At 51.7% G+C, this 274,496-nt stretch overlaps 13 protein-coding genes and 2 long non-coding RNA genes across 60 annotated transcripts in view; 10 read left to right on the plus strand and 5 right to left on the minus strand.

The window, feature by feature from the left end:
• Window positions 1-48,138: 48,138 nt before the first annotated feature.
• On the minus strand, window positions 48,139-51,314 carry LOC141371388 (uncharacterized). 2 transcript variants are annotated; one of them, XR_012376324.1, is made up of 3 exons: window positions 51,021-51,314; window positions 49,499-49,802; window positions 48,139-48,394 (listed from the first exon to the last, which is right to left on the minus strand). It is a non-coding gene; the product is annotated as an uncharacterized lncRNA (long non-coding RNA). The 2 variants fall into 2 exon arrangements; XR_012376323.1 differs by having other exon boundaries at window positions 50,863-51,314.
• Window positions 51,315-51,417: 103 nt separating this feature from the next.
• FAM193B (family with sequence similarity 193 member B) lies at window positions 51,418-83,408 on the plus strand. Of its 11 annotated transcripts, none has more exons than XM_025866902.2 (11): window positions 51,580-52,773; window positions 58,116-58,176; window positions 65,610-65,852; window positions 66,663-66,891; window positions 68,095-68,482; window positions 71,623-71,824; window positions 72,739-72,978; window positions 79,033-80,053; window positions 80,203-80,278; window positions 81,096-81,193; window positions 83,026-83,408. In XM_025866902.2, exons 3-10 carry the CDS (start codon window positions 65,739-65,741, stop codon window positions 81,190-81,192), a joined length of 2,367 nt encoding a protein of 788 aa, XP_025722687.1. In that variant the 5' UTR covers window positions 51,580-52,773; window positions 58,116-58,176; window positions 65,610-65,738; the 3' UTR covers window position 81,193; window positions 83,026-83,408. The 11 variants fall into 11 exon arrangements, with proteins under 11 accessions (XP_073745453.1, XP_025722681.1, XP_073745433.1 ...); XM_025866900.2 differs by lacking the exon at window positions 58,116-58,176 and having other exon boundaries at window positions 51,597-51,722; window positions 52,331-52,773; window positions 65,610-65,715; XM_025866899.2 differs by lacking the exon at window positions 58,116-58,176 and having other exon boundaries at window positions 51,610-51,722; window positions 52,310-52,773; window positions 65,610-65,715.
• Window positions 83,409-86,236: 2,828 nt separating this feature from the next.
• DDX41 (DEAD-box helicase 41) lies at window positions 86,237-91,595 on the plus strand. The gene is made up of 17 exons (XM_025866906.2): window positions 86,237-86,347; window positions 86,430-86,540; window positions 86,792-86,951; window positions 87,025-87,099; window positions 87,228-87,288; window positions 87,415-87,551; window positions 87,933-88,005; window positions 88,132-88,285; window positions 88,361-88,497; window positions 89,313-89,475; window positions 89,657-89,788; window positions 90,071-90,142; window positions 90,279-90,375; window positions 90,513-90,662; window positions 90,756-90,827; window positions 90,943-91,053; window positions 91,244-91,595. Exons 1-17 carry the CDS (start codon window positions 86,321-86,323, stop codon window positions 91,378-91,380), a joined length of 1,869 nt encoding a protein of 622 aa, XP_025722691.1. The 5' UTR covers window positions 86,237-86,320; the 3' UTR covers window positions 91,381-91,595.
• A 1,887-nt stretch (window positions 91,596-93,482) lies between these two features.
• On the plus strand, window positions 93,483-98,438 carry DOK3 (docking protein 3). The gene is made up of 5 exons (XM_025866907.2): window positions 93,483-93,652; window positions 94,605-94,910; window positions 97,042-97,141; window positions 97,253-97,425; window positions 97,529-98,438. The coding sequence occupies exons 1-5, from the start codon at window positions 93,587-93,589 to the stop codon at window positions 98,225-98,227; spliced, it is 1,344 nt and encodes a 447-aa protein (XP_025722692.1). The 5' UTR covers window positions 93,483-93,586; the 3' UTR covers window positions 98,228-98,438.
• A 6,028-nt stretch (window positions 98,439-104,466) lies between these two features.
• PDLIM7 (PDZ and LIM domain 7) lies at window positions 104,467-120,832 on the plus strand. Of its 11 annotated transcripts, none has more exons than XM_025866908.2 (13): window positions 104,467-104,607; window positions 105,558-105,664; window positions 109,273-109,424; window positions 109,505-109,535; window positions 110,000-110,118; window positions 110,766-110,902; window positions 111,065-111,101; window positions 112,055-112,140; window positions 112,283-112,529; window positions 113,493-113,673; window positions 119,966-120,086; window positions 120,185-120,300; window positions 120,491-120,832. In XM_025866908.2, exons 2-13 carry the CDS (start codon window positions 105,569-105,571, stop codon window positions 120,575-120,577), a joined length of 1,410 nt encoding a protein of 469 aa, XP_025722693.1. In that variant the 5' UTR covers window positions 104,467-104,607; window positions 105,558-105,568; the 3' UTR covers window positions 120,578-120,832. The 11 variants fall into 11 exon arrangements, with proteins under 11 accessions (XP_025722693.1, XP_025722694.1, XP_025722695.1 ...); XM_025866909.2 differs by having other exon boundaries at window positions 112,292-112,529; XM_025866910.2 differs by having other exon boundaries at window positions 112,070-112,140.
• Window positions 120,833-128,119: 7,287 nt separating this feature from the next.
• Window positions 128,120-142,656, plus strand: DBN1 (drebrin 1). 2 transcript variants are annotated; one of them, XM_073889443.1, is made up of 15 exons: window positions 128,120-128,396; window positions 133,021-133,076; window positions 133,691-133,803; window positions 133,983-134,057; window positions 134,174-134,320; window positions 134,468-134,545; window positions 134,817-134,968; window positions 135,050-135,113; window positions 138,423-138,482; window positions 138,565-138,688; window positions 139,443-139,580; window positions 139,920-140,084; window positions 140,534-141,198; window positions 141,461-141,563; window positions 141,770-142,656. In XM_073889443.1, exons 1-15 carry the CDS (start codon window positions 128,311-128,313, stop codon window positions 141,838-141,840), a joined length of 2,097 nt encoding a protein of 698 aa, XP_073745544.1. In that variant the 5' UTR covers window positions 128,120-128,310; the 3' UTR covers window positions 141,841-142,656. The 2 variants fall into 2 exon arrangements, with proteins under 2 accessions (XP_073745544.1, XP_025722704.1); XM_025866919.2 differs by lacking the exon at window positions 139,443-139,580 and having other exon boundaries at window positions 128,125-128,396.
• A 244-nt stretch (window positions 142,657-142,900) lies between these two features.
• PRR7 (proline rich 7, synaptic) lies at window positions 142,901-144,113 on the minus strand. The gene is made up of 2 exons (XM_025866958.2): window positions 143,702-144,113; window positions 142,901-143,500 (listed from the first exon to the last, which is right to left on the minus strand). Exons 1-2 carry the CDS (start codon window positions 144,111-144,113, stop codon window positions 143,103-143,105), a joined length of 810 nt encoding a protein of 269 aa, XP_025722743.1. The 3' UTR covers window positions 142,901-143,102.
• Window positions 144,114-144,250: 137 nt separating this feature from the next.
• On the minus strand, window positions 144,251-171,874 carry GRK6 (G protein-coupled receptor kinase 6). Of its 5 annotated transcripts, none has more exons than XM_025866956.2 (16): window positions 171,300-171,405; window positions 167,934-168,029; window positions 166,680-166,792; window positions 166,482-166,559; window positions 166,035-166,135; window positions 165,607-165,699; window positions 165,439-165,502; window positions 165,157-165,297; window positions 164,678-164,868; window positions 163,872-163,909; window positions 163,685-163,774; window positions 162,527-162,735; window positions 162,300-162,437; window positions 158,546-158,683; window positions 158,329-158,463; window positions 144,251-144,354 (listed from the first exon to the last, which is right to left on the minus strand). In XM_025866956.2, exons 1-16 carry the CDS (start codon window positions 171,388-171,390, stop codon window positions 144,334-144,336), a joined length of 1,737 nt encoding a protein of 578 aa, XP_025722741.1. In that variant the 5' UTR covers window positions 171,391-171,405; the 3' UTR covers window positions 144,251-144,333. The 5 variants fall into 5 exon arrangements, with proteins under 5 accessions (XP_025722741.1, XP_025722740.1, XP_025722739.1 ...); XM_025866955.2 differs by lacking the exons at window positions 144,251-144,354; window positions 171,300-171,405 and adding exons at window positions 156,543-157,677; window positions 171,723-171,874; XM_025866954.2 differs by lacking the exon at window positions 144,251-144,354 and adding an exon at window positions 156,543-157,677.
• Window positions 151,991-156,596, plus strand: LOC141371845 (uncharacterized). Of its 2 annotated transcripts, XR_012377119.1 has the most exons (4): window positions 151,991-152,127; window positions 155,865-155,906; window positions 156,166-156,248; window positions 156,475-156,596. It is a non-coding gene; the product is annotated as an uncharacterized lncRNA (long non-coding RNA). The 2 variants fall into 2 exon arrangements; XR_012377116.1 differs by lacking the exon at window positions 156,166-156,248.
• A 522-nt stretch (window positions 171,875-172,396) lies between the features above and the next one.
• Window positions 172,397-186,859, plus strand: F12 (coagulation factor XII). 15 transcript variants are annotated; one of them, XM_073889474.1, is made up of 17 exons: window positions 172,403-172,839; window positions 175,331-175,541; window positions 175,860-176,080; window positions 177,511-177,638; window positions 178,222-178,279; window positions 181,758-181,857; window positions 182,015-182,085; window positions 182,387-182,497; window positions 182,640-182,771; window positions 182,932-183,036; window positions 183,185-183,350; window positions 183,450-183,652; window positions 183,749-183,938; window positions 184,151-184,287; window positions 184,383-184,532; window positions 185,065-185,213; window positions 185,310-185,634. In XM_073889474.1, exons 4-17 carry the CDS (start codon window positions 177,582-177,584, stop codon window positions 185,475-185,477), a joined length of 1,797 nt encoding a protein of 598 aa, XP_073745575.1. In that variant the 5' UTR covers window positions 172,403-172,839; window positions 175,331-175,541; window positions 175,860-176,080; window positions 177,511-177,581; the 3' UTR covers window positions 185,478-185,634. The 15 variants fall into 15 exon arrangements, 14 of the variants coding, with proteins under 14 accessions (XP_073745556.1, XP_025722728.1, XP_073745559.1 ...); XM_073889455.1 differs by having other exon boundaries at window positions 172,397-172,839; window positions 175,331-175,583; window positions 183,450-183,938; XM_025866943.2 differs by having other exon boundaries at window positions 172,397-172,839; window positions 183,450-183,938.
• A 9-nt stretch (window positions 186,860-186,868) lies between these two features.
• PFN3 (profilin 3) lies at window positions 186,869-187,337 on the plus strand. The gene has a single exon (XM_073889530.1). It carries the CDS (start codon window positions 186,873-186,875, stop codon window positions 187,284-187,286), a length of 414 nt encoding a protein of 137 aa, XP_073745631.1. The 5' UTR covers window positions 186,869-186,872; the 3' UTR covers window positions 187,287-187,337.
• A 1,088-nt stretch (window positions 187,338-188,425) lies between these two features.
• Window positions 188,426-202,303, minus strand: SLC34A1 (solute carrier family 34 member 1). 2 transcript variants are annotated; one of them, XM_025866953.2, is made up of 13 exons: window positions 200,852-202,303; window positions 199,486-199,606; window positions 199,193-199,342; window positions 198,975-199,103; window positions 198,760-198,903; window positions 197,739-197,850; window positions 197,420-197,615; window positions 197,242-197,337; window positions 192,197-192,266; window positions 191,752-191,919; window positions 190,400-190,516; window positions 190,174-190,298; window positions 188,426-189,493 (listed from the first exon to the last, which is right to left on the minus strand). In XM_025866953.2, exons 2-13 carry the CDS (start codon window positions 199,592-199,594, stop codon window positions 188,990-188,992), a joined length of 1,920 nt encoding a protein of 639 aa, XP_025722738.1. In that variant the 5' UTR covers window positions 199,595-199,606; window positions 200,852-202,303; the 3' UTR covers window positions 188,426-188,989. The 2 variants fall into 2 exon arrangements, with proteins under 2 accessions (XP_025722738.1, XP_025722737.1); XM_025866952.2 differs by lacking the exon at window positions 200,852-202,303 and having other exon boundaries at window positions 199,486-200,598.
• Window positions 202,304-211,088: 8,785 nt separating this feature from the next.
• Window positions 211,089-224,584, minus strand: RGS14 (regulator of G protein signaling 14). Of its 2 annotated transcripts, none has more exons than XM_025866960.2 (15): window positions 224,380-224,584; window positions 217,453-217,474; window positions 217,100-217,278; window positions 216,673-216,765; window positions 216,446-216,589; window positions 215,914-216,057; window positions 215,685-215,796; window positions 215,249-215,361; window positions 214,667-214,870; window positions 212,968-213,044; window positions 212,592-212,736; window positions 212,412-212,493; window positions 212,259-212,305; window positions 212,063-212,177; window positions 211,089-211,813 (listed from the first exon to the last, which is right to left on the minus strand). In XM_025866960.2, exons 1-15 carry the CDS (start codon window positions 224,422-224,424, stop codon window positions 211,611-211,613), a joined length of 1,725 nt encoding a protein of 574 aa, XP_025722745.1. In that variant the 5' UTR covers window positions 224,425-224,584; the 3' UTR covers window positions 211,089-211,610. The 2 variants fall into 2 exon arrangements, with proteins under 2 accessions (XP_025722745.1, XP_025722746.1); XM_025866961.2 differs by having other exon boundaries at window positions 212,592-212,718; window positions 224,380-224,583.
• A 4,167-nt stretch (window positions 224,585-228,751) lies between these two features.
• LMAN2 (lectin, mannose binding 2) lies at window positions 228,752-247,231 on the plus strand. 2 transcript variants are annotated; one of them, XM_073889562.1, is made up of 8 exons: window positions 228,752-228,990; window positions 229,160-229,278; window positions 239,956-240,073; window positions 240,915-240,994; window positions 241,143-241,304; window positions 241,400-241,514; window positions 244,687-244,806; window positions 246,422-246,523. In XM_073889562.1, the coding sequence occupies exons 1-8, from the start codon at window positions 228,795-228,797 to the stop codon at window positions 246,478-246,480; spliced, it is 969 nt and encodes a 322-aa protein (XP_073745663.1). In that variant the 5' UTR covers window positions 228,752-228,794; the 3' UTR covers window positions 246,481-246,523. The 2 variants fall into 2 exon arrangements, with proteins under 2 accessions (XP_073745663.1, XP_025722747.1); XM_025866962.2 differs by lacking the exon at window positions 246,422-246,523 and adding an exon at window positions 246,537-247,231 and having other exon boundaries at window positions 228,753-228,990.
• A 25,757-nt stretch (window positions 247,232-272,988) lies between these two features.
• Window positions 272,989-274,496, plus strand: part of MXD3 (MAX dimerization protein 3) — a 4,532-nt gene continuing 3,024 nt past the window's right edge. Inside the window, exons 1-2 of one of the 2 annotated variants that reach the window (XM_025866969.2) lie at window positions 272,989-273,519; window positions 273,803-273,908. In XM_025866969.2, the coding sequence (XP_025722754.1) occupies window positions 273,450-273,519; window positions 273,803-273,908 (176 nt within the window). In that variant the 5' untranslated portion in view covers window positions 272,989-273,449. The remainder of the gene's footprint in view (window positions 273,520-273,802; window positions 273,909-274,496) is intronic. The other variant, XM_025866971.2, reaches the window with a different exon arrangement.

Here is a 274,496-nt window from a genome sequence, read left to right on the forward strand (position 1 = left end):
GTAGACTTCTTATCGGGGATGTAGCACTATACGAAGTCTTTGATTCAACATACATGCTGTGCCGTAGAGGGTGGCTCACCATCCTCATAAAGTGTCACCTTCAAGATGGAACTTCAGCTGTGCTTCCAGGAAGATGTTCCACTTTTTCCAGCAGCTTCTTGGTGGTGCAGTATGTGATATGACCAGTGGGTCCCATGATCATGAGCCACTCCTACACATTAGGTAATGTGGGTTACCAGATTTGACACAGTGCTATGTGGGACCTCATGTCAATAGAGTAACACTCTGTAAGACTCTGGATAGTAATATTGGCTGAAGCCCTGCAGGTAGGAAAGGCAAACCTATAGCAGGAATGTGTGTATAGTGTGAGCATGAATTGCTGGTCCTTTCAGAGAAGTGACCCAATGTACTCAACTTGTCATCCAATGGTCAGTTAGTCTCCTCAGAGAATGGTGGCATATTGGGGGCCCAGCATTAGTCTCTGTTAATGGCAGGTTGGACATTCGGTAGCAGTAGCAGTGACATCAGCCTTGTTAAACTGGTGCCCGTGTTGTTGGGCCCATGTATAGCCTCCATTTCTGTAACCAATGCTACTTTATTCTATTCCCATTGTCCTGGCACTGGGGTGTCTGATGACAGGGTCTGGCTGACATCTGGCTGAGTCATTTTGTCTAGTTTTTTGTTTAGTGCCTCTTCTGTGGTGGATGCTCTTTGCTGGACTTTAATATGCGATAGAAAGGTCTACACATTTTTTGTCCACTGTCTTATGTCCATTCACATCTCTACCCAGTCATTCTTGTCTCCCTAGTCTTCCATTCTTCCTCCTTTCATGTTCTTGTCCAGCTGGCTAAGCCAATTGCCACTACCTATGAGTCTGTATATATTCTAACTTTGGGCCATTTCTCTCTATACAAAGTGGATGACAACTTGAAGATCTGCCCATTAGGAGTATTTTCACTTGCTCAGTTTTGTTTCTCAGGGAAGCATACCCAGAGAAAGAATTTGGTGGGTAACATATCTATTAAGGAATCTGCTGGAATGGAATGTGGGAAAAAGAGAAAGAAGCAAGATTGAGCAGAGAGAAAAGTACAGCTGGGTATAGATGTGATGACAAACTTAGATGATCTGACAGGGAGCTCTGGAGCTAAACTGATCTTGCAGAGTTGTCTCGTGTTGGCCTGTCATGGCTGGGCATCTATATCTCCACCTCAACCAGCCAATGGATATAAACTGCTCCAAAAAGGTTGTGACTCTGGTCAAGGTGTTTCTTTGAGGCTGAATCAATCCCTAAACAGTTTGACAGAAGAAGGCTGCCACAGACAGCCCTCCGGCAGCAGAAGGCAGAAGCCACAAGCCCTTTCTTAAAGGGGAATCAAGTGGCACATCTTTGTGCCCACACAGAATCAGATAGCCTGAAGTCAAACCCTGACTAAACTGATTACTTCCTGGGTGATCTTGGAAAATTACTTGACCTGAGTTTCGGTTTCCTTATCTGTGAAATGGGGGTATTACTTATTTCATAGGGCTATTGTAAAAATTCCAGGATATAATTCATGTAAAATACATTATATGGATCGCCAGAAAGAGCCCAGTGAAACTTAACTATTATTATTTTTTTCATAAAACCGGGTCAGCAGTAACCTCTTGGACATCAACTTTAGCAATATTTTTCTGGATATGTCTCCCCAGGCAAGGGAAACAAAAGAAAAAATGAACAATTGGGACTACATCAAAATAAAAAGCTTTTGCACAGCAAAAGAAACCATCAACAAATTGAAAAGGCAACCTACTGAATGGGAGAAGATATTTGCAAATGATATATCCAATAAGGGGTCAATATCCAAGATATATAAAGAACTCATACAACCCAACACCATAAAAACAAATAATCCAATTTAAAAATGGGGAGAGGACCTGAATAGACATTTTTTCCAAAGAAGAGATACAGATGGCCAAAAGACACACAAAAAGGTGCTCAACATCACTCATCATCAGAGAAATGCAAATCAAAACCACAATGAGATATGACCTTACACCTGTCAGAATGGCTAAAATCAAAAAAGAAAAAAAACAAGAAATAAGTGTTTGTAGGGATGTGGGATGTGGAGGAAAAGGAACCCTCATGCACTATTTGTGGGAATCTAAGTTGGTGCAGTCACTAATAGAAAACAGGATGGAGGTTCCTCAAAAAACTAAAAATAGAAGTATCTTATGACCCAGTAATTCCACTTCTGTGTATTTACCTGAGGAAAATGAAAACAAAAATTCAAAAAGATAAATATACTTCTATGTTTATTGTAGCATTATTTGCAATAGCCAAGATATGGAAGCAAACCAAGTGTCTATTGGTAGATGAATGGATAAAGATTATGTGGTAATGAAATATTACTCAGCCATAAAAAGAATGAGATCATGACATTTGCAACAACATGGATGAAACTAGAGGGTATTATGCTAAGTAAATAAGTCAGACAGAGAAAGATAAATACCATATGATTTTACTTACATGTGGAATGTAAAAAACAAAACCAATGAACAAACAGGAACAGACTCATAAATTCAGAGAACTGGTGGTTGCCAGAGGGGAGGGGAGGGGGATGGGTGAAACAGAGGAAGGGGATTAAGAGGTACACAATTCCAGTTACAAAATAAATAAGCTACAGAGATAACAGGTACAGCATAGAGAATATAGTCAATAATATTGTAATAATGTTGTATGGTGACAGATGGTGACTATACTTACCATGGTGAGCACTGAATAATGTATAGAGTTGTCAAATCACTATGGTGTACACCTGAAACTAATGTAACATTGTATGTCAACTATACTTCAATTAAAAAAAAGTTAAGGGTGCCTGGGTGGCTCAGTTGGTTGAGCGACTGCCTTCGCCTCAGGTCATGATCCTGGAGTCCCAGGATCAAGTCCCGCATCGGGCTTCCTGCTCAGTGGGGAGTCTGCTTCTCCCTCTGACCCTCTTCCCTCTCGTGCTCTCTATCTCTCATTCTCTCTCACTCAAATAAATAAATAAAATCTTTTAAAAAAAAAAAGTTAAAAAAATCTGGATCAAGCTATGCACCATAATATTTCTAAGACCTTTATTGTGGGATAGCTGATATCATCAGACCTTTTTTTAAGTATTTTTCTTTCCGGGTTCAGATATAGGAAGTTAGCTCTACAATATTTAGATTCAAATTTCTGGAGAATGGGCCTGGTACTTTCTTTGCACACACAGCCCCCAGTGAGAGGTTTGAATTTCTTCTTGTGGCTGGAGGATACAGCAAACACAGCAGGGAATTAGGAGGCAGGCTGAGCATGTGCATGGCTATGAAGCATCAGCACTTGCTCATTACCTCAGACCGTGGCTGGCTCTCCAGCTGCCTCCACCCCAGCTATGGTGGGCTTGCGTTTGGCAGGCTGTGAAGAGGAGCCTTCCCTCTAGTGGGTACTCAGTATTAGTCGGATTTAAATAATCCCAAGGCAAATATCATCTCTTGAAAGGAGTCTAGGTATCCTGGATTCAAGCTGAGCAACCATACTCTGAGGGATCAAACTGGCCCCCATGAAGGAAATAGTGAGGCCCAGAACACCAGAGAGAGAAACCCCAACCCAACATCTCAAAGACTTTAGGGCAATGGTTTTCAAACTGTAGGCGGTAACCTATCTAAGGGTGACAAAATCATTTTAGTGGATGGTGACAAGCTTTTTTTTTTTAATGAGCTAGAGAAATATATTACATAAATACATACTGCTTCAGAAAACTTTTTTCTGAATGTATGTTTTTTCTGGGGTATAATATAAAATGAGTGTGTAGCTGGTTGTGTATCTGGCTGAAATATACTGCCTTAGGGGTAAGATACTTAAAGCAAGAATTACCACCCTGACACTCAGCCCAAAAGCCTTACTCTGCTTTCCTTTCTTTTTATCAGGAATAGCTTGAGGCATTATTCTTATTCCTTTCCATTTCATTCATCTTGTATTCATTAGACTTGGGGTAATCAAGAAAAATGCATTTTGTCTGCATTGGTGGTATAGTGGTGAGCATAGCTGCCTTCCAAGAAGAATGCATTTTATTTCTGTTCCTTCTATGCCCCTTCTCCCTTCCAGTTGGTGCCCTGGGTGGGCTAAGGGTGGACTGCTCCATTTCTCTCTCCTAGCTGGCAAAATAATCAAGAGTGAACTAGGCTGTTGGGTTCTGGGAGGGGATTGGAACAGGCTTCTTATCTGAGACAGGTGGAGCCAATGAAGAAATTACTAGATGGGCGCCTGGGTGGCTCAGTCAGTTAAGCGTCTGCCTTCAGCTCAGGTCATGATCCTAGGGTTCTGGGATCAAGCCCCATGTCCCCTTGCCCTGCGGGGAGCCTGCTCCTCCATCTCCCTCTGCCCCTCCCCCGCCCCTGCTTGTGCACTCTCTCTCTCTCAAATAAATAAAAATCTCTAAAAAAAAAAAAAAAATTACTAGAAATCTCATTTGGATCCTCAAATCCAAGGAAGTAGGCAGAAATCTAAAGCCAATGTGCAGAGGAAAACAGTGTCAGAAACAAGGGTGAGGAAGGAAAGGTTGATCTTGCAGTGCTGAAATGGGAGGTGGGGAGGCAAAAGAGAAGAATCCCCAAAGTGAGGAACATCCACAGCAATGTTTCATGATTTGAAAATTAGAAAAGCTAAAACATACAAATTATTTCCTTATCTACCAATTTACATATTTTAAATGTGCCAAAAGGAGATGACAGGGGTATGGGTTACATGGGTGTATGCATTTCCAACTTATATAGCTAAAAATTGTGCATTTCAATGTACATATATTTTAATTTTAAAAATGATAATAATTAAGAGTTGGAAGTGTATAAAGGTATGGATAGATCAAGAACGGCAGATTGTTAGTGAAAGGTACATGGGGATTCATTATACTCTATTTACTTTGTATATGAAATTTTCTACAAATGTCTCACAATGCCTTTAACACTCCTTCTTGTTATTAATCCATCCAAGGGCTAATATGATCTTTTCTTCATAAACTCAAACCAACATGGAAGCAATGAATTCACTAGCAACAGCCAAGTACTGAAGTCGCATTAGACCGGATGGTCCAGGAGAGGCCGATCTACCATAGTCACACTTGGTAATCAGAAGGGATCTAAGAGATGGAGATGGTGGCTTTGTGTCTGAAACATGTACTAAATCTAGCATTTCTCCATTGACCCCCTAGATCTCTCTGAAGTCAGACCTTCCCAGGAACCTGTGAAGGTAGAAGAGACTTATGCTTGTTATTTCACTGCATTCGTAATTAAGGAGGCAGCAAGGCCTGTACCTTGCCTGACATTGCAAATTATGAATAGAGAGGGTGGGGTGGCAACAGCTGGCAATTCAACATGTGTGGTTTGCTTTAACAGGAAGCCACAAACTAATCTTTGAGGCTCAACACAGCATGAAACCCATAGAATTACTTGCTCAGGGCTAAGAAATGAAAGGCTTGCTGGTGAGGAAATGGTCCCCTCATCCACCTCCTCATTAACAGCCCCAGAGAGAGGGTGTGCTGCGAAAGGCTGGTCTTAATGTCTAATGATATGAGGCAGACCTGGAGCACTAACGTGAAATGATATAGTAGAAAGGTGTTCTAGTCTTGGATCTTCAAGTAGCTATGCAGTATTGGGCAATCCACCCAGCTATGCTATACTTTCATTTCCTCAACTGTAACATGATCTGGCTGATATTTCTAAAATTCCATTATTTATTTGCCATAAAGTTTCATTCACCCATTACTGGCAAGTTATTGGTAAGGTAGAATTGTCCTCGGCTCATGTGTTACCTAGTTCTTGACAAGGGTCAGTCTCACAAGCAGAGAGAATAGTGACTACTTCTATGCGGTGACTTAGGGCATAATGAGATGAAATCCCAAGCTTGCAAACTCCTCACTAGCTATAGCATTTCCTAAAATTACAGAAGAGATTTTTTTCTTTGCATTTTGGAGGTTCCTCTTTAAGACACCCTATTAAAATGGAAGACTACTCAGCCCTAAGCATTGATTTAAAACTTTGTAGAAATAGTCCATTAGATAGACAGTCCTTGTGGGTAGGAGAAGGGACTGAAGAAGAATGTGAAGGCACTGATGTGAATCCAGCGCACTTCTTGGGCTCCACTACCCCAAGTGGTAGACCAGTTGGCACAGGAAAGGAGCTATGAAAGGAATAAGGTTAGAGAATAGTCTGGGGAGACTTGACTCAGTTGCAGTCAACCTGAATTTTAGCACATGATTCCAAAGTTACTTACATCTGCATTGGGTACTGAATGTGTGTCCCCCTCAAATCCACACCTTGAAACCCTAAGCCCCACTTTGATGGAATTTGGAGATGGGGCCTCTGGGAGGTAATTAGGGCTAGATGAGGCTAGGAGAGTTCCCATGATGGAATTAGCACCTTATTGGAGGAGACACAAAAGAGATTGCTCTCTCCCTCACCACACACACTCTCCAAAGATAGGTCACATGAACACACAGCAAGAAGGCAGCCATCTGTAAGCCAGGAAGAGAGCTCTCACCAGAACTGGATGCTGCCAGCCATTGATCTGGGACTTTCCAGCCTCCACAACTGTGAGAAAATAAACTTTGGTCATTTAAGCCACCCACTCTGTGGGTATTTTAGCATAGCAGCCCCAAGCTGACTAATACAGTCTCCTTTTAAACATGTGGCCCCCTTCCCTTCCAGTATTAGCCATGAGTCAGTCTGTTAAATCAGGCATGAAAGAAATGTCCCCAAAACATCTGGTAAGGGAATATTCTTAAACATTATTCCTCTCCTGGAGACTACCAAGCTGGTGCTGTTAGATGTATCCAGTGCACTTCTCGCCCCCGAGAAGTTTTCTGACTACTTTTGGATGATCCAATCAAACAAGGTGGTTGTATTTCCTAAAGGAACGCCTCTCGCTTAACTTGTCCCACATGTGAAATAGGTTTACTAACTTGATACGTGTTGGAAAAGTTGAAAGGCTTTTAATGGTTTTTTTTTTAATTACCAACAGTTTCAAACATGCTCCAAAAGTGAAGAGTAGCGTAAAGAGCATCCACATACTCACCACTCAGATTCAGTGATTGCCTGTGAAGATTTTAAAGAAAAATACACAGTGAGAGAAAAAGTATTATATCTGCAAAGTAGTAAGTGTGCCATGGGGGAAAGAAACTCATTATTTTGTGGGGTATAAATACACTATCGAGCTATAGGAAAACATATCTAATCCTTCTTCAACTACATACAAGGGTAAATTTGACCTAAGTTTTTTTTAAGATTTTATTTATTTATTTGTCAGAGAGAGAGAGACAGTAGGGGGAGTGGCAGGCCAGGAAAGGAGCCTCATGCGGGACTTGATCCCAGGACCCTGGGATCATGACTTAAGCCAAAGGCAGACACTTAACCAACTGAGCCACCGAGGCATCCCTTGACCTAAGTTTTAAAAACTGAATTCTTTAACTAAACAAACAAGCAAAGTTAAAGAGAGAGAGAGAGAGAGACAAACCAAGAAACAGACTCTTAACTATAGAGGAGGAATGATGGTTACCAGTGGGGAGAGATGGGGGATGGGTGAAAATAGGTGATGGGGCCACTTGTTGGGATGAGCACTGGGTGATGTATGGAAGGGTTGAACCACTACACTGTCTACCTGAAACTAATATAGCACTGTATGTTAACCATACTGGAAAATAAAATTAAAAATTTAATTTAAAAAATTAAAACTACATTCTTTAATAAAATGGAAATATTAAATATTCAGGGATAAACCTTCTTTCTTTCAGTGGGCTTTTGATGTTTCCTTCTCTTCAGAGGACCCCAGGAAAGGGTTCCTGACAGAGGGCTCCATGGACAGACAGACTCCCCTTCTTCATATCCCAGTTCTTTTAGCAGTCTCCTGAGGGAGAAACCTAGGGGCGTCATTCCCCCAATCCTGCTGCATCCTCCCACAGATTCCCATCTGATCCTTTTTACAAATACAGTTAAATTCTCGAAGTGTCATCATTTCCACACTGGATTTTCAGAGTCTACTCTTGACTGACATCCTAACAGCATGGTTTCCTTAAAATTCTGCAAGAACATATGCCAGGTGACATATTTATGTCAATCCTATCTTTAAATCCATAGAGTGGTTCCAGTTCCTGGGAAAGTAAATTTCCCTTGCTACCACACCAGAGACTAGACTCCCATGGATCACATTGGGTCACTGCTTTTTTCCTCGTCTCCTTCAGCCTACCTCTCCATGTTCCCAGTGAGTGGTCTTCAAGGTTGTGACATGGTACTTTCTCTTCTCTACCAACCTTGTATTTAGAAAGTTCTTCCCTGTGAGCTTTTCCTAACCTCTTCTTCCCCTTTTACTGTACATCTCTTTAAAATTACATTTACTTGTGGGGAGGAACCTATCAAGACTGCCTAAAAGAGGTACTCTTTTTTTCTTTTAATTCCAGTGTAATCAACATAGAGTGTTATATCAGTTTCAGGTGTACAATGTAGCGGTTCAACAGTTCCATATATTACTCAGTGCTCATCAAGATAAGTGTACTCTTAATCCCCTTCACCTATTTCACCCATCCCCCTCCCCTCTGGTAACCATCTGTTCCCTAGAGTTAAGAGTCTGATGAAGAAGATGTGGTACATACATACAATGGAATATCACTCAACCATAAAAAAGAATGATATCTGGACATTCGCGACAACATGGGTGGAGCTAAAAAGTAGAACGCTAAGCGAAATAAGCCAATCAGAGAAAGACAAATACCATGTGATTACACTCATGTGAAGAATTTAAAAAAACAAAACAGTGAACAAAGCCAACAAAAGAGACAACCCAGAAAGAGGTGCTTCTCTTCCTCTCTTCAGTCACTCACAGCATGAGAGTAAGTGCTCCAGAAGTTACACAATGCATCTGCTAACCCATTGTGTTCACATTCAGGGGCTGAGCTTTTTCGTGTTTGAGAGATGGTTTAAGAGTGTTCCAGATGTCTTTGAGGCACATCTTGTAAAAATACTCATTTAAATGTTAAACTCTAAGGCTTCAGAGAGCTGTAGGAGTACTGAACGTGCTAGTGTTTGATGCTTTGGGTAATGATCTGATTACTCTAAAATGACATGACAGTGGATAAGAAAAAGAGGATGAGTACAAACTAGTTGAAAGCATCTTCCAGAGAGTCTGTTTTTATGATTTTTAAATACAAACACTGCTTCACATGAACACAATTGCTTTCATCTCAAACTTTTACTATGAATACTGCCATTATACAGCGGTTCACAGTTGTGTAGCAAAATCAGCAACTTTCAAAGCCTGGGACCAAAAGCCAAAGATAGCTTTCTAGTACCACCTTGTGGCTAACCTATTAATACACATTTTAAGCTGATGACTACGTAGCTAGATCTGTAGGTACATATACAGAGTATTAGCAAAATATGCATTTTTCGATGCATATATAATTAAGTATGTAACAAATGATAGAGCAGGAAGAAATTTTACAATTATTTAAACCTCAGGTGGTAGGAACAGATCTCATTCCACAGATGCGCAGGACTTAATTTCTCTCTAATTAACCTAATCTCAGTCAATTCAGGGGTCCCCTAGTCTATCCCTAGACTTGATTCTAAATTCTGGAGGATTTAAAGGGTGTCAAGTCATCAGGAAGTGTGAGAAGGCGTTTCTGATCCTCAGTTGTCAAATAACGTAAGTCACTTCTGTGTCCTCCGTTGCTTGTCCCTAGCCACAAGAAACCTTCAGGTCTGGTGTATAACTGCCGATTCTGCACCCCACCTGCTGCTTTACACCCCACTGAGCCCCACTTGCCTTGGCACACCACACCACCATTCTTTCCTGGCCTGTCTCCCCGGGGCTCCACCTGGGGATGCAGCACATGTCATTCTGTACTAGGATCTCCCAAACCATCCAGAGTGTGTATTTTGTTTTCTTCTAGGACAGCAGGGCTCACTCCTTTGTAGTGACTCATGGGCATGTTAGAACGTGACTCCTTCCTCTCCCAAGTCTCCCTATTTCTCCTTCCCACAGCCCCTGGCACCCCTTCTTCTACTCTGTTTCAATAAGCTTGACCTTTTTTATTTTTTAAACATTTCACATCTAAGTAATACTATGGAGAATTTGTCTTTCTCTGGCTTATTTCACTTAGCATGACACCCTCCACTTTCATCTATGTTGTAGCAAAAGACAGGATTTCCTTCTTTTTTAAGGCTGAATAATATTCCATTATATATAGAGAGAATACATATATCACATTTTCTTGATCTATTCATCCATTGACACTCAGGTGTTTCCATACCTTGGCTATTGTGAATAATGCTGCAATGCACATGGGAGTGCAGATATCTCTTCCAGATAATAGTTGCATTTCCTTTGGATATATACCCAGAAGTAGGAAAGCTGGATCATATGGTAGTTCTTTTTTTAATCTCTTGAGGAAACTCCATACTATTTTTCCATTAAGAAACTACAAGACTGAACTCTAAGACTCCACTATAGAAAAGTAGCAGGCCTCTCCATAGTGGATCAATGTGTTCATATTTGTGAAGGACACTGAGAACAAGGTAAGGCAGGCCTTGACTGCCCGTAGCTCCCAAGCCTTCAGCATCAATGCCTAGTCCTCCTCAAAGGAGGGCCTGTCTCCTCACAGGCAAGAAAGCTCAATGAGGGCCATGCTCTTTGCAAACTACAGAATATTGTGTATTGGCAATCCTGGGGTCTGAGACTTTCCAGCCCAAACTGCCTGAAGTTTTGTGCCATTTCCCTTACACCCTCTCCTCTGGCCTGGCCTATGGGGGTCTAGACCTAGGATACCCCTAGATTTCCTCTCCTAGATGTGGGTACATGTGCTCATTGGAAGCTGATTCCTCTATAGAAACTTCTGGTCCATCAGTATTGCCCTCAGGGCAGCTTACCATCACCTACCTCCCAGTTTCAAGATTACCAAATCTGCCTTCACATAAAGCCCATCCACTTCATCCTCCTCTATATTGGCAAGCTGGTGAATGTGGCAGGCAAGAGGTCCACAATTTCAGGGGCTTAACATCTCAGTCCCCGGGGTAAGAAGGTGATGCCTACTGAGGAGGGCTGGGGCTCTACAGGAAGTAAGCATACAGAGATGAGGATGGGGGGGTGAGGATGAGAGGGAATCACTCTAACCTAAAATCATCCCTTGTTTCCCTGACATCCCTAGGGCAAAGACCAAGCTTCATATTGTGAAATTCAGAGCTGTTCTGCATCTCAGTGCTCCTAGGTTCTCCATTGTCACCTCCCACCAACACAGAACTTCTAGTAATAGCCTGTCTCAAACACTGAATTATACCTCTGTTTCTCTGCACATGTTGCCCCATCCCTTCTGTCTTTTGAACATGGAACTCTACGTAGGCAAGGTCCTGATCTGGTGTTCAGCATCTGGAGCAGAGCCAGTCCCCAAGTCAGTGAGTGTAAGGAACCAAACTGCCAGTTCAGGCCCACACTGGGGCATGGAAGCTGGGTTTCTGGCAGGTGCATGGAGCCAGGGTCCCTCACCCCCACCTTTGGCTTCCCTGCTCCCCAGACTGTTCACTTGGACATGCAGTTGGGTGAACACACCAGTGATTATGTGGAATTTGTGGCCAAAAACAAGCTGACCTGCAGCATTTGTGCATGCGGCAGCTGGTGGAGCAGGTGGGGTAGACAGAGCAGATCCAGAAGAAGCAGGAATACTGGAGGGTGAGGGGCTTGGCTGCCCCAGTTGAGACAGGGAATGTGTAACTCCCAGGGAGCAAGTCTTCCAACTCTTGGAGGAGGGTGGGATTCAGTCCTAGCCAGGCACCTTCTCCATTCTCCCCTAGCACAGTGTCAAGAGAAGCACTTCTGGCAGACCAGGAAGAACACCAATCAGTGAGTGCCACTGTGGTCCATTCTACGGACCTCATCCTTGTGGCCATTGGCATCTAGCAGATGCAGCACCTCAAGAGCTTCCTTAAAACCAAGAAGCTGGTGTAGATGGGCCCCAGAGACCTAGCATCCACTCACTATCCTTCTGTTGACTGATGGGAAGCAGCCTGGCCTGGTCTATCTCTTGCCTTTCCCCATCACTCCCAACCCCACAGGGCTTCTTTGCTACTTGCAGGGCGACAGAGGATCTCTTTGAACTGGTTTCTCAGCCAACACTGGGGAGAGGATGGGTTTCCAGTTGGAGACACTTGGACAGAAGAAGCTGTGGGCTCCTTTGTGACTCCGTGATGCTAAGCAGGAAAGGGGTGAAGGTGCTCCCAACCCCTATGTTAAACAGGTGGATGAACTGTCCCAAGATGGAGAAATAAGAGGGAAAATAAACTGCTTTCTTACCTAAACGTTTATTGCTTCCCACTCTGCAATTCATTCTGGTGTTTTATGTGTCTAACCAGATATTGATGTGAAGCCCTGTATGCATTGGTGGGGGACTGATCCCAAAATGGTTGGGGTAAAGGGATGTGACCCAGAAGCCTTGGCAACATGTGGAGAGACCTTTCCAGAAAAGTCCAATTTGGGCCCATCTTTTGGATAACCTGAGCGCTTGTGATGATCCTGTGCCTGTCTCTGGGTTCCAGTCAGATTCATGTGCTATTCCACTCCAGTCACCCTGACTTCTGGGTTCTTCCAGGAGATCAGATGAGCATGTTGGTTTTCCTACTATTTTTCAGACAATCTGGGTCTCTATGATGTCATTGGTTAAATTTTTTCAGGAAATGCTCACTTTTATAGGGTTCTAAATCACCGTTTCCATTATATTTAGCACGCCCTGTAACTCAATCTTCACATGTACACACAGGTGTAAATGACCAGGCGTCCATGCCCCCATTGCTTCTGCCTGATCTTGCCCACATTTTATCAAGACTGTGCTGGTTGCCCTTTTGGAATACAGTCATCTCTCATTAGAATTTGACATTTTCTGTTATAAGGAAATTCACTGGTTGGTACCCTCAACAAAATCAAGTCCAAATTGTCAAGGCCAAGGATGTCATTAAAGGGAGATTCCACATGAGGAGGGGGAGACATGACAGTGCCAGCTCTTGGGGCCTGAGATAGACTCACCTTCGGGATACTCTTGAGGAATGACTGCAAGCCTCAGGGATGCTGCTCATTTGTGGGTCTGGCTACAATGGTCTCTGAAGGTATCAACGGGACTTACCTGAAGGCTCAGGAAGAGGGGTGGAAACCATTGTAGAGTAACCTCTGATCAATGTGACCTTAGGATCCATTTCCCTCACCTAAAGCTGAGAGTGTGGTGCTCTGCTCTCCACTGCAGGGGAAACACAGTGACCCAGACAGGCACATTTTTGCCCACAGAGCCTGTGATCTGACACCAAATGAGGCAGAAGGTTGAACAAGACATAAGAGTGATGCATATTTCCGAGAAGGGCACAGGCCAGGGGCAACATGACAGGAGTCCCAGCCTAGTCTAGATGATCAAAGAAGGCTGTTTTTTAGAACCAAGACTCATAACAGGAGTTAGCTGAAGGAGGACTGTTCTGGCCAGAGGATAAAGCACAAAAGGAAGCCCTAAAGGAAGATGATTTTTCAGCGGAAACTTTGCAGGCCAGAAGAAAGTGGCATGATGTATTCAAAATCTGCGGCCAAGAATACTCTCTCCAGCAAGGCTATGAAGGAGAGATGAAGGGTTTCCCACAAATTTAAAAGAATTCATGACCACTAAACAGCCCTGTAAGAAATGTAAGGAGGACTCTGTGAGTGGAAAACAAAAACCATAAGTAAGAGTAAGAAAAATGGGAAGCACAAAGGCAGTGAAAATAAGTATATTTGTAAAAATCAGCCAAGAGAAGCACAAAATAAAAGGATATAAAATATGATAATAAATATCTCAAACATGGAGGCGAGAGGAGTAATGAGTTCAAAATTAAGTGACAGCTTAATATAAACTGCTATATGCAAAAGATGTTATATATAAACTGAATGTTAACTACAAATCAAAAAACAGTAATAGATATACAAAAGTAAAGAGTAAGGAATCCAAGTATATCACTAAAGAAAACCAGCAAACCATAAAAGAGGAAAAGAGAAGGATCAGAGAAAAACTACAAAAACCACCACAAAACAAATCACAAGATGTCAATAAATACATATATATCAACAATTACTTTGAATGTAAATGGACTAAATGCTCCAATCAAAAGACACAGGTGACAGAGTGGATAAAAAAAACAAGACCCTCTATATGCTCCCAGCAAAAGACTCATTTCAGACTTAAAGACACCTGCAGATTGAAAGTGAGGGGATAGAGAAATATTTATAATGCTACTCTAGCTTTTTTTTTTTGACATCCATTTGTAATACTTTTATCAGAAAAATAGACTTTAAAACAAAGTTTGAAAAAAATTAAAATAAAACAAATTCTGTGAAAAGAGACAAAGACACTATATAATAACAAAGGGAACAATCCAACAAGAAGATATAACAATTGTAAATATATATGCACCCAACATGGGAGCAGCCAAATTATGCTAATAACAAACATAAAGGAACTAATTGACAGTAATACAATAATAGTAGGGGACTTTGGGGCACCTGGGTGGCTCAGTTGGTTGAGCATCCAACTCTTGATTTCAGCTTGGGTCAAGATCTCCGGGTTGTAGGATCAAGCTCTGCATCCGGCTCCAGGTTCAGCAGGGTCTGCTTGAGATTCTCTCTCTCCCTCTGTCCCTCCCTGCCCCACACTCTCTCTCTAAAATAAATAAACAGGGGCATCTAGGTGGCTCAGTCCGTTAAGCTTCTGCCTTTGACTCAGGTCATGATCCTGGCATCCTGGGATCGAGCTCCGCATTGGGCTCCATGCTCAGCAGGGAGCCTGCTTCTCCCTCTCCCTCTCCCTCTGCCTGCCTGTCTGCCTACTTGTGATCTCTCTTTCTCTCTGTCAAATAAATAAAATCTTTTTTAAAAAATAAATAAATAAAATAAGGAAATAAATACGTTTTTAAAATAGTAGGGGACTTTTAACATCCCACTTACATCGATGGACAGATCATCCAAACAGAAATTGACAAAAAAACAAAAACAAAAAACAGTGGCTTTGAATGACACACTGGAACACATGGATTTAACAGATATATTCAGAACATTCCATCCAACAACAGCAGAATACATATTTTTTTCAAATGCACATGGAACATTCTCCAGAACAGATAACATATTAGGCCACAAAACAAGGCTCAACAAATTCAAAAAGATCGAAGTCACACCATGCATCTTTTCTGACCACAAAGCTATGAAACTAGAAATCAACCACAAGAAAAAATCTGGAAAGACTACAAATACATGGAGGTTAAATAACATGCTACTAAGCAATGAATGGGTCAGCCAAGAAATCAAAGAAGAAACAAAAAAGTACATGAAACAAATAAAAATAAACAATGAATCATGGAACACTACATCAAAAACTAATGACGACATGGGGCGCCTGAGTGGCTCGGTCATTGGGCGTCTGCCTTCAGCTCAGTTCGTGATCCCAGCGTCCTGGGATCGAGTCCCACATCGGGCTCCCTCCTCAGCAGGGGGCCTGCTCTCCCTCTCCCACTCCCCCTGCTTGTGTTCCTGCTCTCGCTATCTCTCTCTCTGTCAAATAAGTAAATAAAATCTTAAAAAAAAAATTAATGACATAATGTATGGTGATTAACATAAATAAATAAATAAATAAAATTTTAAAAAATAAAAACAACAATGGTCCAAAACCTTTGGGATGCAGCAAAAGCAGTTCTAAGAGGGAAGTTTATAGCAATACAGGCCTACCTCAAGAACCTCACTGTTTCCATTATATTTAGCACACCCTGTAACTCAATCTTCACATGTACACACAGGTGTAAATGACCAGGCGTCCATGCCCCCATTGCTTCTAAGAGGGAAGTTTATAGCAATACAGGCCTACCTCAAGAAGCCAGAAAAAATCTCAAAAAAACAACCTAACCTAAAGGAGCTAGAAAAAGAGTAACAAACGAAACCCCAAACCAGCAGAAGGAATGAAATAATAAAGATTAGAGCAGAAATAAATGATATAGAAAATAAAAAACAATAGATCAATGAAACCAGGAGCTGTTTCACCCCAGGTGCCCAACCTCCTGAATAAAACTCATATTCCTTTCCAATCAAAACTCATCTTGCATGGGTGGTTCAGTGGTAGAATTCCCGCCTGCCAGTCAAAACTCATCTCTTCTCAGGGAATCGATCCCATTTACAAATGCACCAAAAATAATAAGATACCTAGAAATAAACCTAACCAAAGAGGTAAAAGACCTGTACTCTGAAATTTAGAAAACACTGATGAAAGAAACTTAAGATGACACAAAGAAATGGAAAGAGATGCCATGTTCATGGATTGGAAGAACAAATATTGTTAAAAAGTCTATACTACCCAAAGCAATCTACACATTTAATACAATCTCTATCAAAATACCAATAGCATTTTTCACAAAACTAGAACAAAAAATCCTAAAATTTGTATGGAACCACAAAAGACCCTGAATAGCCAAAGCAGTTTTGAAAAAGAAAAGCAAAGCTGGAGGCATAACAATTCCAGACTTACAAAGCTGTAGTAATGAAAACAGTATGGTACTGGCACATAGACACATAGATCAATAGGCCAAAATAGAAAACCCAGAAATGAACCCACTATTATATGGTCAACTAATCTTTGACAAAGCAGGAAAAACTAGGCAATGAGAAAAAGACAATCTCTTCCACAGATGGTGTCGGGAAAACTGGTCAGCTACATGCAAAAGAATGTAAGTGGACCACTTCTTATACCATACAAAAATAAATTCAAAATGGTTTGAAGACCTAAATGTGAGACCTGAAGCCATTAAAATCCTAGAAGAGAGCACAGGCAATAACATCTCTTGACATGAGCCATAGCAACATTTTTCTAGATGTGTCTCCCAAGATATGGGAAATAAAAGCAAAAATAAACTATTGAGACTATATCAAAATAAAAGGAAACAATCAACAATCAACAGACCACCAGGTGCCTGCCTTCCAAATTATAATTTTTTGTCTAGGACTTGCCTCTTCCCCAGTGATTAACCCCAGGGAATCACCCTTTTCAGGGGGGACCCTGTTCCCTACCCACTGGGGTGAGACCTTATCCTGACACTTCAATAGGTCAACAAGTTACAAAAGAGCAACAGAGGGCGCCTGGGTGGCTCAGTCGGTCAAGCGTCTGCCTTCGGCTCAGGTCATGATCCCAGGGTCCTGGGATCGAGTCCCGCATCGGGCTCCCTGCTCCTTGGGAGCCTGCTTCTCCCTCTCCCTCTGTCTCTCATGAATAAATAAATAAAATCTTAAAAAAAAATTAAAATTAAAAAAACAAAACAAAAGAGCAACAGAAGGCCACGGGAAAGCTGCACACGCAGTAGAATGGAGCCCCCCTCATATCAGTCTCCTCATTCACCTCCGCATGTGTCCTTCCCAGTCCCTGAAGAGGAAAATGCACGTGTCCCAGCTCTAGAGAAGAGAGCCAGTGAGGAGGGGGTGGGCCATTCTAAAATCTGGCCGATTCAACTCAATTCTTGGCATTCTTTTCTCTGTCACAGCTACTTTTCTACAGATAGAGGAAAGACCCCACACAGGGAGGGAAGATTCACTGATTTTAAAGAGTAAGCAGTATGGATAGGAAATGTATTTGTTTCCTGTGGCTGACATAAATTACCACAAATTGGGTAAATTAAAACAACAGAAATGTATTCTCTCATGTTTCTGAAGGCCAGAAGTACACTCCCTCCAAAGGCTCTAGGAGAGACTCCCTTCTTATCTTCCAGCTTCTGGTGGCTCCCGGTGTTCTTTGGCTCGTGGCTGTGTCACTCTAATCTCTTATGAGGAAGGAGTGGGCCTCACCAGGCTGTCCCACAGCTCTGCTACTAACTTTAATAGTAAAAGAAGTAAAGATTTCTGGCTCTGCTGGGCCTTCATTCCTTCATGTCCACAACTGGCTGAAATCCTTGGATGGAACATGCCTTTCTAAATTGCCACTGTCTCCCCTCCTCCCTTGTCTGTCTCGGACTTGCCTCTTCCCCAGTGATTAACCCCAGAAGACCAGCCTTTTCAGGGGTACCTGGCCCCCTTCATGGAAGTGAGACCTTATCCTGACACATTAATAGGGCAACAAGTCACAAATTGGCACTACCTCCCGTTCCCCTTTTTGAATGTTTGGACTTAACTGGCATCTGAGTTTGCAACCACTACTTCAACCCATTCTAGTAGTCAAACAAAGAAGAAAATACATTCATTTATTCATCCAACAAGGATTTATTGCACACGTATTTTGTGCAAGCCATTGTTCCAAGCTCAAGAGATAGATACAAGTGTGGTAGATTGTATTCTTTGCTCACAATTATTTATTCCCTTCTTGAGCATGGCTTCCTAGCAATAGAAGAATACATTCATGCCCCTTTTCCTGTGGCTTAGCAGAGCCTCCCAACAGAGTAGTGGGAGTATACTTTGGCCTTGGCCTGTGACTCGCTTTGGCCAGTGGGATGCAGGTGGTTGTGACAAGCATGCAGGCTTTAAATGTGCTTGCATAGTTTGGTTTCTTTCTTGTGTTTCTGTACTTCAGCCTAAGTCCAGAAATGAGAGATGCTAGAGCTGACTTACTATGAATACAATAGGTGCACAGTAATTATTTATTGGATGGATAGAAATGGGAAGAAAATAATAAAACCTACACTCATGTATCTTCCACTTAGTTTTAACAATTTGGGTATGAAAATATTCTATTTCCAGGGTCTGTTGCTTCAACTGCAGATTGAGAGGTATAATTGTATTCTTCCCTGGTGGAGGAGAGAGGGTGATCCAGGCACATAATAGTATCTCAGTGAATTTCTTCCTTCTCCTCTCCTAGACTATCCCATACCTGAGTTTGGCCAAAACCCAGCAAACTTCTCAGCCTGCATGGCCTCTGAAGCCTTCACAGAGATGGAGAACCCATATGAAAGGGGCATCTTTCCATCTTCACGGTTCTAGAACCTGCAGATGACCTCCTGGTAGGTCTGATCTCTGAGCCCTATCTTGTCTCAGGAATGGGGCACTGGGGGCTGGGTCCCAAAGCAGCTGAGCAGCCCTTCCCCTATGCAACCTGGGGCCACTGAAGGCTTCTCTCCTTCCTGCCTGCCTTCCTCTGCCACCTTCTCAGATCCAGAAGTCTCTAAACCAAGCTGCTCCCCTCCTTCCCACTCTCCCTCCTGTGGGTTTCTGGGCACCACCATTCCATCCCTGGGCAGACAATGGGGCAGAAGGGCACTGTAGATTCAAAGCGGAGACTAACATCCCTTTTCAAGGCTGAGGTTAACAATTTGGTTGATCCCTTTGCATAATCATTGGGCACTCCCTCTGAATGTTCTTAGGCTCCAGAAAGCTCTTATAAGGGGGTCTGTGGCTTACCTCCTGCCCCTTGCCACTCACTGTGTGGGAGCATCTTGACTCTTTCCCTGGAGGCATATGACAAGTCTTGCTGAAACATTACCCAGAGCAACAATCATATGGGGGCAAGGAGGAATGTCTAGTTCAATGCTGGCTCTCAGACTGGTAATCAAGCATCCAATTTAGACTGGTGGAGTTCTTTCTTTTTCTTTTTTTTTAGAGAGAGAGTGAGAGAATGAGTGTGAGAGTGGGGGGAGGGGCACAGAAACCATCTTAAGCAGGTTCCACATCAGCTCAACGTAGGGCTCAATCTCACAACCCTGAGATCATGACCTGAGCCGAAATCAAGAGTTGGACATAGGCAGCTTCACATATTCTCACTACCCATCCTCCAGGAATCCCCAAATTCCACACTGACCTGGGGTGAGATGGGAGGCTATGATCAGCCCGGGGCAAAAAAAGGCAGAATTATCTAGAGGCTGGACCTTCCCCCAGCCCATTCCCATGCCAGGCTCTGAAGAGCCTTGGCCCTACTCAGAGTAGGGTAGAGAAGGCTTAAGTGCATAACCCTGCCTTATGCCTATAGGAAATCCTAGGGAAAGGACAAGGTACTTGGTGCTAAGGTGGCCTCTAAAACTTCTTGGGAAAAGGCAGATTATTTTCCCCCTCTTCTGAGGTTGATGTCCAATTCTGCCCTCACTTTAATCCCTGGGAAGCAACATGGGGTACAGAAGAGAGCTTAGAGTGACATCAGCAACATAGTCCAATACAATGTCCCTCACTGATATCTACCCCTGACAAACAACAACAACTTGACATCCATCCACATATGAAAGTGCCTTTATGGGAGCTGTGGGGTCCAGCACCATATGTAAGCGACCCAAGAGAAGTCTCACACACCCATGTGTCAAGTTATAGACCTCAGTGACACCTGTGAGCCTGCAATGGCCCATGAACCAGCTCTAGCCCCCATCAGCCAAGGTCCAGGAACCCCTGGAGATCACTGTTTTAGACAATCACTCTTATAGAAGAGAGCCTTCGTATAAGACCAGCTTTCCAGAGGAGAAGTTCTATGTGTGTTTGGACACATCAGAGAAGGTAAGGAACAGTTTGACTTTGCCCATATCACCTGTCCCCTAAGATACACATCTCAGTGCCAAGAAATCACCTTCTCAGCCCATGATTTCTCCAGCAGGGTAGAAAGTGAGAGCATGTGAGTGAGCACCTGGCTTCCCTAGCTGTTCAGGACTCTGCCAAAGAGGCTCATTTCTCTCTCACCCCATCCAGGGTACAGACTCATGAGCTGCATGACTGGGGCTGGGAGAGCAGCAAATAGGACTCCTGGGGGGCATTAAAAGAAACATGGATTCTTTTAACTGCATCATAAACTCTAATCAAAAGGCATAGAGTGGACTTGTCTCCATGTCTACACTGACAGCAGCTGGGTTTCCTCAGGACCCTCTGTGGGAAGAGAAGGAAGTGGTTGGGAATCAAAGCCACCAGAGTTATCACCCACAACAAGACTTTCCTTCAGAAAACATCATCAACAGCCACTACCAAAATGACCCTGGGCTACCCGGCAGCCACGGAAACTTGAGATGTTGTCTACCTGTATCCCCAGCTCATTAACTATGAGCTCCACATGTTTGTATATGTGAGAGCTGGGTATGTTTGAGGCTAGCTGGAGAGCTACATCACCTTCGTGAAAGACGAGACACTGACCCTAGTCATCCCGCAGGTGAAAGCTGATCAACATCAGCAATGTCACTCTGTCTGATGCTTTTAGTGGCTACCCAATCCTTGTTTCCAAACTCCTTCAGCTTATCCAGGATGTGCTCCAAGGTGCTAGAAAGGTCTTGGGGCTGCCTAAGCCAGGGCTGGGCCCTTCAAAACCATTGACAGAACCACCACCAGGAGTCAGAGCAACAAAATGATCCTCATGGTGGGGCCAGAGGGGCACTCTGGATCAGTAGTAGGACAGCATGGGTGAGCCTTACTTTTTATAGTTACCCTCTTGGCAAGAGACTCTTCAAGTTAAATATACTTCACCTTTGTCTGGGAAGATAAAGGCATTAAATTACCATTATGCTCTTAGCAGGAGCAAGACTGTACTCACTCTTCTTGTAGTCAGACTCCTTCCATCCTTCCATTCCAAAGGTGTCTTCCACTGCATCCCTTAGGGCGAGATTTATGGCAATTTACCCACATTCTTTGAGTTGGTTGAGGTTTGGGATATACTACTTGCCTAGTTCTGGTGATGCTGGGACAAAGACAATTCTGAAACCTGAAAAGATGGAAATCAACTTTCTTTTTTTTATTGAATTACATTTGACATAAAACATGTGAGTTTGAAGTGCACAACAGGTTGATTTGATGCATTTATATATTGTAATATGATTATCATTGTGGTGATAATTGGCACCTCTATCATGTCACATAGTTCTCATTTCTTTTTTGTGGTGGGAACAACCAAGGTCTAGTCTCTTATCAATTTTGATTAATATAATACAATGTTATTGTCCATATGCTGTGCATTGGATTTCCAGGACTTCTCCTGCCTACTGGTTGCAGATTTGGACCCTAAGCAAAATCTCTCCATTTTCCCACACCCCAGCCCATGGTAACTGCTATTTTAGTCTTGGTTTTTATGAGTTTGGATCTTTTGGATTCCACATGTAGGTGATATCATACAGTATTTGTCTTTCATGGTCTGATTTACCTCACTTGGTATAATGCCTCCAAGTTCCATCCATGTTGTCAAAGAATGCAGGATTTACTTCTGTCCCATGGCTGATTAATATTAATATATATATATACTTGTGTATACATATATATATATGTACATACACACACACACACACACACACACACACACACACACATACACATACACATACCACAACTTCTTTGTCCATTTATCTGTTGATGGGCACTTGGGTTGTTCCCATGAGTCCCGGCTATTGTGAATGGTGCAATAAACATGGGAATGCATTTAAAAAAAAAAAAAGGCATAGAATGGCTGGATGGATTTAAGAAAGGAAAAAAACAAAAAACAAAAAAAATAGGGGCCCCTGGGTGGCTCAGTTGGTTAGGTGTCTGCTTTTGGCTCAGGTCATGATCTCAGGGTCCTGGGATCGAGCCTTGCATCGGGCTCCCTGCTCAGTGGGGATCCTGCTTCTCCCTCTGCCTGATACTCCCCCTCCTTATGCTCTCTCTCTCTCTTTCTCTCTCTCTGTCAAATAAATTAAAAACAAACAAACAAAAACAAAACAAGATCCAACTACATCCTGTTTACAAGAAATTCACTTCAGCTTCATGACACACATAGGTTCAAGGTGAAGGAATAGAAAAAGACATTTCATCTAAGTAGAAACCAAAAGAGAGCAGGGTACTATATTTATACCAAACAAAACAGACTTAAGTCAAAAACTGTAACATGAGACAAAGGTCATTATATAATGATAAAAGGATCAATTCCTCAGGGACATATAGCAGTTGCAAATATTTATGTACCCAATATCACAGCAGTTAAATATATTAGGCAAATGCTAACTGATCTGAAAGGAGAAATAAAGAATATTTCTTTCAACAAAAGATAGCTCATTCAGACAGAAAATCAGTAAGGAAACATTGGACTTTAACTATAGAAGAAGTGGATAAATTCCTAGACACATACAACTTACAAAGACTGAATTAGGAAAAAAATAGAAAATCTGGACAGACCAATAATTAAGTAAGGAGACTGAATCAGTAATTAAAAATTTCCAACAAAGAAAGCCCAGGACCAGAATTCTCCGTGGAGAATTCTACCAAACCCTTAAAGAATTAATGCCAATACTTCTTGAATGTCCAAAAAATTAAAGAGGAAGGAACACTCACTTCCAAATTCATTTTAAGAGGCCAGCACCACCCTGATACCAAAACCAGATAAGGACACTAAAAAAAGGAAAGCAACAGAAGACTATTCCTGATGAATATAAATGCAAAATTCTCAACAAAATATTAGCACATCAAATTCTACAGCACATTAAAAGGATCATACACCATGATCAAGTGGGTTTTATCCCTGTGATGTAAGGATAATTCAACAGATGCAAACCAATAAATTTGATTTATCACATTAATAGAACGAAAGATAAGAATCCTATCATCACCTCAATAGATGTAGAAAAAGCATTTGACAAAATACAATAACCTTTCATGATAAAAACTCTCAATAAATTGGGTATGGAAGGAACATATTTAAACATAATAGAGACCATATATGACAAGCCAACAACTAACATTGTATTTGATGGTGAAAGGTTGAAAGCTTTTCCTCTAAATCAGAAACAAAACGAGGGTGCCTCTCTCACCACTCCTGGTCAATATAGTGCTGGAAGTCTTAGAGCAACTAGGCAAGGAAAAAAAAAAGACATACAAATTGGAAAGAAGTAAAATTGTCTTTGCAGATGTTATATATATTACAGATGTTATATATAAAAAAAATCCTAAAGACTCCACCAAAAAACTGTTAGAACTAATCAACAAATTCAGGGTGCCTGGGTGGCTCAGTTGGTTAAGCATCTGACTCTTGATTTCAGCTCAGGTCATGATCTAGGGGTTGTAGGATGGAGCCCCACATGGGGCTCCATGCTCAGCAGGGAGTCTGTTGAGACTCTCTCTCTCCTTCTCTGCCCCTCCCCCCGTGCACACACACGCTTTCTCTCTCTCTCTCAAATAAATAAATCTTAAAAAAAAAAGAACTAATTAACAAATTCAGTAAAGTCGCAGGATACAAAATCAACATACAGAAATCAGTTGCATTTTTTTTTTAAGATTTCATTTATTTATTTGAGAGAGAGAGCATGAACAGGTGGAGGGGCAGAGCCAAAAGTGAGGCCCAATCCCAGGACCCCAAGATCATGACCTGAGCCAAAGTCAGGCACTTAACCAACTGAGCCACCCTGGTGCCCCTCGGTTGCATGTCTTTTTTTTTTTAATAAAGATTTTATTTATTTATTTGACAGAGAGACACAGCAAGAGAGGGAACAAAAGCAGGGGGAGTGAGAGAGGGAGAAGCAGGCTTCCCGCTGAGCAGGGAGCCCGATGCAGGGCTCGATCCCAGGACCCTGGGATCATGACCTGAGCCGAAGGCAGATGCTTAACGACTAAGCCACCCAGGTGCCCCCTTCGGTCGCATTCCTATACACTAACATTAAAATACCTAAAAAAGAAAGAAAATGACTCCATTCATGATATCAAAAACAAAAACTCAGGAATAAATTTAACCAAAGAGGTGAAAGATCCATTCTGTACACTGAAAACTGTAAGACTTTGATGAAAGAAATTGAAGAAGACACAAATAAATGGGAATGTGTCCCAAGTGTCCAATGGACTAGAATAATTAATCTTGTTAAAATTTCCATACTATTCAAAGCCATCTATAGATTTAATATAGTCTCTATCAAAATTCTAATGGCATTTTTCACAGAAACAGAAAAACAAATACTAAAATTCATAGAAACCACAAAAGACCCCAAATAACCAAAGCAATCCTAAGAAAGAAGAACAGGGGTGCCTGGGTGGCTCAACTGGTTGAGTGTCCAGCTCTTCATTTCGGCTCAGGTCATGATCTCATGGGTCATGAGACTGAGCCCCACATGGGACTCTGCGCTCCTCAGGGAGTCTGCTTGGGATTCTCTCCCTCTGCCCCTCCCCCGACTCATGCACACACATGCTCTCTCTAAAATAAATAAATAAAGGAACAAACAAATAAAGAACAAAGCTGGAGGTATTATACTTCCTAATTTCAAACTATACTACAAAGCTATCATAATCAAAACAATATGATACTGGCATAGACACATACACCAATAGAACATAACTGAGAAATAAACCTTCACATTTAGGGTCAACAAAGACCCCAAGAATACTCAATGGAAAAAAGATAATCTCTTCAATAAATGCTGTTGGGAAAACTGAACAATCACATGCAGAAGAATAAAATTAGACCCCTATCTTACACCACTTGCAAGTTAACTCAAAATAGATTAAAGACTTAAACACAAGACCTGAAACTGTAAAACTCCTAGAAGAAAACATAGGGGAAAAACTCCTTGGCATTGGGCTTGGCCACAATTTTTCTGATAGGACACCAAAAAGCACAAGCAACAAAAACCAAAACTCATTAAATGGGACTACAGCAAACTAACCTAAAAAACTGAACTCACTGAAACAGAGTAGACTGGTGGTTGCCAGGAATTGGTGGGTGGGGGTGGGGGAAATGGTCAATTTCCCCCGGAGGGGGAAGGTCAATGGTCAATTTCCCCCAGAGAGGTAGGTCAAAGAGTACAAACTTTCAGTTATAATAAGTCCTGGGATCTAATGTACAGTGTGGTGACTAGAGTTAACAATATCTTATTACATACTATATGAGAAAAAAATAACTAAGTCAGGAAATGATGACATTACAGATATTCAGGAAATCAAGGTAAAAGTTAAATGACTCTAAGAAGGCAAATAAATTATCTTCGTTTGGGTCTTCTACAAAGCACGTTTGACACCAGGAATCTTTTGCAAGGACTCTCAAAAAAGAAACCTGCAGGGCGCCTGGGTGGCTCAGTTGGTTGGGCGACTGCCTTCAGCTCGGGTCGTGATCCTGGAGTCCCGGGATCAAGTCCCACATCGGGCTCCCTGCTCAGCAGAGAGTCCGCTTCTCCCTCTGACCCTCTTCCCTCTCATGCTCTCTATCTCTCATTCTCTTTCTCTCAAATAAATAAATAAAATCTTTAAAAAAAAAAAAAGAAACCTGCAAAGAAGTGAGGGAGGCAGAGTAGGACAGGAGAAGAAGCTAAGAGTATGAGTGGTTTCAGCTGAAGCCTAGGCTCCTTCTAATACCCCCTGCCCCTGCCAAAGCTCTAGACGATGACCACCACCACAGGATGGCCCTCCTCTAGGCTTCAGTACCCCTGTATCAGTCTCACTGCCTGCCAGCCATGGTGAAGGTGAACTCAGGTTAGCCAACAGCAATTCTCCAGAAGCAATTCTCTACAAGCAATTCTGAATAGGGGCAGCTGTGAGCCCTTAGCTGCCAACATTCACTGCAGCCAGGGACTGGATGTGCCAGTAAGGGGTGCTGGGCAGGGCAGCAACATTGTCTACTCTACAGATTGAGAGCCATTCTACAGGATGACCAGCCATTGACCCAGGTCATTGACCAGAATAAAAGGGAGACTGCTCTCCATTAAAACAGACTTAAAGAGAGGTGCCTGGGTGGCTCAGTCGGTTAAGCATCTGCCTTCGGCTCGGGTCATGATCTCAGGGTCCTGGGGTAGAGCACCTCCTTGGGTTCCGTGCTCAGCAGGGAGTCTGCTTGAGGATTCTCTCTCTCCCTCTCCCTCTGCCCTCCCCCTGCTCACATGCTCTCTCTCTAAAAATAAATAAATCTTTAAAATAAAATGAGTATATGTGAGTCCACTGTTGAATTTCTGTACTTGTTTATGTTTGCAGATTTTTATAAAAATTTATTTTTTATTTTTTAGAGTGAGAGAGATAGAGCACAAGTGGGAATGCAAGGTGGAGGGGCAGAAGGAGAGACAGAATCCCAAGCAGGCTCCATGATCAGCTCAGAGCCCAACTCGGGGCTTGATCCCACAACCCTCAGATCATGACCTGAGCTGAAACCAAGAGTTAGACACTTAACTGACTGCGCCACCCAGGCGCCCATCATAATAATGTAAAAGTAATAAATGGGGGGGCACCTGGGTGGCTCAGTCGGTTGAGCATCTGCCTTCAGCTCGGGTTGGTGATCTCGGGGTCCTGGGATCAAGCCCCACATCGGGCTCCCTGCTTGGCGGAGAGTCTGCTTCTCCCTCTCCCTCTGTGATTTCTCTCACTCTTGCTCTCTCTCAAATAAATAAAATCTTCCAAAAAAAAAAGTAATAAATGGGTGGAAGAATCATATCTGGTCAAACACAACTCTTTGACCCACCACACTCTTTTCCAGTTCCAGGAAAGTTCCTAGACAGTCTTCTCCCTCTGTCTGTCTGTGATACTTGGGAACAGGAAAGTGGACAGCAGGCAGCAATGAGCCCCTGCACAGAGGGCACCACCAACCTGGGCCTCCCAACTCTCCCTCTCCAGCCCTTCCCACGCCCCTGCTTGGCCTCCCTCCCCATCAGTCCCCAGAGTCTCTCACCAATGGAGGGTCAAGTCACCCCACCTTCTCCGGAGCCTCATCCCTTCCCTGTCCTACCTAAGACTTCCTCAGGAGAGCAGGTACCCACGAGTCAGTGGTCAAATCCTTCCCTGCAGAGGCTGCTGGGCAGGGCACCAGGTACAGACACCAGGATGGCGGAGGGCTCAGCACCAACGCACCCTTAATTAATCTAACCTGTGCCTGCCTGACCTGCCACAGGCACTGGGAGAGACAGGCAATTCACACAAATGGGAGGATGCCTGCCCTCTACTGGCCACAGGGGGCTCAGGCCTCCAGCTGCCTCCCTTAACCTAAACAGAAGGAAGAAGTAGAACAGGAAGCAGGGCCAGGAGAACTTGTCCTGGAGGATGAGGGCTATAAAGGGAAGGAGGAGGAGGAAGGAAGTGTCCTGTAGAACTGGCAGATGGGGAAAGGCTTCCAGGTGGTAGCTGGAGCACGACGGACAGCAGAGGAGAGCAGACTGTTTCTCTGCCTTCCTTCTTTACAGTCTTATGTTTATTCTTAAAACAGACCTAGGGCTGATCAAGGGCTTGACTCTAACTTTGACAAGGGGAACACCCATGAGTAAGACTCTCTTTTAGGAGGGGAGCTTCCAGTGGGCTGGGAGAGACACTCACATAAACAGAACTATGCCCAGGGGTCAGGGCCATATGGGGCGGGGGGCGGGGTGAATGATGTGCTGTGGGCATCCAGGGGAAGCATGGTGATAACCTTCACAGCAGACTGGGCCCTGGAAATCTCCCAGGCCTACGGAAGAAGCCAAGAGCCACAGCCCCAGAGCTTCCAGGGAAGGGGCGAGGAATATGGGGGAGGGTAATGAGCTCAAACAGTGAGGATTTCAAAGGGACAGCATGACAGAATTGCGGGGAGGTGGCTACAGCATGGGGACACTCCAATCTCAGCTTAGGCACTGTTTTAAAAAATTCAACTGAGTAAATCTGAAGATCTAATTGGCTTTATTCAACAATTCATTAATAGGGCAGCATCTCATCTAGCAGATAGAAAGGAACTCCAAGGAGCTATATAAAATGGAAGGCTTTTACAGGCAGAAGAGGAAAATGAGTGGTTTCAGGCAAGGTCACCCTCCTTCAGGGAAGAAAAGAGATCTATCAGGTGGACTAACTCACTAGTACTTCCCGGTTAAGATTACATTCCTGGGAGGGACTGAAACTGCGATTAGGTTGGATATTAAGTCTTGGTTTACTAACGTGGGGCTTAGTGACTCCATTGAGTCCTGCTGTTTAGCACCAAGAGTTTCAGGCAAGGGAAAATGAGGGGTCAACAAGGGAGGGAGCCAGGTTTCAGTTAAGCCAGGGGAAGGCTGTGAAGATTGCCATAAGGACGGCAGTAGCCTGTAGGGAGAGGTGGAGAACACTAGGAAGAGTGGAGCGAGAGGCCAGATGATCTGGAGAACTGGCTTTAAAGGCTGAGCTGGAAAACAGCAAGGCTGAGAGCCCTGGGTGATGGTGACTTCAGGGAATTACGAGCCTCCAGCAGCCTTATAAAGTCCTGTGGGCCCTTCCAGATCATAATGCTCAGAAAGAGAGAGGCCCAAACCACAGTCAAGTAGACACAGACCCTGGAAGGGCCCAGCACAGCACCTGGTGAAAGATGCCCAGTTACCCTCCTAAGGGCCCAGTCCTGATGAAGGGCTCCATTTCCCCACAGGAGTACAACCTGGACAGGTTCCTGATATGATTTGATTTGAGAAGATGAAGCAGAGAGAAAAACCCAATGTTGATTTCAAACGGGAGCAACAAGTTTGCCCAGTGTTTAACACCCATTGCTCCTTTGTATCCAGTCATATTTCTGCCCTCCTATAAGATAACTGTTTGCTACCACATTATGGAGATGGCTGGACTGTCTCCAAATTCAAAAGCAATGTTTGGCATGGCTTGACTTAAAATATGAACTATATAATACATTTGAAATTTGGTTTTAAAGGCATTAGAGCATTTCATATATTTTTACTGTCATAAACCAGCGTATGTATGGGGGGGGTAAGTACCCCTGTAAAGATTTTGAGCTAAATTCAGGAATTTACATGTACTCAATTTTGCCTTCATTTTATAATCAGGAAGGGACTGGTAGCTCCAAATCTTTATTACTTCTTATGCTTTTGCTTTTGGTAGTTCTTGTATCAAGAAGCACATATGAGAAATTACTCCTCATGACTTCCTCTCTGCCTCTTCCCCCAAACCCATGAAAAGCAACATAGAAAATGAGAAACAGCAACTCCCCGTCTTTGACAAAGTGAGGGAAAACCTCTAACTCCAAACTCTAAAGTCAATGAGAAAGACTGCCAAGGGCAGAGAATACCAGGCCATCCAGGGATACCTTCAAGGCAGGGCCAGCACAGGACACAGGACAGATCTGGGGCCAACAAAGCAAACACATTTGATACAGTAGAGTGGAAAGAGACACGGTGGTCAGAGAGATAAGAGGCTGCATAGAGCACCTAGCAAACCACTACCTTGGCTAACACAGGGAGCAGAAAAGGACTCTAGGAGAGGTAACAGCCCCAAAGCCGCTGCTCTTGATCAGCTCAGCAAAGGAGAGGTTAGACGCCTTAGGCACAAGCACCTTATTAGGATTCCCCATGAGATAGTGCAAATACCCTGGCTTCTCCCCAACACCATCCTTGTGAAAACAGCTAATCCGAGAAGAATTTCAACCACAAAATGAATAGACAAAGAATCTATATGGGGGGGGCAGGGAGGAAGATAGAGGATAAATAAAGCAGCAAGTGAAGAACATCTCTCAAAAAGACTTTATTGTTGGGGTGCCTGGGTGGCTCAGTCATTAAGCGTCTGCCTTCGGCTCGGGTCATGATCCGAGGATCCGGTCCCGCATCGGGCTCCCTGCTCCACAGGAAGCCTGCCTCTCCCTCTTCCACTCCCCCTGCTTGTGTTCCCTCTCTTGCTGTGTCTCTCTCTGTCAAATAAATAAAATCTTAAGAAAAAAAAGAAAAAGAAATACTCAAAAATGATTTTAAAATAGCAGGTAGTAGAAACAACTCAGTGTCCATCAGCTAATGAATAGATAAACAAAATGTGGTCTCTCCATACAATAGAATATTATTCAGCCATAAAAAGGAATGAAATTCCGATACATGCTTTGACATGGGTGAACCTTGAAAACATTATGCTAGGTGAAAAGAGAGAGACACAAATGTCACATGTTGTATGATCCCAATTCTGTGAACTGTCCAGAATAGACAAATCCATAGAGACAGAAGTAGGCTAGTAAACTGTCCTTGGTTGGAAGAGGAAAGTAACAGAGAATGTCCCCTAATTGGTATGGGGTTTCCTTTTGGGGCAACGAAAATGTTCTGGAAGTAGATAGTAGAGATGGTTGCGCAATCTTGCAAATGTACTAAAAACCACTGAATTGGGGGCGCCTGGGTGGCTCATCGTTAAGCGTCTGCCTTTGGCTCAGGTCCTGGTCCCAGGGTCCTGGGATCGAGCCCCGCATCCGGGCTCCCTGCTCGGGGGAAAGCCTGCTTCTCCCTCTCCCACTCCCCCTGCTTGTGTTCCCTCTCTCGCTGTGTCTCTCTCTGTCAAATAAATAAATAAAAAATCTTAAAAAAAAAAAAAACCCACTGAATTGTATATTTTCAAAGGATAAATATACTATAATAATGGGATGTGAATTATGTCTTAGTTTTTAAAAAATGACTCAGGTGAAAACAACAGAAAACTCAGGTAACTCTTACCAAAGAGAAGAAACTTTGAATCCACACATTCAAAAGGGCACTACTGCCATATCCCAGAAAACAGCTCTCACACATCAGTCAGCACTGAGACGTTGCCTGCAAAGACACTGAATTTCAAAGATTAAAGCAAGAATCTCATGGCATCCAAGCCAAAAAGAAACAAGCATACAAAAATCAAGCCACCTGCAAGGGGTAGATGAGGCTGCCTTCCGAAACTCCAAGCAACTTTCAATATCAGCAGACAGTGCAGCGATGTCTACAAAGTCATGGAGGGAAAAAAATATGACCCAACTTCATGCCCAAATATCACACCAGTAGCAAGGCAACCGAGAGAAGTTTTCGAAGTTTCAGAACTCATGAAGAAACTGCTAGAATCTCACTACTTGCACTGTCATCTGCAGCATGAGCCTTGCCTGAGCAATGCCAGTCAGACTTTCAGACTTTCGAGCCCCATCCCAGACCTGCTGAACCAGAATCAGCAGTTTGACATGATCCGCAGGTGAATCTTATGAACATAAAAGTTGGAGAAGCACTGTCCTAGAAGATGATTTTCAGCCAAAGCTGCACAGGAGAACTAGCGACTACGCCAACAACAAAGTCACTGGTGTCGTACTGAAGGCGTTTCAGTGTACAAGGGAGGCGAAAGACAACTGCAGCATTTATGGCTCCAGAACATAAACTTAGAAATAATTAAAGAAACTGGTTTCAGAAGTGGTGGAAGAGAGAGCAAGTATGCTGACTTTCTCATCTTTCCCAGCAGGAGAGTAAATAGATACTCATCTAAGCAAATAAAGATATACTTAAGGGACTAAGACAGGGTGGCATACCAAAAACAGGTGGTTAAGTAACTAGATGCATACAAAATGCTGAATGCAAAGATGGCCCCTACTTCCCCAACCCCACCTCGGGGGCCCAGGAGGTGGCAGCCACACCCCTCCCTCTAGGCAGGAGATTGGAGGGCTCTTTCCTGGAGACTCTGACCCCCAACAAATGGTCCGCATCATCATCAGCTGTGAAGCTCCCATTATGTTTTCTTAGTCCCCAGTTTTAATCCTGAACAGGGAACCAGGAGTTGCCAGACATCTGAGAAAAATGTCTAACACATTTAAACAAAAGAGAAAAAAACCAACCTGGAGGAAATAGACACCATGCAGGGAAAGAACATTTTATGCATGTGTTAAAACTCTTTAAACTGTACACCCAATGAGTGAATACTACTGTATGTAAACTTTAAAACTGAGTAAGATGTTTTAAGCTATCATTGATATTTAAATATATATCTTTAAAACAGTAATCGGATGCTATTTCTAAAAAGAAAGAACAAAGAAAGGGAAGAGGGATAGAAGGAAGGGCCAAGAGGGAGGGGAAAAAAGGAAGAAGGAAGAAACAGTCAAAAGAAGAAAAAAACACTCTTGGGAATTTTTATTTTATTTTATTTTATTTATATTTGACACGGAGAGAAAGTGAGAGAGAGGGAGGAAGAGAGGGAGAGAGCAAGCCTAAGGTGGGGGGAGTGGCAAAGGGAGAGGGAGAAGGCTCCCCATTGAGCCGAGAACCCTATGTGGGACTTGATCCAAGGACCCTGGGATCATGACCTGAGCCAAACACAGATGCTTAACCAACTGAGCCACCCAGGTTCCCCGAGGGAATTTAAAACCTGAAAGCATAGGGGCGCCTCGGTGACTCAGTCCATAAAGTGTCTGACTCTTGGTTTTAGCTCAGGTCATGATCTCAGGGTTCTGAGATTGAGCCCTGCATCTGGCTTTGTGCTCAGTGGGGAGTCTGCTGGAAATTCTCTCCCTCTCCCTCTCAAATAAATAAATCATTAATAAATAAGTAAATAAAACCTGAAAGCATAAATGGAAAGATGCAATGTATATGTGTTAACTAAATTGAATTTAAATAAAATTATGTTTTAAAAAGAAAAATGCCATGTAAAAGTTGCAAGAAAATTTGAGAAAATCTCCCAGAAAGTAGAGCAAAGAAAAGTGATGAGAAAAAAGATGAGAAAAGTTAGAGCAACTCTCCTCAAACATCCAAATGAGAAAATGGAAGGGAGGAAATAATCAACGATCACAACAAATAACAGTAATTGAAGGAATGTTGCCAGAACTGAATATCTTGGAAGCTTGGAAGGTTGGAAGGTTGGAAGAACCCTTCAAAAATCTACAGGCCCACAAGAGAGAAAGTTACTATGAAGTTTCAGAACACTGGGGACAAATGGAAAATTCTAAAACTTGAAGAGAAAGAGGGAAAAAAAAGTCACACACACAGAAAGATCAAGAGTCAGAATGGCTTTAAATTTATCAACAACCACAATGGAGATAAGAAGACAGGGGATAATTTCAAAATATTGAAAGAAAATAATTTCTATCCTAGAATTCTGTATCCAAGACAAACTATCCATCAAGTGGGAAGGTTGAATACAGATGTTTTTGGGCATGCAAGGTCTAAAAAATGGACCTCCCAAACACCTTTTCTTGAAAGGCTACTGAGAGATGTTCTTCACCAAAACAAAAGATATAAACAAGAAAGAGGAAGAGATGGGTTAATAGAACCAAAAGATCTAACACAGAGGCAAGTGAAGGAAACCCCAGGAGAATGTTGAAGGAGAATCCCTGGGTGCCCACCTTCACTGAATCATCTTATAACCAGAAGACACATGCCAAGCTGAGCCTGATCCTAATTTTCATCTGTACTTGGTTTGTATAGAAAAAGTTCCTGCTCTCCTCTCCATGCCCTGCTGTCTGCATCAGCTGGGGATGCTCAGTCCCTGCACAGAAATACCCCTCCTCCCATCGTATTGCTGCCAGATGTGCAGCACCTGTGAACTCTGTTAGCCCTGTGGGATATCCCAACTACGGTGAGACCATCCAGGCCTCACTCATGATCTTGCCCACTGACTTCCTTAGAGGGGCCCTTGAAAACTCTCAAAGACAGCGAAGGCCAAGGCTATGCCCCAGAACCTCTGCTCAGTTTATCTCCTGGAACTTCATTTGATAGTGACCATATTGCCTTTTCCTTGCACAAATGGGCTAAAGTTTGCTTCTGGGGTTTTCAAAACTACACAGTGCATTATTTAGGAGTACATTATTTGTAGTAAAACTACAAAGAAAAGCAAAGAAGACCAATACTAATTAATAAGTGAGGCTAGAGGTTATCTGGGAGGATGTGGGGGACATGGTGTGCCCCTAAGAACCTTACTTAAGGTTCGGGGACCAGCCTATTTCCTAACCTGATTGATGGGTATGTAGCTATCCACATTATTTCTCTTCCAACTGTAAATATTCATTTTACGTACTCTTCTCTATGTGTATGATACACTTCACAATAAAGTTGTTTGAATTTTTACATACACATATGTGATATTCCTTGCATACTATTTTGCCCAAAAGTTATAATTCCAAAAGAGGCACCTAGCAGATAGTAGTTGCTCAGTTTCCTTCGTAAAGAGGTATGCTAGTACAAACAAGTATACAAAACAGCATTCTAAACTTTCAAATATAGGTGCCTGTCACTGTTGAGGGAGAGATTGGGGGCTCAAAAGGAATTAAGGCATAAGTCTTTGGTTGTTATATTTCCCTTCCCTAGTGAAATGGCAGCGAGAAACTGGGCCAAGGTAAATTCCACCACAACATTTCCACCTGTGTATGCATCACCAGACTAAAGAAGAAAAATTACATGATCATTTCAATAGGTACAGAAAAGGATCTGACAAAATCCAACATCCATTCATAATAAAAATTCTCAGCAAAATAGAGGGAAACCTTCTCAACTTGATAAAGGTTTTACAAAAAACCTACATCATTCTTAATGGTGAGAAACTCAAAGGTTTTGTACTAAGATCAGAAACAAGGCAAAGATAGGGTGCCTGGGTGGCTCAGTCGTTAAGCGTCTGCCTTCAGCTCAGGTCATGATCCCAGGGTCCTGGGATCGAGCCCCGCATCAGGCTCCCCACTCCATGGGAAGCCTGCTTCTCCCTCTCCCTCTCCCTCTCCCCCTGCTTGTGTTCCCTCTCTTGCTGTGTCTCTGTCAAATAAATAAAATCTTTAAAAAAAAAAAAAGAAAAGAAAAGAAACAAGGCAAAGATGTCCCCTCCCACCACTGCTTTTCAACATCGTACTGGAATCCTCACTAATGCAATAAGAAAAGGAAATTTTTTTTCTTTTCTTTTTTTTAAGGATTTTATATATTTATTTGACAGAGAGAGAGACAGCAAGAGAGGGAATACAAGCAGGGGGAGCAGAAGAGGGAGAAGCAGGCTCCCCATTGAGCAAGGAGCCTGATGCAGGGCTCGATCCGAGGATCCTGGGATCATGACCCAAGCCGAAGGCAGATGTTTAATGACCGAGCCACCCAGGCACCCCAAGAAAAGGAAATTAAAATATACAGACTGAAAAGGAAGAAATAAAACTTTGTTCAATCAAATGAACTTTGATAGTCTATGTAGAAAATCCAAAAGAATCAACAAAACAACTCTTGGAACTAATGAATGATTATAACAAGTCTGTGGGATAAAAGGTGGATATACAATAGTCAATCACTTTCCTACATACCAGCAGCGAAAACTGGAAATTGAAATTAAAAATATAGCATAATTTACATTAGTGTCCTCAAAAATGAAATACTTAGGTATAAATCTAACAAAATATATACAGGATTTTTTCAAGATTTTATTTTTAAGTAATCTCTATACCCAACATGGAGCTCAAACTTACAACCCCAAGATCAAGAGTTGAATGCTCTACTGACTGAGCCAGCCAGGTGCCCCAATATATACCAGATTTATATAAAGATATCTATAAAACTTTAATGAAAAAATCAAAGATCTTAAATAAATGGACAGATATTCCATATACATGGGTAAGAAGACTCAATATTGTCAAGATGTCTGTTCATCCCAACTTGATATATAGATTCAATATAATCCCAATCAAAATCCCAGCAAATTATTTGGTGGATATCAACAAACTGGTTCTAAAGTTTCTATGGAAGGGCAAAAGGGCTGGCCAGAATAGCCAACACAATATCGAAGGAAAAGAAAAAAGTTGGAGGATTAACCCCACCTAACTTTACAATAAAGCTACAGTCATCCAGACAGTGAGGTATTGCTGAAAGGATAGACAAATACATCAATAGGACAGAATAGAGAGCCCAGAAATAGACCCACATAAATATCATCAACTGCTCTTTGACAAAGGAGCAAAGACAAAACAATGGAGGAAAGATAGTCTTTTCAAAAATGGTGCTGGAACAACTGGAAATCCATAGACAAAAAAAAAAGAAAAAGAAAAAAAGGGAACCTAGCACAGGCCTTACACCCTTCACAAAATTAACTCAAAATGGATCACAGACCTAAATGTAAAATGCAAAGCTATAAAACTCCTTGAAGATAACATAGGAGAAAATCTAGATGACCTTGGATATGGCAATGACTTACTAAAGACAACACCAGAGTCATGATCTTTGAAATAAATCATTGATAATAATTTCATTTCCATTAAAATTTAAAACTTCTGCACTGCAAAAAAACACTGTCAAGAGAATGGAAAGACAGGGCACAGACTGGGAGAAAATATTTGTAAAAGACATAGTGATAAAGGACTGTTATCCTAAATATACAAAGAGGTGTGCCTGGGTGGCTCAATCGGTTAAGCGTCTGCCTTCAGCTCAGGTCATGATCCCAGGGTCCTGGGATGGAGCCCCACATCGGGCTCCCTGCTCAGCAGGAAGCCTGCTTCTCCCTCTCCCACTCCTCCTGCTTGTGTTCCCTCTCTCACTGTGTCTCACTCTGTCAAATAAATAAATAAAATCTTTAAAAATAAATAAATAAAATGCTTTTATATATATATATATATATATATATACATACACACACACACACACACACACACACACACACACACAAAGAACTCTTAAAACTCAACGATAAGAAAACTAACAATCCAGGGACACCTGGGTGGCTCAGTCACTTAAACTCCTGCCTTCAGCTCAGGTCATGATCCCAGGATCCTGGGATCAAGTCCCGCATTGGGCTCCTTGCTCAGTGGGGAGCCTGCTTCTCCCTCTGCCTGCCACTCCCCCTGCTTGTACTCTTTCTCTCTCTCTCTCTCTTTCTCTGATAAATAAATAAATAAATACTCTTTTAAAAATCTACTAAAAAAAAGAAAACTAATAATCCATTTAAAAATGGGGGCAAAAGACCTGAACAGACAACTCACCAAAGAAGATATACAAATGGCAAATAAACATATGGAAAAATGTTCCATATCATGTCGTCAGAGAAATGCAAATTAAAACGAGATACCACAACACAACATTCAGAATGGCCAAAATCCAGAACATGAAAACACCAAATGCTTGTGAAGATGTGGAGCAATAGTTCTCATTCATTGCTGGTGAAATGCAAAATGGTACAGCTACTTTGGAAGACTGTTTGGCAGTTTCTTACAGAACTAAGCATACTCTTACCATACAATCCAGCAATCATGCTCTTTGATATTTACCCAAACAAGTCGAAAATTTATGTCCACACAAAAATAGGCACACTGATGTTTATAGTAGCTTGATTCAAAATTACAATACATGGAAGCAACCAAGATGTCCTTTACTAGGTAAATGGATCAAACTGTGGTACATCCAGACAATGGAATTCAGTGCTGAAAAGAAAAGAGCTCAAAGCCATAGGAAGACATGGAAGAACCTTAAATGCATATTGCTAAGTGAAAGAAGCCAATCTGAAAAAGCTACATATTGTATGATTCCAATTATATGAAACTCTGGAAAAGGCAAAATTATGGAGACAGTAAAAAGATCAGTGGTTGTCAGGGATTGGGAGGGAAGAAGGGATGAATAGGCAGAGCATGGAGGATACTAAGTGTAGTGAAACTGTTCTGTATAATACTATAATGATCGATACATATCATTCTACATTTATCAAAATCCATAGAATGTACAATACCAATAGTGAACCCTAGTGTAAACTATGGACTTTGGGCCATAATGATGTGTCAGCGTAAGTTCATTAATTAGAACAAATGTACCACCTTGTTGTAGGATGTTGAAAGTGGGTGAGACTATGCATGTGTGGGGGCAGAAGGTTTATAGTAACTCTGTGCACTTTACCCTCAATTTGCTGTGCACCTACCTCTAAAAATAAAGTTTTTTTTTTTAAAAGAAAAACATTGGGGCACCTGGGTGCCTCAGTTGGCTAAGCCTCCGACACTTAATTTCAGCTCGTGATCTCAGGGTCATGGGATTGAGCCCCACTTCAGGCTCCAAGCTCAGTGCACAGTTTGCTTGGGATTCTCTTTCTCCCTCTGCTCCTCCCCTCTTTGTTTTTCTCTCTCTAAAATAAATAAATCTTTTTAAAAAATGGCTAAAATGGTAAATTTTATGTTTTATATATATGTGTATATATTACCACAATAAAAAAGTCCATTATTATTACTTCATTTAGTTAAAACTGTATACATATCATCTTTCATTTAAAACAAGTTATGGGAACAGTGGTAACTTACTTAACTCATAAAATCAATCAGGAAATTTAGAAAGTTTAATTCATGAGAAATTTAACCTTGGTCTTATACAAACCAAAATATTGTGCTAACATTATTTTTATATGGTAAACTACTTTTTAAAGACTCAATCATGCCAAAAAGCTGTTTTAGCTTGGAATTAAAGCTTTTTCTTATCTTGCAACAAAGGCTATTCTGAACATAAGTTTTTGAGTGTCCACACACATATCAAAAACCACAATTGATAACTTTTTCTTTCTTTGTTTTAGATATCTTTTACTGTTTTGGGGGGATTAGATATTTCCTGTGTGCACATAACTAAGAATGTTCTGGGGGTTTTTATTTTTGCAGGTTTTTTTTTTTTTTAATAGCTAATCTTTAGAATTTCCCAAAAGAGAGAACCGAGGAGAGAGGAACAAAAAGAGTGAGAAGCACCTGGCTTTAGACCAAAATGAAATTGTCTTTTTAAAAGCCTACTTACAGGGTGGCTCAGTCATTAAGCGTCTGCCTTCGGATCAGGTCATGATTCCAGGGTCCTATGACCGAGCCCTGCATTGGGCTCCCTGCTCGGCGGGAAGGCCGCTTCTCCCTCTCCCACTCCCCCTGCTTGTGTGCCCTCTCTTGCTGTCTCTCTCTCTCTCTCTCTCTCTCTGTCAAATAAATAAATAAATAAAATCTTAAAAAAAAAAACCTACTTACATTTCTTCTACAAGGGGAGAGAAGAAAGTTTAGATGTAGAGAAACAAAAGAAACCTTGGGGCATCTGAGTGGCTCAGTCGGTTAAGTGTCCAACTCTTGGTTTCAGCTCAGGTCATGGTCTCAGGGTCCTGGTCTCAGGATGGTGGGATCAAGCCCCGTATTGGGCTCCATGTTCGATGTGGAATCTGCTTGAGATTCACTCCCTCCCTCTCTGCCCCTGTTCACACACACACACACTCTCTCTCTCTCTCAAAATAAATAAATAAAAATTCTTTTTAAAAAGAAACCACATTACATCTGGTTTAGACAGTAACTTGGGCTTGACTATTTTCTCAAGCCATACAATTAAAAAGCCAGCCCTTATTAATCTCCAAGGTATGGAAATGAAGGAGTGGTGTGCTTCCTGCATTAAATAAAACTATTTTTTTGATATACAAGAGGATCTTTTCATGAGGGTTTCTTTGCTTTTTGTCCTAAGATATGAACAATCTTTGTTCTAAATCTTTTGTCCTAAATGAACAATCTTTTCAATGTCAAAATCTCCCCAAGTGGCCACTGCAATTCCAACTGTCACTGGTGAAATTGTACCACTTAGAGAACTAAGGGTACAAGTTGGTGGTGTTAGAGTGAGAAAACATGCAGGAAAGGAGTGTTTGACCTGGAATAGGCATAGTTTTAAATGAGAAAGAAGCTATTGAACTGAATGGTCTAAAAGGATGGTGCATGTGTAACTCTATTTTTCTGGAGCTTGGCCAAAGACCTATCAGTTATCACCTACCAGGGCCAGACCCAACCTCCTAAATCCAGGCAGACTAAACTGAACAAAATAGTTCTCAGTGACATAAGGACAAAGATCAAAGAAGAAATCCTTACAAGGTTTTAAAATGATGACCTAAGGGACACCTGGGTGGCTCAGTCGGTTAAGCATCTGCCTTTGGCTTGGGTCATGATCCCAGGGTCCTGGGATCGAGCCCCGCAGCACATCAGGCTCCTTGCTCATCAGGGAGCCTGCTTCTCCCTCTGCCTGCAGCTCCCCCTGCTTGTGCTCTCTCTCGTGCTCTCTCTCTCGCTTGCTCTCACAAATAAAATCTTTAAAAAAAAATGATGACCTAAGACACAGCATGTCCAGAGGACCATAGGGCCAGCTGGAAAACAGACTTATCTGGCTTATGCCCATCCCTATCTATGGAATTTTCACCTTCAAGGGGCGCCTGGGTGGCTCAGTCGTTAAGTGTCTGCCTTCGGCTCAGATCATGACCCCAGGGTCCTGGGATGGAGCCCCACATCGGGCTCCCTGCTCAGCAGGAAGCCTTCTTCTCCCTCTCCCACTCCCCCTGCTTGTGTTCCCTCTCTCGCTGTGTCTTCTCTGTCAAATAAATAAATAAAATCTTAAAAAAATTTTTTTTCATCTTCAAGAAATAACAGGTGCTGGTGAGGATGTGGAGAAAAGGGAACCCTTGCACAGTGTTGGTGGGAAGGCAAGTTAGTGCAGCCACTGTGGAAAACAGCATGGATGTTCCTCAAAAAATTAAAAATAGAACTACCATGTGATCCAGAAATTCTACTACTGGACATTTATCTGAAAAAAATGAAATCATTATCTCAAAAAGATATCTGCACCCCCATGTTCGCTGCAGCATTATTTACAATAGCCAAGACACGGAAACAACCTAAGTGTCCATCAATGGATGAATAAATAAAGAAGATGTGGTATATTCATACAATGGAATATTATTCAGCCGTAAGAAAGAATGAAATACTGCTATTTGTGACAACATCGATGGACCTAGAAGGCATTATGGCATTACACTAAGTAAAATAAATCAATGATTTGTATGCCATATGATCTCAGTCATATGTGGAATTTAAGAAACAAAATAGGATCATAGGGGAAGGGAGGGAAAAATAAAACAAGATGAAATCAGAGAGGGAGAAAAACCGTAAGAGACGTTTAATCATAGGAAACAAACTGAGGGTTGCTGGAGGGTAGGAGGGTGGGGGGATGGGGTAACTGGGTGATGAACATTAAGGAGGGCGTGTGATGTAATGAGCACTGAGTATTATATAAGACTGATGGATCACTGACCTCTACTTCTGAAACTAAGAATACATTATACGTTAATTAGTTGAACTTAAATAAAAAAATAAACAGAAATAAATGTGGTAACATATAGAATGGCAGAAATGAAATAACTCAAGTTCGGTTGGTCTTTAAAATCATTAGGCTATCATCGTTTATTTGGAATGTTCTGTTTAAATCCAAGAATATATACTACCACAGGGACTGAAAACACGGACTGCTCTTGAATGTAGCTCCAACAATTCCAAAATGTTAAAGTGTTCCTTCTGCAAAGAAGGCTCGTGGGCTTGTGCTTGGAGGGGGGTAGGCAGGGCAGGGTAACTGTGATTGTGATGTGTGTAACTGGGAGTTCTCTCAGTTAACTTCCATGTAGAACACAGCGTTTATATTTATTAGAAGATAAGTAATACAAACATGCTGATTTGAAACACATTCGTGTATCATTAAAACTCGTCAAGAACCACAGCAATTGTTTAGAACTTAGATCTGCAGAAGATATTTTCTCGGGGTGGGGGTAGTACCTTATGTAACATCATTTAGAGTTGCCAGTATGGCGATGATAAAAGGCAGACCAACTTACAACTGGTGTTACTGTTTTTAAGTTATTTATAGACACACCCTTTATTATCTAGATTCTGGGCAGAGGCTTCCATTACCCATCCTTGGTCAGCCGCCACATTCCTTGCAGAAGGAACAGCATGTGCGAAGGCCCCAGGATGGGAGCATGAAAAGCAAGGGGCCAAGTGGCTGGGACAATGCCAGCAAGGGGGAGAGGAGGGGCTCAGAAGTAGGAGAGGATGAGGGAAGGCCTTATAGACCACACTGAGGATTTCACCTTTCACTCTGGGTGATGTGCAGAGGTCTAGCTGAGGACTGACATGTCCTGGATGGATCTGAGGAGCTGGGAGACCAGAGGACTCACCCATGGGAGATAAGGGTATCACCCATATAACGGAGGCCCAGAGAACAGGCAGTGGTAGCCAGATGAGGCAATGAGAAAATGCCTCTTCCACAACCCAGGCTCTGTGAAAAGCTATCTTGGATGCAGAAATCCTCAGCCCTGGAGGACGAGGCTAGAAGCACAGGGCATTTCTACCACAGGGTGCTCTCCAAGAAAAGATTTCTGAAGGGAGGTTGTCACCCTTGTAACTAACTACAAAGACTTATCTACAGAGAAGAATGTAGCCAGCTTAGTTTCCTGTCATCTCTTCTAGGGATGTCCCACCTCTGGGCTAGGAAATGAGGGTGGGCTTTGGAATGGAGGAAAAGAAATGCGCCAAATTCAAGGCCACCAGTGTGGTCCAGCCCAATATCAGAGTCTCTAGAGGCTCTAAAGGAGTAGAACTGCTTTTCTCCTCAAGGAGATGGCCAGGGTGAGCCAGATCCTGGACCTTCCCACTGCTTTCTCCCTCACATAGCCACTGATGGTACAGAAGTGGTAACAGTCTGAGCGATGGTGGCAGAGCCCCAGCTTCCTAAGGGCACTCCAGTCACACCAGAACAGACTTCCTCCCCGCTGGTGGATTCTGGCCACACAGTGGCGCTCTGGCAGCAACAGCCGCCAGAGAAATCACGGTGCTTCTGGAGATTCCTCAAGCTTTCCAGGGTCTTATCCTGCAAACACCTGTAGCCAAGACTGGCCAGGGCAACTGAGTTGTGGACCCACTGTGGGAAGGAAGACATTCTTGGGATGGTGACTAGGGCCCCAAGCCAATTAAGAGGAACATTAAAAGACATGCAACTTTTTTTTTTTTATGGGGAGGAATCTAAGCTGTACCTATAAGCATGATATCATCCATTTAGTAGATCAGCATAATGCCCTATAGGTCAAGGTTGCTGTGCCCTAAGTTGCTGCCCAGAGACGGGATATATCCTATGACAGCATGAGGTCAGATGTGAACTCTAGCCCCTAAAGTTCATTCATTCATTGTTGCTCACAGGCTTTCGAGGCTTACTTGCTACAATGATGTGCCTCTTTCTTCTGGCCCTGAAGATGTCCCTTCCTTCTTCTCAAGCTGAACAATGTTTCTACATTTCGTATATTTTGTGTTTGGAGTGGGGGACCTCCTCTCTTCTCCATCTTGGTAATCCAAGGATGCATGAGACAGCAGCCTTAGAGTGGCCAGCCTCCAAGATGACCCCGAATGATTCTTCCTTACTTGTTTTTTTTTTTTTAAAGATTTTATTTATTTATTTGACAGAGAGAGACACAGTGAGAGGGAACACAAGCAGGGGGGAGTGGGAGAGGGAGAAGCAGGCCCCCTGCGGAGCAGGGAGCCTGACGCAGGGCTCGATCCCAGGACCCTGGGATCATGACCTGAGCCAAAGGCAGACGCTTAACAACTGAGTCACCCAGGTGCCCCAAGATTCCTTACTTGTATTCATGGTCCTTCGTAATCCCTTGTCACACTGAACAGCGTTGACCTGTGTAACCAATAGGATGCTGCAGAAATGAGAACACATGATTTCCACACCTGGGTCATAAAGGCATTACACTTCTGCCTTGCTCTCACTTGGATCACTTACTTGAGGGAAGTCAGTCACCAAGTCAGGAGGACCTCCAGCAGCCCTGTGGAGAGGCCCACATGGTGAGGAACTGCCTCCTGCCAAGAGCCAGATGAGTGAGCCACCTTGGGAGATCCTCCAGCCCCATCAAAGCCTTCAGATGATGCGGCCCTGAGTGACATCTTGACTGCACCCCATGCTAGACCCTGGGCCAGAACACCCAGCTGAGCTGCTCCAAATTCCTGACCCACAGAGAAATGATGTGAGATAATGTCTATTTTTGTTTTAAGCCACAAAGCTTTGGTATAATTTGTTACTAAAACAGATTATCTACTCCAGAGAAGCCACCTTTTTACAGACCAACTTTTAACTGGTGGTGTTGTTTTTAAATTCTCTGCAGACACATCCCTTATTGCCTGCATCCTGGGCAGAAGCTTCCATCACATACCCATTGTGTGGCTAGATGGAAGCCGCCCTACATTAACTACTCTTCAAGAAGCCAATGTCATGGGCATTGCGGATGTGAGCAGTGTAGGATCCCCACTCCCCACATACTTGGATCCCTAGGTGTAGGCTCCAAGCCCACTGGAGTTCATCCCTTGGAGACTACTAGTCCTCTCATCTGATGGCCCCACATTAAACTAAGAAATAACAGTGGGACTAGAGGGTGTGAGAGTGGGCTGCTACCTGAAGACTCCCCATCCACACTCTGCCCTAATCTGAATGATTCCCTACCACTACTATATATTCTCAAGAGTGCGCATGAGACCCTTCCTCATTTCCAATGATGGAGAATTCTTCCTATGACTTCAGTTTGACTATTTCAGTAAGAAACCGGGAAGAGCCTAAGTCAAAAGCACAGACATGGGATGCCACTTTGGAAACGGAAATTACTAAAACCCTGAGTTATGGGGTGCTTGGGTGGCTCAGTCGGTTAAGTGTCTGCCTTCAGCTCAGGTTAGGATCCCAGAGTCTGGGATCGAGCCCACATCGGGATCCCTGTTCAGCGGGGAGCCTGCTTCTCCCTCTCCCTCTGCCTGCCGCTCTGCCTACTTGTGCTCTTTCCAATAAATAAATAAAATCTTTAAAAATAAAATAAAATAAAACCCTGAGTTACAACACTATCATACTATTAGAAAATTATAGGGCAGTGGATGGCAGGGGGATGGAGGGGCAAACTCAGAGTCATAGTGCACTGCAGTGAAGCTATTATTGGCCAACAGAATAGTGATGACCTCATTGTTGTGATGACCTCATTGTTGCTTCCATAATAAATCACTGTATTAGCTGAATTCTGACAGGGCAGGCTGTATTAGTTATCACAGTATTTCAAGATGCCGTGGACTTTAACTCTCTCTTGGCCAAGGCCTTGTTAGGACCCCTTTGTTTACAAACACCCTACAGTATGTGCCAAGCTCTGTGCTGAAGGGCAGCAGAATATGCCACCCCCAAAATATGCCTCTTGACAGAGGATTATTGAGCTAAAGTCACTTGAAAAACAGCAGGTACAAGAAAGGAACTTCCACCTCCCCTTTACTTCCTGAAATCAGGAGATAAACATCCCATGTGAAAGATGGTCTCTCTATACCAGGAAGAGAGAAATGTTATCACCAGAAACAAAGAGTGGAGGCCAAGAGAAATCTGTACAAATAGATTTTGTTAAAATAATTCTTATCTTTAGTCTCCCCATATATTTTAGTTATTTTTCCACAACTGACTCTCTTTGTTCAACCTTGTATATAAACACTTAAGCCTGGCCACTTCTCTGGGTCTCCATTTTCCTGTGGGTGCTCCCATGCACGTAAAAATCTCCATGCTTTTCTCCTATTAATCTGTGCTATGTCAATTTAGTTCTCTAGCCCAGCTGGAGACCCTAAGAGGATGGAGGTGAAGTTTTGCACTCCTACAGTGCTATGGTCTCTGTATATCAAAACCCCATGGGACCCTGCTTTTATCCCCATTCTCTACATGGTAAGACTGAGACCCAGAGACATCGAGGGCTTTCCTGAGGTCAAATAGCCAGTAAGTGGCAAAATCTAAGTCCGTCTGAGTCCCATGACTTTCCGCTACAATGTGCAGAGGAGTGAGTCAGATACATTCGAAGAAGAGACCGTTAGACTGGCCCTCCAATGATCAGTACAAGTTTATCAGACCTAGAAGGAGTAAAGGAGAGAATACAGTGCTGAGCACCTCAAGGTTGTAAGATGGGGTTGAAACCCAGGTCTCAAGGGAAACGGGTGAGGGAAGAGGCTGCTGTAGGCAAAAGCCAGCTCACAAAGGTCCCTAAATACCAGGCCTGGGGTCTTGGAACTTACTCAGGGGTGGGGGGGTCCTGGGTTGTTCTCAGCTGGGGAGATATCTCAGTGTTTGAGATATACTCAGAGATATCTGAGTCAGACTCAGTGTTTGAAATCTGGGGACAGCATGGAGGCTGAATTGGAACAGCAGTTCCCAGCATGGGTGTGGATCAGAATCATCCAGGCTGCTCATAAAACACACCTGGAACCCACACTCCAAGTGTGTGATTCAGCCAGGCTGGAGAGAGGCCCAGGGATCTGCATTTCAACATTTTACGAGGGATTCTGGTGTGAGTCATCACTTGAAGAAACACCAGTAATCCAGAGGGAGAGAAGCAGCAAGGAGACTAATTATGAGGTTGTCGCCAGAGACAAATGATGAGTCCTGAACTCCAACAGTGGTAAGGAAAATGGAAACAGCCTCACTGCTCTGGCAGGATAATGTTTTTATAATGTTACCCTTTGTTTTTCCTTTTTCTGGTAATTCATCCCCCAGCCCCTTTCAAATAGCTAGTCCATTATGTGCTCATTGCCCCTTGGGAGTGGGATGTGACAGGACAGAAAACAAGTCTTTCTGGTATGATGTATTGGGCTTGTTTCCATTAATACAGGAGTTGGGGGTCGGGGGCAGTTATAGATGAATCATAATTGGCCACAAGCTGATAACTATGGAAGCTGGATGATGGCTGCAAGGGATTCGTTATAGAATTCTGTTTACATTTGTCTGTGTTTCTAAGTTTTACTTAAAAAATTTTAAGTACCACTAGATTTGGGTTCAAAAAGGACTTAGGGACAAGGAGAGACATCTCAGACATAGCTGAAAAGTTTCAAGAACCTACATGAGCTAACGGAGATAGGGAGGCTCTGCCAGCAGGATACTTCTGCACCTGGGAGAGAGAAAAACTCCTCTGATTTGTGTATTTGGGAAGAATACAGTGCTCTGCTCAGTTCTGCTCTTCTTTCTCTTCAGATCTGCCATATCCACTGCCCCACCAGGGGCTCTGGAGGGAGGCCCACCCAGTTGAGCACTGCCATGACTGGGGACAGGGGGTGTCTACCGAGCTCAGGGTTCAGTTGCCCACACTGGGTGAATGCTCCACCCTGGCCTTTGTCAGCAATAAGGCAATGTCCTGGCCTTCACCTGCCTCTCCTTTGCTTCATTTTCCAGTATGTTTAGAACCCTCGTCAGTAAGACAGTGCCAACTATTGGGAGTCCTCCAGAGACCCCAAAACAAGGGCTTCCAAGGTCTGGAGAAAAGGGAGCGTAGAAGAGGAGGACGGAGGGGAGTGATGAAAGTTCACAGAGGCTGAAGTACAGGGCAGAAAACCCAGGAGCAGAGAGGGAAGCAGCAACCCCCATCATGGAGATGGCTCTGAGGTGCATCCAGCCAAAAAAAAGACCTTAGCTAAGCTCAGCAAGATTCCCACAGGCAATAGTGGCACGCAGCAGGAAGAGAGCTGGGGTCTCTAGCAGACGTGTGAGAACAGCCATGTCTCAAAAGCAACCAGTGGGACCACTGACATCTCCACAAATATCTGTGTAAACAGATGACATTGAGAACTAGATCCCCCAACACACACACACACATACACACACACACACACACACACACACACTCACACCCGAGTACTAGATGAGGCTCCAGAGGCTTAAACATAAGCCCCAGGGAAGGGGTAAAACCCTCCATTAGCTGAGATGAAGTTTCTGCCACCCCAGCAGAATGGGAGTTCAAAATAGAAATTGAGTTATTAAAAAACTTTAATTATATTTCTTGCACAGATGAATTTATGAAGAGAGATTCCTCCTTGCTGGGATAGATATTTTGGAAGCAGAATCAACAAGACTTGGAGGTCAGATGGATGGTAGGGTGGTGAGGAGGAGGAAGTCTCTCTTCCTTTTGAGAGATTTGTTTCCCAAACACCCCAGGCTAATTCAGGTTCTTCAATAGTGTCTGCAAAGTTTTGCCTCCTTCCCCTGATGGTCTTCTCCCAGGGCCCTGTAACATAGGTTCAATCGTTCTTGCCTACTCAATTAATGATTAGGAACAATAACCAACTGCTCTAATAAAGCCACCTACTTAACTAGCCATTTTCTATTTACTACCTAGAAAAAGTATCTGTTAGAATTGCACCATGCAGACTCTACTATAGTCACTCTAACAATGAGGCCTGTAGGGCCTGGAAAAGGTCACAGCAATGTACTTCCCCTCCCAGAGCACCTCTTCTGGGACCTGGGACCTCCCTATTTCATTCTTCCCTTGTGCCAAGGCTCCACCACCCTCATGGAAGGTCCAAATCTCAACCTGGGATTCAAGACCTTTTCATGCTGGATCTCTCATCCTCTCCCACTTTATTCCTTCTCCTCTAAACCCTCTCCCCCTCTCAGGGGAAGTGGGGTGAGTCATTCCCAGGCCCTCCTGCCCGAAGGTGCAAGTCCATTCTCAAGTTTAGAGGGAGGTAGATTGAGGGAGAAGGAAGGAGACCCTCCCTCAAAAAGGTTACCTCCCTCAAAAAGTGTTAAGAAAGTCCTTAGTTAGGGGGTGCCTGGGTGGCTCAGTCAGTTAAGTGCCTGCCTTCAGCTCAGGTCATGATCTCAGGGTCCTGGGATGGAGTCCCAAGTTAGGCTCCCTGCTCAGCAGGAAGTCTGCTTCTCCCTCTTCTTCTGCCTCTCCCCCCACCCTGGCTTGTGTTCTTACTCACACTCTCTCTCTCTCAAATAAATAAATAATCTTTAAAATAAAAAAATTTAAAAAAAAAAGTCCTTAATTAGGCTGAGGCCCAACTCCAAGACTCAAGGGGAGGAAGGGACCTATCAGGATGATGTCATCAGTGTCACAGTAGATTAGCCTGGTAGCCAATGGAATGGTGATTTGGTCAAAACTTCCTATAAAATAAGTGTGTTCAGAGAGTGACATACCCCTGAAGCAAGACAGTAAAGGCTTACTACTGCCCCTGCCAGAGGAACACAAACTATTCCTAAAATTTGGTATAGAAGGAAAAGCATTTACTAGAACTATAGTTGTCTATTAGAGGCCAACAACAGCACCCATATGCTCCAAAAATGACCACTCTGAAAAAGTGCCCACATCTGGGGTCCTTACCAGAATAAGTCTGCCATAATGCTCTGTCATTCTTCAGGACCATCTACCTTCTCCATCAATAAAGAGAATGTGGCATACACACACACACATATATATACATATATATATGTGAAAGAAATATATATAAAATACATTAGTATAAGAATATATATTATAGGGATGCCTGGGTGGCTCAGTTGGTTGGGCAGCTGCCTTCGGCTCAGGTCATGATCCCGGGGTCCTGGGTTCAAGTCCCACATCGGGCTCCCTGCTCAGCGGAGAGCCTGCTTCTCCCTCTGCTGCTCCTCCTGCTTGTGCTCTCTCTCTGACAAATAAATAAATAAAAGCTTTAAAAAAAAAGAATATATGTTATATACAAAGCATATGTATATAATATATATAAAGGAATATTATTCATCCCTAAAAGAGAAGAAAATCCTGCCATTTCCAACAACATGGATGACTCTGGAGGACACTCTGCAAAGTGAAATAAGCCAGTCACAAAAAGACAAATATTGCATGATCTAACTTATATGTGGAATATTAAGGGGAGGGGAAGCTGAACTCACAGTAACAGAAAGTAAAATAGTGGTACCAGAGGCTGCAGTGTGAAGAAAAAGAGGTTGGGTTTTTGTTTGTTTGTTTGTTTGTTTTTAAGTAGAATGGTGGTTGCCAGGGGCTGTGGGAAGGGAGGATGAGGAGTTATTTAATCAGTATAGAGTTTCAGTTTTGCAAGATGAAAAGAGTTCTGGAGAGGGATGAGGGTAATGGTTGCACACAATGAGAATGTACTTAATACTACTTGACTATATGCTCAAAAATGGTTAAGATTGTTAAGTTTTATGTTAGGCATATTTTAACACAATAAAAATAAAGAAATGGGAAAAAATACTATCCATCTTCTATTCTGGTCAAACTAAGAAGTAATGTTCATGTAGTGGGAATTACCCTGAATCCTTCAAATCTTTGATGATGGCACTAATCCCTATAATGAGATGAAGTATTTTTCATTTACGTTCTTGGTAGTTAAGGAAAGCTCCGGGGCCATGCAGCCCTTCTTCTCAAAATAGCCCTTGTTTCCATTAATTAGGCTAATGTCTTAATTCTGGCCTGTTGATATCAATAGCAACTCTACATATAACCGCCATATAGTTTCAGGGTACCACTGGCCCTGGCATGAGCGATTGCACTCAAAACTTTTTCTAAAAGTTGTACCATGTGCATGTCTCATATATTCAAAAAAAGAGAGGGGGAAGCTCATTTTAACAATTACATACATAATTATCACATTTTTAAAATATTCCTTTGTGTACCACTCAAAATCCTCTTCTGCACATACAACTTTTGCAGAAACACTGACCTAGTATGTGCCCCAGTCATCTCACCTTCATCACACTAAGTGTAACTCTAACTGTCCACTTTCTCCACCAGACTGCGGCAGGAGCGGGGTCTGAGCTCTGCTGTCCCAAGCGCAGAACACTGGACTCCCCAGTCGACCATACGTTGCAAATAAAGACCTAGACCATTCCTCCACCCCTTTCACCTCAGGCCATCCACGAACCCATGAGTTCTGGCTGGCTAATGTTGAGCAGCCCCTTCGCCTTCCGTAGCCTCGATTTTGTCCGCCGCAAAATGGGAACGACCGTACCCGCCTTGCCGCGTGAGTGCGAGGAGTCACATGGTGGGTGTGAAAGTACTCTAGAAGTTAATTAATTCAGTCATCCATTCAACAATTATTAAGCGCCCAGGGCCGTGCCGTAGGGTTACCACAATGCCCACCCTTCCCCGGCGCAGGTCGCATCCCGCGAGTCCGCCAGGTTCTTACTCTCACAGAACTTTAAGTGGTGACCTTATTCAAAATGGCGCAGGCAGCCTCGGGGGCTAGTGCGGCGGCGCGGACGCCGCGCCCTATGACCTGCTGGCAGCAGCAGAGGGGGGAGCCGGGCGCCGCCATATTGGCTGTTGTCCTGAGAGGGGAGCGGCGGCGGCGGCGGCGGCGGCGCGAGTGGAGCGAGGGAGCGGCGCGAGCAGCAGCATGACTCGGAGGCGGAGCAGGCCGAGCGGCGGCGCGGGTCGGCGCGAGCGGATGCGGGCCGCGGGGCAGCAGAAGCCCCAGGCTCCCGAGCCCCCGCCGCCGCCGAGCCTGGAAGCGGGAGCGGGTGCAGGGCCCCCGGCGGCGCCCGTGGAGCCGGACCGCGACGGCCCCAGGGAGGAGGACGAGCCCAAGTTGGCGCCCGGACCGCAGGTAGGAGCGAGCGAGGGGAGTCCGGCTGCTCCGGCACTTTCCCCTCCCGGGAGCGGGGCCGGGGTGAGCTTGGGGATGGACCATCCTCCATTGGCTGGGGGCTGAGGCTATCTCCCCTGAGGCGGGAGTGGAGGCTGGACCCTTCTCTCCAAGCCGAAGCATGGTCCGTCCTGTCCTGTGACCAGAGCTGCCTGCCCTCTCCCGGGGCCTCCGGGCTGGAGCAGGGGCTAAACCTTCTGGTCGTATACCCACACTGGGACTGGGCTGTGCTCCTGAGGCCACAGCTCGGCTCTCTGCCCTTCACCTCCCCCTGGGCCCACCTGCTCCCCCACCTACCCACAGGCCAGCCTGGGGCGCTGTGGCCTGGAAGGCTGCAGCCTCTTCCCTCTCCCCACCCCGGGAGCGGCCCCACCCTTTCCCCTCACTGCCTGCAGCCACTGCCCCCTGAGCAGCTGTGCGCCCCCAGCATATGTCTCCTGTGGCCTCCCGCCTCTCCCTGCCCAAAAGACTATTTGGTGGGGCGCCCGCACCGAAGTGTAAACTAGCAAAACCTGCCCTTTCTTCCCTGTATACCTCTGACCAACAAGGTGGCCCACCCCAATCCTCAGATCCCTGGGTTTGGTGAATCCTGCCGCGAGTGAGCAGTAGCAGGACTCAGCAAAGCTTCCAGCTTGTCACCTGGAAGAAGGTCACTTTATTTTGAGCAAAGGAGATAATGGGAGGTACCCTGCTAGTGTTCACTGAGAGCCCGGGGTGGCATGAGCCACAGTTGCTCTGGGAGGGTTGTGGCACCTGGGGCTGGGTGGCTCGCCCTAAGCTTGCTCTGACAAAAGAGTTTTGAGTTGGTCTTTTGGCTGAGCCTGCCAAGGAAGGCAGGCTCCTGCAGGAGTCTTGGAGGGTCGGATGCAGCGCCGGATGAGGATGAGGCGTGGCGGAAGATGCGTTTGGCTCTGCAGACACTGCATCGGGCAGCAGGGGACTCTGGGAGGCTGGTGCAGCCAGAAGGCATGGCTCTTGACAGCCTTCTAGTAGAATCTCTGGAATTGTGCATGTGAGTGGGGATGCCATTTGGGGTACCATTCCCAGAAAGCCTTCCCTACCTTCCCAATTGCGTGAAGTGCCCTCTTTGTGCCCGCAGCCCCTTGTGCTTCCTTTGGTAGCATTCCCCATTCTTCACTGAGACATTCTGTTGATGTATCTGTTCCTGCCCTGCACTGTGAACTCCACGGGGGCACAGACTATGTCATCTATCTCTGATCCTCCATGCCTAGCCCTGGGCCTTGCTGACACTGAGTAGAAATAACTAGGTGAATGAGAGAGAGAATGAATCCGTTCAGAACCTGTGCTTATTGTAACCCAGTTTCAATGCTGGTCTCCTTTGTGTTTCATATCAGGATAAGATTTTTAATTAATGAAAATGTCACCACTTATTGAGTGTCAGAAGCCTCACCTTCACCCCCACCCCTACCCCGGGATACAACTCACCAGGTTGGACTCCGCCCTTGCCTGGTCTGATTTTAGACCCTGAACATGCTTCCCCCTCTAGCTTTCCTCTTTCTCTTCTCTGGGCCACCCTGGGAATGCTGTTATCCAAAAGGGGAGCATTAGGTAGGGAGAGCCAGGGGAGCTGTTGTCTTCTCTCCTTTCCACTCACCAGCAAAACTTTAGGGTCCCCTGCCACTTAGCTAGGCTATAGTATTCATGGCCAGAATTTTGGATAATGGTTTAACTCTTTAGTTTTTATTTAGGACACAGCTTTCCTAAGAGCTATAAGCTTCATTATCTGCTCCACTGCTTGACCTGCCAGTCCATTAATCTATTCATGCCAGACACTTTATATACCATACTTCTAATCTTCCCACCAGCCCTTTTCTTTCCTCAGCATTTAGTACAATTGTGATGAGTTAACTATTGGTTTAATTATTGGTCTGCTTTTGCTACATAAACTCTGAGAGTGCAGGAACCACGTCAGTCACTATTGTACCCCTATGCCTGTGATTAACAAATGTTTAATGAATGAACTGAAGGATATAAGTACTGTTTCCCCATTTTTCAGATGAAGAAACAGAAACTCAGCAAGCATTTGCTCAAATAACTCCCACTGTAGGTCTCCGGTGCCTCGTGCCCCTCCAAAAAAGGACACTCTTCTGTACTGTGCGGGATTTAACAAGGCTTTTTTTTTTTTTTTTTTAAATACTATAGCCACAAAGAGGTGAAACAAACTGACAAACTCTCTTCTGATTGTACCCCACTTTTTTGCTGGGGAGGGGGTTTCTCAATGCCAGAAGCAGGCTTTGTGCCCTGGTGAAAAGCACCCGCTGAAAGGGTTGGGGTCATTGTTCTGCCCACTAGCGTGCCTTTGGTGAGGATCTGTGTCTCCCACTGCCACTTAAAATTCTCTGTGTACACAGAGTGGGTACATATGTAAGGGGAAACTCAGTGTTGCAGGCCAAACTGAAGCCAAAGATGGCAAACAGGACCACTTGTAGTCCACAGACAAGTTCTAAAGTCCCAAGTCACACTTTGTTTTGTTTTTGTTTTGATTTAAGGCAATTTTTTAGAAACCAAAAGATTCCCACAAACTGGACTTGTGCCATTTCTTAAAACTCTCAAAATCTGGTGCTGCTGGGCCCACATTGCGGTAAGGCAGTAATCTGCAGTCTCTGAATAGTGTCTGCCCCTGATACGAAGGACACCTGATCTGTGCCAGGCTCTGCGCTAGCTGGGAATGCAGAAGTGAATCAGATGTGGTCCCTGCCCACAAAGGGCTCATGGTCCAGAGAACATGTATACAGTAATTGCAGTTAGGCTGGAAGAGCCGTGATTCCTGAGTTGAGGTTTGAAGCCATGCTGGTTCCATCCAGTCCCCTTTGCTTATTTGCATAACTTGTTCACATATAAAGGCAGGACCTTGAGCTGGCCTATTTGGGATCCCAAAAGTCCCTACTTCCATTTGTTTCAGGTCACTAAACTATATTGATCTGTTCACGAACAGTCCAAATCCTCATTTCCTAAATAAGACTAAAACAGTTACTGCCTTATTAGCAAAGGAAAAAAAAACCTTAAAGCAGCTGAATAAGGCAGTAGTGAGAAATAGTGTTTAGTATTCCAGACTTGGGGTGAACTCCCAAGCTCAGTCTCTGGGTTTGTGACCCTGGGCATGTTTTTTCCTCTCTCTAAGCCTCATCAGCAACATCATAAGAGAATGTGGAGCAACCCACGTAGCACCTAGTACATCGAGGCTCCTGAGGCAAGAGCAGGAGTCAGATAGTGGGAACTGCCAGATGTCCATCCAAAGCCTGAGTGTTCTCACCTGCCAATTCTGCTGTCTGTCTTTTGGTCTCTCTTGGACCATTCAGCCTGCAGTCCAGGTGCATACTCAGTAAACCCTCAGGAGACATGCCAGACCGTAAACCAGCAGTTGGAGCTGTTTGAGCTCATCCTGCCCTTCCCATCTCTCATCTCTCTACAGCACCTGCTGAGTCCTGCCCAGCACAGTTTAGAGAGACTCTAGAGACCTGGTTCCCCACTGCTCAGAGTTAAAACTGCTCCCTCAAGAGACTGGAACAGAGGATCAGTCAGTATCTTTATTGAAACCATCTCATTATGTTTAATCCACTCAACAAGCATTATGACCTCTGTGCCAGGGCCTTTATTTTGGGCACACAGATGAATAAGATAGTCCGTATACCAAGGGACCTCCCCCTTAAAATCACTGCCCACCCAGCCTGGCCACTTTCATTGCAAGTAGTAGGAGATGATACCGAGGGGGGGAGTCCCTGCCACCTCTGGTTCTTCTCTGTAAGCCAGTAGAGATTCACAATGTAGAAATGCTAAAAGGCCTTTTTTTTTTTTTTAAGATTTTATTTATTTGACAGAGATACAGCTAGAGAGGGAACACAAGCAGGGGGAGAGGGAGAGGGAGAAGGAGAAGCAGGCCTCCCGCTGAGCAGGGAGCCCGACACAGGGCTCGATCCCAGGACCCTGGGATCATGACCCAAGCTGAAGGCAGATGCCTAACGACTGAGCCACCCAGGCGCCCCTAAAAGGCCTTTGAAGATGAAGACTTACTTGCTAAAATTACAAGCTTAATACCTGGTAGCCTGACAACCTTATATACTGAACCTAGAATTTTTGAGAGCAGGGGCCATGTTCTAATTCATTTGTGGGGTATTTATTGTTGCATGGTCCTTAAGTGCTCAATAAGTGGCTGTTAAACCAAATTATAATAAAAGAAGTAAAAGTTAGGTGTCTTCCACTTTGTTCGTACCAGCCTCTACTGCTGGGCCAGGCTGGCCATCATTCATTCATTTAGGCCCATTACGCACACACCACACCCAGTCTCCCTCTCACCTGACCTGGTGTTAATTTATTCTGCAAACACTAATGGACACCTGATCTGTGCCGGGCCCTGGGCTAGCTGGGGATGCAGAGGTGAATCAGTCCCTGCCCACATGTATATATTAATTGTAGTTAGGCTAGAAGAGCATCACTTCCTCTGAGTTAAGGTTCAAGTCCAGGTCCTAGTATGTGGCCTTTGAAAGAGTTTTAGCCTTCTTAATTTGTTTTCTCACATGTATGACGGTGATGCCAGGCTCCCATTAGGGCAGCAAGTACTGCATGTCAAGCACTTAGCACAAGTGGTAATCATGATTATTATAGATCCTTGGTACTAAAGAGGCACAGAGATGATAGCTAAAGACTTCTCAGAACTGATGTTTCAAGGTTGAGTAGAAGTTCCTTTAGAGGAGAAGGTGGGAGAAAGTACCTGAACAAAAAAAAGCAATATAGAGACCCAGAGGCGAGAACTGCCCAACTCCAGCAGAGTAGCATGAGGTCAGGCTGGAGAGGTTAGCAGGGTTCTACAAAACCACACCAGAAATTTGGGCTTTATCATGCAGACAGTGAAGAATCAATGAAAGCTTTTTTTTTTTAAGATTTTATTTATTTGACAGAGAGAGACACAGCGAGAGAGGGAACACAAGCAGGAGGAGTGGGAGAGGAGGAAGCAGGCTTCCCGCGGAGCAGGGACCCCAAGGTGGGGCTCGATCCCAGGGCCCTGGGAACATGACCCGAGCTGAAGGTAGACGCCTAATGACTGAGCCACCCAGGCGCCCCATCAGTGAAAGCTTTTAAATAAGAAAGTGAACATGATGTTCTTGGGTGTTCTCTGATAGCATGAGAGAAAGCAGTCTCAGTGAAGAAGCAGCTGTGATTGCTTGATTCTACCTCTCCCTCATCCCAGCGTAACTAATCATCAGATCCCCAGTGCTTTGCTGGACCCTGTCCGAGACCTACAGAATCAGAGTCTCTAGGTCTGGAGCCCAGGAATCTGTGGTTGTTAAACTGCCCCAGGTGATTCTGTTGTGTGGCTGGGTCTGGGAAATGCTGAGTTGAGGGTGGCATGGGGAAGCTTAGTGGAAGCCTAGGCTATTCTTCAAAGAATGGGGCTTCCCAGAGAGGGGAACTTTTCCATAAGCAGGAATAGAAACAGCCTTAGTTTTAAAAACAAAAAACAGACTTTCCCCGTTCTCCAGTTATTGCCCCATTAATGATACTCTCCAACTGCTAATCTTCCTTTGTGTATCCAAAGGCTTACCCCATGCCCATTTGGTGCTGCCATCTCTGCTGAACGATTGGGATGCAGTCAGTCATGGGGCACAGTTCCTGCCATTCAGTGTTCTTAGTGTTGTGGAGAAGACAGATTTCAAAAACTGGGATACATATATGATAAGCTCTATTCAAGAGATATGTAAGAAATGTTAGGACATTCCAGAGCAAAGCACAGTTAATTTTGCCTATGGACTTAGGAGGATGTAACACCCAAACTGTGCCTAAAAAGGAAGAGGCAGAGGGAACAGCATGAGTGAAGGTGTGAGTGCTTTATGTATTTGGGGAAAGAAATGGGTATTAGGGGAAAAAGTGGTTAATGGTTGTTCCTGGCAGAATGTGCAGAGCAGAAAAGGACTGAGGAGAGGAGGTCTTACGTCCCAGGAATGGCCCTGTGTTTGCACCCTTTGGTTCTGTGCCCATGCTCCCTGCCCCCTCATCCTTCAACCTGTAGGTGGATAAACATGCTGCAGTCCTAGGCCATCTCCCTTTAGTCCCTCCTCAAGGCTCTCAGCTCTCCAGCTCCCTTTGTGGTTCCCCCTCCATTCTGAAATGAATAGGCCTTTTCATCTACTCTGAAAAGTGATAAAGGGAAACTTAAGGTAGAAAGAAGGGCCCTAAAATACTGAAGGGTCTTACTAGGAAGTTGTAGCCAGAGATCGTGGATGGGGGGGTATAAAGGGGCCTTGAAGGTCACCTGTCTAGTCCTCTGTCCTGTGCTTCAAGTAATAACTTTGGATTGGGCAAGTCTCACTTAGTAAGTTTCCCTGTCATTTCTTCCAGGACAGAAGAGGAAAGAAACTAACGGGTATTGAGCACCTACTGTGTGCCAGGCCCAGGCCAGGTACTTTACATAATTTATTTCCTTCTGTCCTCACAACTCTGTGAAGTATGGTTTTATTCTCATTTCATGAATGAGGAAATTGAGACTCAAAGAAATTGAGTAATCAAGATCTTACTGAAATGGCAGAACTGGGATTTGAACTCACAACAGTCTGTCTCCAAAGTTCATACTCTTCCACCCATGCGAAATCTGTACTGGGGTGACAGAGTAGGTAATATGGTTTGCCTGAAGTTCTACGTTAGTAACCGTAGTTTAGGCCTTTCGGTGGCTGATTGTACCCAGGAAGCAGGTTCAACGGATGAGCCAGCCTTTGGGGGAGGGGGATGGAAGACCACTGGGGTCAGAGAGACTCACTGCCCTATCCTTGACTGAGCTTATACAACCAGAGAGGATTCTGCACAAACCAGCTGGTGTAAAACAGCTGTTCTTTCAGGAAGGAACTGAGCCAACAGCCTGAGTGTGAGTTTGGGTGAAAGCTCCAGGGCACTGAGGTGCAGTTATATCACCTTCTTAAGAATTAACTTTAGCACTGATACCTTTTCATCAGTGACCCAGAGTGACAGAGCTATACTGTTAGCATGGCATATCCAGGAAAGGGCTAGTTCAGCTGTCTTTAGATTCTACCCTTTGTGTAGAGCAACTGAAATGGAGCCAGGTGGGCTTTAAGCATTTGTTCATTTATTCGATGAACGCCTACCATGTGTCAGTTCCATGCCAAGCCTAGGTTCCTGGGCACACTCAAATAACTAAGATGCACTCCCTGCCCCCAAGGAGTTCTCATTCCGCCAGGGGTTTGGGGCAGACAGAATGTGTCTGTGGCACAGTGTAATAGGTGCTATACTAAAAGAATTAGTTCTGCATACCCTGGTCCAGCAAAAACCGCATTAACCTTTGATGAAGATCTTAGGGCATGAGTACAGATTTGCTGAGCAGTAGAACTGAGACACTGAGGTTTGCAGGGCAAGGTGTATCGGAGGAGCAGTATGGATAGAACCTAAGATTGTCAGGTGTTACACATGGAAATGAAGCATGGAGAGGTCAACTGGGGCCAAGTCATGAAACACAGGAGCCAGAAGGTGTCCTGGTAGTGAGCTCAACCAGAAAGGAGCCAGATTAAAGAGAGAACAAGGTAGGAAGAGGAGCTAAAGGAAGGAGATCCTCAAACTGGTTAAGTACGTGAGAAGGCACATAATAAGCTTACATGAACTAGAGAAGCCTATTGTCCTGGTTGGATGGTTATTTTAATTTGTATATTATTTTGTTACATTAATTTTAATTGTGTGTTATTTTAAATTTGTGTTCCTACCTGATTCTCCAAAATGAGGCGTCTAGGAGTTGGGAGCATTGACAACCCCATGCATGAACCTGCCTGGTTTAAGCATGTGTTCTTAAGGCAGGGATTCTATATTGTTTGATGTTACCCAGCACCTAACACAATGAGAATGGTCTCTGAGCATGTTCATTGAATGAGGAAATGAATGGGTGGATGGAAGAGTAAGTGGCAATGACTGGGCTGATGAGTTTTGCTAGGCTAGGGATTAATCATTTTTCTATGCTTCTAGAAGGGAATTTTGGCTGCTTCTGTTGTCCTGTTTGCCTTGGTGACAGGGAGGCTCTTGGAGTTGGGTGCCTTGAGAATAGAGTGCTCTAATGGGGTCATTTCAGAATAGAATTTGGAAGCTGTTGCAGGGCCACTGGTTAGATACAGCGTATGTCTTGGGGGAATCCTCTACAAACATACATACTGTTGGGATTAAAAGGAATCCATGAGAGGAATAAGAGCAAGTTTAGTGCTGGATATTAGATCCAGCTTCAGAGCAGACCTTGATAGATGCCTGGTCTAGTGACCTGGATTATTCCCCAGCAGTTCCCAAATTGTGGACAGAAAGGTGAGATGGAAAATTTATTCATGCCCCTGAAGAGCTGTCCAGATATGCCATGAACTGTATCATTGTTAACAATCACTGTTGCTAATTGTGTACCCTCCAGGTGACAGGCACCATTAGAGGCTTTACATTAGCAGTTCTCAAAGTGTTTGGTCTGAGGCCCTGTTATACTCCTAAAAATTACTGAGGACCCCAAAGAGCTTTCTTTTGTTGGTTTTATCTGTTGATATTTACCAAATTAAGTATTAAAACTGAGAAAGCTTAAAAATGTTTTGTTGACTGATTCATTTAAGAATAACAGTATTAAGCCTATCATGTTAACATGAATAATTTTTTAATGAAAATACATTTTCCAAAAAAAAATAGAATCTCATTTTCATTTTTGCAGATTTCTTTGGCTTAATAAAAAGAAGCTGATGCTCATATATGTTTTTGTATCCCATCTGTTGCAGTACATTGTTTTGAAGTATATTTTTCAAAAATCTAGCCCCAAACAGATAATGTAGTTGGAAAAGGGAGGAGTATTTTCATAGCCTTTCCAGGTGATTGCTGATATTCTTTGCAATATGGAATCTGAGACTATATCAGTGAAGTCTTTGTACTCATTTACATTAAAAATCTGTTGGTTTATCTAGCACTTTGAATGGATTTTTTTTTACCAATGCATGATTCTAAAACATCATGCTTTGCTCATTTGGAAAATAGGTTCACTGAGTTATGCAGCTCTTCCAAATGTTTTTCCATTTCATTTTACAGTATTAAAAGACTACATTTGTTAATATCACCACCATTTTCACCAGAAAAGTCTTTAAGTATTGGGAAGCTGTTAAGTTCATGATGATGGATACAAAATTCTAATTTTCAAATTTCCAAAATTCTGATTTTTGCCTGAAAGCTTGAATTTTGTCATTGGCCACAAATAAAAAGTTGTTTTCCTTGAAGTGACGGGCTCATTTTGTTCATTTTTTGAGAAAATGTCTGGCAGTTTCCAAGTCTGAATAACCAGTTTGTCAGTCATTCTTTTGAGTAAAAATGATGTTCCATGAGAAAAACTGGCTTCCTTTTCCTTTGATTTTAACTACTCTTATCCAGGAAAATCTAGAATACTGTAGCATGTTTCTCAGGCCAAGACAGAAAAGTCTTGGGCCTGGTCAGGTGAGGGAGCAGAGATAATGATTTTAATGACTGCACATGCCAGTCCCCTGGGCTGGGAGTGGCCACAGTCTAGGGTTCACCTGGCTCCTTGACTGCCCTGGGGATGTGCATGCTAAAACATGGATCCCCTGTGTGAGTAACCCCTCACTCTCAGAGATGCTGGTTTTGCCTAGAATGAAGCAGAATTTAATCTTGGAGCTTTTTTGAGCAGATCCTAAATCTAGAAAACCCTAGAATCTTTCCTTGCTCTTTCCCCCATCTTATACTTAGGACTAGACTTTTATCTGGAGAGGCTCTGAAATTTAAATTGAAGTGAGAAGGAGTAATTGTTGCCCAGGGCTGCTGGGTTTAAGGATCAGTTCCCTAGGCTTTGTGATGAAGAAAAATGGTTTGGTATTTCATTCATTCGATAAACATTTATTGTTCATGTTCCTGTGTGGGAATACCGTGCCTGATGTTAAAAATGCCAGTTGAGAATAGCTAGTTGAAAGCCTGAGTTGACTTCAGGGCATAAGGGATCATGATTGCCAGGAATTTGAAAAATGGCAGGAGATTGCAGTCAAAGGGAATTCTGAACCAAGAGCTTTTCTCTGCCAAAGCAAAAATTTGCAGAAATAGTGGTAGTACTGACTGAATATAACATCTCCAGGTCTCGGGATTCTCACCACCCTCTGTCAGTAAAAATGAAAATGTCAGAGAAAAAAGTCCCCGGGCCCCACCAGGGGCAGACACCAAGACTTAGGATTAAAACAGCTTTGGGAGTAGCCCCAAGAATTGTGGCCCAGAAAGAGCTCAGGTATACCAAACTCAGGACAGTGAATAACTAGATTCCAATGTAGCTTTTTATTAAGAACAGAATGGCCAAAGGGCATAGGTAATAGATTGTCTACTGCATGGAACCCTTGGGCTAAGTTTTGCATCTCTAATGTCACTTAATTCTTTGAGCAACCTTATGCAGTGTAGGTAGTATCATCCCGGCTTCAGTTAGGACCTAATTAGCTTGCCAGGCCCTGTTTTTTCTCCCTTTAACTGGAAAGACAGCCTGTCCTGTAAATTTGCTTCCATTGATGGCTAATCTCATTTATTATGTGGACCAGTTTGGCTCTAGGAAGAGCCACATTATTTCCATGAATGAGGCCATCTCATTGTAATCCCCAAGGAACATGATCTTCCACTCTTCCACACTTAAGATTGGAACCATCCAGGTGAAGGTCCAGGGTAGGGAGATGGCCTTTCTCTGTGAGAAGCAAAAATTTGAAAATTTCAAGCAGTGTCTTGCTAAGCTGTACTGCCATAGTGATACTTAACAAATCTGATTTAGCCACTATGTGCCCAGCTGATCCCATGCCCTGTGCTACACTGTGAGAGATCCAGAGAAGAATCAGACCTGATGCTTGCCCTCTAGGAGTGCAGCGTAATAGAAGGGACAGGAAATGCAGGTAAATAAATAAAGTGGAAGGCACAGATGCTGTAAGCAAGGCATAATGTGCCATGGAGATATAGGGAGGGGAGAGGAATTACAAGAGGGACTCCCTGGGAAAGCTTGGATGAGGTTGGGTTTAAGCCCTGCCCAGCTACTTATTGGTAAACTTGGGAAGGAAGGGGTTTGAAGCAGAGGATCCCCATTAGCAAAGGCATGAGGTAGGGATAGGAGAGTACAGAGAATATTTGGGGAACTTAAAGAATGACTTTATGGGGTAGAGGGCGGAGATCAAGATGTCTAAAAGTCACCTTAAATTCATTCCACATGAAAGATGGTTGCATTCTTACAAAATATAGTGACCGTATTTTCTATATTTTTCAAGCCTAGTCCTGATTTTAAATGTTTTCCATCACTCCCATCATATTCATAATTAGTAACATATGTTGAGGCAACGTATTACGGGCCTGGCACTGGACTAGGTGCTTTGTCCATTCCATGTTCACAGCCAACCCTACAAGGTAGAACTTAATCCCATTTTACAGATGAAGAGACAGAGACTAGAACTTGCCCAGCATCCTATAGCTGGTAAGTGGTGGAGGCCCAAGATGAGTGCCAAAGCCAATGTCATTTCCACTGTACCCGGTGCCTCCCACAAGCACTTTAGCACCAGGTACAAATCACACTGATCACATGTTCAACTTATAAAGAATTCTGTATATGCTTTTAAAAGAAAAAAAAAACACTTATTGAACATTGCCATATATGTTATACACTTGATATTTTGGTTGTGCCAAAACTATATATACTGTACATCACAGGCCATACAAAGAATTTCAGAATAATTTTACTCAGACAAGATTTTCCTCTTATGTAGTAACTTTAGAACCTAATACCCGAATGAAATGAAACTCTGCTGTAGCAAAACTACACGTCCTGGTGTTTTCCTTAAGAATATGGTCACCATCAGCACAGGGAAAGGGACTTGGATGTTGGCCTCATCTCCTCCCTCTGGAGTTACTATGGCACCTTATAGCTATGAAAAGTTTCCTGGGTACACTTCTCAAAAAGGCCTCCTTGACTTCTCTGAATACCATCCTTCTCCATCAATCTCCCACCCTTTCCATGAGATACCACCAGTGGGTTAGAAGCTCTATCCTTTTACAGTTGCAGTTAAGCAGCTGCCTTGTCCAACTGAAACGTTCCCTTGACAGAAACCTTTTAGGCAGTATCTTACATAGGTTCCACATATAGGATTTCTCTCTCTCTGGTTTTTTCTTTTCCAGTGTTCTTGTTCTTCCCCAGATGTTTCATTATGCTTCTGGTACTATTTGGTTCCTTTCTTTTTCTAGAAACCAGAGACCCAGGTCAGTGTAATTGTAACATTACAGATTTAAGGATACCCTGATGCCAATTTATTGTGAGAAGGTGATTTTATTCGAGAAAGATGATGGCATTTATTTTCATGGTAGGATGAGGATGGTACCCTTATTCCTTTGCTTAGGCCTCTGCAAACATCTGTTACCTAGTGGTGGGTAAGTTTGGAAGGTCTATCAGTTAATACAACTATTGCATGTAACAAACCACCCCAAAACTTAGTGGCTAAAACAACACTATTTATTATTTCTCATGAGTCTCTGGGTTGACTGGGCGTTTCTGTCGATCGGGGCCGGCTTGGCTGATCTTAGCTGGGCTCACTCATGTATGTGATCCACTGGCCCATCAGCGAGGAAGACTCAGATTTCTCCACACGTCTCTCACATCCCTCCAGCAGCTAGCCTGGTCATGCTCTCATGGCAGGCAGAGGTGCAAGAGCGAGCAAGCCCAGCCATGCAAAGAAGCAAGTAGAAATGCATACATAACTTTTCAAGCTTATGCTGGCATCAAATTTGCTAACATCCCATTGGCCAAAGAAAGTGACATGACCAACCCCAGTGTCAGAGAGGGTTCTACGAAGTTACAGAATAGCCCTGGAAGCGGTGGCATTCGTGGTATAGTGGTGAGCATAGCTGCCTTCCGAAGCTGCAGAATGTAGGAAAGCCACGAATTGGGGTCATTAAATGTAATCAGTCTCCCAATCAGTACCCCTCAATATGACATAAAAACCTGTAGTCTTATATTTCTTTGTCATTTGTCCTAGAAGGAAAAAAAAAGTCCAAGTAATAATTACTGGGTATTGGGCCTATGCTTTGAGCATGCACGGGGCTAGGCACTTTCCCTGTTTATGCACTGAGTCTCGTATCAACTCTGCAAGGTAGGTAGGAAGTCAGAGCTCAGGAAGTCAAATAACTTGCTCAAGGTCACCCAGCTAATGTGTGCTCAGGCTGGCATTAGAATGTGGGTCAGTCTGACCCCCAAAGCCCAGGTCTTTTCACCATACCTCACTGCCTCTCAGAAGCACCAGGGTCTGTTTTACCCTTTCTCCAACTCAGTTTTCTATTGAATTAATGCTTTCTGATGAATTATGCAAACCCCTCCACCAAAATGCTGCTGTGATCCTAATGGAATTGTGCGGCTTTCAGGAAAGCCACGCGCGTTCTCCCAAACTCAACATTAACTGGAAGGATCTCCCCAACCCCCAGGTGGGGATTGGTCTGTGGACTGCACAGACCGCTCAAGAATTGTGGCCTCTCCCAGACATATCAGAGAAGGAAGGGGACCTTCCTTTAACCTTTGTAGGGCATTTGAGCATGAGCTTTGAAGTCAACCAGAGTTCAACTCCTAATTCAGCCACTCACTAGCTCTATAACCTTGGGCAAGTTGCTTAACTTCTCGAAATCTGTTCCTTCGTCTTAAAAAATAAAACAAAGTAACACCTAGTTTGCAGAGCTATTACAAGGACTAAAATTATGTATAGAAAGTGCCTAACCCAGTGCCTGGCATATAATAAGTGAAGTTATTAGTATGGTTAATATTATTTCTAAGCAGAGCCTTTCCCCTCCTGGGAAACCCTGTTTCTGTCTGTTGGACAGGTTCCCCCCACCTCCACCCAGTCTGTGCAGACTTGCTGCCTGCTATGTCATCGGGAACGCAAAGGCTGGGAAGAAGGCCCTTCCCAAAACGGACTGGTGTTGCAGGGTGAGAAGCTGCCCCCTGACTTCATGCCAAAGCTTGTCAAGAATCTCCTAGGCGAGATGCCTCTATGGGTCTGCCAGAGTTGCCGAAAGAGCATGGAGGAAGATGAAAGGCAGACAGGTCGAGAGCATGCAGTGGCGGTAGGTAACGGCTGAGAAGGGGGTCCCTGAATGCAGGTGGGCTGCCTGCCCAGAGAGATCAGGCTGTTGAGCTGTTCCTTCCCTGCCCTCTCAGGTGGCACTCCTCCGGCAGCCCCTGCACCCAGGCACTGAGTGGCTGCTGGGCTGTATCCACACAGCAGTAGTGGCTTGGGTTCACACTCGGGGCAAGAACGGAGAGGCTGCAGGCAGCCCCCTTCCCCCTGAGGAGAGCCTGTGCAGTGTGAGTGCCTGTTTATAGGTGTTGTCGATGGAGATTCTGCCCCTTCTGTGTCACTGTGCTGCCTTCAGCCCTGTGACAGCTTAAAAGCCAACCAGTATGTGACGGATGGCAAAGGTTGGTTTGAGGGTCGACCATGTGCCTCAGTTAGAAGGAGCCATCTAAGTGGCATCTCCTGAATCACAGCAGTCAGACTTTCCTTGGTTCTCATTCCCCTCCAGCCCCTCTTTTACCCCAGGATCATGTCAGCTTCAGGACTTTTGACTTAAAGACCCTTCCTTTCCTTGGCAGCTCTCAGGACTCCCCAGAGGCCCACAGCTGACAGGCAGTCTGTATCTCTACCAGATTCTCTCTCACCAGTGTCCACACACTTCACTTCACTGGGAGCATCACTGCTCCTCCCGGCAAAGGCCTGACCCATGTCTGCCCGTGCACCTGGAGTTGTGAGAATTGTACTTTGGCCATGGCACAGGGCCTGGAGGAGGAGGTGCTCCTGAGTAAGCTACGGCAGCAGCGGGTCGGCTCTCATGTTTGCTGTTTTACCATGAGCCTTTTTCTTCCCCCTTCTCCAGATCTCCTTGTCACACACATCCTGCAAATCACAGTCTTGTGGGGGTGACTCTCATTCCTCTTCGTCCTCCTCTTCATCGTCCTCGTCCTCCTCCTCCTGCCATGGGAACTCGGGGGACTGGGACCCCAGCTCCTTCCTGTCAGCACATAAGCTTTCGGGCCTCTGGAACTCTCCGCACTCCAGTGGGGCCGTGCCGGGTAGCTCACTCGGGAGTCCTCCTACCATCCCTGGTGAGTCTCTGAGCTCGGGGGAGAGCCAGGCCACGTAAATGTAGAGAGCTATGTTTTTCTAACCACTTCGATAGACAAATCAGGTCATTTATTAAAATAAGTACAAGAGGAACTGTTCTGATGGAAGCAGGGGTACCTAGCCCTTGGCTGTCTCCATGGCGCTCCTTTCCCCAGAGCTCTGAAGTTGAAAAATATGGTCATTGACTCTGATAGCTTTCCCTTCAGATTCAGGAGGGGATGTGGTAAACACCGGCTGAACAGAAAGTGGAGTCTGGGAGTGTCCTTAGGACACTCAGCCACCTGAGTGCTCCTTTGGACATAGCCACCTAACACCTGACCCCTGCAGCAGCACAGAGGACACGGGTGCTTTGTCTTCCTAAGCCGCCTTTTCTTCACCTAAGGGCACGTATAAAAAGCACAAGAAGTTGGTGGCACAAACTGCTAGGATTATTAGCGAAGTTCACAGCTATATAAGCTGCCTTTATACCCTGCATTAACCCTTAGATACCCAAAGAAAAAGTCTTAAGTTATTGAGGTACTATGTAAATACTCATTACTGTCTGTTTCTAAATTGAGGGCTTGAGATGAGTATAACACTCTTATGTTAACTATACTGGAATTAAAATACATAAGAAGAATAAAAAATTGAGGGCCTGAGTTCTCCAAAGGGGTGCTGCTCCCCTTTATGAGAATTGTGAGAGTTGAGTAGAATTCCATTTATTTTGATGTATAAGCCAAAGAGGACTCATCAGAGCCTTTTCCCACTTCTCTGATATCTGGGGCCACCTGGGAGTCTGGCGTACCCTGGCTGCCTCAGTCCTCATGGCCCAGAGGCAGAGCTTTGGCCTGCTGCTCCACTGGCTTCTATAGACCCTTTTCTGGGCCTGAGGAATGCCTACAAGCACGCAAGTCCTAGAGAGACCCCAAGACACAGAGCACATATCCCCTGTTTGTGCCACAGCAGAGGTGTTGTGGCCTTCCATGGGACGGGCATTCCTGGGTCCTTCTCTCAGATCTGGGCTCCTCAAGTCTGTCCAGCCAAGTGGCTCCCTGCAGGGAAAACTCTCCAGCCCGAGGCACTGCTAGACTTGGTCCACAGTGCTAAGGTTCCCTCTGATCACAGTAAGCAGGATGTTGTGACAGTGAGCCTGGGCTTCCCAGGGTCTTGGCTCTCACTCTGACCCCCTTCTTCACCATCCACAGGTGAGGTTTTCTCTCTCTCGGAGCACCACCGGCACTCAGACCTCACTGCTCCACCCAACAGCCCCACCGGCCACCACCCCCAGCCAGCATCGCTGAGCCCATCTCAGCCCGGATCCTTCGGCTCACCACCCCACCCGCACCTGCTGCCTGCTACCCCGGCAGCGCCTTTCCCTGCCCAGGCTTCAGAATGCCCTGTTGCCACTGCTGCCGCCCCCCACACCCCAGGGGCATGTCAGACCCCCCACCTGCCCTCCACCAGCATGCCGCTCCTGAAGATGCCTCCACCATTCTCGGGGTGCAGCCACCCCTGTAGCGGGCACTGCAGCGGGCACTGCAGCGGGCCTCTCCTCCCACCTCCCAGCTCTCAGCAACTCCCTAGCACTCACAGGTAAGTAAGTGGCATGAGGGGCATACTCCCTGCTAACTTCAACCTTGAGTTCGAAGAAACTTTACAAACCATACCTTTGCGGGGGAAATTAAAGGGGAGACTCTAGGGGCGCCAGAGTGGCTCAGTCAGTTGCGCGTCCAACTCTTGGTTTCTGCTTGGGTCATGATCTCGGGGTCCCAGGATGGAGCCCCACATCAGGCTCTGTGTTGAGCACAGAGTCTGCTTAAGAGTCTCTCTCTCCCTCTGCCTCTCCCCCCACTCACGCTCTCTCTCCTCTGTAGGATAGGTAAGTAAATCTTAGAAAATAAAAAAAGGGTAGACGCAATCTTTTGTATAGTTTTTACGATCATAAAAGAAGTGTTTTATTGTTTTTTAAAAAACTTGGAAAAATTCAGAGATGTCTAATGAAGAAAAAATTTCATGATCTAAAGATAAACTTTTTTTTAAAGATTTTATTTATTTATTTGAGAGAGAGAATGAGAGAGAGAAAGAGAGAGCACATGAGAGGGGGGAGGGTCAGAGGGAGAAGCACTCCCCGCCAAGCAGGGAGCCCGATGCGGGACTCGATCCCGGGACTCCAGGATCATGACCTGAGCCGAAGGCAGTCGCTTAACCAACTGAGCCACCCAGATGCCCTGATAAACTTTTTTTTTTTTTTAAGATTTATTTATTTATTTTGAGAGCGAGAGAGCACATGTGCGCAAGCAAGGTGAGGGGCAGAGGGAGAGAGAAAAAATCCCCAGGCAAACTCCCCGCTGAGCGCGGAGCCCAATACAGGACTCAGTTTCACAACCCTGAGATCACGACCTGAGCCAAAATCAGTTCGTTGCTTAACTGACTGAGCCACCCACGTGCCCCTAACGATAAACTTCTAACACTGCAGTATATTTTGTTTCTGATGTTTCTGTATATAAATTAGGTCCACGTTTATACATTCTTGTGGTAGTTATTTTTTAACATTATATATCATTTCCTCAGTTAAAATTCTTCAAAAAACTTTCAAGTGACTGCAAAATATCTTATTGTATACCTCTAGCATAAATTTATTTTATCATTCCCATATTCCTGGACATTGGGGCATTTCTAGTTTTTGTTTTTAAGATTTTATTTATTTGACAGAGAGCGTGTGAGCACAAGTAGGCAGAGTGGCAGGCAGAGGGAGAAGCAGGCTCCCTGCTCAGCAGGGAGCCCCGATGCAGAGCTTGATCCCAGGACCCTGAGATCATGACCTGAGCTGAAGGCAGACACTTAACCGACTGAGCCACCCAGGAGCCCCCAGGCATTTCTAGTTTTTAGCCACTAAAAACAAGTCTGTAATAAACATCCTTGCACCCAAATCTGTATTTGAGTCTGGAATTATGGGTTTAAGGATTCCCTGAAGTAACTCTAATATGAACTGAGGAAGTTTATATTAATGTAGATGTGGAAGATAAAATTCTTTGGAGAAGATAAATGTGCATTTTTGTATTATAAATCAGATCTGTGTTTAGTATGCATTTGTATTTTCTTATTCTAAAATCCCACCACCCTAATACCACCACTGTTGGCAGTTTTCCCTGCAGGTCTTTCCCACCCAGTGGTGGTGGTGTCTATGAAGTTTACAGTTTTTCGTTGTCCTCTTTCACTCAGCATTCATTGGTTCCTATGTGGTCTTCTGGGCCTCAGCTGAAGGCTAAAGAATATTCTCCATAGTGTACTTCACTGTTTTCCAGTTGGTGATGATTTAAGTCATTCCAGTATTTTAACACTGTAAATAATCTCTCTAAAGATGTCTTTGCCTAAAGCTTTTTCACTTTTGGGTTTTTACTCCTTGGAATAGATCCCTCAGAATGAAAAAAGTTTAAAGGATGTCAGGATGTCTTTTTGAAAAGGATTCTTAATACACATGAAAAATTGCTTTTCAAAGGGCTCTCCAAATTGATGTAACCACCAATATTAGGATGCTAGTTTCTTCATATTCTCCGGAGCAGTGGGTATTTTAATTTTGCTAATGTGGGTGAAGAATGGTCAATTTGGATTAAGCTTCTCTGAGTACCACTGGTAATGGTTCCTGCCCCTCCTTTTCTACTCCTTGCTCAACAGCCAAGCCTCTTCACTCCCCCTCATCCTGCCCTTTCTCCCAGCTCCCACCCCATGTCCCCAGCCTCAGGGCACTCCAGCTTCTGGCCAACCCAGTGCTCTTGCTCTTCTGGCTCCAGTTACGGGACTTTGTGGGCCCAAGTCTTTTCTTACTTGGGAAAATAAGCTATATCATGTGATGCCCCCAGTGCTTCCTAAAGTCCAGAGGCAAAGCAGTACAATGGGAGAGCATGAGCTTTGCACACAGGCACAGGCTGAGTCCTAGATACTCCTTGGCAAAGCAGTTCAGCACTCTGACCCTTAAGTTACTTCCAGTGGAGGATGGGGATAGCAACATCTGTTTTGCAGGACTTGGGAGACGCTTAGAAATGATATGCTAAATAGAGTACCAGACCCAAACAGTTAAGTAGTTCTTAGAGTCTGGCCCACAAAGCATATTTACTTTTCTAACTTTAAGGCCCCACACTAAGGCAGCTCAACACATGGGGGCAGACTCAGTCTAAGAACCTTAGAGGATGAAATTGACCTCATCAGCCTCCTTCGGATGCTCCAGGAGAGCCATCAGCCCACTAAACTGTTCGGATACCTGCTTATTGAGCACCTGCTGTATACACTGTTGTTATGCTGCCCACTGGGACCCAAAAATAGAATTAACAGTCCCTGCCTTTAGGGAATGCACAGTCTGGTCACAGAAACAGGTGGGCAAACAGACCGTCAAAGTAAAGTGTGATCTCCAGTAGGATAGGGAGGTATACACACCCGCTCTGTGACCCTCCTTCCGAGTCCAGGAGGGTCACACAGTGGGTACGGGCATGGGAGACATGAGGTTCCTACCTTTCCAGAATAATGCCATTGAGCTGGGCCCTGAGGGACAGTGACCATGTTGGCCCTGCTCTTGTGAGAGGCACCGATATGGTGTGACTGCCTTGGCCTTTATGGGGTGAGGCAGATGAAGGGTAGTCCGCGCAGCAGTGGCCATCAGAAGCAGTGCGTCCCCAGGCTCCTGCTGCAGCCTGCTCCTGTCCTCCCTCACCTGTGGGCTTGTCTCTCTCCCACATCAGCAGGGACCCTGGGTGCAAGGGGCACAGGTTTACGCACAGCGGCCTGGCCTGCCAGCTCCCCCAGCCCTGCGAGGCAGATGAGGGCCTGGGTGAGGAAGAGGACAGCAGCTCAGAGCGCAGCTCCTGCACCTCCTCCTCCGCTCACCAGAGAGATGGGAAGTTCTGTGACTGCTGCTACTGTGAGTTCTTCGGCCACAATGCGGTGAGTGAGCCTGCCCAGGCCAGAGAGGGCTGGGGGCCAGTTAAGGTGAGCCAAAGGAGCACCTGCTCTCCCCAGAGACCCCACCCCCCATGGGTATAGTAACCACACCGGGACCCTCTGAGTCCTCACAGCCTGTGTTCACTCGCTTGATCCTTACAGCACGCTTGTGAGGTAGGGATTTTTAAACACCTTGCTACCTTTGCTCTTTTCATGGTTTCTCCTTAAGATTGACTTTTTTTCCTTAGGCAAAAGGAAAGGAAATGGCAGAGAGAAAGCTATGATTCTGATGAGCATGCATACGTGTGTAATCACAGAGAAGCGAACACTTGTGCGTGATGAAGGCACAGTGGAAGCAGAGGCTCTCGGTCCCCCAAGCGTGAGCCAGCGAGGGACGGGCCGTGAGCACAGACGGCACCAGGCAGGAGGCTCAGGGCAGAGTACATGCTGTCTCTGGACAGAAGGCGAAAGCAGCTCAGAAGTCTCATAAAGTGAAGAGGAAAGGGCCGCCGGCTAGGGTAGAGCAGTTGAGGACAGAAGAAATGAACGTAATTACATTGTTAGTCACCTTTAAGCTAAGGGTTATTATTCTCATTTTAGAGATGACAAAATCGAGGCACACAGAGACTCAGTGACCTGCCCAAGGTCATACAGCTTACAAGTGACAAAGCCCGGGCTCAAACCTGCTTTCCTGGCTCCCGAGTCAGTGTGCTCACAATGCTGTTACGTATCTCCCACTCCCTCCGCCCACAGCTGCCTCAGCTCTGGGCCTGGCCGAGGCTGAAGCCACTCGGCCTTTGTGGCTATGGTAGGAAGAACGGTTGTCTGGCTTCTCACCACACGTTCGGTGCCAGCGGGTGGGAGTGCTCCGGGCTTCCCAGGCCCAGGGTGTAACGTCAGCACCTCCCCTCCCCCAGCCACCCGCTGCCCCGACGAGTCGGAATTACACAGAGATCCGCGAGAAGCTCCGCTCGAGGCTGACCAGGCGGAAAGAGGAGCTGCCCGTGAAGGGGGGCGCCCTGGGCGGGATCCCTGGGGAGCCCGCCGTGGACCACCGGGATGTGGATGAGCTGCTGGAATTCATCAACAGCACGGAGCCCAAAGTCCCCAACAGCGCCAGGGCCGCCAAGCGGGCCCGGCACAAGCTGAAAAAGAAGGTGGGTGTGGGGGGGGAGCCTAGCTCTACCGCCTCTCCTCCCTGAGGAATCTCTTGCCCCAACCCCCCAAGACTTGTGGGGCATGAACAGTGCTGGCTGCCAGAAGCCTTGGCACAGCTCACTGCTATGGGAAGGTCTGAATGCTTTTGGGAGGCATCAGGGTCAGGGAGCCTGGGGCCAGTGATTGGAGGAAAGACGAGTCCTGGCCTCAGAAGCTGCTTGCTGGATTCCTCAAGGCACAGGACTTGCTTCAGTCAGTCAGTCATTTATTCATTCAGCAAACACTTCTGCAAATACTGAGAGCCAAAGCATGATGCAGTTAAGTTCTTACCCTGGAGAAGTTCAGTCCAGTGGAGAGACTGACACAAAACCGGACGAGCTCATTAGCATGTGACAAGCCCTGGGATGAGGAAAGCCCCCATCCTGCCTGGGCACGCTGGAAATGGCTCACCAAGAGGCTGACTTGAGAGCTGAGTGGCAGGGAATGAGTTCAGTTTCATCAGGAGAGTTGTTCTGGCAGCAGGCATAGCACATTCACAGCGGTTTGGGGTAGCCGAAGCTCAAATAGAGGAGAGGCAGGACAGCTAGTAGAGGTCCCGCTGAAGACTTTTGACTTGATCCTATAGCTGAGGGGGAGTCACTGCAGGGCTTTTATCAAATCTGCATGCCACCATGACTTTGGCAATATAGAAGGTGGCCTGGAGGGGTGAAACTCCCAGAGGGGATACTGAGGCCCAGGGAAAGCTGATTGATAGTGGGTCTGGAGCAAGGGAAGCAGACATGACTGGCTTTGGCGATCTGGTTGTGGAACAGAGATGAAGAAGTCAGGGATATCTTCCAGGTGTTTGCTTGGGTGACTGGCAGGATGGTGTGCCCTTCACCGAGCAAGGATGGGATTGGCAGAAGACAACAGAATTCAGTTGGGGAGCATTGACTCAGAGATTCTCAGGAGACCTCCAAGTGGAGATGGTGGTGTGGGGCTGGGAGTTGCCAGCTTGGAAATATAATTGAAGCCATGGGAATGACCCAGCCCATGAGCTGAGTGAGCTCCTCAGAGGGCTGAGGAGATAACCCAGTGAGCTATTCCTGGGCAGCCCTGCTCCCAGGCAAGCCCCAGGGCTTGGCAGCTCGTCCCCCGCCACCTCCTTACCTCTTCACCTGCCTGCCCCCAGCTGCGTCTGCACAGCGCCACACTTGGGAGCCCAGCAGCGGAAGAGTTGGGTTTGACAACCAGCTAGCTCCAGGTCCTGGGTGGTCAAACAGCCCTGGTGCTCTGGAAAGCAGCAGCAATTCTACATCTTTTTCCAGCCCAAAGGACAAACCAGGACCCTTTCCCTGAAGCCTGAAGTAGTGAGCCAAGGGGTCCCATTGCTGCCTTCAGAAAGTGGTCAGCACTTTCTTTCTCCCATCCAGTGTTGCCTGACCAGAAGTGTACAGTGGGCAACAGCGGTCTCTTTAGCCTTCCCTGGCTTCTTAAGTTAGTTCCCAGCGAGCAGGCACACTTTGAAGTTCCCAGGCCTGGTGTGCTTTCCATAAAATCTGTGCCCACACATCCCTACCCCTTTGCTGGTAATGCCAGTAACAACTCTTCTCTCCCCTCCTTTTCCTCCTGGCAACTTCCTTCAGACTTCCTCAGGTAACTCCTTCCACGGTACTGCCAACTGTACCTCGCACATCTCTCTCAGCTGCCATTTCGCACACTCCATGCACTCATTCAGAAACTTGCTGCACAGCTTCAGTCTGCCCAGTCCAGTCTGGAGGCCAGAGTACAACACAGCACCAGACAGTTGCAAGGTCATGTGATAGGCAGTCATGGTCATTATCTGTTTATGCATCAGCCTCCTCTCCAGTGTCCTTCCTCTACCTCTCAGACTTAACCACAGTCTGGCTGTCCACCAAAAACATAGCTTCCCCTGGGAGCCATCCAGTGGAGACTGCTCATTCTCTCCCACCTCAGGAGACCAATAAAGCTGAGTATCTTTCTGCTCCCTTACACCATTTCCAGACCGTGACTGTCTGTCCCTCATGTACTAAACCCTACTCCTTTGAAACTGACCCTGGCTCTGTCACCTGAAGTCTCCTGGCCACTCTTCTTCATCCACTGAAGGCTGTCACCTGCCCCTTTCTCTTCTTCCCAGGCCATAGAGATCCCCTGACGATAATTCACTCACTGTCTTACCAATAGTCTCAATTCCTTGCCCTGTTGCCCTTCCATTTACATCCACTCAGAAAAATCGCAGCCCTGGGTTTGACCCCTCCCTGCCTCTCCCCTTCCACACCTCTAGGAAAGCGCTGGATCACATCTATCTGTGGCACCCAGGCCGCGTGATCTCCCTCTTGCCTGAGCCCTCACATTGCCTAGCAGGCCTCTAGTCTACTCGTTCTTCATCACTTCTGTTCACCACAGACCCTTTGTCAGACCTCCAGATTCTTCTCAAATCCCCACGCTCTCCCCACCCCACTTTTCTTACTTGTCAGATGAGCTCACTTCCTGTATCAACAAGGGAAAAAAAGCCAGTGAACAGGCACTCCCTCAAACATCTTACCATTCCACCTGCAGACTTTCTTCTTGTCATGAGGGAAGAGTTACCCCTTCTGCTTAAGGCTGTGCAGTTCTTTCCTGCTGCCTCAGTCTTAAGCTCGGCTTCCTGCTCTGGCTCTGGCCTCTCCTGGGCTGGCTCCCGTCAGCCTTTCACTGTGCCCACTTATACTATCTTTTGAAAGCAAACTGCCTTGAGTCTACAGCCTCTCTCCCTCGCCTCATCTCTCCTCCCATCACAGCCAGATTTCTTGAAAACTTGTCTGCATTCACTGTCTTTCCTGTTAGCTCATTGCAAACTGTTTTCCTCTCCCTCCCCTCCACAGAACCATCAGTGACATCTTTGTTGCTAAATCATACCCTCCTGTCCCATCTTCTCTGTCCACTAGGCAATATCTCACATTTTGTATTGGTTTTCCTTTACAAACATGTTCTCTTTGGCTCCCCTGTCCTCGGCCAGGTGGGCAAGGGGAAGAACAATGGGAATGCCGTGTTCTCTAGATTTCTCACCTTCTCCGACTTCTATCTCCTTCGTGGACTCCTCTTCCTTTCCTCTGACCCTCCCGGAACCTCAAGGCCCACTCCCTGACAAAGAGAAGCTGTCTAGATAGTGTTGTTCCTGGTTCACTAGGTTCTACCTCTTTCCTCCCTGCACTTCACATTGACAACTCCTGCTGCTATGGGGCACCTCCTCACAAATGCCCCACTGGTACTCAGACTGAGCACATCCAAAACTGAGCTTGTTCTCTTTCTCCAAGGAGGCCTGCTCTTCCTTCTCCATTGTCTGTCTAGTTAATGGCACCACCATCCACCCAGTTGCCTGAACCAGAACCCAGGGTGCCATCCTGGGAGGAATGCGTCGTGGTGATCGAGAGCAGCGAGCCTTGGAATCGGACCTCAGTTTGAAACCTGGCTCTGCCACACTTGCTGGATGACCTTGGGCAAATCACTTCAGCTCTAAGCCTCAGTTTCTTCATCCACAACATGAGAATAACAGTAGAACCTAACTCAGATGGTTACGGGAATGAAACAAAGTGATGCACAGAAAGGCTCAACAGAGTGCACTTGGTCAGGGAAGCGGCAGCCACGCCAGGGGTCGTCAGTATTGTTCTTGTGGCTCATCCCATCTCCCCACCTGTCCCTGAGTCCTGGCCATGAGACCTCCCAAAGAGCTCAAACCATCCGCTTCTCTCCACTCTACTACTGCTACTGAAAAAGCCGTCAATGGCCAAACATTGCCCTCAGCATCAAGCCCAGACTTGAACCTGGCCTGCAGGGCTCTTCAGCCCCTGCTTAGCTTGCCAGCTTCATCTCTCCGTCTCTCCTCCCTGGCCTTCCTGCCTGCCACTCCCCACCACTCCTAAAAGAAACCTGGGCCCCAGCTCTCCCTGTGAATGTTTGCATTCCCTAAAGATTATATGTGCGCATTCCCCAGTCACTTGCTCTTCCTTCTGCCTAAAAAGTGCTAGTCTCACTCTCCAGGATGATCCCAGTCACCCTCCAGTGCCCAGTGAGCTACTGCCACCTCTGGGAAGCACCTCTGATGGCCCAGTCTGAGTTCCCAGAGCATCTTGTGCTTTCTTCCCTGTAGTTCTTGTCACTGTCACTCAGAATTAAACAGCCTGTTTGCATGTCCGTTTCCCCCAGCAGACCCAAGTCCGCAAGCAGACTTCTCATGCACAGCTGAATCCCCCAGAGCCCAGCCCAGTGCCTTATGGTCACTGGTCAGGAAGTGCTCGTCGAACAGGACTGAAAGACCTAGAAACCGCAGATCACACCTGAGTGTGCTGTCCCAACTCTGCCACTTTCTAGCCGTGTAACCTTGGGCCAGTTCCCTATTTGTGCCAAAGTCAGGTGTCCTCGTCTGCACATTGAGGATAATGGCGCAACAAGGGCAGTTGTGAGGATTAAAAGAGACAACGTGTGGGAAGGATCCGGCTCGTGGCACATAACAGAAAGCCTGTGTTCTGTGCTCTCCTCTCACTACCAAATCACACGTGGTTCCATGTCATTCCCTCTAACTCTTTGTTTTCAGACTTCTTTGTTTAGCGGCAGAACTCTTTTTTTTGCAATTGAAGTCCTGCATGGAACCTCCATTCCTAACAGAAAAAAGCTGTGCTGGTACAGGGGAGGAGTGATGTGAAAGGCCTTCCAGTCCTTCTTTCATCCCCATGGCCTCAGAGCTCTCCCGATGGCCTTGACCTCCATGGCACAAGGCTGGAAACCCTGCCCCAGATCGAGCTGCTTCCCCACTTGAGCACCACAGTGCCAAGTCACAGCCTTGTCAGCACCTGGGGAAAGGGACACGTGCCCTCTCAGGTGTCCTCCGGGCAACACTGGGAGGTATAGGTAGGCAGTTTTTCTCCCAAATACACCAAGGGGGACGACGGTAAGGTTCAGAGTAAGTGATTTGTCCAAGGTCCCGCGGTGGTGGTCCTAGCCCATCGCAGAGCCCTACTGGGGCACAGGGTCACCCTCTTTAAGTTGACTCTAAGGTGGTGGCATGCCCTCTTTTTCTCTCCCCAGTTTCCTTTTCCTGTTTCTCTCCCTACATTCCCAAATCAGCTAGAAATACGTGAAATGGTGGAAGTCATCCAACCCCTGGCCCAGCACCACCATCTCCCTCCCATGGGCTTTTGACATCTGTCTCTCATCTCCCTCTAAAGGCCTCCTTGGTCTGCAGGTGTGTGGAGGTTGGGCAGAGGGATGGAGTGACTCAGAGCCCACAGACTTCACTTTCATTCTCCAGAACCAGGTCTGTTAACACTGACTGACAGAGTCCAGCCCCCCAGTTCTCACCTGGGCAGAGGGGCTGCTTTTATATCTTGCTGGAGGGCCCCACATAGCTGTCCACTGGGCATGCTTTAGGCATGGCCTTGATTACTTGAGGCAGCTGAGTGGTGAGTGGCTTTTATACAGAATTTCTCCCTCTTCCATAGCACCCGTACACAGTTCCTGCCACCCAGAGTAGTCTGACCTACTGCGGTGGTCTCACAGCTTCGTCTCACTTCTTGAAAGGCCTCCCATGATGTCACAGCTTTTTTTCCCCTACTACCAGCAGAATTGGAGAGAATGCCTCTGTAGCAGCCATCTCCTTCGCTTTGCATCCCCACTTTGGTCTTCACCTCAGAATTTTTGTCTGCCTTTTGCAGATGAGTCCACTGAGACTCAGCCAATGAATGAATTGCTTAAGTTCAGGCCTGGAAGGCAAGGTGCAATTAGCTGCATTCCTATCCCTTTGAGTCCTAGTGGGTCTTAGGCCCTAGGACTCACACTGGGACTCTGAGTGAACAAGCTATAAAAACCTATCCTCTGTGGGTCTGTCTCCATCCCCAGAACATGCATCTGATTGCATTTCATCCTCACTCCTGCAGGGTGGGTGAGCAGGCCTGAATGGCCAAGGTCCTGCCTCTAGCCAGTTAGCTGTAAAGCGGGGCCCCAGGCTGATGTGTCAGGTGTCACATTGTGCCTGGCACTTGCCAGGCCCTAGCTGAAACTGCTGCTTATATTGACAGGAAAAGGAGAAGGCCCACTTGGCAGCAGAAGCTTTAAAGCAGGTGAATCGTAGTGTTTCTGGAAGCCGGGAGCCAAGGCCTGCCAGGGAGAGGCTCTTGGAGTGGCCTGACCGGGAGCTGGATCGGGTCAACAGCTTCCTGAGCAGCCGTCTGCAAGAGATCAAGAACACTGTCAAGGACTCTATCCGTGCCAGCTTCAGTGTGTGTGAGCTCAACATGGACAGCAATGGATTCTCTAAGGAGGGGGCTGCTGAGCCAGAGTCCCAGCGCCTATCCCCCTCAAACCTCAATGGCTCCTCAGAGCAACGGCCTGACATTAACCTTGACCTGTCCCCTTTGACTTTGGGGTCCTCTCAGAACCACACGCTACGAGTTCCAGGTGAGCCAGCCCCACCGTGGACAGAAATGAGAGGCTCTCACCCACCATGGACAGAGGTGAGGGGGCCCCCTCCCGGTATCATCCCTGAGAATGGGCTAGTGAGGAGACTCAACGCCGTGCCCAACCTTTCCCGGGTGATCTGGGTCAAGACACCCAAGCCAGGCCACCCTAGCCCTGAGGAGCCAAGCCCAAAGGAGGTTCCCAGTTGCAAGCAGGAGCTGCCCGAGCCTGTGGCCTCAAGTGGGAAGCCGCGGAAGGGCAAGAGACAGGGCAGTCAGGCCAAGAAGAACGAGGCAAGCCCAGCCCCCCGGTCCCCAGCCAATCTCGAGGCTCCCAGTGCCAAGGGCCAGACCCCCAGCTCCAAGCAGCCAGGCAAGGCCCCAGAGCCTCCCAAAGTGGGCAGCTGTGCAGAGGCTGGAGAGGGGAGCCGGGGGAGCCAGCCGGGAGCAGGCTGGGCTGGTAGCCCCAAAGCCGACGAGAAGGGCAGCTCCTGGCGAAACTGGCCAGGTGAGGCCAAAGCACGGCCTCTGGAGCAGGAGTCCATGCAGCCCCCAGGCCCAGCAAGGCCACAGAGCTTGCCGCAGGGCAAGGGTCGCAGCCGCCGGAGCCGCAACAAGCAGGAGAAGACGGCCGCTTCCCTGGGTGAGTGCACCAGGAACTGAGTGGTTAGCCCCCCACCCCGCCAGGCCACAGGGTGGAGGGTAGTCCTCGGTGTGGGCAGTGCTGCCCCAAGAGCATGACCCCAGAGGCCTCGCCGTGGGCACTGAGCCCTCCTGGCTGTGTCTTCCTAGACGATGTGTTCCTGCCCAAGGACATGGATGGGGTGGAGATGGATGAGACTGACCGGGAGGTGGAGTACTTCAAGAGGTAGGTGTGGGGATGCCTTCTTGCCCACCCTCACTCAGGCTCACCCTCAGCCTGACACCCTCAGAAGGAGAGCCTCTCCAGGCTCTCTCCCTCCAGTCTATCTGCTGGAACCCAGGTAGCCACACGGCAGGACAGGCCATCTGGGAAGGCGTAAGGGACGGGGAGAAGGAGGCACGTCAGGCCCTAAGAACCAGGGCTTTCTCCAGCTTTATTCCCTTTGTGTGTTCACTTGCACTTCCTCTGCTCTGTCTGGGCTGAGCTCTGGGCTGGAGGCAAATGAGATACAGTCTAGATGGAGAGAGAGCCATAAACACACAGTTCAGGGATAAGTGCTGTTGCAGGAGTAAGGGCATGGGGCTGCAGACCCAGCTGAGACGTAGGGGTGGGCAGCGCTCCCAGAAGAGGTGGGAACCAAGCTGAGACCTGAGGAGTAAGAACCAGTGGGCCAGGTCAAACAGGGCCTTTGTGACAGCAGAGATGGTAGGCACAGAGGTTTCAGGCTGAAAACAACACACAGTACTTAGGGGAGCAGAAGGCCACCCAGTGTAACCAGAGTAAAATACAGCATGAGGAGCCACCCTGTATCCCGAGGCAGTGTCACTCTCTTCATACGCTGTTCCCTGGGCTCGTGGGCACCCTGTCCAGAAAGCCAGCAGAGCTCTCATAACCTGCTAGACCCCAATACCCTGGAGCCAGAGGGGTTGTACAGAGCTGACTTGGTTCCTTTAGTGACCAAGACACATGGGTCTAGAAGTCGGGTCCAGCAGGGAGAGGGTACCTCTGATTGTGCTTTTCTGCTGTCTCTCAAACCTAATAGGTTCTGTTTGGATTCTGCAAAGCAAACTCGCCAGAAAGTTGCTGTGAACTGGACCAACTTCAGCCTCAAGAAAACCACTCCCAGCACAGCTCAGTGAGGTATGGAGACCCCCAAGCGTTGCATGTACTCCCTCTCCCCAAGTTCTGTCACGTTCTGTGTCCCCACCAGACCATTTCATGCTCTGGGGCATGGAGTTGGGCTAGTGGCTTGCCAGCCCTGGACCCCTGCATTCCACAGTGACAGCTATGTGCTCTGCAGACACAGGCCCCATCTCTTCTCCTATGGCCACTCACCCCTAGGCCTCTGTCCTTTCATCACTCCTTCCTGGGCCAGAGCCTCCTGGGAGCCCTCCTGTTCCTGAATCTCCATCCCTGGGCTATCTCCACCAGGCCTCTACTTCCCTTACTGGCTGCCTCTCAAGTGCTTAGGCAGCCTTAATCCCCAGAGGACTGCCCCCACCCCTGACAATATTAGCCTCAGGGTTGAATCTCACTTGCCCAGCCTGGTAGGCTACCCAGGTGCTTCCTAGCTAAAGCCATGCAAGAAATGGGTAGCCCCAAAGGACCAGTGAGAGGGCAGATGAGCTAGACCAAGGCCTCGATGAGGTCATTTAGGCATGGAGGAGTTGGTAAGTGCTCTCCCCAAACAGGAGAAGCCCCATGAAGAAATTAATAGCTAAGCTGCCTCCTGAAGAAGACACCTGGCCCCCAGCTGGGCTTGGGGCTCCTCTCCCAACCACCTACACAAGTCCTTTTGTGTGAAATACTGACATATCAGATGATGTTCTGGACTGAGAACAAGAAGACCAAGAGAAGGCACTGGGCTGAGCACCATAGTGCAGGAGAGAAGGGTGGCTTGCAGGCAGGCCTCGGTGCCAGGTTTTCAACCTAATGGCTGTGCAGTGCCCTATCATAACCCTGTGCTCTGTCCCTGGGATCAGGCCTTTTCTGGCTGGGAACCACACAACTGCCCTTAAAGCAACAGGAAACTGGGGCAGGTGAGCTGAACTCAGGGAACCCCAGGAGGATGTCCTCACCTCTCCTACCCCTTCTCTTCTCAGTGCCAGGACAGCTCCTCTCTGGGTCGGGCAGCAGACTTCCTGGACCCTCATCCGAGTTTCCTTGTCCTCTTTTGGTTTTAGGATTCCCCACCCTTGGGGCTGAGCTCCCTATGGCACCTTGGGCTGCCTGGAGTCAGGACTGTCTTTAGACTCACCTCAGCCCCTCTCTCTGAAGGGGCTAGGCTCCCTCATCTTTTGCCAAACTGAAATGTCCACACCCTCAGGAGCTTCTGCCAGGGCCAGGGCGCCCTCCTGCCCCTTTTGTCCACTTCCATAGGATCCAGGAGTTATGGGGACCCCAGGCACTTTGATTTGTTGCCTCTTCTTAGAGAAAAAGGGGCACACCCTTCCCCCAGCCAGGAAACCTCATTTGGCCATCTTCTCTCAGGGACCCCTTCTTTGGTTGAGCTCTTTCCCAAGACACGAGATGTTCCCTCCCTGCCCCACCCCACTCTTAAGGGCTCTCCATTGACCTTTCCACCCTCCTCAGAGTGGGACTGGGAGCCCGGAGAGTGTGTGAGAAAGCAGTGCAGGCGTAGATTCGGGACCTAACCTGGGCTGTGTACCTGGAGCCCGAGTGCGTACGCTGCCTCTCCCCTGCCTTTCAGCAGGAGAGCAAAGGCCAGAGGCGGGGCTCTTACACCACCCTGGCTCAGATAGATGTGTGCCAGGGGAGCTGTCCCCTGGCAGGGTCTTAACCTGAATCCTCTGCTGAAGGTAATCAAGGAAGTCTATTCAGTATTTTCAGCCCAGGGAGCAAAAATAGCAGGCAGCTGTTCCTTCCCATGGGGATCCATGGAAACCCAGAGCCAGCGCAGGGAGGCTCAGGCAAAGGCTCACTCACGGTATGGCCATGCTCTGTTTTCTCAGCCCCCTGCCGGGTCGAGCTGCTTCAGGGTGTCCTGAGACCCCAACTGCCAGCTGAAGGTCTACAGTTTCTTCCTCCACATCCCTACCCACCTGCCCAAGATCTCTCTGCTCCTCACCATCCTGGACCAACCAAAAGTTGAACGGATGCTGTGCCGTGCTGGGGCCCCTCAGGACCTCCACAGAGCCGCTTCCTGGTGCTACGCAGCCTCCTCACTCAGAGCCTGGGGGCTGGACTGGCTTGTGGGCCGGGGGCTGATGGTACTGCTGGCCCAACATTGCTCTCTTTGTGTTTGGTTTTGTTTTTGTTCTTGTTTTTCAATTCTTTACTTTTGATACTGTGAAGATCTTTCCTGCAGAAAGATAAAGCAACATTTGGACACAGAGTCAGTGTGTTGATGGTTTGCTGGTCTGGGGCAGGGGTGAGGTGAGGAATGTACTCAGAAGCATGGGATCTGCCTTGGTCATTAGCCTCACTGAGCAGATATTATGTGTCAACAGTTTGGCAGTTTTCACTTAATTCCACAACTGTTCTAAATGGGGCTGTTATCCAATTTTACAGATGAAATTAAAACTAAGACAGGAAAGTGACTTTAGTGCACTCAGTCTGGCTGAGCAGAGTTAGAGCCTAGGCCCATATAACAGCAGCATCTGTGTACTTTCTCCCGGTGGCAGGACTTTGGTATGTGACCTGGAACAGCCCCTTCCCCATGCCCTGTTTCCCCCTCTTCGAGATGGAGGAGTGAGACTCGATCTCTGTGCAGCTGCTGTGAGAAGGGGTCTGGGAAAGGCTTGAGGCCTTTACAAACTGTGCACCTTTAGCCTGGGTTATTGACATTGTCAAGGGACGTGGAGTAAATGGAGTTTCTATAAATTGGATCTGACTTTCCAGTGGGAATGACACATATAGCCTAAGTACTTGAGAGTTGCAAATAATGAACCCTTCTGTAAAGTAAAGTAAACTACCTCATTCCTATCTCTCACCCCCTGCAGATCTGGTTCATAAATTCAGATTTTAACATAATAGGTTTGCCAAAAAAAAAAAAAATGCCTCACACACGCTTGTGGTCCAACTCCTTGTTCCTCTTGTCGTTTCCTGAAACTGACACTTAACTTGAGCTTATGTGAGGAGCAGTGGAGGCTGTAGCCACACAGTCACTAAGAGGCCTTTACAGAGTGTTGGGAAGCAGGATCAGAAACCATTCCCCTGGGCGCCTGGGTGGCTCAGATGGTTAAGCATCTGCCTTTGGCTCAGGTCATGATCCCGGGATCCTAGGATCGAGTCCCGCATTGGTCTCCCTGCTCCTTGGGGAGCCTGCTTCTCCCTCTGTCTCTGCCTCTCTCTCTCTCTGTCTCTCATGAATAAATGAATAAAATCTTAAAAAAAAAAAAAAAGAAACCATTCCCTCCCTCTTCCCCCTCCTCCCAGATTGAACCCCACCATGGGCAGTCAGTGCCAGCTTCCTCTTCTAAAGAAGTTAAAAAGCATCGCCGACAGGCTCAAGGCTCACAAGTCCTGGTCCCTGGCCTTTCATAATCCCCAAGGAAGTCTGCATATGCCGCTGTGAAACCTGTCTCTGCATACATACTATCTGTGTTCCTCTCTCCCTTCAACTCTTGCACCAGGCTCCTGCCCTGCAGTTGAACTGGCATAGCTACCTAAAATTCTGCTTCATCATTCAAAAATTGCCTGTCTGATCAAGGAGCTGCTTTACCTACAGAGAAAGACCTGTGGATGGCATTCAGAGCCTTCCACGCCTGGCCTCTGCCTCCCAGCACTCCAGCCACACCAGATGACCTCAGTCTCCCTCTAGGCCTGGCACCCTCAGGTCTCCCAACTTTGGCTCACGTTTCCTTCTTCCCAGATTACCTTTCCTTCATTGTGTCCTGCTTATCCTTCACATTCCAGCTGAAAGGCCACTTTTACTAGGAAAATGTTTGCCCTGCCTTGTGGTGCTTCCAAAAGTACTACTTTATCTGTCTTAGAATATTTCTCCTTAACCTCAAGACCCATTATATTTTTGTCTCCTCCACTAATCCATAAACTCAAGCCAGGTTTGTGTCTTGTTCATTTTTTATCTGCTTCAGCACTGCACAGTGCCCAGCATGTGCTGATAATAAATACAGGAATGAAGGAAGAAATAGTACTGATGCATCACTCCTCTTTACAAGTCCCCTGTGAGGGGCACCTGGGTGGCTCAGTCCTCTGACTCTAGATTTCGGCTCAATTCATGATCTCAGCATAGTGGGATCTAGCCCCAGGTCAGACTCCTTGCTCAGCGCGGAGTTTGCTTGAGACTCTCTCTCCCCCTCTCCCTCTGCCCCTTACTCCTGCTCGAGCTCTCTCTCAAAATAAAATCTTTAAAAATAAATACAAATAAAGTACCCAGTGAAGTTGAAGTTACTTTGACAGTCAGCCCTGCATGCTCTGGACCACCCAGCCTACCTATCCAGCTTTAGCTTTGGCCACCCCCACTCCACAGGAGCCGGCCACGTGGTTTGTTTGTTCTTTAAGGAATCTGTACTTGCACATGGCCAGCCCTTCACTCCTACAGGACCCTCAATCAGAAAACTCTTTCTTCCACTTCCTGTTCTGAGAGTCTACACCTGTGGAAGCTCAGATTCAGGTCTCCTTGAAGGCTTCTCTGGGTTCCCCAGGCAGTGAGTTACTTTAAGCTCTATCACAGCATTTACAATAATAATCGCTCCATATGTGTGTACAGACCCTCAGCGAAAAAACACTTGTCACCAGCATTTTATTTATCCCTCGCCACTCTGAACATACGTGCTGTCTCACATAGATGAGGACGCCAGTCAGAGCTGCAGTGTAAGCTGATTCATTTTTCCGTAAGGCACACCCCGTCCCCGCGCCCCTGCCCGGGATGGAGGCCCGGGCGGGATCCCAGCTGGCCCCGTCCCGGGACGTGCCTGATGACGTCAGACTGGGCGAGGCTGGGCAGCTGGCCGGCCGGCCTCTTCGGGATCCCCGATCTCCGCTTTAGGGACCTTCTTCCACCAGACTTCGTTTGAGCCTTTAGCGCATGCTCCAAATCCTCCAGCGTCCCATAATACACTGTCTGACGCTTTGCCCTCGCCCCTGGCAACAAATGCGCAGCCGCCCAAGGGACTTTGACGCCGCGCTGCCTGATAGGGTCTCAGAGGAAAGTTTGTCCCTCTACGCGATCCGGCACTCAGAGGTCGTTGCTAGGCGCCCACGTTCCGCTTCTTCACATCTGATTGGATTTCACTCAAAAGTTGAGGCGGGGTTTTACCGTAGCGCGCATGCGTGCAGCAAAGGATGGAGGACTCGGAACCCGAGCGGAAGGTAGGAGCGAGACAGGGGTCCGCGCGGGTGGCGAGCGGCAGTGAAAGCGGGGGGCCTGAGCCTGACTTCTGTGTATTTGTAGCGGGCTCGCACCGACGAGGCGACTGCCACAGGAAGCCGCTCCGAAACGGAGGATGAGGACGACGAAGACTACGTGCCTTACGTGCCTTTGCGACAGCGCCGGCAACTGCTGGTGAGGGCCCGGGTTCGGAAGAGGAATGAGGGCGTGGGATCGGGGGGCGTGGGGGGGGGGTGGCCGCCAGTGGAGCGAGCTGCCAGTACTCGGGACAGTGGCCGTCTGGCGAATGAGGGACGGGCAACCTGATCTGAGGTCGCAGGGTACAGATTCCTCTCCCAAAAGCCAAGATCTTGACGCAGGCCCCCTGGACCCAATGCTCCGCTCTGTTTTGGGCTGGGCTCTGAGGGGCTCTGGTGGAACCTCAGCTCCAGAAGCTACTGCAACGAAGGCGCAAAGGAGCTGCGGAGGAGGAGCAGCAGGACAGCGGCAGCGAGCCCCGGGGAGATGAGGACGATATCCCGCTGGGCCCTCAGTCCAACGTCAGCCTCCTGGATCAGCACCAGCACCTCAAAGAGAAGGCTGAAGGTGGGCTGGAAAGCAGCGGGGAGGCGCAGTGTGGTACAGTGCTTTGGTGTCTGACATCTGCTGCTTTCCTCAGCCCGCAAGGAGTCTGCCAAGGAGAAGCAGCTGAAAGAAGAGGAAAAGATCCTGGAGAGTGTGGCTGAGGGTCGAGGTATGGTTGTAGCCAGGGCAGGGAGGGAGGTGGACCCAGCCTCCTCCCCCAACCCCAGGCATGTTATATCTCATGGGCCTGGCCTCTGGGAAGCAAGAGCCAGCCCTGAGCCTCGTCTGTCTCCTCAGCCTTGATGTCAGTGAAGGAAATGGCCAAGGGAATCACATATGATGATCCGATCAAAACGAGGTATGGTTTTCAGTCTGTGGGAAGGCAGTCGCTTTTACTTGGAATGGTATGTGGCTGAGACTGGCAGGTGCACCCCAGAGCCAGTTGTGCCCGGGGCCTCTCTTGACCCCCACCATGCACTCACAGTTGGACACCCCCCCGTTATGTCCTGAGCATGTCTGAAGAGCGGCATGAACGTGTACGGAAGAAGTACCACATCCTGGTGGAAGGAGATGGCATCCCACCACCCATCAAGAGCTTCAAGGAAATGAAATTTCCTGCAGGTACCTGGGAACTTTGGTAGTCAAACAACTGTGCGGTTGTGTCCCAGCTCCCCCTGACCTCAGCATCTGCAGCGATGGGTCTAGCCATTGGAGATGGAGGGACTTAGGTTTGAATTTCAGTTGCCCCAGCTGTACCTGCTCACTGTCTTCTGCCATTAGGGAGCTTCAGTGGGCAAGTGACATTGGCCTTAAAGGGACCTAGGTGTAAATCTTCCCTCCAGTTATCCTAGAGGTCTAGACAAGTCTTCTTTTTCTCTCTTTTTTTCTTTGGGCCTCATTTGTAACTTGAAGGGAGCGGGAGTAGTGCCGATTTTACAGCTTTGGGAGGCCTGATAAAGTATCTGTGAGACACAAGGATGATACTAAGGTTGTGTTCCGTAGCCATCCTGAGAGGCCTGAAGAAGAAAGGCATCCACCACCCAACACCCATTCAGATCCAGGGCATCCCCACCATGTGAGTGTGGACCTGGGGGCCCTGAAGAGGGCGGTGATGGGGAGGAGCAGTCACTAGGTGTCCATCTGGAGACACATTCCCTACATTCTACTGAACCTGATCTTCAGGCCTCTCCTCTCCCCACAGTCTCTCTGGCCGTGACATGATAGGTATCGCCTTCACGGGTTCAGGCAAGACACTGGTGTTCACATTGCCTGTCATCATGTTCTGCCTGGAACAAGAAAAGAGATTACCTTTCTCCAAGCGTGAAGGGCCCTATGGACTCATCATCTGCCCCTCGGTAAGACAGACCAGGCTGGAGACAGAGCGGAGACAGGACTGCCTTCTGGTACCAACCTCTGCCCTGTTCTTACAGCGGGAGCTCGCCCGGCAGACCCATGGCATCCTGGAATATTACTGCCGCCTACTGCAGGAGGACAGTTCCCCACTCCTGCGCTGCGCTCTCTGCATCGGGGGCATGTCTGTTAAAGAGCAGATGGAAACCATCCGACAGTGAGCATAAGCACCCCCACCCTGTGGGCCTCCCCAGAGCCCCTCGACAAGCTAAAGGGCCTTTTGCTTTAGCTACCCTTGCAGACCCTTCCAGAAGCTTCCTTGTCCTCGAGGAGTTCCTTGTCTAATGGGGAGATCAGTTGGGGTGGGACAGAGGGATGTGGTAAGGTACTGTGGGAGCACAACAGATGGAATGGGGGCATCTGGGAGGTCAGGGGTCAGGGCATTCTGGGCAGAAGAGACAGAGGTGGGGGACCCAGGATGTCCAGGAAGGTCAGGGTCATTTAGTGTGGTCCAGCATGGAGGCTGAGACACTAGGGCAGGGCCAGATCCATGGCCTTTCCACACAGTGCAGTCGCCAGCAGACAATGCTAATTGCCCGGGACCAGGCTCTGGAGTCACGTACAGGCCACACTTAGGTCCTTCTTTCCAAGGCATTCCCGGTCTCAGGGAAGATTCGGATACAGAAAAGATTAATTTAGCATTCCAGGGAAGTGAGCCCATCAACGCCTACAAAGGGGGCTGCAGGAGCACATACTGAGACCTGTGTGGAGATTCAGGACCACCCTCCTTCTAGAGAGGGAAGGGTATGCAGGGTTGATTCATGGCTGGGGAGGAGCTCTGGAGCAGAGCAGTAGTCAAGAAGGTTGCAGCCCCTTCTGGAAGAGATATGTTTTACAAGTAGGGCAGGGTGGTGGACGTGATGAAGGGACGGGTGAGGAGGGACAGGAAAGAGGGCATAATGAGCAGAATGCCAGCCCTTAGGTGCAGGGATGGGCGGGTAGCCCTGAGCTCAGGGTCTTCTTGCTCCGCAGTGGTGTGCACATGATGGTGGCCACCCCTGGGCGCCTCATGGATTTGCTGCAGAAGAAGATGGTCAGCCTAGACATCTGCCGCTACCTGGCTCTGGACGAGGCTGACCGCATGATTGACATGGGTTTCGAGGGCGACATCCGCACCATCTTCTCCTACTTCAAGGTGCCCGTCCCTGCCTGGCTAGGGCATTCCTGCCACCCTCCCCAGCACACCCCATTCAACTGTGGCAGGCCCTGAGGCCTGGCACTGCCCACCCACTGCCCCGGCTTCAGGGGGCTACATCCCAGCTACTTGGCCTTCCCAGGCCTCACATGCCCTCAGTCGTAGCCCTACTTTTCCTCAGGGCCAGCGGCAGACCCTACTCTTCAGTGCCACCATGCCTAAGAAGATTCAGAACTTTGCCAAGAGTGCCCTGGTAAAGCCGGTCACGATCAACGTGGGGCGCGCTGGGGCCGCCAGCCTGGATGTCATCCAGGTGCGCAGGCACTCCTGATGAGCAGGGTCTCACTTGTGAGGGTTGGATCTGGCCAGGCCGCCTTGAAGCTCTCGGAGTAGGGTTGAGGGGCCACCTTGTGGGCACTGGGGTTTCATTCACATCCCCAGCCCTTAGCAGGAAACATTCTTAGGGCAGCCAGTCCTTTATAGCAAGAGGCTTCTGGTTTCCTCCCAGCCAAGATTGGGGGCCCAGGCTCTGTGGCAGGGCCAGGGCTGGTGAGCCCATTTGCAGGCCCACCTGACCTGGCTCCTGTGATGGCAGGAGGTGGAATATGTCAAGGAGGAGGCCAAGATGGTATACCTGCTTGAGTGCCTACAGAAAACACCCCCACCTGTAAGTGCAGCCCACCAGGCTGGCTGAGGACCCCTGGAATGAAGGGGAGGGGGTGAGTGGGGGCAGCATGCTGGAGAAGGTCGGGCACGCCTGGTTGGGGTCAGCCCCCATGACTGAAGTTGGCTTTCCTGGACAGGTGCTCATCTTTGCGGAGAAGAAGGCAGATGTGGATGCCATCCACGAGTACCTGCTGCTCAAGGGGGTCGAGGCGGTGGCCATCCATGGGGGCAAAGGTCAGGGGGTAGTGCACACGTAGGCATGGATTCTGCTGCCATTGCTGCCCTCACCTAATCCCTCTCCCTGCCTAGTAGGCCTGCCACTACTCCCCAGACTCCTGTCACTCTAACAGCTCCTGCCTAACCCTCCCCAGACCAGGAGGAACGGACCAAGGCCATCGAGGCATTCCGGGAGGGCAAGAAGGATGTCCTGGTGGCCACAGACGTAGCCTCCAAGGGCCTGGACTTCCCTGCCATCCAGCATGTCATAAATTATGACATGCCTGAGGAGATCGAGAACTACGGTGGGGAGCTTGGGTGGGGGGCAAGGTGTCAGGGGTGCGGGCTGGGCCCCAGCCCCTGGGCAGTAGGCCAGAGGTTCTGTTCCCTCTCTGCAGTGCACCGTATCGGCCGTACCGGGCGCTCAGGGAACACAGGCATTGCCACCACTTTCATCAACAAGGCCTGTGGTAAGGCTGCCACCAGGGCCACCCCAGCTCTCCCCTGGGTCCTCTGCCTGTGGCTACCTAGGTCCTGGCTGCAGGGCCTAGGGTTGGGCCTCATGGTTCCCTCCTACCTCCACAGACGAGTCAGTGCTGATGGACCTGAAAGCCCTGCTGCTGGAGGCTAAGCAGAAGGTGCCCCCCGTGCTGCAAGTGCTGCACTGTGGGGATGAGTCCATGCTGGACATTGGAGGTGACTGCTGGCCAGGAGACCCCGGGGCAGTGGGGGGGTGGGGGGAGCAGGGGAACATGACGAGAGCACCACAAAACTAAGTATGTGCTGCACATCAGAGGACTTGAGGGAGGGCTCTAATGGGAAGCCAGGGTCTGGGGTGTGGAGCCTGGTCCTGCAGTCTTGCTGACTCTCACCCCCATGCCCCCAGGAGAGCGTGGCTGTGCCTTCTGTGGGGGCCTGGGCCATCGAATCACTGACTGCCCCAAACTCGAGGCTATGCAGACCAAGCAGGTCAGCAATATCGGCCGCAAGGACTACCTGGCCCACAGTTCCATGGACTTCTGAGCCATCTGTCATCCCTTGTCTCCAAGAGATCTGTCTCCAGCCACCTCCTACACACACCAGCCCCCTGGACAAAAAGCCAGCATCTTCGGCCCAGCTGGCCTGGGCTGGGCCAGGCTGGGCCTGGCTGCCTGCTCCCTGTGTCCCCCAGAATTACTATTTTTGTTCCCTTTTGCCCCAGCTGTCATTAAAGCACAAGCCTCTCTGGTCTCAGCCTAGCCCTGCCTCTGTGTTTCGCCTTCCCTGACCCCTGCTTCCTGGACAGGCCTCACCCTCTGACCTCCGTAGCCCCTCTCAGGCGAGGGAACTGGCATCTCCCACCGCTACCGCCAACACGGCCGGCTGGGTTTGGTTGTGGAGAGAGCCACGTAGCTGGGGCCCCCTGCTGGGAGCTCTGGGTACCTCCTCTGGGCTAGCTGGATTTGTGGCTCAGGGAGAGACCGCATTGGTGGGCCCTGGGGAAATGGCTGGGTTTTCTGGTCTCTGGTTGGCTCTTATAATCTCCAACCTTGCCCCAGCCTCCCTCTTCCTGTCAGTTGTATGAAGCTCCCGGGGCCCCTTGGGAGGTGACTTCCTGCCTCAGGCCCCCTGCCTACTTGCCTGCCCACACAGACTTCAAGTGGAAAACCCTCTGTCCATCTCGCTGAGGGGGCAGCAAACGCCACAGGACCACCACTCAGGCCACTAGCACTCACTGACCTCACTCTGTGCCTGGCTGTCTGTTGGGCTCAGGATCCAGGCAATTCAGGCAGACGCCTGCTGGGAGGTTCATAGGTAAGTGGGAGAGATGGGAGATGGGAATAACGGGGTGGCACATGGCGCAGGATCTCCACGTCTGGCAAGGGACGGGCAGAGGAGGAGTATGGGCAGCAATTCCTCGGGGCCCGGCACTTCATGTGCAAGACCACATGCTTATCCCAGCAGGACAGCAGTTGCTCAAGTCATGTTTGTCACTTGGTGTTTGGCCTTGGGCAAGTTACTTAATATTTCTGAGCCTTGATTTCCTCATCATTGAAATGGCAATGAGAATGCAAAGAACAGACTGTCCGGCTGCAGGAGCTTCGGGCTGCCCAGGCTGCAAGGGACACAAAGCCGGGTGGAGAGGCCCTTGGAAAAGACTTCCTGCCCACACCCCATATGCGACCCTAGAGTATTGTTCAGCCTGGTTACACATGCCTGCCTAAAGGTGGCATTGAATGAGTGACAGGAGGCTGTCCCCAGAATTCAGACACACAGAGCCCCAATAGCAGTCTCCAGCAAGGTGAAGCCAAAAAAAAAAAAAAAAGGGGTGCCTAGCAAGAAGCAAAATTTTAAAAAAGCATGTGATCTCTCCAGGGACCCACTGGGGGCATGCCACCCACACTCACATGACTGGGCCATGCCGTGAGGACGGGCTCACTGGTGGGGCCCTTGTGCTCGGTGTGGGGTGGTCAAGGGGGGGCCTCCTCGGGGAAAGAGGCAGCCCAGCTGTCAACTGGCACAGCAGTAAGGGGTTCCTGGGAGGCACTGGGCCGAGGGGAGGTGGAGGCCAGGACAGGGCACCTTGAGTGTAGGGCTGAGGAGCCCAGGCTACAGCCCCGGGCAGGGGGCAGTCAGAGGAGTTGGTTTGGGGTTGGTGTAAAAGACCACAGTGGGCCCTGTCGGGCAGTGGTTCAAAGGGGAGATAAGAGGCTGGTAATGGACAGGGACTGTGAAGACAGAGGGGAGCAGGTGAATATTAGAAATATTTCCAAGATAAAGACCAGCAGAGTGGCACTGAGAGGGTGCCAACCAGGGCTCAAGAGTGAGGAAAGCGAGGAGCGGGCCCGTCTGGCTAGAAGAGGTCCTGGGGCAGGGCAGGGCCGCGGGAACTTCAGGTGCCGGGGTGTGCGACTGCCCTGCTCAGAGGAGAGGTCGAAGCTTATGACTCACAGCCAGCTGACCCAGGTGCAGGCAGAGGTCAGCCGCCCTCCGGGGGTCTGAGGCCCCTGCCAGGCACACATGGGCACCTTGGGCCAGCTGGACCCCGAGGAAGAAATATGTGATGTCCCCACCCCCTATCCTAACTCCTTTACTGAAGACAGGCGCCCCTCCCCCCAGCCCCGCAGCTGCCTCTCTGGACAGAGGGAGGGGGAAGTGGCCAGAAGGGGAAGTGTGTGGAGTTCCCCTCCAGCCTGTCATCAGTCTCATCAGGCCCTCGGAGTGGCAGTCCCGGGGCCTGGCAGCGGCCATGGAGCCTCGGGAGACTCCCATCAAGGACGGCATCCTCTATCAGCAACACATCAAGTTCGGCAAGGTGGGGACCCTGGCTGCCAGGCAGCTTGCCCAGGACGGTAGGCGGCGGCCCCAGCCTCAGCCCACCGGGACCTGGGAGAATGGGGAAGGAGTCAGGGTGGGGAACCCAACCAAGGTGTTGGGGAGTAGAGCAGAGCCCCATTCTCAGCTTGAGTGGGCCTTTTGGAGAGCCTGTTCTGTTTGCGGATGGGGAAGCCAAGCGCGGGGAGGATCTAAGAATCCAAACCTTGGGGCAGGGCAGAGCTGAGAGGCTGGCTAACCCAACAGCCTTCCGCCCTGTGTCGTAGAGGCACCAAGGCTCCTGTGGAGAAGGCCGGGGCTGAGTCGGAGGAGCGCCAGCCTGCAGACGAGGGCTCAGCTCCTCCCAGCCCTGTTACAGGACACAGTTGGGGGGTTTGCCTCTCTCCCCAGGCAGCAGGCCCTTCACCCTCACAGCTCAGCTGCAGCTGCTGCCCAGGCAGATAAACAATCTGTTTCCTTTGCTTTACGCTATTTGCATGTTTCCTTCCTTGCCATCATGAGACCGAGGCCTCCCTCCTGCCTTAGCCCTTGTCCCATGGCCCAAGTGACCTTTTCTTTGGGGAGAGGGCATAGGGGGCACCAACACAATGGTAGCATCAGGTGGTCTGCTTCAACCACGTCAGAGACATGATCCAGTAGAAGCCCCAACCTTGCATTCTCATGGCTTTTGAGATGTAAGGACACTAGTGCTCATGGGGGTCACAGTTAGGCAATTGGTGGGATGGATTTGAACCCACAGTTGACCGGCCGCCAGCACAGACTCTTCCCCCTGCTGGGCTGGCCCTGGCAGGGCCCCTTTCTCTGGGACTCTGCGGATCTGGGGGAAGCAGAGGCCAGCCAGGGTGGCCAGGAGCACTTGCTGAGCAGCATGTGCTGAGCTACAGGGAGAACCACCACCCAAGGGTCTTTTCCCCCATCCTCATCTCCCACAGAAGTCCTGGCGGAAGGTATGGGGTCTGCTGTATGCAGGAAGCCCATCAGGTGTGGCACGGCTGGAGAGCTGGGAGGTACGGGATGGTGGCCTGGGGCCAGCAGGTGACAGGTCTGCAGGACCCAGCCGGCGCGGGGAACGGCGGATCATCCGCCTGGCTGACTGTGTGTCTGTGCTGCCGGCTGACGGCGAGAGCTGCCCCAAGGACACTGGTGCCTTCCTGCTCACCACCACAGAGCGAAGCCACCTGCTGGCCGCACAGCATCGCCAGGAATGGATGGGCCCCATCTGCCAGCTGGCCTTCCAGGTGAGCATAAGGGGCCAGAGGTGGGCCACCTGACCCCTGACCTTGTTCATCTCCATGCTCACTCCCATCCTGTCACTCAGCAAGTACCTGCCAAGCACCTGCAACCTTCGGGGGAATAGCCCTGAAGTCCACAGAACGAATCTCAGATGGCCATTCATGCTGTGGGGAAAATGAAAGGCTGGTGGGACCAGGCATGAATGGCGGGGTATTAGATGGGAAGGTCTCTCAGGAAGGGACAGTGAGCCAAGTCCTCAAGGACAAATAAGAGCCCACCAGGCAAAGATCTGAAGCAAGAGTGACCCAGACACTGAGGTCTGAGGAGTGTCCTGAACAGAGGGGGCAGCATGGGCAAAGGCCCCGTGGCAGGGGAAAGTTTGATGTGTTAAAGGGGCAGAAAGGCCATCGTGGCTGGAGAGTAAGGAGTGGGAAGGAGCCCAGGAGGAGGCAAAGGTGGAGAGTTTGGTGGGAGCCAGCTGAAACTACTCTGGGCCACATGCAGAGTTCGGGGCTTTATTCTGAGTGAGAGGAGATGCCTTTGAGAGGGGGATTCTTTGGGGAGCCAGGGACAGAGCTTTAAAGCTTCACAGGGTCTATGAAGGACCAAAAGGAAATGAGCCTAGCAGTTCCTCAAAAATTTAAACATAGAGTTGCCATATGACCCAGCAATTGCACTAGTAGGTGTATACCCAAGAGAATTGAAATAGGTGTTCAAACAGAACTTGTATGAGAATGCTCAGGGCAGCAATATTCGCGATAGCTCAAAGGTGCAGACAACCCCAACGTCTGTTAACTGATGGTTACACCCAATGTAGTCTATGCATACAACAGAATATTATCTGACCATGAAAAAAAAAATGAGGTGGGCGCCTGGGTGGTTCAGATGGTTTAGCGACTGCCTTCAGCTCAGGTCGTGATCCTGGACTTCCAGGATCGAGTCCTGCATCAGGCTCCCTGCTCAGCAGGGAGTCTGCTTCTCCCTCTGACCTTCTTCCCTCTCGTGCTATTTCTCATTCTCTCTCTCAAATAAATAAATAAAATCTTTTTAAAAAATGAGGTAATGATGCATGCTAACACCATAAATGAACCTGGAAAACATCATGCTAAGTAAAAGGAGCCAGACACAAAAGACCACACATTAGTATCAGTCTATTTATGTGAAACACCCAGAATAGGCAAATCTATGGGACAGAAAGCAGCTTAGTGGTTGCTGGGGGCTGAGGGGGCGGGGAGTGGGTAGTGACTGCTAATGGGTTTCCAGGTGGAATGATGAAAAATTCTGGAACTAGATAAAGGTGACCATTACACAACGTTATGACTATACTAAAACCACTGAATTATACACTTTAAAATGGTGACATGGTAAATTTTATGTTGTGTATTTTACCACAATATTTTATTTTTTTAAGGATTTTATTTATTTATTTGACAGAGAGGGAGAGAGCATGAGCAGAGAGGGGCAGAGGGAGAGGGAGAAGCAGGCTCCCCATTGAGCAGGGAGCCCAAGGCAGGGCTCGATCCCAGGACCCTGGGATCATGACCTGAGCTGATGGCAGACGTTTAACTGACTTAGCCACACAGGCATCCCTACCACAATATTTTAAGTTTAAAAAAAAAAAAAAAGGAAATGAACAGGAACAAGGAGACCAGGGAGGAAGCTGTCGCATGTGACCCTGGCCATGCCACCGTGGGCCAAGGTAGTTGTGCTGGAAGTGCTGAAAGAGCTCAGAGGATGTAAGGGCAAATGGTGAAAGAGGCCTAGAGAAGGATGGAGAAGCCAATTCACGCGCGTGTCCCACCCCTGAAGCTCCTGCCCCTTTATCACTCCAAGCTGTTAGGGACACACACAGGCAGGCCCAATCCCTGGCCAAGTACAAGTGCAATGGGGACCTCCTCTTGTGTGCCGCTACTTTACAACTCTCAGCACCCTCAAGGGGGCACCTGGGGGCTGCAGGTGGGGAAATAGAGAGGTCCTCACGGTCGTGCAGTGTGTCGGGGACAGAACTGGAAGTGGCATCCCAGTCCCTGGATGTTCCTGCCTGGCCTGGAGTCCTGGGTTACTGGCCCCAGGGAGAAGATGTAGAAAGAGGAGTAGGGGGAGGGCTCTAACTTCTGACTGTTTTTCATTCTCCAGGGCATAGCGGAGTATTCCTCAGGACCAGGGGAGGTGGAAGCTTCCAAGAGGGGCCTGGTGCCCATGGAGGAGAATTCCATCTACTCCTCCTGGCAAGAAGGTGAGTCAGGGAGGGGCAAGGGCAGCCTCAGCCATCCTCCACCCAGGGCCGGGACCTTTGGGGAACCCAGGCGGGCTATCCCTGATGCCCTTGCCACCCTCCTGCCTGCAGTAAGCGAGTTTCCAGTGGTGGTGCAGAGGACCGAGGCTGCCACCCGCTGCCAGCTGAAGGGGCCCTACCTCCTGGTGCTAAACCAAGATACCATCCAGCTGCGGGAACCCTCCAGCCCCCAGGCCCTCTACAGCTGGCCCTACTGCTTCCTGCGCAAGTTCGGCTCTGACAAGGTGAGGTGCAGGGAGTGCCCTGCTGGGAAGGGTGGCAGGTGGACTGGTGCCCAGGTCCCTCCGCCGCGAACCCACCCATACCACCCCCCAACCCCATGTCCAGGACGTGTTCTCCTTCGAAGCTGGACGCCGCTGTGACTCAGGCGAGGGTCTCTTTGCCTTCAGCAGCCCCCGAGCCCTCGACCTGTGCAGGGCCGTGGCCGCTGCCATTGCCCGCCAGCGGGAACGGCTGCCAGAGCTGGCTGGGCCCCGGCCCTGTCCCCTGCCTCGGGCGACCTCCCTGCCCTCACTAGACCCGCCAGGAGAGCTGCGGGAGGTGCCCCCAGGGCTGGAGCCCCCCAGCTCCTGGAGGGCACGCCTGGCTGAGCCCGGCCCCCAGAGTCTGCCCCCATTGCTGAGCCCGGTGCCCCACGATGAGCCGGTGTCTGAGCTCTACGCATCCGTGTGCAAGCGGGCCAGTGGGCCCCCAGGCAATGCCGAGCACCTCTATGAGAACCTATGCCTGCTGGAGGCAGGCCCTGTGCTGCCCAGGGATAGGGACCCTGAGCAGGAGGGTCCCAGCCGCCGCAGCCCCCTGGCCAGCCCCATCTACCACAACAGCGAGGACCTGGGCTGGCTGGGCCCTGCCCATGACAACAGCCTTGAGGCCCAGTACCGGCGGCTGCTGGAACTGGAGCTGGGCGACAGTGATGAAGCTGGGAGCTCTGGCCGCCCCAGTGCTCACACGGGCTTCAAGGCCAAGCTGGTGACGCTGCTGAGCCGTGAGCGGAAGAAGGGCCCAGCCCCCTGTGACCGGCCCTGAAAGCCCCGCGAGGCTCTGTGGCAGGAGGAAAGACAGGTGCTCTGCTGTTCCTGGGCCAGGGCCAACAATGGACATCTGTGACACAGCCCTGCATCCACTCTGGCCTGCAGGGGTAAGGCAGGCTGGGGAGGACCCCTCCTGTGCCCCGCCACCCCCCCCCACCGCCGTGTACAGTGTACAGGTTTGCTGATAATAAAACCTCCCAGCTCTGCTCCTGGTCCCACCTTGTAGCGCATAGTGTACAGCTGGCAGTGGTGCTCACCGGGCCACACAGACACACAGACCCTCACTCACGTGCCCAGAAGCAAACACCAGGGCCCTGTGCTGGGTGCCGGGGACACACCTAGCCTGCACTTGACCTCTGCGACCCGTGGGCTCCAGTCCACTTGAGCAGATGGGTGGGATGCAGATAATTAGGGCCCATGTAGTCAGTCCTGTAACAAAAATAACGGGGACAGTAAGGCAGGAGGAGAAATCGGGCTTGCCCATGCGTGAGGTGCCCTCTGAGTTAAGTGTGAAGGACAGGCAGAGCCTTACCAGGTGGACAGCAAGCCCCCGGTCTTTCCAGGCTGAGGGTGTGTCTGGCACTGGCCCAGAGATAAAGGGAAAAGCATGGAGCTGACAGGGAGTTGGTGGCCAAGTGTGAGAGGCCTGACCATCCTGCAGTGAGCTTGGTCTCATCCTCAGCAGAGAGACACAGTCAGATTATAGAAGGAGCCATGTGGAAAACAAATTTGAGGGAGCCCAACTGGAGACCAAGTAGCCTGATCTGGGGAGGAGGTAATAGGTGGGGGGTGGGGGAAGGGCAGGTGGAAGGGACTTCAAAGATTTGCACAACCAAAACACCTGCTCCCCAATAAGACTCCAAAATGTGCAGACACTTCTGGGGAACCTTGGGCCTCAGTCTCCTCAGCCGTCAAGGACAAAGGTCAAATTACCTACCAGGCATGCATTCATGCCTTAGAGTTTTACTGCCTGCCTACTCTGTGCCAGGCACTGGGGACACCGCCATGTTCAAGACAGTGAGGTCCTTTTGTTTTTGTTTTCCGTTTTTTTTTTTTTTTTTTTTTTGGAGAGAGACTGGGGGTGGGGGTGAGGGAAAGAGAGAACGCTAAGCAGGCTCCATGCTCAGCACGGAGCCCCAACATAGGGCTTGATCTCACAACCCTCAGATCATGACCTGAGCCGTAATCAAGAGTCGGAGGCTTAACTGAGCCTCCCAGGTACCCCATAATTCAGTGAGGTTCCGTTCTCAAGGATCTCATGTTCCGGAGGGAGATAAACAAGTGTCTTGAAGACTTTGGTGCCCTCATGCTACTCCTGTCACCATGCCTGAGGCCTCCCTGCACAAAAGCATCATGCCCCCAAGAATCTTGCCCCCAGCCCCTTGACCTCAACTCTGCCTCCACTGCCCATGCCATTGGCACATCCTGCACCTCTTCATGACAGTGATGCTCCCTCTACACAATCTTATTTCCAAGCATCCACCTCTGGCCACCTCCTTTTCTCCTTCCAGCCCACTTCCAATGGCATGGCCCATAAAGCCCCTCTCCAACCACACTGGCCTACAGGACCCTTTCCTCGCCATCTGTGCAGTTGCTCTCCGCAACGCCATCCTTGTCCAACTTCGATTCTTTGCTCCGCCAATGGAGCAACCCCCTTGTGCTCCTCTCTTCTTCCATCTTATTTGTCTGGCAAAGTGCCCAGCCTCAGGTGAACCCCATTCCCCTCCATGCCTGGGCTGAGGAGAGAGGATGGCTCAGTTTGCCAAGCTGGGAGGGGAGGGGGGCTGGACACAGAGCGCACGGGTTGGGGAGCAGACACTTCTGTCATCGTAGGGCAGGGCGGAGATGGTGCGGCTGCTGGTGCACTTGCCAGTGAAGTGCTGGGAGGTTGGTGGGGGACGGGGGGGCAACTGCCCATGGCCAGAGAAATTCACACAACCAGGCTGACCACATTCTCTCATGACGTGATCTCGAAGCTCAGATAGACAGGCTCTCCGGAGAGCTCCTCCATCCCAAGACCTTCTCACCTTCTCCTCTCCAACCCCACTCCTTCTCATCTCAAAGATATCCTGGACAGATGGCAGCTGACAGCAGCGAAGCCCCTCGACCACCCAGCACTTCACTGGCAAGTGCACCAGCAGCCGCACCATCTCCGTCCTGCCCTACGATGACAGAAGTGTCTGCTCCCCAACCCGTGCGCTCTGACCCCAGCCCCCTCCTCCCAGCTTCGCAAACTGAGCCGTCCTCTCTCCTCAGCCCATGAATTCCACCATCACCATCATCTTTTCCAGCCACATGCAAACACGCTCCATAATTTCACATCTTTAAAGAAAACCTTTGACCTCGCATTCGGCTTCAGCCACCTCCCCGTTCCCTTTTCCCCTTCACAGTGAAACTCCTCAAAAGCGTTGTTGATTACTTTCATTTCCACTTTCTCCTATTCTCCCTTTAGCCAACTCAAGTCTCCCCGTGGGCCCCACTGATCCATTACATCACTCTTATTAGGGTCACCAACCTCTTGTTCCCCAAAACAAAAGCAACCTGGTCTCCCCAACTTCTCAGCAGGATCTAACATCTCTCCTTAAAACACCATTTTCACTTGGTTCTCCTCCCTCCTCACAGATCTCTCCTTCCCAGCCTCGGCTGGCACCTCATCTGCCAGAGTTCTGCCTGGGGCTCCGGCCTCAGACACAGTGTAGCTCAACCCTGGCTGCACACGGAATCACCTGGAGCCCTTTTAAAAATGCCTACGCCTTGCCCTGCACCCAGGGGCTGAGATTTCCTCAGTCTAGGTGCGACCTGGGTACCAGTGTCCAGTTTTTCAATTTCCCGGATGATTTCTGTGTGAGTCCAAGGTGGAAAACCACTGCCATAAGTGAGCCAATTCTGTTTCCAGATCTCATAGACCATCTAAATGTTCATGACTCCCAAAGGTACATCTCAGCACAGAGCTGTCCCCCTGAACTCCAGATTTAAGAATCCAACTGCACACCAGACTCCTGGATGTCTGAAAGACATCTCCAAATGCAGTGTGTGAAAGGAGGTTGTGGGCAGGGGGTTTCTGTGCAGTGCTGGCCACAGAGAGAAAAGCCTGGAAGGATGTTAAAGGCAGGGGGAGGTAGGTTTCAGCCCCACTTATGGGAGGGGAGTGATGTCTTCCCTATGACAGGGAAAATCTTCCCATGATCGATCAGGCTGCCGGCCATAAAGCAAGCTGAGGCCAAGAGGCTACCCAGTCCGGTTAGCTGCAGCAAGGACCCCTCCACCCCACAGTGGCAAACCAGCCCTTGACAGCTCAGCAAATCCCAGGACACTGAAGGTTACCTAGAGAATTAGGGTCATGGCCAGACCTGGAACCTAGAACTCTGGGTCTCTGTTCTGGCATACTTTTTTTTATTACAAACCTAAGACTCTTTGCTTTATGTCAGTTTTTGTGAGATTCCAACCAGTCTATAAAAGAGAACCTCTTTACAAATCTCCAGGATTCTCAGGCCTCGCCCTGGAGCTGCACGTGTCCTGAACACTAGGGGGCACTGCGTCCTAACCTGGGGCCTGTTCCTCCCCTTGGGCTGCCTTTGCAGGGAACATTGGTGGCTTCATCCAGGCCTGAGCCTTGCACAAGCCAAGGAATGGGACCTGGTGTCCTCTGCTAGAGGACTGCCAGGACCCCCAGGCTGCCACTTGTTCTCTTACTCACATGCTGTTTCACCTTCTCAATCCTTCCTTCATCTCTTCATTCACATCCCCTGTGTACAGACACTGGGGAAATGGTGCACGAGACAGACAAATCCCTGCTCTAATGGGACTGACATTCTAATGAGGACAAAGAGCAATGAAGAAACAAGCACCCAATATAATGTCAGATGGTGGTAAGTGCTATGGGGAAAAGTAAAGCAGGGTAAGGGACTAAGTGCCCAATGCAAGTGACATGTCAAGGAGCTATTGTTTTAGATACGGTGATCAGGGAAGGCCCCTTGGAGGAGGCAACAGCGGAGCAGAGATCTGAACAAAGTGAGAGAGCCTGTTGTTTAGGTAGCAGGGGAACCTGTTCCAAGCAGAAGGAGCTACAAGTGCAAAGTCCCTGAGGCAGGAATATGCTTGATGTGTTGCAGGAACAGTGAGAAGGCTGGAGTGGCTGGGGTAGAGTGAGCAAGGAAGGGAGCAGTGGGAGGTAGACTCAGCTTATTAATGTCATGTACATCTTAAGGACCTTAGTTTTATTTCAAGTGTAACATGAGCCCACTGGAATGCCAGAAGCTGAGGGTGATGTGGTGTGATTTCTGCTTAAAAAATACCACAGCTTCTGCATGGAGACTTTAGATTAGGTAAGGGTGGAAGCAGGGAGATCTGTTAGGAGACTGTTAAGGCGTCCAGACACAAGAGGAATGGCTGGCTGGTGACCAAATATGGAACATATTCTTATTCTGAAGGTGGAATTTGCAGAATTTAAGGTATAACAGAGAAAGGAAGGATAACGTCATAGTTTTTACTGGGCCAGGTGGATGAATGGTGATGCCATTTACTAAGGTGAGGAAGAAGTTAGGGAGGTGGAAAATCACAAGTTTAAACTGGGATGTGATGAGCTGAGATATCTAGTAGACCTCCAAACAGAGCCTGAATAGGACATTGGATATTAGAGGCTGGAATTTGGGGTGGGGGGAAGGTCAGGACTGGACATATAACCTGGGAGTCCTTGGCATATAGGTGTTATTGATAGTCACAGGACAAGATGGGGTCCCGGCGAATGAATGTAGTCGGGAACATTTCATGGCCAAGTTGGGAGGCAGGTGCGGAGCCGCCAAAGGAGGTAGAGAAGGATTAGCCAGTGGCAGGAGGAGGTAGGAAGCCAGGGGCAAGGGAGAAGATGCCTGGACCAGTGCTACTCCCAGGCAGGGCAAAAGGAAAGCTGACCAGTCACCATTGACTTGATAACTTGGAGGTCATTGGAGACCCTGAGAAGAGGGAAATAATTCAGAGGACTGGTGGAAACAACGGCCTGACTGGAGTGAGTTCAAGAAAGAGCAGGAGGAAAGCAGGTGCAAATCGGGTTACAGACAACTCATTTGAGAAATTTTACTCTCAAAAGGAATAGAATAGGGGACGCCTGGTGGCTCAGTCGGTTGAGCATCTGCCTTTTGGCTCGGGTCATGATCCCGGAGTCCTGGAATCAAGTCCTGCGTCCGGGGAGTCTGCTTCTTCCTCTCCCCCTCCCCCCTGCTCATGCTCTCTCTCTCTCTCAAATAAGCAAAATCTATTTTAAAAAGAATAGAAGAGCAATAGTTGAAGGGGAGGTGGGATCAAGAGAAGATTTCTTTAAAGGTAACTCTTACAGCAGTCTGTGTAGTCAGGGAAATGATGCACAAGAGGGAAATGTGATGAGGGCGGGGGTGGGGGGGTGGGGGTGGAGAACAGCCTCAGCCATGCCCTAGAAAGAGCTGAGGGGTAGATGCCTATTCCCTCAGCCGAACACTGCCGCTTCTGCTCAATTTCCCCTGCCATCTGTGCTAGCTGCCCGGGAGGACCTCTAGGGACAAAGTGGGGACTCTGACACCCCTGCTAGAGTCACCCTGTTACATCCCCACTGCCTGCGCTGCCTTCTCTGGAGTGGGGTACCAGGCAACAGACCATTTCAACAGTGTGGAGTCGTTACAGGGCAGAGGGCTGTTGACTGCCTGGGCTCAGGCTCAGAGCCAGGCCAGGGGCCCCCTCCAACTCTGTCCGCCCCTGCCATTATTTTCTGCCTTTTGTAGAGGGTTCTACAAACCTAGCTTCAAGATCCCCTGACCCCACCTCAACTGACCCCACCTCGAGGTGTTCCACACCCGCAAGTCCCTCCGATTTAGAAAGTGTGGAGACGCCGAAGGCTTGCACCTTAAGCCAAACAATGCCTATCCTTACGATGGACCTGCAAGGCGAGTATTACTGACCCATTTTTCCGAGGAGGAAACTGAGATTCAGGATGTCCAGGTCTGTTTGGTTTCGAAGGCCGCTTTCTTTCGGCTCGGCCAGAGGGAGGCGCAAGGGGCAGGGCGAGCTGCAAGCTGACTCCTAGACCACGCGACGGGCAGCCCAGGCCCTACCCAGACCCCGCCCAGGCTCCGCCCCACCAAGGGGTCCCGGGCAGGCCAGGCCTTCCAGCTCCAAGCAAAACGGGACTTCGTGATTGGGCGGGGCGGAAGGATTGGGTGGGGCTTCCCAGTCGTAGAGAGGCCGCTCGTGGGCGTGACTTTGACGGGGCGTGGCCTCTGGCTCCGCCCCCTCCCGCGGGCTCAAAGCAGACGGCGGCCGCGGGGGCGGGGTCAGAACACGGGTGGCCGATCCCAGCGCGGTTCTTTGGGGCCAGCTACCGGGCAGCGCCTCGGCGGGGCCGAGCAGGTACTGGCGACCGCGCGGTGCGTCTCGGGCTGGGCCAGGCTGAGGGCAAGAGCCTGCTGGGGACCACGGAGGGCACCGGGGTCGAGGCCAGCGCTGCGCTTCCTCCTGCGAGTCTGGGCCCCTGCCTCCGCCCCCGCCCCCGCCTTCCTGCGGCGAAGCCGGCTGCGGCAGGACCGATTGGCGCCTGCGCTGCTTCCTGCGCCCGGGACTCGGCCAATGCATGGGGCCCGGGCGGGGGACGGGGGAAACTGAGTCACGTCGGGATGGTTCTAGGCCTGTGCGGGAGGCACCACCCCAGCTGGGCTCCAGAATGAATCCCCTACCTGGCCACGCTTTGGGATCCAAGCCCTCACCGATTTCCATAGGAGCCATGGCCCCGCCCGGTCTCCCCCAGCGCCCAAAGGAGTCCTCATCAGCCTCGACCCGTCCGGGAATGGCTAGAACCCGCTCCAGCCGCCTCCCTTTCCACCCCTCCCCCTCGCGTCCCGAGCCCCCGTGTGCTCCCTCCGCTGGCTCCGCAGTGTCAGCTTACACGCCTTATATAGCCCGAGCAGGCTTCAGCGCGGCCTGCCTGTCGGGACCTGGGGGCGGGGGAGAAGAGCGCCGGCCCCTGACTCACCCGCCGTCTGTCCGAGGCTTAAGGCTGGCTTGGGGGGAGGCCATGTCAAATTAGCCCTGCAGCCCATCTCTGAATGAAAAGAACCTCAAGACTAAATGAGGGGAACCCCTCATCATCCCAGTCCCTGGGGGAGGGGGTTGCCCCTGCCTTTCCAGAATGAGGTCTGCCAGCCAGAAACCCAGCCACGCCTGACAAGGTGCCCGCCTACCGGTGCCCTGGCTGTGTTCAGCGGCTGCTCGTGCCTGCCTGGCACCAGTCCAAGGCTGGTGTCCGGAGCTGGGCTTGCCTGCACACCCACTATGCTGTCCACTCACCGTTTCTTTCCTCCCAGGAGCAGGCACCATGGAGTCCTTCAAGGTGGTGCTGGAGGGGCCAGCACCTTGGGGCTTTCGGCTGCAGGGGGGCAAGGACTTCAATGTGCCCCTCTCCATCTCCAGGGTGAGCCATCTTTGGGGGAGGGGCTCCCCCAGGAGTCTTTGGGTGTTCAGGTCTCCGGTTGGTGATGGGAGGAGTCTGAGCAGGAGTGAGCCAGGTTCAATAGAGCAGGAGGTATCTAGGTCCAGAGATGTGGTGGGCACCTGCCACAAAGACTCCCAACTAGGTGGGTACTGGGAGAGGAGCACCCACAGTTCCCCAGCATTGCCCTGTATTTTGATGCCATTCCACAAAGCTCCTGGGGCCACCTCTGAGGCCCCAGGGGAATGCCCATTCTGCAGGAGGGGAGCCTGAGGTCTCTGGGAAGTATCTAAGCTGCTTGAAGGAGCAGTGCTTGGAGCCAAGCCCCAGCCAGGGCATTCTTGACTGCAGGATCTCACTTCAGCCTCATTGCCACCCAGGGAATAGCAATTGTCATCCTGTTTTTCCAGATGAGGGAACTCAGGGCTCGGAGAGGTAGAGGGGCCTTTACAGCGATTCCTTGGCAAAGCAGGGATTTGAATTCAGGCACTGGGATGGTCTGCAGTTTGGTGGGGAGTGGGGGCACTTTCCAGCCTCTGTGAGATTTCTCCATCTTCATCCATTGGTCCTATTCAGGATGCAGTGGCCTCTGACCCAAAGCAGGGGTGTGGGTTGGGCCTCTAAGGTTCTAACTTCAGCTCCTGAAGGCCTGCTCTGGTGGGGGCGGAGCTGGGGGCTGGCTCCTCCCTGTGGCAGGGGGATTGCCTTATAAGCCCAAGAATGCAACCTCATGCTGGGATGGCCAGCTGGGGACTAGAGTCCACAGAGCTGAAAAAAGCTGGTTGAGGCCTGAACCCCTAAATGCCATTGGTGGGCCCCTCAGCTGGTGACCACGAGGACATAGCTGCAACTGTAGGGTCAGTTGTGGGACACAAAGAGGGCGCCCAGAGAGAATGAGGCCAGCCCTGGGACTGGTGTCTGTGGCCTGGGGGTCAGGAGGGGGCGGGGACTTCCTGCCTGCACATCCGCCTGTCCAGGGAGGCCCACCCAGGCGCCCACTGGGCAGGCAGCTGTTGGCAGGAAGCCCAAAGCAAGCACAGCCTGGAGGGGGCCAGGTTGTCCAGGCACTGCCCAGCCTGAGAGGGGCCCCAAGGCCAAGTCTGTCTACAGGAGTTGGGCTTGGTGGACAGGGCAGGCGGGTGGTCACTGTTCTTTCCAGGGACCTTTCCATGGGGTTCCCCTGGGAACTGCCCTGCCAGCTGGGTAGCTTAAGTCCCCCTACTACACAAACCCACCCCTACAATTGTCAAGGCTTGCTAGCTCTGAAAACGTATTCTATATTCCCCTCTCTGGGAAAGTGCTAGCCAATGTGGCTGGGAGCTGTAGGCCTTGGCTGGACTCTGAGACTCAGTTTCTTCATTGGAGGGGATGGGCAACATAATAGCCTGAGGGATGGACTTTAAGATGTGGCCTGTTGGGGGCACTCTGGGTCTGAGCTCCCTTGTCAGCAGCCCTCGCTGTGGGTGGGGCCACAGGCTGAGCTCAGCACTGGAGTTGGACCTAGGCCCTGGTGGGTGGGCGGGTGGGGTGGTCTTTTCTGAGTTGGGCCAGGCCCTCCCTCTCCGCTGACCCCAGGGAGGAGGGAGGGGCTAGGGCTGGCTGTGGGCCCAGGCCTGGGAGATGAGGTAATGTCTGAGACTTGGGGGTTGGGCTGCCTGTTGGAGTCCTCAGGCTGACTCACCCCCACCCTATGCAGTGTCCAGCTCTCTAGCTTTTCCCCTCCTTGACTCCTCAGGCCTCCTTGCTTCTCTCCAGCCCCCCACCCCACACCCAGGGTTTTCTCCTGCTTCCCTCTCCACCTCTGACCCGCCTCTCTCCCTCTTGAGCTTCCTGTCCTCGCTCGGGAAAGGAAGTAGTCCCCAAATCCCCACCCCTCCCTGGGAGCCAGCTGCTCCTGCCCACCCCCAAGACCTCTACCTCGGGCTTAGCCCACACCTCCCAGGAGCCAGCTTGTGTGGGTAGGGAGTGGCTGGACCAGGTTTCCCTTCTACTGACTCACCATGACCTTGAGTAAGTCACTTCTTTTCAAGGGTGTCACTTCTCTATGCTCACTATAAGGGGTTGTTGGATTGAACTAAAAGCTAGAGAGGAGATCTAGGCCCCAGACCCAGCCAGGGGTTTAGGGAGTTGTTTGAGGTAGGATGACCTCTGAGTTGGGTCCCAACACTCAGCAGAGGTAGCCTCGTGTAGTGGAGCCTTAGGGTCAGGGTCAGACCTGGCCTTGCTTCTTACCAGCTGAGCAGCTTGAGGCAAGTTACATAAACTCTTTTCCCATGTGTAAAATGCATATAATTTCAGACTCCACTCCGCAGGTTGTTGGAAGATTCGGTATTAGCATGTGACAGTACTAGGTGCTCAGTAAATGTCAGCTGCTCTTCTTACCATGTAGCAGATGAAAAAGGAGGCACCCAGCTGTCTTGCCCTTCTAACCTCCCAAGCGTGAAATGGAGCCAGCTCTCCCTTCTTGCCCCAGTGCTGCATCTGGTGTCTCTGCCTTCTGGAGATCTCTCTAGAACATCCCACCTCCCCTCTCCCTGCCTCAACTTCATCTGTGCATTAGCCCACCTGAGGAATCTCCTGAGGCCACGGGCAGCCAGTGCCTTGCAGTCCTACCCCCCCAATCTCTGAAATGTGAATTGGCCTTCCAGCACTTCCCCATGGAAGTGTACTTAATGCCAGGCCCCTTGCCAGATGCCCAGGCAGCTCTGTGGGCTTAGACCCACAAACAGCTGTGTCACCCCTTTCTGAGGGGCTAGAGGGCTGGGAGCGCCCACTGGGGTTTGTCAGGGTTACCTCTATCAGGGCTCTGGGAAATACCCCACTGGGACTTTCAAAGGGCTGATGGCCCCTCCTAACCTCAAGGCCAAGTCCTGGGTCCTTCAGTCTCAGTTCATGCTGGTGGTGACCGTTACTGCCAGCCCACTATTACCCCTCATTTGCCACAGGAACCGGGGATTCCCAGGGCAGAGCCCAAAGGACTGGGGGAGAGGGTAATGTGGCAATTGTGAAGGCTTCAGGGTGACACTCATTTACAACCTCAGCTGACACCTCGGGCCCCCTTCAGTCACTTCACGGGGAACCTGGAGATGGCGGGGGCCTATTCCTGGCTCTCACAGGGTCCTGGCAGATCCCTGTAGCTGGCCCCGGGACAGGGTGCTGGGAGTGTAAGAGGTCAGTAGGAGCACCTGGCAGTGTCCTGTAGGAAGTGGCCATAGGCAGAAGCCAGCGGTGGGTGAAACTGCCTAGGCAGGAGGCCAGCAGGAGGCTCAAAGGCTGTGGTTGGAGCTGAGAAGCTTGGGGCTTAGCCTGCAGGTGGCTACTTGGTGATGTCACAGCAGTTCTGCACTGTGGGGAGGGAGGTCATGGAGGTGAACAAATGACTAAATAAATAGGGTAATTCGGGTGTTTGTGAAGTTCAGGTGAACCCCACCCGCCCAGATTGTTTTAGTGTTCTGCAGCTGCCCAGAAATACGTTGAATGAAGAGGCCTCTGGGTTCTAGAAGCAGGGCAGCTTAAGCAGGGTTAACTAATGTTGGCCTCGGTTTGGTCTCCAGAGGCTTGGGCAGCCGTGACCTTCCATCTCTCCACAGCTCACTCCTGGAGGCAAAGCTGCACAGGCCGGTGTGGCTGTGGGTGACTGGGTGCTAAGCATCGGTGGAGAGAATGCCGGGGGCCTTACGCACATTGAAGCCCAGAACAAGATTCGTGCCTGTGGGGAGCGCCTCAGCCTGGGTCTCAGCAGGTACAAGGGCCCTGGCCTGCCTGGCGGGTGGGGGCACCCCCAGGCCTGGCCTACTATTACCCCTTCCCCTTCTCCTCCAGGGCCCAGCCGGCTCAGAGCAAACCGCAGAAGGTAGGCCTAGGACATCTGAACAGGACATCTGGGCGGTGGGAGGAGTGGGACTAGACTGCTGAGCTGACTAGCCCTCCCCCACAGCAAGGAGCCCTGATACCCCCATGCCTGGCCCGAAATAGAGGGTGGGCGCCAGAGCTGGGGTAGTCTGGGAAACTGGGAGTTGGGCTGGGAGCTGCCGCACGGTCTGGGCACCACGCATGTCTGCCTGTCTGTCCGCTGCCTTCCGCTGGCCTGTGCTACAAGCCCCGCTCGTCTGCCCTTTGGCCCGCGTGGGCTGAGATCATCCCTCCCACATGGGCCCCTTGAAACCTGAGGTCCCTCCCCCCACCTGCCCCATGCCTCCGGCCAGATGTGTGGGTGCGGGGCTGGAGCACCGCTGTCCTCTCCACGCCAGGGGGGCACCCCCCTCCGGCCCAGCGCCCCCACCCCTGCCTGCCCTGCCCGGCTCTGTCTCTGCCCAGGCCCTGGCCCCTGCCGCGGACCCCCCGCGGTACACCTTTGCACCCAGCGCCTCCCTCAACAAGACGGCCCGGCCCTTCGGGGCGCCCCTGCCCGCTGACAGCGCCCTGCAGCAGAATGGGTACGTCGGTCCTGCCCACCCACCGCCTGCGCCCACGCCATCTGTCTGAGGCCCCACGCCCCCGCAGCGCGCGGCTGCTCAGTCTGCATTGCGCCCCAGCCTGGCTGGAACCGTGCGGCAGCGACCCCTGGCGGCTGGGGCGGGGCTGTGGGCACTGGGCCCCTCCGAGGGTGTGGCTCTTGCCCAGGCGCTCTGCTACCTGGGCGCTCTGAGCCAGGCAGCGCCCCCCAAACTGGTGGCCCGGGGTTGGGGTGTGGTGTCGGGCGACTGAGCCCTAGATACTCAGTGCAGCCTTGCCCCTGGCTACTCTGACCCCTTGCCATTTTTCTTCTTCCTTGTGTCTGTCCCTTTGTCCCTTTATCTGTCCATCTGTCTATTTCCTTCACAGGTGCAGACCCCTGACAAGTCAGTGAGCCCCCTCTGCCTGTCCCTTTCTTCCTTCTTTTTGGCATTCTGGGCGGTGGCCCCTCCCCACCCTAGCTGCCCTCCTTTCCTCTCACTTAGCTACCCTCCCCCGCCCCAGCAGGGCCCTGGCCTTGCCCTCCCCCACTCTCCCAGCACCATAACCCACATGCACCAATCCCGGGAGGGGCTGCCCCCACTGCCCACCCGCCTGCATGAGGTTCTGAGCCACACCCTCCCCACAGACAGCCCCTCCGGCCGCTGGCCCCAGACGCCAGCAAGCAGCGGCTGATGGAGGACACAGAGGACTGGCGGCCTCGGCCCGGGACAGGCCAGTCCCGTTCCTTCCGCATCCTTGCCCACCTCACGGGCACCGAGTTCAGTAAGTGCCAGCCCAGGGCAGGGCGGACTCTCCTGCTGGCTCCCAGCCTGGGCCCGGGCTCTGCTGGGAGCCTGCTCTGGTGCCCTGTGACCTTCTGCCGGGGCTCAGGGCTGGGGTGGCCCTCGGTCTTCTCTTGGTCAATGCCTGCCTCTGCCCTCTCAGTGCAAGACCCGGATGAGGAGCACCTGAAGAAGTCAAGGTAAAAGGATGGGCCATAGCCCCTCTTTCTCACTTCCTGCCTTGCCCATTCCAGCCACCGCCCTGTTTCTGCTCCTGAGGGTCCCTCGCCAGGGCTCTCCGTTTTCCTTCCTTCTTTCCTTCCTTCCTTCCTTCCTCCCTTCCGTTCTCCCTCCCTTCCTCCCTTGCAACTCTCCTTCCTTCTACTTCCTCCTCCTTCTCTCTGCCCCCCAGGGAAAAGTATGTCCTGGAGCTGCAGAGCCCACGCTACACCCGCCTCCGGGACTGGCACCACCAGCGCTCTGCCCACGTGCTCAACGTGCAGTCGTAGCTTGGCCCTCACCGGCCGGCTGCCCTCTCTGCCTCTCTCTTTCTGTTCCTCCCACCCAGGGCACCCCCCCCTTGGTTGCTGCAGCTTCTGCCTAGCTCACTCCCTCCTTTCCTGCCCCTGGACTGAGCCTCCTGCTGGCCTGGCAGAGGGGCTGGCCTTGTCTGACACTGCCTTCCCTCTTTGCCCTGTGGTATGTCTCTCTGCCAGGTCTGTGCTGGCTCAAGCATGGAAATAAACATTCTCAGCCCTGCTTCCTCTGCCTCTGCCTTCTATCTTTGTGGGCTTGGTTTGTGGTTTGGGTGTCGGGGTGTTAGATGGTTCAGACCCAGTGTGGGCCATGCCAGTCTGGGTCTCAATGAGGGGTGGTACCTGGCAAAGCAGGCCCTGCCGTCAGAGCTAGATCTCTGGGATGAGGAAGCCCCGAGAACTGCCCCAGAAGGGAGAGAGTCCTGCTCCACCTCCCAGCCCTGTACGACAGGCCTGCCAGCTGGAACCTGGCTAGGAGAAGCCACTGCCCTACCCATACCTACTCCTGTGGGACCTGGAGTCCAGCCCAGCAGCTCTCATGCACCCAGGCATCTCCCATGGGGACAGCAGGACCAAGGTTGGGGGGTGGGGCCACGCCAGGAGCCTCAACCATACAGGGCCTTGAATGGCAGATCTTGCAGCCAGGTGCCCAGGACAGAAGCCCCAGCCCCAGCCTCAGCTACACCCCAGGAACCCTGGCCTGGTGAGAGAGAGTGGGCTTGGGCCTGGGGAAGGGTGGGTAGCCTCCAGGGGCATGCGGGTGGGGGGGGAGCCTCCAAGCTGCCCCAGGCTCAATTCCCTGACCTTTGGGGTCCTGGGCACCTCCCTGGAGCCACTTTCCTTAGCCCTGGCAGGCCCTACCGCCCCCAGTCCCACTAGCCGCCCACCCTGGGCTGTGGACCCCGCATTTGCTGAGCGCTACGCCCCGGACAAGACGAGCACGGTGCTGACCCGGCACAGCCAGCCAGCCACGCCCACGCCTCTGCAGAACCGCACCTCCATCGTGCAGGCGGCCGCTGGAGGGGCCACGGGAGCAGGCGGTGGCAACAATGGCAAGACTCCTGTGTGCCACCATTGCCACAAGGTCATCCGGTGGGTGGCCCTGTTCCTTTTCATACTCTGGCCTTTCCCATCCTAAAGCCTGGCCCAGGCATCTTTCCGACCTTTGCGCCCCTGACTGTCTCCGCACTCATCTGGCTGACACTGTGGGAGGATGGGGATTCGGTTCCCAGTAGTGGTGGGGGCAGAGGCCTGGGCTAGGTCCTCAGATTCTGCATCCTGCATCCCTTCCCCCACTGCACCCCACGTCAGCCTCTATCAGCCCTGCTGACGTGGAGGAAGTGCCAACAACACACTCCAGCTGCACCCCTAGAAAGGCCGCTCTCTGGGCAGGGAAGGGCCTGCCCCTCCCAGCCCCTCTGCTCTCCCTCCTGTTCACTTGGTCTCTGCCAAACCTCTGCTCTCAGGACAGACAGGCCCGAGGCCCCTCCCTCCCTGTGCTGTTCCCTGGGGCCCAGCAGGGTCACACAGCACCCCCAGAGTCAGCGTGCTGGCTCCTTAGAACCTTGCTAGTTCTCAGCCCTGGTCCTGCACTGCTCTTGACTCCTGTCAGCTCTTAGGCTCTGCAAAGAACCCCCTTCTTCAGACATTTATGTGGGACCTGCAGGCCCCTCCCCAGGCCAGATGGACCAGGCAAGTGGGACAGGGTGGGGACCAGGGTCGGCTCGGGTACCCACTGTTCTTCAGAGCCCGTGGGCACTCTGGGCCTCCTACCCCCAGGGCCCCAGTTCCTCTGGTTTGTCTCACTGGGCCCAGATCAGCAGCCCCCAGCCAGCGTAACCCTCCTCCTCCTCCCAGCACTGCCTGTCACAATTTCTTGTCAGAGCGGTGCAGCTTCATCACTGTGTCATCACTCGGGTCACCTCCCATGCCTGTTTCTCCTTTATCTGGACAACGGGGAGCATGAATTTCCCTTGCAGGCTTCAGAGTAGGTGTTCACTAACGTTACGTAGGACAGGCGTACACTCCCTCTCACTGCCCTCGCCTCCCCCTCAGGGGCCGCTACCTGGTTGCGCTGGGCCATGCATACCACCCCGAGGAATTTGTGTGCAGCCAGTGTGGGAAGGTCCTGGAAGAGGGCGGTTTCTTTGAGGAGAAGGGTGCCATCTTCTGCCCACCCTGCTATGATGTGCGCTATGCACCCAGCTGTGCCAAGTGCAAGAAGAAGATCACAGGCGTGAGTGGGGCTGGTGGGGGGCAGGGGGAGGGCGAATATGACCCCATCAGCATGGAAGAGTGCTAAGGAGGAACTCTTGGGCCTGGGGGCTCTCCCCTCAGGAGTCCTTTGGATCCTTAGCATCTTAATAAACAGGATGCTATATTAGTCTCATTTTACATTAGCCAAGATCCTCTTCACCGATGACCAAAGTCCTGCTCAGAGGGGCTCAAGCAAGCAAGAGTGTTACAGGTTTCCCTGGCTCTCTGGAAAGTAGAGCGTTCCTGTGAAACTTTCACAAGCCAAAATGGCGTGGTAAAGAAGCAAGTACTGTTAATTTATGTGGAAGAAAATTTGAGCGTTCCCAGACCCAAAAAATAACCTCATGTAGGCTTGTCTGGTACCTTTGGACACATCTTGCTAGCAGATGCACAAAGTAAATCAAGATGAAGCGCAGATGCTCACAGACTCAGCTCCGAGCTGTGGCGGCCTGGTGCCGGGATGCCGAGCGTGGCTCCTGGGGAAGGAGCCGGGTGGGGCCCCCTGCTCAGGTGAGGGGTTTGAGCTGCCTCTATAATGGCTCACTGCGAAACAAATGCTGAACGCTCTTTTTCACTTTTTGTCTTTTTTATAAAAGCAAAATTCCTTTCAGTTAGAGGGTCCATCATAAGAGTGAAGTGGTATATCGTTAGCTTCTAAAAAGCAGGAGGTATGTGCATGGACTCAAACACTCAGAAAGCCTGAGGGGCACTAGCTTCAGGTCTAGCTGAAGGCATGTCCTGGGGTCATCAGGACTTTTCCCCCCACTTGCCTCTGTTGTCGTGGTCTGTTTTGGCTTCGTTCCCTGCGTACTTTTACTTAGAAGCTGGCAAAGATGGCGCCACAGTGGCTCCAGGATTCCCTCTCCGCAGCTTAGCACCACAAAGCGAATAGGAGCACCCCGGGGCCAGCTGACATGTCAGGGGTCCCAGTGCTGATGCTCATGGCAACAGCTGTGTCACATACCCATCTCGGGCCTCAAGCCGCAGGACGCAGATTAGCCGGGCCTGGGTGACACCCGCCGGACCCGGCGGTCCCACCCGCACCACAGACAGAGTGAGGTGGGGTCGGTTCCCTGAAGTAAAACAGATGACGTTACCCGAAGAGGGAAGGCCCACGCGGATGCCAGTGGCTGTGTCAGTGGGGTTGCATTCAGCGGCGATAATAAAACCTCACTACAGAGGTTTCAGCAGAAGGGGTTATTTACTTCACTCACAAGAATCCTAGGGCTGAAACAGCAGCTCCAGGATGCCTTTGGGCTTTTCCTACCTTTGGCTCCGAAATCCTTACCATGCAGACCTTTGTCCCCAAGCCTCTTATATCATGCTTACCCGAAGACTACTCAAGCCCCAGGCCTTGTGTTCTTGTTACAGGCGGAAGGAGAAGGAAGGGCCAAATGGCCTTATTTTAACAAGGTTTTTGCTTTTGACTCTGGAAGAAAAACCAGGACCTTGCATCTTTATCTCAGTGTTTGGAATTGTTATCCTTTGAGCACCTGAGCTGCAGGGGAAGTTGGCAGACCCAGGATGTTAGCCTTCATCTTCCGTGAGAAGGCAGAAGGGAGTCGTGACAGGCTTTGAGGAGGCTGACCCACCAGGTGTGCCACCTCCAGTGCACAAGAGGACAGACAGTTCACTGTGCCTGGAGGGCATAGGACTATGGAGTGCCAAAGCCAGAGGGCCAGACACAAATTTGTGATTCAAAAGCCTGTTCTTCCGACTGAGGCTAAAGACACAGCAGAGCCTGGCCATGTTTTCTGCAGGGTAACCCAGCTGCCAACAGGAGCCAGGCTTGGGGCTTGGCTCATTGTGTCATGAGCATAGAGTGATGGGCCATCTACCTGCCCCCATTCATTCTTATTAAGTGCGGACAGTGTGCCAGATAGTGTGCCCCTTGCTCAAGGACGCCTCATGAAATAACAGGTTTGGGCCCTGCCCCTGGGAGCTCCTACTTGGCGGGGAGGACTCAGAGGGTGTCAGGGGGTCAAGGGCACAGCTGGAGGAAAAAGGGGCAGACCAGGCAGGGTGAAAAGCTAATGGGGTTCCTGTCACACATGTATGGAAACTGAAGCCCAGAGAGGGACAGAAACTGCCCAAGGCTGCAGAGCATGAGAGCTAAGCTGGAGCGGTCCCAGACACTGTTGACTCCCAGCTTGGGCTTTTCCTGACATTTCATGCTTCTTATTTCTGGATACAGAGGCAGAGCTGCCAGATGTGGCCAGAGAGCTCTGTAGTGATGTTCCTATTAGTAAGGATTACCTTGACCGCAAGCAAAAACTCAAAACAGTGGCAGCTTACTTTCCACCTAAAAAAGTCCAGGGGTGGGCAGTCTGGGACTAATGGGCAGATCTAGGCTTCTGTATCTTGTTTCTTGGCCATTCTCAGCACAGGCTTACTTAACACTCTTAATCTGAGATGAGCCTCGGCCAAAATTGCCACGTTTCAGCCAGTAGGAAGCGCGGGAAGGGGAAGAAGGGAAGGAAGGCCCATGGCAGCCATCTTGAGATGCCACCACTCAACCTTTGGGCTTCCTTCCCATTGGCCATATCTCAGTCACATGACCATGCTGAGCTGCAAGAGAGGCTGGGAAAGACAGTCTATTTGGGGCAGCCATGTGCCCAGCGAAAAAATGGAGATTCCATCAGTAGACAGGAAGGGGGAAGTGGATATTATCACAGTCTTTGTCCTTGTTTTTGTTTTTTTTTTAAGATTTTATTTATTTATTTGAGAGACAGAGAACGAGAGATAGAAAGCACGAGAGGGAAGAGGGTCAGAGGGAGAAGCAGACTCCCTGCCGAGCAGGAAGCCCGATGTGGGACTCAATCCCGGGACTCCAGGATCATGACCTGAGCCGAAGGCAGTCGCTTAACCAACTGAGCCACCCAGGCGCCCAGTCTTTGTCCTTGTAATGACAGTTTGTGTTGTGGAGCACTTACAGTGTGGGGGGCATCCAGGTTCACGGTCCTACTATAGAAGTCAGTGTGGTGATTCCCACTTTCTAGATGAAGGAATTTTGCCCCAGATCATAGTCCTTTCCCTGCCAGCCTGGCCACACCCCACTGGGCTATTCTAAGAGAATGGGCTGGATCCCAGGACCTTTCCTGAGCTGGGCATCTACAAATCAAGGCCCCACTGTCGGAGGACTGCGCTCTCTGCGTTCCACTGCGCTCTTGTCCTGCTGCACCTCTGTCCTGAGTGGACAGGGTTATCACCCCGGCCACAGATGAGGAGCCAAGCCTAACAGGGCCTGGCTGGCTCCCAGGTCCTGGAGTAAGCCTTGGGTGGCAAACCCTCTCCTGCCCCAGCCCAGGCTAATGTTCCACAGAGGCCCAGGAGCCCTTAGCTTCCCCTCTTGCAGGGACTCAGGGCCTGACCTGCCTTGAGGCCCCACACTGCCCTCTGCCTGCTCTAGATCTGAATGCTGCTGGCCCTGGTTGGCCCAAGGGTCCCCGGGATTGTCAGCCCAGGCCCAGCGAGAGAACAGACTCTCACTCTAGGGGAAAGGGCAGGGGGAGGCTTACCTCCCCAGCCTGCCAGGCGCTCCATTCCTGTCTGCGCCCAGAGCTCAAAACTGTTCCTGCCCTGGGAGATCAGGATGGAGCATGGGGAGAGAAATGCAGGGCAATCAGCTAGTTTCCGTGGAGTTGGAGGGAAACTGCACAGCGTGAGGGACACATTAGAGGGGACCTACCCAGGTTTGGGGGCCACCTGAAGCCCTATACTCTTCAAGTTCACCTCTCACCACTTGCCCCTCTCCAGTGCTCCAGCCATGTGACCCATTTCATTTTGCCAATATGCTGTTTCCCTTACCACAGGGCCCTTGCACAGTCTGCCCTCTCTGCCAGGAATACTATTTGAGCACCCTCTTTACCTTGTTTCTTCTCATCCAGAACTCCTATCATTTCCTCAGGAACACCTTCCCTGATACCCACCCTTTCCACCAGACCAAGTCCCCACAGTTTGCTCACTACTCCCCAGTGCTCTTGTCCCATCTTCTCCCCAGGTGTGAACTCCATGGGCTGGGACCAGGGCTGGTCTGCTTTGTATTGTGCTCCAGATATAGAGGATGATCAGTAAATGTTTGAAGGAATGGACAGAAGTGGTCTCTAAGCTGAACTTTAAAACTGAGTAGGAATTAGCTTGGAGAAGGATCAGGAGCGAGCACACTAAGCAGAAGGAATAGCTTGTGTCACCAGGTAACACCTGGGAAGGGTGCGAGATGAGGCCGAAGAGGTTAGTGGGGGCCGTGTTAGGAGTTTGGAGCTGGGGCTGATGAGGTCAGCTACGCTGCAGCAAGCTGCCTCTGGGCAGGGGGAGACAGCTGGAGAGGGGAACAGGCTGCTGGGGCCTGGGTCAGGGCAGTGGAGAGGGGAGACGCAGACAGACTGAGGAAACTAGGGCATTAAAATAAATACTGATAACTGGCTTCCAGGTTCTTCTGAACACCAGCAGAAAGCTGCCTCCCTGCTCACGCACGCACACTGGACCCCGCCCTGGGCTACCCTCGCTTTTGCCCAAGCCCCCTGTGCCACCAGCTCACAGCCAAGTTCCTTCACCTGGAGCCTTTGTCTACTTGAAAAGAGGCAGCACCAGGCGGTGGGAAGAGCCAGCCTTGGAGCTAGCTAGACTTGGGCATGAAACCCATTTCTGCCATCTATTGTCTATGTGACCTGGTGCGGGTCACTTTGTCTGGGCCTCACTAAAATGGTGGCAGTCACTGCCTGGCCGGGGTGGTTGTGAGCTATATGTGAGATGCGACAGAGAGGCAGAGACTGCGCACATGTCCTACTTGGTCTACACTTGCATTTTAAATTAATGGGCAATATTTGAAAATCAGATTTCACTTTAACACCTAGATTTCAACCTGAGCCTTCCAGGCATTCCTGCACGAACTGCTCAGCACCATCCCTACGGGTGCTCCCCAACAACACCTTGCCCTATGGAGTACACTACCTGGCCCCAGCAGGCATGGGGTCTGGGACCCCCAGCTTCAAATGTGGGGCCATCCTTACAACCTGCAAGGCTGGAATTAGGTTCCCGTTTCACAAGGGAAGGAACCAGGTGTCAAGAAAAAGTAATGCCATTAGCCAAGTTACCCAGCTAAGAAGCAAGGTCTGGTTGGACCCACAGATCTGACCCGCCTCAAGGCCCCACACTGCCCTCTGCCTGCTCTAGATCTGAATGCTGCTGGCCCTGGTTAGCCCAAGGGTCCCCGGGATTGTCAGCCCAGGCCCAGCGAGAGAACAGACTCTTCCCTGAGCCTCGGCTTCCTCCCCAGTCCATTGGAGCAGGTTAACTCACGAGCGCTTGTTGATGAGCACCCACAGGGACAGGTGCTGTTGCAGTACCGCGGCTACCAGAACAGTCCTGTCTCATTCCCTCCCGGACCTTACATTTGAGCAGGAAGAAGGGAGGAGAGGAAATGCTAAGCGATAGATACAATAAGTAAATCACCTGGTACTGTGTTAGTACAAGCTGGTGAGGGACGAGGAGAACAGAGTTAAAGGTATTGGGAACGTGGCATTGGAAGAGCAGATTGGAAGTCTTAACTGGTGGTGTCAGAACAGGCCTCTGGAGAAGGGGACACTGGAGCAGAAACTGGAAGGCAGTGAGGGGTGAGACTTGGGACATACCTGGCAGAGAGGACAGCCAGTGTGAACCCCAGGACTGGCATGCCTGGCGCGTCAGCCACGGGCAAGAGGCCATGTGGCGAGAGCAGAGGGTGCAGAGGCCAGAAGGAAATGCAGCGCAGGCAGGGATTCAAGCAGAGGGGAATGTGGACTCGCTCAGCTTGACGTCAGTCTGTAAGGCAGGAGGAGGAGCTCAGAGGTGAATTTTGGGCCGTCCCCCAGGCCAGGAATGCCTGAGGCTCACAACCCGCATCAGGGAGGCAGTGAGAACTGGTCAGGATCTGGATGCACCTTGAAGACGGACCCCACAGGGGTTCCTGGCAAACTTGATGTGATGCATGAGAGAAAGGGGCATCTCAGCTGAGCAGATTGGAAGGATGGAGTTGCCGTCAACTGAGCTAGGGACAGCTGTGGGAGAGCAGGTTTGGGGTACAGAGGTGAGGTGCCGAGCTCTGCACAGGGCAAATCTGAAAGGCATAGTGGCCATCCGTGGGGAGACCTCAGGGCCGGAGGTAGAGCGGGAATGGTGGGTGTGCAGATGGAACATTTACCCTGGGAAGGAAGAGGGCCCACGGCCAGCCTTCCTATGTCCCCAGCTCTGGAGAGGAGGGGCCAAGCTGCCTGGTGACTGTAGCGTCCTCCTAGGAGATCATGCATGCCCTAAAGATGACCTGGCACGTGCACTGCTTCACCTGTGCGGCCTGCAAGACGCCCATTCGCAACAGGGCCTTCTACATGGAGGAAGGCGCACCCTACTGCGAGCGAGGTAGGTGGCCCCCCCAAGGGTGGGGGGGCACAGGTAAGGGGTGGGGTGTGGGGCAGGAGAGAACCCAAGGCCCCCTTCCTCTCTGCCTCCACCCTCAGACTATGAGAAGATGTTTGGCACAAAATGCCGGGGCTGTGACTTCAAGATCGACGCAGGGGACCGCTTCCTGGAGGCGCTGGGCTTCAGCTGGCATGACACTTGCTTTGTGTGTGCGGTGAGTTACACCCCTCCCCCTGCCCCCCCCCCGGCCCCCTGCCTTGGACTCGGGTCCCCCTCCCCCACCCTCACCCGGGGTTCTTCACCAGCCTCCCTTCCACTCCCTGCCTCTGGAATTCATGAGAGGTTGGGAAGGGGACTCTCCTGCCACCCCCAACCCCGTGTGGCTTGAGCCTGGCCGTCCTCAGATATGCCAGATCAACCTGGAAGGAAAGACTTTCTACTCCAAGAAGGACAAGCCCCTCTGCAAGAGCCACGCCTTCTCCCACGTGTGAGCGCCTCCCACCCACCGCCCGTCTCATCCAGCCCAGCCCGAGGGAGCTCCAGTTCCAGGGGCATCGCCCCAGATTTCTGGATAGGGCTGGCGGAGGTCACCCCAACCCCAACTCCTGGCCTGAGCCTGGGGTTCCCTGGGCCCTGCCCTCTCCCCTTCATTCCCTCGCACTCCCTCCACCTCCATCACACACCGGTGCTGGCCACACCAGCCCCTGTTCACACCCAGTGCCACAATAAACCTGTATCCAGCCGTGTCCTGCGTGTGCTTCTGCCTGTGCATTAGGAAGGCTGGGATTTGAGGCCCGTGGCAGGGTGGAGATTAAGATGGTTTTCCCAGGGCTGGCTGTCCTGGTCATCCTTGCGATGGGGACTTAAGACAGCTCATGGTCAGCAGGAGAAGGTCAAGGGGGATCCCATGTGCTAGGCCCCAGCACCCACGGGAGGGGTGTCTGATCGGGACTGGCTTGGGGGTCAGAGCAGACGAGTTGGAGGTACATCTGCAGAGATGGGAGGTGGAAAACAGCGACAGCCAGAGTGAAGGCCCAGAGGTGCCAGCCGAATGCCACAGCAGAGCGTGGGGCTGGAGAGCACAGCCCCCGGGGCCTGGGAGGCCAGGCTAAAGAGCTGGGAGTGCATCGTGAGGGCGAGGTGGGGGTGTCAGGGCACAGAAGAGCATGAAATAGTGAAGCAACTCGTTCAGATTTGTATTGTAAAAGAGCTCTGAGAGCTGTAAGCAAGGTGGACAGAGGAAGGGGACTAGGAGGAGGGGCGGGGGCCACGGAAAGGGAGGAGCAGAAAGTGACTCGGCAGAGATGGAACCCAGGGAGCCTAGAGTGGGGGCCTGAGGGATGTGAGGGGTGAGGAGAGTCAGGAAGGCAACTCTGCTACGTATCTGGAATATACCAGTCATTGCTCACACCATCTCATGCCATCCTCACAGCCATCCTGGGAGGTGTCTACCCTCACTGTGGAGATGAAAGGTTAGGAGACCTGACCGAGGTTTCATAGCTCCTGAGCCATGGGCCAGACTAGATGCCAGACCTGAGTCTGGGCATCCTTCATCAGCGAGTGCACCTTGGAAGCTCCCTTCTGCCTGCTGTCTTGAAACTTGGAGGCTCCGGTAGTGGCCCCATCTTTCTATGGGGCTTCTTGCTTCCCACCGATAGCCTCCACCACCCTAGGAGAACTGTCATCTCTCCCTCCCATCTCAAGCCTGGACTGGAGAGAGACTGAGGAGAAACCAGACTAGGGCCAGGACAACTTGGCATGAGGACCTTTAGCATGTCTGAAGTTGCTGGCACTCTCAGCAAGGTCCTTGGGCCTGTCCTTTTCAAGAGAAGAGATGGCCCCTCTGTTGTGTTCTCTTGAGCACCCCTGGAGCATGAGGGCAGGGCTTCCTGTGTCATTTTTGTCACGCCTTGCCAGAGTCTAGAACAGTGCCTGGCACACAGTGGATGCCCAGTGAATGTTGAATGACTGGATGGGGTGCCTGTGGGACATTTATGTGACAAATTCAGGGAGTAGATGAAGATTCAAGTCCATATTCACCTCAGATTCAATTCACGAATGAGTTTGGGACAGGCCCAGGAAGTCACAGATGCATGTAATTGATGCCCAGAGCGAGAGGAGCAGGGCCGGGCAGGTCATGCAGGAGTGAAGCAGGTAAGATGCGGTGTCCTTTCAGTGGAGACATCTCTAGCATATTAATCACAGTATCTTTCGCTTCCACAAAGAAATGCACTCTCTCCCACTTCTCTTGAACCATGAAGCCCTCTCAGTCCATCCTTGGTTTCCATGGATACAGGTGAGCAAGAGCACAGGGGAAGATGGTGAGAGCTGCTGGGAGCAGTCTAGGGGGAGTCTTCTGGGGGCAGCCACTCTCGGCCCCGAGCAAGGGCCACCACGTAGGAATGCCCAGCTGTGCCAAATCTGACAGTTTACCAACAGAATCCAGAGACTCAGACTTTCATGTGAAATCTGGCTTTTGGATGTTGGCAATTAAGTTCGATTCTTTTTTAACCTGTTACAAAAATAATAAACATGGAACAAATCCAGCATGAGGACAGCAGGGGAAGAAATGAGAGGCCAGGAAGCAGCAACATCCCAGAGGAAACAGACAGATGACAGCCTCTGGAGAGCTCAGGGCAGGGAGGCAGGGGCAGGGCAGGAGTGTTTCCAGAAGTTGCTAACAGTGTCATCCAGGCAGATAAGGCCAAAGAGTCCCCGCGGGCATTTCTCAGCAAAGCGACCATGTTTGCCAGATCAGTTTAGCAGAGAGCTGGGGCAGCAGGGTGAGAGGAACGATGGGGAGGGCTAGCGAGATGCGGGAGGAGAGGAGGTGAGAGAGTGCAGACAGCTCTTCAGAGGCTTGGCTGTGGTGGGCCAGGAGGAAGCCGGACCGCTAGCAGCCAGGGGCAGCTGGACAGCCCAGACGGGTGGAGGGAGGAAGCTGGGAGGCTTCTGCCCAGGGAAGGTGGTTGAAGAAGGGGAAGTGGGGGGGGGGGGGGGACAGGGAGGGGAGGGTGAGGAGCAGAGAGCTGGGGGCCTGAATCTGAGGAAAGAGGAGCTAGCCTAGATGGAAGGAAACACAAGCATGGGGTACCTGCTTTGAATGCTCCCTCCCTCTGCCAGGAACCACAGAGCAATAGTTTATATATAACTTAATCACAGAAAATCACTTAAGAGGGATGCGATTTTTTTTTAAAGATTTTTTTTTTTATTTATTTGAGAGAGAGAGAATGAGAGACAGAGAGCATGAGAGGGAAGAGGGTCAGAGGGAGAAGCAGACCCCCCACTGAGCGGGGAGCCCGATGCGGGACTCGATCCCGGGACTCCAGGATCATGACCTGAGCCGAAGGCAGTCGCTTAACCAACTGAGCCACCCAGGTGCCCAAGAGGGATGCAATTAAAGGCATGTTTCAGAGGAGGGAACTGAGCCTCAGAGAGTGAAAGTGACCTGTCCAGAGCCCCCCAGCCAGAATGGCCTGGGTCTGCTGCTCCCAGGATCAAAGGCTGAAGTGCTCCCCACTGCACCTCCCCAAAGAGCTTCAGGGATCACGGTGTTCCAAAGCTGGGGTGTGAGGCTGTGCGGGTGGAGGCTATGGGGACTGGGAAATGTCCTTGTGCCAGGCAGGGGAGGCCATTAGCGCCCTTGGAGAGTACAGTCTCCAACTGAGGGGGCAGAGCCCACAGCGGGGGCATGAGTGGGCAACTGGAGAGGCGGCAGGCAGGGGAGGGGCTTTTGCCAGCCCTGAGCAGTTTGAGCTCATTTGAAGTCAGCGGGGAGAGAGGCAGTGCAGGGCCAGGGACTGTTCCACTGGAGGACAGAGTACAGAGAACTGATGATTCTGGGGCTGCCTCCTCAGTGCCAGGTCCCACGTGGCCTAGGAACATTCACAGTCCTGTGGGCCCCTCCAAGCAGCCCTGCTAGGGAAGGGGAGTTGAGGCCATGGGCTGAAGGGCCGGGCCCCACAACACGCAGGGACCAGCGGCTGGGATTCCAACAACCCTGTGAGTGGAGGAAGGGCCCCTCCCTAGCGGGGCCTAGAAGAGGTGGGGGCCAGGGCTCCAGGGGCCACAGTGGAGCAAGAAGCTTGCTGGGAGTCTGGAAAGAACTGGGTGGGGGGCGGGGCCAGCCCAGGGAGATTGTGCGGTGAGGTCACCACAGAGTGGCCAAGGAGGGTCCTCCCTCTCAGGGCCGGGGCAGGGCGGGGCACCATAAGGCCAGCTCAGCTTTCACCCATGTCCTTGCCGCAGACAAAAATGACTACTACTTGGGGATTAGGTAGTTTAGGAAGGACTCTTTCAGCTGTCATTCAAACTAGTTTTAGCAAAAACAGGGACAATTTGTCTCATTTAACTGGAAAGGTCAATGACAGTGGGAGTCTCTCTGAGCTTGCTTTCTCCCTCACTCTCCATCTCTCAGCTTTGATTTCTTCATGCTGGCTGTATTCTCAGGTGGGTCTCCCCATTATTGGCAAAGATGCCCCTCAACCAGCCCCAGGCCCACATCTTGCCAGCTCAGTAGCCCCAGTGGAGCCTTTCTTAATGGTTCCAGCAATAGTCTTAGAGCTGACACCCATTGGACTGACTTAGGAGACGTGTCCCTCCCTGAAGCAGTCTCGGCATCTGCCCACCGGCCTGGACTACATGCTCCCCTCTGGAGCCTGCAGTGGAAAAGCAGCCAGAAGACAGGGACAGGGACACTTAAGCATGGACATCCACAGCACTGGGCACACTTCCTCCCCTCCGAGTCCCGGACCACCACCACCACCACCACCACCACCACCACCCCCCACCCGCCCCGTGAGTCCCACCCTCATCTCTACAGCTGTAGCCTCAGGAACTACTTCTGGCCAAACTCTAGGCTAGGCCACACCCCCTGGAAACTTGAGGGTGCTAGGAGGGGAAGCAGGGAGAGCCTGTGGTGTGAAGTGACATGGGACAGACCTGGGTTCCCATCCAGACTTCGTTGCTCACCAGCTGCACGCCTCAGGGCAAGTCACTGCCCCTCTCTGAGCCTCAGTTTCCCCATCTGTAAAACAGGAATAGCGGCCCACACACCAATAGCATCTACTATGTGCCGTTGCCATTTTAAGCACGTTCTACTTTTTTTAAATCCTCGGACACTATGAAGTAGGCACTATCATGATCATCCCCATTTTATAGTTGAAGATGAGTGGAGACAAGAAAGGTCCAGCAATGAGTCTAAGGTTATACGGTTGGCAAAGTCTGTGCAGTGACAGCAATGGACTTAGCGGGAGAAGAGCTAGTGTGGTCAAGTGGCCGGCCCCGTGCCAGGGGCCGATGCCTGCGAAATGCATTGAGCCCTGTAGTGATGATGGGTACCCTTGAAGGGGTGCTTGGTTGGAACTTGGCAGAGGCAGGATGAGGGCAGAGAGGCTCTACCAGCTGGTGCTGACCAAGTGCTGAGGCCAACATGTATGTCAGCCTTGAAACCTTCCCTGAGAGTTGTGGGGAAGCACAGAACAGGAAGAGGGGAAGATGGGAAGATGGGCGTGGGAGGTGGGAAAGCCAGACTTCGAGGAGGAGGGGAGGGGTTTCGCACCTTTTAAGCCTCCATCCAGTCACATTTTATCCTTATAAATCGTCAAAGAGGAAACTCAGAGAGGGGAAGTCTTTTAGCCAAGGTCACACAGCCAGTGACCAGCTTCTGGATTGGAATCCTCCCTCTTTCTTGTCTCTTCTACTCCAGCAGCCACAGGACCAGCCTCCCAGTGTTGAGGGGAACTTGCATTCTAGGGATGGGAGACACCCAATATGTTAGTGACGTGAAGAGTGATCAGTGCTGGGAGTGGGAGACATGAGAGCCTGGTGGGTGGACCTCCAAGGAGGCACTGAGACCCACCCATCAAGGCTGGGCCCATGGGTTTGTTTCAGGGGTAGCAGGTGGCTGAAGAAAGGCAGATTCACGGAGGAGAGGGAGATCAGCGGTCACCTTCCTCCCACTGGTAAAGGAAAATGAAGACTATGATGGGGCCACTAAATTTGGCAACTTAAGGGTCCTTAGTGCCCCTGGCTGGAGCAGTGCCAGGAACAGCAGGAGCAGGAGGAGACAGACCGCAGAGCTACAAAGCGTAGGATGCCGGTGATACGGAAGCGTGAAGGGTAAGAAGACCAGAAGGGGTAGGCTCCAGGGCATGTAAGCAGGGAACCCTCCTTTCTCTCCCTGAAAATAAAGAAAACAGGGCATGGGACATATGAGGACTCTGTACTATCTTTGCAATTTCTCTGTAAATTTAAAACTGTTCTAAAATTAAAAGTTTATTTAAAATTATAGATGGCAAAGAGGTGAGAGTGGGGTGGCTGGAGAGAGTTTGTAGGTGGCTGAGGGGAAGCAGGAATTTGAGGAAGGGAGAGTATGCTTATTGGACTTCTGTTTTTTGGATGTGAAGTTGAGTGAGCAGGAGGCTGGGGAGGAGGAGGTGGTGGGGAGTTCTGAGCTGGGATACGTCAAGGGGAGCAGGAGGGGAATGAGGCCTGAGATCCCTCTACCTAGCCCTCCCAGGCACCCCTCGGCACTAATCCGGTCTCCTCGCTCCCCAGAATCCCACTGATTCTGCCTGGGCCTTGCTCCAAGTGGGGGCTGTGGAGAAACTGCTAGGGCCAGGGATCCATGAGCATAGTAGGTGCAGAGTTCCCCAGGCAGGTGTCTGTGAAATTCAGGGGGTTTGAAGAGGTTATTCCTACTCTAAAGCACTGGGACTCACTGCTGATTGCCGCACACTGATCTCCTTCTCCTCTTGGTGTAATTGATTACCCAACTCAGAACTCAGAGGCCCAGCTGGGGGCCACCTCCTCCTCCATCTCCCAGACTGGACCAAGTAAAGCTTGCTTGGTTCTGTCACCTCCCCCCAGAAGATGGGGGTGGGAGGCTTTGTAGGAGGTGGAAAAGGCTTCTTAGAGCTGGGGAGGGTTTCAGGGTCCCACCTTGGCAAGGTGGAGATGTTCCAGGAGGCCCTGGCAGTGGTGCTCACTCCCTTGTAGGGGACTTCTGTGCCCAGAGCTTTGGGACATAAAGGTGCAGAAGGCTGGCCCAGTAGTGTCCTTGGAGGAACCCTGCCCTGGGAGTCTGGGGTTAGATGATGCTTCTGGAACTGTACTGGGGATTCCTCTGAGAGGCCTGAGCCTTGGGAGAGAAGGCAAAAGAATTCTTAGGCTGGCCCCATCTGAGACAGCCCTGGGGGCAACTAGTAAGGGAGGGGGTGCCCAGAAGCGGTGTGGGGCAGGGACGGAGAAGTTGGGAATGCTGGGGTACTGAGCTGGATTGGGGCTGGGCATGGTCAAGGAGGCAGGGATGGAGGGGTGTGATTGGGAACTGGGAACCCCAGGGGAATAGGGTAGGCTGGACTGAGGAGGGTGCTGCTAGCGAAGGCGGATTGTGAATGTGTGGAGGTGCGCACTGATCATGGGGTTGGGAGTAGGCTGGGAAAGAAATGGGTTGGATGTGGGGTGGAGACACAGATGGCAATGGATAGTGATGGGGATGGACTAGGAGTGGACCTTTCAGAGGTGGATATGGGCTGCAAATGGGCCAGGGTGGCTGGTCCGGTTGGGTTGGGGTTGGGGGTTGGGACGGAAATGGACCAGGGATGGGGGCTGAGGCTGGGGCGGGGAGAAATTAAGCACGGAGTGGGGCTGGGCCCAGTTGGAATGAAGTGGATTTGGGACTGGAACCAGGAGCTGGAAAGGAGAGGGGTGAAGCCGGGCCTGGGTAGTAGGCTGCAGACGGGGATCGCGGTGAGGTGGGGTCACCGCCTGCGGAGGAGGCAGAGATGAGTCCGCGGGGTATGGGGCTGGGGAAGAGGGTGAGCGCCTACGTTGGGAACACGGTAGGCGAGGGTTTGGGACGTGGGTGAGACGCGCCTGGGGAGCGGAAGGGCAGATCCGCGGCGGGGCGCGGCGCGCAGGGGCTGTGGGTGAGGGGCGTGGGGGCGCCCCGGGGCAGGCCGGGAAGGGGGGGCGGCCCTCCCCCCTGGGCCGGGCCGGGGCGGCGCTAGGACCGAGCGCGCGGAGGGAGCGAGCCGGGCGGAGCCTGCGCCCCCCGCCCCCCGCCGGCCGGCTCCCCTCCCCCGGCCGCTGGCTCGCTCCGCTCGCAACACTGCAGAGGCTTCGAGGCGGCGGCGGCGGCGACTCCTTCTTTCCTTCCCTCCTCCTCTGGACGTCCGTCCGTCTGTGCGTCTGTCCGTTCGGCCTCGGTCCGGCCAGCAGCATGGCCGGCGTCAGCTTCAGCGGCCACCGCCTGGAGCTGCTGGCGGCGTACGAGGAGGTGATTCGGGAGGAGAGCGCGGCCGACTGGTGAGCCCCCCGCCCCCGCCCCCCGGCCCCTTTGTCCCCGCGCCGCCGCCGCCACCGCGCCTTTGTTTCCACCCGGCTCCGCCGCCCTGCAGCCGGGAAGGGAGGGGGAGACTCCGAAATGGTGCAGCGGCCCGGGAGGGCCAGGGAGGGGCTGCCTTTGTGCGCGCCGGGGGAGGGGCCGGGCCGGGCCAGGCGGGGCACTGCCGGGCCCCGAGCGCCCACAGGCGGTCCAAGTTGCGCGGTGGGAGCGGTGGCCGGACGCCGGCCGGGGAGACGCAGGGTCCAGATGTGTGGCCCGGGGCCGCATGGCCCTGCGGGAGCCCATCCCCCGCCCTCTGCCCTCCCGCCCTGGGCCCGGGGGACAGGTGTGCACGGGGCGGCCAAGGGCACCTTCGCCACCTTCGAGCGGGCGAGGACCGGGCGGGGACGAGGCGGGGACCGAGCCAGCGGAGCCAGCGCAGCCTGCCTGGCCCAGCCCGGCCCGGCCACAGCACAAAGGAAAGCTAGGGCGGGGGAGGAGCGGAGCGGGCTGGGGGCCGGGGCGCCCCGCCCACCGGGGGCCTCTCGGAGTTGGAGTGTGATGGAAAGACGTTCACTGCCACATAGCAACCGCCAAGCGACTCCTGTTCCTCTCAGGGGTCGCAGAGGAGGCAGAGATGAGTCCTCCTCTCCCCGACCCCGAAGGGGGTTGCGGGGACTAGATCTCCCGCAGGGCTGGGAGATGCCATGGGGACTGAACTGCCTGGTGAGGTGACCAGCTGGGGTCCCTGAGGGCAAGCTCTCAGGCGCACAAGTGTGGAGGGAGGCCCGAAAGAGGAATGAGAGAGTGAGTAGATCCAATGAGCCCCTAAGCTTCATGGCCCTGTGGCCAGAGGCTCTCAGCTCCCTGGTGGGGGAAAAGCTGAACTACCGTCTCCCCCTTCCCCTGCTGTTGTCTTCCCCTGAGCTGTGGGAGGGCATGGACCACCTGCTCTCCGGCCGGAGTCCGCTGGAGGGGCAGGAAAGCAAAGGGGTCCCACACTGCCCCATTCAGGAATCCTCTTCCTCCAAAATACTCTGTCCTGGGACAGGTGCCCATTCTGTTCTCTAGGCCTGATCTTCTCTTGGAAGGCAGGAAACTGAGGCACAGAGTGAGGATAGGTCTGAGGGACCTCACTTGGGCTGGCTTCACCCTCATCCTAGGAGGGCAGTTGGGCAGGGACACTGACCTGGGGGCTGGAGTCCGGGCAAGATGGCCAGGCGTCCATGCCATGGTACTGCAGCACTGGCGGGCAGCCAGGCCTGGAGGGATGGACGCGGGAGACAAGTTCTCATGCCCTCCAGGTCAGTCACAGGAGAGGCCAGCACAGGCTAAGCCGGCAGGCGGCCCACCCGTTGTCCCAGCCCTGCCCCAAGGGGGTTGAGATCATGGGAGGAGTTCAGGACAAGTGGCCGGCTTGGCCCAGTGGAGGAGCTAGGCTTGGAATAGGGGGCCTTGCCTGCAGAGAGGCACAGCCCACCTTAAAACCCCCCTCTCGCCCTCTGGTCTGGTGGTTGCTGTCTACCATCACCCCATTTCCCTCTAACCTCCCAACAGCAGGACTCTGGCAGCCCAGTGCAGGGCCACACAACCATTGCTGGGCCACATTCTGCTTAGCAGAGGCCTGGGCTCCCACCTCCCAGCAGCCTCCATGTGGCCAAAGCAAGTTATTCATCATTGGCATGCGTCACCCCCATCTGGGTTGTGTGTGGGGGACACACACATACGTACACACGTACCCTCGCACACACACACATTTGCTCGCTCCCGAGGGCCTAGATAGCATGTTGTGAAAAGGGTGTGAGGGTCACATCCTGCAGAGTGGGGCATGAGTGCCCCCAGCGCCCAGTACAGAGCCCGGGGTACAGTGGAGTCTCAAGACTCAGGGCCAGACTCTGCACTCAGAGGCCAGAGGAGGGCATCTTGGGTATAGTTGCTGTCTTGGTCAAGGGGCTTGGCACTGCCCTCCCTTACCTTGCCTCCTAGGGGGAGCCCACTCCTAGGTGGCAGAGGCTCTAAAATGGACCATTGCCCCGGCTGTGACACTGCTCACTGTGTGGACCACACACAAGTGTCTGCTCCTCTCTGGTCCTCTTGAAAAGAGAAAGGGGATGGGACTCTGCCATATCCGGGACCCCCAAGGCCCTTCCAGCTCCGACATCCTGAGAGTGGGATTGTCCTGAGGGGTCCACGTGCCTTTGGTCCCCCACCTCAGCTGAATGCAGGATCTCCCTGGACTGGCTACATTCCAGCCCCACCTCACCCGAGTCCAGTGTCTCTGGCCTGGGTCGCTTCTCAGAGTTCATGTCAGTATCACAGATACCTACCGGTCCTGCCCTGTGCTGGCCCCGGGACCCAGTGAGTGGTAGGTGTTGATTTGACTGAATCAGATGTCTCCACCTCACACAGCTTGCAGTGAGAGGCATTGTCTGTCTCCAGGGGTTGAAGCTGGAGAGACATATAGATTCCTGGGTCCCCCATCCTGACACCTTGTGGCTTCACCAGCTCCCACCCATTCAGGCCTGGGCTGCCTCTGATGTGTTTGAGAAGCACAGATCGAATGAGATGTGGGATGGGCTCGGAGGCTTCTTGCCATCCCTGCTGGGGTATGGTAAGTGCTCTGGGGAGGTGCAGCTTAGGGCAGGGCTTCCTTGGGAGCTGGCTTTGGGTCCCTGAGGGATTTCAGCCAGGAGTGAGCCAGGAGGTAGAGAAGTAGGTCTGGCCCTCCTGTGGAAGGAACCACATATGCAGAGGACCCCCGGGTGGGAAACATCTAGAATTGTGTTTGGGATCAGGGAGCCATCCAGCATCCCAAGTGTTTGGTACGGATCTGGAGGTCTAGTTGGAAAGGCAGGCGGGGGCAGAGCTCAGGGTTTGAAGGCCTGCTGAAGGCTTTGAACTTAGGCCTGGTTTCTGCCAGGGCTGTGGCTGTTAGCAGGAAAGATGGCCAGAGGCGGGTAGGTAAGGGTTGAGGATGGAAGGGGTCCTTGGCAGGGCCAGTGTCCCTGGGCCCTCAGAGAGGCTGACAAGTCCCACGGAGGGGTGCTATCTAGAGCAGTGTCTGGCACCCAGGGTCTTTGAGTTTTGCCTCTGTTTCTGGTCTGTGGAGTGGAGAGGGGCAGACCCCTGCTTCTCTGAGGGCCCTTTGTTCCCAGTGGTGGGTTAGGGTAGCCAGACAGGTGGTGGGACAGCTGTGTTGAGAAGCAGCTGCCAGGGTTGGGGCCCAGGCAACAGTTGGACGGGGAGCTTCCCAGCCCCACAGTCCACCTGTGTCTCTTTCCGGAGGGAGGCCTCCCGGAGAAGGTGGGGGTGGGGGCTGGGGGGCCATTTGGCCCTGGCAGTGACTTGTGCTGACCTCATGAGACTGGGCCAGGGCTTCCTTTTCCTTTCCTCCTCCCTCTCTCCTCCCTCCTCCTCCCTTCCTCCCTCCTTCCCTCCTGCTCTTCCCGCTCTCCCTTCCTCCCCCTTCCCTCCCTCTCTCCCCCCTTTCATTTTTCTCTTCATCCCTTCACTTCCTTCCTTTCTTTTCTCTTTCTTCCTCCTCTCTCCCTGTTTCTCCCTCCCTTTCTTTTCTCCATCACTCTGCCTCCCCCTCTTCTAGGCCCCCCCCCAACCTCCCCTGCAAGTAGGGAAAGGAAAGCATGGGGAAGGGGCTTGAGACCTCCTGAGGCTCCGGGACAAGGCCCTTCTCCGTTGCCCCACTGGGTTCTCAGGAGGAGACGTCTCTGCCTTCCCTTCCGTGCCATGGATGCCGTGCCGGTGCGGCTAGGCAGAAGACGCCAGGGAGGAGGGGGAAGGAGGAAGGCTGCTCGGGTCAGCTTTCTGGTAAAGCTAAGGCAGAAGGAAAGGCCAGCATTTCCAGGAGGCCAGGGCCTTCTCAGCTCTGGCAGAGGCCTAGGAGCCGGAGGCCAGGAGAACATGCCCACCAGGGGTCTGAGTCTGGGCAAGAGTGACCTCAGTGACCTCATCCCCATTTCTGAGAGGTGGAGATTGAGGCCAAGGGCATGTCCCCAGGGTCTTTTGTGTTCAGGAGAATGTGGCTGGGGTGGGCCCCAGCATGTGCCAATTGCCAGGTTGCCATGGTTACCGAGGGACGCCCAGCAAAGAGAGCACCAGGTTCTCCTCCCCCTCCCTTGCCATGGGGGGAGGGGCGGTGGGTACTTGAAGAACACGCCAGGTAGGTTCCCAGCGCCGGCCAATGGGGGCTGAGGATCGTGGTAGCCAGGGAACGGTAACCAAGGAACCGTCGCCTTGGAGTCTCCATCTAACACCCGCTCACTGGGTTGTAGGCTGCCAGGGCCTGAGCTCTGAGAACGGGACACATGGGCTCCCTCAAAGCCAGCGACCAGGCAGCGATTTTTGCCCCCTTGCCTACTCCCCTCCTGACTCGAGCCTCCCTCTACCAAGTCCCAGGCTGCCTCCCAACTGGGCTCCAGCCAGAACTGGTGCCTAGCCCTGCTGTCATGATGACATGGCAGTGCTGGACCAGAACCCCTACTCCTGTCCTGCCTGCTCTGGGTCCCTCCTCCTCCCCAGGGCCATCCCCACCCAAAATTGGCGGCCTGGGCCCTGTCAGTACTCTGAGCCACCCCTCCCTCTCCCCAGGGCTCTGTACACATACGAGGATGGCTCAGATGACCTCAAGCTTGCAGCATCAGGAGGTAAGAATTCCAGCCATTCCTTTGCCTTTCTCTCCGCCCCCTCCTCCGGTTGTTTTCTTCCCCACCCTCCTGGCTCAGGGCCATCTCCCTGCCTGCAGCCAGCCAACCCACACTTGTCTGCCTGTGTCCTTCCTCCAGCCATCCCGAAGATCCTCAGGGCGGGGAGGGAGGGAGCCTTGCTTGCTCTTTGATTATGAGAAGACTGAGCTTCCAGAGACGGAGAGTGACTTGCCCAAAGTCACACAGCCAGGAGGGAAGGGGCCTGGCAGGGATGGCCCAGATCACATCCACTTTCTCCAGAGCCCAGGGGTTTTATTTTACCTCACTGGGCATAGCGCTGTGTGAGAGGTGATGATGTGCCATGAGTGAGACATGGGACGTGTGAAGAACAAACACTTCCTCAGTCCTAAATTGGGCCCTGGGGGATTCAGAGACAAAGCTTGCTCCTGCCTGTTGTCCCTATTCACACCAGCACAGAGCTGTGGGACCTCCATACCTCTGGGTGTGCCTGTCAGAGCCCATGAGAGGAGTCTTTCTTTCGGGTTCCGGGCCCTTTGCAGGGTAAGGGCTCAGGAGATGGGGAGTCTTGCTTGATACCCTCCTGATTCCCCCAGATGGGGGTTTGCAGGAGCTCTCCGGCCACTTTGAGAACCAGAAGGTGATGTACGGCTTCTGCAGCGTCAAGGACTCCCAGGCTGCTCTGCCAAAATATGTGCTCATCAACTGGGTATGCAGCTGTGGGCTGGGGCAGGGAGGAAAGGCCCCAGAACAGGTCCCCTCCTCCCCACTTCTCCTGCTGACACCACCAGCGAGAGCCCCACTAGCCCTTTGGGAAGAGAGCCCAGGGCCTCAGGCTGCTCCCGCTCTTGTCCTTTCCCGACCCCCTCTTTGCTGGGTACTTTGCAGGTTGGTGAAGATGTGCCTGATGCCCGAAAATGCGCTTGTGCCAGCCACGTGGCTAAGGTGGCTGAGTTCTTCCAGGTGCGAGTGGGGCCAGGGCTCGTGGGGGTGGGGCCAGACTCCCAGGGGCAGGGTCTCCAGGCTGGTGGTGGTCACGGGATGGAGCCATGCCGCCTGAACACGCCTTCTTGCTGCAGGGTGTCGATGTGATCGTGAATGCCAGCAGCGTGGAAGACATAGATGCGGGTGCCATCGGACAGCGGCTCTCCAACGGGCTGGCGCGGCTCTCCAGCCCCGTGCTGCACCGACTGCGGCTGCGGGAGGATGACAGCGCCGAGCCGGTGGTCAGTGTGTGTCCGGGGCTGGCTGGCCTGCCCGGGCTTCGTCCGCCCCCTCCCTGCCAGTCAGTCCTCACACTCTGTGAATGGGAGCTCCCAGAGCACTCGGCCCGCTCCTCCCGCCCGCTCATGCCAAGCTGTTTCACTCTGCAGGGCACCACCTATCAGAAAACTGATGCAGCTGTGGAAATGAAGCGGATTAACCGCGAGCAGTTCTGGGAGCAGGCCAAGGTGTGGGCCCCGCCCCCAGCTTTCAGGCTGAGCTGCCCCTCCCTGACCCCGCCCCAAGGCATAGCTCTGGGCTCTGTCCCCAAGTCCCTCCCTTAAACAGCGCGTCCCCGTCTTGTGTGCTACCCCAGCTGAAAGAGGGAGCCCTTTTGGCCTTAAGCCCATAAGGCATAATTCCCAGAACCTCCCCGGTCCTGGGTTGGGGATGGGCTGGAGGGGCAGGGGCAGGCCCCAGCTCAGGGCCTGCACTGCCTTGGCGTGGGGGGGGTTGCAGAAGGAGGAAGAGCTGAGGAAGGAGGAGGAGCGGAAGAAGGCCTTGGATGAGAGACTGAGGTTTGAGCAAGAGCGGATGGAGCAGGAGCGCCAGGAGCAGGAGGAGCGGGAGCGGCGCTACCGCGAGCGGGAGCAGCAGATCGAGGAGCACAGGTTGGCCCTGCCCCGCCCTAGGCCGCCTGCTCAGCCGCGAGCGGACCCGCCCCAAGGTGTGCTTGCTCCTTCTCGTTCCAGGAGGAAACAGCAGACTTTAGAAGCCGAGGAGGCCAAGCGGCGATTGAAGGAGCAGTCTATCTTTGTGAGTTTTTAGCCAGGGCTCCCGGTCCCCTGGTGAGGGGATGTGAGAATGGTCCCTGTGTTCCTGCGCCTTGGGAGGGGGGGCGTGGAGTGGCGGGGGGGAAGGTTATCAGGGGCTTGGGGACAGTTCTGGGTGTTCGGAGTACCTCTGCATGGGCACGGAGTGTCATAGAGTGTCAGGCCTGTCACCCAACCATGTGGGTCTCTGTTCTCTGGCTGGGGAAGGAGACCTCTTTGAAGAAGCTTATTCTGTAGACTGAAAGAGAAAATCTACCTTGACCCAGACCCTCACTGACCAGGCGCCCCCCCACCCCCGCCCCCGCCCCTCCCAGTGAAGCCTGAGAGGCTGGGGTGGATTAGACAGGCTTCCTGTGCTTTGGGGGCTGGAGGCCTGGCCCCCACCACAGTTGTGCCACAGAGCCCCATGAATGAGTTTGGGCCAGCGTTCAGAGCACCTGTGCACATGTGTGTGTCGTCCCGAGGGTGCTGTCTGACCTCCAAACCTTGGGGTGGCCCACAAAATCGTATTGGGAGTTGAGTCTCCATGCTTTGAATGGAATTTTGTATTTCTGAAATAGCGAAGGTCATTCAGGCCGGAGCATGGTATAGTTCTGGATGGGAGGTGGGCGGTTCTCTGGACTGGGACTGTGATGGTCGGTTGTGCCATGAGGACCCAGACAGGAGGCTGGGAGGGCGGAGACCAGACAGCCCTGCAGCCCCAGGCATGAAGTCACGCCAGCCCTGGGGGTGGAGACGCCGTGCAGTTAGTGAGCTCCAGCTGCAACCATTCATTCGGCACACCTTTGCCATGTGCCATGTGCCAGGGGTTAGAAAACAGTGGAGGACAAGGTGGGCAAGACTTTTTACAAAAGTAATTGATGAAGCAGGTTTATTTTGAATTGTGCCAAAAGGTCCGTAGAATGGGCCATCTTCACGATTTTTAAGATTACATTTTAGTGGCATTAAGATTCCCAACAAATTCACATCGTACAGCTGTTACCACTGTTTACCTCCAGAATTTTTTTTTCGTCTTCCCATGCTGAAACACTGTCTGCATTAAACACTCACTCCCCATTCTCTCCTCCCCCAGACCCCTGGCAGTTGCCTTTCTGCTGTCTGTGAATTTGACTATTCTTAAGTACCTCATTTGAATGGAATCGTAATTTTTTTTTCTTTTTGTGACTAGGTTATTTCACTTAGCACAGTGTCTTCAAGGTTCATGTGTCAGAATGTCTTCCTTTTTAAGGCTAATAATATTCCATTGTATGTATATGCCACATGTTGTTTATCCATTCAGAGCAAGATCACTCTGAAAAAGCTTATTTTGACAGAAAATTTCACACACAGGCACCCCAACGTTGAAAGAATAATATGGTGAGTCCCCTGAAGTGATCATTCATCTTCAGCAGTTGTCAGTGCCTCAGGCAATTGTATTATAGTCTCACATATAGAGTCTCACTCTCACACCATTGTATTATAGTCTCATCCGGCCCTTCAAGGTATGGCTCGTGTGACAGTGACAGTGGATGTTCTGGCAGGTCAGCGTGGTGACCGTACAACTTCAGGCCCTCTGAAGAAGGTCCCATGTGAGAACATTGGAATTTAGAACCATAAAATGCTTTCCCGTTGCTTAAGCTGTCGTTCTGCTTTCTCTGTGAAGAATTGCATTCCTTGTCTGAGTTCCCTTTTTGCCTGGGCTGTCAGGGAGCTCCCATGTATCAAAATGCTCAGGCCCAGCAGTGTCTTTGACCCTATGATGAGCGTATTGATCTCACTTTCCTACCCGTAGCCCTAATTTGTTTCAGTGTTTTGTACTTTGTTGGTAGTTCAGGCTTTTGTGGTGAGCTTGCCTCTAGTCCTTTTTTTTTTTTTAAAGATTTTATTTATTTGACAGAGACAGACACACCGAGAGAGGGAACACAAGCAGGGGGAGTGGGAGAGGGAGAAGCAGGCTTCCCGCCGATCAGGGAGCCTGATGTGGGGCTCGATCCCAGGGGATCCTGGGATCATGACCTGAGCCGAAGGCAGACGCTTAAAGACTGAGCCACCCAGGCGCCCCTCTAGTCCTTTTTTTTGAACGACGCAGAGGAATCTAGTGAGGTCGGCCTAGGTAGTGCAGGAATACCAGCAAAAGCTGGTGGGATATAATTTATGGGAAGGCAAGGAGCCTGACTAGAGCCCAGTGGGCTGAGGAGCAAGGCAAATTTGATTGGAAAGAGAGCTCGGTCAGAGGAGGACTTGAGATTTCATTCTGGAAGACGCAGAGCTGTGGTTGGAGTGACAACCGTCTCGAGGGGGTTGCTTGGAAGAGCCATTCTCTTAATGTATTTTGAGGGAAAAGTTGAAGTTTTAGGTTATGTGTGCAAAACAAAGAAGCCCTGTAACTTCCCCACCATACCTGCAGCTTATTCTCCCCTCGGCATCAGCCCCTCCCGCCCCGTTTGCCGCACTAGCAGCAGGTGCGGCACTGATTCAGAAGCTGTGCTGTAGTGAGTTCAGTTGAGCAGTTGTGTGCCAGCTGAACCTTGTGCTGGCCGCTCATACGCAGATCCGACTTCTCGGTCTGTGTTACCCACAGAGGATGGGGCAAGGATCCCGGAAAAAGGAAGTTAGGCTACAGTGTAATCTGTGGTGTGTGCCTGGACCGCCTCGTGGAGACCCAGAAATGACCTGAATGGGCGAGGGACCTCTTCCCCAGGAGGCAGTGCCCAAGCTGAGGCTGGAAGCGGGAAGAGTTGGACCTGGGGTGGGAGTTGGGCATTTGGGGCAGGAGAGATTGAGCTCCTGTGCAGGGGCGTGGAGAGGGGAGATGGTGTGCCTGTTCCAGGAACTGTGACCACATCGTGCTGAGTGAGACTTTGCGGCTACATCTTACAGGGTGTGTGGGTGAGTCAGGGCAGGAGGTGGGTGTTAGAGCGGTGACAGGCCAGATCAGACAAGGGGGAAGGGAACGTGGGACAAACAAGGGGCTCCATCTACCTTTACTCCTGGGGTTGCAGCCTCAAAACTGCAGTGCAGTTAGCTGGTGCAGTGCAATAGGGAATGGTGGGGATTGCAGCGAGCAGGTCACTTCTGGGGCTACAGAGAGAGAGCTTGGTCTGAGGAGGCCTTGCACTTCGTTCTGGAAGACGCAGAGCTGTGGAGTGACAGTGCAGGTGGAGGGGGAGCTATGTGACTGGGTGGTGAAGGGAGCAGAGGTGCCACCTCCAAGCCCCTTCCTGCCAGGTTGTGGAGAAAACATGGGGCCTGTTAGAAGGCCAAGAGCTCAGGGGGAGTGAGGTGCCCAGGACACTGTCCCTTGGGTTTCCAGGGTGACCAGCGGGATGAGGAGGAAGAGACCCAGATGAAGAAGTCCGAGTCGGAGGTAGAGGTGAGAGCTTTGAAGAGGGCACGTGAGGTGGGCAGGGCTCGCCTCCGCTGGGCCCTCCCTGACCCCTTCTCTGTGCCCCCAGGAGGCAGCAGCCATTATTGCCCAGCGGCCTGACAACCCGCGGGAATTCTTCAAACAGCAGGAACGAGTTGCATCGGCCTCTGCAGGCAGCTGCGATGCACCCTCGCCCTTCAACCACCGGCCAGGTAGTCCCAGGTCCCACCCCCACCTGACCCCCACTCCTCAGGTTTGGGGACTGAGCCTCTCTGCGGCTCTTTCTTGGAAAGGAAGCCTTGCCCAAGGACCCCTTGGAGAAGGCAAGGCCACTCATCGTGCTTTCACCCACTGGCTCCGAGTGGCGGGACTGAGAGGGGCTCAGGCCGGGGTCGGTGTTGGCCTTGGCTGGGCAGTGGGTAGTGCCAGAGGTCATCCGGGCAGCTCTGGCATGGGCTGAGGCATCCCCCCTGGCTGCAGGGAGCGGCCCCACTGGGGTTGAACTAGGTCTTGCCTGAAGGGCTGCGGATGCATGTAGGGTGGGCTCTGACCCTGGGCCTGAGTTTGAGCAGCCTGGGACCCTGCACCCACTGCTCGCTGCTGGGGTTCTCGTGGTGCGGCTCCCACCTCCCTCCACAAAGCACCCTTCCGCTCTGTCTGCTGCTCTGCGTGTTTGCCCCTGCTGTGTGCTTGGCCCTGTGCTGGGGTTCCAGGGCTGGGGCCCGCTGTCCCATGATGCTTAGGGACCGGCTTGGTGTGGCAGGCTCATTGCTGTGCGTGCCTGGTGCTGGTGGGAGTCATCTGATGGCTTGGGGCTGTGGCCTAGCGTGGCTGGCTGTGCACCCTAGCTGAAGGCAGTTTGGACGGCTAGGGCCAGCCCCGGGGGCGGGTGAGGCCTCGGGCAAGGGGTGGGGGAGACTGACCCTCTCTTGTCCTCTGTCTCTCTCTGTCTGTCTCTCTCGGCAGGTCGTCCGTACTGCCCTTTCATAAAGGCATCGGACAGTGGGCCTTCCTCCTCCTCCTCTTCCTCCTCCTCCCCTCCACGGACTCCCTTTCCCTATATCACCTGTCACCGCACCCCAAACCTCTCTTCCTCCCTCCCATGTAGGTAGCAGCCCCAGGCTTCAGTGGGAGGGGTAAGGAGGGCCCCGCTTCCCAGCAGTGCCCCCACCCTTACTCCCCCAGCCTGACTGCTGATCTCTGGTGTTTGTCCCCAGAGCAGGTACTACCTGCCTCTTTCCCCTGGCCCTGAAGGGGCTCTGACCCCAAGGGGCCTGGCTTATAGGATCTGGAGCTGTGGTCTGGCCCCTGAGGGGCCTGGGGGGGCTCCCAGCCTCCACCCAGACTCCACAGAGGAGGTGCTGGCCAGACCCCGAGGTGGACAGTCCTGGCCCCACCTGGCTCCCAGGCCCTCCCTGACCAGCCTGGGGGTTTGTTCCACAGGCAGCCACCTGGACAGCCACCGGAGGATGGCACCTACCCCCATCCCCACCCGGAGCCCATCTGACTCCAGCACGGCTTCTACCCCTGTCGCCGAACAGATTGAGCGGGCTCTGGATGAGGTCACGTCCTCGCAGCCTCCACCACTGCCCCCGCCACCCCCGCAAGGTGAGTGAGGGGCTACACCCTAGCTGCCCCAGGGCTCCCACCAGTCCCTGGGCTGGGACCCCCACGTGGCCATGGTAGCACCTTCTCGGGGATCTGAGTCAGTCATCACCCACGTTGTACTGCTCTGGGGGTGGCTATGGCCGGCGGGGGGAGCCCTGGTGTTGTGGTCAGACCTGCCGTCTCTCAGCCTCGGCGTGTCTCTCTGGAATGGGGATCTGGCCTCCCAGGGCTGCCGAGCAGCTGAAAGACCCTAGGAGGTAGAGGGGCAGCAGGGCCCAGGGGGTGTGCTGGAAGGTGCTCTGTATGGAGCCCTTTATGGAAGCCTCCTCCCCTGGAAGCTGCTGACTCCCCAGCGGGTGGGCAGAGCAGAGTAGGGTGGCTGTCCCCAGGCCTGCGTCCTTTCCTGGGGGAGCTGACCACCTGTCTGTCCTCCATGTGTGCTATGACAGAGACCCAGGAGCCCGGGCCTGGCCTGGATAGTGAAGAGACCAGCAAAGAGGCCAGAGCCGCAGCCCCTCAGGCCTGGGCCGGCCCTGGGGAGGAGCCCCCACAGGCACCGGAGCCTCCCCGGGCGCAAGGCAGCCCCACGGAGGACTTGATGTTCACGGCATCTCCAGAGCAAGCCATCCTGGCTGCCCCGCTGGAGCCTGCCGTGGCCAGCGCCGCTGCAGCTGACACCCCGGCTGCTGAGGCCGTAGAGACCGACACTGCCACTGCTCACACCGCTGTTGCCCCCGTCACCCCCGCCGCTGCCAGCCTCATTGACCTATGGCCTGGCAACGGGGAAGAGGCCTCCACAGCCCAGGCTGAGCCTCGGGTCCCCACACCTCCCTCGGGTGCCGAGGTCACTCTGGCAGAGGTACCCCTGCTAGACGAGGTGGCTGAGGAGCCACTGCCACTGGCAGGCAAAGGCTGTGCCAACCTTCTCAATTTTGATGAGCTGCCTGAGCCGCCTGCTACCTTCTGTGACCCAGAGGAGGAACTAGAAGGGGAGCCCCTAGCTGCCCCCCAGGTCCCAACTCTGCCCTCGGCTCTAGAGGAGCTGGATCAGGAGCCAGAGCCAGAGCCCCACCTGCTGACCAATGGCGAGACCACCCAGAAGGAGGGGACCCAGGTGGGGCAGGGACAGCCTGGTGGGAGGGGTGGCGGTCAGGGTTCTAGCAGGGGGGTACCCCCTTTCTCTGTGACCCGTTATTGGAGGGTCATTCTGTTCATCCTCCTTGGGCCAGCTCTGCTTTCTTTGCCCAAGGCAGGTATATGTTTCCCTGGAAACCACTGATGGAATCACTGGTTGCTGGGGAAACGAGCTCAGGCCTGGTAGGTCCGCCCTAGTCATCCTGGGTGGGGCCTAGTGACCTGGAGCTTTCCTCCTGCAGGCCAGTGAAGGGTACTTCAGCCAATCACAGGAGGAGGAGTTCGCCCAATCGGAAGAGCCGTGCGCAAAGGCCCCGCCTCCTGTGTTCTACAACAAACCTCCAGGTAGTACTGGGGTGGGCAATGGGGGGATTCCGGTAGGGCTGCTGGGTTCAAGCGTGAACATGCGCGTGCACGCACGCAATCAGTTGGCCGTGCTGGGTTCGAGTGTGTTTGCATACACACACAGCCACAGCTCCCAGGGGTTGGGGGACACAGCCGTGGATCTGCTGGGCCATTTCCTTAACTCCACTCCCTTCCCAACATCACAGAAATCGACATCACCTGCTGGGATGCAGACCCAGTACCAGAAGAGGAGGAGGGCTTCGAGGGCGGTGATTAGCGGTGGCGCCCGCCCTCAGGCTGCCCTTGCCAAGGCCGCCCACCTGTGCCGGCCTCTGGCCAGACGGCCCGCCGCGCCTGCACTCGCAGCAGCTCCGCCTGGCACCCACTCCGGATTCCGGCCCTGGCCCAGGACTTGGCCGCTTCCCTACCCACAGGGCCCGACTTTTACAGCTTTTCTCTTTTTTTTAAAATTGATAGGAGACTTGTACAGTTGACTGGTTTTCCTCCCGTTGGTAGTTGAGACGCTGTTGCAAATTCTACCCCGTCCCCGCCCGGTCCAGATTGTAGCTCTTAGTCCTCCCTGCTCACTCAAGCTGGCCGGGGTGGAGGCCTCACCCTACTTGGGGCCTGGCGTCGGGGGAGCTCTGGTGGGAAAATGCCCCACCTCTTTTCCTAGTTTTATGTTTCTTGGAAAAATATCACTTTGTATTCTCTGTCCAGGGCTTCAGATATTTTGCACGAATTTTAAAACATGGCAATAAATGGCTCGTGGGCTCTGGCTCCCTGGGACCCCCTCCCCGCCCTTCTCTTGACCCCTCCCCGCCTGGCCCAAAGGAAGCAGGCCCAGCTGGGGCCCCTCAGCTTCCAGGGCCTTTCCTGCCCCCCTCCTGCTGGGCAGGTCCCAAGCTGGAGGCCCTAGGCGCGGATCAGGTCAGGGCTGTTGGTGGGGCCCGGGGCTTGGGTGGCCCCTCCCCAACTCCTCCCTCTTTGCTTGGGTTCCTTTTTCACGTTCAGTAACTGTTTTTTGGAAAGCACAAACTTCTGTAACGGGTCGTGCTCATGTCTGTTAATAAAGAAATCCAGATCCCTTCGGGCCTGCTGCTCCGGGCCTTCAGGGGCGGATCTGGGGTGTGCCGCCTGCCCTGACCCCGATTCCCAACTCTTCCCACCTCCAAGGTCACCGGGGCTGCCTTCACTGTGATCTGAGGGGCAGGGAAGGTAGGGTCTGGGGCTCCTAGGGGAACCAGCCTATGAAGTTAGGTTCCCCACCCTCAGGCCAGTTTGTAGTCAAAAGGCACACTCAGGTTCTGTCCCACCAAGGCCCAGGCACGCCTGGCTACCAGAACCTTGGGCGCAAGCAGTGGGTGTCCCCTCCGCTTGTACCAAACCAGATCACACACCTTTATTATCCTCAAAATGTAACAAACGGGGTAAGAAATCCCTCCCTCCCCACCCCCCCGCAGTCCAAGGGAAGCATTTAAAAAGCCCCGCAGTCAGGCCACGAGTCCGCGGGTGGGGCCCGGAACGCCGGGCGCCCCTCTATACGGCTGTAGTCCTCCCGAACAAGGGGATGGAGACCGGCAGACGCCAAGCTCCATGCTCCAGCGGCTCGCGGCTGCTGAGCTCCGAGTCGGTCCAGCTGGGGAAGACCCGGCGGCCACGGTCCGCTTGCAGACAGAGCGCCGGGCAGGGTGGCGCGGGCCGTGGAGCGCTGGGCAGGTGCAGCGCCGACGTGTAGCCCCGGTCCAGGAAGAGCGGCTTGTAGCTGGGCGGCGGTTGCTCCTGTTTCTCCGCGCTGTCGCGGCGGCTCAGAAAGGGTGTAACGATCTTGCGGTAGAGGCCGCGCGTGTCCGTGAGCACCTCACTGTAGGGCGGCGGCGGCTCGGCCATCAGCACCGCCTCTTCATAGCACGGTGGCTTGGACATGTCCGATTCCGCTGCAGAGTGGGAAGCGATCCGAAGGGTGAGGCCACCCGTCCCCGGCCTCCCGCGGAGGCCTTGGCCAGCCGTCAACCCCAGGCCCAGCCCGCTCCCTCCAAGGTTCTCGGGGAGGCTGTCCACTGGAAGCCTCGCTGGTCAGCAGTGACCCCGCCCACCCTCAGTGGCCCGCGTTGCCCCGGGCGGAAGTCGGGACTCACCTTGGCGCGGGTAGCTCCAAGGCCGCGGCGGCACGGAGAGGTGCGCCGGCGGCGGGTGCGGAAGCGCGTGGTGGTGTGCGTGCGAATGTGCGTGCGGCTGCGCCGACCCGTGGTGCAGCAGCGGGTGAACGTGCACGTGCTGATGCCCGTGCGCCGGCGCCTCGAGACGGCCGCGCTGCGGTGGTGGCGGCGGCGCCAAGCCTGGGGGGCTCCCGGCCAGGCTGCCCTCGAGCTCCAGGGGTTCCAGCTCGAGGGCGCGCAGGTTCTGCTCACGTAGTCGCTCCTCCTGGCGCCGTTTGAGGCGGCGGCGCAGGAAGCTGCAGAAGCAGCAGAGTAGGACGATGAGGCCCCAGATGAGCCAGAAACCGGCGAAGCACGTGAGGAACGTGTAGGTGCCCTGGGACATAACCATGGCGGCGGCGGGGCGGCGGGTCCTCGGCTGCTTCACTGGACACTGGGCTCCTCTACGTGGCCCCGGACCCGCGCCACGCTCCCAGGCGCCGCCAGCGTCACTCGGGGACCCGCGGCCGGGGGCTGCCTGCGACGGGGCTCAAGTTGTGCGCGCGCCGGCGGGGGACAGCAGCAGCGGCGCCCGCTCCTTCCCATGGCGCCGGTGGGCGCGCGGGCCGGCCTCACCCGGGGCCGCGCGGGACCTGTAGGACAGACACAGGGCGCGGTGAAGGCGCGCTGCAGTCCCGGACGACTTCCCTGCCCGCGCCGGTGCCCTGCGCAGTTCCGGGAAAGCCTCCTCTGCGGGAACCCCCACACTCCCGGGGGGGCCGATGACGCCACCGAGGAGGATGACGTCACACCTCGAGGTTTCCCCGGTAGGGTTTTCCCGGATCTGAGACCCGGCCGCCGCCGTTGCTGAGCCGAGGAGACTCCAGGCGGGCCAGCAGAGGGCGTGCGAAAGTCAGACAGCCTCAGTGCGCACGGGAGGTTCGCCACTCCAGAAGGTACCCCAGTTCGGAAAGGGTTTCAGAGGCCAGTGGATAGACCCCCCGGGGGCGCTGAAGAGGCGTCTCGGGGCGGTTGCTGCGCGGCCAGGAAAGGGTGGCCCACCTACAGCCTCACAAGCCGCCCACCGACGCCCAGCTTCAGCCCAGTGCATGCGTCTGGCAGCCCCTGGCGCTCTAGGCCTTGTACCCGCTCCTACCCCTGGCCACCCAAAGCATGGAACATCCAGGCCGGCGCTGCGGCCTCCTGGCTGTCGCCGTTCTCGTAGAGGGGGCTCAGGCGGGGTCGTTCCTGCTGTTACTGCGTGCCACTGGCCTGCCTTTGTCTGCACCACCGGGCGTGGGCCGTTCCCTCTTTTCCTTTCCTCTAGGCGCCTCCGCATGTCAGATCCCAGCTCCGTCTCCGTTTCCCCAGCCTCCTACCAATTCGCAGCCCCGCTTGGCCCTACCTTTCTAGCTCCTGTGCACGGTATCGCTTCCTCTCAATTCCTTTCCGTTTCTGCAGAGGGTGGGAAAAGTAGCTCATTTGCTACTGTATCACCTGGTCTCTCATCACTCCAGATGGGCACGTCTAGTTCTGCCTCCTCCCCTCCATAGCCAGGGTTTAGAGGGGAACCTTGCATCCTAAGAGGTATGTAGGAGGGAGCCCTGACTGCCGAGTGACGGGTGGCAGGCGACTGTTCACCACCCTCGCAGAACAGAAGTGTGCCCTTCTTGAACGCCTAACTACCCAGGGCTTTCACATACAACCCTTTGGGATAACTATAATAGTTATTCCTATTTTACAGATGAGGGGGGGGAACAATTAGCTGTGTAAATGGCAGATGGCAGTGCCTTAATTTGAACCCAAGCCTGGCCACAAAACCCTAACCAGGGGTGGGAGGGTGCTGCTGCTTGAGCTACTCTGTGGGCCTCTTCCAAGAGCCCCATGGAACCCCCACCCCGGCCCACTTCCTCAGCACGTCCAACGCACACACACATTTAGCTCTGGGGCCACGGTGGGCCTGAGCCCCAAGCAGGGGGCTCCACATCAAGCTGTCTCAGACTGTTCTGACAGCAAGCTGGGGGGAAGCCAGGCCAGAGGCCACCCCACACTTCTCCCCAGATGGCTCCTGTCTGATTCTGTGGCTGCCTTGTGCCATGTGCCACTTGGTCCCCGTGCCAGTCCCTTTCTCCTGGGCCTGTGTTCCAGAACAGACAATGGCAAGAACAATAGCTCCACCCGCCCCCTCCACAACCCTACCATGAGGCTGCCATGGCGACGCAGCCCAGATAAAAACACGATGCTGCCAGTCACTGGGAGTTAATTAAATCTGTTGTTCTCCTTTTCCTGAGCCCACAGGAATTTTCAGGAATGCTCTGAGGAAGCTGGCACTGACTAGGGGGCCCCTTGGCCTGCACAGCAGGAACAGCTTCAGATCAGAAAGGTACTTCTGGGGCTGGAGGTGATGGAGTTTAGCTGAATTAGAAATAGAAATACCTGCCAAGAACTGTCTACTGCATGTCCGGCCTTGTTCTAGGCCCTTTCCATTCAGAATCTCATGTGATATGTAACACCACCTGCTCAGCGGGGGCCCATTTGATAGATGAGGAGACAAGCTCAGACAGAGAAATGACCTGCCTCAGGTCACACAGCTAATAAGGGGAGGAGCTAGGATTTAGCCTGAGTCTGAATCCAGAGTCTGTCAAAATACCTTCCCTTATGTGGCCACTGGAATGTAGATGAAGAGCCCGGTGCATGTGAGCACCTGGTACGTGAGGACTTGGCAGACATAGAGACAGTGGGCCAACTGGCCAAGTTGTAGCCAAAACACTTCCCTGTTGCTTCCCAACAAGACCCTGGCACTTCTGGCCACCAGCCCTCAGCTCAAGAGTAGGAAAAGGCTATAGGGTAGAGAAACCGGATGGCAGCTCCAAGGTTAACAAGGAATAAAGGACAGACTCTGGCGTGAGGGGCCCAAATCAGCTAACTGGGCATTAGGGTGCATGGCAGCAGGCCACACCCAAGACCCCCAAGGTGCCAATATGGCTCCTCAGCCAGGAGGCAGGAACCATTGCCGTATTTTAGAGATTAGGCCACTGCAGGTCCAAGAGGAAGGCTCTGATGTCACACTGGTGCCAATACCCAGTTTGAGTGGGCAGGGGTTTGATGCTAAACCCTCCATCCTGGGCTGCTACTTCACTCAGTGGTGCTCTTTCAGGCCCAGAGAGCATGGATCCTGCCTGAGGCTTCCCTCCTGCCTTTGTCTAGCCCACAGGAGTTACTCAGTACATCTCGTCTAATCCACAGTAGGTGCTCGATACATAAATGTCAAGAGAGTCATTCAGACCTTCCCAGATGCTCCTCCTGACAGGCCAGGCTTCTCTAAGCTTCCTCCATGCTTCTTTGCATGTTCCTGCCTGTCTGGGGAGCCCTTCAGTACAGACCCTGCCTGCAGCCATACACCTTCCCCATCCCCTACAGACTGTCCAGGCAAATGCTGCACCTGTCCAGTTCCAGCTGTGTGCTAGGGGTGGTGCCTCCACAGGGACTCCTCAAGTCTGCCATCTTATGATTTGTTTTGTTTCTTCATTCTCTTTTCTTACCTTCTTGCAGGTTATTTGAACATTTTTTAGGATTCCATCTTGATTTATTTGTAGAATTTGTGAGTGTATTGCTTTGTATGGTTTTCTTAGGCCATGCACTCACTGGGAGTATAGCAGGAGGACAAAAAACGAGACCCCAGGAAGTGAATATCTTAAGCCCTATGATGCCAGTTTCCTTGTCAGTAACCATGATGAAAACTGAGCTAGTTCATGCAAAGGATTTGGAGATGCCCAACAACATTAGTGCTGCGATGGTCGCTTCTGAGCTGGGGACACAGAGATGTGTGTGTCCTTAAGGCACTCTGCCTGAGGGCTGGACATCACAAATCATTCTCAGGCATCCTACAAACTAGGTTAGCATTCCTCACATTTGACAGATGAGAGCACTTGGCTCACAGGGTTTCAGTGGTCCCCCAAGGTCACACAGATTTCTTATTCTGGGGCCTGGCACACTGCTGGGGGCACCTACCACATTGCTCCTCTGCATGATGAACCCCAGCACTCCAGTCTTAGACGCCAAAGATCTATTGGATCCTTTATCTCAGTAAAGGGCCCACCAATCACTCCATCCACTAAATCCTGTTCTTTTTTTTTTTTTTTAAGATTTTATTTATTTATTTGACAGAGAGAGACATAGCGAGAGAGGGAACACAAGCAGGGGGAGCAGGAGAGGGAGAAGCAGGCTTCCCGCGGAGCGGGGAGCCCAACATGGGGCTTGATCCCAGGACCCTAGGATCACGACCTGAGCCGAAGGCAGACGCTTAACGACTGAGCCACCCAGGCGCCCCCACTAAATCCTGTTCTTTTTACAGGGCGCCTGGGTGGCTCAGTCGGTTAGGCATCCAACTCTTGATTTTGGTTCAGGTCATGATCTTAGGGATCGAGCCCTGCGTCAGGCTCTGAGCTCAGTGTGGAGTCTGCTTGAGATTCCCTCTTTCCCTCTGCCCCTCCCCCTGCTCACGCTCTCTCTCCCTAAAATAAATAAAATCTTTAAGAAAAAAAAAAAAAAAAAGTAAATTCTGTTCTTTTTACCCTCAGTGCACTGTGCCTTCATCTGTCTACTTCCTTTGGTCCCCCTGCCACCGCCTTGGCCAAGCCACCATCATCTCTCACCTGGGCCCCTATTGCCATGCTTGCCACTGCTCTCCTTCCATGCTGTGCCCCTGCCCAGCCTACCCACTTTCCACATTGCCCATTTCCCCCAGGCCTTCTGCCTGAACCCTCTGGCAGCTCCCCACCATTTCAGGAGGCAGCCCAGCTCTTTAAGACAGTCTAGATGGGTGCCTCTCAACCCTGAATGAGCAGCAGAGCCACAGGGAGGGCTCGTTAAAACAGAGTGCGGGGGCGCCTGGGTGGCTCAGTTGGTTAAGCAACTGCCTTCGGCTCAGGTATTGATCCTGGAGTCCCTGGATCGAGTCCCGCATCGGGCTCCCTGCTCAGCAGGGAGTCTGCTTCGCCCTCTGACCCTCCCCCTCTCATGTGCTCTCTCTCTCATTCTCTCTCAAATAAATAAAATCTTAAAAAAAAAAAAGAGTGCGGGGCTCTGCTCCCAGCGTTTGCTTCGGTAGGTCTGGGGTTGGACCCAAGAGTTTGCATTTTTAACAGATTCCCAGCAGATACTGATGTTGTGGTCTAGAGAGCACACTTTGAGAACTGACCTAGATCATGGCTTCTGGGATGAGTTCCTGCCGAGGCCTCTTCTGCCTCACCTCTCAGTGCCCTTCCCTCTGCAACCAGCCCGTGTTCCCATCATAGCTGCTCAGAGTCCTGCTTTCTTCCCCCGAGGGTCCTGCAACACAGCCTCAAAGCTCTTGCCCCCACACTTACTACTCAGCTTCATGGCCTCACTGTCGCTTTGCTGGACAAGTCAGCTCCAGGCCGCCTCACTGCCCAGGCTTGGATGAGAAGCCCAGGGATAGGAGAGTGTGCTCTAGTTGTTTGTGTGCAACTCCAGAGGTTGCATCTGTCTTGTCATCTGGCATGCAGCAGCTCCAAAACCACTTGTTGGGGTAACTGGAGCTGCCCATTTCCCTCTTTGGTCTTTTAGCCGTAGGACAGGGAACACCTCTAGAGCTAGGTCTGCATCACACTCACTCCTAGGAAATGTCAGCCATTCACCAAAAAGTCACTGAGAGAGAAGCCATCACCCAGCAGGGTGTTTACAAATGAGAGAAGCATCCATACATCCATGTGAATAAAAGGAAATGGAGGCATATGTCAGGGGCTCTGCAGTAGACAGAGGGAATCCCAGATAGCAGGGGCTCCGGGTCATAAGGTTCCCTGGATATAAGGCCAGAGCTGCTGGTCAAGTGAAGGGTCAGGGACGCAGACCAGGGGACAGCAGAGGGAGGGGAAATGTGGTGTACAGAGTGAGGATGGGGTGGCAAAAGTTACTGCTACCGTGTCCTCCATGCCCAGCGCATGCCAGGCCCATTGCTGGCCTCTTCACATTCAGTCTCTCAGTGACACCCAGGAAGTGGCTCCCCACTGTCCAGATAAGGAGCTGGGGCAGTTTAGGCCCACAGAGGCAGGTGGTTGTGACGCCCAGGTGACTGCAAAGCCCACTGTCCTGGCAGGAAGAGCATTTCAGGCAGGCCCTGGTAACAATTTTACACTCCTCCCACACCAAGACACATGAACTGAGGCCAGAGAGGGCCGCCGCCAGTCGGCCCAGGTATAGCGCTGACCAGAGCCTCATTTCCAGCTAGGCCAAGGTACTGGCCTGGCACACTTGCCTACAGGTAGCACCTCTGTGACCCCACCCTGGCACCGGGCCAGGAACCCGGAGCTTGGAAACTGCAAACAGACAACAGGGACTGGGGTCTCAAGAGAGCTTGTAGGCCGAGAGGCCCTGTGTGGCTCAGTGTCTACCGTATTCATATCTGTCCTTCCAAGGGAGTGGGCCACACCTCGCGGGCTGGGGGGAGATGAGGACGGCCTCTCCGAGAGGCAGCGTGGTGGAACACACAGAGCACTGAAGGGAGAGCCCAGGCTTTAAAATCCTGCTTCTGCCTTGGTCGGGCTGCGTGGCCCCATCCCAGCTGTTCCCATGCCCGCGCTGAAGTTTCTTTGCTTGTGAGACAGGGATGATGCGATCGGCCTAGCACCGCCAAGGGAGGAGCAAAACTGATGGAGTGCAAATACTTCAAGACTGGTGTACACAGCTGCACGTGACAAGCCAGCTGCCGGCACTGTGCAGCTTCAAGAGGCTCAAATATGGAAACCAGCCCATGGCGCTACATCTACACAAGCCTGGGAGTGGCCCAGCAAAAACTGCCATCACTTTACCACAGACCAGAGGTCATGGCCTTGTGACTCTCAGGCAGGACACAGCTCGTGGGCATGTTTTGTTGGCCCACAATCAATTTTTTAAAATATTCTGACTAGTTGCCAAATTTAAAGCCCAGGAGATTTCACATAAAAGTCGGGATTCTTGGTTCATCTTGAAAATTATCTGGTCATTCCTAGTCCACATTCTCACGTAGTGACACAGACTTTAGCTGAGTAGCTCCCTGGCCCACCTCACTCATTCTGTTGCTCCCTGGGCCCAAGAGGCATTTGGGTTTCCAGCCCCTGAGCTAGAGTGAGCACCCACAATAGCCAGCGCTACACAGACCCATCTTTGCTGAATTCGACCAAGCCAAGGCTGCAAGCCGGTCAGGCCACAGAGCCCCCAAACCAAAAACTAGGGGCTTGGGGGCTTCCCAGGTAACTGAGGTAGCCCTCACTGCTCAGGTTCACCCAGAGAGAAAATGGAGGAAGGGAGCCCGTCCAGCAGCATCACAGTCCCACAGAGCATCTGAGTGAGCAAGAATCTAGCTGATTTTGCTGGAAGAAGGAAAGGTGTACCAAGGCTTGAAAGACCTGAGGAATTGCCTCACCGGAAGACTATGAAAGAAAGTTTAGAATGCTCCTCTAGAAGGCCCTCCAGTTCTCTTCTGCCTGGGTCACAAGAGATGGTGTGTGGCAGGCAGAGCAGCTGTGCCTGCTGAGAAACCGTCACTGGAAACCTAGCTCCACCACTTACTGATTGTGTGACCTTGGGGAAATCACTTTACCTCCCTGAGCCTTGGCAGTCTTCATCTCTAAAATGGGGATAATAAACTTACCTTGTACAACCGTTGGAAGGCTTAGGGGATAATGGATGCAGAACACTCAACACAGGTCTCGTACAGAACAGGGACAGAATGAAGGGAACCTGTGAATAATTCCAAAGGCACTCCTGCCTGCAGGAGGGGGACTCAAGACTGACTCCGGGCACCACCCAGCTAAGGGCATCTTACGCCAAGGCCTCAAATGCCTAGGGTGATGGTCATCCCTGGTGCCCAGGACACTCTCCTGGATGGGAGAGGGAACCCAAGGGTGGTTGTGGTCACTGGGATGTTGAGTCCAAGGTCTGTGATTGGAGGCTGGCATCTGCTGAGTCAGGTCTGGGACAGCTGGCAGCAGGACCATTTCTCTCCCCAGCACCCTGCCGCTGCCGCCTGGGGGAGGTTGGGAGAGGAGCCAGAGGTCATTTCCTCTGACTCAGCAGCCGCTCTCCTCCCAGAGGAACTCCCCTGGAGGACAGAGCATCTCCATGTGGCACTGGCCTGCCTGCCAGCCAACCTGCATGCCACCCAGCACAGTCTGGGCTTTGTGCTCAGACAAGAAAGGGACACTTGTGATCCAGACAATGGGCCAGGGCGCTCCCATTTGGCCTGAGCTTCAGCTTCCCTGGCTCAGCAATGTCCTTTCCTCTGCTGCTGCCCACTCTGCTCCCACCACTCCCCGGAGAATGGTGGCTTGGAACGCGGAGCAGAAACCCACAACAGGCCCTAGCCGCGGTTTGGCACATGCCCTGGCCATGAGGAGGAGGGATGTGAGCTTCTTTCTTCTCCCCTGGTAAGGAACATCGCCTCTGTGGCACCCAACTCGGGTCAGGCCATTTCCCTGGCGAGAGGTGGTAGTGGTGGTGGGGGGGGGGGGGGGGTCGGAGCGCAGACGCCGTACCCAGCCTCCAAGCCTCCTCCTCCCGCGGCAGGCCCAAGGGCTGGGCCGCCCCCACGTTTGCTGCCACCCCAGGAGCCCTGCTGCGACGACTGCAGCCACGTGGGAGCCAGCTCGTGCCCACGGGGCCGCTCACCCCCTCCACCCCCATCTTCGACGAGCTGTGGAGGCAGGCACACCCAGACTGGCGAAGTTACCCCCACCGCTCGAGGGGGAGTCCCCGCACCCTCTCTCCCCCTGCGCCCCTAGGCTGCTCGGAGTGGGGGAGGGGTGGGAGGGGGCGTCGCCGCCCCGCAGCCGCGTTGCCGGGGAGCGCAACCCCGTTGCTGTGGCAACCGTTTCTAAGCGAACCGGTGGCGGCTCGCGCCCGGCTTTGGCTCCCTCGCTCACTGGCGCCCTCCCTCTCTCCCTGCCTCCCTCCCTCCCTCCGGAGTGGGCTGGGGGAAGGGCTGGCCAGGGCGGGGGGGTCCGGGGCGGCGACCCGGGGCCAGAGCGCGGAGCTGCCCGCGGGGAGGGGCTCAGCCCAGGATCATCTTCCTCCCGCGCTCCGGGCCCGCCCGTTCCGCCGCCGCCGCGGTACTCACGGGCCCAGGCATCCTCCTCGAGCTCGTCCTCCTGGCTCGGGGCGAGTGGCGTGGGCCCCACGGACAGAGCCCCCTGCCTGGGGGAGGCGGCGGCGGCACCGGGGAGCTGACTGTGGCAGCGAAGGCGGCTGCGAGCGCAGGGCTGGAGCCGGGGGGCGCGCGCACGGGCGCGTACACGGCGCGTACCAGCCCGGCGTGCGCGCGCGCGCGGCAGCCGGCAGAGGGCCCCCACCCCCAGCCACTCGCCGCCGAGAAGGCTGTCCTGGGAGCCGAAGGCTGAGGACCTGGCACCCACCTGCCGCGCGGCGACTCGCAGGCGGGGCGCCGGGCTCACCCTGCACAGGCGATGCACGCGCCACGCCGCACAGCTCCTGGCAACAGGCTGTCCGCAACCGGGCGCACGAAGGCAGACGGGGTGTACACAATCGGCCGAGCACACAGGATGCTCAAGCCAAGCAGCTGAGGTCAAGGACCCTGACACACACATACATAGTTCAACCTGGAAAACACACACACACACACACACACACACACACACACACACACACACACACGTCCACGCCCCGGCCACAACCTGGGGGGCACTGCACACATGCGGTGGGCAAGGGTTGGAGCAGGCAAGCACCCCAGTGTTATTACAACTCACCAATACATGGCCCCCTCCCAACTCACGGCCCCTCTCAGTGCGTCCCCAGTGAGCATACAGCACCATATGTCTACTAAGAAATGGCACAGGAAGAACTCAGTGCTGGACCCATAACCCCGGTCTTCATGGACCCTGCTCATCCCCAGGGAATAGAGGTGAGGCCTAGTAAGGGCCCCACTGTCTAGGGCGTCTGAACCTGGCTGTTCATCAGTATCTCTTAATTGGGTTCTCCGTTTCCAGTCCAAATTCTCTATCACACGGTGATCTTCCAAAAACACCCTCCACCACCATATCAGCTGGGACATTTTGATTTGCAAGTGACAGAACCCCAAAATAAATAGGCTTGAGCCCAAAGGTGTTTGACTCATGTAACAAGGAAGTCCAGATGTAGATTTTATCTGATTACAATTGGTTCCAGGTGTCGCAACAATGGTATCAGATATGGTATATTCTCCCCACTCTGCCTTCTTCTGTTTGCATCATTTTTGAAAATTCCCAGGTGGTGGCAAGGATGACCCCCACGGCTCTAGGCTTATATCCTGCCACCCAACCCCAGAACTTCAATTCTTTCCCAATAGTTCTAGCAAGTCCCCCAAAAGACTCTTTTTGGACTCATTTTGGCTTAGCGTCCATTGGTGAACCAATCCAGTTTCATGCCTGGGGAGGGGATGTATGTTCAGCCACCCAGTATCCATTTCCTTTTCTTTGGGTACAAGCACCCTATTTCATCAGGGGGATTCACTGCATGCCATGGGTGCCATCATGCTGGGCCTTTGAACCCAAGTGCCCTGCTCCCCCAGTGCACCCATGGGCAGATTTCCAGCTGGGCCTTTTGGACTCCTTGGGTTTGCAGTCAGGCTTAATGATGCAGACACAGACATGGCTGTCACATCTTGCTCCTGGGGATCATACCCTGATGAGAATGGGGTCTGTGACTAAGACCCTGGAGGTACCCCAGTCCTGGTTCTTCCTATCACGTTCCCCTATATCTTTTGAACACTCTTAGATGGAGGACAGTTCTGTCACTTGCAACCAAAGATCTGTAACCCCATCAAAATCACATGGACTGAGACAGAAGGTTCCCCAAAGTAAACACGGGGTGCTTTTTGTACATACTAGGCAGACATCCTAATACAACCAGCTGAAATCCTTTAGGGATGCCCCTGCCTTCTAGATGAGGCCGCGCATCCTTAACATGGCTTTCAAAGCCCTGCATGGTGCTCATGGGCTTTGGCTCCAGTCACTTCCTTCACCCACCCATCACCACCCCCTCCCACCCCAAGCCATCCTATGCCACTTAGAGGCCCCGGATCATCCATCTGGCTCCTCCACCCAGGTACATCTGGTTCTGTATCCTGGAGGGCACCGATTCTGAGACTTTTGTGGCCAAGAGGTCTCCCTGCTTGGTGTTGAACCCCAGTCCCACCAGCTCTAGAATCATCTCTGCCACAGTACCAATCACACTGGGTCTTAACTGTTCCCATTTCTGTCTCCCTACCAGACTGAGCTCCAAACTGGTGGGGTCCTTGTCTCCATCTGGGTCCCCAGCTCCCACCACAGAGCTGGACTCACTGTGCTAAGAGTTTTAAAGGGAGCTGAACTGTAGCCAACAAGTTCCCTGGGTGCCTACCTAGCCCAAGAGGGAAGCTTGGTGGGACCTGCAGACAGAATGCTCCAGGGACCTACTGGTCCAATTGGTACCCATTCACCCTTGTACACCTGCTCAGGGCTGGGCTTCAGCCAACTGATACCTAACTGCTCTCCCACCAAAACAGAAGGGCAAATGCGCCTCAGGCCCCAACATCACCCATCATGGCTAGATTCCAGCTTCATCTTCAGCTGGCTTCCTTGGCACCATGCAACAGCCACTCACCAGCTGGAAGACCTTTCCCTCAAGTTACTGGAAGCAGCAGCACACGCTCCACATAACTTTCAAGAGCTGGGCCACCACCAGAGAGGCCCCTTCTACTAAGTTAGTGCTTAGAACCTTCTGGATGCCCTTGAGATAGCTGTCAGCCTGGCACCCAGCACCCACTCCCCTAATCAGCAAGAGTCCTGTCAGTGACAAAGGGGCAAAAGGAGGTGACCAGCTGCTTTCATGGATTCTCATAGCTGCCCTGTGAGGTGATGGGTATCACACCCATCTTTCTAGACAAGGGAAGGGCCTATGCAAAGCCAGCGTGAAAAGTGGCCTGGCTGAGATTCAAACCCCGAACTGTCCAATTGCAAAGCTCACGAGGCCCGTGGCACTGGTGCCTGGCCCAGAGGCAAGGAACAAACCCTTACTGTGGTTACAGAGCATCCCTGGAGGGCTGGGGGCACTGGGAGACTATGGTGCGGCAACAGGTTTATGAAGTCTGGGACAGACTTGTCAACAGATTATCATCTCCTTCTTTGCATAGGTGGAATGCTATGGAATGCTCCCCCAACCCCTCTGTCCCCAGGTGAGTAAGTCTCCTTTAAGACCTGGCTCAACTTCTCAGAGAACCCTCCCTAATGTCCTCACTGGCTGGTCCCCACCCACCCTTGCCACAGCCTAACTCCCAGCATCACCACTGTCTCACCTTTGCCCAGCCACATTGCCTGCTTCCAGGGCCAAGGGATGGCCTTAATTCACTGGCCCTGGGCTAAGCATACAACAGGTGTCCAGGTAAGACAGAGTTGGCGAATGTTTCTAACAGCAGCTTCCATCTTGCTCCCCAGGCTGCTCCAAGCCCACAACTGGTTGCCAGACCACCCTGGCCTTGGAGGGGACCCTTCCAGCTAAACCTGCCTCCCTAGTACTGGTAGAGCCAGACTCGCACCCTAGTGGGGACCCAAGGCTTCTTCCCTCAGGCCTCTTCTCATTTAGGAAGCCGAGAAACCCACTGGATGAGCCCAAAGGCCACTGAGGCCTGGCTGCCTGGAGAGGTTACTCCAAGATCAGCCACAGGGGTGGGGGTGGGGGATGTCCAGGGCATGTGGGAAGGGCAGCCCCCACCAGGCCCACCTCTGATCCCTTCCCACTTCCAGCAGAGTGAGGGAAGCGGAAAGACCCCTGGAACAACAGGAGCAAGAAAGAGGCAGGCAGGGCGGCTGGCCAGGTTTGTGCTCGACTGTATTCACTCAGAGACACGTGGCAGCTTACATTGGACAAAATGAGTAATAAAAATTGGCTTTAAATACGGAAAAACCAGGGCCCTGTAATCCCATGCTATTCTAACACTGGGACCAGGATGGCCATCACAATCTGGGAAGGACCAGAACTGGGGGCCTGGGGTGCAGGCACACACACATCTCACCCTACCCCCTTCACACACACGCACACGCTCACATACACACCCCATAGGCACACACAGGGAGGGATGGATTATTGCTGGGCACATGTGTCTACTGTTAAGATGGGAGTCTGGAATGTTTGAGAGTTGGCCAGGGACAACCTCCTCCCCCCTTCCCAAGGCCTGGGCTGGGGCGTTTCTGCAAGAGGTGTCTTCAGGACAGGGCCCAGCATGAGGGACGAGGCGCCCTGGGAGCTGGAAGGCAGAGGCAGACCCATCTGGGACAACCTGGGCAGTGGACTGATGGGTCCCAGGGTCAGCCCAATCTCTGGTCACACTTTGGCACAGGCCTAGGGGATACAGAGGCCCCAGATCCAGCTTTGACAAGTGCTGAGAAGGGACAGCATTGGACCCCAGAGGTGGTGGCCTGAGCCCGAGGCAGCAGAGGCAGGCATGAGTCTCACTTGGAGGTCAGCGGTGGCGAGCACAGTGCTGGGGGCTCAGGGCCTTCCCTGGCCCAGTCTCGGCCTGTCCAAGCTGGGCCCAAGGAGCCTTGAGTTTGGCAGTGGCCCCTCTGCCAGCTCCAGGGTGGGTCTTAAGAACACTCTGGTTGATATATACATTCGTACAAATACATAAATACAGAAAGCCCCGAGCTCCACAGACAAGAGCTGAAGGGACGCACCTTTGTCCCAGGGACAGCCCAGGCCTTGCCCGAACTCAGCCAGACCAGGGGCTGAGGGGCAGAGGACACCGGGGACAGCTCCGGCTGTGTTCCCCAGGCCACAACTTGCGTGGGCAATGGGGAAGACCACTGTGCAAAACTGTAAACAGCGCTCGGAGTAGCTGCTACCGCCAACCACCGGTGGGGGCCTCAGGCTGGGGGCTAGAGGCGGGTGGGGAGCTCGAGGCGGGTGGGGAGCTCTTCCTCACTGTCGCTGCAGTTCCCACAGCAATCCTGGAGGGATGGGGAAGACACGGAGGGAGAGAGGCAGAGCGAGGGCCATTAGCCACTAGTGCCACCAGCCAGGCCGGCCCTGCCAGGAGCTGCCTGGAGCTATGCTCTGGGCTGGGGGCTCCGCACCAGGGGCCCAGACGTGTGTGGGCCTCAGTACAGAGTCTACTGGCAGCAGGCGGAAGTGAGAGGGTCCAGGTGGATCTCGGGCTCTGCCAGAGCAAGGCCCTGTCCAGACCCTCTCCCCTGGAGATGGTGGAGGCAGAGCATGGGGAGACAGATGGCTAAGCAAGGCTAGCAGCTTGAAGGTGCCAGGGTGCAGGGAACGAAGTAGTTGGGGGAGGGGGGAGCGGGCACCAGACTTCTTTCGCCCACATCTCGCCTCTGCCATGGAAGGGCTGCCCGTGGCTCCCCGAGGCCGGGCAGCAAGGCCAACCCACGGGGAGCCCACACTGCTCACCTCTGGAAAGAGAAAAGAGGCCGTGAGCCCAGCCAGGGGTAGGGGACAGGTGGGAATGAGGCCAGAGACCCTGGGCACACGTGGCACAGCTGGAAGACGCCCACTCCCAGCACACGCGGGCACCAGCTCTGCCTCCCGCCCACCGTCCCCTGGAGCCAGGCGAGGGGCCAAGACGGGACCCTGCTGGGAGTTACCTGGCGGCTGAAGAGTCTCTGCAGCAGTCCCTTCTTGGGGGGTGCAGGTGGCTGACCCTTCCAGTCCAGGTCTGGGGGAACCGAGCCATCCAGCCCAAAGACATTCAGCTCTTGGAAGCACTCGGTCTCCACCATCTGCCCAAGCACAGACAGCCGTGAGAGCCGGCTCCAGGGCTGCTCCTCTGGAGCCCGGCCCACCAGCCAGGCAGCTCCTTACCTCATTCTGCCAGGGGATAGGCACACTGCCCGTGGCAAACTTCAGGTAGAAGTCCTGGTCAGTGGGCTCCAGCTCGACACCCTTAACGGTGGAAAACTGTTCGATGTCCAGAACATCCTTGCAGTAAATGGCCTGGGGCTGGTGGGGATGGAAACAGCAGTCAGACAGGAGCAAGACTCACAGGCAGGCACACACGCACGCCTGCCCACCTACACGCATGTAGGCAGCTCAGCCTTGAAAATCACTCCAGCCTTGGCCTGGTTGTACCCCAACCCTTGCAGCTCTCTAATTTGGAGTCAGAAACTAGGTACCCCACGCACTTCCTAAGCACAGCAGTCCCTTCTCTTTGAGGTCATTACCCCTCTGTAAACTGGGGAATCACTACCCCTCATTGATCCTGACTGATGAGGCTGCAGAAAGGCCATGCCTTTCCTGGTCCATGGTAGCTGACCTGCTGCAGCCAACCAGCCCCCTCAGTGCCCTGCGGAATCAGTGACAGGCACCCCCTCCACCCGCACATGGCTGGGGGTACCACTGCATGCACGGCAGAATCTTAGCTGGTCCTTTCAGCTGAGCATCCCCATGCAGGGCCTGGAGCTGACAGGTCCTCTGTCCCAGGATGTCCAATGGCCTGCTCCATCCCCTCAAGCTTCATGGGCAACCAGAGGATTAGAACGGTTCTCCCAACTCCCCACACCCCTGGGGCCCCTCCTGGGAGCCCACCTCAGTCCAGAAGGCCACTGTCTTTTTCATCTTCATTGTTTCCTATATCCTACTATTAAGGATGTCAATTAAAACAATGTCGTAATGTAAAATGGTGCAGCTGCTTTGGAAAACAATCTGGCATTTCCCCAAAAGGTTAAATGTAGTGTTACCATATTAGCCAGCAATTCCACTCCTAGGTATATATCCAAGAGAAAGGAAAACATATGTCCCCACCAAAACTTGCATATCAATGTTCATAGTAGAATTATTCATAATAGCCCAAAGTGGAAACAACTCCAATGTCCATCAACTGATAAACAAAATGTGGTGTATTCATACAATGGAATATTATTCAGTAATAAAAAAGGAACAAAGTAGGGCACCTGGGTGGCTCAGTCAGTTAAGTGTCTGCCTTTGGCTCAGCTCATGATCCCAGGGTCCTGGGATCGAGCCCCACATCAAGCTCCCTGCTCAGGGGGGTGTCTGCTTCTCCCTCTCCCTCTGCCCCTCCCCACCACACATGTGCTCTCTCTCTCAAGTAAATAAAATATTAAAAAAAAAAAGAACAAAGTACAGGCTACAGTTTGATGAGCCTTGAAAACATTCCACTAAGTGAAAGAAGCCAGTCACAAAGGACCACATATTGTATAACACTATTTGCATGAAATGTCCAAAACAGGCAAATATACAGAGACAGTAGATTAGTGATGGCCAGGGCCGCAGGGAGAGGAGAATGGGGAATGAATGCTAATGGGCATGGGGTTTTTGTTGGGTGGGTGGAAAGGGGTGATGTGAATGTTCTAAAACTGATTATGGTGATGGTTGCCCAACTCTGAAAATGCCAAAAACCATTTAGTTACACACTTTAAATGAGTGAATTATATGGTATGTGCAATATATCTCAATAAAGCTACTAAAAACGATATCAGCATCAAACTTGCTTCTCATCTATTGCATCTAAAAAAAATTCCAGGGCACCTGGGTGGCTCAGTCATTAAGCGTCTGCCTTCAGCTCAGGTCATGATCCCAGGGCCCTGGGATCCAGCCCCACATCAGGCTCCCTGCTCAGCCAGGAGTCTGCTTCTCCCTCTCCCACTCCCCCTGCTTGTGTTCCCTCTCTCACTGTGTCTGTCTCTGTCAAAATAAATAAATAAAATCTTAAAAATAAAAAAATAAGAAATAAAAATAATGGGAAAAAAAGTTAAATTTCGGGGCACTGATTTTTTATCTTTGAAGACTCGGGGGCGGTGGGATGATTTCAAAGTTAAAAGAGATGATGTGCACTGGAAGCAGGGGTAAACTTGATGGGGGGGGTCAGCCCCAAGGCAGGCTGCTCTCAGTTCAATCACTCACAGCAAGGCCCACACCCCAGGGTGCTGGTGAGGTCTACAAGGCACAATCCTTCCTCAGCAGCGGCTCCCTAGCTGGCCTCCCGCTTCTACTCACCCCCTCTAGCACTGCCCCTACACCTCACAGGCCTGCTCAACATTCCCCAAAGGCCCCCCGCCACACTGGGAATAAAACCCTGCGTCTCTCCCAGCCCATGCTCACTCCGGCCACACTGGTCTCTTCGCTGATCACTCGAGGTTTCTCCTTCTCCCTGGACTGTTCTCACCCCAAAATTCAGCATGGCTCTCTCTTTCACATATTTTAGGCTTCTGTTTAACCGTCAGGTTCTCAGAGACCACCCTGTCTAAAAATACTCCCACCCCCCCCAATTATTCCTTATCTCCCTCTTGGCCGGATTTATTTTTTTCACATTACCTGACATGCTTTTTCTCTTAGTGCTTTACTTCGCCATGCTCCCCACTATAACAGGAAGACAGGATTGGGTCCTGTTGACCTCTTGCTCTCCGAGGTCTGGCACTTATGGGCACTCAGATATTTGTTGAGTGAATAAACAGTCACTGTGTGGCTGACAGCCATCAGTCTGGCCTGCTGGTGAACTGTCAATGCCAGGACCCAGTCCTCTTACACATGGGAGGGGGACAAGCACATAACTTCATCTTGGCCACTCACAACCTTCCCTGTGACTTCACACACAGAAGCCTGAATTCAGAGGGAGGACAATTAACAGGCTGAAGCAGAGCCAAGAGATGAAGTCCTGGCAACATTGCGTGAAACCCTGACGTTGGCCCGACACTAGGACCTTCTGGCCAAATGAACCACTAAGTTCCATGTTGGACATGAGTTTTAGCTGGCTTCTGCCTCGAGGATGTCTCTGCCCACGGAACGCCTGACCCACCGAGATGCTCAGGAAATGGGTGAGATTCCACAAGGGGGAGCCAATCTTCAGCCCCTTACCCCTGCTGGCAATGGCATGTTGGTTTTCCTTTAGGAAACTGACCTCCCCCACTGGCAGTGGTTCGGGTGGGCAAGTGATCCAAGTGTGGCTGCTGAGGGGCCTCCGAACAATCAGTGGCAATCAGTACTAGCCTTAGGACTTATTTTTTTCTTTTCTTTTCCTTTCAGGACTTTTTTTTTTTTAAGATTTTATTTATTTGTCAGAGAGAGAGAGAGAGAGAGCACAAGCAGGAGGAGTGGCAGGCAGAGGGAGAAGCGGAGGCGGGACTCGATCCCAGGATCCTGGGATCATGACCTGAGCCGAAGGCAGCTGCCTAACCAACTGAGCCACCCAGGTGCAGGACTTCTTTTGAAATGATTGGGCAAGAGGTACACTGGGTCTCCTGGGCTGGCTGAGCTGGTAGGATGTGAACCTGAAATGCTGGGTCCACCACGGCCATACCCTAGGGAGAGCAGCCAGGGAGCGAAGACTGCACACTGGCCGGTACGGCAGGGAGAGGAAGAGAGAATTCCTGCAGTAGAGCCCCAGATCCGGGGATGCTGAAGGCGAGATCTATCCTGAGGCTTTCCATCTGTGTGAGCTCAGTGAATTATGTTCTGTCGGCCAAGCCCTTGGAGTTGGGTTTGCTGACACTTGCACTGAAGGTGTGCTGACACTTGCACTGAAGGTGTGCTAACCGCGCCTCCAGGAGCCCCGAGCCCCCCCTGGCTCAGCCGGCCCTCAGCATAAGTGGAAAGCACTCACATCGGGCTTGAAGGGCGGCTCCAGCATGCCGGCTCCCAGCCGCTTGAAGTTCAGCTTCTTGAAGAGCGGGTGCTCCTTCACCTCGCGGGCACCACCTCCACGACACCCCAGGCGCTCTGCAGGGTCCTTGCACAGGAGCTGCAGCAGGGCAGGGGCAGTCAGGATGGCCCAGAGAGGTGCCCACTGCCCCCCGGCCTGGCCAGTCAGCCTCCTGATTGCCGCCATACCTGGGAGCAGAGCGAGCAGGCCTGCGGGGAAAAGCGCTCCGAGTACTCCTCAGGCACCTCCTTTACCAACCGCTCCACCTCCTCTCGTTTGATTTTCTTTTTCCTCTGCTGGAAGGGGGACTGGCCTGCGATCATCTCGTATAGGAGGCAGCCCAGTGCCCACCAGTCTGGGCTGAATGTGTACCGTTCGTTCTTCACCACCTCCGGAGCTGGGCAGGGTGGAACAGGAGTGAGGGCGGGCCAGGAGGCAGGAACCAAACCCTGGGCCCTGGGAAGGCCCAACACACATCAGGTATGGCATCAACTGATGCCGGCAGGTACCCCCCTCAGCCTGGCAGGGACTTCAGTGTGTGGGACAGCACATGCCCCCATCAAAGGGAGCCGATGTGGCCCTGCAGGGGACCAGGTCTGCTGACTTTTCAAGAGAAGTCAGAAATCCGTGTTTTTAATGTGAAGCTGTCTGGCCTATCAAATGTTGGCAACCCATTCCAAGTGTTTTAAAAACAATTTGATTTAAACACAAATGGAGGCCACATCAGGCCTGTGTGGTTACCAGTTTGTAATCTCTGGATTTCATATAGAAAGAAGAGACTCATCTGCTGCGTACCTACACCTGCCAGGCTGGGCTCATGGGGATTTCTGCCTCTCCTACCTCTCTGTATCTTCAAGACAACTTTGGAGCCAGTACAACTGCTTCCCAGTTGGGCAAAGTGAGGCTGGGAGTAGCAGTATGAGGCCCAGGGACACACCACAAACAAGAGGTGGGCCCTGTAACTGTGGCTCTGTCTGCCGTATCACATGGTTCTCAAGGGAAATATGGGGCACATCTTGGCACTGTGGATGGACATGCCTTCTCGGAACCTGGGCAGTTCAGGGGAGGGCACGACGGAGACCCCAAATCAGCCCCTTCTCATCCTTCTCCGGTAGCCACCTGCAAGCCCAGCCAATAGCAGGAGCTCAGTAAGTATTTGGTGAATGAATGAGTATTCTCAGGTGTGTGGGGCCCTGGCTGAGTCCCGGTCCTAATTTATAAAAGAGGGACATCAGCTTTTTCTACTCCCCAAGACACAGAAGACTCCCAGACAGAAGTGGTGGGGCCCAGCCCAGGACAGCAAGGGGACCCAGGAGGCAAGGGGGTCAGGGTGGAGGGAGACTCACCCATGTAGCCCACAGTGCCTACACGACCCTTGATGGTCTGGCCCTCTGGCACGTGCACAGCCAGCCCCAGGTCGGAGATTCGGATGTGACCTGAAAGTGGGGGGGGAAGCAGGGGGGCCCACTAAGCAGGTGGGCCAGACCCTGCCCTACTCCACGGCACCCCACCTCTGTGGCCCCCCCCACCCACCGTGGTCATCCAGTAGGATGTTCTCTGGCTTCAGGTCCCTGTGGGGAGGAGAGAAGGGCAGGGTCAGACGTTGTTCAGTTTGCAGAGGAGCCAGATGGGACGCCACCACCTCCTGGCTCACTTGTCTCCCGGGATGGAATGTGCAGCAAGGTGTGGGAGCCGTTTATTGCCAGGCTGAGAGACGGCCCTGCTCTTGCCCACAGCAGCCCTGACTTGAGGGAGCAGCCCAAGGATCTGTCCAGCCAGGACCCTTCCTGGGAGTCCCTAGGTAAGTGGAGAGCAGCTCCCCCCTGGGGAGACAGCGCCAGTAGCCTTGCTCACCACTAGTGTTGAGGGGGTCCCACCCTCCCCCCCGACTCTGGCGGCTGACTCTACCTTTCCTGTCAAATGGGGCTACTCATCTGTCCCTCCATGGGGCTGTTGTGAGGTTCAAATGAAATCCCCGCCAATAACAATAGGCAGAGCTGTCCGCTGCCAAGCCCCCCATGCCGGGCAGTGTGAACTTTACTGCATTATCTCATTTGGTCCCTAAAACCACCTGCAAGGCAGGAATTAAAGTCTCTGCTTCCCAGAAAAGGAAAGAGCATAGGGAGCAGGGAGCCGACTGGCCCAGGGTCACACAGAGAGGGGTGATGACACCAGCATTCAGATGACCCAGAGGCTCTCAAGTGTACCAGGCATGGGCAAGTGTGGCAGGGCTCAAACCAACTTCTGCATGCCGTGGCAGCCCTGGCACACCAATGTCCTCCGGCAGCCTCCACCCATGCCCCGCTACAGCCCCCCGCGGGGAGGCCCAGGCTCGGCACCTGTACACGATGCGCTCCCGGTGTAGGTCCTCCAGGCCGCAGCAGATCTCCGCGGCATAGAAGACAGCCCGCGCCTCAGGGAAGCCAGCCTGGCCCATGTGGTAGATGTGGAACTTGAGGTCACCTCCGTTCATCAGCGTCAGCACCAGGCACAGCGCATCCTTGGTCTCATAGGCATAAGCCAAGCTCACCTGTGGCCGAGGGGACCCAAGCCCTCAAGCAGGGGCCGGGGGCCACCCGGTGGCAAGGCTGGCACCAGCCGCCCAAAAAATCCTTCTCAGTGCCACTCCTTGGGGCCCAGCCTGCTCCCCAGGCCTGGTGTCAACACCCCAAACCCGCCCTTCCCAGGCATCTCCGAGAGCGGGAAGGCGGTGCCTGGAGGGGACGGGGCAGGGCAGGAAGAGACCTAGCTGGTGAGTGGGGAGGGCAGGGCAAGTGTGTGGCCAGGGGGAAGGGAGGGGTCTCCTGTCTGTACTTACTACAAACCTACTGTTCACTTTCTCCAGGATTTGCTTCTCATTGAGTGCCATGGCCTCCCCTTTCCGCTTCTTGATCCGCTTCTTCTCCAGCTTCTTGCAAGCGTACATCTTGCCTGTTGCCCGCACCTGGCAGGCACACACCTGTAGCCAAGGTAGATGGGCAAATAGGGACCAGCTGTGCCCTTCCTGCGGCTACAGGAGTTCGAGGAGGGGGGCTAGCAGTCCAGGGCCCACGGTACCCCACCTCCCCTCTCCATCAGGGGCTCTGGCCTGGCCGCTTACCTCACCAAAGCCACCTTTTCCCAGGACTCGGTACTGCCTGAAGGTGTTTTTGGTCACTGGCTGTCTGTGGGCAAGGGATTTCAGAGCAAACACAGGCTGAGCAGGGGCCCAAGGCCATGAGAGTCCTAGCAACTTGGCCTACTGTGGCCCAGCCTTCAAGGAGCTCACCTTTCCAGCCACTTCCACTGTAGGAAACGGTTGAAGTAGATGCTGTCGAGGTAGTCGGCAAAAGGAGCCATGCTCAGGTACTCGTGGGTCAGCCTGTTGAGAGGGCCCAGCCCACGGGTCAGCCCCTGACCCACCAGGTTCTTGGCTTGTTGGGCCAGACCCCCTGTTATGTGCACGCTCAGGCTGAAAGGCGGCAGCATCGGCCAACCCTCTTGCTAACCGGACTAGGTGGGAGACGTGCACCCATGCAGAAGCTGAAGATGCTACACAGAGGGAAGGCAATCTGCCCAAGCTCACACAGCAGGTGCAAGGCCAAGGTGAGAGGCTGAGCTCCCTCACCAGCTGCTGCGCTGTTCACAGCCTTCCGGACCCACAGAAGCCCCCTCCTCGGGACACAATTCCAGGCCTGTGGGCAGGGAGAGGCTTACCGGGTGAGCTCCTGGAAGAGGTCTTTGCACGGCCCCTGCTCCAGCCGCTGGGAGCAATTAGTCACCAGCTGCCGGGGGACCTCAGGAATGAGGTCAGGACCCTAGGGACAGGCAATAAAGAGGTCAGTGCAGGGGGCTCCCTTGGCTAGCTGCCCCCTCCCAGGGCAGAGACAGCTGATATCTTAAGCCCATGCTAGGAGCAGCTGTAGGTTAGTGGTGCACCAGCCTGCCTAGTTGCTGAACTCAGGTCCACTGCAACCTTTGAGGCAGGGTGAAGCAGAGCTGCTGGAGGCCGCCCTGCCTGGCCCACCCTCCTGGGCTCCCTGCCTGGTCTGCCTGGTGAACCTGGAGCAGCTCCAGAGCACTCTCTGCCCAGGCTATGGTCATTCCTCTTCCCATCACTGAGCTCTGCCCACTGCTGTCATCCCTCCATCACTGCTCACTCACGGTGTGGCTCAGAAAATTCTGCATTAGCCGCCGCCCACAGGCCTTCCGCTTCTCATCAGGGGTCACTTCATACTCGGCCTGCAGGGTGGGAAAGCAGAGAAGCTCGGGGTCTGGGCGGAATGGCAGGTGTGGGGAGATGGAGCACACTTAACCTGGGGGCCTCTGCCCACCCTCGGGGCTGGCCTGGGCCGCACTCACCACTCCATCCAGGAAGGCAATGCAGCGGGTCAGCTCGGGCCTCGTCGCACAAAACTCTCGGAACAACAGGCGCCCAATGGGCTGCCGCTCACACAGGCTGTGGTAGTCACGCTCTGCAAGCAGGGGTGGGAGCTACTGGGTTCCCAGACCTGGAGCCTGCTGGCGGGGCCCTCCTGTCCACACCGCCAGGCCCTGGGCCCCAACAGCAGCTTCCAGCCCTGTGGTATGGAAGCCATAAGCTCCTGCAGAACCCTCACCACAACACTGAGGGGCGCATTATCTTTTTCCTTTTTTTTTAAGACTTTATTTACTTATTTGCCAGAGAGGGAACACAGCAGGGGGAGCGGCAGGCAGAGGGAGAAGCAGACTCCCCGCTGAGCAGGGAGCCTGATGTGGGGCTCCAGGACCCTGGGATCATGACCTGAGCCGAAGGCAGATGCTTAACCGTAGGAGCCACCCAGGCGCCCCGACATTACTCTTATTTCCATCATAGCCTGGGACTCGGAGGCCCAGAGAAGCCAAGTAATTAGCTCAAGGTCACACAGCCTGGAGTTTGGCTCCGGAGCTAGGCCCTCACCTCCCCCTGCTATCTCCTGGTTGACACCACCTACATACGTCACAGCACTGGGCCTGGGTGTGGTTTGTGAGGTTCCGGCCTGGCCCAGGCTAGGCCCAAACCTGCTGCCTGCCTGGCGAAAGTGCAGGAGGAAGCTGTGGCTTCCGGCGAGCTCGAGGCTAGGCCTCCTTCCCAGGCGGTAGAAGCAGCCATGGTATACTCCTTGCCCACGTGCAGGCTGTCAGAGGGGCCTAGACAATCTTAGGGGCTGTGCAGACCTGGGGCCTCAGCCAGGATAAGCAGGAACTGGGGTCCTGGCCCTTCTGGTCCAGGTTTTGCTGCCCCCGCTACTCACCCCACTCTGGGCTGTGCTGTGCTAAGCATGGGCTTGGGGCTCCTCATGCAGTCCACCCTGCAGCCTCCACTGTGCCCACCCTAGGCCTGACCCTCCTTTCCTCTGCTTCTCTCCGACTGCCCCAAATCTGACCCTGCCCTACTCCCCCATCCACCCACCCCAACCACCTTTGCTGTCCTGTTTACACTGTGCTCTCCACCCATCTCAAGCCCAGGAACTGAAACTGGGTTGGGTGGTGCAGACTCAATCTTCCTGCTCCCCAGAACCCCCAACCCTGCCTGCCCCAGGGTGAGGTCTCAGGGGAGGCTCCCCCAGCACCCCCAAGTCTCCACCTAGGCCTCACCGAGGCTGAGCCGCAGCTCTTCACACTGGCTGATGTGGGGGAACTGCAGCATCTGTCGCCATTTCTTGCTTTTGCCTTTGCGATTCCCACCACCACCTGTGGGAGCAAACGGGCACTGGGTCTCCAGTCCCACCGCCACCCACTTCCCTCACCACTCGGGGCACCCAGAGGTCTTCTGGGCTCAGCCCAGGCACAGCCCACTCTAGGAGGCACCTCAGGTCTTCATTCCACATGCTTCAGCATGCCCTCACTGGGCTCTGGGACACACATGGTCCCCTGGGCCCTCCTGCGGGGGTTGGGGGGAGGCTCCTGGGCTGGAAGACCCAAGAGGGGTGGTAGGGACAGGGACAGGCCACCAGGAGTGGGGGACAGGGGTGGTGTGTATGGAGGGGGGCTTCAGGGAAGCCTTAGCTGCTTCCTACCAGGTAAGAATTTCCCAGGGGAAGAAAGCAGAGGACATGACGGTGGTGGGAACTATGTAAGTCAAGATGCAGAAGGGAGAGACTTCAGGACATGTGGAACATAACTGAGACATGCCAGAGGCACAGGGCGGCCTGGGGCCCTGGGAAGGCTTCAGACGCCTATTACCTGGCCCTGCACCAGAGCTATTAGAGACTCGGGACGACGTGGTGGCATTCGGGATGCACACTTCAGTACACAAGGGCTTCCATGGCCCCGATACCTGCCTCATTTTACCTAGCTGACTCCCTATCTATAGCTGCTGAGACCAGAGTAGCAGCCCAGGTGCCTACAGAGCCAGATGGGTATGGTAAATGTGAGCCAAATGGGAGACAGTAGGGAGTGGTGAGGAGTGTGGTGAACTGGGCCATCCATGCTCCTTTGAACAGGGGCAGCTGCCGCTTGGTTGTTGCCAGGCAGGAATGCAGGCTTAGTGTGTTCAGCTGGGAATCTGGACTGTTATATGAAATGCTGGTTCATATTTTTTGTAAAAATCCACTGCAGCCAAATGAATTAAACATGTTAGAGAGCTAGCCAGATGTGGCCCATGGGCCAGGAGGTAGAAAATGGAAGGGCACGAGTCTTAGAGCCCTACAGACAGAGGTCTGAATCTCCAATTCACACTTTAGGCCCATCCCCTGCCCTCTATGAACCTCAATATCCTCATAGGTACTTTGGATCCAAAGCCACCTCCAGAGGTGTTGTCAGGGTGACTCAGAGAGTCTGTGTCTAATACTCTGCAGGGCTGGGGCAAGAGGTGGGCTCCAACAACTCATGGCAAGCTCAGGCAGCCACTTTCACTTGCCTGGCCTCAGTTTCCCCTCGGTTTAGCCAGCCTTGTTTCCATCTGGCCTGGCTGAAGGCAGGTGGCACAGGGGAAGAGGCTGCTCCAGGGAGGGGGCACAGCTGGGTGCCTCCCTGGGTTCTGTGACCTAAACTGCCTGGAGGAGGAAATGTTGCAGGACACCCATTGGGAAATCTGCTAGCAGCCCTGCGGCGGCCTACACCCAGCGTACCCCACAGTCATTGCTCCACTGTGAATGAGCAACAGACCCCCACCCCCAAGCTGGGGCAAGGCCTCCTCAGAAGGGGAACTCCTCCCCCCCCCCCCCAGGTCCCTCCCCCCCCCCTCCATCCGCTGGCCTCCCCCCACCAGTTACTTCCTCCTCCCCCTCCTCCCAGCCACATCAAGGCAGCAACAAGAGTCACATGCAAATATCCTGTCCTGGAACTGCCACCAGGGTCGGTGGGGCTCCTTCCTGGCCTAGCTTGCCCCCTCCCCCGCCCCATGCCTCTGGGTACCTGGGCAAGGAAGAGAGGACTAAACAAGGGCTCCCCCGCACCCAGCACTGCCCCACTTCATCCTCACAGCAACGCTGCCACGCTAGGTACAACCTCATGAGAAAACGGAGGTCTTGAAACGAGGAATCAATTTGTCCAAGATCACAAAGCCTGGAGGTGCCAGAGGCAGCATTCAAACCCAGCTCCCTGGGACCACAACCCATGCTCCTTTCCAACCCCAAAACCGCCATGCTGGCCATCCCAGTGTTCCCAAACCATTTAGGGCCTCAGATCCCTTGGGAAGGTGGCAAAGGCCCGGCCCCAAGCTGTCAGCCAGCTAATGAAGGGATTCCAATGCAGCCAGTCTATGGGCCAGGTTTTAGGACTCTGTGACAACAGGCATTCCTTTTAGTTTTCATGTTCCATCCCCAACCATTCCACAAAAAGGGTTACTAAAGTTTAGAGAGAAGAGACTTGTCTAGAAGCATGCAGGTGGGAGGGGCAGAACCAGGTTGGGTAAGGGTTCTCCAGGGGAGGCAGCAGTCCCGGTCCGGCCATACCCTGCTTCGCCTCACCCAGGGCCTGAGGAAGCCTGTCTGGAGGTGCCACACTCTCTGGCCAGGCAAGGCAGTGCTCTCAGCAGGCCTGAGGACTGAACGGGCTACAGCCCTAGGGAGGGAGGCCTGGCCAGGCTCTCCCCACCCCTCCTCCCTAGCCCGCTAGATGACGAGGCAGAACAGAATCGGCAGATGCCCCCAGAGGCTAGGAGGAAGGCCTAGCCCTGGGACTCGATAAGGGACAGGAGATAAGGAAGGCTCTGGGCACTAAGGACCCAGCCTGCCATGCCTACTTCCAGGCAGCACCTCCCGGGGGGCAACACACACTAGGCAGGCAGGGGGTACCAGATGCTATGCCATCTGAGGGCTCCTCTGGGCTGCCTACAGACTATATTGGGGGCATCCTGTGTCCTAGACCTGGGTCAACCACAGTCTCACTGTATGACTTGGGGGCTAGTCCCTAGGCTGAGCCTGATTCCCACCTATAAAATGGAGTAGAAAAGTGAAACAGATGACTCAGCCTGGAAGCCCAGCAAAGAGTGGAAAATGACCATGCCATGACCTCCCTGCCCTAGAGTTAAAAAAAGAAGGGTCTTGTTCACCGCTGGTCCCCAGCACCCTAGACAGGACAGGGCACATAATGAGTGTTCCGTGATTATGTTACTGAGGTGGACAAGGGCAGGTGAGGGCCAGACCGACCACAAGGCATTGAGGACCAGGTCTGGTCCTCTGTGTCCCCCAGAACCCTCAGAGAGCAGGTGCCTTGTAACATTTGGGATGGGAGACCCAAGGAGCTCAATACACACTCACCAGACTTGCTCCCTCTGCCAGGCCTTGTATTTACTGTCCTGCCAGCCCTACATGCTCTCTTCCTTCAAAGCACAGCTCCCACTTAATTCCTGCGCCCATTTAGCCCACTACACCGTGGGCTTCCCAAGGGCAAAAATCATGACCGATTTGCCTCTGTCCCCAGTGGCCTGAGGCACGGAGCAACATATGTGACCAGCAAGTTTCCCCAAACCTGGTGGGCTGTGGTACCGCAGTGGCTCCGCTCATTTATTCTCCAAACCTTTATCCTGCACCAACTTTGTGCGGATCCAGGCTGGGCGCCAGGGTCTGGGCCTGAGGCACGTGGGATAGGCTACCCTTTCTTGGGGCATCTTCTCACCTATCACCTGGAAGACGCCTCAGAGAGGCTCTCCAAGGACCCAGGTCCCACCCTTCCCTCTTCCTTCCTCTCTCTTTTCCTCACCGCAACCCCCCCACCCCGCGCCGCGAGGGCGGTGGCCTGACCCCCGCCCCTTCCTGGGCCCCGACACCCCAGGGCAGGTGCGGAGGACTACCGGCCGGAAGGGCTCGCCTCTGCGCGGGGTGCGGGGCGCCGGGCGAGGAGCGCGCTGCCCTAGGGGATCTGGCGACTGGGGCGCCCAGCCGAGCTCGGAGGCCGCGCGCCTGTGTTTCCCGCACCCGGCCGCCTGCTTGGCCGCCTCACCTTCCCGGGCCTTGAGTAGCACCGTGTTCGCTACGATGTTCTCGAGCTCCATGGGCTGCGGCGCCGCCGGGCCCGCCGGGCCGCGCCGCCGGCCGGGATCGCTCGCGGGAGCCGGGGCCGGATGGCGATCGGCGCGGCGCGGCGCGGCTCGGCTCGGCTCGGCTCGGCTCGCAGTGACCGCGCCGCGGCCTCCCGGGCCTCCCCGGCCGCCGCCGCCCGCCGCGCACACTCCGCCCCCTCCCGGGGGCCACCCCGGCACCGGCCCGCCCAGCCCTGCCCTCTGTTTACTTTATGCGGCCAATAACTAGGCGGGCGCTCCCCGCGCCGTCTTCCCATTAGGCAGCCTCTTCATTAACCCCCGCCTTCCGAGCCAGGGATTCGCTCAAAGGAGCAGGGAGGCGGGATCTAATACGTCACCCCTTCCTGGTTGGTCTGAGGTGGGGTTCAGCCCCTCGGTTCGAATTGCTGGGCCTTCGTAGGATAGCGAACTGCCAATTAGGGCCGAGCCCTCTGCTGGGACAACTGAGGTGGGTCCTCTGGGTCACGCCCTGGAGGGCGGATGTTTAATTGGACAAAAGGAGCGTCAGTCATTTTCATCGCTGCACTTTAACTGGGCCATCAGATGGGGGTGCGGCCCGGGTCCTTTTGACTAGCCTTGGCTTTTCTAAGGTTTGTAGGGGATGCACTTGCTGTCTTGGGTCTCCGGCGGGCCGACTGCGAACTATTTTGAGACATGTGTTCAGCCGTATTCCTTTGGTTTGGCTCGTTCTGGAGAGCGCACATCAGAAGCGGGGAGAGGTCCAGAGGAGGTGGTTGGCCTCCCCAGCGGCTCCTCGGCCTCCAGCCCCCGCCCTGCCCCCGCAGCCGGATGTTGTGATTTCTCTCCACCCACACGGCCTCGCCCGCCCTCGGCTCTGCTGCCTTATAAGGCAGCGCTCCCACCGGAGACGTTGGGGTGAGCTCGCACCCATTCTACAGGTGGAGGGCAGCAGTGTCAGAAGTCCAGCGGCTGGCTAGAGGCCAGAAGCTTGGAAGAAAACAAAGCCAACATCGTACTCCCTCCACTCCCACTTCACACGACAGAAAACGGAGGCTTGCCCAAACTCCGCGAGCAAGAGTAAGGCGGAGCCGACAGGTTTCTCTGATCCCTATCCATTCATTCATCCAAAAATACAGAGCACTAGCTTTGTGCCAGGTATTGAATCAGGTGCTGGGGAATAGAATGGTGTCAGGAAGATAACCAAGCTCTCTGCCTACATGCTAGAAGGGTGGTAAGGGTTGGTCCTATAAATAATCAAACAAACAGGATGGTCTCAGAGAGTGATAAGTGCTATCGAGACGTTAAGACAAAATACTAAAGGGTGAGGCGGGAATGGTCTCAAGGTGTGACATTTGAGGAGACCCAATAGCCATGTGTGGCTACCGTATTGGACAATACAGAGACTATTTCCATCATCACAGAAAGTTCTGCCAGATAGCACTAGTCTGGAGGAAGGAGTGGCTTCCATTTGTACAAAGGTTCCATGGTGACAGCCCCTGAATAACTGGGAGAAAAATGGTGCCACCAGCTGAGGAGGAGTGAAGGATGGTAGGCTTGAGTACCCTTCTGATCCCCTAAACTTGTCTTTGAACAGGCAGTTCTGCCACCTCTTGAAATGTATGCCCCAAGTCTCTGCTGGAGAGAAGTGGGGTGTTGTGTGTGGGTATCCATACATTTGTGAGCAGGAACTTGATGGCTTCCGACTTCTCATCCCATAGACCCATGCCCCAACTGTACAAAGACAGAAGCCAGGGCAAGAAGATGGTGCCTTTCTGCTCTAGTCCAGAGTTGTTGGAAGACACCCAGATGTGCAGGGAGAACTGGGGCAGATGTGTAGAAATTACTGAGAAAGGGAAGTGCGTCTATATGGGAAAGTTTCTTTGCAAATTTCTGTAGATTGAGTCCTAACCATACGCCAGGCTCTGGTTCATTCTTCCTTTCTTTTTTAAAGACTTATTTATTTATTTGAGAGAATGCGGGGTTGCGGGGGGAGGCAGAAGGAGAGGGAGAGTCTTAAGCAGCCTCCACCGAGATCAGGACCCTGAGGACCCTGAGCGGGAACCAAGCATCAGACACTTAAGGACTACACCACCCAGGTGCCCCCAGGCTCTGGCCTTTCAAATGCATCCCCATTCAGCTATCTCAACAAGCTGGCCAGTGTGAGTACTCCTCCCTCCCTAGAGAGGTGTGGCAATTAAGGTTCATAGAGGCTGACAAATTATGGAAAGAGCCCAAATGTCCATCGACTGATGAATGGATAAAGAAGATGTGGGGGCGCCCAGGGGGCTCAGTTGGTTAAGCCTCCAACTCCTGATTTTGGCTCAGGTCATGATCTCAGGGTCACGAGATTGAGCCTTGTATCAGGCTACCTGCTGGGCGTGGAGCCTGCTTAAGGTTCTCTCTCTCCCTCTCCTTCTGCCCCTCTTTTTTCTTTCTCTCCCTCTCTAAAAAAAAAAAAAAAAAAATGAGATACGCAAACACACACACACACACACACACACGAATATTACTCAGCCATCAAAAAGAATGAAAGCGTGGGGCGCCTGGGTGGCTCACTCGTTAGGCATCTGCCTTCGGCTCCGGTCATGATTCCAGGGTCCTGGGATCGAGCCCAGCATCAGGCTCCCTGCTCAGCGGGAAGCCTGCTTCTCCCTCTCCCACTCTCCCTGCTTGTGTTCCCTCTCTTGCTGTGTCTCTCTCCGTCAAATGAATAAATAAAACCTTTAAAAACAAAAAAGAATGAAAGCTTGCCATTTGCAACAACGTGGATGGAACTAGAGTGTATTAGGCTAAGCAAAATAAGCCAGTCAGAGAAAGACAAATACCATAAATACTATATGATTTCACTCATGTGTAATTTAAGAAACAAAACAGATGAACGTAGGGGAAGGGAAGGAAAAATAAAATAAGATAAAAACAGAGAGGGAGGCAAATCATAAGAGACTCCTAACAATAGAGAACAAACAGGGTTGCTGGAGGGAAGGTGGGTGGGGTGATGAGCCAAATGAGTGAGGGGCATTAAGGAGGGCACTTGTGATGAGCACTGAATGTTATACATAAGCGGTGAATCACTAAATTCTACTCCTAAAACCAATACTATACTATATGTTAAATAACTTGAATTAAAACAAAAAAAGGTTCGTAGAAGCTGAGCCCCTGACCCATGGTCACACTGGGGGGGGGGGTCAGTGGCCAAGATGGAATTGAAGGTTTCCTGATTCAAGTTCACTGCTGGTTTTTTCTTCCAGTTCCTGCTTCTAAAGTCATTATTTCCCTACTTTAAGCTATTGACTTTCAGAGTGATCATGAGGGTTTTTGTTTTGTTTTGTTTTGTTTTAGGAACTTCCTGGTAACAATACATGAAGTCTTGCATCAGTTAGGACTTCTGGTTACAACTAAAACTGGCTTAGGCAAAAAAAGGGAATTTATTGGTTCAAGTAACTGAAAAGAAGAGGTGGTAGTTCTGACTTTATGTGTCTTTGGATCCCAGGTCTCAAATAGTATCGTTTAAAATTTGTCTTTCCCATATTCTGACTTTGCTTTTAATCTGCATTGTCTTTATTCCCAGGCAGGTTTACTGTCTGAGATGTTAAAGATGGCTGTCAGCAGCCCCATGCTCACTTCTTACCAATAAGGCAACTTCTATGGAAGGAGAAAGCCTCTACCTTGAAGATTCCAGCAAAAATCCTGGGGCTGCCTCTGATTGGTTTGATTTGGGTCAGGTGTTCATTTTGAACCAATCACTGAGGACAGAGAGAGGCAGTGTTCTGATTGGCCAGGTATGGATCACATTCCCACTCCTGCCTCAGCTGAGGGATGGGGTAAGTCATTAGGAATCAATCCATCTGTAGTAGTTATCAAATGCTGGGTAACAAATCACCCTAACACTTATGGCTTAAAACAACAACAATCAATTATCATTTCTCACTATTTCTGAAGTTCAAGAATCAATTATACCTAAAAAAAAAAAAAAAAAAGGAATTCGGAAGCAACTTAGCTGAATCGTTCTCTCCCATGAGGTTGCAGGCCAGATGTTGTTGCGGCTGCACTGTCTACTTCCAAAGTGGCCCATTCAAACTGGTTTTGGTTGTTGGCAGGTGATTTTACTTTTCCTCACATGGGCCTCTCTGAAGGGTTGCTTGAGTATTCTCACAACATGGTAGCTGCTTCTCCCAGAGTGAGCAATCCAAGAAACCAAGGCAGAAACTGCAATCCTTTTTATGACCTGGGCTTCTACCATATTCTATTGGACACAAAGAACAGCTCTGACTCTGACTTAGTGTGGGAAAAGACTATACAAAGGCATGCATCCCAGGAGGTGAGGATCAACAGGGAACATCTGACTCCCACAGCATCCCTCCATCTTTCCTTCCCTGTTTGTTTTGCTTTTCCTGTGTGTAGGCTTCGTTCTCAGGCTGGCTCTCCCCAAGCGGTGACAAAGATGGCCACCAACATCTCCAGGCTTGCATTCCTGGTGACACCAGTGGGAAGAAAGTGTCTTTTTCCCAAAAGTCCTGGCAAAAGTCCCAAGGCTGACTCTGATGGGCCACACATGTATACGCTTATCCCCGAACTAACAGCTGTGGTCTAGAGTTACCATGCTCTGATTGGCCAAACCTAGGTCACAAGCCCAGCCCTAGAACTGAGGGTAGAGCTGGAAGCACTAGAGACTCACAGAGAGGATGAAGGAAGAGTGGTTCCCAAAGGAAAAATCAGGGTGTCACTACTGAACCATGGTAAATGGTTTTTGGGCAGGAGAAACAATAATGTCACCCCATCTCCCTCCCTTGTGCTCCGACTGCACATCTTAGTAGTAGCTCTTGGTTTAGCATTTTTCTCATGGGATTATTTACTTTCTTGGCTCCCTTTCTGTGGTAGGTAGAATTCTAAGATGGTCCTGAGGATCCGTGGTGTATGCATACCTTCTCCTAGTTACTCAATACAACACTAATCTAGATGTTCTATAGAAGAATACTGAAAATGTAATGAAGGTACCAAATAAACTGACCTTAAAATGAGATTATCCTTGGTGGGCCTGACCTAATCAGGTGAGCCCGGAAATGGAATGGGGTTCTGACTGGCAAAGGAGATTCAAAGGGTGAGAGAGAGTCAACATGGGGGAGATTCTCTGTTGCTGACTTGGAAGATAGAGGGGGCCACATGGCAAAAATACAAGCAGCTTCTCGGACCTGAGGCTGGCCCCTGGCTGACAGCCTGCCAAGAAACTGGGATTTCAGTCCTACAAATGCAAGGAACTGAATTCTGCCAATGATCTGAATGACCTTGGAAGTGGATTTTTCCCCAGACCTTCCAGAGAACTTGGCCTTGATCAGTTTCGTGATACCCTGAGCAGAAAGCCCAGTCACAGTGCCAGACTTTGGACCTATAGATTTGTGAATAAATGGGTATTGTTTTAAGCTGCAAAGTTTGTGGTCAATTTTAGGCAGCAACAGAATATGAATATATTTCCCATGGACTCTAAGATCCCTGAAGTAGGAAACCTCTTTTGGATTTCCTTAACTTCCCCTCAGGAGGACCTGAAACATAAAATCCCTCTTCTTGCTTCCAGTCCCACTATCTGTGAAAGAGATGGGGAGACCTGCTCCTCATCATTCTGTCCACACACTCTAAATCCCAACTCCTCTGCCCTCGGCGGCCTAGCCGGGGAGCTGCTCTGCTTGGCTTTCCACAAACAGCCTGAGCCCTGCCAGGCCCAGGAGGGCAGCTTGACCCATCTCTGCTTCCCAGGACTCAGGGACCTTTGACCAATCTATTGATCTGGACTCCTGGGCAAGCAGCTGGACTAACCGACAGACACCATGAGGGCTCTGCTGTTCCTGGGGTCCCTGCTGGCAAGCCTGGAGTCAGCACTTTTGGTGAGGGCTTCGGGAACCAGGAGGACTGTCCTGGGTTGGCCCTGGGCGTCCCTATCACAGCCTTGGCCTCTGCTCTTGTCCTGTCGGTCTGGGCACCTGGAAGGCCTGTTTGGAAAGGCAAGAGTAACCCATAAGGCCCAGGTGGAGGAGAGAGAGAGAGAGAGAGAGACAGCCAGTGCTGGTGGATATGAGGACATGGCCTTCATTTCTGGCGGAGGGGACCTTAAGGAGTCAAAGGGAAGAGGAAGGGTCTAGGTCTTCTGAGGAAATTTCTGCATTCTTTTTAAAAGATTTTATTTATTTATTTGAGAGAGAGAATGAGAGAGAGAGAGTGCGCATGAGAGGAGGGAGGGTCAGAGGGAGAAGTAGACTCCCCGCCGAGCAGGGAGCCCGATGCGGGACCCGATCCCGGGACTCCAGGATCGTGACCCGAGCCGAAGGCAGTCGCCCAACCAACTGAGCCACCCAGGCGCCCGGAAATTTCTGCATTTCTGAGATGTGAGAGGAAGCTGAGAACTGGCATGGGATCAGAGGCAAGCTACGATTTCTGGGAAAATTCCCTGCCCTCCTCTCTCCCTTGTAGATTCCACCTTGGAAAGCCCCCAAGGAGCATAAGCACAGAATGGATGAACACACAGTGGGTAAGTACCCTGGCTGCACCTCCTAAGAGACCCTTGGGTGGGAATGAGTATGGTGGGGAGTGTGCAGATGGCGATTTGGGGCCCTTGGAGCAAGGGGAGGAATCCTGGGTACTCTTCACTTTGTCCCCACTTTGGCTGGCATTCAGACCAGAGTGTCCACTGTGCGCCAGGGCTGGTGCCCATGGGCACTGGGGACCCAGAGTGATAGTGAACTGTGTGTTCCTTGAGGGCAGGGCTTGAGCTGTATCTGAGTGCCCAGGCCAGTGCCTGCCAGTCTCCTTTCATTTCCCTAGCCTCTCCTCTTCTTCCCACTCCCTCAGTACTTCTCACAGTGGGCACCAGTCATACCACACAGAGGTCAGGGCCCCTGATGGACAAGGAAGGATCAGGGCAGGGCTCTGGAGCTTTAATGCCTCTGAATCCTGGCTTCATCACTTACGTGCTGGGTGACTCTGGGCAAGTGACTTGACCTCTCTAAGCTTCAATTTCCCCAACCATAAAGGCTGGTAATAGTAAAACCTCTTAGGGTTGTAGACGAGAAATGAGTTAATCCATGTGAAGTACTCAGCCCACAGACTGCGGCATGGTAAATGATTAAACTCTACTAGCTTTTATTTACCAAGCTCCCTTTTGAATGGGGGATGTCTGCATCTCCCCCCTCCTCAAGCCATGCCACAGCTCCCCATTGCCTTCATTCTTCCAGGCACTCAATATTTGCCTAGAATTGTGAACTACTGTGACCTTTCCCTGAGAAGCCTGGTTTACTGAGGCCAGGCCCAGCCCCTCAGCATGGCACTAGGGCCCCCCCTGCCAGCCTCTGCCTCCTCTCCTCAGCCTTCCAAACTGCTTTCCTCTCTCTTGCCCAAGCCAACCTGGGTGCCCTGCCCTTGCCTGACCACCTACTTGAGTTCCTCCTCCTCTCTGTCCAACCCATTGACATCTTTTTTTTTTTTTTTTATTTGACAGAGAGACACAGCCAGAGAGGGAACACAAGCAGGGGGAGTGGGAGAGGGAGAAGCAGGCTCCCCGCGGAGCAGGGAGCCCGATGCGGGGCTCGATCCCAGGACCCTGGGATCATGACCTGAGCTGAAGGCAGACGCTTAATGACTGAGCCACCCAGGCGCCCCCATCCCATTGACATCTTAAACTTCCATCTAAGACTCCTCTCTCCTCCTTTACTCCTGTTCCTGGTTTGGCCCCCAGCAAGTGCCACTGTGCCTTTAACAACAAAATAGCAGCTAATGCTTACTGAGCGCATACTACGTGCCAGACTCTGTGCTAAGTGTTCAATAGACATTGTCTCATGTAAGCTTCACAACACTCCTCTGAAGTAGATCATCAAGTCTTGTCGTTCCTGGTTGCCATGTTCTGTAAAGTCACCGAGACCACTGATTTAGCAAATACTGAATGGCTGTTCCTAAAGGAAATATAAGATTAGGTTCCTGTGAGCTCCAGTCACATTTTCATCAATCCTCAACATAAAAGCTTGTTTTATGTGTGCTTTTCCTTCAAGATGCCTTCCTTAATATATTGTTGCTTCATTAATACCGAAGCTGTGGTCAACAGCACTATAACTCATGCCTGCACAAAGCTTATCTCACACAGAAACACTCTCGTAGCACCTGTCACAGTCTGCTTGCACTTAGGAATGTCAACATCAACACTATATCAAGGGGCCGTTTTCTTTTTCTTTTTTTTTTAAGATTTTATTTATTTATTTGATAGAAAGAGACAGATAGTGACAGAGATAGCAAGAAAGATCACAAGCAGGGGGAGAGGCAGAAGCAGGCTCCCTGTGGAGCAGGGATCTGGACGTGGGGCTCGATCCTAGGACCCTGGGATCACGACCTGAGCCGAAGGCAGACGCTTAACGACTGAGCCACCCAAGCACCCTAGGGGCTATTTTCAACAGTAACAGCATCTACCAGAAGCACGCAATTTCAAAAATGTGGCTCTAGGGGCGCCTGGGTGGCTCAGTCATTAAGCGACTGCCTTCAGCTCAGGTCATGATCCCAGGGTCCTGGGATCAAGCCCCGTATCGGGCTCCCTGCTCGGCGGGAAGCCTGCTTCTCCCTCTCCCACTCCCCCTGCTTGTGTTCCCTCTCTCGCTGTGTCTCTCTCTGTCAAATAAATAAATAAAATCTTAAAAAAAAAAAAAGTATGGCTCTAAATAGGCCATGAAAAGGACACTTCTTTACAGGACAAGAGCCGAAACAAGAGGTAGAGCATTACCTTGTTTCACCTCAGCTGGGGATGTGTGTTTCAGGCACCTCACATTTTTCACCTTTCTGTGCATGTCCGTGAATGACCATAAAAGCACCTTGAGAATTGATTTGGGGATTACAAATAAATTTGCGCAAGAGGGCAGATTTGCAAATGCGGCAAACAGAGAGGTTCAACGGTACTGTTTTAAAAAATAATAGCAATATTTTCATTGTAAGAACTTTAGAAATTACAGAAATGCAAAAGAAGAAAAAATTCCTCCATAATCCACTATCTTCTAAAAAAAATATTCCTACAAACTTTGGAGCATGTCCTTCTAGATTTCTTTTTTATGAATATGTAAATATATTTGTACAAAAATAGGACCACATTTGACATGTTTTTAACTTGGTTTTCATTTAAAATTATGTTTTCTGTACTATTATATCTGCATCACTAAAAGTGATTTTTATTATAAAATATACGTAATATAAAATTTACTATCGTTGTTTTTAAGTGTACAAGTCAGTGGTATTAAGCACGTTCTATTGTCCTGCAAAATCACCACCCTCCATTTCCAGACTTTTTTCATCTTGCAAAACTGAAACTTTTCAACTGTATGGTTGACCCTTGAACAAGGTTAGCAGAGCTGATGCCCTCCCTCCCTTGCAGTAGAAAATCCACGTAGAAATTTTGACTCCCCCAAACTTAACTACTAATAGCCTGCTATAGCCTACTGACCAGAAGCCTTACTGATAATGTAAACACTTAACACATATTTTGTACATTAAATGTATTATAAATTGTATAAAGTAAGCTAGAGAAAAGAAAATGTTATGAAGAAAATCATAAGGAAAACACATTTATAGTACTGTATTTATTGAAAAAAATCCACCTATAAGCAGACCTGTGTGATTCAAACTTGGGTTTTTCAAGGGTCAACCATACTATTATCATTGCCATTTTACAGAGGAGGAAACCAAGGCTCAGAGTGGTCAAGTGACCTCTCCTTTCAGCTAGTATTTATTAAGTGCCTGCTTTGTGGCAAGCACTCTTGGGGGAGGCAGACTTGCCCAAGGTCACCCAGTGAGTAGGTGGTGAAATCAGGAGTCCACTCCAGCTGTCTGATTACAGAGCTGAAGCTCTTAAGCAGGAAGCCATCTTGAAGGCATAGTGATCTTTTCAAGAGTCTCTCTATTTTCCAACCAGACCCCGAGGGGTGGCACCTGGGCAGGGGGCATGCAGAACGTCATCAGGGCGTGTGTTATCTCTGCAGTTCTCACGGTCACAGGGGAGCCCTGCTACTTCCCCTTCCGGTACAACCGGCAACTGCACCATAAATGCATCCACAGAGGCCGGCCTGGCCCCCGGCCCTGGTAAGACTACCCAGGAGGGGTTGGAGCAGGGGCCTGTGGGAGATGGATTCTGCCCATCCTTCTGCCCAAGGAAGCCTGCTTGGAGAGAGGGGGCTCTGATAGGGAAGGATGGGCCAGTCCCCTGGGCAGAGCAGGGAAGCTTCATCTCTTTCTACAGGTGTGCCACCACCCCCAACTTTGAGCAGGACCAGCAATGGGCATACTGCCTGGAGCCCAGGAAAGTGAAAGGTGCTATACACAGCCTTTGGGGTGGCCCAGAGCCCTCTTCTTCCCACTAGTTACTCTCCTGGGTATCATCAGCCCCTATACATCTGGTATTCTGGGCCCATGCAGACCCCTCCCTCCCTGCAGAGGGGAAAGTTCTAGCTAGGAGAAGGTAGCCCCACTTTGCAGGTGAGTAAATAAAGCATGGAAACTCGGGAGTGCCAAGGTCATAAGACAAGCAGGTTTGGGTAGGGACTTGGCCCCCATGAGCCAGGCTGTCTGACTCAGGCTCCCCACTCTTCCTTGCACTGTGTCCGTCTCTCAGACCACTGCAGCAAGCACAGCCCCTGCCAGCAGGGAGGGACCTGTGTGAGCACGCCACACGGCCCGCACTGCATCTGTCCAGAACACTTCACTGGGAAGCACTGCCGGAGAGGTAAGGGGACGGAGAAGCCAGGGGAGGGGGCCCCGGGAAAACAGGGCAGTCCTGGGCCTACCGAAGAGGTCTCCGGATCCCCAGACACTTGGCAAGATCCCAGCCTCTCTTGAGACCACTGCCCCCACCCCTCTGTCCCCAGAGAAGTGCTTTGAGCCTCAGCTTCTCCAGTTCTTCCACGAGAAAGAAATATGGCATAGGCTTGAGCCGGCAGGTGTGGCCAAGTGCCAGTGCAAGGGTCCTGATGCCCACTGCAAGCTGCTGGCCACCCAGGGTGAGTGGACGGCTCGGGAACTGGCCTGAGAGGAAGGCCAAAGGCCGGGAGGAGAAGCTGTTAGGAAATCGGGCGGTGTGTCCAAGGAAAGGGGAATTCTCTGGGGGGTGGGGGGAGTGTCTCTGAGCCCAGAGGTGGCTCAGTGCGCTCCATCTGCCAGCCTGCCGCACCAACCCGTGCCTCAACGGGGGCAGCTGCTTAGAGGCGGAGGGCCACCTCCTGTGCCGGTGCCCAGCTGGCTACGCTGGACGCATCTGCGACGTCGGTGAGTCGGGATTTTGGGGGAAGCAGAAGCTCCGCCCTCAGGGAGGAAGGGCTCCCGGAGCCGGAGTCGGGAGAATGGGGACAGGGGCTGAGAGGGTGGTGGGAAAACATACCGCTTCCTGTCTGCAAGGAGCCTCCTCTCTTCCCAGACACCGAGGCGCGCTGCTACGCCGGCCGCGGGCTTCACTACCGCGGTAGAGCCGAGACTGCGCTCTCGGGTGCCCGGTGTCAACCGTGGGCCTCAGAGGCCACCTATGAGAAAGTGACTGCAGAGCAAGCGCTTAACTGGGGACTGGGCAACCATGCCTTCTGCCGGTGCACTGGGTGGGGGTGGGGCGGGTAGGGCGTCCCCCTCTGTCCCAGGGCCCTCTGGGGCTCCTCGCGCTTTAACAGCGCCCCCTCCCGTGGTTATAGGAACCCGGACAATGACACCCGCCCGTGGTGCTTCGTGTGGAGTGGCGATCGGCTGAGCTGGGAATATTGCCGCCTGGCACAGTGCCAGGCCCCAACCCTGGCGGTTCCTCAGAGCCTGTCTCCAACCCGGGTCCCCTCTGGGCACCCGGACCTTCCCTTGCCCTCGCTTTCAGCATTGCAGATGCCTCAGCCCCTGACCCCAGGTAGCTGGGAAGGGGCGGGAAGTCAGAGGGCGCACCGCGAACTACCTTCCACCCCTTGGTGCGTCTCCCAGCACTCAGCCTGGGCTGCTCCCACAGTGCCCAGTTCGGGCTGCGGACAGCGGCTCCGGAAACGGCTGTCCTCGGCGAGCCGCGTTGTCGGGGGACTGGTGGCCCTGCCCGGGGCGCACCCCTACATCGCCGCGCTGTACTGGCGCCACAGTTTCTGCGCCGGCAGCCTCATCGCCTCCTGCTGGGTGCTGACGGCGGCTCACTGCTTGCAGGACCGGCGAGTCCCCGCCCGCCCGGCGCCCCGCCCGCGACCCTAGCTCCTCTCTCCTACGTGCTCAGCTTCCGCGCGACACCCGAACCCTTGCCCTACCTCCCCCCACCCTTCCCCAGCGCCCCCAAGAGTAAGCTGAAACCCAGCAAGGGGCTCAGGAGTAGGAGGGCAGTGGCCGGCTCTGAACGCGCTTCCCCCCGCACCCCCTCCACCCGCAGGCCCGCGCCGGAGGAACTGACGGTGGTGCTCGGCCAGGACCGCCATAACCAGAGCTGTGAGCAGTGCCAGACGCTGGCCGTGCGCGCGTACCTCCTGCACGAGGCCTTCTCGCCCATCACCTACCAGCACGACCTGGGTGCGTGGGGGCACCGCCGCGGCGACCAGGGGGGAGGAGGGGGAGGGCTCCGAGTCTCGGCGCCCGGGTCTCACCCTCCTCCCCGCCTGCGTTAGCGCTGCTGCGCCTGCAGGAGAGAGCGGACGGCCAGTGCGCGCTCCCGTCGCATTTCGTTCAGCCGGTGTGCCTGCCGAGCGGAGCTACCAGCTCAACCGAGCCCGAGGCCGCGCTCTGCGAGGTGGCCGGCTGGGGCCACCAGTTCGAGGGTAGGCAGAACGGCTGGGGGCGGCAGGGACACCTCTGGCCACTGGGGTAGGCGAGAGAAACCCGCAGTTTTGGTACCACTAGGGACAGGTGCCGTTGACCTCGTGGGTTGGGAGGACTTGCAGGGCTTTTGTCTCTGCAGTCCCCTCCTGCCAGGGCCTGGGCTTCACTGCTGGGGGGGCAGTGTCCCCAAGTCTCCTAAGGGGTACAGAGAGAATCACACTTTCTCTTGGTTCTTTCTGGGCGCTGCGATGCAAGGGCTAACAAGGATGCCGGCCTGGCGCTGGAGCAGTCGGTTCACTAATTGGGGAGCATTGTTCTGAGTCGTTGGGTGGGAAGTGGGGGTGGGGTTCCAAAGCAGTCTTGCTCCGCCCCGCGCATTCAAATCCCGGTTCTTCTCTGGTCTCAGTTTTCTTGTCTATGAAATGGTGTTAACAGCAACTCTCTTCCTCACGGGCTTGCTGCGATAAAGGCCAATTAGTGGGCTGCAAGCAGAGTCGCGAGGGGTGTGAGGAAAGCGCTCTCGGTTCGCAGGGGCGGGGGAATATTCCAGCTTCCTGCAGGAAGCGCAGGTGCCGCTCATCCCTTCCAAGCGCTGCTCCGCCCCCGACGTGCACGGAGCCTCTTTTACCCCCGGCATGCTCTGCGCTGGCTTCCTCGAGGGCGGCACCGACGCCTGCCAGGTGAGCCTATGGGCCGGATTGGGCTCAACGCCCTCCTCCACCCGGTCAAGTGCAGACCCCAGATCAAGGGCGCTGAGCCACGTGTCCCTGACCCAGGGTGACTCCGGGGGCCCGCTAGTGTGTGAGGACGAGGCCTCAGAGAGCCAGCTCATCCTGCGAGGTATCATCAGCTGGGGTTCGGGTTGTGGCGACCGCTACAAGCCAGGTGTGTACACCGACGTGGCCAGCTACCTGAACTGGATCCAGGAGCACACCAATTCCTGACCGTCCAGGGACTCATCCTTCCCTCGTGGGCGATTCTGGAGTGGAAGGGTGGCTGGCCCATGATTATGGACGGCAAGGATGGTGTTCCATTCCTCTTAGCACCATCAGCCCGGCGCCAGGCATGGAGTAGGCACTCAATAAAGTGTTTTTGAAAATGCTTGAGAGGCATAGCTCTGCAGGGGCCCCGATGGGAAATGCCAAGACAGTAAACCGGTGCACTTCTCCACACCCCTCAGGGAACAGGATCTATTGAAATCTTAAGCAAGATCTAGAGATTCATGTCCAATTGATGTTTACTAAGTGGTACTGTGTACCAAACCCTGAGCAAGGTGATTCCATATATTATTCCTTGTTTGAAACTAACTTATTAACATTTGAAGTTTATAGAACAGAGGTTCTCACCTCTACTGTACACCAGAATCATCTGGGGAGCTTTCTGAACCTATGCCTGAGATCCACTTCAGATCAATTAAGTCAGTATCTCTAGGGATGAGGTATGGTATGGGTAGTGTACGTTTTTATAACTCTCCGGGTGATTCCATGTGCAGTGGAGGCTGAGAACCATGGTCAGAAAGGCTTAACATTAAAACACTGGTGTGGACTCAGAGCTGGCAATGTGGAAGACACCATCCCCCCAACTTGCACTAGGGCAGTGGGGCTCAAAGTGTGCCTGGACCACCACCCACAGCATCAACGGGAAACCTGTTAGAAACACATATTCTCTGGCTGCCTCCCATACTACTGAATCAGAAACTCTTTTGAGTTGGGACCCAGCACTCTGTTTAACAGATTTCCAGGAGAGTCTGATGAACCAAACTGGGAATCCTGGGGGTTGAATGGTTACCAGGCTGAGAGGTCTGGCTGTCCAGACTTGCTCTCTTTCTTTTTGTTCTTAAACCCACGTGTACACTGTGCTTGGTGAGCCAATTAAGTTAGTTTTTCAAGGGGGGGCTTAGACTTAGGTGATTTCCTCTTTTTTTTTTTTTTTTTATTTTTTTTTTTTATTTGACATAGAGAGACACAGCAAGAGAGGGAACACAAGCAGAGGGAGTGGGAGAGGGAGAAGCAGTTTTCTCGCGGAGCAGGGAGCCCGACTGGGGGTCTCCATCCCCCGACTCTGGGATCATGACCTGAGCGGAAGGCGGGCCCTTAACGACTGAGCCACCCAGGCGCTCCGCAATTTCCTCTTTTAGGCTAACTTTACAACTTCACGACACCTTCCCCTCACCCCACGTATACATTCTCCAGTGTACGTAGCCTCTCTGTGACACCGCCATGCCTCAGTGTCACAACTCCGCCCGACGTGCGTCACAGTATCCGCGGTTCCAGGCACGTGGAACAGCCAGATATCGCGCGAAGGTGCACCTAGACGCCAGGGGTGCGCTTTGAGCCGGAATGGGAGACTGGAAAAGCTATATCAGTGCGGTGCTGCGGGACCAGCGCATTGACGACGTGGCCATCGTGGGTCACTCGGACAATCGCTGCGTGTGGGCATCGCGCCCCGGAGGCCTTCTGGCTGCCATATCACCGCAAGAGGTGGGTGTGCTCACAGGTCCTGACCGGTGCACCTTCCTGCAGTCAGGCCTGAGCGTGGCAGGCCGCCGCTGCTGCGTCATCCGCGACCACTTGCTATCTGAGGGCGATGGAGTTCTGGACGCACGCACTAAAGGGCTGGATGGGCGCGCGGTCTGCGTGGGCCACACCCCGCGTGTGCTCCTCGTGCTCATGGGCCGGCGCGGCGTGCACGGGGGCATCCTCAACAAGACAGTGCATAAACTGATCAAGGGGCTACGCATGCAGGGCACCTAGCAGGACAGCTAGGGTGCCGTGCAGCTGGGCCAAAATAAACTGCTGGGCGTGGCTGCTTCATCCTATGTTTGCGAGCAGGGCAGTTGCAGATGACAAAACCAGTTTCCCTGGAAGATTCTTGCGGGGGGGGGGATGGTACCTGATGGGGCTGGGATTCTGAGTCCAGAGGCTTCCCAGCCTCCTGTACCCTAGACATGGCCCTCTTATCCATGAGTGCCCTGCAGAGGCCTCTGGCCTGGCTTCCCAGAGTCCTTTCCCAAAAAACTTTGCACACCTCTGTGCAAGACACACTATAAAGGGAGCCCCTCCCACATCCCTCCCCAGGTGCACCCCAGGTAGGCCCTATGGGATCAGGGAGTCAGGCTGGAGGCCGGTGTACTTCTCACCCCCTCCACTTGGCAGGAGGAAGCCTTTGGAAGTGTTGTGAGTGGGTGGTGGAGTAGGGCCGGTAGCTGGAGAGCAGCTCTGGGGCTCCCAGTTTCTTGCATCTCCTCTCACATACCCCAGAGGGAGTGGAAGGAGAGCACATGTCCAAGACCATCACAATGAGGTCTGGGGCCCTAGGGCCTTCCTCCCCCCTTGGAGAAAGAAGAACTTAGGTATCGCCCACCCCTTGACCCTCACTCTGCAGGCCTCAGCTCCAGGGGCCCTGTGGAAAGGGAGGAATTGAAAATCTTGGATGGGTTTAAGTGAGGCTCGGTTTATTGCCCAAAGGTAAAGGACAAAGGTGGGAGGGAGGGTGGCTGGTCGCTGCCCAATATGTGCTGGGGCCCAGGGTATGGCCTCTCTTGCCCATTTTCACCTTCCCTGCCCCACCTCAGTGTCTCCTGACAAGCCCCCACCTGTCACTAGTTTTCTGGAACACTAATCTTATCCCAGAAAGGGGAGGGGAGTCCAGAGGCAGGGAGAGACTAGAGGAAGTCAGCTGGATGGGGTGGGTGGGGATGGCGCAGAGAACCCTCCTTATACTTGCCTTGGGGTGGTCCCAGGCCCTACGAGGGACTCCCAGGAAGTCTGAATCAGGGGTTGGACTCATTAAGGCAGGGTTAGGTGGATTGTTGGGGTTAGCTTGCAGGAAATAGCGCTGCTGAACCCCAAGCCATGGTCTACCACCCTCCCCAGATGGAGGGCACACAGACTTGTAAATGCAAAATGAGAATTTAATTCCTTTTTCATCATGCAGTACCGGGAAAGGGGGTTGTGGCGGTGCTGCAGAACAGCCGGGTGAGGATGAGGAGAGTGGTATAATGGAGGAAGGGAGGTGACCGGGAGGGGTGAGAACTCAGCCAGTGACTCAGGCACCCACATCTCTGCACGAACAAACAGCTGCAAGTCATGTCCGCAGACCCACCCTTACTCCCGCTCCGCCGAGTCAGACTTGTGTGTACAGGAGAACCAAGCGCAGCCCTCCCCACAAGACCCCCTTGTGGGTCAAGGACTCAAAATCATAGCCAGGTACCCCGCAGCCTGCACACAGCTCCCCACGGGTGCATCAGTCCACACATGCAGGATGACACACAGTCTCACCTGAACATGCCCCCCCCACACCACACACTGACTCTCAGTCACACGAGCCCAGACTTCTGAGGACCCACACAAGGACAGGCCCATGCCCACAGTGCACGGACACACCCCTCTGCCCTTCCACAGTGGGCACCAAGCACAGGCCCTTCCCTGCCCCCAGTGGCACTTCGGGCCGCAGGCTAGAGGCGGGTGGCATTGTGTCGAGCAGGCACTGCCAGGCGGGGGGACGGGGTGGCGGGGGGCAGCTCCTCCAGGAACACCCTGGTGGGCAGCGGAGGGGAGCGGGGCTCAGGCCTGGCACAGCACAGAGTGGCGCGGGTGATGAGGTGGTCCAGGGGCTGCAGGGAGTGCATCCAGCGGGGCAGGAAGTCCCACGTCTGCAGCCACTTGGGCAGGTGTCTGGGGCTGTGATTCTGCAGGACACTGACGAGCACCACAAAGGCCAGCAGGGCCCCAAAGGGTGCGCCCACACCCACCATGGCCCGCCAGCCTGCCATGGAGACGCCAAACACTAGCGAGGGCAGCAGCAGGAAGCACAGGAGGAGGTAGAGAACGGCAAACCAGCGGTACTTGGCGGTGCGCTTGCCCAGCGCCTTGGCCATGCGGATGGGCAGGCGCGTGCAGGGCACCGGGTACCACAGAAGGATGCCCGAGATGTTGAAGAAGAAGTGGCAGAGGGCAATCTGTAGAGGAGAGGGCAGAGGGGCTGAGGTGGGTGTGGGCGCTGGCTCCCCGTCATGCCAGCAGGGGTAGATAAGCGGAGCCTGGCCTGGCCTGGGCAGCAGGAAAGTCAGAGCTGATGTGCTCCTAGTAAAATACTGAGACACACTTCTGGACCAGGTGGTAAATAAATGCTGCCCTAATGCTATACATTTCCCCCCACTGACCCCTCTTGCAAATTGCCCAGCAGATCCTGCCCAAACCCAGCAGCAAAGAGATGCATAATAGTTTCTGGCTCGGCAGCTCTGGCCTTCTGATTGGTCCGAGCCCTGGCCCCAGCCCCAGGCTTGTCATTACTCCTTTGCTCCTAGAACAGCAACCCCTTTGCCATCTGCCCCCCCTACTTGTCCTTCGACCCCAAGAATGGGCCAGCCCCTGTCATGCTGCAGCCCTTCCTCAGAGTGCAAATCCCACTAGCTGTTGTTTGTGTGATTATCTGAGTAATTTGTGCCTGGTAGGTGCTAAGGTCTTGGAGGTGGCACCAGGCCGACTTTGCCCTGTGTGGTTTCCACAGAGCCTGGCATAGTGGGTGGCCCCTAGTAGGCAGTCAAAAACTTTGTTACATGGTGTCCCACCCTGGGTCAGCTGCCATGACTCAGTCCCAGCCCTGTCTTGCCCCTGGCAGCCACCCTCCCAGACGCACCTGGAAGGAGCTGGACAGCTTCTCCTTGGGGCTGGCCAGTGCAGCCAGGATGGCCGTGGTGGTAGTGCCAATGTTGGAGCCAAGCGTGAGGGGGTAGGCCCTCTCGATGCTGATCACACCCAGGCCTGGGGGCAGACGCAGAGGATAGGTTCTCCCCAGGCCCCTCCTTCAGCCCTTTCCCTGCCAGCCTGCCCATCCCCCGCCCCGCCTTGCCATGGGCACTCACCAATGAGTGGGGTAATGGCTGAGGTGAACACAGAGCTGCTCTGGACAACGAAGGTCATGCCGGCACCCACTACCATGGCAAAGTAGCCTGTGGCCCAGGTGAAGGGGGCGGGGAAGTCTGCGAGGACACACCGGTCCCAGCAGGGTCAGTAGGAGGGCATTGACAGAGTAGCCAGGGCCTCCCCTAGGGAGGAGGGGATTGGATGCCTGCTTCCAGGTGGGGCCTTGTCAGTGCAGTCCCCTGCTCAACTGCAGTGGCTTCTACTCGCCCTCCTTGATCTTGGGTTAAAGGCCCTTCTCAGCCTGGTTCATTCACATCATTGCTTCGACTGTTCCCTCTGCCCGGAATATCCTTCTTGCTTCTACATGTTCCTCCTTGGGGCTCAGTGCAGATACCACAGCTGCTGAAAAGCCCTCCCTGACCCTTGGCCCTCTGGCCAACTTTGTTTCTCCCGTCCCTAAGCTCCCCTGAATCCACAAAGGCACCTGACTCCAGTATTTGTTATGCAGCCTCTGCCAGGGCCAGGCACTGTCCCCAAAGACTGAAATGAAGCTTGAGATGAAAATCAGATGGTGTCATTCCCCTGCCCCAATCCTTCAAGGGCCCCCATTACCCTTAATAAAGTCCAGCCTCTGAACACAGCCTGTGGGGGCCCTATGGTCTGCTCCATCCCTGTTACCTTGCCGACCTCTCCCTGCCTCGCTCAATGAGCTCCCACCGCACTGTTGGCCACCTTTCTGCCCAGCTGGTCCCTGCCTCTGTGCCTTTGCACCTGCTGTTCCCTCTGCACCGAACACCCCTCAGCCACATCTGACTACTACTCCTCATTTTGGCTCCCTCACAGAGACTGCTGACTGCCCATTGAAAGCAGCTTCTTCCATATTCTCTATTTGTCACTTTTGCTTTCTCCTTGGCGGTCACTCCTCTATCTGAATGTATCCCCCCTGGACCATTTATTTTTCATTGTACATCCATCTCCTCCTCTGGGCTGGGAGTCCCCTGAAGGTAGGATCCATCTCTGTGGCTCAGCTCTGTATCCTTGGCACTACCCCATGCTTGGGCACATGGATGTTGTGAGTACTTGTTGAATGAGTCAGTGGCCTCTGAGAATCTGTTTCGAGCCACCTACTCGAATGGAACCACAGCCAGAGGCGGCTGCGGATCCCCAGCTGCCAGCACCTCGGGAGCCTGAGATCTACACCCAACCCAACCCCTTCTTTGTTCACAGGGAGAAACCGAGGCTCAGAGATGGCAGGGCTTCACTCAGATCACACAGCAAGGCAGCGGTGGGACTTAGTAAGATTTGGAAGGTCCCATCCTGGGGCCCGCACACCCAGTTCTTGGGGGCTTACCAGTGTTGATAACCTTCTGAATGACCTTAGCCACCTGGCCCTTAAGCAAAGAGTTGAGCATCTTGACGAGGAGGATGAGGCAGGTGCATAGGAGCACCAGGGAGCCGGCCAGCAGAATGAGCCCCACGGCCAAGTCAGGCAGCCCTGTGTCCACGAAGATGTGGTTGCCTGGCAGGGGGGAGTGTCAAGCTGCTGAGAGCTGAACGCCTACAACTGGTTCCCAGCCTCCCACTTTTGCTGCCCTCTTGGGAGTGGAGCCTAAGATCCCACCCCAGCCTCCTTCAGCTTCAACAGCAGGGCCTAGCCGAAGCCCAGGAGCTGAGCTGGTTGACAGCTAGCTTTCCTGGGCCTGGTAGCAGCAGTGGTGGGGGTTGGGGGGGTAGACCTTCCTCTGCCCAGCTCTGCCCCTGCCATGCCACACATCTCCCATGACGCAGGCACTCACATTTCTCCATGGTGGCATTTCCAACCGTCCAGCTGTTGTTGGCTTCTGCCCGGGGCATGGGGGTGGGAGCCTAGATTAAGAGGAGAGTGACTTAGGGGCGCCTGGGTGGCTCAGTCGTTAGGTGTCTGCCTTCGGCTCAGGTCATGATCCCGGGGTCCTGGGATCGAGCCCCGCATCGGGCTCCCTGCTCGGTGGGGAACCTGCTCCTCCCTCTCCCACTCCCCCTGCTTGTGTTCCCTCTCTCACTGTGTCTCTCTCTGTCAAATAAATAAAATCATAAAAAAAAATCCTTATGGGGAAGTTAGGGTTCAGGGGGTGGGGGGACCATCGGTGGGCAGAAGTCCAGGCCCCACACTTCTTCCATCCCCCACCTACTCCTCAGTGTGGAGAGGCCCCCCAATTCAGAGGGCCCAGGGCCAGGCAGGTAGCCTAAATGAGGGGCTCAGGCTAAGCGTGGGGTGGTGGAGGAGTGTGTGTTGGGCCTATAGCGGCAGCAGCCCCTCAGCTCCAGGCCAGTGTCACCATCCAGGGAAGTAGCCCCGCATGGCCAAATGGCCCAATTCTACAAGAGAAACCCCATACTTTACAATTATGTGAGGGCCAGGTTGGTCTGGACCACTACTTTGCAGCCTCATTGGTCTGAGGAATTATTTTTTTCTTAAATGCCACTGGGGAGGCTTATCTTTCCTTCAGGATCCCAGCCTTGAAAGGAGAGAGTGGGCTGACCTTGGATGAGGAGAAACCATCTCCCAAAGGAAGAACTGAGCCCCAGAAAGGGATGCTTACTCCCAGGGCTCCAGGCAAAACGCCAGAGCTACAACTTTTCCTTATTCACCCTCTGCCACCTCTAGGAGCTGATATGGGCCCTGGTCCCAGGAAGTTCTGCATCCCACAGCCCCGGACCTCCCCTGTGCTGAGGGTCGTGTCTCAGGCGGGGTAGCGGCACTTCAGTGTCATGGCTCCTTTAGGGTTTATTCCGAACCATGTCATTTATAAAATATATGATAGAGATAAGAACTATTTCTGGTGCCCGGCTTTGAATCTGGTTTCTCTTAGGGGCCTGAGCTGCTATGAGTGTGAGTGGGGCAGTGTGCTCGTCTGTGTTCTAGCTGGCCCAACCAGGGCCCTGGGGGCACCCTCAAACCCAGGCCACAGCTTCAAGCTGAGAAACCAGGAGAGAATAGTCTCTGGGGGGCTCTTCTGGAAAAGCAGGCTGGAAAATCGGTGGTAAGCGCTGCAAGGGTGGGAGAGAGCCAGGTGTAAGGGGGAGAGCCGTGTGTTTGCCATCCAGCAGATCTGAGCAAGTCCCATTTCTTACACCAACAACCTGGGGCAAGTCATGCCACCTCTCTGAGCCTGTTTAAAGCAGGATGACATAAGAACTGTTATAAAGGGGCACCTGGGTGGCTCGTCAGCTAAGCGTCTGCTTCGGCTCTGGTCACGATCCCAGGGCCCTGGGATTGAATCCCTCATCAGGCTCCCTGCTCAGTGGGGAGCCTGCTTCTCCCTCTCCTTCTGCCTGCCACTCCCCCCTGCTTATTCTCTCTCTGTCAAATGAATAAATAAATAAATCTTAAAAAAAAAAAAAGAGCTGTTGTAAAGGTTACAGGAGAAAATGTGTGTGAAGTGCTCTCCGCAGGCTTATCTCATGGTAAGTCTTCAGTAAGACATCGTGCCTCCTAATCAGGATTAGATCCCCTCAGTCCCTCGGCCCACGTAGGATCAAACAGTGGGAAGGGTGTGTGCTTATGTGTTTGTGTGAGGTTGACGTCCTAGGCCAGGATCAATGGCTCCTGCTGGTGTGTCTCAGGGTCCTGGCCCTGTTGGGGAAGACCATGGTGGACCAGCCTGGAGCCCTGGGAGGCAGGTGATCCCTGAGATGAATGCGTGCCTGACCAGCTTGTGCCCCACTGACCTGGCTGGGCCTAGGGTCTCTTAGGGGAGGAACTTCACGGGGCCCGGGGGTGGGGGGGTGTCCCACTCAGGGCTGGCTGTGTTAGGGCAGGGCAAGGCTGAGGGCTAAGGCCCCTAGGGTTTTGACACTTGACCTTCCTGCCAGGACTGTGTGGCTCTGGCTGAGCTCATAGGGATGGGGGTGGGGGATGCAGAGACTGAAAAGTGTGAGAGAGGAGTAGGGGTGGGGATGCCAGAGAGTGGGTAGGCTGCACAGTCAGGCTGGGGTGGGTACTGAGCGAGGGGAGGGAGCAGGCCCAGGGCTTCCTTGTCAGGAAGGTGGGAGCTCTAGCCTTGACAAATAACTGGGCAGCCCAGGGTCTGGAACATACCCCTAGATGTGCCCATCCTTCCTGGGCCTGGGGGTGGTGAAATCTGTGGGAAGAACAGAATAAATGAGCCCCAGGAGCCCTAAGCTGAAACCCCAGCTGAGCCACTCCCAGCTGTGTGACACTGGACCAAACACTTAACCTCTCTGGGCCACAATTTCCTTCCCTGCAGCCTGAGGTCTGTAATGCTGCCCACCTCTTCCCAGGGGCTAGTTTTGAGGAATCTTGGAAGAGAGTTAGGATTTAAGTGCCAGTAGGAACTGAAAGACATGATTAAGCTCACAGAACACTGTCAGGCTCCAAGAATCCTTTCCCTGGGGAGAAACACACAGGATGTGGGCCTGTGCTGTAGTTCAGCCTGCAGGGGAAGAGGGGCTCTAAGGGCTTTGTTTTTCTGGAAGCAGAAATCACCGTGCTAGCAGCGCCATCTGGTGGCAAAGAGGAGAACTCCTTCTTAGAGCAGCACCTACCGCCCCTGGAGCAGTCTCTGGGCCGCTGCGGTCGCCTGGCGGTATTCAGGCCCCATGGGCAGAGTGGGAAATGGACACATATGGTGGGACACCAGGCTGGCTTCTGGAAGAGGCAGCGAGATGGGGGTTCAGAAGCATGGGCTCCAGATTCCACCAGGATTTTCATTTTACCTCAATGGTATGGACTTGGGCAAGCCTCTCTGAGCCTGTAAAATGGGCCAGTGATAAATCCTATTTCCCTGGTTGCAAGTCCTCAAAGGATGCTTGTTTAAGCCAGGCAAGTATGGTTGACAATCCATAGTGTGAGTACATAAGAAGGTAATTCCCAGGACAGGGGTAGGCCTGGAGGGTCAAGAGGTGTTGGAACATTAAAATTGCGTCTGGGTTTTCTTCCGCCATCTGGAAACCGTCAGATTCTCAATACCGTCTTTGGTGACTGGGTTCCTCGGAGGCTGGTTTGGGCGAGGTTGGGTGTCCAGTTGGGTGAAAGCTGGAGGCCACAAGGACAGGTTGGAAGGGAGACTCGGTGGCCACAGAACAAGCTGGAGTCTGGTGCAGGAGGAGCCACGAGTACACATGGCCGGAGCAGGCACTGGGCTGCGGAGCCGTGTTCCACATGACCTCGAGAGAGGGTGAGAACAGGGAGCTTGGATGCCACCCCTCAGCTACTCTCAAGCCCGGGAAATCCCATCTGGATACTGCTCTGGAGGACCTGTTCTTCCAGGAGAACTGGGCTGCAAGGCCAGTGCTCAGGCTAGTGGCGTAGGGCGCAGTGGGGACAGCCCCCTGCCAAGTGAACTTGGATGGCTGACTTCACATGAGTGGGAGACGGGATGCTCATGTCCACCTCATCAACACTTCGTGAGGATTCCGTCAGGGGCAGGCTACGTCCGGCGCTATGTTGCCAGGGGCGAGCTGCTGGGCGCGGCTGCAGGTGGGCAGCAGCTCTGTCAGCCGAGGGAGGGACTCCACAAGCCCAGGAGCTCCCTCCCGTGGCTTGTTTCCTGTAAAGATCAAGCGGTGTGATTTCTGTGTCATCCAGATTCTGCTATGAAGTGAAGAGGATTTGGGCAATTTAGAGAGCTCAGAGAGTGCCCAGGGGGCTGGTGAGAAGGCGGCACTGTGTTTGAGGGGTCACAAAGCCAGCCTAAGGCTGCCCGCATGAGCTTTTTGATGTCAGACTGCCTAGAACTCTCAGAAGTGCTGAACCAGAGCTGCTCAGATGCTCAGGTGCTCAGATGCCCAGAGGCCCAGATGTTCAGATGCTCAGGTGCTCAGATGCTCAGGTGCTCAGATGCGAAGGAGCCACACAGAGGGCGGGTTGAAAGGATGCTCTCTGTTCACGCTGGGATCAAGGGCCGGTGACATCAAGTAGCAAGTGGGAAGGATGAGGGGTCCAGGCCGTGCTGAGCCTTGGACTTCAGGTTTCCTTCTCTCTGTTCTGAATGGAGCTGCCTCTTGTATGTGATAATTAAGGAGAAGCAAATACCGTGGATTATGGTTTTGATGAAGCACTTCCCTTTCCCTGGCTGAGTGAGAAAGTATGCCAATGGCCTGCTTTCTTGTGAGCCTGGTGTCATGGCCGGTCCACAGGTGTGCTACTGGTCCAAACACATCTCCATTCCGGGGAAATGGTGCAGAAGGACTCATGGACACATGCCTGTGGCAGTCTCCTAGGGAAGGAGCCCCGACGAGAGTACAGTGGCTGTCGTGTCTCCAGTGAGGTCTCCACATGGCCCACTTGTCTTGTTCCTGCTTGTTCAGCTTCCCCAGGCACCCTCATAACCTCCTCACCGCCTCCTCCCCATGTTACCTGGGCCTCAAAACATGGCACAGCTGAATCACGACTCCCCCTGGCACCCTAGCGGGGAGAAGAGAGCCCTAGACTGCTAGACCTGTCCTCAGGGCCCTGAAATGGCAGGACAAGCTCCGGCAAGCCTCTCGGAGCCTGTCCTCTACCTGTGAAGCCAGAAGGTAGAGCCGGATCAGTGGTTCTCAAACTTGAGCACGGAGCAGACCTAGAGGACTTGTTGACACATAGGCTGCTGCGTCCCACCCCCCAAGTTCTTTCTGATATGTTTTCCCTAGACCTTAGTAGGTCTAGGGAAGGGCTGAATATCTTGGAGTTCTAATAGGTTCCCAGGTGCTACAGGAGCTGCTGGTCCACACTTTGAGAACCACTGGGCTAGATCGATGACATGCGACTCGAGGTGATTGCTAATAGCTGCCTCAAGCCACTGGGAGACTGGGAAGGATTGGCACAGAATTACTTGTGGCCAGGCCCGAGACTCACCTCCGTGGGGTCTGGATGGCACCAGATCCGGATGAGACTGTGGTTTCTCAGGGACTCGTCGCCGGTGGCAATGCTGGTAATCACAGACTTGTCCAGCTGTGTGCAAGATGTGGGTGGGGGTGAGAGGGGGTGCTTACTATCCCCCCCAGCCCCCACCGCATGCCAGCCTTGCCCCCACCTGGATGATGAGCTTGGTGAAGGGCTCTGTGATGATCTTGAGCAGGTCAGGGGCGTCGCGGCCGCCACAGATGTTGAAGGAGGCCACCACCAGTCGAGTGACATGGTGCAGGTATCCAGTGGCAGCCTCCAGGGGCAGCAGGACCAGAACCGACAGCCAGTTAAAGCAGTCATGCACCGTGGCCCCTGCGAAGGCCCTGGGCAGGGAGGCCATATTGCAGGGCAGGCCGGGGCCAGGATGCACTTATGCTGGGGGCTCCTGGCACCTGGGACCACCCTCCCCCGACACACACAGGCCCCTCACCACTCTACCCCCTCACCGCCGGAAGTCAGTCCTGTCCCCCGCCTGCATCAAGGCCACGATGGTGTTGGTGACAGAAGTGCCGATGTTGGAGCCCATGATGATGGGGATGGCAGAGCTCACCTCCAGCACTAGTAGAAGAGGGGACCTCTTAACTGTGTGAGGGCCACCCAGCTCCTGCCCCTGCAACATCTCCCTCCAGACCTGCTGCCCATGTCCCAGCCCCCAGTCCTGCCACGATGCTGCCCAGCCTTGATGTCACAGGTACATGCGGGCACATGTGATGTGTGTGCGTGCACGGTGAGCAGATGCACTGCGTGTGCACATATGTATATGAGGGCCCATGTCCTGCATGCAAATGCAGATCTGTGCTCGTGTGTGCACATGTACACAAGTGTGATGGTTAGCTTCGTGAGTCAGCTTAGCTAGGCTATGGCACTCAGTCATTTGATCCAACACTAGGCTAGATGCTGCTGTGAAGGTATTCCGCAGGTGTGATTCACCTCTACAACCAGTTGACTTTAAGTAAAGGGGATTAGCCTGGATAATCTGGGTGGGCCTCATCCAGTGAGATTAAAAGCCTTAAGAGCAAAACTGAGTCTATCCAGCATTGGCTTCTACCCAAGAGTTCCAGCGTGTCCTTCCTAACAACCCGCCCTACAGAGTTTGGATTTGCTTAGCCAGCCCCACAATCATGTAAACCAATTCCTTGCAATAAATCCTATGTATATCTCCAGCAGAGTCTGTTTCCCTGGCCGATGGAATAAGTGACTATGTGGTGATATGGAGCTGAGCCTTCCTGGGGCAGGACTCCCCATTTGCCACCTTTCCAGATCTTGAGGCACTCCTTCTGGCTGAGACTACTCCTGGCCATGCCTTAGAAGACAGAGTGGGAGATGCTGGAGTCCTGCTCTTGCCCTTGCTCTTAGCTCCCTGGCCCCACTTCTCCCCCTGGCCGCCAGCCCAGACACACCACCTCAGCCCCCTCCAGCCCCCGCAGGCCCCTGCGCTCTTTCCCTAGCCCCGGTGGGCCAACTTACAGCCAGAGGAGACCATGCTGACAACGATGGACGTGGAGGTGCTGGAGCTCTGCACCAGCACAGTCACCAGGATCCCCACCACCAGCCCCGCGACTGGGTTGGACAGGATGGCATTGTCCTTGAAGATGTCACCAGCCACCTTCCCTGAGGAGCATGAGCCAGCATTGCCTGATGCCCTTCAGGAACCCTGTCCCAGTCCCCTCCTCTGGCCCTACCTCCAGCCAGCTGGAAGGCGGAGCTGAGTACATCCAGGGAGCAGACGAAGAGGTAGAGAAAGGCGAGCATCAGGGGCACCTTGAGGAGGGTCAGGCCAGACCGGCGCAGCTTCTGGGCCAACCCAGGCTCTGGAGATGGGCCAGTCGTGAGCACAGGGGCCAGGGGCCAGGGCACTGAGTGCTGCCGCCCCTGCTGTCCACCCCCTGCCCAGGCCCACCTGGCTTCTGCTCCTCCTCCAGGGCCAGCTTGGCAGGCAGGGTGTCATGGCGCTCCAGAACCTCCCCGTAGGGGCAGCTGTGCTCAGTAAGGGCCACAGCGCCCAGGCTGGGGAAGGCGTAGGCGGGGGTCCCTGGGATCCTATGCAGGACTGTGGAGGGACGCTGGTCAGGAGTTCCCAGAGGCCCTGGGATAGGCAGGTTTTGGGAGGTGGGCCAGCAGAGGGGTGGAGACCTCACCGGGGACGTGAGCAACTGTGGGCACACAGGGTCCAGGGATGGGAGCCGTACTCACCCTGTGGGCTGGGCACATAGGCAAAGGCTGTCCCACGCATCATGTGTCCCCCTCGGACTGGGAGTGGGGAGACAGTAGGGCCCCCCAGCCTTTCTCCATAGGACATCATCTTGGGCACACACTGTGGGGCGGCAGCGATGCTAACTGACAGCATCCTGGAGACTCACACATAACCTATTCACTCACCCACCGTCCACATCCACACCCACGTACTTACATGCACAAGTACCCACAGTGTGTGATTCCAAACACATACCCAATGAAGCGCACCCTCTACCCCCACATATGCCAGAGAGGCACACTCAGGTACTCGGCCCAGATTCATGTATTCATTCATTCAGCGAGTATTTCTTGAGAATCTCCTCTGTCCTAGGCACTGAGCTAGATGCTGAGGTACAGCGATAACTAAGTCCAAGGACAACTCCTGCCCCCAGAAAACTCCAAGTCTCTCAGGGAGACAGAGGTCAATGAAATAATCCCTCAAATAGAAAGTGGCAATGGGGCAAAGTGTTCTAATGACAGATACAAGTGCCACCTGAGTTCCCCATGGCAAGGGGTGGAGGGGAGAGACAATCAAGCTGAGCTGAACATGAGTAGGAGTTGCCCGATGGATGGCAAGGGAAAAGGGCATGTGTGCAGGGGCCCCGGGAGGGGAAGGAACCGGGAGTGCCCTGCAGCTGCAGGGGACCAGAGGACGGGTGTTAGCAGAGCTTGCAGATGTGGGCCAAGGCTGTGCATGTGGGAGTTCTGGTCATCCTGAGAGCCGTGAGGAGCCCTGGACACCTGGCTCATGCGACCAGCTGGACGTGCACTCAGGGAAGGGTCCACTGGCCTGGATCCCAAGTCCCTGGGTTCCCCTCACAAATGAACTTCTTTCCCCATTTTCCTCCCTCCCTCCCAGCAACAAACGAACACTGATGGCCTTTCTCCCACGAATGAGTTTCAGACCAGGACTGGTTTAGGTAAGGAAGTTTCCCCATTCTATCTCCAATCTGGGAAGCCCTTGGATTGCTTTAGGGCCCCCTGAACTGCCCCGGGAGTTCTTGGTTGTTGGGGTGGGAGTACCCCGGCCTATATCAGCAACCCATACCCCAGACCCCTATATTGTCCCAAGGGCCCTTGGCTGTTTGGTGGGGTTGGCGGGGGGGGGGGGGGGGGGGGGGTGGCGCTCCTGAGCTAAATTCCAAGCCCTGGAAGAGCATGAGTCCTCTTTACTTTGGGGGGGTAAGCCAGGCTGGACTGGGACCAAGATGTTATGGGTACAGGAAAAGGAAGCAGTTAGGGCAGAGGAGAGGGAGCAAGGGTGATAGGTTATTGCCTACTAAGACTTGGGGATGGGTTTGGGAGGGGGGAGCCCTGAGCTTACCTTGGGGTTCCGTGTTTCAACTCCTGCTCAGCTGCTTAAGGAAGCCCCAGGGGCCTGAGAAAGAGCTGGGACCCTCCTCTTTATACCCTTGGGTCAAGGGCAAAGTCCCAAAACCCTAGCTGCCCTCCCTCTGTTCCCCAATTAACCTCCCCCCTGAGATTCCTCCCAGTTAATTACTAATCGTCAGCTCTGCTGGGGGAGTCTGTGGTCAAGCTTTCCCTTTCCCCACACTGAAACTCAGCCTGAAAGAGACCCAAACCCAGCCATGGCACATCATCTGCCCCCAGGCAGAGACACTGATGCCACTTAGGCACCTTATTCCCAGGGTCCCAGGAGCTCCAGCCCCTTTCCCTCCTTTTTGCCTGACAGGACTCCCCGTGGAGTAGCCTTGCCATGCATCTGGATGTCTGTGGGTCTGTCTGTGGGTCTTGGGGGCATTTGGAGGAGAAGGAGCATGTGATGGAAGAAGTAACAGGAGAGAAACCTGGAAAGGCTGCATAGTGTTGAGTCAGGGAAGGTCTCCAGTGCGTGACCACAAATCCAGGATGCGTCTGAGAGAATGTGGAGCCTCTGCTCAGATCAGGAAGGGCCTGTTCTGCATTTTAGAATGGTCTCTTTAAGGGGGGGTTGTCTGTCAAACGGGCAAGTCTGGAAGCAGAGAGACCAGCTAAGAGGCTGAGGAGGTGGTCCAGAGGAGAGATGATGACGTCTGAATCAAGTGGAACAGGGCGGGTAAGGAGAAGATGCATCCCAGGGATACCTGGGCAGTGGAATGGGGGAGGAGGAGCATGGCAGAAAGAGGAAGTTTATGACAGTTGGGTTTCTGGATCGAGAGGCTGATGATGGTATGGGGTCTGTTGCAAAACTCCTGAAACCCAGAGATGGTTCTTAGGGAGACTTTGAGAAGCTTGTTTCCCTTTCATGGGACTCTGGAGGCTGAATTGGGGCCCAGATTCACAAGAGAGATGAGAAGAGAGATTCCCTTCTACGGGAGGAAGGTTGAACAGATCTAGCTGTGGTGGGTTCCACTCAAAATCTAGCTTGGGCAATTGTCCGAGTAACCTGTCTAACCATCTGTCCATGCATGCATGCATCCATCCATCCACCTCCCCCAGCCCATCTACCTAGCCAGCCAGTCATGTGTCTATCCATCCATTTCTAAGAACATTAGTTGAGTTCCTTCTCTACGCTGAGCCAAGATTGGCTAGGCCAGCTCTCTTCCTGGTCTAATCCTTGAGTCAGCCTGGGGTGCTGAGGCAAGTCACTTCACCTATAAGATGGCAATCAGAGAGGCACCTGGGTGGCACAGTCGGTTAAGTATCTGACTCTTGGTTTCAGCTCAGGTCATGATCTCAGGGTTGTGAGATGTTGTGAAATCAAGCCTCACATCAGGTTCTGCGCTCAGTGGGGAATCTGCTTGGGATTCTCTCTCCCTCGGCCCCTCCTGCTCGTTTTCTCTCTCTCTCGCAAATAAATCTTTTTTTAAAGATTTTTATTTATTTATTTGACAGAGAGAGAGAGAGACAGTGAGAGAGGGAACACAAGCAGGGGGAGTGGGAGAGGGAGAAGCAGGCTCCCCACCAAGCGGGGAGCCTGAGGTGGGGCTCGATCCCAGGACCCTGGGACCATGACCTGAGCCAAAGGCAGACGCAGACGCTTAACGACTGAGCCACACAGGCGCCCCGTCAAATAAATAAATTTAAAAAAAAAAATGGCAACCAGCAGCTCTTTTGCAGTGGGTTGAAGTCAGTGAGCTAGCTGACCCATCTAGTGCCTAGAAGAGTCCCTCAGCATGTGTGTTCTCTTCATGCTCTTGTGCCCCTCTCACTGTCCCTGGGATGGCTGCAGGGTCCCCCCTGAGGGAATGGCCCCACTTCCTCTAGATTCATAGTCCTATTTCAGGTCAACAACTCCTCTTGGCTCACCGGTTGCCCTTTGATTGCTCGGGGCCCCCTGAGCTGCAGTCCTATTCAATATCTCACATATATTAGGGTGACACAGACCCAGCCTTTCCCATCAAGGTAGATGGACGTTTCTGCACAGTTCTCCTCTAATGTGACAAAAGTTAACTAGTTTGTACTTAATTTGCAGAACACTGGGGAGTTGTCTCTGTTGAAGTGGTTGAGAGCAGAGCAGAAGGCCAGCCTGGGTTTGGATGCCAGCCCCACCACATTGTGGCTCTGACAGTTTAGGCCACAATACCCCTAGGGGATCAGGGAGAGGTGGGAGGAAGAGGTGCAGCTGGGATTGGTTCTGGGTAAAGTCACCATAAGTCCTGGTTTGCCTGGCCAAGTCCTGGCTGATGACTGCTAGCCCAGAGTTCCCTTTCACTTAAAAAGTGCCCTGGTTTGGAAAATCAGCCATATAGCCTTATGACCTGTTCTGGGAGATTCTGGAGAACTGAGGCAGGCAATCAGCCACCTGGTGCTTCCTAGAAAGATCTCCATTCATAGAAAAAGGAAAATAAAAACAATCCTACTTCTTTGACACATTGTTGTCACGGAACACTGCCTCTCCTCCTTTTCTCTATACCTCTTAAACCTATTTGGATTTTAGTGTCTATGAAAGACTGCATCTTGCTCTTTTTCCACCTACTATTACATATTACTTTCCCTGTGTATTTACACTCAGTGCCAATGTTGTTTTTAATGGTTGCATCATGTCCTGTCCTGAACCCTAATTTATGTAGCGAATGCTTGGGTGTCCCAGAAACTCTCCAAACTGGAGGGAGTGATCTGGGTAAGACTGGGGTTTGTGCATGGGTGGGAGGGGAGTCTCTGAGCCAGGGACAGGCGGTCATTGCTGAGTTCTTGTGTCAGAATTGTCCTTGGGCTCACAAGCCCTGTTAAAGTCACATTGGTCTCAAAGACGGTCTGGGTCCAGGCACCCCCATCCACAGTGGGTCCAGGGACCTAGACCACAGGCCCTGTTCCTCTCCCCTGCCCTGCTCTGGTAAGACCCGGAGCAGAAGCAGCTGTATCCAAGGTGCTCCTTATTAACTAGGGGTGCTTCTTTTTAATAAGGTTAGGATCTTTGATAATTTTGAAGTCTACCTTCCATGCTCTCATGGAGCTTGGGGTTTAGGGAAGGACGCAGTTACCGATCAAATGCACTGCAAGAGACAACCTTATAAAATGCTGTGGACAGCGACCACTTCTGAATGGATTTGGGAGAGTGGCCACTAGAGCACTGAGGAAAGCGCCAGTGCTCGGAGCTGACCAGAGTTGTTTCCAGGACTCCTGAGAGCGTGGAGAAGGCGAGCCCCTCGGTTCACCTCGACTCCTCCCGCTCACATTCTGCCTCCTCCCAGTCCGTGTCAGACTGCATGTCCCCCAAACGCTGACTCCTGCCCTGTCTGCCTACTGGTACTCTGGCCACGGCCTCCCACAGACCTCTGGGCCTGGAGCCCGGGTGGTTGGCGGTGTCTCACACTGAGAAATGGTACCCAGGAGGAGGAGCAGTTTTGGAGGGAAGATGCCAAGATCCATCTGTACAGACTGTGTCTGAGGTGCCTCTGGTGTGAGCAGTTGGATCTGTGGGTCTGAGGCACACGACGTGCTCCTTAGCCCAGACGGGGCCTCCCGCCCATTCCCAGCCTCAGTGAGCAGCATGTGGTCCTCTGATCTGAGCCAGAAACAGAGCAGGCTTCTTTGACATGTCCTTCTCCTCCACCTCCTTGTCTCTCCTCCATCACCCAGTGCTCCCCATTTCCCTTCTGCAGGAGCTCCCTCAGCCTGTCGCCGCCTCCCTGGTCCGGTCCACCATCTCTCACCGAATGCTCTCCCTGCTTCTGCCCTTGTGCCCCCCAATCCAGTCTCCAAAGTAGCAGCCAGCCAGCTTTTCAAAATGCAATTCTGACTATGTTACCCCTCTCTTTTCAAACCTGCCCCTGTTCGTACAAAGACCAGTGTCCTAACACAGCCTTGGGGCCCAGAGTGACTTGGTGTCCTGCCTGCCTCAAGGGCCTCGGGTGTGGCCTGTGAAGATGCCCCCCACCCCAAGGGAGAATGGGCACATTGAGGAGAGAGAAGACCCAGGGCTGAGCCTGGAGGAGCACCCATATTTGGGGGGAGGGCAAAGAAAAGAGGGACTCCTGAGAGGAAACCAACAGGTATAACAGGGATTGGGAAGAAGAACAGAAAAGTAGATGCCCCAGAAGCCAGGGTCACCCCCGTTTTGAGACGGAGACACCCTGATCAGCCAGGTCAGATGCCGCAGAGAGGTCAGGTATGGTGAGGACAGAGTGGATTTAGTGACCTGGGCAAGCTGTCCTGGGGCAGTACTGGGGGCGGGGGCAGCTTGTGAGGGGTTGGGAAGGAGCAGGAGGTGGGAGCCGAGACAGCATGGCCAATGTGACAGACTGACAGATAGGGAATTTGGTCACGCCAGTGAAAACAGTTTCCCCGGGAGCAGCATGACTGCTGAGCGGAGTAGAGAACGATCCCAAGAACAAGTAATTGGTCCAGGAACGGAGCGAGCTGGGGAAATTGGCACAACCAGCTGTTTCTGTAATCCCCTGCTAAGATCCACTGGCTCCTTTAAATCATACGGTTTGCTGCATGTAAGTTTTCTGTAGGACCTAAGGTTTGAGGAGAATCAAGGGAAGAAAAACTAACATGCTAAACCATCCCTGCATGAACTGGATTTTTTGGGAGAACTGATTAACGACCAGTGTAATCCCACAACGGTGCTCCTCCTGTCTCCTTGAACCGACGTGTTTATTTCTCCAACCAACATATAAGCCCCACAGTGAGCCAGCATGCTGCTGCACATGGGGGACACGGCCGTGAACGCTCCACCCCAGTATTCAGGCCAGCACCACTGCACGCAGACGCAGATATGAGCATGCACTGCACACGCATGAGGGCATGCTCTGTCTGTGGCTGAGGCAGCCATTCTCACCAATGGGCTGGGTGACATACTAGGGGCCACCTCCCACCTCTCCTTAGGGAACAGAGCATTCCCTCCTCTGGCCCTCTTGACTTTGTCCTCTCTTGGAGAATCTGGACTTCCATCTGAGCTGCCTGGCGCAGAAGAAGCACGGCCCTGCCATGTTCTCCCATCCAAGCCCCATTGTCCAGATTGGGTGCCGCAGGCTACATTAGATCCATGGACCCAGGTTAGGGGCAGCTGACCTGAGGATGCCCCATCCTTGTTTGAAGGATAAGTGCCCTGAGTAATGTTTAATCCTGGTGGCCCAGGCACTGGTCACTCATTGACTGATGAGGCCAAAGTCTGTGGCCAAAAGAGCTGAGGTTGCTTTGGGCTTTTCTCAGAAATCACCTCTTCCCCTGCAGCTCCCTTCCTAGTATGGCTCCAGCCCTGTGCCTTCATGCCGGCCTCAGGGACCAGGCCTGAGGGTGACAGTTTACTCCCAGATGGCCGTCCCATGCTCCAGCTTCTAGGTTCCAGACCTGAAGCTCTGAGCTCCTGCTTTAGACATCAGGTCCTGAGCTCCATGTTCTGGGCCTGGAGCTCTAAGCCCTGCACTGTAAATTCTCAGGTGCAAGTTCTAAGTTCTGGGCTCCAGGATCTGAGCTCTAGTCTCCTGGCTCCGGTTTCAGGCATCCCATGTCCAGCCAAGCAGGGGCTCTGCTTCTAGGCATCGGGCTCTAGGTTCTGGGCTGCAGCCTCCAATCCCAGATTCCAGTCTCCAGTTTTTATTTTATTATTATTTTTTTAAAGATTTTATTTTTAAGTAATCTCTACACCCAACATAGGGCTCAAACTTACAACCCCAAGATCAAGAGTCTCACACTTTACCAAATGAGCCAGGCAGATGCCCCTCCAGACTCCAGTTTTTGGACTTCAGGCTCTTGGCTCCAGCTTCTGGTCTGGGCTCCAGGCTCCAAGCTCCAGCGGCACACTCCGCACTCCAGGTTTTGGGTCTGGCTTCTCCATTCCTTCAGCCCCTCAGCAATAAGGCTGGGAGATGGGGGCCTACTTGGCTAGTGGGGTTATTGCTGCCCACCCATCTTAGCTGGCTGGGACTTCATTCTGGCTGCCAGCATCCTGGGCTGGCCTAGAAGTGGCATGCTGGTTCTATGGTGCTTCTCCTTGGGTTTCTGCCTCTGTTCGACCCCCAAGCCAGTTCTCTGGATAAAGGAGCTGAGATGGTCACAGATCACCCCTTGCCTAGACAATACGGGAGCCACAGGATACACACATGTGTTCATGTTTCAGCTTTTCTTGGACGTGCCAGGACCACCAGGGACATGAATGATGCCCCTGTTTTTTGTGCAGCCGTATCGGCCTGGGCTGCGTCTGATTCAACGTGTGTTCCTCCCCATCCGGGCCTTTCTTTCCCTGTGAAAGCTGAATTCCAGCCTCTAATCCCCCAGAAACTGGAGTCACCTGACCACCGGCCAGGCCCTCTGCACGGTGCACCTTGTGCTCGCTCTTGGGGGTAGGGATGGCTGCCCCAGGGAGCATCTGCCCACCGCTGTGTCAGCACTTCCATCCGGCAGCAGGCGAGCAGCTGGTGCCTCTACCTGCCCCCACCGTGGCCCAGAGCCGAGGTCACTGCGTGCTCTGTGCTTGCCCTGTGCCCATCCCATACCATCTGCTTGACTGTCGCCGTGACTGTCAAGAAGGGTAAGGGGACCAGAGACAGGTAGCAAGTTTCTCTCTCAGAGGTTGGGTCCTTTGGCCGTCCTCAGGGCAGTCACATCCGCTCTCTGCCTGTGTCCTCCATAAGGTGGGGGTGCTGGGGACTGCAGAGCAGTCAGCAAATGTGTGTTCTCTCCCCTCCTTCGCACTGGGTGCTGGGTGGGTAGGCAGACTCCCCTCCAGGCTTCCCATCTGGTGGGGTGGGGGGAAGCAGCTTCCATGGCTTTTCCCAACCACCCAGGAGTCTAGCTCCATGCAGTGCAGGGGCTTTGAAAACGGCCTGTGGGTTGACCAGCTGGTGCCTTTTGCCCCTGGGCCTGGACCCCTATCACTGCAGTGAGGGCCAGGACCTTGACGGATTCTGAGAGTGCAGAGCTGGGAGGAGGGAACTGGGTCTCCCTCAGCCCAGGACAGCTTCAGGGGACATGTTGGGGGATTGTGGCAGAGGGACAAAGCAGCCAGCCAAAGTGGGCCAAGGTGGGTGTTGGGCTGAAGCCCCCAAAGGAAGAGTTGGTTCTCCTTCTGGAGAAAGGGATGGTGGGCCAGAGTGACAAAGAAATGGCCTTGAGAAGTTGTTTGTGTTATTATAATTATTTTACTAGCATCCTTTAAAAAGCATTAAAGCTTAAGTGAAAAGTGTCCTTTGTCTACTACCCCCAGTCCTGGTCCCCTCTCCATTTTCCTGTCTGCTTGACATGTATCTTTCTAGAATGTTCTCTATTCTTTCTGTATCCTTATAAGTACGTCTCTGTTTGTGGTTTATATAAAGGTATCATGTCATAGGCATTGCCCCACTTTCTTTTACCGAACAATAACACATCTTGGAGAACTTTCCATAGCAGGACATGCTCTACCCAATTCTTTATCTGCTGTGTGGTATTGCAGAGCATAGACACACCACCGCCTTTTTGTTACCCCACACCACACCCCCACCCACATTTGTCTGTTTGCCAGTTTTGGGGTCATAAACAACCCTGCAGGGATGGGGCTCCTTGTGCCTGGGAGTGAGTGATTCTCTGGTGATACTGCTGGGGTCACATGCTGTGTGTTTTTAATTTTTAGCAGAAACTCCCAAGCTGCTCCCCAGAGTAGCCATATCAACGTATCCTCCCCCAAGAGGGTGCCGGCTTCCCATCAGGGTTCCTCCCTGGTGTGTGTCCCTGAGTCAGACAGCCTATGTGCTGGTCAAGCTCCAGCAACAAATTCCTTGCAGGATCCTGGACTCATCACTTCCCTTCCTGTAGCCTTGGTTTCATCCCCACCAGGCTATTTTGTCATGAGGACAAAAATGAGATAAAGGATGGAGCATGCCTAACTTGGGGGCCTGAGTTGATGTGAATTTTCCTCCCCGCTGCAGGAGCTAACACCTATGTAGGCTCTTCCACCTGACCCATGACCTCCTCTATCATGGGGTAATCGCATCTGTTGGTCCCTAAGAGTAGTAGGCATCACTGCTGGGTCTGCAGATAGGCAGGGGTGGTTGAAGGGTGGGCTTGCCTGCAGGATCTGCCAACTTTGGAAAGATACCCATCTCTCACCTGGTGTCCCCACCTCTCTATCTAGGCACATGGAAAGGGGTCTCTGCCCCCAAGAGAGAAGCCCCAGGGCCCAGAACTATAAGGAAGGTTCTGCAGCTGATTGGGGAAGGGACATGGGTTTTTCTCCCTACCCCCATCTGGCCACAGACTGTGATCCTGGTGCTATACAGTCCCCTGCCCAGGACCCCACTGCCCTGCTGTCCCTACGTCCTTCACTGGGTCTATCTGAGGCTGTGGAATCATTTCCCACTAGGCCAAAGGGATACAGCAATGACTACGAGGGACAAGGTCACTGCCATCAGGGCATGTTTTTCATATTGTCAGCCAACAAGTGTAAATAAGTACACAAGGTCATTACAGAGTGGGATGAGCACTATGAAGGAAGAAAACTAGACGGCATGGTAGAGAACAAAGTTGGGGAGCACTTCATATCTTGTATCAGTCCGTTTGGGCTGCTATAACAAAAATACCAGAGACTAGGTGGCTTATAAACAACAGAAATTTATCTCTCACAGTTCTAGAGGCTGGAAGTCCAAGATCAGGGTGTCAGCACATTTGGTGTCTGTGACAGCACTCTTCCAGGGTGTAGACAGCCAATTTCTTGTTCCATCCTCACAGGGTGGGAGGGGTGGGGGAGCTCTCTGGGATCTCTTTTATAAGGGCACTAACCTCACTCATGAGGGCTCCACCCTCATGACCAAGCACATCGCAAAGGCTCCTCCTCCCAATACCATCATCACCTTGGGACTGGGGTTTCAACATATGAATGTTGGGGGGTGGGGGATGGACACAAACGTTTAGATCCCAGCATCCGGTGACCAGGGAAGGCTCCGCTGAGGTGTTCAAACTGAATGATGAAGCAGAACTTTTGTGGTTGCAGGTCTTAGAAAACCCACTCAGAGTCCCAGGCACATGCACACAGAAAGAATGTGTTGGCTTGCCTAAATGAGAATGTCTAGGGGTGGCTGACTTCAGGCCTGGGTGAATTTAGTTGTTCAGGTAAGTTTCGTCAAGAATCTACTTCTATCTCTCAGTCCTGCTCTCCTGCATTGGCTTCACTGACATGCAGGTTCTCTCCCTGCATATCCTCTGTTCAAATCCCCGGGAGATGGTCGATGACCAGGACTGGGATTTTGATTGGGGTCAGAGAATCAGCCCTGCACCAAACTCTGATTGGCCAGGCCTGGGTCATGAGCCCCCCTCCAGCAGCTAGGGGGTCTGGTCAACCCAGCCAAGCAAAATGAGCAGAGGGGGCAGAGGGCTGAAGGCCCCCGAGAAAGGCTCGGGTCCAACTTCTGGAGAAAGGCATGATGGGCCAGCAAACCCCACTGATCTCTCTCAGGAATTTCAAGAATGAGGTGCCATGATGGTACACGGCAGCGGGGCGCACAGTTCCTGGCAGAGGGGACAGCAAGCACAAAGAACTGGAGTGGGGAAGAGAGCTTGACCTGCCTGAGGGGGTCAGGGGGGTCCCTCACTCCCCAGGTGTCCCTTCGAGGTTCCCATGTCCCCTTGTTTCCTCTGTCTCAGCAGCACTGGGACTGAGTCTGGCTTCTCTGCCCACATGCTGGGCCCTCCTTCTGGGAGGTCCTCCCTGCTCCCCCTCCCTGTGTGGGCTGCCTAGGGACAGGGATGACTACCCAGCCAAAGCAGGCAAGGGACAGAACCTGCCCCCACCACAACAACCAGGAGCCTCCACAAGGCCCTTAACGCATCCAAAGGAGCCCACAGCCATGTCTGCAGAGACACACTCGAGCCCCACTAGAAGCAGAGGACAACCAGATGCTGTGCTCTACTCAGATCCAGAGACTGAGGAACAGCATGAGGACAGGTGGCAGAGGCACAGCTCCCCAGAAGGGTCTTCCCCTCCCTCCCCCCTTCCTCCTTCCCTCCCTCTCTCTGTCTGTCTCTCATATTCACACCCCAATACTCTGTGCAGTCAGGAAGAGAAGTTCTGACAACAGGAAGTCAGGGGGCACATCCTGAGGTCCCCAAGGGCTTCCTGGCACTGACCTTGGTGACAGAGGCAGTGCAGTTTCAGGAGGGGGGGTAACACAGGGTAGACAGGCACACAAGGAACACACCTCACGGGAGAATAATAATTACTATTATAATAACAATATCGTACATCCAGGACAAACCCAGCTGCCCCAGGCCAACTGCAAAATCCATACGTCCAGCAGAGCCTATGTGAGTAGAGTGAGGGGCTGCCCACCTGCACCCCCAGGCCTTACTCATACCAGCTCCCTGAGGAGGGGCCAGCCCCACCTCCTGCTCCCTGCTGAGGCTTAGCACAGGGTGGGGGGGCTGGCACCGCCAACGCTGCCCCTCTGTGCTGGGCATGCCTGTACTGGGGAGGCGAGGCTCACCTCCCCTCAGTGACCTGGCAGCAAGGGATGGGTGAGTGAACTGATGAGGGACCAAGCGGTGGTAGCTGTGGGGTGTGGCTCCTCTGAGCCCGCTCTCCACCCCCGTCCAGCTCTTCCTGCGGGCCTGCCCGTGGCAGGAAGGAGCCAAGGACGCTCATGTCAAAGACAGGGCATGCAGAGCGGGCCCATGGCATGCTTGGCCCGCCAGGTGCCATGCAGCCGGCCTGGACTGTTGGGCAGCTGTCAGAGGCCCGAGTGGTCAGTGGAGTCCAAGGGGTCCCCCTTGGGCTGGACCTCTGATTCAGTCTGTGGTGGGGCCTCCTGGGAATTGGGCCCTTGGGCCGGCAGCTGCAGAAATTCTGGAAGCACCAGGTCCTCTTTGCGCAAAAGGCCCCTCTGGTCGTGGGCCCCACTGCTCTGCACCCGATTCAGCAGCTCCACCAGGCCTGGGGGGGGGCCATAGAGTCAAGAGGCCCACTGGTGCTAGCCCACCACCATCCTGCTGCCCTTACTATGACCACAGCCTCCCGAACCTCCTTCTGCCCTTCAGCCCCTCGGGTCCCCCAGCCCCAATGGACACTCTTCCAGCCCCAAAGACATGCAGGTGCCGGCCTCAGCTCAAGCCTCTCTGATTCTGCCCACCTTCAATGGTCCCCAATGCTTCTGGTCCCTAGCTCCCACTGTCCCCAAAGTACCTTCAATGTCACAGGTCTGCCGCTTCCCAGTGAGACTACTCGGCCCCTCGGCCATGGAGTTGAGGGACAGTGGAGGGGGATAGGCAGCCTTGTTCTGGGCTCTAGGTTGGCCGCCCTGTAAGAACGTGGAGTCAGGGCCACAGCTGGGAGAGGAGGTGCAGTGGGTAGAAGGGGGAGCCCTTTCTCTCTCTCTCACCTGGCTGCGACGCTGGGCTATGTCCCTAGCTTCGGGAATCTCCACACCTATGGCAGAGCGCACCGCCGTTAGTGTTTGCCTCCCACCTGGACCCCTTCCCTTCTGGGCCAAAGCCATCTCCGGGGACCAAGCCCTGGGGCCTTGCTTCTCTACCTGGGTGAGTGTCCAAAACCAGTCTCTGGGCCGCCACCGAGCTCACTAGCTTCCCCAGATCCAGCGGCTGCTTCTCGCCTGGCTGTGGGGACAGGTCAGCAGCCCGCGAGACAGGCAGCCCGCGAGACAGGCAGCCCGCTCCCGGCCGCCCCTGCCCTGCCCCGCTGTCCCCCGGCTCACCAGGCACAGCGCCACCTGTTGCGGGCTCAGGCCATGCTTCGCCAGAATGGGCTGCAGCGCCTCTTGCAGCCGCTTGGTGGGCTTGGCGGAGATCCGCACCACGCGCTCCAGAGCCACCAACTCGACCCTGCACGGGACCCTCGCGCTGCGGCAGGGCAGGAGAGCGCAACCGCCTCTCCCCCAGCCCCCCAGGGACAGGTCCAAAAGGGGGCGGAGCCTGAACTGGGAGGGGGTGGGACAACTTGGGGGTGGGCCCTTAGCCCCTGGGACGCAGTTAGCACCAGGGGTGGGACCTGAGAGGGAGAACAACAGCCTGAACTGGGACCCAAACAAGTGTTGGGACCCAGGACCCAAGCCTGGGAGGAGGGGCACTCACTCGAAGGTGATCCTGTTCTCCAGCCGCACTTCCTGGTCCGCCAGCACGGTGCAGTCCTGATCCAGGACCAGGGCCTTCTGCAGATGCCAGGCAGGGGTCAGAGTCCCTCCCTCCCCAGCCCCAACCATCCCCAGGGTCCGAGGAAACCACCTCACTTCCTCCGACAGCCCCCACTGGGGCCCCTAAGGGTCAGAGGGAAGGGCCAATGGGCGGGTGAGCCACAGAGATGTGGATGGAGTAAGACTCGTGGCTGGAGTGGGAGCCTAATATGGCCAAAGCCAGGGAGAAGGGTGGCAAGAAGGTTGGACAGCTTTGGAAAAGAAACGGAGTTACAGGAAGCATGCGAGTGGGGTGAGCTTGGAATGGTAAATGAGGCTGCTTGGATAAGGAGAAGGCCTAGGTCCTGGACCATGAGGCCGCCTCTTCCCAGGCCAGGCCAGGACCTGCCCCCTTGACAGCTGCCCCCTTGTCTCTCAGGCATGTGAAACCCAACCAGACCAGCCGGATGCATTTCCTTCCTCACCACCCACCTTTGATCAGCTACCCAGGCCTTGCCCCTTTTTTGACACTTGTCCACTTCTCTCCATCCCCACTTACTACTTGTCTCCTCACTGCAACAAGAGCCCTTCCCCCAAGACTGCTGTGAGGCCAGGAGGAGGTAAAGTATCTGGCACAGTGCCTGGCACACAGTAGGTACATAAACAGTAGGTGCAGAGTCTACTGCCCCTATAGGCCCCACTGTCTGCACTAGCCTCTTCCAGGGATAGGCCTATGTTGTGCTGCAGGGACAGGTGGAGTGTGGGTGGGGAGTTATATTCAGCAGTCATGAATGCCCATCTGGGCTTCAGAGGCTGCATGGGTGGCCTGAGTGGGCAGAGCTCCTCCCACTGCTGCCCTCCCAGTCCCACTCTCCAGGCTCCGGAACTTGCCCTGCACTCCTTACCCACATCCAGGGCTTCATTTAAGCTGATCCCTCTGCCTAGAATGTCCTCTTCCGACAGCTCTGTCAGGCAAACTCCTCCCTGCCTCCATTCCTCCTTCACCAACAGCAGCCTCTTCCACAAAACCTTCGTGGAACCAGCCAGAAAAGCCTACCTTCCCTCAGAAACTCTCTGAAGCTTCAGCTCCTCTTCCCTGATCACATCCTGCCTGGCTCATCTCCAGCTTGGCAGGGATCCCCACCACGGATGTGGACCTGGAGGACAGAGCTCAGGCCTGGGTCCCTCTGCTCACCCTTTTCCTTAGATTCCTCTTTAAAGCTTAATGCTCATTTGTATCTCAAGAAAAGTTTTTCATGGGCTAGGTGTGTTTGGGTGCCCCTGACAGCCATGTCAGGGATGGCCAGTAGGAACTCTGGGAGTGATGGGGGAAACCCAGCTCTGGCAGTGGTTCTCCCTGACTCTAGCTCCCCAGAGCATCACAGTGAAGATGATGGGTGAAGCTGGAAGCTGGGAGGGGGTGGGGTGGGGATGGGACTTTATGGAATGAGAGTGGAGGCCTGAGTTTGAGGAGTTGGTGCTGGGTTGCTTTGAAGCTGGGCATGGGGGGAGGGGCAGGGTTGTGTTGGGGACTGGAATTAGGAAGGGGGTGAGAATAGGACTGGAATTGGGGTTGAAGTAATAGCTGAACAGAGACAGAAATGGGGTTGGGGTCAGGATCAGGAAGAGAGTGAGAGTTGGGGACCAGGCCAGATTCACACCTGCTCATTGCCGACCAGGTAGACCTTGATGTCAGGTAGAGAGAGGCCTCGTTTCTCACAGATGCCTGCCAGCATGGCACGGATGGTGAGGCCAGATCGTGCCAGGGCCAAGGAGGCTGTGCCATCGGGCAGGTACACACAGCAGTACTTCCCTGGCCGGCTTTCGCTCTCACCTTCTGTGCTCCCAAGGCTCTTCCGGTGGCTCTGATTCGGGGCACGAGTAGAGGGAAGGTCATGTGTACACATTCAGGGACATGCAGAGAGGCACACACTCGCACACACATGCCTAAGGGCACACTTTTCGGCAGGCAAAGATACTCCTCCTACAACAACATATATGCTCACCCAGACATAGGACCACCCAGAGACAGGTCCTCCCCCGGACCCACATACACCTGCTGGGTACACCTGGGCACATGCATGGGGCCCAAGGTGGTGAGGACAGGAAGAAAGTAAGGAATATGAGGGGCTGGCAGCAGGGAGATGCAAGTGGTGACCATGACTAGGAATGATGGCGGCCCCACAAAGGTGCATGAGTAGTGGCCCTAGCCTGCACCTCATTTCCCCCAGCAGTCTGCTCACCTCAGATTTGCTGTTGACAAAGGCCAGGAAGCCAAGGTCCAGACTGGCGGACGAGTTGAGGGAGCCCTGGGACTCTCTGCGCAAGGCCGAGTTTGGGGCCCCGGCTGCCAGTTCTAGGGGAGAGGGAGCAGTGAGCAGAACAGCCCTTCCCCCCCTCCTCACACCCTCTTCTCCACAACCTGATGGACCCCGCTGGAACCCTCCCGCGGGGGTCTAACGCGGCTTGGGACCATGGAAGTGTTGCTACTGAGGGGGCTTCGCAAACTTCTGCTCTAATCTAGAAACCAAACCACCGGGGAAACGTGGTGGTCACAGAGACCTCTATTTCGGTTTTCAGATTTACAGACTGTCGATGCGACAAGTAGGAGGAAGGGGGGATTCTCAAAGCTTGCCCAAACTCCCACCCCGACTCTTCTCTTTGGCCTCCGACCCTCACCCCTGCGGAAAGACTTGCGGAGCAGGCGGCCCCCAGAGCCCTCAGCAGATGGCAGCTGCCCCAACTCCTCCACGCCCAGCGGCAGCGACTTCCCGGGCTTCAGCTTCGGCTTCTGCGGGTACAGGAAAGGCGCTGGCACCGGGCTGGGATCCAGCCCACGTGCAGACCAGGGGCACAGCCCTACAGATCTGCACCCGGCCCCCTGCTTCCCACAGCCCCTAGTCCGCACCTTCCTCGTGGAGTCAGGGCTGCCGGGGCTGGAGGAGCCAGGTTCCCGCAGGGGGCGTCCTTCGGCCTCCGCCAGGAGACACTCACGGTACAGCGGGGACTTGACGAAGCGCGCGTAGCTGTCGAACTTCATCAAGTTGAAGATCTGCGGGACCGCGCGGGGAAGGTGAGCCGGGGAGGGTGCTCGGCTTGGCCCAGCCCTCGGGGTGGGCTGGGTCCCCGACCTGGCAGGCAAGACCCTAGCCCCTCCCACCCAACTCTTGGTCCAGTCCCGCCCCCACTCTTGGCTCCGCCTCTACCTCAGCTAGGCTCCGCCTCTAGCCCATGTTCACCGCAGCCTCTGGTACCGCCCTCTGACCAACGCCCTGCCCCTGCATTTTACTTTGGTGCGGGCATCCAAATTTGCCCTTTTCCGAACCCCACGCCCATCCCACCCACTACAATCGGGCCCCGCCCCTGGATCTGGCCCCGCCTCTTGCCCTTTCTTCCAAGGCCACGCCCCCTAGTCCCTTGAGACCCCCGGAAACGCTCACCTGGAGCTGCTGCGCGCGGAACATGTCCGGTCGGGGTTGTGCCAGCACCTCTTCGCCTAGCCAGGCCTGCCGGTCGATGTTCACTGGGCTCAGCGCTTGGCTGGACAGGAATTCCTGGTAGATATGGCGGGCTTCCTGAGCAAGCTGTTGCAGGAGGGACAGAGAAGGTCAGGGACATGGCCCAGGCTCTGGTCCCACCACTCTGCCCCAGCTCCCCTTTCCCCCACCTGCTGGGTGTCGCTGGCCGGGATCTGCTGGAAGCGCTCGCAGGCCTTCCAGAAAGTTACATTCTCAGCGCTGAACTCCTTCTTCAGGAACTCCTGGTGCGGAGGAGGAGGAAGTTAGAGACACGGAGACCCAGTCAGGGGGTGCGGTCGAAGAGATTGGGCTAGAGATAGGGCGAAGAGGCCAAGACAGGCAGATAGGGCCAGACAGACAGATGGGGCCAGATTGGAAGGCACAGAGAGAAAATGGAAAGTTCCCTGCTGAAGGAACAGGAAGAAGCTGCCAAGGAAAGGCCGGAGGAGGCAGCTGACAGAGGAATCCCACTCTGGTCAGCCTGAAGCTCCATCCATGTCCTCTCCCGTGCCCGCTGCCCCCCCCCACCATAGTGGCCACTGCCACCTGCCCTCCCGATCCCACCACAAGGCTTACAGTGAAATAAGCCAGCCCCAGCGGGTCCTGCAGCAGCCGCTCGAAGGACAGGCCCCAGCTGGCCACAGGCTGCTCCTCGGTGGAGAAGGGGCTGCTGGGGCCACTAGGGAGGCTGTGGATACTGAGGGAGCTTCCTCGGCCCTCGCCCTGGCCCTGAGGCCCTGCCGTGCTGCTCAGCTCTGTAGGTGGATGGACAAGTGTTGGTGAACCTTGTGGCCTTCCCCAGGCCCTGGCCCAAACCCATCTGTAGGTATTTTCCCTGGATAGGTAGCAAGTGACAGGGGTGTCCCCACCCTGTTTCCACATACCCTCCCCCACCCCAGCAAGCCTCCTCCATACCTTTTGTCACTTACCTCCATCTGAGACAGCCAGAACCTACAAGAAACCCAAGGTAGGCAGTCAGAGCAGAGCCCAGGGTGGGTTCTCAAGGTACAGTTCTGGGTTCAGGCCCCAGGACAGGAGCTGTGTTCTCCTTCCCCTGGAGGGCCATTCCTAGCCAGGTCACTGCTTGCTCAGCATTTTGCTCAGGCTGCTCCTGGCTCCCCTTCCATCGTGTGCCAACCACCGTGTGCTGGGACTTAACGCCAGTTACTTTCCATTTGCCCCTGGTTCCCTCCTCCCTCAGCATGTGCTGGGTAAGCCCAGGTGTACAGCATGGTGGGGATCAGCAGAGACTTTGAATCTTGTCTCTGCCATTTACTAGCTGTGTGACTCGATACTTGTTTGTCTCCATCTGCAAATAGGGGGTGATGAAAATAATAGTAACTTACTTCCTGGGACTATTGTGAAGATCAAATCAGTTTAAGACATTTCCAGCATCTAGAACAGTGGCCAGCATGTGGTTAATGCTGTATCAAATGTTTGCTGGTGTCTATAGCCAGTGATCTCTTTGTTGGAACTATTTCCTCTCAGAGAAGATCCTGAGAGACCCTGGGCCCCACCCCACCTTAGGCTGGTGCCAGGATGCTATTTTATAGTATAGAACAGTCATTCTCAGACTCTAATGTGCATTGAAATGACGAGTAGGAGCCCACCTCCAGAGATTCAGGCTCAGTAGGTCCAGAATGGGGCCGGAGACTTTCCATTTCTAACAAGCTCTCAGGCAATGCTGATGCGCTGGTCCATAGACCACACTGTGAATAGCATTGCTGTAGAGACCAACTCCATCCTCCCCCACCCCCCCCACCCCATGCACAACTCCGACTTCTCTGGGAATCCCAACCATTAGTGAAATAGAAAAAAACCTCCTTTCAAAATGACTCTTGCAGTGGTTTCCCTTGGTCTTCCTACCTTCCTAGCAGCTCCTCCAGCTTCCTCCTCATCTCCTACCCACACAAGATGGCCTCTACCCCTCCCTGACTCTGACCTGGGCCCTTTCCCCCTCCCACATCTCCCCAGATCCAAACCCACAGAGCCAACTTCCTGCTATCATCTCTGCGCAAATGTCCCACAAGCCCTTCCAACTCAGCCAGTCCCAAAGGAAGCCCCCTCTGCCACCACCAAAGCAGGGCACCGGAAAGTTTCCCTACATCGTTCCTGTCTTTCTTCCCGCCACCTGGGCTCAATCATCCCCAGTTCCTCCCTCTCTCTCACATCCTATATTCTCACTAGGCTTGTCACAGGAGTTTCTACCACCTGTCCCTTTGTTACATCCCCACTGGAAACAGGTCTGCAAACGTCCCCCCAGGAAGCCTCTCCCTGCCCTCCTCGCTGGAATCTCTCTCTCTGCTCCCCACTCTCACCTAGAAACACTCAGGTCCCACATCTGTGGGCCAGAGCTGGCCTGGAGACATGTAGGACATTATTAATATCTTGGCCCTTATTTTTTGTAAGTGGGTTTAACTGACTGAGCCACCCAGGAGGCCCAAGATTTTTTTTTTTTCATTTTACGTGGAAAGGTATTCCCACATTTAAAAATCAGGAGTTTTACATAAACTCCTGTGATGCCTCAACTCTCCGGAGCTTCTTCCCAGCATGACAATGTTGGCTGGCACTGAGCAGCAACGGCCTTCCCTGGAAGGGGCTCATGTTCTCTTCAGGGGTCTCTGAGGCCAGTTTGATGCATTTATGTTACTTACGGAGGCAGGTGCTGCCCCAGACTGCCCAAGTTCCAATTTGTGCTGTGTGATCTTGGACAAGGCGCTATACTTCTCTGTGCCTCAGTTTCTTTCTCTATAGAAATGGGGCAAACGCTTCTCCTGACTTCAAAGGGTTTCTGTGACTAAATAAGTTAAATATGTAGATAAGGAACCCAGAACACTATCTGGCATGAACGTTACTGTTATTGCTGTTGGTACGTTAGTATTGATGTCTGACCCTGCTCCACTTCCGAGTTTGCTAGCCCTGTTATAGAGGAAAGAACACAGGTGTTGGGGTCTGTCAGACCCAGATTCAAATCCCAGCTCTGCCCTTTTCCAGTTTTACACCCTCGGGCTCCTCCCTGAGCCTCGTCTCCCACCTGGAGTGTGGAGGTGAAAGGTTGCTGAAGAGGAAAGAAAGTTGGCGCAGAACGTGGCTGGGCGTGGAGCCCATTTGCAGGTGCCCCACTCCCACCCCCGGCACCCTCGCCCTCCTGCCTCTGCACCCCTCATCTGATGGCTTCTTCCCTTCTTCCGAGTCAGCTCCAGCGGCTGGCTGCCAGAGAAAGTCCCAACTCCCGGGCTGCACGAAGACGACAAATTGAAGCCCAGGGTCCCTTCCAGCCTGCTCCTTCCGTTCCTGGCAGCTCTGCTCATGCTGCACCTGCTTGTCCTGCCTGCTCTGCGGCTTTGCCAACCTCAGGGCTGCTGTCACCATCCTCTGCCCCAGGCTCCCAGAACCATCCTGCCTCCCGCTCCATGGTGGCCACCTGGTCCTCCGTCCCCCCGAACGCACTGGCCTCTCTCCCCCCTGCCCTCCATCCCTGCACTCGGCCTCTCCCAAGTTCAGAGCCCCATGGCGGCTGGGGCAGGCCTGGAGCCACAGATAGGGCACAGGCAACTGCAGCTGAAGCCAGCCGACACTCCTATTCCCTTTTATTCTTGACATTATGTTGAATTCACTGTCCGTGTCTTTCGGCTGGCTCCCAGGTGGTGGCTGTGGCCAAGCTCCCTGCCCCGGGGGCTGGAGCAGTTGCTGGGTTACAGCTGAAGCTCAGCCTGGGCCTGACTAATGAACCCCTTCATCCTCCCCCATTTTCCTCCCCCTCACTCCACCCTACACTTTATCAAACTTTTCTAGGTTCCCCACGCCCCTTCCCACTCCTGTTTCCTGCTTTGCTGCTTTCTCTTGCTGAGTGTCTGCTCCTGCTCCCCTCACTGAGCTAACTGCTCCCCAATCTCTGCTCATTGACACCAGTCCCCTCCAGAGACCAGTTGCCCGGAGCCCTCCTGCCCACCACACTTCTGCCCATCCGTGTCTAGGCCTCTCTCTCCTTACAATTTGGTAGCTCCCAGAGGGCAGGCCTGGTTTGTAGAGGGAACCAACCTGAACTCCCTCCCATGAAGCACCCTCCTTGCTCTGGTGCCAATGAGCAGCCGTCAGGGCCCTAGCAGTCCTCCTCTGCCCTCCCATGAGGCCCTGGCACCCCCTTCACCAGGGATCCTTCACCTCTGAACCCCGCATCTCTGTTGTCTCAGTCCCTCTAGCCCCACTGGTTGTTGATCCATAGAGTTGGGGCTGGGATGGGGTAGGGACAGAGATCCAGAGGTGGGAGGGAGTGAGGATAGGGTCCAATTTCAGTTCCACCATTCAAGGGCAAGTAAATTCCTCCCCTGGGCCTCAGTTTCCCCCACAGGGTAGAATGGGGCTCGGCATTCCCAGTTTCTTGGGGCTGCTAGGAAGAGTGAGTGGGTGTGTGAAAGCAGCTGTCAGGGGCTCTGCTGACCTCATACTGATGCCCTGCCCAGGGCTCCTGCCTGCCCAGTCTCCCGGGCCTGGGGAAGTTGTGCTGAGCAGGGCTGGCCTTGCGCCACCCTGGCTTGCCTGAGAAGTGGTGAGTGAATGGGAGAAAAGGGGAAGAAAGGATGAGGAAGGGTGTGGTGGAAGGTGACACCCCTGACCCATGATCTGGCCTCAGTTTGCCATACCTTTTTCTCTTAGGCCCTGGAAGAGCCACTGGTATCTAAGGATACTGAGGTGAGAGTGGAGTAGACCAACATTTCTGAGCTCCAATTGTGTGACAGGCTCTCTCTGACAGTACACATCCATGTTCTCACTCTATCTTCAAATCTGTGTAGCAGGTGTTATTAGCCCCATTTTACAGATGAGAAAACCTAGACCCAAAGAAGTCCCACAGTGCGGAAGTGGCTGAGCTGAAGTTAAAAGCCAAGTGTGTCCGACTGGAGCCTGAGGTCTTCCCTCCATGAAGCCGCCTCCCTGGGCAAACAGATGTACAAGGGGAACTGGGAGGCCCAGGGCCTCAGCCCTTTGGAGACAGGTGGGCAAAGTCAATCAGGGGTAAAGGGCCCAGGGGGTCCTCTTGAACTCTACCCTCTGGAGAGGTCAGACCTCAAAGGGAGGGCCCATTTACTTAGCATCTTCTGTGCTGGGCACCCTGTACCATCATCTCGTTTCATCCTAGTTTGGGGAAACTGAGGCCCCAAGATCCTCTCTGGATAGATGCACAGAGAACCCTGGGTGCCTGGCCCCTTCAGCCTGAGCCAGCCCTGTGGAGCTGAACCCTAGCCCTGAGCTGGATGCCAAGAAGGCAGGCGGAGCTGCAGCAGGCTCTGCCTTGCAGGTCTCTCCAGGTGGGAAGACTCACTGGGCCCCCTGAGCATGACAGGATATGATAACCACCACTCTCCAAGCTTTAGGCCCAGCTTCCCCTTAGGCCATGTCCCTGTACACACACCCTGTGTTTCCCCACATCCAGCCCCTTCCCCATGCCATCCCCTCTTCCAGATGGCATATCCTTTCAAGAACTTCATAGCACAATGCACAAAATGATCCGACAAGTCAGTTCTCCCTTCCCAGGTCCTCCTCAAGCTTTCTCTACCCCGGATCCATAGCTCTTACCCAAATCTGAATTTTATTCTGGTATTTGTACCTGAGTCTTTTGTGCCTTGCCAGACCGGGAGCTGCTTGAGGGTAGGGGCTAGGGCGATGGGTTTGGGTCTCCAGTGCCTAGGACAGGGCCGGCACAGAGCAGACCTATGGCGGGGCCGTTGACTGAATGCCTGCATGAACAAATGAAGCGGCCTTTGGGGTTGTGTGAAGATGTCTGTGGGAGGGGGCTGGGAATCATCTCTAAGTGACAGGATTCATTGCAACTGCCTGACAAGCTGAGTGGCGGAAACACGAGGCTGACAAATGAAGCTGCCTCAGCAGGGAATGATGGCAGCCGTGGGCGGGGGTAGTGGCAGGGGGAGGTGGGGGAGGACAGAGCCAGGCATTTCTGGGAGGTGGGGGACCACTGGCATTGAGTCAGAGAGGCTGGGTTCAGATGCAGGCGCCTCTACTTGCTGGCCGCCATTCAGCGTGTCATTTACTCCTCTGAGGCTCCATCGGGGGCGTAACTCATGGAAGGAGCCTGCTGCCTGCTCCACAGGTGCCTCTGTGTGCGCCCCTGCTGACACCTGTCCGCCCCTCCCCCGTCAGCTGAGTGCCGTCTCAGAAAGCGGACCGATGGCCAGCGAGCAGGCGAGCCGTGACCCTCAGGATTCCAAGAGGTGACATGGAGAGTTCAGAACAGACCCAGGAAGGGCAAAGATAAACCTGTGTGCGAAGGTTGCTGCCAGGAACCAGGGCATCTGTGAGCTGGCCAGGGCTGGGCGCAGAACTTGGGTGCCCTCCCTTCTCTGAATGACTTTGGGGTAGAGAAGCCATGGGCTGACGTGGGAGGGGCAGAGGCTGGGTCCATCTCCGGGCACCCTCTGTTGCCCTCCAGTTCTGGGCACTGCTCAGAAGCACCAACCCAGCTGCCCGCTGGGGTGGGCATGAGAGTGGACATGCTCCTCCTTGGCCTCGACACCTGAGTGTCATGCCTCTAGAGTTGGAAGACCTTAGGTTCTTGAACTTTCAAAGTTAGGTTGATGGTAAAGACAGTGAGGTGGGGAACTGGGCCAGCTTGATGGGGTTTGCCTCTCTCCCACCTAACTAGCCTGGGGATGGGCAATAAAGAGACACTGGAAGGAGAGGTGGAGAAAGGTCTTGGTAATTAGGAGGCAGGAGTGTGAGTAAAACCTCAGTTTCTGAATGAGGCAGGGGATCCTTGAAGAGGGGCTGAGAATGAAGGGAGGCATTGGGCTGACATTTATGGAGCCCCCACAATGGGTCAAGGGCCTCATATTCATCATTCCACTTAATCATCTCAACAAGCCTTGGAGAACTGTTCCAATTTCTTCATTTTACAGGTGAAGAAACTGAGGGTCAGAGAGGACCCCTAGTAAGGGACAATGGAGCCAAGACTGGAACCCAGTTCTTTCTAGACCCATTGGTTTTGTCCCATAGTCCTAGGCTGGGGCTAGCTTGGAGGTTAAGACACTGTCTGGCCTTTCTGGGGTTGTTAGGAGGGGTTGGGGCTCTGCCAAGAGGGCTGGTATCCTAGGGAGAGAAGGAAGGCCCAGCACAGTCAGCCCCATCAGCTGAATGAATACAGAAGCTGGACTGTCTGAGCACAGCTCTGATTTAAAGGTGAAGTAGCCAGGGAGAGGGTTAGAGGGCACGGCAGCAGCAGTAGCAGTAGCCAGGGCATCCGAGCACCCAGCTACTCCCACTCTTCCTGGTGGCCCAGGAATAGAAAAGACAAGCTGCACCAAGCTGGCCTGACCCTGCTGACCCATCCCAGGCTGCCCAAAGACTACTCGTTCTGGCAGGAAGCCTCTGAGCAGGTCCAGCTAAAGAGCAGTGACCCACTGAGGGTTACCCCTTACCTGACCTTGGGCATCAGGACGTGGGGTGAGGCGGGGGGAAGGCTGAGGCTAAGTCAGAAGTGGGGGCCTGGGCCATTGTGGGGGTAGGCAGGGGTCAAAGGGCATGCCAGGTCTCCCTACTGCCCTGGGATGCGGGCAGCCCTGGATGGGGCCAAAGTGGCAGGAGAGGAAGCAGTGGGGACCAGAAGCCTATGCCCACTGTACTGTGCTCTCCTCTCCGAGGCTGCCCAGGTCCCCAGCTGGGCCATCTAGAAGGTCCTAGGATGAGAGTCCCAGGTCCCACTGCCTGCTCCTGTTTGTACCCAACTTCTCCTGCCCACCGGCAGCATGCAGGCTCTTGCCCAGCCCTGCCGGGTGTGCCTCCTGGGCTCCACCCTGGGTGTGCCCACCCCTTCCCCATGGGCCTGGCCTGGAGCCCACACTCACCATGCGCCCATTGGGGACACCCAGGTGCTTGGGTTTCCCCGGCATGCCGCCGCTGTTCACGGGTCCCTGCTGCGAGGAGCGCCCACCATGGGGACCGTGGGCAGCCCCGGCCAGAGCTTGCACGGCGGCAGGCAGGCAACAGAGAGAGCCCGGCTCTGCTCCTGTGGGCCCTCACATCCTGAAACACCAGCTCACTACCTCTTTTCTCTGCCACAGGAAGTGTCTCTATAGAAACCGAACCACAGAAAGAAGCAAGGTCTAAGAGAGCGAATGCCTCTTCCTACACACACACACACACACACACACACACACACACAAGCACACACAAGCACACACATGCGCGTACACACACACACATTCACAGGCACATACATGCCACCAGTGCACCTTTGGCAGTGCCCCACACTGTTACCAGCACATTGCAGAGGCCTCTGTGCGCCCAGGAAGGAGCTGAGCCTGGTCTGGCCCAGCCCAGGGAGCTCTAAGATCATGTCCAGGCACACAGAAGTGTGTGCTCACACACTTAGTCACCTTTTTGCACCCTGACGGGGGCTCGCACAAACATACGGATATGCGCACCGAGTATGCACACAAGTACTTTACTCAGCACACGCTTATCTCACACCTGCTGTGTTTGTGCTGCCCAGGTGCACACTCAGTACCCACCCCCACCCCCGGCAGCTGTGCGCATGCAGAGCGACTACCTTTATCCCCAGACACTGCCCAGGCATGTGTCCAAGTGTACAGACAGATGGACACCTTGCATGCATGGTCATGCACACCCAAACCATTCAGGTATACATGTTATAAACACATAGGCTCACCCTTCATAAGAAACCCCTGGGCCTGTGACAGGCACAACTGCACATAGGCACCTAAGCACCCAGCCACCCTGGTGACATGTGCCCACCCCCCCAGGCAGGGGAACACGTTGGTGGCATCTATGTGTGATGCCTGTGTGTTCATTCTCACTCACACGAAAATCCTACCTTGGTGTAGTACGGTCAGCTGAAGAGTGACACCCTGCCCTCCCAGCCCCGGCCCCGGGCCAGCTGAACTCGGGGCCCCTAACCAGAGTCCTCAGTTGGCCTCTTTCTTATACAGGCATGCACCTACTACAAGGGCTTGCGTTTTACCTTACGTTATGGGCTTAGTGCGCTCAAGTCACCCACCGCTCTGGTTTGGGTCCCTCTTCAGTTTTCTACCCTCTATCCCACCGTCCCCTTCCACGGCTGTGACTTGAACCTCTCGGTGGCAGAAACTGACTGACTCTTCACCACAAGTTCATGTCCTCTTCCTCTGGGTGCATGCTTAAACTTTAATTTCCCAGGCTCACTTGCAGTCAGGTGTGGCCTTGTGACTAGTCCCACCAAGTAAAAGTGACTGAAATGATGAGTGCCGTCTCTGGGCCAAGACGTTTATGTAGTATGTGCCCTCCACATTGTTTCTTTCACCTTCAGCTGGCTGGGTGCAGGAGATTAAGGGATTGTGGGGCCACAGGAGGAAGGAGACAGGGTCTTTGTATTAGGGCACAAAGGGAAGCCACCCATCAACCAGGAACACTAGCTTTGCACTGTTAACATGAGTGAGGAATAATCTTTGAACCGTTGCACACATTCGAGTCTATTTGTGATAGCAGCTAGTGTTACCCTACTTAATATACCTCTTTACCGGGCCCTGACTCCCCTCTTCCCAGACACCTTGCTCCAGGTCCCCCAGATAGAGGGATTCAGTCAGATTTGGTATGTGTATTGGGGGTTGCTTTTGGGCCTGGAGCATTGTCTTAATAAGGTGCATGACAATGGCATTGTGCCTGGGAGGGGTTTCTAGGGTGTGTGATGTCAGTAGAGACTGCCTATCTGCTGTGCCATGGATCTGGGCCTAGGTTTCATGGAGGGCTTCACCGTTTACAGGGTCTTCTCCCCACATGACTTCATTTGATCCTAACACCCTCTTTGTGAGTGGTGTTATTTCCATTTTACAGATCAGGAAACTGAGACTCAGGGAGGAGTGAGTTGCCCAAGGTTATACATCAAGTTAGATACTGCTAAGTTGTGAATAGGTGTGCTTGGATGCCAGGAGCTGCACCAGGGCTGCCCCCAGACCAGGTGCCAACAGTTCATCTTTCTCCCCAAAAAGACCCTGTTACAGGCTCTGACCCTTGCTAAGGTCATCCTCTCCTCTCCTCACCTCTCCACTATGGATACCAATTTCAGCTCTGACCACATCTTTATCCCAGGGACCCCAGCCAACCCTGGGACTTCCCATCTCTTAGTCCTTATCAAGTTTTCTCCCCTCCAGCCCTCAGAACGCTGTTCTCAACTTCTCTCTCCCTGGCTTCCCACAGGGGATCAGTTACTGATATCTAGTCTCCCTGTGGGAGATCTGATCCCCCTTCCCTCTGGAGACTTCCCTGGATCAGGCCTTGCTATCTCTCATCTGGTCATAATGACCTTCTATTCAGTCTCCCCACCTGGGTAGGGTAGTCCACCTCCAATCTCTTCTCCTCAACGTAGCCAGAGAAACCCAGGTGGCCACTCTCATGCTTAAAACCATCCCATTGCTTTCTGGAAAAAGGCCACGTTCCTTAGCTGGAAATTGAAGGCCCTTCAAGTTCTGGCCTCAGCTACACTCTCCCCCACCTCTCCTCAGCCATTCCGAACTGTTTTCATCCCATATGCTCTCAGGCATCCCTCTGGGCCTTTGCATCTCCTGTTCCCTCTGCTGAGAATGCCTTTTCCCCTGCCGGTAAACTCCTACTCATGCTCCATGACCCAATTCCAGGTTCTAGAACAAATATTCATATTTTTACTAATTACTTAATAATCACTTCCTTTGTGCCAAGTGTGGTTCTAGATGCTGGAAATTCAGAAGTGACCATAACTGGCAAAAATCCTAGCCTTCCTAGAGGTCTAGTGGAGGGTACATATCCTTGTTTGTATAGATATAGATAAATCTCTGAAAGGGAATACTCTTTGGGAGGGGAGTGGCAGGGGACTTTCGTTGTATTAAATGTTTGTACTACATATACGAGCATATTAATAATAAGCTAATCAAAAATATGTGATCATATAAAGATGTCTCAGCACTAATCTTAAGTTCACTCATTCAAAAGGGCAGATTCTTGGATAATATAAAGGAGCAACCAACCAATGATTCCACCTCCCACCCCCTGATCTGTAACAGGGGTTATTAATTCAAATAGCTAGAGGGGCGGAGCAGGTGCTATAAATTAGCGGCCAGTGGGGAGGCTAGCTAAGCAGGGGAAGGCCTTTGTAAGGCCACATAGGCGTAGTGTGGTTGGAGCTCCAGATTTTTCTGAAAAAACCGTTAATTTGGATTTCTGATGTCAAGTCTGTACATTTAAAAATATCAGTGGGCGCCTGGGTGGCTCAGTCTGTTAAGTGGCTGCCTGCGTCTGGGAATCGCTGCTCAGCGGGGAGTCTGCTTCTTCCTCTCCCTATGCCCCTCGCCCCGTTTGTGCGCTCTTGCTCTCAAAATCTTTAAAATAATAAAAGATAAAAATATCGATATTTAAATCATTGTATTGAAATAGCATGAGCAGGTAAAACAGAGCTCTATTTGGCTGTGGGCCAGCAGTTTTTAACCTCAGGTCCACAGGTTAGCTTTTCTGGACCATTTATGGCCGCTTCCAGCTGCAGCGGGCGGGCACTAAGATGGTTTGGATCCGGGTGGGTCCCAACCGTCACTGGGGTCCGGGACAGGATCCGGGTCTGTTACTCCTGCTTAAACGCTATGGGCCACAGGAGCTGGTGGTAGTAGTGCACACCCTCAACTGGGAATTCTACGTCTGCAAAGGCGTGACTCTAGGAGAGGGGTGGGACCAGAGAGGCTAAAGAGAGGCTAGCCAGAGCCACCCAGTGAGTGCGAGGGGGCGAGGGAGTTGGAATTCAGGCCTCCTCCTTCCATTCTGAATTCTTTCCCCTCAGGACCGGGAAACGTTACTACAGAGACGTGATCACCGGCCGGTGGCCGAGGTCGTTATAGTCTTCGTCTGTCCAGCCTGTGCGGAAGGCTCCAAAAAACTACGGGTTCCAGCATGCCTCGCTACGCACACGACCTTCGTGCTGCCCTGAATCAAACTACCCTTCTGTTCCTCATTGGCTCACAAGCCTAACGTGCTGTTCCATGATTGGTTGCGGCTCTTGTCGCTCCTAGGAACCCCTTGCTGAGGCTGGCCGACAGGTTCCTCGAAGCCGCCGAGGAGATGGAACAGCACTTGACCAGGCTGGAGGGCTGCTCAGTAAATAAAGCCGCCTTCCTTTCGGCTGCGAGGCTTTGCTTTTTTAACTTCCCTGTGACACTAGGGTTGAAGGGTTTCCGGCCGGAGGACATTAGATGGGACACCCGGAAGGCGGAAGTCCTAGGGCGGAAGTGGCCAAGAGGAACGGAGAATGGCGGTCGAAGGCTGGATTTGGCGCTGGGGCTGGGGCCGGCGGTGCCCGGGGAGGCCTGGGCTTCCCGGCCCCGGCCCTGGCCCCACTACACCTCTACTTCTTCTCCTGTTGCTGGGGCCGGTTGTTGCGGATATAACTGACGGCAACAGTGAACACCTCAAGCGAGAGCATTCGCTTATCAAGCCTTACCAAGGTGAGGCCTGGGGCGAGAATGAGTGTAGGGTGAGGGCGAGGCTGGACAGGGTTGGGTAAAGGGGTTTCCTTTCTCCCGAGCAAAGCAGCCGTGTGGGTTTCCTGCCTCTGGCAAGGCCAGTCCTGGCATGGCCTCTTACGCACCTGTCTACGCCCATCTCTGCCCACAGGGGTCGGTTCCAGCTCCATGCCCCTCTGGGACTTCCAAGGCAGCACTATACTCACGAGCCAGTACGTGCGTTTGACCCCTGATGAGCGCAGCAAAGAGGGCTCTATCTGGAACCACCAGGTGAGTGGCTCCCAGGACGCTAGGTATATCCTTAAGTAAGCCACTACTCCCAGTCTCCGCAGCACCCCAGACCTGCGCTTGGTTTGAAGGCTTGCATCCCCCACCACCCAAGGTTTCCTCATCTTGATAGCACTCACCAGTGATTATTGAAGTTACCACGAATGATTACTAAAGTTACTGTGTGTCAGGAGCTGTGCCTGACACTTCACACCTTTCTCATTTAGTTTCTTCGAAAGCCAGGTGAAGTTAAGTGATGTTATCTCCATTTTACTGACAAAGCTAAAGCTCAGTTGAAAGTGCCTTGCTCAAAGTCGCATAGCTACTAAGCATTGGCGCTCTCAGGCTGTCCGAATTCAACTCTGTCAATAGTGGGATAAATGGGACAGATGGAATCTTTATTGGGTATTTTGTGTGTGTTAGGCACTGAACTTAAAATGCCTTATTGCATTTAATTCTCAAACAGGCTCTTTGAAGTCGATGACTGTCATGGCTTTATGCAGAGCTAACACAGACAGTGAATGGTATAATCAGTATTTAAATTCAGATCTGTCTGATATCTAAGCCCAGCACTTCACTTGCTACACATGACCCCTCCCCTCCCTCTGGACAGTGAGGAATCCCTTAGAAATACTTGCAGACTTAGTCCACTTCCCCAGTGCTTCATGGAGGGTCTTGTCATCAGTGGTATAGAGGAGCTGGACTTGTGGGCAGTTTTAATTTTTGTGACCTTTACTCCAGAGGTTAGGGAACCTCAAGTGTCACTGGCATGTCATACGTGACCAGTGGCCAAGATAAGTTGCTACACGGACTCTACACTGAGAAAGGCTAGGTTAGGAAAGGGGACTACTTTCGGGCTGGGTCACAGGCGGGAAGCTGCTCCTACCTCAACCTGCCTGATTCTAGTTCTTCCCGTAGGCCTAAGCTGTTGACCATTGTCCTACTTTTCTCTATCACCCTGTTCTTTCGTCCATTCTGGATGGCTTCCCCATTTAGTTCTGGGAGCCCACACTGTCCTTGTGTTGCCTCAGCTGCCTGTCCCTTCTGCTGTTCCTCTCCTTTCTGCTAGGGGCTTCTGGGTTACTTTCTTCAGCTTTCGCTCTTATCCTCGGAGCCTGGGGTCTCCGGTGAAGGGGATAAACAAGCATATGTCTACACAGTCTGGCTCCTGGTGCTTGGCATCTCCAGTTATACTGGTTATTTTGTTCCAGCCTCTCTGGCTGCCTTCTTGCCTCAGGACCTTTGCACTTGTTGTTCCCTCTGTCTGGGACACTGCCTCCTGGCTCTTCATGCCTGCTTGCTTCTTTCTCATCTGGTATATCTCAGCTTGACTGCCACCCACTCAGTATTTCATTAACTACTTTCTCTCCCCCGCGTCACATACTGTCACGTTACTCTGTCTAGGGCTTTCAGATAATTTTTAAAAATTACAGTGTAGGGTTACATTTTTTATGGAAGTGAGTTCAGTATGTCATTAATTTTTTAAGTAAGGTACAAATAGTGCTGGAACTTTTAGAAATTGGTTCAGTTACAAGTAACTTAATTATGGTTGTGGATAACTGTTGGTTGGCATTGTCGGTGGTGTGGTGATGTCACAAGGCTGAGAGAATTCTGCACTTAACCTTCATCAAATTTTCAGTCTGGACTCTTAATTCTCTTCCTTCCCCCACATCTCCATTCACTTCTGGGGCTTTTCCTATTTGGCCCTGCAGATATTCTTGAAAGGGTTGGAGTGTTTCCTCTAATTCTTGAAAGAAATTGCTTGGAACTCTTAGAATTTTCTGCCTATTGTTTCCCAAGAACCGTCTCTTCCTTTACTGGACTGGAGAGGTGCTTTCTGGACTTTCTTTGTCCTCACTTCTGGGAGGGGCACTGAATTAGCAGATACTCCTAAGCACCTGCTATTGTCAAGCAGAGAAAACATAGCTTCTGCTGTTTTGGGGTAGAAGGGTTCAGACCAAGGAGTGGCCCCAAGGTGACTGGAACTCCCAAGAGTCCAATGGCTGGAGCACAGGACAGAGGGAAGCCCATGGGGCTGAATGGGGCTGGTCCTGAGGAGCCTTGTGTGGAGGCTGCAGAGTGGAATTTAAGATTTTTTGGCTGATGTACTGTCTGAAAGTATATACCCTCTTGCACTTTCTAAAAATTGATGTCCAGAATTGCTTTTCTTAAGTTTAAATATTTGTAAAGGATGTAGTTTCCAGCATATTTTAAATATTGCCATTTTATTTTATTTTTTTAAGATTTTGTGTACCTATGTATTGAGAGAGAGCGCATGCGCCCCGGTGGGGGGGGAGGGGCAGAGGGGGAGGGGAGACTCTTCAGCGGACTCCTCGCTGAGCAAACTGAGAACTGAGCGGGGGAGTGAGACCTCGAGATCATGACCTGAGCTGAGAGCTGAAATCAAGAGTCAGACGCTCAACTGACGGAGCCACCCAGGCGCCCCTAAATATTGCCATCTTAAAAGGAAACTGTTCAGGGGCGCCTGGGTGGCTCAGTCGTTGGGTGTCTGCCTTCAGCTCGGGTCATGATCCTGGAGTGCTGGGATCGAGCCCCAAATCAGGCTCCTTGCTCAGCGGGGAGTCTGCTTCTCCCTCTTCCACTCCCCCTGCTTGTGTTCCCTCTTTCGCTGTGCCTCTCTCTGTCAAATAAATAAATAACATCTTTTAAAAAAATTAAAAAAATGAAACTGTTCAGTACTCTTAAGTGTATTCAGTGGAATCTAAATATTTCAATTTGATATCCACTGTATGTTTTAAACACTATGAATCAGTGCAAATTATACATCAGGGTTTTTTTTTGAATTTGTATTTTCATTTCATCCCACACAGAATTTTGTTCTATGCAGTATATTTAGTGCTTGAAAATCTCTTACTGAATAACTTGTCCCATTCCTCTGCAACTAAAATAAATTAAACCTTTTAACTTTTTTGGGACCTTGAAACGTTTTTATTATTTTGGGGGGAATATAATTATTAATACACAGTTGGTCAAAATAAATGCATTACACAATTTTTTGATAATTATTGTAAAAGTAAAAATTTATTGAATACATCCCAATAAACTGTTGTCCCTCCATCCCTGTCTGGATGGATATTATTGTCAGAATAAGACAGTATTCAGCACCTCAGCACCACTTCTGCTTTTTGTTTTTACAGGTGTGAATCCTGAGAATCTGTGTTCACTTAGATAGTAATGGAGATGGAGGGAGGTTTTTTTTTTTTTAATTTATTTATTTATTTTGAGAGAGTGAGAATGAGAGAGATAGAGAGAGAGTACATGAGAGGGAGGAGGATTAGAGGGAGAAGCAGGCTCCTCGCTGAGCAGGGAGCCCGATGCAGGACTCGATCCCGGGGACTCCAAGATCATGACCTGAGCCGAAGGCAGTTGCTTAACCGACTGAGCCACCCAGGCACCCGAGGGAGTTTTGTTATAGCAGAATTACTCAATATTTTAAACTTCTTTAGGTTTACAAACCCCAAATCATTTAGTGATCTTTCATCAAAATGTGTCATGATGTATGAGCTGACTACTGGATTAGCTCTGTCTTCCACTTGTTGTGAGCAAAGACATGGAAACCACTAACTGTAAAATGCTCTATGATTGCCAGGTGATTCTGATTTAGTTGGCCCCAGGGAGGGCCAGGGCGTTATGCTGAGCTCCCCAGCTGGCTCAGCTTTGCAGCGAGGGTGGAAAACCATGGCCGTGTCACTTTCTGTCTCCAAAAGCAGCTTCTGCTGCTTCCAGCAGAATCCGTTCCAGCTGGTACCTCACCTGCACCTGCTTAAAATCCTTCAGAAGATTTATATTTTCTCTATCTTGGTATTTCCCTCCACTGATCTGCAGTCTTCAATCTGCCGTATGCAGAGACTTTCTAAGGTCTGGATAGTCCTGTAGGAATCAGTTTCCAGGTTTCAGCTTCTTTGGGTACCCTTTCCAGAAACTCCTCTCCCTATGAACCATACCAGGGGCAGGAGAGTAGGTGTTCATTTCTCATCTCCCTGTTTACAGTTGCCCTTCTGCTTGGAGGCAACCCCTTGAACCAGCTTGGGGTCTTAGCTCAGCACATTGTTCCCAGGTGCAGAAAACTCGTGGGCTCCAAAGAGACCATTTGAAATCTGGTTTCTGGGCTTTTATAGAGGTGAGATATATTTAACATTTTTTTTTCCAAACATAAAGGCTTTTCTAGTTACTAAAAAATTAAGTTGTCATTAATATCTAGTTTGATTTTATCATGGTGAAAGAACACAAGCTATTATTTCCATCCTTGGAGGTCTGTTGAGTCTTGGAAATGGTCAGGTTTTGGGAAAATTTTCTGTGTGTGTTTGCAAAGAATGCGGATTCTCAGCTAGTTGAGTGCATTGTGCCATTTAGGTCCTTGCTCAGATTTGCTGACTGGGTTCAAATATCTGTATTCTTCCTGACATTTTTGCTCGTTTTTATCAGTTACTGAAGAGGTATGTTAGAATTGCTTTGTGGATTTGTTTTTACTTTTGTAATTCTGTCAGTCTCTGCTTTATAGATTTTGAGGCCAAAATTTTCCTGGTAAATGAACACTTTTCATTAAATATTTTTGTCATTAAAAAGTCCCCTTTTAGGGGCGCCTGGGTGGCTCAATCGGTTAAGCGTCTGCCTTCGGCTCAGGTCGTGATCCCAGGGTCCTGGGATCGGGTCCCGCATCGGGCTCCCTGCTCAGCGGGGAGCCTGCTTCTGCCTGCTTCTACCTCTGCCTGCCGCTCCCCCTGCTTGTGCTCGAGTTCGCTCTCTGTCATGTCAAATAAATAAATAAGTAAAAAATCTTTAAAAAGTCTCCTTTTAAACTTTGTTGTCGGTATAGCCGCACAAGCCTGCCCTTGGTTAGCGTTCACACGCTGTATGTTTTCTGCCCTTTTCCTTTTTTCCACTCCTTTATGTTTCAGAGCTGTGTCCTGTAAAGAGCACATAATTAGGCTTCCGGGGGATTATTGGTTTATTTTTATTGTGGTAAAACACATAACAGATTGTCATTTTAACCTTTTTTCTTCACTTTTAAACCCTTTATGAAAAATTTCTCTTCAGTGGCCTTCTCATTGGCATTTAAATGGTGTTGGAAAATGTAATGGCTAGCTAAAAAAAGTACTTGATTATTGTACTTATGTATCTGCACACATGCAAAAGAAACTCCCACAGACATTTTTTATCATGGTAAATATACATAGCGTAGAAGTTACCACTGTAACCATTTTAAGTGTACAGTTCAGTGGCGTTAAGTACATTCACCTTGTTGTACAACCATCACCACAGTCTATCTCCAGAATTTTCCTGTCTTTCCAAACTGAAACTTGGTGCTCATTAAACAGTGACTCTCCATTCCCAGTTCCCCACAGCCCCTGGTAACCAATAGTCTACTTTCCATCTGAAATTGACTCTTTCAGGGACCTCATTTAATGAAATCATAGAATATTTGTGTTTGGCTTATTCCAGTTAGCGTAGCTCAAGTTTCATGTTGTAGCATAATCGGCACTTCATTCCTTTTTATGGCTGAATAATATTCCTGTGTGTGTTTACCACATTTTGTTAATCCATTTATTTGTTGCTGGACTCCTGGGTTGTTTCTACCTTGTGGCTGTTGTGAGTAATGCGGCTGTGAACATGGGTGTGCATGAGTGTTTGAGTCCTTGCTTTTAGTTATTTTGAGTATATACCTAGGAAGTGGAAATGCTGGGTCATATGGGAATTCTATGTTTAACTTTTTTTTTTTTAAGATTTTATTTATTTGAGGGGTGCCTGGGTGGCTTAGTCAGTTGGGCGGCTGCCTTTGGATCAGGTCATGATCCCAGCGTCCTGGGATCCAGCCCCACATCAGGCTCCTTGCTCAGTGGGAAGCCTGCTTCTCTCTCTCCCTCTGCCTGCCTGCCGCTCCCCCTGCTTGTGCTCTCTCACTATCTCTCCTTCTGTGTCAAATAAATAAATAAATAATCTTAAAAAAAAAAAAAGATTTTATTTATTTGAGAGAGAAGAGAGCAGAGAGCAGGAGCCTGGTATCAAGACCTGAGCCGAAGGCAGACACTTAACTGACTGAACCACCCAGGTGCCCCTATGTTTAACTTTTTGAGAACCGCCAAACTGTTTTCCACAGCAACTACACCATTTTACATTCCCACCAGCAATGCACAAAGGTTCCAGTTTTTCCACATTCTTGCCAACACTTTTTTTTTTTTTTAAGTTTTATTTTAAGTTTATTCATTTATTTAAGTAATCTCAACACCCAATCTGGGGCTTGAACTCACAACCTGGAGATCAAGAGTCACAGGCTCCATCCACGGAGCCAGCCACATGCCCTGCCAACACTTCTCATTTTCTGTTTTTTTTTTTTTTTTTTTTTTTTTTTTTTTGATGATAGTCATCCATCCTAATGGGTGTGAGGCAGTATCTTGTGGTTTTGATTTGCATTTCTCTAATAACTAATGACATTGAGCATTTTTCATGTGCATATTGGCCATTTGTTTATCTTCTGCCTTAGAAAAATGTCTAGTCAAGTCCTTTGCTCATTTTGAAATTTTTTTTTTCTTTTTTTGTTGAACTTTAGGAGCTCTCTGTATATTTGGGAGACACTACCCCCTTATCAAATACATGATTTGGAAATATTTTCTCCCATTTTGTGGTTTGTCTTTTTACTCTCGATGTTTTTGATGTGCAAGAATTTTTAATTTTGATGAAATTCACTTTATTTTTTTGTGTGTGTGCTTTGGTGTCCTGTCCAAGAAATCTTGCTAAATCCAATGTTGTGAACATTTTCCCTGTGTTTTCTTCTAAGATTTATAGTTTTAGCTCTTAAGTTTGTCTTTGATTCTTTATTTACTATTTGAAATAAACTTATTTTGAGATAATTGTGAATTCACATACAGGTTTTTGTTCTGTTTTAAAGATTTTATTTATTTAAGAGAGAGGGAGAGAGAGAGCATAGGCAGAGGGAGAATGCTCAGCGGGGAGTCTGATATGGGGCTGGATCCCAGGACCCTGGGATCATGACCTGAGCCAAAGGCAGATGCTCAACTGACTGAGCTGCCCAGGCACCCCAGTTCACATACAGTTGTAAAAAATAATACAGAGCGATCTTATGTAGCCTTATCAACAGGTAGTCATCTACATTTACGATAATTACTGATTTTTTTTTAAAGATTTATTTATCTAAATAGAAAGGGGGACGGGCAGAGGGAGAGAGAGCTGTAAGCAGACCCTGCACTGAGCGCAGAGCCCGATGCAGGGCTCGATCTCACCACCCTGAGACCACAATATGAGCTGAAACCAAGAGTTGGACACCCAACTGACTGAGCCACCCAGGCGCCCCAGATTTTGGTTTTACCTACCTTCCTATTATTTATTTTCTATTTGTACTGCTCATTCTCTGTTCATTTTTCTCTCTGGACTTCTTTTGGGTTAGTTAATTTTTATTCCATTTTTAGTCTTCTGCTAGCTTGAAAGTTCTTTTCTTGATCCCTGATTTTTCAGTGATTACTCTGGAGTTTAAAACACACAGCCAGGGGCGCCTGGGTGGCTCAGTCGTTAAGCGTCTGCCTTCGGCTCAGGTCATGATCCCAGGGGCCTGGGATCGAGCCCCACATCGGGCTCCCTGCTTGACGGGAAGCCTGCTTCTCCCTCTCCCACTCCCCCTGCTTGTGTTCCCTCTCTCACTGTCTTTCTTTCCATCAAAAAATAAATAAAAAATCTTAAAAAAAAAAAAAAACCACACACACACAGCCATATTTTACCAGTCTAATGATAATGTGTACCTTCTTCCTGGACAATGCAAAGATCTTAGATTACTTTAACTTTATTTACCCCATTGTTGTCATTTATTTTAATCCTTTCTGTTTTAAGTCACATAAAACATTGTTTTATACAGTCAAATATTTATTTACCCCCACATTTACTGTATTGGTTGCTCTTTGTTCCTTCCTGAATCTCTGACTTTACTCTGGATCTGGATAATTTTCCTTCTTTCTGATGAATGAAAGACAGTTTTAATGTTTTTGTTTATCTAAAAATGTCTTAATTTCACCTTCATTCTTAAAGGATAACATTTGCTAAGTATAGAATCCTGTGTTGGTTGTTATTTTCTTTTAACTCCAAATATTTCAATCTGTTGTCTTCTTGCTCCCAGTGTTTCCGTTGAGAAGGCCCATAACAGGCTAATTGTTCCTTTGAAGATAATCTTGTGGTTTTTTTCCCCTCTGGTTGCTTTTAAGACTCTTTCCCTCTCCCTCCCTCCCTTTTTAATGTGCCTAGGTATGGTTTTCTTTTTATTTGTCTCCTTTGGTTTGTTAAGATTTAAGGTTTGTGGTGTAATGTCTTTGAATCAGTTTTAGTTAAGTATGTGGACATCTCTATTCCTTTGACCTGTTCTCTCACTTCTCATTCTGAAACTCCAGTTATACGTATCTTAGAGTTTCTCACTGTCTCTTATTGACAATTTTGTGTCTACCATTCACTCTCTGTGCTTCTTCCTGGATATTTTTATCTATCTGACTGGCCTTGAGATCACTGACTGGTTCTCTTTTCATCTGTTTTTTATCTGTTGTTAAGCCTGTCCATTACATTATTAATTTCAGTTATTATATTCTTTTAGTTCTGGATTTTTTTTGTGAGGTGAGTTTTTAAAAATTTCAGTTATTTTCCAAAGTTCTCAGTCTTGTCTTTTATCTCCTTGAATGTAGGAAACTAAGTTATTTACAAGTCCAGTATCTGGAGTTCCCATCAGCCTGTTTCCTCCCTCCCTCCCTTTTTGTTTTTGTTGGTAACTTGTCTTTTGTGCCTGGTTATTTATTGTATGCCAGATACTGTATTTGTAAGATTGTTGAAAAATTTCAGGCTTGGGTGAGTCACTTTAATCTACTTTAAGGGATGAGAGGGCTCAAGCTGAGCAACCGCCCCTGGGAGGGCTTTTCCTCATTCACTCTTATATTTGGGTTGCCATCTTTGTGGTCAGCCCAAGACAAGGGTGGTTCACCAGGCCTTCCACTCCCTCAGTAGGCCTTGGTGTCAGCTTTGTTCATCTGGCCTTGGGAGCTGGTCTTACCACCTCTCAGTTGTCCCCTCTAGAATGCAGATTTTCCCAGAGCCAGTGAACTGCCGAGAATTGGGAAGGCCAAAATTTCACACTCCTTGCAAGCTGTTGGTTAGGTGTCTGCCAGCTGTGTTCTCAGGGGCTTGGTTTTTGGTTCCCAGAGCCAGAACAGTAAGTCTGATGAATCAGTGAATGCCCAAGCCAGATCACACAAGAGAGGATATAAAGTTTTCTATTTTTGAGTTTTTAAAAACTATGTTAATTATACAAAATTCAGATATAGAAAGTAAACATTTCTTGGAGCTCCCCTACCAAAGTCACGTATCGTTCATATTGGTCCATGTTCTTTTGATTTTTTTCTTTCTATCTGTATATGAATTCCTTTTTCTAAAAAAAGGAACTTTTGTAACTTACTTTTCTTCTCTTAATATCTTTGATATCTTCAAGTGTAAAGGCTTATGGATCTGCCATGGTCTTTTAAAAAGCTGCAACAACAAGATTGCCCCCAAGAAGATGGGAGCATCTACAGTCCCATTGGTTGTTTGAGAGCATGTGTTTCTTTCCATCCTCCTCTACACTGGTATTAATGATCTCTTTAATAGTCACCAATCTGATAAGTCAACGACATTTTGGTTTAGTTTGCTTTTCTAATGGACCTTTGTTTAAACACTTGCTCACATCCCCATATGTAGACTTCCCCCAAGTGGATTCTTGTCAAAGTATGTGTCAACACCTTAGTTTTCATGAGCAACTTCCTGGTGGGTGAGGCCAGGCTGTTCCCCTTATTGTGGATAGTGCCCTGCTCTGCACCTTGTGTTTCTGAATGCCAGGGAATATCTGCCTTTTCTCACATCACAATAGCCCAGAGACCCCAGAGCATGACCCTTCCAGCCCCCCAGCCCTGGCACTGCCATCACACTGAAGCTGGACTGGGTCTGTAAGAGGCAGGACGGGTGCTGGCCAAGAGCTTGGGGTTTGGAGTCATCTAGACCTGGGGTTGAGTCCCTCAGCTTGAAAGTGTGGTTGGAAGGGAAGACAGTAGGGGTGGGAGGCCAGAAAAGAGTTGCTGCACTTTCTGTTAAAGTCTTGAAGATCAAGACACAGCACAAGTTTCTGAGTCAGGTAGATCTGGGTATGAATCAAGACCATCCACTTAACCTGCTGTGGACAAGTTATTTTGTCTCCGAATGAGTTTTCTTTTTGGTAAAGTATGTGGCCCAAATAGGGGTAGTAATCCTTCCACAAGATTTTGGGGCAGAAGCAGTGGGGATGGAGAGGAAACGGCTGATGGGTTTGGCTGGTGTTGAGGAAAGTGAATCATAAGAGTGAGAACCTGTGGCCAGACCCGAGAGAGGACTAGGGCCAGGATGGGCAGAGTCTGGGCCTCAGGCAGCCTTGGGACACTGTGTGCCTCCCTCCTCCCCACCTGGGAAGCCCAGCAGCCCCCTCCCTTCCTGCTGAGAATGCCAGGGGGTGGGGTGTCTCTTGGTCAGTGGCACTTGTGACTCTGCTGCCTGGCCCTGTTTCAAGGAGTGCCAGTGTCAGCGGAGGAGACGGGCCTGTGCTGGGTCACCTCTTGCTGGCAGGATAGCCTGGGGATAGCCTCTGAGCATTTCTTTCTGCTTTCCCTGCAGCCTTGCTTCCTCAAGGACTGGGAGATGCATGTCCACTTTAAAGTCCATGGCGCAGGGAAGAAGAATCTCCATGGAGATGGCATTGCCTTGTGGTACACCCGGGACCGCCTTGTGCCAGGTAGGGAGGCGCTTGTCTAGGTGGGGGCATTCTGCACCCTCCTGTTAGTGTCCTGCTGCTCCTCTTTGAGGAAACCCGGGACCTCGAGTCTGCTCTGGAAAGTATCCCTATAGGAAGAGGGATAGCTGGATCCTGCAGCTCAATTTTGTATCCCATTGTGGCCTGGTGTTGTACACCAGCTAAGAAAGGATTTTACGGTTCTATTTTTTTTTTTTTTTTTTTTAGATTGATTGATTTATTTTAGAGCAAGAGTGCACGCTAGAGCATGCTAGCGAGCATGTGCGAGTCAGGGGGAGGGACAGAGGGAGAGAAAGAGGGGAAGCAGAGCTGAGTGCGGAGTCTGATGCAGGGCTCAATCCCAGGACCCTGAGATCATGACCTGAGCCAGCTCCCAAGAGTTGGATGCTTAACCGACTGAGCCACCCAGGCGCCCCATCATTCTACCATTTTTTAGAAAAGCAAAAACAAGGCTATGTGGCTGAGACCATGTGTGTCTGCAAAGTCTAAAATGTTTCCTCTCTGGCCCTTGACAGAAAGTTGCTGGCCCCTGGGTTAGAGGATGGGATTTCCTTTGTGGGGGTCCTTTCTGCCCTCTTGTCACAAGACATGTCAGAGTACAAGGCCAGGTGTTGTCCCCTCAATAGTTCTGGTTTCAGACTTTGAGTCTTCTCTGCTGCACCCCTGACACCTCCCCTCCCTTAGAGATTCCTTCCCTTTCCTGGGTGAATGACCACAGATTAACCTCTCTTCCCCCACCTACACTGGCATTACTTTGTCCTTCAGGTACCCAGGGGACAACTCCAGTATCTCCCATTACGAGAGCATCTCCTTCTAATTCCAGGGCCTGTGTTTGGAAGCAAAGACAACTTCCACGGCTTAGCCATCTTCTTGGACACATATCCCAACGATGAGACCACAGAGGTATGCCTCTACTTTCTCCCTCAGGCAGGACAGGAAGGGCTGGGCAGTTGGCCGGGGGGTGGGGACCAGGACTTCTCCCTGGTCTTGGCACAAAAGGGTCCTCCCACAGGCTGGACTGGCCATGGATTAACTGGTGTCTCGATCTCAGCGTGTGTTCCCGTACGTCTCGGTGATGGTGAACAATGGCTCCCTGTCCTACGACCATAGCAAAGATGGCCGTTGGACCGAGCTGGCGGGCTGCACGGCAGACTTCCGTAACCGCGATCACGATACCTTCCTGGCTGTGCGCTACTCCCGGGGCCGTCTGACGGTGAGCAGGCGGGCCAGGGCCAGCTCTGTCTGTAGGGGCTCGGGGAGGTGGGCGGGCTTGGGCCTGGTGTGTACTTGACTTGCTGCTGGCTGCAGGTGATGACTGACCTAGAGGACAAGAATGAGTGGAAGAATTGCATCGACATCACGGGAGTGCGCCTGCCCACCGGCTACTACTTCGGAGCTTCAGCAGGCACTGGAGACCTGTCCGGTGAGTGTTTGGGCTGAGCAAGGCATTAAGTCTCAATCTTGACCTTCCCTGGTCTGTTGGAACCTTGTGACATAGCTGATCACTTTTCCTTCTTGAACTCCCTTCATTTGGGTGCACATGCACCTGGGTTTCTTCCTCCACTTTCCAGCGTCTGGGAATGTTGGCACACCTGGGGCTTATTCCATGAGCACTCCCTCAGCCATCTTCCCCTCTCTTTAGCAACTGGGGGGCTTTGAATCCAGATGCTGCAGAGTCCAGCTTTGTGTCACCAGCTCAGACCTTTCAGACCTATGTGACCAAGAACCTGCTTGACATCTCTACCTGGATACCCAACAAGCATTTCAGCCTTTACATGCCCACAGCTGAAGCCCACATCTTGCCACCGAGGCATAAATGGCACCTCTGTTATTCTAGTTGTTCAGCCCAAAAAACCTTGGTGTCGTTCCGTTCTCTCTTTTCTCTCTTACACGCCACCTCTCATCTTTTGGTGAGTCCTGCTGGCCTTGTCTTCTCAGTGCAGCCGACCACTTCTCTCCCCTCTGTTACTACTTGGCAGGTCCAGGCCATTGTTTTCACTCGGACGACTGTGTGAGCTTCCCATGTGGTCCCCTTCTTCCACACTAGCCCCCGACAGTCTCTTCCAGCTCAGCAGCCAGAATCATTCCGTGAAAGCTCAAGTGAGGTCTCACCACTTCTGTCTCCTGCAGGGTCAAGGCCACTGTCTGTCCTAGTAGTGGTCTGCTGGGCCCTGTGTGCCAGTGCCTCCCCCACCCTGTCACCTGTGACTCATGACCCTCCCTTAACATCACCCCCAGCTGTTCTTCAGACCCGCCAGCGCCCTCCACCGGGCCTTTTGTACCTGTGCCTCACTCTTGTCTCGTTCCGGTCTTACTCAGATGTCCCTTCCTCACTGGGGCCTTCCCTGATTCCCTTATTAATTTATTTTTTTTTACTTTTGTAAATAAAATAAATAAGCTCTACACCCAGTGTGGGGCTTGAACTCAGAACCCCAAGATCCAGAGTCGCATGCTCTACTAACCGAGCCAGCCAGGTGCCCCTGCTTCCCTTATTTAAAACTGCACATGCATACACCAGTCTCCGGTGTACTCCTTATCACCTTTCTTGGCTTTATTTTTCTTCATAACATTTAACTATCTTGAAATCTACCATGTAATTTATTTTTTGGGTCCCCTTGACCGAACTGTAAGTTTCATAAAGTCAGGGCTCTTGTTTGGCCCACAGTGTGCTCCAGAAGCATTGGGCTGCTGCCAGCCCCTGAAAGCTTTGCTGGGCCACTGGGCCTGGGTGACACTTGATAGTGACCCTTGGCCATGGTACTCAGGAGGCATCAGGGCCCTCAGAGGGCACCAGGCCCAGGACCAGCTCCTGCTGAAAAGAAGTGGGAAGCAGTGTAAAGACTCAGACAAAGGGCTTATTTATCCTCAGGATGGACATTTCCAGGGCCTGTAATCCAGCCACTGTCCAGGAGCCTCCCCTTCATGGAAATGTCTGGGCCCACTTGGTCCCCAGAGAGTCATTGCTTTGGGGTTTTAAAGTTTTTAGTGTGGATATTTTAATTATATACCCCAAAGTGGGGAGAATGGTCCAATATGTCCCTTTGCCCCTATTACCCAGCTTCAGGGAATCATTAGTTGCTTGTGGACGGCCTGGTAGTCACTTATCAGCTGGCTGTCAGTCCTGTTTCATCTAGGGTTCCACCACAGTCTTTCCCCTCAGGTTATCTGGAATTTCGTCTGATGGTATTTCAGCCTGTGTCAGGAGAAGGTTCTGGGAACAAAGCCAGATCTGTGGCAGTGGATGCTCTCTGGGGCTGTTTGGAGAGGCCCGGTGAAGAGTGCTGGAGATGGCTGTGTACGTAGTAGTGCCTAGCCATTCATCAAAGGCTTGTGAATGCAAGCCTCTGCAGCAGGCATCTCATAGTCACATGACGTAGCAGCCTCTTTACCCTTTCTTTTTTTTTTTTTTAAGATTTTATTTATTTGACAGAGAGAGACAGTGAGAGAGGGAACACAAGCAGAGGAAGTGTGAGAGGGAGAAGCAGGCTTCCTGCGGAGCAGGGAGCCCGATGTGGGGCTCGATCCCAGGACCCTGGGATCATGACCTGAGCCGAAGGCAGACGCTTAACGACTGAGCCACCCAGGCGCCCCTCTTTGCCCTTTTATACCCCTGACACCCTGGGGAGTTTGAGAGGTGAAGGGATTTCCCTACATTCACAGACCTAGGAAGGGCAGAGCTCAGATGGGAACTGCCGTCGGATTTCAGAGTCAGGACTTGTCCCTGGGCCCCCGGGGCTGTGCACGCTGGGCTCTAAGGTACCGCATGGCTCTGCCTGACCCAGTTGCCAGCTCCTTGCTTTTAGGCTCTCCCTTTTCCAGTCTCCAGAGTTTTGACATGAGGCTTTTACTCAGGTTCCGCTTGTTAGCTGTGTTGATACTAGAATCAAGGGACCAGGACCCTCGTCTTGGCTCTGAACCTCCCCATCTCAAAATGGGGTGATCACTTAGTGTCAAGCAGAGGTTCTCTTCTGCCCAAACTGGTTAGACCTGAGCCTTTCTCATGTCTCCTCAGGGACAGTCAGTGCCTATGTATTGGGGCCTAGCCCTCAGCTGTAGTGGAGTCGTTCATCTGCATCCTGTTTTTGGGTCTCTGACGGGAGTGCCTAGCAGCTACCTGCCTGCCCCTTGGGAGGATCAGGCTTCTCAACCGGCCATAGAATAATATGCAAGTTTTTTCTGGTACATACTATCTGCTGGGCAATGTCTTCTGCTTTGTATGTACTTTCTCATTTTCTTGCCATGATAACCAGGCAAGGTGGAGATTATCACCTGGATTTACAAACAAGGAAACTGACTCAGGATTTAGACCCAGGTGATTTTGAGTGTAAAACCCATGCTTTTTTTTTTCCTGTCCATTCTGCTGCCTCTTATTGTTGAGTTCTAGAGGTATTCCAGCCCCTCGAATACCGCCTGCTGGGGGTGGCTGGAGGTCGCTGGGAAGAAAACAGGCCCCGCAGTAGGCAGGAGCAGCGTTCTTTCTGGGGGACCTGGCTACTTTCCCTGACTGGAGCAGCATCCTCACTCTGGGGAGGGACATGGGCTGTGGCCCTAAGGCAGGTTCCGTGCCCCTTATAAGCTAACTCTCGGTCCTGCAGACAATCATGACATCATCTCCATGAAGCTGTTCCAGCTGATGGTAGAACACACTCCTGATGAAGAGAACATTGATTGGACCAAGATTGAGCCCAGCGTTAATTTCCTCAAGTCACCCAAAGGTACATGCTTGAGGCCCATCCCAGCCTGGGGGGCGGCGGTGGAGGGGCCAGCTTGGCTGAGTGCCTATCATCCATTTGCTCTCCTCTGGTCCGGTTGTGGTTGTGGCCTGGGGTCTTGGATCAGCAGTCAGTGCTAATGAGTAGATATGAGAACATCTGGCATCTGCTTCTGCCCGTGCTTGGTGCTGGGTAAATGGCCAGTAAAGCCAGAGGGGCAGTTTGTTGGTGTAGGTGGCGTGCAGGGCATTCTGATACAACTCGTGCATGGCCTGGGCAGTAGGTCCTGCCACGAGCTGGGGAACTGATCGTCCAGCTTTCCTCAGCTAGAAACAAGTAAAGGCAAGATTTGACCTTAAGTTTTTGCAAAGCCCCAAAAGCTCAGACTCTTCCCGTGGTGCTAATTAGCCACCAGTCTGTCTTCACAGAGCTAATTAGCCACCAGTCTGTCTTCAGTTCTGGTTGAATTGAAACTCCTGTGAGTGTGGACATCCACCCCAAGAACCCTGAAGTTGTGCCTGTGGGCCAGGGTCAGGGCACTGAGGAACCTCTCAGCCTAGCCCAAGGTCACCATGTGGAGTGGGAGCGGGAGTGAAACCCAGCATTTTATGTGACACCTCACTGTTTTAAGATTCAGATTCTCGTAAACATCTCAGGCTAAACACACCCTACCGTACACCACTGTTTTTGCAGCCTTTGATTGAAGGTTTCTGGCTGCTGAGAGCTTTCAGAGACCTCATCTGCTCTGACCTACCCAGCAACCCCATGGAGGTTGGCTAGGCAGGGATTAACTGGTTTGCAGACTTGTTGATCCTTTCGTTCCTTTAGCAGATGGTTCCAGACTTTCTACTCTGTGCCTAGCTAACCATGGGCTAGGTGCTGTCCTGGGCCTTAGTCTAGTGACTGAGGCAGAGGAGGAGAGAGGCTGGTGTTAAGACCGGGTCAGTAGACCTGCCCTGGTCAGGTTGTGTGGGAAAGGAGGATGTAAGTTGGCTCCTGGCTGGCATTCCAGGCCCCGAGCAGCCCCCACATTAAGGAGTGGAGGGTTGTGGCTGGGGAGGGAGGCCAAGTGGCAGGAACAGGGCCCAGGCTGCACAGGGCAGAAGGACATGAGTCCAGACCCCAGTCCCTTCACCGTAGACTGATGAACTTGACAAAGTCAGTTCCTGCTGTCAGCCTCCTATAAAAGGGAGATCATGAGTTTCCCATCCCAGTGTGAGTGGGATCCCAAGAGATACCTCATGTGTCAAGGCCTCATGCCCAGCGGAGTTGTTGTTGGTTTTAGCAGGCAGGGAAGTGGTGTGGCTGGAGCAGAAGGATGGGGCGGGGGTGGGGTGGGGGTTGGGGCTGGGAGACCCCCTAGGAGCTATGGAATGCATCCAGGTGTGAGGGCAGCCTTTGGCCAGAGCTGTGTTTCTCCAGAGGGGGACCTTGGACCCCTGCACAGGCCTGGGGTGGGGCTTGTGGACACAGATCTTGTGCCTGTGCAGACTTAGGCTCTCCTGGGGAGGCCAGGAATTCAGTTTTCACCAGCTTCTTGCAGCAGAAGGCTCCTGGGGTCTTGATCCCTGGGAAGCTCGGTCCCAGTGGGATTATCTCTCTGTCCATCCCTCTGTAGGGCTGGCCAGCTGCGGTCTGTCGCTCTGCCCCGTCCTGTCGGACTCCCCTGTCTCCTAGGAGCCCGCCTGACACCTCCACTTTGCCACTTCAGCTCCCCCTCTCTTCTCCCCCAGACAATGTGGATGACCCGACCGGAAACTTCCGCAGCGGGCCCCTGACGGGGTGGCGGGTGTTCCTGCTGCTGCTGTGTGCGCTCCTGGGCATCATCGTGTGCGCTGTGGTGGGGGCCGTAGTGTTTCAGAAGCGGCAGGAGCGGAACAAGCGTTTCTACTGAGTGGCCAGTGCTCTGCCCCGGGGAAGGGCCTAGTTTTGGGCCCCAGCACTAATGTGAACTTTTTTTTTACTGGGATTGTAAAAGAAAAACAAGACGACCTTATTTCTTAACTGTTTCAAAGAAATAATTAAAAAAGTATTTTCGTACATTTTGCTTCTTGCCCAGCAGGGACAGGCTGCAGGGCTAGGGAATAGGGTTTGGCACCCCCACAGCTGGGGACAGAGGTACTTGCCTGTTGCCAGCATCTCAGGAGCAGGAAGGAGTCTATGCCTGGAGCTGGGCCCTGGCAGGCGGCTCTTGAACACTGGAGGGCCTCCCAACCACATTGGGGTGGGTGCCTGAGGACGCGAGCAGTGATTTTGTTCTGTGCAGGGTGTGTTAGTGGAGAGCGGGGGCTGACTGGGGAACCTGGGCCTTCCTGGTTGCCCTCTGAGCTTCTTCCCAAGGCAGACCCTTGAGTGAGGCTGGAGGAGCAATTTGGTGTAGGGCTCAGAGTGCGACTGTTTGCTAAATAAAGTGAAATAACCAACCTCAGCTGTGTGACTGTCCTAAGGGGCTTGCTTCTCTTTTTCTTCAAGTAACTTCCAAGTGGCCAGTGCTTTACGGCTCTCAGCCTCCACCCCCGGGCCCTGCCACACAGCCCCAGGAGGCAAGTGCCATGCTCCCGTTCCCAGGTGGGGAAGCACAGCTCCAGGAGGTCAAGCGAAACTTGCCCAGTATCACATAGCAAGTGGGGTCATGGGGATGGGGCCCTGTGCCATTTCCCATGTGCTCTGAGCCTCTGGGTGAGAGGCTTCAGCCAGGGGAGGATGTGGGGTACCACATGGAGGGTGTGACCTAAGTGTAAGTGAACTCTAGGGAACTCTGGCTAAGGGTGCTTCAGGAAGATCTGGAAGGGATTTGTGGGTACAGGAGGATAGGCTGGGGTTAGTATTCCCTTTGGGTGCCTTGAGGGGAGAAAGGTGGCACAGGGAGTGGAAGAAAGCCAGCAGCTGAAGGGAAAGCACCCTTATCTGGCAGCTTTCACGGGTCTGTCCATCTTGGCCATGGCCTGCCTATGCTCTCCAGACTGCTCTTGGATGCCTCTGACCCTGCCACAGAACAGTGTCCTCATCCATTCCAGAACCATCTTCAGCATCTTCCTGCTCAAATAACGTTTGAGTCTCCATCTTAAAAGCGAGAGCAACCCCGTCTTCCTGTTGTAACCAGGCTTTTCGTAATTCACATTCTTGATTAGATTTTCATAAAAAATGGATAGAAGTGGATGAAGTGAAGAGTAAGAACTTATTTTACTGTTAATCTTTCACTCTCCTGAGCTCTTCGTTGATCTGCTATTCACGGTCTCTTGTCCTTCTCGATGTGTCCCCTGCATATATAGGACTCATCTTTCACAGGTTAGACGTCGCAAGATTATTTACGAGATCACGGTGACAGAGAAGTCTGAGCTGCGTTTCCTTCTAATGGGGCTGGGAGCCCATTCATGAAGCTGTAAGAGTAAACATGATCTTCTTTATTGAAATATTTTACTGAGCACTTTCCCCAAAACTGTTTCTTTACTTGAAAAGTAGCTAACTTTGAGTGCTTACTATATGCCAAGCATGGTTCTGAGCAGGTGACATGTATTAACTCATTTCTCTCCACAACACTTAACCCATTTGGACACCGGAAATCCACCAGGTTGGGTGGCTCCTGTCTCACTGACCATCTCCCTCCTCGGGGAGCACCGTGTCCACACTGACATGAACGGCTCAGGCCTGGGGTCTGGAACTCCCCATGGCTGCTACAAACATCATCGTCAGCACCACACTCGTCATACTTGGCCTTTCGTTTTGGCTCTATCTGGGCCTTCCCTGAATTCCTGAATTACGAGGCACATTGGCATCCTGTACTGTATGGCTCTGGCCCTTGGTTGCACATTGGAGTCACCTGGAGAATGAAAGTCAGTCCTCTGTGTTCTCTGGTTCGGGTTTAAAAAGTCAGTGAGGTGTGGGCAAAGGCAGGTTTTTTTTGGGGGGTGGGGGGTGGCAGGGCAAGGGCTGTTTTAAAACAACCATGCTGGGTGGGTAGGATGAGTTTATAGGCTTGGGAACCAGCAGGTGTTAGACCAGTGATTTGAAGGCCAAGATTGAAGTGGTTGTGGTCTGTTCTGGGCTATGAGCATCTCCTTTGCATCCCTTTCAAAGTTCATGCCTGGAGGTGTTTCCCTAGAAGGTTCGATGTGTGCTCTCACATCTGCTTTTACACACATGTGGGATCATGCTGCTGTAATCTACATTTTTGCCACGTGTATTTAAAAATGGAGTAATTTCATCATACAGAAGATAAATATAAATGTATATCCCTGTACCTGCTGTGCAACATGAGAAATAAAACATTGCTGACACACTTGCATCCCTCTTTGTCCCCTGCCCTAAATATGTGCCCCTCCTTTTGGAGGTGATTGTTGCGGATTCTGATTTTTTTTTTTTAAGTGTTTCTTAAAAATGTTACTGTAGAGGTATGTATCAGTAAATACATAGTATTATCTTGCATTTTAAAAATGACAAATGGTACACAGATGTATTCTTCGGATCTTAAAATTCAGCATTGTTTGTGAATGTTTGCGTTACATGTAGCTCAAGATGTGGCATGAGTGGACTCCAGTTTCTGCCTTTGGCCATTGCTGGATGTTTGGATGGTTTCCAGGTTTTTGCTCTTAGAATACTGCTCTAACTGTTCTTGAGCACGACTCCATCCAGGCACAAGCGTGCAGGAATTGCCGGACTTATGTCACATTGCTCTCCGGAGTGGGTTCTATCCATTCTGTCCTGGCGACAGAGATACCCTCTGCCCATTTCTTAACACTCCCTATTGTCAGTGTGTACTTTCTGACAGTCTGATAGGTGTAGAAGTTTTAATTTGCATTTCTCTACTAGTCAGGTTGAGGATTTTTGTTATCCTCAAAGATCTGTTTGTATTTCCTCCATGGTGGTTTAATTTTTTTGCCCCCTCCCTTTTTCCTCGTGGATATGTACGAGTTGTCATGTGATCCTTAGGTTGTGTGCTTTGCAGATACCTCTCAGGATGCCTAGCTCGTTGCTTTTCTAATGATGTCATGTGATATACAGTCTACATTTTAATGTCATTCACTAATCTTTTTCAAAGATTTTCTCCCCCAAAGTTTAAAAATTTTGCTCTTCGTATTTAGAATGTAATCTCCATGGAATTAACTTTTGCGTAGGGTGTGATGTGGGGATCTGGTTTTCCCACTATGTCTAGCCAGTTGTCCCAACACATTTCCTGACATTCATCATTCCAAAGGGGCCACAGCACCACTGAGTCAAGCACTCCAGATACCGCTCCCTCCTCTTCCTCCTCTTCCATGGCCAGAAGGCTAAATGCTCAGCTACATCTTCCAGTTTCTTAGCTAGGGTGGTTCTGGGAGAGTTGTGCCGGCTGAGATGCTGGAGGCAGTCTGCTGTGAGGAGTTTCTCAAGTAAAAAGTGTTAGATAGCAGCTAGCGTGGCTGTTTGCCTATCCCCCTCCTCCTGCCGGCATGTGGGGGTGACCCCCAAAGGTGCAGAGGCCCCCTGTGACCACCGGGGCGGAAGTGAACACCAGAGCTGGATGGACCGTGGGTCCTTAGGACATCACTGAGGTGCTGCCACAGCCCTGGACTCCTGACCACTGGGCTTTTATGTAAAAAATAAATTTTGTATTTGCTCAAACTACCATGAGTCATGTTTTCTGTTATTTGAGGCTAAGAACAGCCCTGCCACTCTCCTTCGTGTATATGTGAAATTTTCTAACGTGTAGGGGTCTTCTCTGGACTGCAGGTAATACTGATGTGCCCACTGTATGCCACGTGCTGTTTAAAGCATTGGGACACAACAGAGAGTAAAAGGAACTTACGGTTCCTCATGGAACTTACAGTCTGGTGGGGATATCAGGTGAAATATATATAGTATAAAGTAAGTGTAAAGTATATAGTAAGTATAGTCTATGCAATGTTAGTACTTGCATTTGTTTCTGAGAGCTACCATAATTAAGTACCACAGACTGGTGGCTTTAAACAACAGAAATTGATTGTCTCACAGATTCTCTGCAGTCCTTGGCATTCCTTGGCTTACAGACATAGATGTGACTCCAGTCTCTGACTCCATCATTGCATGGCCGTCTTCACACCCTCTTCCCTCTACCTCCTGATTTCCCCTTTGTGTAAGGACATAGGTCACATTGGATTAGCCACCCCCATGACCTCGTCTTAACTTGAATAGATCTATCTACATAGAGCCTGTTTCCAAATAAAGTTGTATTCTCAGGTACTGGGGATTGGGACTCAACCTTTTTGGGGGAACACAACTCAAGCAGTAACCATGGTTAAGGGGAACAAAATTAAGGAAAGTGGATACAAGGAGTCAGATGAAGATGGAGAAAGACCTGCATTTGGCTGAAGGACGTGGAATGAAAATTCATTGGTAAGATTTGTGCATTTTGGGGGCGCCTGGGTGGCTCAGTCGTTAAGCATCTGCCTTCGGCTCAGGTCACGATACCAGGGTGTCGGGATCGAGCCCCGCATCGGGCTCCCTGCTCCGCGGGAAGCCTGCTTCTCCCTCTCCCACTCCCCCAGCTTGTGTTCCCTCTCTCGCTGTGTCTCTCTCTGTCAAATAAAATCTTTAAAAAAAAAATTTGTGCATTTTCCATATATAATATTTAAACGTGAACTTACCTATCAAAAGAGAAGCTTTTACTTGGTTTTTAACTGCAGTAGCGGCGCACAGCGGTACAGTAATTTAAGGTGTACGGCAGAGTGATTGACAGCTCTGACGCCAGGCTCACGCTCGAGCAGTTGCCGTCACCAGGCAGCGCTAGTACGACGCCATCGGCTGTCTTCCCAATGCTGCCCTCCTCATCCATGTGACTTAGTCATGCCATAACACTCCCCTTCGCCCATCCCCTACCTCCCTGCACCTCGGGCAGCCATCAGTTCTCTATATTTCTGGGTCTCCTTTGTCTTGTTTTAGGTTTGACATATAAGTGAAATCACAGGGTATTTGTTTTTCTCTGTCTGACTTCACTTAGCATAATACCCTCTAGGTCCATCCATGTTGTTGCAGATGGCAGGATCTCATTCCTTGTTACGGCTGAGTGAGATTCCATTGTGTATGTGTATATCCACTCGTCTGTGTGTGGGACACTTGAGTTGCTTCTGTACCTTTACTGTTGTATGTTGCAGTGAACATAGGGGTGCATATATTTGTTTGAATTAGTGTTTTTGTTTTCTTTGGGTAAGTACCCAGTAGTGGAATTACTGGATCATACTGTATTTCTATATTTAATTTTTTGAGGACCCTCCCTATTGTTTTCTACAGTGGCTGTACCCGTTTGCATTCCCAACAGTACATGAGGGTTCCTTTTTCTCCACCTCCTCACGTACACTTACTATTTCTTGTCTTTTTGATTCTAGCCATTCTGACAGGTGTGAGGTGATACCTCATTGTAGTTTTGATTTGTATTTTCCTGGTGATTAGTGATGTTGAGCATCATTTTGTGTGTCTTTTGGCCATCTGTAATGTCTTCTTTGGAAAAATATCTGTTTAGGTCCTCTGCCCATTTTTTAATCGAATTGTTTGTGCTTTTGGTGTTGAGTTATATAACTTTATATGTTTTGGGTATTAGCCGCTAATTGGATATACTGTTTGCAGATATCTTCTCCCATTCAGTAAGTTGCCTTTTCATTTTTTTTTTAAGAATGTTTTGATTGTTTTTTTTTTTTTAAAGATTTATTTATTTATTTGAGAGAGTGAGAATGAGAGAGAGAGTACGTGAGAGGGGTGAGGGCCAGAGGGAGAAGCAGGCTCCTGATGTGGGACTCGATCCCGGGACTCCAGGATCATGACCTGAGCCGAAGGCAGTTGCTTAACCAACTGAGCCACCCAGGCGCCCAAATTGCCTTTTCATTTTGTTGATGCTTTTTTTTTCCCACTGTGCAGAAGATTTTTATTTTGGTGTCATCCCAATAGTTTATTTTGCCTTTTTTTTTTTTTTTTTGAGAGAGGGAGAAAGTGGGGGTGGGGTGAAGGGAAGGGACAGAGGGAGAGGGAGAGAGAATCTTTTTAAGATTTTATTTATTTGACAGAGCAGGAGAGCACAAGCAGGGGGAGCAGCAGAGGGAGAGGGAGAAGCAGACTCCCTGCTGAGCAGGGAGCCTGACATAGGGCTCGATCCCAGGACTCTGGGATTATGACCTGAGCTGAAGGCAGTCACTTAACCGACTGAGCCACCCAGGTGCCCCAGAGAGAGAATCTTAAGCAGGCTCCACGCACAGCGTGGACCTGAGGCAGGGCTTGATCTCACAACCCTGAGATCATGACCTGAGCCAAAATCAAGAGCTGGATGCTTAACTGACTGAGCCACCCAGGCGCCGCTTTGCTTTTGTTTTCAAAAGGGCAGGGTGGGGACACCTGGGTGGCTCAGTCGGTTAAGCATCTGCCTTCAGCTCAGGTCATGATCCCAGGGGTCCTGGGATCGAGCCCCGCATCGGGCTCCCTGCTCAGCGGGGAGCGTACTTCTCCCTCTCCCTTTGTTCCTCTGACAATAAATAAAATCTTTTACTTCTGAAAAATAAATAAAATCTTTAAAAAACATAAATAGAATCTTTCTCTGACAAAATCTTTAAGAAAAAAATAGGTCAGGTGGTGTTATATGAATCTCATGACCAATACTTGGCATTTCTTGATTTCAGTCAGTAATATCAGCAATGAATGTGTGCACTAAAATAATCTTGCCCATGGTTTTATCATGTTTTATTTTGACTTCCAATTTTAGTTCCATCATGGACTAAAGCCTAATTAATTCAATACATCTTTGTTAATAAACTAGTATGTACTAGGCAGTAGGCAAGGGATGCAGAGTTACAGTTCCTGTCTTAGCAGAGTGCACAGTCTGGCTGAGAAGACAGATTGTATGATTCAGGATCCAGTCTGGACAATGTGCCACACTAGGTATTTTATTTTGTTTTATTTTTTTTTTTTAAGATTTTATTTATTTGACAGAGACAGGGAACATAAGGAGGAGGAGTGGGGGAAGGAGAAGCAGGCTTCCGTGGAGCAGGGAGCCCGATGCAGGGCTTGATCCCGGGACTCAATCCCAGGACTCTGGGATCATGACCTGAGCCGAAGGCAGACGCTTAACCGACTGAGCCACCCAGGCGCCCCCACACTAGGTATTTTAAACAGAGGGTGCTCAATATAGGTGGTTGGTTATGGGGGTGTGGGAAGGCTGAGAGAGCAGAAAGGGGCCCTGAGATATGCTAGAAATTCAGTATGGGAAACAGATACCTCCCAGAGGGACCAAAAGGAAGCGGTGATATTACCAGAACCCTGGACCTTGGAGGGCCCTGTGGTTCATGCTGAACCCTGTGAGAAGGTGGAACGTGGTGGTTACTTGGACTCGCAAGAGAGGCACAGCTCCGGTTGGGGGGAGCCTGGGAGAGCTGGCCCTCTCTCCAGCTGGCAGGGCAAACCCTGCTGCTGGGAGTGCTGGAAGCGGGAGTCGCCTGGCGCCGATTGCTGCTGCTGGCCTTGGAAAAAAGGAAGTCCCTTCTTCCTGCTTCCCCTTGCATCTACCACCTCCCAGTGGCAGAACTCAGCAGGAAGCCCGCTGCGGGCGGAGCCTGGGAAACGGCAGAGTTCAGACCCAGTGTCACACCGCAGCATAGAAAGGCCGGCTTGAGGCTTAGAGATGGTGGGTGAATAACCCACGGGCAGCAGGCTGCTGGGCACAAGGCCATCGGGAGGGTGGCATGCCAAGGTCCCCCGACTGGCCACCAATGGAGATGGCATTCACAGGGAGAGGAACCGACTTCTGTGCGTGTGTTGTGTTGGGTTTTCTTTTACTCACAGGTGAACGTAATCTCAGCTCATGCAAGTGGGGATTGGCAACCAGAGGGAGAATCTATTATGTAGAAGGAGGGAAGGACTTGCAATGGTTATGTTGGTGAGTTGAGGAGACTTCACAGGTCAGTGAGAATTTAGGAAGGAATGGGATCTTGTGGAGAGAGAATGTTAGGAGGGAAATGGGCAAGCCCTGGACTGAGGTGACCAAGACTCAGGAAATGGGGACGTGGGTCGAGTGCCTATGCAGTGGCGCAGCCTTGCATGCTCATCTCCTTGGGCACCACTGCTTGGCTGACAACTCCATATATCTGGAATCCTGAACCAGGATTCACTATGGATCCTGCGAGAGCCGTCTTAGGTAGCGGGGCGTCTCCGCCATGCTGGGAGGGCAGAACAGAAAACCAACAGAAATTACGTGGGATTTTGGTATCAAAATTGGTATTAATGTTTTAAAATTCTCAGTTATTTGCTTGCGTAGTCTCTGTGATTCTTGTGTCCTGTGTCTTCTGTGTTTTTTTTTTGGTTTTGTGACACATACCCTTCAGAAACTCTTAGAGATGATGCTTCAGGGAGGTAATCATTCTGAACTCTCTGTGAAAATAGATTTATTCTGCTCTTACACTTCTGCTTAGCATTGCCAACTAGAAGTCTGATGTCATTTTCTGGTTCTTACTCCTGTGGAGTAGATTATTTTTCTTTCTGGAAGTTTTTAGGAATACAGTTGACCCTTGAAGAACTCGGGTTAGGGGCATTGACCCCCCCCATACAGTTGAAAATCCTAGTATAACATTTTACTCCCCTAAAACTAATACCCTACTGTCAACTGGAGGCCTTACCAATGTAACATAAATAGTTGATTAACACAGATTTTGTATGTTATATGTTTTATGTACTGTATTATAATAAACTAGAGAAAAGGAAGGGTTATTAAGAAAATCATTAGAGAAAATACATTTACAGTACTGTACTGTTATTTATCGAAAGAAATCCAGGGGTGTCTTGAGTGACTCAGTTGATTGAGTGTCCAACTCTTGATCTCAGCTCAGGTCTTGATCTCAGGGTTGTGAGTTCAAGCCCCACGTTGGGCTCCATGCTGGGCATGGAGTCTGCTTAAAAAAAAAAAAAAAATCCATGTATAAGCACAGTTCAAACCCACGTCATTCACAGGTCAACAGTAGTTATCTTTGGTCATCTGAAACATCATCAAGATATGTCCAAGTTTGAATCTTTTTTTTCTCCTTCTTAGCACTTGGGGTCCTCTTTTAATTTGAAACTCGTCTTTAGCTCTGGGAAATTTTCTTCAATTATTATTATTTACTGTCCTGATGACTGTGATGATTTTACAACACTGCCCCAAATTCTTTGATGCTTCTCCTATCAAGAGGAATATCAAAGTTGATATTCCTTTTCCCTCTTTTTGAGTCTGGGTGGGTTTGTGATTGCTTCCATTAGTGGAGTGTGGCAAAAGTAACGTGCTGTAACCTCCAGGGCCTGGTCATAAAGGCCAGGCAGCTTCACCTGTTTGGCAGGAGCACTGGCCCTTGGAGCTCCCAGCCACTGTGTAAGAAACCCCGCTGCCTGAAGCCCCTGCTCAGGAGCCCTGTGTAGGCACTCCAGCTGACAGTCCCCGCTGGTGTCCATTCTTAGCCACTGGAGCCCAGGTGCCAGACGTGCAAGGAAGGAGCCATCTGGGCTCTTGTGTCAGCCATTCAGGTCATCCCAGCAGAAGCCCAGATGTCATGGAGTGGAGGACTCACCACATTTCCATGCTCTTCTCAAATCTCCAGTCCACAGAACCCATAAACATAAAAATGATTGTTGTACACAACTAGGCTTCAGGGTACTTAGCCTTTTATGTAGCAGGAGATGATCAGACTGCATACACATAGCCCTCCCCCTGCACCGTCTCTTGATCTCTCTTTCCAAACTTTAAAAGAAAAATATTAGAGCATGTGCGCACAAACAGGGAGAGGGGCAGAGGGAGAAGCAGACTCCCCACTGAGCAGGGAACCCAGTGTGGGGCTTGATGTGGGCCTCGATCCCAGGAGTCTGGGATCCTGACCTGAGCCAAAGGCAGACGCTTAACCCACTGAGCCACCCAGGCGCCCCTCTTTACAAATTTTTGTTAGAGGTAGAGGAGGGGAAAGGGCATTGAAGTGGTCTTGGCCTTGGTCAACCTGTGGTCTTGTGTTTTTGGTCATTTGATTGTTGGAAAATAGGCATTTCCCTTTGCATATGTGAACCTTTAGCCGGTACCTCATGTTGACTCTGCGGTTCACAATCGGGACATTTGGACTAAGGGCATAGATGTTCCTCCTCTATTTAAACTGACTCTGGGGGATGTGGTACCCACTTCTTCCCACCATGGCAGGCAGGGGAAGGGCTGTCCTTACACACACAAGGCCACAGGTTTGTGTTATCAGGATAAGTGGCTACTACCTACCTTTAATATACAACAGACATGCCGTGTGCCTAATAACCAGATGAATTCTTCAGAGTGTTGGGTGCCAAAGCCCAGGTCTTTCAAAAACATGAGCATTCTCCTTCTAGTCAGTGGAAGGTGGGATGCAGATACCCATATGATTGCCATAATGAGACCTTGGTTCTTGGGGTGGGGTCTATGAGTCACCAGACTGCAGGTAGTGGAGTGTGAGCATCTGCATTTTTACTAAGCATTTGAGGGGAGTCCTACGTACGCTGGCCGTTGAGCCATGCCGTGTGTCAGTGTTAGCGTTCTGCGGTGGCTTATGCGAACCCATCACAAAGCATATTTGAAAAGCTACAATAATAAGCCAATAAAAATATTGTTTTATCTGTTGGAGAATGAAACTGGGAAAATTTCAATATTCATCATCTTGGACACAAAATCCATTTCATAATGGTATTCTCTCCACTTGCCCAGAAAGCAGGCAAGCGCGATATTGAAACCCTAGAGCGCCAAGCATTCATCTTAGCCAGTCTCCACTTGAGGATGGGAACGGGTGCTATAACCCCTAGAAAGTGCCTCTCAGCAGCTTGTTCCTACTGATACTCAAAGTCAAATTAGAATCATTTAGTAAGAAAATTCCCAAACTGAGAATAGAATCCAGTTTGAATTTTAATCTCCTATTCTGTACCTCAAAGACCCACTGTTAGCAGCCTCTCAGTTTCCCAGAGAATGGCCGCCCTTAAAGGGAGCTTCATGCAAGGGGGAGCTTGCCAGTTTTGCCTCAGGATGTATTGGATGCCCCAAAGGTGTGAGTTGGAGTTAAATTTTAAACAAGCCCTTGCTTACTTTTTCCCTCTGCAGCCTTGAGCTATCTGATTCAGGATTTTGATAAGGAGCCTCCCTCTTAAATCTGCTTATAGCTGTTGAAATCTAGAATGCAAAATTAGCTGTTGTTTTTTTTTTTTAAGATTTTATTTATTTATTTGACAGAGAGAGACACAGTGAGAGAGGGAACACAAGCAGGGGGAGTGGGAGAGGGAGAAGCAGGCTTCCTGCAAAGCAGGGAGCCTGATGTGGGGCTCTATCCCAGGACCCTGGGACGATGACCTGAGCCGAAGGCAGACGCTTTAGACTGGGCCACCCAGGTGCCCCCAAATAGCTGTTTCTAGGGTGTGGTCTAATTCCTTTTTAAAACATTTTTTAAAGTTTTACTTATTTAAATAATCTCCAGGGGCGCCTGGGTGGCTCAGTCGGTTAGGCATCTGCCTTCAGTTCAGGTCATTACCCCAGGGTCCTGGGATTGAGCCCTGCATCAGGCTCCTTGCTCCACGGGGAGCCTGCTTTTCCCTCTCTCTCTCTGCTTGCCTGCCTCTCCCCCTGCTTGTGCTCTCTCTCTCATTCACTCTCTCTCTGTCAAATAAATAAATTTTAAAAAAAAAAAGTCTTTAAATAATCTCCACACAACATGGGGCTCAAACTCACAACCCTGAGATCAAGAGTCACATGCTCTCCCGACTGAGCCAGCCAGGTGCCAGGTGTGCTTTAATTCTTAACGCCATGACTTGAATTGCTTCAGTTTCTATTCATCCCTGCACATCATTGAGAACAAATTTAATATCACCCAAAGTATGCTCGGCAACGCAAGTTCCCTTAAATAAGCCAGCTCATGATTTAAGTGAGAGGGTGTCATCCCCCCACAGACATGAGAGAATCATGCCCTGGGAATGTTCATGACTCTGAAAAAGGATGAGACTCTTTCCAAGTAGAAACTTAATTATGAACTTAGCTTTTCACCAAGGAAAGAAAAGGTCTTGCTAAAAACAAATAATTGTGTGGGTTCATCGAAATAATTTATAGGTAGTATCTGTTCTGTTTTTTTTTTTAAATGCAGCAGATGTTGTATGTCATAATTTAAAAATCAAAGGCTCATAGCAACAATAAAAATGACCACTCTTTTGTGATTTGGGAGCAGTGATTTTCAGCTCTGTCAGCTCTTACTCCTAGCAGTTATTTTATATTTCTAAATTACATAGTTTTATCTTGATTTGTAAGTTTTTAGCATTATGTATTTATTTCTTTGTATGACACTTGAGATTTAGCTCTTTTATATCCCACCTTTTCTGCAACCTCAGAATAGGATTAGGTCCCTCTTTTTAGCTAAGTAAAGGTCATTATTATGCAAATGTATTGCACTCTCAGCCCAGGCAGAGTGCCCCAATTACAGCACCCCAGTCAGCAGCTTTGAATTTTTTCTTAAGTTGACACTTGCCTCATTTTTTTTTTAAGCAATCTCTACACACCCAACATGGGGCTCAACCTCACGGGATCAAGAGTCTCTTGCTCTGTCAGCTGAGCAGGTGCCGCAGACACTTGCCCCATGTTTCACTTGGATTTTTCCCATATACAATCCTCACTTCTTTCTAAAGCCCTATCTCATTGTCTTTGCCTCCTTTTCCGGACGTCTGCCCCACCCCCAGCCCCCGCGGACCCCAGTGGCCACACACCCATGCTTGGGTCTTCCATTCTTTGTCCTTCAGATTTGGAGCAATTCTTCTGGGGCTGACCTCTCTTTCCAGACACAGCTGCCTTGTTTTGCTAGAATCTAAACTCTGAACACTGGTGTGGCCTCAGCTCCTCTTCCTCCCAACTCTAAAATAACTACAGTAAGAACTTTAACCATCTGCCTCAACCTGTTACACACACCCAAACACCCCCACACCACTCCTTAACGAGCACACCGTCAAGAAAAAAACCTACATAATACTGAATGTCAGTTACAGCTCTATAAAACTGGGAGGGGGTGGTTATGAGGAATTTTAGATAAATTGGTATTAGTGACAGTGCTGTGGCTATAGACATCAGCTGTGCTTGCATCCTTCCATCTCTTTGTAGATGTTAGGAAAAGGGTAAATTCAGTTCCTTCTGTGTCTCAGTGTCCTTTTAAATTGGGGATCATGTTAACGTCTCTCTCAAAACTGCTGAGAGTCACATGCCTACATGAACCCGTTAAACAGTGTAATTTTTTTTTTATAGAGAGAGAGTGGGGGGCAAGGAGGTGGCATGGGGAGGGGCAGAAGGAGAGGGAGAGAGAGAATCTTAAGCAGGCTCAGCATGAAGCCCAACATGGGGCTCGATCTCACAACTCTGAGATCAGGACCTGATCAAGAGTCGAACACTCAACCGACTGAGCCACCCAGGCACCCCCAGAGTGTAATTTGTGCCACACACGGAGCACTCAGTTTTAGCTGTTACCATGATTACAGATTATTCTCATGTTAATTCTTTTCATTTAGTAGTATAAACTATCCACATATACAAATTATTTTTGCATCTCAATAAATTTGTAGTTTTCTATCTAAAGATTTCTGAGTACTTTTCATGACTTGTATTCCAATTATTTGGTTGCATTTTTAACCAAATCCAGTTTACTTATTAAATCTTGTTATATTTTCTGATCCCTCTTAAAATAAAGGAAAATTTTATTTTGAATTAGTTGGAATCCAACAGCTTCCTTTGTAATCAGATCAAATGTATCAGCAATTGTATCTGTAAGATTTTTAAAAATTGTATGTCACCTCCAAACAAAAGATTTTCTATCTAAAAAAAAAAAATAGCCACAAATTTCATATGTTCTCAACAGGGACTGCTGCTTGTCTCCCCAGTATTTAATATTTAATACCTACCTCTTCCTTCTCCTGTTAAAACCCAGATTTAATTTGGGGTGGCCTTCTCCAGCTCTCTTGCTAATGGTGGTTAGGAGAAGTTAATAGGAGTTATCAGGTGGCACTTCTAGAAAGTTCTTTGAAAGGGCTGGCTCAGCCTGAAGCACATTCTTCTGTCTTAGCCCTCCTCCTTCCAGGAGTGTCCAGCTAATGTTTGGACAGACATCTCATGCTAAGGATGGGCAAGCAGAAGGTAGAAGTTGCTGCTGGCCTGCAGTTGTCCTACCAGCCCCATGCTCCTGATGCTGAACACTTCATTAACAGGAGAGAAAAACAAATCTTTGCTTGGTGAATACATGGGCTGGCCTCTTACCCACACCTAGCTCAGTTTCTGACTGATGCATGAGAGACTTCAATTATTTAATGAAAATACCACTTTCCCTAGAAATTGATTTTTTTTTTTTAACCTAGTTAACTATAGAGTAATTTACATTACCCACCGGGACCTAATTCTTTTTTTTTTTTTTTTTTTTTCCTGAGGCAATGCCAAGTCTATTTCTGAGAATTTAGAGGCTCTGGTTGGAATAGGGACAGCCTTAGAATTTAGCAGAGAGCACAGATCATTGCACAGAAAAGCAAGTCCAGAAATAAACCCACATTTCATAAGACTATAGATTTGAAATCACTGATGAAAGGATTATTCAGTAAGTTATGTTAAGGCAATTCATTAACTCCCTGGACAAAATCAAGTTAGATCCTCATTGTTTTGAGCCTCACACCCCCACATTTTCTCTGTCTCCTCATTTTGTCTGATATGGTGTTTGTTTCTGTGCATTAGGTCGGCTGTGTGTCCTGCTTTTATACAGAAGGTGTCCCATGGGGTTAGGCAGCACTGTCACCCTGGTCACCAGACCCTTTGTCCCCTGTCATGAGTGCTGCAGTATTCCTGAGGGACAGGGCTTGACCTCGGGCCGACTGGGCAGTGACCGGCCTCCATAACTGGGGACCTGCTGGTCCCAGTGCGGCTGCTGGGAACCGGGACCTAATTCTTCACTCAGAAAGGTTCAAGCCCTATTTGAAAGGAGAAAAAGAATAGCCGAGCTTTCAGAGTACTTATAGTCCTGCTGTTAGCTCTAGGGCCCCATTGCATTTTGCAGCCTGGGGAGACCGCTCACTTCTTGCAGCTGCCTGGTTCTCCTGTGAGCCCTCCTAGGTGTGCAAGGGCAGGAACCCTGCCTGTGCTTCTGCTTTTGTTCCCATTTCTGACCACTGATGCTCCATCCCGTTTCATCTCCATCAACAGAGCTATCATCCTCAGGTCTAGTTGGAATTCTCCCAGAATTTTCCAGGGCCATGTCCTCTACTCTCCTGGAATGTTTAAGACTTGACTTCTTCTGATCTGCCCTAGGATCAGCTCACCCACCATCTATCTCTAGGGCAACTTACATGCTCACATCCCCAGACCACAGAGATGAAAAACTGTCTTATTTTAGTTCTTATTTTCTTGAGTGCTGTCTAGTGGAGTCACTTCTATGTGTCCTCCCAGGCATTGTGCTTAATCTCCAAACAGTCTCAACCTATAGATGTGGGTGTTCTGGGTTTGTTGTTGTTGTTTTTGGTGGTTTTGTTTTTGTTTTCTGCTTAAGCTTTTCTGTCAATATGTACCTGACTTCTGGGCATTTCTCTCAAAATTGTGGGGTCTGAACATATCATTTGTGTGTTCTTTTTCTAATGAGTTTAATAGGTTTTTTGAAGAGAGACATAAGTGCTCGTGCCTTTTATTGAAGTCTGGCCTATATTCTGGCAATCAGTTGAGCTTTTCTTTGTCGTGTGAAATGTGGTTGATTTCTGTAGGTAGGGTTGTGCATTGAAATTGTGTAATTAGTTTTCAGAGGTAGAACTTGATGTGTCTATATTAGATCAGCCTTATTCTGTTGTCCAGGGACTTTATACTCCCTTTTTGTGGTTTGTGATTGATAAAAACCGATTGAGGATATTTGTTTTTGAGTACTGTTGTTATTTTGAATAATTTTATGCATAACATACATAGCTGGTATTTTTCATTTTCATTTTTAAGATTTTTATTTATTTGAGAGAGAGAGCATGTGCATGCATCCACAAGCACAGAGGGAGAGGGAGAAGCAGGCTTCCCGCTGGGCAGGGAGCCCGAAGCGGGGCTCGATCCCGGGACCCTGAGATCATGACCTGAGCTGAAGGCAGATACTTAACGACCGAGCCACCCAGGCGTCCCATATAACTGGTATTTTTTTTTTAAGATTTTTAAATTTACTTATTTGACAGAGAGAGACACAGTGAAAGAGGGAACACAAGCAGGGGGAGTGGGAGAGGGAGAAGTGGGCTTCCCGCAGAGCAGGGAGCCCGATGTGGGGCTCGATCCCGGGACCCTGAGGTCATGACCTGAGCCGAAGGCAGACGCTTAACGACTGAGCCACCCAGGTGCCCCTATAACTGGTATTTTTTAATGTTTTTTTTTTTTCTGAGAGGCACATGAGAAGGTGCTTGATATTTTTCTTGATCTATCTCTAGTTTATCAGGTTATACTTGTACAAAATGGAATGAAGCACTTTTCTTTTTTGTTTGTTTTTTTTAAGATTTTTATTTATTTGAGAGAGAGAGCGTGTGCATGCATCCACAAGCACAGAGGGAGAGGGAGAAGCAGGCTTCCCACTGAGCAGGGAGCCCGATGCAGGGGCTCAATCCCGGGACCCTGAGGTCATGACCTGAGCCGAAGGTAGACGCTTAACCATCTGAGCCCCCCAGGCGCCCCAAGGAATGAAGCACTATTTGATACCTTGGTCCAGCTGAATTAAATCAGTCATTATTAAGGAAAAATAGCCATTGGGAGATCATATAGATTATAGGCTAACAAATCATCAGGAGGACTTACTAAGATGATGATGATTCTTTGAAAATATGACATATTGACCTGCCTTGTTTATAAAACTACCCAGAATAGTGGTTAAATGTTAAACTGTCTTCACCATGTTACCGTGCTTTAAAATTTTTTTTTACCAAAAAAATTTTTGTAAAATACACATAAATTGTATGCATATTGTATGCAAAATTGACCATTTTGACCATTTTTAAGTGTAAGCTCAGTGACATTAAATATATTCACAGTGTTTGCAACCATCACCACCATCTGTGTCCAGGACTTTTTCATCTTCCCCAACTGAAACTCTACTTGCTAAATAAACACTGACTCCCATTGCTTCCTCCCCAAAGCCCCTGGTCACCCCTATTCCACTCTTGTCTCTGAATTTGCCTATTCTAGATACCTCAAATATTAGTGCAGTCATGTAATATTTGTCCTTTTGTGTCTGGCTTATTTCACTGAGCGTAATGTTTTCAAGGTTAGGGTTAGGGTTTCAGTGTCATCAAGGTTATCATGCATCAGTGTAGTATGGCCAAACAATATTTCATCATATGGATATACTGCAGCTTATTCATCTGCTGATGGACACTTAGGTTGCTTGTACCTTTTGGCTAGTGTGAATAATGCTGCTATGAACATGGGGACAAGTGCGTTTGCATCCCTGCCTTCAGTTCTTTTGGATATACCCTGGAGTAGAATTGCTGAGTCGCACGGTAATTCTAGGTTGAACTGTTTGAGGAACTGCCAAACAAATGGCTTTACTTCCCATGGTGCTGTCACTCTTTGCATAGGCTAAGAGTCCGCCCTCCTTGCTACCAGGGTGTTGCTAGATAAGCTGACCTGTGACTCTGCCTGTGCCCAACTGTGTGTCCCTCACTTAGGGCCATTCACCGCTCTCTGAACACCTGTGGAAAAGGTGCTGCAGAGTGCTCCAGGGAGCCTGCCTATTGCTCCTTCGATGGTCCGTGAAGTCCAAGCCTACGGGCTATAAAGAGATTGCTTCCTGGCAAGTCAGACACATTGGCAAACTTGGGAATCTCAAGGAAGATGATGCCCATCTAGTTAAAGTTTCCGTCTATGAAACCTGGTAGCAGCCAGCATGAGAGCGCTTAGGTCCTGAATGCAAAATGGAGACCTTGAATGCAAACCGGAGACCTTGAATGCAAACCGAAGACCTTAAACATACTTCTGGCAGGATAGAAGTTGTAAAAACTGTGACCCCTGGGGCTTTACCAAGCCCTAGCCTCAGTGCCAAGGTCGAATTTGGGAACCGTCCAGGGAAGTCTCTCCGTTTTGTTAAAGAACAAGTCTTGTTTCACCTCTGTAGAGAAAGCATGCCGAATAGCACTGCATATCAGAATAATTTTACAAATTCAAAAACAGTGAAGCTTTTCACGTCACTGGTGGAATCCTTGGTTCCCTGATGTTTTCTCGGGATGAGCAGATAGGCTTCTCCAAGGAATAGTGTTGTTGGTGGTTGAGTTTGTATAGGCATACGTCGTTTTACTGTGCTTCACTTTATTGTGCTTTGCAGATACTGTATTTTTTAGAAATTGAAGGTTTGTGGCAACCCTGTGTTGAGCAAGTCTGTTGGGGCGATTTTTCCCGCAGTGTTTGCTCACTTTCTGTCTCTGCGTCACATTTTGGTAATTCTCGCAATATTTCTAGTTTTTTTCATTATCAGTGTATTTGTTACAGTGATTTGTGCTCAGAGATCTCTGATGTCACTATTGTAATTGTTTTGGGGGCACCAAGAACTATGCCCATATAAGGCGGTGAACTTCATTGGTATATGTGTGTGTGTTCTGACTGCTCAACCAACTGCCTCTCTCTCCCCCTCTCCTCGGGCCTCCCTATTCCCATGGACACAGTATCGAGATTAGGCCAATTAATAATTCTGCAGTGGCCTCTGAGTGTTTAAGTGAAAGGAAGAGTCTCACATTTCTCACTTTAAGTCAAAAGCTAGAAATGATTAAGCTGAGTGCAGAAGATGTGCTGAAAGCTAGGCCTTGTGTGCTGAGCAGTCAGCCAAGTTGTAAATGCAAAGGGAAAGTTCTTGAAGGAAATTGAAAGTACCACTCCAGTGAATACACACACGATAAGAAAGTGAAACAGCCTTATTACCGATCTGAAGAAAGTTTGAGTGGTCTGCATAGAAGATCAAACCAGCCACCACATTCCCTTAAGCCAAAGCCTAAATGAGAGCTAGGCCCTCACCCTCTTCAACTCTTTGCAGGCGGAAAAGGGTGAGGGAACTGCAGAAGGAAAGTTCGAAGCTGGCAGAGGTGGTTCTTGAGGTTTAGGAAAGGAATCAGTCTCTGGAACCTAAAAATACAAGGTGAAGCAGCAAGTGCTGACGTAGAAGCTGCTAGTTATCCAGAAGGTGTAGCTAAGAGAATTCCTGAGGGTGGCGACACTGAACAACAGACTTTGAGTGTGGACCAAACAGCCCAGAAATCCTGAGGGCCTTCAAAAGAAGTATGCTAGATCTATTCTGCCTGTGCTCTAGAACAGAAGGCATGGTGATCTGCCCTTCCACCAGTATTGATTGGGCATGCTAGATGGGAATCCGTGAGATTGCAGGAGCTCATTCAGGTTGTTAGTTTGCTACGCCACAGCCCCATATGCAGCCTCCTGGAATTTATAGTGAAAGCCTGTGAGTGCCACCTAGTGGGAGCTGCTGGGATTTGTGACCAGAAAATTCCCATTTGAGAGAGAGTTACTATTGGACTTTGAGATTTTCCCTGTGATTGAAGGACATAAAATAACCTTGAGACCTGAACTACCCACAATACCTTGGGTGACGTTGGGGAAATGCTTTAACGGGGAGGGTAATGCCCAGAAGTATTCGTCATAAAATGGAAATGGTTTATACACGAAGAGGCCACCAGGAGAGTGAGAGGAAGTACTCATGAGTAGGAGCCTCTTTTCCCCAAAGTCTGGCTCTGGAACCACCTGAGTAGCTGTTGGGTCCTATGGCTACTGAGTCACTCAGGCGGTGGTCCCACGAGAAGCTTTCCATTGACCAACAAAGTAGTTGGTTTCTGGAGGGCAGTTCCACAGTAAATGGAGTTTCCTGTTTAGAAGTCCACTACTCTGATGAGGAAGGTCAAAACAAATCAGTTCAGTGGGCTGAATTGTATGCTGTTTTTCTAGCAATGATGGATTGAACAATCATAAAAGCCCCTGTGTTTGGGTTTTTACTGACTTACAGGCAGTGGCCACATGTATCTGGCAAATCAGATTGGTACTGGTAAACCTGGTGGGGAGGGGAGTTGTGGTACCAATGGATCCTGACAGGAACACACAGTTACTCTGGACTGGGCATAGCCTATTCCGTGGTAGATATAAATGCTCAGGGTACAATAAAAGGACTGGAACAGAAGATACTAGAAATATATGGACTGTCAGGTCACATATCTTCAGGCCAAGGAACACACTTTATAGCCCATAATGTTCAACAGTGGACAGAGGGATATAATTTTCAGAGGAATGGCTTGATGGAGAATTGGAACAGGCAGTTGAAATACATATTTTTTTAAATCTAAAATGGAGAAATAAAGGCATGAAGGGCTGGCTTACACACGTCCGTGAGTGTGTGCTCACACTCAACATGAGGCCAAGAGAAGGTCCCCACAGACAGATCCCTCTGCTTTTTCGGGGGTGGGGGCGGGTAGGTTTGGAGAAGAAGTGATGGGAAGGATGCTGGTTGGTATCACTATTCTTTTCTCTTCTTTCCCCACATCACCTCAACTTCCTTTGTCCTACCTGAGGCAGTGGTCCCAGGACCAGGGCTGCAACCACAGGTGCCAGAAGCTTCTAAGTAAAAAACTATACCTTTAAACCTTTATGTCAGAATTCCTAAGGATCTGCTGGGGTAGGTTGTGCCTTCACCCCATCTGGCAGAATTGGGGCTGCCACTGAATGCAGCTGTATTGCAAAATGGTCTGGACAGCTCACCTTAGTTCTGCACTCAGTAATCCTCCTGCCATCCCTGCCCCGTCCCAATGGAAGAGGCCTGAGGGGGGCATGTGCTGGACCAGTATTTCTGTTGGCAACCTGGATCAATACAGTGGCCAAACCTAACACCCCTTCCAAAAGTAGAAAAGTTAGGGTCTAGGTGGAGAAGAGGAGGAATGGTAGCTGAGGGTCGAGGAATGAATGAGTGGCTTATGTGGTGAGAGCACGGCAGTATGGCACTGGTGCCTGGAGAGGGGCTCCAAGCCAGATGTTGTCTCCTCTCGTTCAGTGACACCAGGTGCCTGAGAGGGCAGAGACTCCTCTTGCTTTTGGAACCTAAAAAAAATTGGGAGTCTGCAAACCTGAATGGCATCACTCTGGGGGACATTTCAGTCACACAGTGTGATGATGGCCTGGACAGTTGTTAATGACTGAGTGGGACTCTAGTAATGTGCCCGAGCTTTGCAGAACACATCTCCTGGCGCACTGCGATACGGTGTAACACTAGCCTTGCTACAGTACTGGTATTCATAGTCAAATGTACTGGGGGGTTGAATCAGAGCCCCCTCAGGGAGCACCTGGATGGCGCAGTTGGTTAAGCATTGGACTCTTGGTTTCGGCTCAGGTCATGACCTCAGGGTCCTGAGATCAAGCCCTGCGTCAGGCTCCACACTAGGTGGGGAGTCTGCTTGTCCCTCTCCCTCTGCTCCTTCCCCGGCTTGCTCTGTTTCTCTCTCTCCCATAAATAAATAAAATATATATTTTTTAAGCCTCCTCAGGAAGTAACACAGATGGAAAATGACTATCCTGAGAAAGCACTGGATTTACCTCACCTCACTGTCAGCTAATTTCTTTTTTAAATTAATTAACTAATTTGAGATAGAGTGTGTGAGGCGAGACGGGGAGCCAGGCAGAGGGAGAGGCAGAGAGACAATCTCTAGCAGACTCCCCGCTGAACATGGAGTCTGACGTGGGGCTTGATCCCACGACCCTGAGATTATGATCTGAGATGAAATCAAGAGTCGGATGCTTAACCAACCAACTTAACCAACTACTGGTAAACCAGTATCAGTGTCAGCTAATTTCTAAGCTGAATGGCTCTGCACCAGCTTATCATAAAGTACAAAGGGGGAAATAAATAATTAGGACAAAAATAAGAAAGTGTATGTACTCACTTTATAGGCTTTACATTAGTTGTTTCTTTAAATCTATCCCTACTTCCACCCTAGCCCCTCCAAATGTTAGGGAATATGATTATTTTGTGGTAAGAGTCTTGACCAAAGGTAGTGGTGGCATTTACCTTCACAAAAGAGGCCTCTGTCTTCTACCCTCAGCTCTTGGAAGATGATCTTTGTTTGCCCAGAGGCCTTGGGTTAGCCAGTGAATGACAGTGTGATTTAAGGTGGGCTTTAGGTCACATGACTCAGTCCAGTGGAGACTTAAGATCAACCACATGGGCACTCAATCGTGCCCATGTAACGAAGCTCTGAAAACTGAGTACTGAGTCTTGGAATGGCCTCCCTAGTACTTGGTGCTCTGTGTAATTGCCACACATCGATACCGGGAAAGTAACATGTCCTAAATGCACGGGGAGAGAGAATAGTGGCAGTCCACATCTCCTAGTCCTCCAGACTCATGAGCTGCTTTCCTTGGCCAGTCTTAATCTGTATCCCTTCCCTGTAAGAAGCTGTATAATACAGTGTATGCAGTATGTATTTTAGCTTTGAGTGGGTTCTGTGAGTCCTAGCAAATCATCCCCAGCCATTGTTTTAGGAATCCCCTGAACTTGCAGTTGGTTTAAGAAGTGACTGTGTTCACTCTTACTGTACATTTGGCTGAATTCCTCACGAAACTGTACTCAAGAGGAATCCAAATCATAAGCCCTTTGTTCTAGCTGCCAGATAGGTAAGGACTTGCTTAGTCTCTCAGGAAAATAAATGAAACAAATACACACACATGCACACACACACTTTTTACTCCCTTTTATGTTCTAGAATAAAAAATTATAAAGCACGTTTTCTTTCTTTCATGTCTTACAATCAAGAGAAAACACAGTCAGTAGAAGTCCTAAGGGCACCCGGGGGGCTCACTTAAGCATCCAGCTCTTGGTTTCAGCTCAGGTCATGATCTCATGGGTTGTAGAACGGAGCCCCGTGCCAGGCTCCACACTCAGCAGGGAGTCTGCTTGCGATTCTCTCCCTCTGCCCTTCCCCCTGCTCATGTGCACATGCTGTCTGTCAAATAAATCTCTTTAAAGATTTTTATTTATTTGACAGAGAGAGACACAGCAAGAGAGGGAACACAAGCAGGGGGAGTGGGAGGGGGAAAAGCAGGCTTCCTGCCGAGGAGGGAGTCCGATGCGGGGCTTGATCCCAGGACCCTGGGATTATGACCTGAGCCAAAGGCAGACGCTTAACCAACTGAGCCACCCAGGCACCCCAATAAATAAATATTTTTAAAACAATAGACGTTCCACCAAAAAAACCCCAAAAAAACCCAAGTTACTGGAATTAGCAGATAAGGACATAAACTATTATAAATATATAAAATAATTAATGGGAAAAGAATAATAACTGGGAGAGAGAAGGGTATAATGAGTTGAAGAGTATTTATCCAGAACTTCTGAATGTGACCTAATTTGGAAATAGTCTTTCACGGATGTAATTAGGTAAGTTAACATGAGGTCCCAATATTGGGCCCTAATCCATTGACTGGTATCCTTATAAGAAAGGGAAATTTGGACCCAGAGAGACACAGGGGAGAACGCCTTGTGAAGCCAGAGGCAGAGATTGAAGTGATACATGTACAAGCTGAGGACTGGCAAGGGTTACTGGCAGCCACCAGCAAGAGGAGAGAGGCCTGGAATGGACTGTCCCACAAAACCGCTGGATGGACTAACCCTGCTCAGCCTCGAGTTTGGACTTCTGGCCTCCAGCATTGTTGTGGACTACGTTTCTGTTTTTTTAAGCCATTCATTTTATAGTACTTTGTTATGAACCTAGGAAATTAATACATGAGGCCATGAGATAGTCTGGGATATGGATAGAAAACTTTTTTAAAAAGACCAAATGGAAATTCTAGATCTGAAAAACACAGTGGCTAAAATAAAAACCACAATGGATGGGCTAAACACCAAGTTGGACTTCACAGAAGAAAGAATAAGCGAACTTGAAGACAAGTAAATAGAACTTACCCACACTGAAGCAGAGAGATTAAAAAACAAAAAACCACCACCTGAAAACATGAACAACATCGCCTACCATTGATGTATTCTCAGACTGGGAAGGATACTTGAAATTGGGATCAGAGTAAGAAGAGGAAGAAAATAGGGCAGGAAAAATATTTGAAGAAATAAAGACTGAAAAACTTTACAGAAACTCACAACATTCTAAACAAGGCAAACACAAAGCAAGGCAACAGCTGAAAACCAAAGATAAAGAGAAAACTTACAAGTAGATAGAGGAAAAAGACACATCTTTGTCCATCCTCCCCACCTGCCTGCTTCCTGGGAGGTGGTGCTTCCTGTCCCACTGGCTGGTGGCCCTGACCATTCCACAGAAGGCCTTGAGGCCCAGGTGACCCTTCTCCATGCTAGTCCCAGCCCCAGGCCTGCCCGCAGCAGCTCCCACGATGAAGTCCACTTCTCGGTGTGGCCCCTCTGGTGCTCTTACAGCTGCACTCTCACTTCCACAACTTCCAGTCAGATCGTCTGTAGCTCTTCAAGTGTACCTTGCTCCCTTCTGCTGCTGGGAGCTCTCCTCCTTCAGAATCCCTCTCTGCCGGGCGCCCTGGGTCGCAGGTGTCTGAAGAGTAGGTTTGCGCCTGCACTGTGTGGGTGCTGACTTTGGTGAAATACACTTGGGAATTCATTCACAAGCTTTGTGCCGTCCTTTCTTCAAACGTAACTGATTGTGGGTGGAGGTTTGGAGGACCAATCAGCCTGTTGTGGGCCTCGTCCGCCTCTCTAGCATCAGCCTGCACTGTGCTTTTTGCTCTCTGTGTTGCCAGCCACGTTGGCCTCCTTTTGGTCCGCCTCCATTCTTTTCAGCCTCAGGCCTTGGCGCCTGTTGTTCAGTCTGCAGTTCTCCTACAGACCTCCTATACAGAGATACCTGTCCATCCACTTCCCCAGCAAAACCTTCCCACACCTCCCTGATTCGGACAGATGCTCCTTAGGACTTGCCTTCATGTTGTGTCTTTTCCTATGAGGACCTGGCAAAACTGTGACTGTTGTGCGATTATTTTGTCACTCGTCGGCCTTTTTTTCCCCCCCCCCCCCCCCCCCCCCCCCCCCCGGTGAGCTCTGCGAAGGCAGGAACCCTATCTGGTTGTTCCCATTTTGTATTTTTCAGTCCTAGGCACAGAGCCTGTGGTCCAGGACCTACTCTGCTAATACCTTGTGAGCGAATGGATGGGTGAATGGGTGGACAGTTCCAGGCAGCAGTTGGTGGAGCATGTCAGTGGTTCCTCTGGGAGTGACTCTTAGTCCTCAGGGGAAAAAGACCTTTGGGTTTCTCTGACTGCCATATATCATGTGTTTCCCAGGACTGTTTCTTCATACAGAATCTAGTCCCTCTTAGCCACTTCACACTCAGCCCCAGCCTGGCTGTAATGCTCCACCCTGTAACAGCTGCTTTCATCTTCCTGTCTCCACCCTTAGACTCACTGTTCCCGCAGGTGTGGCTATATCTACTGGTGCTGCCCTTAGAAGGCACTGCATATACTCCTTTGGGAGGCTAAAAAGTCATGTTAAAGAAGTGCTCCTGGACTCAGGCAGCCAGGGGTTCTGTGGGAGGAAGAAACCTGCCTCTGGTTGCACTGGCCTCAGAAGTCAGGAGCTGCAACGTACTGGGCACAGGTGGGCAAGGGCTCTGATCCTGCGACAGTGCTGTCGTCACAGGGCTTCCTGAACATAGAGGAGGGAGGTCACTTCCCGAGTCACACAGTTGAGAAGAAGCGGGCACAGGAGAGGAACCCAGCTCCGTGGCCTCCAGAACTAGCAAGCTAGTTCGCCTGCTTCCGGAGTATGGCTTGGCTTGGGAAATCGGTACCCTACTGACAGTTTCGTAGCAACAGTAGCTTCCCTGCAGACGAGGAGGAGGAGGAGCCAGGAGACTATTCCCCTTCGCCACAACAGGAAGCTGCGGCCCAGCGGGGGCGTAGGGGTGCAGATGGCAGGAGAGCGAGAGCACGGACCCTCAAGCATAGGAGCTGGATCTGCGCCCCCTCCCCCGGCGCCTGCGCACTGCAGCTCTGTTCCCCGCCCAACGCCGCCCCGCCCCGCCCCTATTGCCCGGGTTTTCAAATTTGAAACCTGCTCCTTTTCCCGCCTGAACATGTTGACCAGCGGAGGGAGAGGGCGGGGCTGCACACCGCCAATAGTGCTTCAGAAGCTCCCCGGCCCCGCCCCGAAGGTGACGGCAGCGAGCCGCAGGAGGCAGCGGGCGAATAGGCGAGGGTGCCCGCCGGCCCCGCCTCTGCGGCGCCCACGTGCAGCGACCGAGCTGGGGCCTCCCGGACACCCAGGGCCCCCAGAGTACCATTTTAGGTGCAGAGCCTTCGCTATCAGCTTGGGGCTGGAAACTGGGGCCCTGATATACTAAGCAGTCGGCCCGGGGTCGTTGAGTGAAATGGGCGAGACGTGGCCCCCTTCAGCCCGGGAATTCACTCAAAGGCTGGGCCTGGAATCGGCGCCCGTAGCAGCTCCGGGAGTCTGAGTGGGGGCAGGCTCGTGGAGGTGGTCTGCTGTTCCCTGGCCCCTTTTCGAGGGGGCGGGGCCAAGGGCTGGGCCGTCCCGGGGGCGGGGTGTCCCAGGGGCGGGGCCGGGCCCCTGTGTTTGTTGCACCGTGTCAGTTACATTGTAACAAAAGTGGTGCAGCCGCTCTTCGGGCCAGCACCCTAGGCCCGCTGGCTGCCAGCTGTCGCCGACATGGAACCCGTGGCCAGCAATATCCAGGTCCTGCTGCAGGCGGCGGAGTTCCTAGAGCGCCGTGAGAGAGGTGAGGAAGAACTCTTGGCCAGACTCCAGACGGCAACCTCGCTGACACAGGCCTAGGCTGGACTTGGCTCCCAACAAGAAGGATGCATGCATGGCTTTAGGCAGTAGCCCCGGGGCACCCCGCCCTCAACTTGTGTGTGCGGGGGAGGGATCCCTGGGCTGTCGGACTGGGAGGGGTTGGGGAAATGGCCCTGGCGCCAAAAGCCCTTCCCTGACTGTGCCTTGCCAGGGGCGCCTGCTGGGACCAGCCCCAGCCTGAAGTGGGCTGGGGCTCTCTCTGGCAGAAGCCGAGCATGGCTACGCGTCCCTGTGCCCGCACCGCAGTCCAGGCCCAGTCTACAGGAGGAGGAAGCGATCCCCCCAAGCTTCTGGCGCGCTGGACAGTGGGCGGTGAGGAGGGCTGAGGATGGTGGGGGCGGGATGGGTGCCATCCCTCATGGGGCCTCACCTTTGCCCACTTCCTCCTTGTTGCTTGTATCTTCTGGGCCAGATCCCCTACTCTGGAGGCAATTCAGACCTCTCCTGCCATCTCCTCACTCCCCTCTGTTCATTCAGGGACTGTTTCTTGAGCACCCCTGATGTGTCAGAAACTATAAACGAGACTTTAGGGTCCTCCTTCCATTCACACTCCTGCAGTCCGCGTCTCGACTCGATTTCCCTCACAGACTTTTCTCTTTTTCTCAACCCTTTGCACATGCTAATCCCTCCACTTTTAATGCCTCCCCCTCCACTACCCCACTTTGGGTAGCATGTTTCTGGCCCAGCTCAACTGTGACCTCTGTCCAGGAAGCCCTTCCTGACTGCTGGTAGGGGGCCTCGTTTGGACCCCACAACCACCTGGGCAGGCCTCTCAGCATTTGGCCCAGTTTCTCTGCCTCTTCCTGCGGACTCCAGTGCTCAAGGCTGGCACAAGGTTCCCGCATTAGGCTAGTTTGGGGCCCACATCTATAGTGGATTTTAAGCCCCTGGGACTGAGGG

The sequence above is a fragment of the Callorhinus ursinus genome, unplaced genomic scaffold (genome assembly GCF_003265705.2).
Source record: "Callorhinus ursinus isolate GAN/ISIS: 27379988/994484 unplaced genomic scaffold, GSC_fseal_2.0 scaffold3, whole genome shotgun sequence".
In the NCBI taxonomy this organism is placed as follows: domain Eukaryota; kingdom Metazoa; phylum Chordata; class Mammalia; order Carnivora; family Otariidae; genus Callorhinus; species Callorhinus ursinus.

Coding starts and splice junctions, on each gene's coding strand:
- DBN1 (XM_073889443.1), top strand. CDS start 128,311: ATGGCCGGCGTCAGCTTCAGCGGCCACCGCCTGGAGCTGCTGGCGGCG. Junction 134,321..134,467: donor ATGACAGCGCCGAGCCGGTG/GTCAGTGTGTGT, acceptor TTCACTCTGCAG/GGCACCACCTATCAGAAAAC. Junction 140,085..140,533: donor GCCCCCGCCACCCCCGCAAG/GTGAGTGAGGGG, acceptor GTGCTATGACAG/AGACCCAGGAGCCCGGGCCT.
- SLC34A1 (XM_025866952.2), bottom strand. CDS start 199,639: ATGCTGTCAGTTAGCATCGCTGCCGCCCCACAGTGTGTGCCCAAGATG. Junction 197,616..197,738: donor GACAGGACTGACTTCCGGCG/GTGAGGGGGTAG, acceptor CTCCCTGCCCAG/GGCCTTCGCAGGGGCCACGG. Junction 197,338..197,419: donor TCACCAAGCTCATCATCCAG/GTGGGGGCAAGG, acceptor TCTTGCACACAG/CTGGACAAGTCTGTGATTAC.
- RGS14 (XM_025866960.2), bottom strand. CDS start 224,424: ATGCCGGGGAAACCCAAGCACCTGGGTGTCCCCAATGGGCGCATG. Junction 214,871..215,248: donor TTGTCAACAGCAAATCTGAG/GTGAGCAGACTG, acceptor GCCCCGAATCAG/AGCCACCGGAAGAGCCTTGG. Junction 213,045..214,666: donor ACCTGGTCGGCAATGAGCAG/GTGTGAATCTGG, acceptor TGGCATCTGCAG/AAGGCCCTGGTCCTGGATCA.
- PDLIM7 (XM_025866908.2), top strand. CDS start 105,569: ATGGAGTCCTTCAAGGTGGTGCTGGAGGGGCCAGCACCTTGGGGCTTT. Junction 110,903..111,064: donor CCTCACGGGCACCGAGTTCA/GTAAGTGCCAGC, acceptor CTGCCCTCTCAG/TGCAAGACCCGGATGAGGAG. Junction 111,102..112,054: donor GAGCACCTGAAGAAGTCAAG/GTAAAAGGATGG, acceptor TCAACCATACAG/GGCCTTGAATGGCAGATCTT.
- DOK3 (XM_025866907.2), top strand. CDS start 93,587: ATGGAGCCTCGGGAGACTCCCATCAAGGACGGCATCCTCTATCAGCAA. Junction 93,653..94,604: donor AACACATCAAGTTCGGCAAG/GTGGGGACCCTG, acceptor CATCTCCCACAG/AAGTCCTGGCGGAAGGTATG. Junction 97,426..97,528: donor GCAAGTTCGGCTCTGACAAG/GTGAGGTGCAGG, acceptor CCCCATGTCCAG/GACGTGTTCTCCTTCGAAGC.
- PRR7 (XM_025866958.2), bottom strand. CDS start 144,113: ATGGTTATGTCCCAGGGCACCTACACGTTCCTCACGTGCTTCGCCGGT. Junction 143,501..143,701: donor TTGGAGCTACCCGCGCCAAG/GTGAGTCCCGAC, acceptor CCCACTCTGCAG/CGGAATCGGACATGTCCAAG.
- FAM193B (XM_025866896.2), top strand. CDS start 51,513: ATGACTCGGAGGCGGAGCAGGCCGAGCGGCGGCGCGGGTCGGCGCGAG. Junction 65,853..66,662: donor GTCGAGAGCATGCAGTGGCG/GTAGGTAACGGC, acceptor CCCCTTCTCCAG/ATCTCCTTGTCACACACATC. Junction 68,483..71,622: donor CAACTCCCTAGCACTCACAG/GTAAGTAAGTGG, acceptor CTCCCACATCAG/CAGGGACCCTGGGTGCAAGG.
- LMAN2 (XM_025866962.2), top strand. CDS start 228,795: ATGGCGGTCGAAGGCTGGATTTGGCGCTGGGGCTGGGGCCGGCGGTGC. Junction 240,074..240,914: donor CCGGGACCGCCTTGTGCCAG/GTAGGGAGGCGC, acceptor TTCTAATTCCAG/GGCCTGTGTTTGGAAGCAAA. Junction 244,807..246,536: donor TTTCCTCAAGTCACCCAAAG/GTACATGCTTGA, acceptor CTTCTCCCCCAG/ACAATGTGGATGACCCGACC.
- DDX41 (XM_025866906.2), top strand. CDS start 86,321: ATGGAGGACTCGGAACCCGAGCGGAAG. Junction 90,376..90,512: donor GGCCATCCATGGGGGCAAAG/GTCAGGGGGTAG, acceptor AACCCTCCCCAG/ACCAGGAGGAACGGACCAAG. Junction 91,054..91,243: donor GTCCATGCTGGACATTGGAG/GTGACTGCTGGC, acceptor CCATGCCCCCAG/GAGAGCGTGGCTGTGCCTTC.
- PFN3 (XM_073889530.1), top strand. CDS start 186,873: ATGGGAGACTGGAAAAGCTATATCAGTGCGGTGCTGCGGGACCAGCGC.
- F12 (XM_073889455.1), top strand. CDS start 177,582: ATGAGGGCTCTGCTGTTCCTGGGGTCCCTGCTGGCAAGCCTGGAGTCA. Junction 183,351..183,449: donor GGCAACCATGCCTTCTGCCG/GTGCACTGGGTG, acceptor CCGTGGTTATAG/GAACCCGGACAATGACACCC. Junction 185,214..185,309: donor GCGGCACCGACGCCTGCCAG/GTGAGCCTATGG, acceptor TCCCTGACCCAG/GGTGACTCCGGGGGCCCGCT.
- GRK6 (XM_025866954.2), bottom strand. CDS start 171,390: ATGCCCCAAGAAAGGGTAGCCTATCCCACGTGCCTCAGGCCCAGACCC. Junction 166,793..167,933: donor AGAGCTGCGGCTCAGCCTCG/GTGAGGCCTAGG, acceptor CCCTGCTTGCAG/AGCGTGACTACCACAGCCTG. Junction 165,503..165,606: donor CAGTGGAAGTGGCTGGAAAG/GTGAGCTCCTTG, acceptor CCTTGCCCACAG/ACAGCCAGTGACCAAAAACA.